We start from the raw sequence: 288,358 nt of genomic DNA on the forward strand, positions 1-288,358 counted from the left end.
CGAGTGTCCCTATTGCTACAACATCAACTTGCGCAAAAATAGCAACCACCAACAAAAGCCATTGCGGAAGGTAAGTAAACAAATGAACATATGGCAAAGATATATGTACCTCAATAATCAGACATAAAAACTACTTAGGGGTCTGAGGCAGTGCAGCTAGCTGTGAGTGATGTTGTTAGTTTAAACAAAAGCAGCTGCAAAGGAGAAGCCAAGCCCGTTTTGGAAACCAGCGGGAATGCTGCTAACAGTAGCATTACAGTAAACATGAAATACGACGCAAGGAGCAGTAACCAAACAGAAGGGAATGTGGCTATACAAGGTATTCTGCGTTTAAATAACGTTAATCAAGTGCAATTGATTGCGGTAGAAAAAAATAAGAACTTGAATGAGAAAACTGATCGGGAGAACGTTAAGAAAGCATAATGCGTTTTCCACAATTCAATGCGCACTTTCCGAAAGTCAGTGGTAATCTATGCCCCTATTACCGTTTACAACTCAACTCTGGTTGGATTGAAATTTCGCAATTTGGTATTACAGATTACAACTCAACCTATCAAAAAAAATGCCCCTATTACGTATAACAACTCAACTTAGTTGGGTTATAATTAACACAACTCAACTCCTGTTTGGTATTACGAATTACAACTTATTTCAGTTGAAGTTGAATTGAGTTGCCAACTTCAGAAAGTGATGATAAATGAACAGCTGATCAATTTGTGGCGGAAATTTAAGCATTTGCAAAAGTGATTTTGTTATTAAAAGCAAAACGGATATTATATGAAATCTATTTTATAATGGCGAAAATGTTGGTGATTGACATGTCGCGAATACGGAAAACATTCGCATGATCATTCCAATCCCTTGGAACTACCAACCAGCATGTAAGAAAATGTTTAAGTGACAAATGATAATCTTCTAATGAAGTTATTTTTGCAGATTTGAAAGGAAGCATTTTGCTCATTATTAAACAAAATTGGAGACCATTTCCGCATACGCGTTCGTATTTTAAAATTATGCGCCACACTCCGATTCCTTGCTGACGGCAGCTGTCAAATATGCTGTGGAAATGATTTTGGTGTTGGACTGGTTTTAGATATTATTGAGGAGCATATTTGTGCGAAGTGGATTAACACCCAAACAGAAAAAATTTTATTTTACATGTGGTTGTTGTATTTTTCCAGATTTTTTGTACGCACTAATGACGAAAGACGTTGGACCCACCCAGGGTTATTTTTACAAATCGCGGCCAAAGGCCGCCAACGCAGAAAGATGTTCTATGCAAAAAAACTGTGGATCGGGCCTCATATTTCGGACCCTCTCTGGGCCATTTTGTGGGTTTTTGTAAATATTTTTCGACAGAAATAAAATTTTTTATTTCCGCTTTCGAGTCCTAAAAACGGAGATCGAAACGCGTCTTTTGATACCACCTTTGATAAGAGTTAGATAGTGCATGGGCTCATAAAACGTTACAAAAAGAACAAAAAATTTAAAGCCGGTAGTTAAACCATTTTTAATCAAACAATAATCAACAATTTTGTACACATTTATAGAAAAAACTAATAAATGAATAACTTTTTTACTTTATAGAGCGACATTCCGAAGTTGGACGAGGCTGGACGCAGTTCGGATGCAGTCAAAAGAGGTGAAATTATGAGAACGTAAGTCCCATTGATACTAATCACTACTCCTGGGAATCCTGTTTTAGAGTCAAATGCAATTTTTGCTGTTTGGGTTTTAATCCAATTCGCACAAATATGCTCCTCAATAATATCTAAAACCAGTCCATGCCATCAGCAAGAAATCTGAGTGTGGCGCATAATTTTAAAATAGGGATAAAGCCTTCACTCGGACGCGTTTGCGGAAATGGTCCTTTATTGTGTTTAGTAATGAGCCAAATCTTTCCTTTCAAATCTGCAAAATAACTTCATTTGAAGCTCATCATTTGTCACTTAAACATTTTCTTACTTGGTGCTTGGTAGTTCCAATGGATAGGAATGATCACGCGAATGTTTTCCGTATTCGCGACATGTCAATCACCAACATTTTTGCCATTATAAAATAGATTTCATATCATATAATATCTTGTAATAACAAAATCACTTTTGCAAATGCTTAAATTTCCGCCACAAATTGATCAGCTGTTTATTTATCTGTCAAATCATCACTTTCCTAGGTTAGCAACACCAATTCAACTTCAACTGAAATAATTTGTAATTCGTAATACCAAACAGGAGTTCAGTTATCTTAAAGTTGAGTTGTTTTAATTACAACTCAACTAAGTTGAGTTGTATACCGTAATAGGGGCATTGAATTTATTGCCAAAGTGGCCGCTCAAAACTATTTATATGTTTGGGTGACCTTTGCCGTTATAAAGCGAGCGTGTTGCCTGTTATAAACAGCTGCAATCCAATGATTACAATAATGCAGCTAAATATTATCAGCAGGTACACACTAATACCTACCAATGGTATACCCTACAATCATTGGCAATAGTAGCTATTAATGCGGTTGGTGAAATGCTTTAACATAAAGTTAATTTAATCGAAATTTGTTTTCGTATCGCAAGAAATTTGATGCATTTTATTTTCATATGCGTAGCCTAATGTCCTCAAATGTGATATATTCAGCACGCTAGAGCCTTTTAGTAATGTTTGACGAGATTCGTAAGAAGGTAAATCTAAATTAAATATTATTCGTAAATCAAGCTATTTCGATTTATTTTAGTATGAAGAAACTGAATTAAAGACATCACCTCTACATCAACATAGTCCACGGCATAATAATTCAAGTACTTCCAAGTGGATGCGTAAAGAATTGTAGAATCTACATTGTACGACGACTACATCGTGCTTCCGAGTCTGAATACAACAGTATGTAGAAGTAAAAACATTTTAATAAAAGAGGAAACACGTTTAAATGAGCTGGAGGATGAAGGAGAACATATAAACACTGCACTTAAAATTGTTGCTTTACACTGTTTTCCTTCATTTACAATTGTCAGGTGTTTCCTTGCAATATTGCCAGCTCGTTAAAACGATGTTATTCCGAAAAAATTGCACTGCAAAGTTTTCCGAAATAACAAAAGTAATAACTGGCTATTAGAGATATACTCCGCCGCCGCTAAATGTCAAAAATATCGGCGCGACGGTGGCGGCGGCGGGGAACGGCGCGTTACATATTTTGTACTCGCTTAACACTGTTTAGGCCATTTATTGTTCATGTCGAAAATTGGTCGGATTTGGTCGAAAGTGGTATCAACGCATGCCCATCACTGCTAGTTATAAGAAACTAATTGCGAAATTTAACTCTTTTTAACTGTTCCAAAGTTATTTAAAAAAACAAGCGCTTTCGATGTCAGCTTAACACGGACTTTGCATCACCCAATTCACCAAGTTATTAAAATAAAACACTAAAAGGAAAGTTATATAATAAATTTATATGCTCACTTTGCATTTTTTTTTTTCAAAAAATTAATAATTAACAATGAATTCAAATAAAATGACCTAAGCCGAACATGTTTTCAAATTGTACTCAAGTTGTTAAAAAAAAGCAAACTACCCAAAAAAGGTGCCGATTTTTTAAAAACATTTTATATTGCGATTGATTGAACGAATTTGCAAAATCAGTGATGCAAAATCTTTTAGTAGATTCTAGAGGCATAAACACTCCTTTGAAATGATTCTTACCTTATACTTAAGTTGAAGAGATATGTACGTATGAGAAGGGTTTGAAAAATCAATTGGGCTTACAATCAAACATCTGTTGTTTATTTGCGAAACTTAAAAATAGCTTCTGGAATGTTAATTTTGATTTTCATACTTCATCCTTCAACACGCAAGTCTCCCGGTTTCACATTTCCTAAAGTTGGCGGCTCTATCTAAAACTAGTCCCTTGGAATGAATTACGTTGATTATAGCCTATCTAGCAATTTTAAATATCACCTACACGTTACGGCTCCTTTTGCATAGGCACATATATTGTCCAAGTGAGGCTCTGTCCTTCGCAAGAACACTCAAAGTGGTAAAGCAAAAGCTTTCCCAAGACAGTCGAACTAATGACCGTGTGTGCTACTACCCTAACGTAGTGGACAGTCGAACTAGCCTGAAAACTGAAGCGACGCGGTCATCCATAATGAGCTCTTATATCATACGGACGGAAAATAGCAGTTAACATCTTTCAACTTAAAATCTGTCGACTTTCATTCTAAAATATCGTTTTGATTTAACGAAGACTATTGAAATAATGTTGTGAACGCAAACGTCTGCAAACCTTGATCTACATTTTAAAAATTTTATCCAGGGTCCTTGTAAAATTTAAATTATGTGGATGCGCCGAGGATTATACGATCAGAATAGTCACTCCCTAAAGTTTCAAGGTGTTTCTCTGGTGTAGCTCGGCAGCATAGCGCGACAAAAACATCCGTTAGAAAGTCTTCGGAGCTACATCTAGATCTTCTAGGAAAGTGACGTCGACGAAGGTACATGTGAGTTCGAAGTCGCATCTGTGCTGGAATATGATGTGTGGGTCAGGAAGCGTGGTAGCGACTGGTGGCCGGGATTGCTACTGTTCGCACATCGGGAATTGTAGCTCTTAATCGTCAGGAATTCTAGCGCAAAAAACTGGACCCGCCCTGTGCCACGAGAGTAATGAGTATTAATAGACCATTAATAGCACCCGTAAGTCGCTTTTGTGCGTGATCGCCAAGGAGCCACAAATGATTTAAAGAAATTGTGTTCGCGACGATTATTAGGAGTTAACCCCAGGTGAAGCTACGCTGTGCACGAGATATATAGACAAAAGTGTGACCATTCTATTATTATCTCTATTTCTTTTCAGCAGACGCAGCAATACCAACTCCAAAGACCGGGGTTAGGTTCGAAGCCTCTCTGGAGTAAGTGAACGAGGGACAATCCCTCCGCAAGGAGTTATTACTGAACATTTTTGTTATAAAATACGAATGTGAGTGAATGCGACACAAACATTCACGGTGACATACATAATACGGTCCATAGTAGTACAAATTTTATGCGCGGCAATTTCAGAGGAGTGTTTAAAGTTTGACGCTTAGCAGTCCATATAAAGTTTAAGCCAAAACGTCTATAGATGTAAAAAAAACACAGCTATTGTTTCATATTTTAATTCAATTTGTCGATTTAAATTATCTGTTCGTTTTCCATATACCAGTTCCCTTAGGAAACCCTAGTCTACTTCGATTACCCGATTTAAATCTGCTTCGCTTTGTTGAATCGCCTTCCACGCAAGCGAATTTGATGAACGTAAAGCATTTAAACTACAACACGCAGTTTAAGGGGAATTATGAATACGAAATGGCTACTTTCAGATACACTCATTACATCGGGAAGACATTGCTTGCTCCGGAGTTTTTTGTTGACTATGTTTTTAATAAATAAAGTTAGAAAAATAAGTTAATTCAACATTGTGTGCAATTTATCATAAGCTAGGCTTTATTTTAAAAATATATTGAATAAAAAACCCATTATACACATAACATTATCTTAATTTTAAAATTGTATACTACATAATATTTGTATTTACATGTTTATTCATTATCATAATTTTTTTTTTCTGCCCACATTTTTTTTCACGCTACAGCTGTTATCAACTTTTTTATTTCCTTTTGCTATTGCGAGTAAAGTTACTAGTTTTTTATGTGAATCTCCAACAATCCATCCATGCTTTTGATATTGTTCGCCATTATCAAATTCCTGCGCACAAGACGAATTAATTTTTCCAAAATCTTCGTCACTTGATGATGACCAATAATATAATCTTTCGGAAGCTAGGCGTTTTCTGCGTGGGGATGACTGGTTAGATTGATTTTTTCTTCGATTCTTATAACTTTGATTATTAACATTATTATTGTTGTTATTTGAGTGTTTCTTATTTGAAACACTTGTGCTAGTTTTCTTATTTAATTTTCTTATACTATTTACAGTATCCTTAGATTCGCTATATTTTTTGTCTTTATTATTTCTAGTTCTAGAAGTACATTGTTTTCTATCAGATAAGTAATTATCTATGTTTTCATTTTTACTGGGCACATCCTTTACGCTGCATAGTGGGGAAGATTCAATTTTAGAAGCTTTTTTAGTATCTCTATTTAATGCCAAAACTTTATATGCAACATCAGAATTGTCCCTAGATACTTTTCTTTTCTTATTATTTATTGTACTTTTATGATTTAATTCGCTACTAATACTACTTCTATGTTTATTATCGTGATCAACTGATGTAGAACTACGAGTATATTTTCCTTTACTCTCCAAGGAATGTGTGGGTACATGATTGCTCTGTATTTTACCGGTACCATTTGTTTTACTGCAATCTTTTTTTTGGATTTCTGAAGATATTCCTAATTTGTTATCCTCTTTATCGGCAACGCATCTTACACTTTTTCGTCTATTCGTTATAAGTTTAGGGATCTCGATGTCTGTATTTTTATTACTACTCGTGCTTACTTGATTTCCTGTTTTGCGTTTTTTTCGCGTTTCCTGTTTCTCTTTCTCTTCTATTAAGGCTATTATATCTTTTGTGGATAAAAATTCTTCATATTCATCCGAACTCCACATTTCAACTAATTTTTTTGGTCTATTCGTTGCGCAGCGTCTTTTAGATTTTCGTTGACCCTCGTTAATTAGCTTAACTATCTCCTCTTGGCTCATACCCAGTTCTGATTGCAGTCTTGTGATTTCTTTTTGACTTTTTGCACAAACGTTTGACTTTTTTCGAGTTTCTTTTGGCCTTCGATTAGGTGGTGCTGGTCCCGCTTCGTTTGACGGTTGCTTTTGTTTATATTGCATATTTTCCGAAATTTCTAAGTTAGTACTCTTTTTTGGAATACTTTCTGACTGTCTGACTTTAGTACCACAATCTCCTCGTAGTTCGTCAAACAATTGATTTATGTCTGCTTTGGGAGAAAAATCTTTTTGTATTCCAATGCTTTGAACTTTAACGCTTGTTTTCGCCTTTGTACCCATATTTTTAAATATGCGATCCATTATGAGAGATTTATTTTCAAAAGTTTTCGCTGTCGCTCGACTAGAACTACTATCAGAATGATTTTTCACATTTTTTTCATTTCCAACCTTAGGATCTGGTTCTTCATCACAAATAAGTGAAGCAAAATCAAAATCATCTCGATCCGAGTAGGTAGTCGTCGAAACACTATTATCATCTGTCAGCAAATTAACAGAAGTTTTAGGTTTTTAAAAGGTTATCGATTCTTTTTCCTCGAGTCCGATATTTTTGAACGGTCTTTCTGGTATCACAATTTTTTTACAGGCCGTTTTGCTATTGTCATCAGTTGCAGGCTTAATTTTTGAAGAATGCATTATGGTTTTAGACGATGTTGAAGAATGCGGCTCCTGGATCAACGCCACGTCAAACGAACCCTCCTCAAGGGTTAGGAGTTCGCTCGACGCCACTTTACTGTGTTGGAGGCTTATCTGTAGGACTCGCAGCACCATTGGGCTGTTTGCCCCCCTCCAACACCTTCGTCGTGACGTCTTCGTCGTCCCCTTGCCCTTTTGGTTTAGAGTATTCGAGGCCCCCTTCAGCCTCTCGTAACTGTTGTGCCGGGTGTTCCTCTGTGCGAGTCACAGCACCGTTTGGCGGTTGGTCCTCTTCTAACACCTTCGTGGTGACGTCGGCTACCTCCACCTGTCTTTTTTCTCTTAGCCTTTTGAGGTCCTTTTCGACTTCGCCCACCTCTAGCGTGTTAGAATTTTTATCCTCGGGACTTCTTTTCCTGAGTCGCATGTAAATTTTGCCCGTGCCAAAGGACATTTTGCCAAGCTGCGTGTACAATATATCCTCATCCTGTTTGTTTATTTGGAAGATGTAGAACTGAACTTCCTCCGTAGGCCGAGATACAGTAAGTGCCTTCCAATCCTGTGTCGGTATGTTCGGATTCTGAATCTGCAGAAGTCGCAGTGTATCCTCAGACTTCATCACGCATGGTATCCATACCTTAACTTTTGGTACCGTGGGGATTTGAGCTTTATCCACCACCTCAAACCGCGCGTTCGTGCCCTGCCTTTGGAGGTTTGGAACCACTTCCTCCAGCCACCGCAAACTCGCGATGTTGTCGCACACTACCATCTTCACACCGTTATACCATCCCCCCGAATCAAAGTTTTCTACCGATCTCCACCTTTCAATAGTTGTCTGTCCGAAAGGACTGCTACGATCAAACAGCGCCATAGTCAGTGACTGCTTTGACACATCACTCATCATTATACCATCCCCCCGAATCAAAGGATTTTCTACAGATCTCCACCTTTCAATAGTTGTCTGTCCGAAAGGACTGCTACGATCAAACAGCGCCATAGTCAGTGACTGCTTTGCCGCATCACTCATCTTCTTGGGAAAAGCCGGAGCCTTAGTGTTATCTCCCTTTGGCACCTCCGAGAAAGTCGGAGTCTTAGCGTTAACTCCCTTTAGCACCTCCCGGAAAGCCGGAGTCTTAGCATTATCTCCCTTTGGCTTATCTCCTACTTCCGTAGTTGGAACTTCCCTCTGACTCGCAGCTTTCGAGGTAGTTGCTATGTACCTCGCTATTGGAGCCCATATGTCTTACAGCTTTGGCCCTACTTGTCTTGTCTATGCGACTGCCCTGCCTCGGGGCTCTGGGACTGGGTCCTTTCTGCCTCTTGAAAGCAGGCTTGTCGCCTTCTGCCGAACGCTGCCTCTTCATTCTGCCATTCGACGCTTCTTCCTCCTCGTACCTGTTACAGAACCGAGGGTTTATCGCAGCAAACCTTTTGAACTGCCTTCGACCTTCTACCGCCTCATAGGCCCATTCCAAGCGCTCGATCACCACTTGTTTTGGGTCGACCACTGCTCCCAAGCGTTGCACAATTCTTAGTGCTGCACGGTACTGCGAGAGAGCTCTTTTAATTCCTCTGCTCCGTAACCTTCTCCACTCTTCTACTCCGTTTTCATTTGTGTGCCTCTCCAACACGGAGCTCATTGAATCAGCACTACTCTCGCTCCCCGAGTCCGACGCATCGCGTAATGCGTATTTGTCGGCCTTGGCTTGCGACTCAGTCCTCCTCTTATCATCGTCATTATTACAATTAGGTAATGAGTCGTTCATCTTGGTCGGACGACCACCTGCCCGACAAGGCGGGCTCAGCGGTACAGTATTATATACGGGGAAAGAACCGTCCGCCACAGCAGCGCCCCTTACTGTGGTAAGGCCATCAATACTTCCCGAAGTGGCCCGGTATCGGGCAGACTCCATTCGAATACAGCCGAATTTATCCCCTGGCTGCAAATCGTCCAATAGGCACGGTCCGCATAACCCCCTGGATTAGGGGGTTGGCAGTTCTTGGTCACCGATATCCCGCCACCCTCCTATGAGACGAAACGGCGTAGATGTCAGTCCTAAACAGCTCCGCCTCATAGTCGGGCGCTATGGAGTTCGACTAAGCCCTCACACCAACGACAAGGTGCCTACCCTAGTGAGGTTCAAGAATGCGTGAACTGTGGAACCTTTTTTAGATCCATGGAAACCTTTTCTTAATCAACCCCATATATAAATCTGGTGACCGCAATGATGTTAACAACTATATACCGATAGTTAAACAGGGAACTGTAGCAAAACTATTCGATGAAATTATTTAATGGAAATTGTTCCATCACTTACGTTATGCTATTGTTGAGTGCCGACATGATTTTATTCCTGGAAGGTCAACGTCGTCTAACTTAGCTTTGGTGGCCAATAAAATTGTCCATGCCTTTGAGACACATGCGCAACTGCATCACTTTCATATTAAAATGAGAAAACTTGAAATAAGAAAACAAATTGTTCTGCCGAACGATCCTTCTCGCAATTAAAAATAATCAAAGCTGCTGAAAGAGCTACAACGCGACAAGAGCGATTCGAGATGTTAGGTATACTTTACACTGAGTCAGATTTATTGAACAAAATTGATATTGATGATATAATTGATGACTTTGCCGAAATCAAATGTAGAAAACGACATGTTTAAAATGTAGATAGTAATTTTATTGATATTATTACATTGTGACAATAAAATTTTTATGAAAGATATGTTTGTATTTTTTAATGGAGAAAAGAAGGGAACGGACGTGAAAAAAGGGCCCCCCAAATTGATGGTTGCCCAGGGCCCCGTTGAGGTTTAATCCGGCCCTGGTTAGAATATACCCGCGGTAGGTATGCCTGTCGTAAGAGGCGACTAAAATACCAAATAGATTCAAGGGGCTGTGTAGCGCAACCCTTTCAAGGGGTTGCCAACGCAATATATAGTTTCTCCAACCCAATTGTCAACCTCAACTATACGTGGCGAATCCTGTTTCATTGACAGCCGAGGCTCTGGCGACCCCAAACTCCTCATGGATCTAGGGAGTGGGAAGGCGGTATGGCCTAGAAGGTCGCATATGGTCATAACAAATCGTTCCCGACATCGATAACACTCCTCAAGACCTTCGGCGAGTGTCCTTATTGCTACAACAACAACTTGCGCAAAAATAGCAACCACCAACAAAAGCCATTGCGGAAGGTAAGTAAACAAATGAACATATGGCAAAGATATATGTACCTCAATAATCAGACATAAAAACTACTTAGGGGTCTGAGGCAGTGCAGCTAGCTGTGAGTGATGTTGTTAGTTTAAACAAAAGCAGCTGCAAAGGAGAAGCCAAGCCCGTTTTGGAAACCAGCGGGAATGCTGCTAACAGTAGCATTACAGTAAACATGAAATACGACGCAAGGAGCAGTAACCAAACAGAAGGGAATGTGGCTATACAAGGTATTCTGCGTTTAAATAACGTTAATCAAGTGCAATTGATTGCGGTAGAAAAAAATAAGAACTTGAATGAGAAAACTGATCGGGAGAACGTTAAGAAAGCATAATGCGTTTTCCACAATTCAATGCGCACTTTCCGAAAGTCAGTGGTAATCTATGCCCCTATTACCGTTTACAACTCAACTCTGGTTGGATTGAAATTTCGCAATTTGGTATTACAGATTACAACTCAACCTATCAAAAAAAATGCCCCTATTACGTATAACAACTCAACTTAGTTGGGTTATAATTAACACAACTCAACTCCTGTTTGGTATTACGAATTACAACTTATTTCAGTTGAAGTTGAATTGAGTTGCCAACTTCAGAAAGTGATGATAAATGAACAGCTGATCAATTTGTGGCGGAAATTTAAGCATTTGCAAAAGTGATTTTGTTATTAAAAGCAAAACGGATATTATATGAAATCTATTTTATAATGGCGAAAATGTTGGTGATTGACATGTCGCGAATACGGAAAACATTCGCATGATCATTCCAATCCCTTGGAACTACCAACCAGCATGTAAGAAAATGTTTAAGTGACAAATGATAATCTTCTAATGAAGTTATTTTTGCAGATTTGAAAGGAAGCATTTTGCTCATTATTAAACAAAATTGGAGACCATTTCCGCATACGCGTTCGTATTTTAAAATTATGCGCCACACTCCGATTCCTTGCTGACGGCAGCTGTCAAATATGCTGTGGAAATGATTTTGGTGTTGGACTGGTTTTAGATATTATTGAGGAGCATATTTGTGCGAAGTGGATTAACACCCAAACAGAAAAAATTTTATTTTACATGTGGTTGTTGTATTTTTCCAGATTTTTTGTACGCACTAATGACGAAAGACGTTGGACCCACCCAGGGTTATTTTTACAAATCGCGGCCAAAGGCCGCCAACGCACAAAAATGTTCTATGCAAAAAAACTGTGGATCGGGCCTCATATTTCGGACCCTCTCTGGGCCATTTTGTGGGTTTTTGTAAATATTTTTCGACAGAAATAAAATTTTTTATTTCCGCTTTCGAGTCCTAAAAACGGAGATCGAAACGCGTCTTTTGATACCACCTTTGATAAGAGTTAGATGGTGCATGGGCTCATAAAACGTTACAAAAAGAACAAAAAATTTAAAGCCGGTAGTTAAACCATTTTTAATCAAACAATAATCAACAATTTTGTACACATTTATAGAAAAAACTAATAAATGAATAACTTTTTTACTTTATAGAGCGACATTCCGAAGTTGGACGAGGCTGGACGCAGTTCGGATGCAGTCAAAAGAGGTGAAATTATGAGAACGTAAGTCCCATTGATACTAATCACTACTCCTGGGAATCCTGTTTTAGAGTCAAATGCAATTTTTGCTGTTTGGGTTTTAATCCAATTCGCACAAATATGCTCCTCAATAATATCTAAAACCAGTCCATGCCATCAGCAAGAAATCTGAGTGTGGCGCATAATTTTAAAATAGGGATAAAGCCTTCACTCGGACGCGTTTGCGGAAATGGTCCTTTATTGTGTTTAGTAATGAGCCAAATCTTTCCTTTCAAATCTGCAAAATAACTTCATTTGAAGCTCATCATTTGTCACTTAAACATTTTCTTACTTGGTGCTTGGTAGTTCCAATGGATAGGAATGATCACGCGAATGTTTTCCGTATTCGCGACATGTCAATCACCAACATTTTTGCCATTATAAAATAGATTTCATATCATATAATATCTTGTAATAACAAAATCACTTTTGCAAATGCTTAAATTTCCGCCACAAATTGATCAGCTGTTTATTTATCTGTCAAATCATCACTTTCCTAGGTTAGCAACACCAATTCAACTTCAACTGAAATAATTTGTAATTCGTAATACCAAACAGGAGTTCAGTTATCTTAAATTTGAGTTGTTTTAATTACAACTCAACTAAGTTGAGTTGTATACCGTAATAGGGGCATTGAATTTATTGCCAAAGTGGCCGCTCAAAACTATTTATATGTTTGGGTGACCTTTGCCGTTATAAAGCGAGCGTGTTGCCTGTTATAAACAGCTGCAATCCAATGATTACAATAATGCAGCTAAATATTATCAGCAGGTACACACTAATACCTACCAATGGTATACCCTACAATCATTGGCAATAGTAGCTATTAATGCGGTTGGTGAAATGCTTTAACATAAAGTTAATTTAATCGAAATTTGTTTTCGTATCGCAAGAAATTTGATGCATTTTATTTTCATATGCGTAGCCTAATGTCCTCAAATGTGATATATTCAGCACGCTAGAGCCTTTTAGTAATGTTTGACGAGATTCGTAAGAAGGTAAATCTAAATTAAATATTATTCGTAAATCAAGCTATTTCGATTTATTTTAGTATGAAGAAACTGAATTAAAGACATCACCTCTACATCAACATAGTCCACGGCATAATAATTCAAGTACTTCCAAGTGGATGCGTAAAGAATTGTAGAATCTACATTGTACGACGACTACATCGTGCTTCCGAGTCTGAATACAACAGTATGTAGAAGTAAAAACATTTTAATAAAAGAGGAAACACGTTTAAATGAGCTGGAGGATGAAGGAGAACATATAAACACTGCACTTAAAATTGTTGCTTTACACTGTTTTCCTTCATTTACAATTGTCAGGTGTTTCCTTGCAATATTGCCAGCTCGTTAAAACGATGTTATTCCGAAAAAATTGCACTGCAAAGTTTTCCGAAATAACAAAAGTAATAACTGGCTATTAGAGATATACTCCGCCGCCGCTAAATGTCAAAAATATCGGCGCGACGGCGGCGGCGGCGGGGAACGGCGCGTTACATATTTTGTACTCGCTTAACACTGTTTAGGCCATTTATTGTTCATGTCGAAAATTGGTCGGATTTGGTCGAAAGTGGTATCAACGCATGCCCATCACTGCTAGTTATAAGAAACTAATTGCGAAATTTAACTCTTTTTAACTGTTCCAAAGTTATTTAAAAAAACAAGCGCTTTCGATGTCAGCTTAACACGGACTTTGCATCACCCAATTCACCAAGTTATTAAAATAAAACACTAAAAGGAAAGTTATATAATAAATTTATATGCTCACTTTGCATTTTTTTTTTTTTCAAAAAATTAATAATTAACAATGAATTCAAATAAAATGACCTAAGCCGAACATGTTTTCAAATTGTACTCAAGTTGTTAAAAAAAAGCAAACTACCCAAAAAAGGTGCCGATTTTTTAAAAACATTTTATATTGCGATTGATTGAACGAATTTGCAAAATCAGTGATGCAAAATCTTTTAGTAGATTCTAGAGGCATAAACACTCCTTTGAAATGATTCTTACCTTATACTTAAGTTGAAGAGATATGTACGTATGAGAAGGGTTTGAAAAATCAATTGGGCTTACAATCAAACATCTGTTGTTTATTTGCGAAACTTAAAAATAGCTTCTGGAATGTTAATTTTGATTTTCATACTTCATCCTTCAACACGCAAGTCTCCCGGTTTCACATTTCCTAAATTTGGCGGCTCTATCTAAAACTAGTCCCTTGGAATGAATTACGTTGATTATAGCCTATCTAGCAATTTTAAATATCACCTACACGTTACGGCTCCTTTTGTATAGGCACATATATTGTCCAAGTGAGGCTCTGTCCTTCGCAAGAACACTCAAAGTGGTAAAGCAAAAGCTTTCCCAAGACAGTCGAACTAATGACCGTGTGTGCTACTACCCTAACGTAGTGGACAGTCGAACTAGCCTGAAAACTGAAGCGACGCGGTCATCCATAATGAGCTCTTATATCATACGGACGGAAAATAGCAGTTAACATCTTTCAACTTAAAATCTGTCGACTTTCATTCTAAAATATCGTTTTGATTTAACGAAGACTATTGAAATAATGTTGTGAACGCAAACGTCTGCAAACCTTGATCTACATTTTAAAAATTTTATCCAGGGTCCTTGTAAAATTTAAATTATGTGGATGCGCCGAGGATTATACGATCAGAATAGTCACTCCCTAAAGTTTCAAGGTGTTTCTCTGGTGTAGCTCGGCAGCATAGCGCGACAAAAACATCCGTTAGAAAGTCTTCGGAGCTACATCTAGATCTTCTAGGAAAGTGACGTCGACGAAGGTACATGTGAGTTCGAAGTCGCATCTGTGCTGGAATATGATGTGTGGGTCAGGAAGCGTGGTAGCGACTGGTGGCCGGGATTGCTACTGTTCGCACATCGGGAATTGTAGCTCTTAATCGTCAGGAATTCTAGCGCAAAAAACTGGACCCGCCCTGTGCCACGAGAGTAATGAGTATTAATAGACCATTAATAGCACCCGTAAGTCGCTTTTGTGCGTGATCGCCAAGGAGCCACAAATGATTTAAAGAAATTGTGTTCGCGACGATTATTAGGAGTTAACCCCAGGTGAAGCTACGCTGTGCACGAGATATATAGACAAAAGTGTGACCATTCTATTATTATCTCTATTTCTTTTCAGCAGACGCAGCAGTACCAACTCCAAAGACCGGGGTTAGGTTCGAAGCCTCTCTGGAGTAAGTGAACGAGGGACAATCCCTCCGCAAGGAGTTATTACTGAACATTTTTGTTATAAAATACGAATGTGAGTGAATGCGACACAAACATTCACGGTGACATACATAATACGGTCCATAGTAGTACAAATTTTATGCGCGGCAATTTCAGAGGAGTGTTTAAAGTTTGACGCTTAGCAGTCCATATAAAGTTTAAGCCAAAACGTCTATAGATGTAAAAAAAACACAGCTATTGTTTCATATTTTAATTCAATTTGTCGATTTAAATTATCTGTTCGTTTTCCATATACCAGTTCCCTTAGGAAACCCTAGTCTACTTCGATTACCCGATTTAAATCTGCTTCGCCTTGTTGAATCGCCTTCCACGCAAGCGAATTTGATGAACGTAAAGCATTTAAACTACAACACGCAGTTTAAGGGGAATTATGAATACGAAATGGCTACTTTCAGATACACTCATTACATCGGGAAGACATTGCTTGCTCCGGAGTTTTTTGTTAACTATGTTTTTAATAAATAAAGTTAGAAAAATAAGTTAATTCAACATTGTGTGCAATTTATCATAAGCTAGGCTTTATTTTAAAAATATATTGAATAAAAAACCCGTTATACACATAACATTATCTTAATTTTAAAATTGTATACTACATAATATTTGTATTTACATGTTTATTCATTAACATAATTTTTTTTTTCTGCCCACATTTTTTTTCACGCTACAGCTGTTATCAACTTTTTTATTTCCTTTTGCTATTGCGAGTAAAGTTACTAGTTTTTTATGTGAATCTCCAACAATCCATCCATGCTTTTGATATTGTTCGCCATTATCAAATTCCTGCGCACAAGACGAATTAATTTTTCCAAAATCTTCGTCACTTGATGATGACCAATAATATAATCTTTCGGAAGCTAGGCGTTTTCTGCGTGGGGATGACTGGTTAGATTGATTTTTTCTTCGATTCTTATAACTTTGATTATTAACATTATTATTGTTGTTATTTGAGTGTTTCTTATTTGAAACACTTGTGCTAGTTTTCTTATTTAATTTTCTTATACTATTTACAGTATCCTTAGATTCGCTATATTTTTTGTCTTTATTATTTCTAGTTCTAGAAGTACTTTGTTTTCTATCAGATAAGTAATTATCTATGTTTTCATTTTTACTGGGCACATCCTTTACGCTGCATAGTGGGGAAGATTCAATTTTAGAAGCTTTTTTAGTATCTCTATTTAATGCCAAAACTTGATATGCAACATCAGAATTGTCCCTAGATACTTTTCTTTTCTTATTATTTATTGTACTTTTATGATTTAATTCGCTACTAATACTACTTCTATGTTTATTATCGTGATCAACTGATGTAGAACTACGAGTATATTTTCCTTTACTCTCCAAGGAATGTGTGGGTACATGATTGCTCTGTATTTTACCGGTACCATTTGTTTTACTGCAATCTTTTTTTTGGATTTCTGAAGATATTCCTAATTTGTTATCCTCTTTATCGGCAACGCATCTTACACTTTTTCGTCTATTCGTTATAAGTTTAGGGATCTCGATGTCTGTATTTTTATTACTACTCGTGCTTACTTGATTTCCTGTTTTGCGTTTTTTTCGCGTTTCCTGTTTCTCTTTCTCTTCTATTAAGGCTATTATATCTTTTGTGGATAAAAATTCTTCATATTCATCCGAACTCCACATTTCAACTAATTTTTTTGGTCTATTCGTTGCGCAGCGTCTTTTAGATTTTCGTTGACCCTCGTTAATTAGCTTAACTATCTCCTCTTGGCTCATACCCAGTTCTGATTGCAGTCTTGTGATTTCTTTTTGACTTTTTGCACAAACGTTTGACTTTTTTCGAGTTTCTTTTGGCCTTCGATTAGGTGGTGCTGGTCCCGCTTCGTTTGACGGTTGCTTTTGTTTATATTGCATATTTTCCGAAATTTCTAAGTTAGTACTCTTTTTTGGAATACTTTCTGACTGTCTGACTTTAGTACCACAATCTCCCCGTAGTTCGTCAAACAATTGATTTATGTCTGCTTTGGGAGAAAAATCTTTTTGTATTCCAATGCTTTGAACTTTAACGCTTGTTTTCGCCTTTGTACCCATATTTTTAAATATGCGATCCATTATGAGAGATTTATTTTCAAAAGTTTTCGCTGTCGCTCGACTAGAACTACTATCAGAATGATTTTTCACATTTTTTTCATTTCCAACCTTAGGATCTGGTTCTTCATCACAACTAAGTGAAGCAAAATCAAAATCATCTCGATACGAGTAAGTAGTCGTCGAAACACTATTATCATCTGTCAGCAAATTAACAGAAGTTTTAGGTTTTTGAAAGGTTATCGATTCTTTTTCCTCGAGTCCGATATTTTTGAACGGTCTTTCTGGTATCACAATTTTTTTACAGGCCGTTTTGCTATTGTCATCAGTTGCAGGCTTAATTTTTGAAGAATGCATTATGGTTTTAGACGATGTTGAAGAATGCGGCTCATTACTTTTAATTCTGTCGACATTACCATCGCTACAAATTTTTGGATTGTCAACAGCAACCGACGATGTTAGATATTCCCGATTGGTTATTTGTTGAAATATGGAACCCTCTTGTTGATTTGATAAATTAGTGAAATCGGGCGAATTGGATTTTTCATTTCCTAAAGCGATCTCTGCTAGCTCGGTCAATTTACACACTGCCGGCGACTTTGGTTCCAATTCTTTGCATAATATTAAATCGACATTCGTATTTTCATAACCCTTCATCGCAGCCTTGGTTTTGAATCTAGATGTTGTATTAGTTACTGCAGAAAACTGTGAAACTCCAGAATAGTGGGGTGAATTCCTAAAAAAAGAAAGTTTTTCCATTATAAGAAAAATACAATAATTAAATAGTCAGAATGATTCAGCTCTACTGCATCAACCAAATAAAACAAAATAAAAATAACAAAAACAACAAACAGGGAAAAACTGAGATTAGGCCCCATAAATACAGACGCAGTGGCAGCCTGATGGTAGGTCTGCGGGATTAGAAATTTGACGACTCGAGTTCGTATTTCACTCGAGGAGAATATAATTTCTAATTTAAAAAATACAAAGATGTCTGAATAGAAATAGCTATAATATCAGCCAGTATGTTTAATTCCTTTCAGCCTTTCCATCATAAATAAAATACAATAATTTAATGAAAGAAATTATTGTGCAATACGTCTTAAAACTCAATAAAATTTACGAATTCATTATATGAATAGACGATGAAATCAAAGATCATAACTAACCCAGAGTTCAGGTGATAGTTGCTACTTTAGCAAATAAAATGAAATAAAAATAACAAAAACAACAAACGGAAAACTGAAATTAAGCCCCATACCAGAAAGGATAAATATAATAAGAGACGTCACTCGTTACTTGTAGCCATTTGCTAAATGTTTTCTTCAAGGTAGTCGCTGTTTTTTTTTTTTGGTGAGATGTGCATAAAATGTCTTCTATACATTTTCGTGGGGTATTCGTGTTTATTTTTTCGACTGTATTTAATTAATTAATTCTCTTTCCATAAATCACAGTTGCACAATGTGCCTACTCGGCATGGATAAATGCGAGACAATTAAAAATGTCCCTCTTAGAAAACATTAGGCAGCATTTTTTTTAATTTCCAACGAGCTGCTCGCCACTCTTAGCAGACTGGTGGCTCTTATTATATTTATCCTCTTTGTCCATACATACAGACGCAGTGATAGCCTAATATCGAGTAGAATATAATTTCTAATTTAAAAAAAAAAACATTAAAAAGATATTAGATTAGATATTTTCTATTCTAAATAATCAAATTGACCCTTCTGACTACGCCACTTCCTTTCCCGACCTTACTCATAAGAAAGTGCCCCTTATCCACCCTAAATACCTAATCCTCTCCCACCTGATAATAATTTTTCAAAACTCAGCCCATTTATAATCAAAAAATATATCGACACAATATCAACACATATCGAGAGATGTTTCCCTTGTTGGCTTAGCCAGAAACGAAAGTCGCCGAAAAATTATTAAAAACCAAAACCTTAACAAAACCAGGAACAGTTAAACTCCATGAGAACCTCAACACTGTTTAAAGTACTCTCTATGCACCCTGCCTAATCAACGTTAAAGAAGAAGAGATCGTACAAGAACTCAAAAGCCAAGGAGTGAACGTTTTATAGACTCGCCATCACACAAACTACACCAACAGGCAAAATGGTTCTCTCTTTAGACCTCTATTATATCCCAAAACCTCGATATCGCATGGTATAAAGTCAGATGAGGCCATATTTCCCTAACCCAACACGCTGCAGCAGCTGCCAACGCTTACGACATACAAAAACCTGTTGTTCTTTCGCCGTCACCTGCGGTGGTTGCAACCTACCTCCACACGAACCGAGGAATCGCACTCGATATCTATGCGCCAACTGCGGAGAAGCTTACCCATCTTCTGACAAAAACTGCCCGAGATCCAAGCAAATGAAAGAAGTCCTACAAATTAAAACTATCAACAAATGCTCTTTAGGAGAAGCTTTCAAAAAATAAAACCTAAACAATCCGCCCAATGACACATCCAATCGCTCATATGCCACCATGATTCAATCACAAGAGGTTTGCTCGACAGACACATTTTTTGACAATTGCAGCCATTTTGCTCCCAAATCGAATTGACATCCGTTAACTGTGTTGTTTCTTTGCGAATTTTCGAAAAATATTAGTAGTAGAAGTAGGAAGCAATCAGTTTACAAATACCCGCTAAGTACTGAACTGCATAATTCCTTAGAACATTTTTTTAAATTTTATAGTGAATTTATTAACTATGCCTCGAACTATTAGTATGGCTGAACATTGAACATAGGTAATTTTATGAAAACTGAGGACACCAAGAAATCGTTAACTTTCGTAAACCTATGAATATACGAAACCTAAACCAATTCAAAATTCATCGTTCAACGTCAAAACCTCGACTTTAATATTTCACGTAAAAATGCCATTAGTAATAAATGGAGATGCCATAACGAAATGTACTCATTGGGCATGTTAACTTATTCAGTTAAAATTCTAGAACAGGAGTCTACTGCTAATACGCGTCCAAAAATATTGATAGAGGTGACCTCGACAACAATAATCCGAGGGCGGAAAAGAAAAATTGTATCTCTGTCCGGAGATATTTGCAGTTGAAGTTGTTGTAATGTTTTTGTGCACTGAAAAAGGTTTTGTGTACAAAGGGATTTTGCACGCATTTAATTTTGATCCCTTCATTGGTGGACCGGCCAGGGTAATTTTTTACAAGCTCGCAACGCAACCCGGAGTAATTTTTCGGTTTTTCATCAATATCATTTGAACGATCTAGAATTTTTATTTCCGCCTTCGAATTATTGTTATCGAGGTCAATACGCGTTTTTTGACACTTCTCTCGGTGTTTTTGGGCTAGTAGTAAAAGTCGATCTTCTGTTCTATTAATTCCGTATGTTCGGAACATTCGTCTCCATTTAAGAATTTGGGGAATCGGTTTATATTTGGAGTATTATGTATATTTGATATATTCGGACCTCGTGAGGTAGTATCAAATGAACGTATTCCGAATATTCTAAATTAACGGTTTATCTGGAACGCTTCCATGAATACTTAACGGAAAAGAGCTTTCCGAAATTTCAGAATAAAAAAGTGAAGTCTCCCTCTGTAGCAGGACCGCACAAACTCTTCTGTCAATGTCAAGGCCGGAATATAAAGTTCTAAGACAATAAGCCATTTTCTTGTATTTTTTTGTCAGTTCATTGCGGCTGCTGAGTAGAGAATCACCCCATGTCGGTTGCCTGTTCAAAATGTTTTTAAAAAATTTCCCATTTCAAAATTTGTAACAAAACCGCCCTACATTAGAGTTAGATTGAAGAACGCTTCATCTCAGAATGCTTTCCATTAACTACCTCTTATGACAAAATGCATTGAATTTATGCTCATATAGGGAGTCTTTGAAACAAATTTTGAGATAGTGCATTAACGTACGGTGGTTAGGTTAGGTTTAACCGGCCGGTTCATGAGGACCTCACATAGACTGAGTAAGTACGTAGGGTTACCAGGAGTTAGTTTTAACGACCAAACTGAAAAACCCTATCGAAAACCAGGACCTAAGTTAAAAAATAACTCCGTCCTCTTGGCAAATACTAGACGCTTCCTAGGATTTAAGCCACTAGCTGCTTCTAGATCTGACAGCTGTATCACTCCTAATAGTTGGAGTCTTAGCCTGGCAAGCGCAGGGCAAGAGCACAGAACACCTTCGATCGTTTCCTCCTCCAGCCCGCACTTCCTACATCTGCTATCACTGACCAAGCCTAATTTAAAGGCATGTGACGACAGAAGGCAGTGTCCAGTCATAATACCCGTAGAAGCAACTTTGTTAGTCTAAGGTTGTAAGACCTGCACATAATCTTCGACACTGTACAGCCCCGCGCATGAACCCACGCCTTTCCTGCTTGGTCGATCATGTGCACCTCTCGCCTAAGCTTCATTTCGCCCAGTCTAATTGGGACGTCTACGGAGCAAGCTTCAAGGGATACCTAATTCATTCGCTTTCTGATTCCCATCTATTCCCATATGCCCTGGGACCCAATATATATGTATGCTTCTCCCTGTCCCGATTCTCTCCAGGGACTGCTTACACTCTAACACGCATTTAGATGCTGTGGTGTGCGAGATTATTGCCTTAATTGCTGCATGACTGTCAATATAAAAGTTAACACGATTGCAGCTTGGGCTATCTTCTTACAGGGTTTCTACTGCTTTGGTTACGGCTACTATTTCCGCTTGAAAAACGCTACAGTAATCCGGCAGCCTGTAGGATCTGTTTATTTCCGGATCAGCACAGTATACCGCAGACCCTACTCCTTCCACTACTTTGGAACCATCTGTGTACACATGTATCGCCTCGTCCGCCATTTGAGCACCCTTGCCCCAACCGTCCACCTCTATTGTGGCATTAAGATCGCTCTCGAAGCGCAGATAGGGAATCAGGTAGTCTGTTCGTCTTGTGATTGATGACGCTATACTACTATGGCCGTATGGTCGGCGCTCAAGCTGCCCCGAGGCACCGAGTTGTTGTTACCGCTAACGAACGGAATTCTTAAAACAATTTCTGAAAGAATGACCAAACCAACATAACTTTATCAATTCATGAAATATTTAGTAGAAAATGAATTATTTCCCTAAAAAATTTGGCATTTACAAATTTGTTATCACTACTAATATACTACCAAAGATACTTTTCTACTACAATTTTCACTGAAGGGGATTGATTTATTCCCCGTTCTCCTTGCTTCGTAAAAGCAACCCGTCCACATTTTTCAATTTGGGAGTGTCAAAGATCTGTCATCATTGGATAACAAACCTCTAGTGATTGAATCATGACATGCCACTACAACAAAATATTCTGAAAGAACATCAAACAATATCATGAAAAAAAAACCAACGTCAAACAACTCTAACAAAACACAACTACCGTCGATCATCTAAAACGCCTAGATTCATGGCGGAATCACCAGGTGAAGTAAATAAAAAAAACAGAAGATGCACGCTATCTGAAACGGTAGTGATGTATTTTCGACGGTAAGAAGAGGGTAAAATTTTTACCCGGTTTGAAAAAATAGGAATAGGAAAATAAATACCTTTTTTCAGCATATCACTGACACCTAACGACAAAGCAAAATTGTATACAAAGGACCAGTGCGACATAACATTACCTTTAGGATCGAATAAAAATAAAAAAATCAATTTGGCCACTTTAACTGACCTCAATTTCAACTGCAGTTGAAACTTTCATTGAAAAACCGGACACAAATAAACATGTGTTATTCATATAAAGTACATATGTACCTCAGTTATTTAGCCTTTGGCGGAACTTAAATGTGTTTCGGGTTCGATGAAAAGTTTTACAGTACCACTTGGAAGTGATCGTGATAGTCTTAAATGTGCTTCCGTCCCTTAATATTCATTGACATCTTCATCTGCTTTATTGATTTGTCGTTGAGAGTCGGGATTAAAACATAAGCTTTTCTAATATATAATAACAAACTTAATCAGAAGATCCCCCAAAAATTCTTGACAGTTGAATTCATGATGTATTACTAATGTTACCAAGTTATTATTTACCAAAATATATCAAATGCCCAGTGGCATTCGGCCTAGAACCAAAAGATACTGATCCGAAGTGAGCTGGATTCATATATTCTAAATTACAATCCCTAAGTGTAACATTGACATCTTCATCTGCTTTATTGATTTGTCGTTGAGAGTCGGGATTAAAACATAAGCTTTTCTAATATATAATAACAAACTTAATCAGAAGATCCCCCAAAATTCTTGACAGTTGAATTCATGATGTATTACTAATGTTACCAAGTTATTATTTACCAAAATATATCAAATGCCCAGTGGCATTCGGCCTAGAACCAAAAGATACTGATCCGAAGTGAGCTGGATTCATATATTCTAAATTACAATCCCTAAGTGTAACATTCCTCTCATCTTAGTGTTCTGATTTTTAGCGCTAAACAGCAACAGTGAGTTACAATTTTTTGTATATTTAGAATACCACAGTTTAGCCGAAGTTTTTTCAAAATAAGATATAATACGACAAATTTGGGGTTCTTGTAGGAATGGGAAAAACATTCTTCGAAAGTCTTCACTAGTACTGTACAGGGGAAAATCCTTGGTTGAACATGGCGTGAATGCAAATAGTTTGTTTTAACAAATACCTGTTCCAATTTTTTTGGGAACAAATTAAACACATGTATATAATGATAATATCAAAAATATGGAATTACTAGTTTAGCACGGCCTTACTTATGGACGAGAACACCAAAGATACCCTAGTTTATGAATTTCTGTAATTAAATCCAGTAAAGGTCCATCGATATTCACCTAATAGTTTATGTGAAAAAAGTACTAAAAGGGCATATTTTACTCCTGAAAAATGCAAGAAGCAACACTTTTTCGGGGACAACATTGGTGAAAAATTTTCAGATAGCCGAATGACAGAACAAAGAAGAATTTAGAGCGAGACAATTGACGGCTTACTTCACCTGGTTATTCCACCGAAAAAATGTCAAAAAAACAATTACGATCAGCAACCATCAATCCTTCTCCAACAACAAAACTAATTACAGCACCGAAAACCATAACGAAAACACAAATAAAACCATATCCTCATTAACTAACATCTTACAACAACTAATCTGAAATAACAGTTTCTACGTCGGATAGCAACTCAATGCACACAGATTCAGATAACTAGCTTATTTTCGTAAACCCCGAGCTATGAATAAATATGTTAATACCATAAATACATATGCTAAGTAAATTCAATATTTTGCCATGGATCATGAAGCATGATGCTACTCAGAAACGAACATTAACCAAATAATATAAATCCAGGAAACCCACTCCCGTACTGGCTTTACTCCCACGCCTCCAAAGAACTACATAGCCTACTTCACCAACCACAATACAAACACTTATGTCAAGCAAGGAGTTGGAGTGCTCATAAAAAGTAACATCCCGCACATGCCTTCTATTCCAAATATATGTATAGAAATCCAACTGAACTTAAAATTCACAATAATATCGATATACATACCGTCGGATCAACAATTCACCAACCACGACATTGATAACTTATTCCAAAATATACAAAGTCCGGTTATATTAGTTGGGGATATAAACAGTTGGAACATTTCGTGGGGATGGCGAGCAAATAACGCCAGAGGTCTCACCTTCGAATCTGGGATATCAAGACACACCTATGTATACTTAACGACATGCAACCAACACATCTCTCCACACACGAAACTCTTACCACGTCGACATTGCCAGCTGACAGCGTTCCTTCCAATAACATCAAGCTTCACTCTAGATTATCTGCACCACAGTGACCACTTTCCCATTAAAACCACATTACAGTTTTGTTTGAGCAAATACGTTTCAACGTCCCTAATAGATTACTTCGTTTTTATTACCCATTTCACGCTAGTGCTAGTGTCAGTTAACCAAAATTTTGCCCCCATTACCAGAGCTGTTAATGAGCTGAATAATATCTACATGAAGCTAGATCTTGACTTTGTCATTAATTAATTTCTTTATTAACATACTACATATTTAGTTTCTAAGATTTAAATTCTTTACCTACATACTTTTATATTTCTAGTCTGTAAGATTTTGTTATTATAGACTAAATAAAGAATAATAATAATAACACTCTGCAGCACAACACCAAGAAAATACCTTTATGACCAAATTTAAACTACAGGAAGCAAACTGGGACAATTTCGCAAAAACTACAGAAGAATAGCTTATAAAAAGGGCATTAACCACCAAACAAATGGAGACGCTGCTTCGCTAACCAAATCTATTCGTGTCGGTGCAAGCAAATACATGCGGCAAACCTACTCAAATAAAAGTAAAAGGTCCGTATTCTGCTGAAACACCCACCTCGCCGAGCTGCGTCTGGAGAAGATGACAAACTGGAAAACATACAAACGATACAAAATATCTAACGCCAAATTTCGGAGAGAAGCAAGAGTCGCCAAAGCCGAAAGCTTCGAACAATTTCCATCATGATCAATGCGGACACTCCCATCGTCAAAATATAGAGCCAACTAAAAATCATTTATAACAGACACTTCAGGTATCGAACCAAATAACATCGCAAACCACTTCACCACACATTGGACATAATTCTCCTCCAACAATTTTTTCTCAGCGATTAAAGCAGCTAAGCACCGAGCAAGTTATACACTAGCGCTCAATCCATCAAATTTCTAAGCCAAGATGCTAGAAACAGCTATCACCATATCGGAAACCCCAGCGGGTATATATAGCCAGAGCAATATATAGCTTCTCCAAACCCAATTGTCAACCTCATATATCCGTGGCGAATCCTGTTTCATTAACAGCCCAGGCTCTGACGGCCCCGAACTCCTCATAGATCTAGGGGGTGGGAGGACGGTATAGCCTAGAAGGTCGCATATGGTCATAACAAATCGTTCCTGAGATGGTCGGGCTTGGTACCGGAACATACCGGATCTGCATCCGGCAAAGGACCATCAACATCGATAACACTCCACAAAGCCTTCGGGGAGTGTCCTTATCGCTACAACAACAACCATATCGGAACTAGAATAAGCAATCAACAAAGCAGGGAGCACTCCCAGGGCGGACCGTATTTCTTACAAAATGTTAAAGTTTACTTCAGGTTCGACGCAGCACAAAATACAATATGTTTAGCACCGGATAATTCTACATCTCTACTTAAACAATCCAATGACCCAAACAAAACCTCCAGCTATCGGCCTATTTCCTTACTCCCGTGACTTGCCAAAATTTTAGAAAAATTATTGCCAATAGACTTTCATAGTTTCTAGGAAAAAAAAAACTGTCGCCTACAAATCCAGGAGTGGGTGTACCGCCACACTTCTCTACAACGTCGTTCACTCTTCCAAAGCTCTATCATCTAGGAATCAGGTATCCATTCATTTAATTGAGTTTGAAAAACCATTCGATCGAATCGGTGCACATTCTACACTCCAAAATTCTGAGGGATTGGGAATAAAATACGAGTATTAACGATCATTACATCTTGTTTAACGAACCGTCGGTTCAAAGTCAAAGTCAACAACACATTCTCTGACACCCAACTGCACAATGGCGTTCCTCAATGGAACGCAACGCATTCACACCAGCTTAACAGTCAAAACAGCGGCACCTGTCTATACTGCAGCACTCACCTCACTGTCAGTCACCTACTTCTTTAATGCGCAAATGCAAAACGACCGATCATGCAATAGAAATAAGCATAAGCCCATCAACCTAATCTCCAAAAAAAAAAATAAATAAATGTAAGACGCGATAACCTCCGCTCCTTTTTTCCTACAAATTGGCGTGAACCCAGGATCTTCGGTGTGGTAGGCGGAGCACGCTGCCATCACACCACGGCTGCCGCTCCCTGATAATTACTGTTTTAAAAATTTCAACTTTAATGCTATTAACGATAGAAACAGTGTGCATGATTGGTATACTAGATTTTCTGGGAAAAGTTTAAAGGCAAATTCAATCAAATTTGCTCCACTTTAATTCCTCGAAGAAAAAGGAAATGTTATAAAATTCCTTGGTATACAAGAAATTTGAAGAAACTTAAAAATTTAAGGAATACATTTGTTAAAAGGTATGAAGTATCGAAATTGCGTCTCCATAAAAATAAATATCTATTATATTCAAGTAAATTTAAATCTTTGAGCAAGAAACTTCATAAAGAGTATGTGGTAAAATTTGAACAGGATATTAAATTAAACCCTAAATCTTTTTGGCGTTACTTCAAGGGAACCTCTGCACATTCCCTCGGCGAAGCTGTCAACCTCTTTGCTGATTTTTTCAGTTCGAATTTTGAGACTGAGACGATTCTCACCGAAGAACCAGATACTATTAATTTTGGTCAATTGTCCCTGACTCTTGTAGATGTCATTCATGGCATTTCGCTGATGAAGTCATCGGTGCAAATGGATGTAGATGGGTTCTGTTTAAAAATATTGCAGCAGTTGCATATCCAATCATGTTAAATTTTAATAAATCTCTCAGGAACGCCTGGAGAGTCTATTACACCGATATTTAAGAGTGGTAATGAAAGAAACGTTGCTAACTACCGTCCCATTTCCTAACTTTCAACGGTCTCGAAATTGTTTGAAATTCTAGTCAAGAATAAAATATTTTTCGCAGTAAAGACCTTAATCTCACCTAATCAGCATGGTTTTATGCCTGACAGTTCAACTGTAACTAATATAGCAGTATTTTCTGAATTCTGTATTTCTTCATTTAATAGGAGAGTACAAGTAGATATTATCTAATATACCGATTTTTCGAAGGCTTTTGACAAAGTCAACCATTCATTACTAATATCCAAACTTGCTGGCTTGCGTTTCCATTCTAGTATTCTATCTTGGGTGAGGTCTTACTTGGCAGATCGAAGCTGTGTAGTTGTGGTGGATAGTACCTGTTCACGATCGTTTACTGCCACCTCTCGTGTACCCCAAGGGAGCGTGTTGGGACTCCTCTTATTTGTTATTTTTATTAATGTCATTGTTTCGGGTATGCTAATTTCTTACTGTATGCTGATGACTTGAAGATTTTCGCATCAATCACGACTCAATCTGATTCCAACTTGCTCCAAGCAGATCTTGATAACGTAATAAACTGGTGTAGAGAGAATCGTGTGTTTTTAAATATAAGTAAATGTTTTAGTATTACCTTTGCTAAAAGTCGAAATGTTCCTCCTGCTTCGTATCATATTGGGGACTCTACGCTGAGGGTTGTTGGGGAAATATCAGTTCTTGGTGTAGTCTTTGATGCTAAGTTTCTATTTCACAGTTAGGTTAATTATGTCATTGCGAAGTCCTATTCCACACTCGAGTTCATTCGCCGTTTCAGTATGGATTTTAGTGACCTTTATACTTTCAAACTTTTATTGAAAACCCTAGTGCTGTCGAAGCTCAAATATGCTGTATTCATTTGAAGACCGTAGCATGCTTGCCATATAGACCGACTTGAGCGTATTCACAAAATATTTTTGCAATTTGCTCTCCCGTCTATGCGTTTTCTCGATCCTGTACTATCGTACAGTTCTAGGTGTCTTTTAATTAACCTGAAATCATTAGTTAGTAGAAGAACAATGCTACCACTGACATTTTTATACGATATCATTGATGGGACGGTTGACTCGCCCTATCTTTTAGAACACATACGGTTCAATGTACCATCGCGAACCCTTCGATGTCACGATATTTTCTCTTTTTTAGATAGATTTAGAACGATTTATCCTTCAATTTGTCCAATTGCTAGGGCAATGGGGGAGATTAATTTGTTGTATTTCATAGATATTGATTTTTCTTGCTTGCTGTTAGAGCAGATTTATGTAGTAAACTCATTGCTATTAACTATTATAATGGTTATGTAAAACAAATTTGTGTAAGCTTAAGGTTCGCTGGTAATAAAACAATAATTTTTTCTGTAGCTATTTGTTGAGCTTTACGACCGGTTTCAAACTTAAGGAAACGCACAGATTTTTCTTATTCTCTTATGCATTTCGGTTCTATTTTGCACCTTCTTCAGGGAGTCCACAATAAAACTTCACTTATGTACATATATCACATTTAAATATTACGTGAGAAACAACATTGAAAACAATATAAATTTAATGAATGTAAACATCCAACTTTTTACGTCCGCATACATGTTTTTCGTTTGAGATCGCTGTTGAATAAGCGCAATTTATGTTATCCACGTCTTCTTTAAAGTTGACAGCATATTTTATATTTTGTTGTTTCCTCAGTCCTTACAGTGTTAGTCGGGTTTTTGTTCTTTCTATATCTAGTATTCGTACATTAATAAAGTCCGTTGTATGTTTGTTGTTGGTAAGGTGGTCTGCTAAAGCTGTATTCGTTTTTTCATTTCTCGCATCTGCTTTGTGCTCATTTACTCTAATTCCCCAATGCTCGCTTTGTTGCGCCAATGTATATTTTGTTGCAGTTTTCGAAAACTTTACCATTGCACTTTATCTCGTATTTAACATTGTGTTGTTGTTCTTTGTCTATTTTGTTTGTGTAGATGTTTTGTTCAAGGTACAGTGTGGTTTGTATGCAAAGCTTGTGTTGTTGTTGTTCATAATTTTGTTTAATGTTTTGTTGTCCGTTAAGCTGGATATATGTATATGTGACTCTTGTCTACATTTTATTTTCCCGTTCGTAGTTTTTTTCCATCTGGTTGTGTATTCTGAACTCCTGATCGCTTAGGGTAAACATTTTTCTAATAAGGTTAACCGCGGTGTTTTCCTACTGAGTCCATGGGTGGTTGGAATGGTAATTATTCTCGTTCGTTCGTTTTTATTTTTTCGTTTTCTCTTATAATTTCCTAGGAAGGCTAATTTTGGGTTCTTTTCTGTTTCTCTCGTGAACTGAATTTTTTTATGTTGAGCGTTTAATATTTTGAGAATACCTTCCACGTCCATGGGTTTTTACGATAGCTAATATATCGTCTACATATTTGTCTATGTTTTTAATATATATTTCGTTGGATTTTAATTCAGCAATGCTGTCGTCTATTATTTTGTCAAGTACGATATCTGCCACTGTGGGCGATAGGGATAGTTATTGTCGCGTACGCAGAAGTCTAAGATGTTTTGAAACTGAGGTCTGGTAAGTGTTGTGTATTTTTCTAAAGTCTCCCATTGTTGCATGATGGTGTGAATTGCTAACTATGTGGGAATGTTGGTGAATAGAGATACTACATCAAACGACACAAGCATTTCATCGTCGTTTATATCTTACTTTTTTTCTTTCACTTGGAACGAATTTTCTCTTGGAACATTGTACTTTTTGTATACGATTTCTTTTAATGTGTGGGCTATGTATGTATTTTGAAAGACAACAAGATACATTAACAGACGACGAAATAGGACGAAGAGGAGAGTTTTCTTTGTGTATCTTTGGGAGGCCATACAGTCTAGGCGCCACTGCCGCAGTGCACGCGAGTTTGTCTTCTCTTTAAAGTTTATGTTCTTTTGTTTGTACATTTCATTCACGATGTTGTTGTTTTTTATTTGCAACTGAAGAGTGGGGTCTGTGCGTAGAGTTTTGTACGTGGTCTTATCGTTCAGTTATTCACAAATTTATTGTTTGTAGTCGGTCTTATACATCATTACTGTTTTATTACCCTTATCAGCATTAGTAAACACTATGGAGTCTTTGTGTTTGAAACTTGGAATATAGTTCAGAACCCGATGGCAATGCAATAATAAGAAAAAAAAAAACTCCATGCGCTACCTGGATCGAAATATTTAAAAAAATCGTATTTGTGGTCCGATTTGGTTCATATTTGGAACACATAATACATACATGAATAGAAAACGACCTATAAAAATAAGCGCCGCTAGGAGGCGCAAGGATCGATATATTAAAAAAATCGTATTTGTAGTCCGATTTGGTCCATATTTGGAAAACATAATACATACATGAATAGAAGCGACCTATGATGTCCGATTTGGCTCATATTTGGAAAAAATATTACATATAGTCCAGTGGAAGTGACACCCAAATATTTTGGAGTTCGAGGAGGGACAAGCATACGGGGCGCAGAGTCGAGTAAAGTCTTTGGAAGAATTATGTATTTAGGACTTAGATTGTAACAAATTGTCAGGAAAGATTCCTTGCAATAATAAGTCACTAAATGAACTAATAGAAATAATAGGCAATTCAATAAAGACTAAAAACTTGAAAATAAAATAATTAAAAAAAAAATTTTAAGTTAAACGGTTTTATTGAAAACAATACTTACATGAAGTAATAATAATACTAAAAGCTAGAAAATAATTAGGTATGTCCTAGGTACTAGTCATCACATTCCTCATCAATCTAGAGCGTTGATCAGACAATTAAATAAAAGCGTGGATGAAAAGCTGCTCTCCACAACACAACATGCGTACACCAAAGGCAAGTCGGTAGACACCGCATTGCATAGGGTGGTAATAAGCATAGAGACAGCCCTGGAATATAAGAAATATGCTATAGGAGTCTTCTGCTAAATTGCAGGAAGATTACATCACAATGGGGATTGTACGAGGCCGCGAAATCAGTGGACAGGGGCACTCCGCAGGGAGGAGTGCTATCACCTCTGTGTGGACGCTGGTCATCAACCAACTGCTCAGGCGATTCGATGAGGGCCCCGTAAATCTTACAGCTTGTGCAGATGACGTTGCAATTGTCATAAGTGGAGATTGCCTTCAAACGATTAGCTCTTTGATGGATCGTGCGCTTCGGGATATTCGTACCTGGGGATCTAATGTCGGATTGAAAGTCAACGCGGAGAAGACGGTTATGATCTTGTTTACATAGAGTTACAAGGTCCCAAATCGGACCAAGCCTAAGTCAGGAGGGGTGACCCTACAAGAGAAACCTTGTACAAAGTATATAGGAACCATCCTAGACAGTAAGCTGTCATGGAAGCTCAACGTGGAGGAGAGGGTGAAGAAGGCTTCAACGGCACTTTATGCATGTAAAAGAATGCTGGCGTGACGTGGGGCTTATCGCCCTCTCTTTCTCATTGGGTTTTTACAGCGATTGTAAGCCCTATTCTATACTATGGAGTTCTTGTTTGGTGGAAAGCCACACAAAGAACAACCTAAATCAAAAAACTAGAGCGGGTATGCAGACTATCAATGCTTAGCATCACGGGAGCCCTGAAAACAACCCCGACGGCTGCACTGTATGGGATTATGCACATTCCACCTGTAGACCTGGTAGCAAAGAACATAGCGTTAACAACTTCAACCAGGCTCGGTGCCTCGGGGCAGCTTGAGCGCCGACCATACGGCCATAGTAGTATAGCGTCATTAATCACAAGACGAACAGACAACCTGATCCCATATCTGCGCTTCGAGGGCGATCTTAAGGCCACAATAGAGGTGGACGGTTGGCGCAAGGGTGCTCAAATGGCGGACGAGCCGATACGTGTGTACACAGATGGTTCCAAAGTAGTGGAAGGAGTAGGGTCTGTGGTATACTGTGCTGGTCCGGAAATAAACAGATCCTACAGGCTGCCGGATTACTGTAGCGTTTTCCCAAGCGGAAATAGTAGCCGTAACCAAAGCAGTAGAAACCCTGCAAGAAAATATCCCAAGCTGCAATCGTGTTAACTTTTATATTGACAGTCAAGCAGCAATTAAGGCAATAATGTCGCATAGCACATCATCTAAATGTGTGTTAGAGTGTAAGCAGTCACAGGGAGAAGCATACATCTATATTGGGTCCCAGGGCATATGGGAATGAAAAAGCGGATGAGCTAGTTAAAAAGGTCGCTTCCCTTAAAGCTTGCTCCGTAGACGTCCCAATTAAACTGATCGAGATTAAGCGAAGGCGAGAGGTGCACATGATCGATCAAGCTGGAAAGGCGTGGATTCAAGCGCGGGGCTGTAAATGGCGAAGATTATGTGTAGGTCTTACAACCTTAGACTAACAAAGTTGCTTCTATCATTAAAAAGAGAGGACTGTAGACTCATGACGGGTATTCTGACTGGACACTGCCTACTGGCGTCACATGCCTTTAAATTAGGCTTGGTGCTAGCAGATGTAGGAACTGCGGGTTGGAGGAGGAAACGATAGAGCACGTTCTGTGCTCTTGCCCTGCGATTGCCAGGCTAAGGTGGTAATAAGCATAGAGAAAGCCCTGGAATATAAGAAATATGCTATAGGAGTCTTCTGCTAAATTGCAGGAAGATTACATCACAATGGGGATTGTACGAGGCCGCGAAATCAGTGGACAGGGGCACTCCGCAGGGAGGAGTGCTATCACCTCTGCTGTGGACGCTGGTCATCAACCAACTGCTCAGGCGATTCGATGAGGGCCCCGGAAATCTTACAGCTTGTGCAGATGACGTTGCAATTGTCATAAGTGGAGATTGCCTTCCAACGATTAGCTCTTTGATGGATCGTGCGCTTCGGGATATTCGTACCTGGGGATCTAATGTCGGATTGAAAGTCAACGCGGAGAAGACGGATATGGTCTTGTCTACAAAGAGTTACAAGGTCCCAAATCGGACCAAGCCTAAGTCAGGAGGGGTAACCCTACAGGAGAAACCTTGCACAAAATATATAGGAATCGTCCTAGACAGGAAGCTGTCATGGAAGCTCAACGTGGAGGAGAGGGTGAAGAAGGCTTCAACTACACTTTATGCATGTAAAAGAATGCTGGCGTGATGTGAGGCTTATCGCCCTCTCTTTCTCATTGGGTTTTTACAGCGATTGTAAGCCCTATTCTATACTATGGAGTTCTTGTTTGGTGGAAAGCCACACAAAGAACAACCTAAATCAAAAAACTAGAGCGGGTATGCAGACTATCAATGCTTAGCATTACGGGAGCCCTGAAAACAACCCCGACGGCTGCACTGTATGGGATTCTGCACATTCCACCTGTAGACCTGGTAGTAAAGAACATAGCGTTAACAACTGCAACCAGGCTCGGTGCCTCGGGGCAGCTTGAGCGCCGACCATACCGCCATAGTAGTATAGCGTCATCAATCACAAGACGAACAGATTACCTGATCCCATATCTGCGCTTCGAGGGCGATCTTAAGGCCACAATAGAGGTGGACGGTTGGCGCAAGGATGCTCAAATGGCGGACGAGCCGATACGTGTGTACACAGATGGTTCCAAAGTAGTGGAAGGAGTAGGGTCTGCGGTATACTGTGCTGGTCCGGAAATAAACAGATCCTACAGGCTGCCGGATTACTGTAGCGTTTTCCCAAGCGGAAATAGTAGCCGAAACCAAAGCAGTAGAAACCCTGGAAGAAAATATCCCAAGCTGCAATCGTGTTAACTTTTATATTGACAGTCAAGCAGCAATTAAGGCAATAATGTCGCATAGCACATCATCTAAATGTGTGTTAGAGTGTAAGCAGTCCCAGGGAGAAGCATACATCTATATTGGGTCCCAGGGCATATGGGAATGAAAAAGCGGATGAGCTAGCTAAAAAGGTCGCATCCCTTAAAGCTTGCTCCGTAGACGTCCCAATTAAATTGGACGAGATTAAGCGAAGGCGAGAGGTGCACATGATCGATCAAGCTGGAAAGGCGTGGGTTCAAGCGCGGGGCTGTAAAGTGGCGAAGATTATGTGTAGGTCTTACAACCTTAGACTAACAAAGTTGCTTCTATCATTAAAAAGAGAGGACTGTAGACTCATGACGGGTATTCTGACTGGACACTGCCTACTGGCGTCACATGCCTTTAAATTAGGCTTGGTGCTAGCAGATGTAGGAAGTGCGGGTTGGAGGAGGAAACGATAGAGCACGTTCTGTGCTCGTGCCCTGCGATTGCCAGGCTAAGACTCCAGCTATTAGGAGTGATACAGCTGTCAGATCTAGAAGCAGCAAGTGGCTTAAGTCCTAGGGTTTTATATAGGTCCTGGTTTTTGATAGGTCGTTAAAACAAACTTCTGGTAACACTACGGACTCATTCAGTCTGTATGAGGTCCTCATGGACCGGCCAGTTCAACCTAACCTAACCTATATCCGAAATTATGTTATGTCTTTAATTTGAAATTGATGAGAACAATTTTCTGTTATAACCGAATACAATACGCATGTATGTAGAGTGTACCAAATATTAATAATAAGCTATAAATTTTGCAAACAATTTTCGAAGTTTGATAAATTTTTGTAAATATACCACTTTAATCTTTTTTTGTATTTTTTATTATCTATGTATATACTATATATGAATACTATTTCCAAAAATTACGTAATTGTGATCATGGAACAGATTTTTTATATTGGTGACGTCTTAACGGCCACCATTCACTGTACAAGTATAGTTTTTTTGATGTCGTCATAATTTACAACCATAATAATAAAACACTGCTTTAAAATTTTGTTTTTGCAGTTTTGCTTTAAGTACACCAATTTCGACTTTTTTCGGCCATTTTCGGTAATTTTTCTTTTTTTGGACATTTTTTAATTCGATAAAAAAGTTTAAATAGGGTTTTAACGATTCGGCCTTTTGTGTTTCGCCAATTTTTTTTTCTACATATCGTGCGGATCCCGAGTAAAAACTACAGTCGTTGTTGTTGCTTTGCTAGCTTTTTGTGGTCCTTATTGTACTGTTTTATAAAGTAGCAGGTGGCTTTGTAATATTTTTAACCGATATGTCTAAAGAAATGTTTCATTTTGTATCGCTTTATGTTGTTTTTTGTCAAATTGTTACTTTCGGTTTAGCTCTCCGATATTATAATTTTTGTTAATTTTTTGTTGTTGGGCCAATACTTTAAATTTTATTTGTAGCTATATTAGACTCCCTGAAGAAGGTGTAAAATAGCACCGAAATGCATATGAGAATAAGGAAAAATATTTGTTTTCGTTAAGTATGAAACCGGCCGTAACGCTCAACAAATACCTACAAATAAAATTTAAAGTATTGGCCCAACAACAAAAAATAAACATAATTTTTCCTGTTATCTTATATTCCGCCAAGCAGTGACATCACCATCTACCAGAAACATATGGATAACTTGTCATCGATCATTAATAATGTTAATATATCTGATGAGATAATCTACTTAGGCGATTTTGACCTAAGTAATATCTCTTGGTTAAACAATTGTAATGCTCTGCCAACGAATCTTAAAACTGATATTGATGTGGTACTTGTAAGCACCCTGTTCTCGCATGGTCTTAGGCAAAGTAACTTTAACTCAAATAGTAATGGCAAATTCCTCGACCTTGTTTTCGGATTTGCCGACCTCTGATTATCATGCTTGGAATGCATGTCTACAATTTTGGAAAATAGCTTTCATCACAATGCCTTAACTGCCAACTTTGACTATTTTAATAAAAAAAAAAAAACAGCTGAATTGTTGGTTGAATATAATCAGGGCTGTTCAAAATTTTTTATATGAAGTGCAAATCACAATATATATACAAAACTATACATATGAACACTGAAACTTTTTTAAATTGAAAAAAAAAAAAAACAAAAAACAATAATGCATTTTAAATACTTAAATAAATTTTAAGTTCAAATTTTTCTCAGTGCTGCAATACTTTCTTAAAATTTTTTGGCGCCAATTTGTTAGTGTAAATTTGAATATCATACCGAAGTGCCTTGACTTCATATGGAAGTGCTTTATCTTTGAACTTTCATATGCAATTCAGGCACATTCATATGTATCAAATTTATATGTGAGTGCTATGAATGTTTTTTTATATTCAAAGTATGAATTTGTATCTGTGCCTATTCTTCAGGACAAAACAAAAACAAAACTGCTATAAGTGTTTAGGGGTTAAGCAGCTCTGATATAATATAATTATCTAAAGGCTGACAATATAGTCATGAATGGCCTTCTTTTAGCTACCGACTAGTCATTCTCTCTACTGCTAACCCAAAAGCTTCTTAGGCAGCTTTGCGTCAGAAATTTTTAAAAGTAATCTCAAGTTTCGTACCCCTAAACAGTTTGGTTCCGACCAGTAGACCACCGTGATTTAATACGAAAATGAGTAATCTCTAGAATACAAGAAACAAAGCCTTCAAAAAATATCAAAAGAGCAAAGAGTAAGCAGATCGAATTACTTATATAAGACTTAAGGAAAAATTTGGTTTAAATAAAAAATAATTGTAAGGCGCGTAACCTCCGAAGAGATTTTAGGCCGAGCTTCTCTTCCAATTTGCGTTGTGCTCCTTTTGAATTTTTCCTACAAATTGGCGGGACGGGACCTACTTGTTTTATGCCGACTCTGAACGGCATCTGCAAGGCAGATGAGTTTTCACTGAGAGCTTTTCATGGCTGAAATATACTCGGATGGCTTGCCAAGCATTGCCGAGGGGCGACCCCGCCTAGAAAAATTTTCTTCTCATTAAAAAAACTTGTTTTCTAAAATTTTGATGTTGCACGCTACCATCACACCACGCCGGCCGAAAAATTTGATTATCTCAATAAATTTCTTCACAGGCCTTATAGGTATGCTCAAACTGGAGTCTAAATTGAAATCAAACCCATCTAGTTTCTGGTCGGTAATCAATTCCAAAAGGAACACTACTGGCTTTCCAGCGAGTATGGTATTTAATGGTGACTCCTGTAACCTGTTTGCAACTGTATTATATATATATTTTCATTATGCATTTATGTCACCAATTTCCTGCTTCGCTATTACCGGCGATGATGTCCTTCTGTCGATTTCAAAGTTGACAAAAGGTACAAAATCTGATATAGAGGGGATTTGTCTGATGTTTTTTAAAATATGCTCGCATGCTTTGTGAGAACCGCTGTCACGTCTCTTTCAAGAATGCGTAGGTTAGGTTAGGTTGAACTGTCCGAAACTGAAAAACCCTATCAAAAGCCAGGACATATGTTAAAAAAAACTCCGTCCTCTTGGCAAATACTAGAAGCTTCCTAGGACTTAAGCCACTTGCTGCTTCTAGATCTAACAGCTGTATCACTCCTAATAGCTGGAGTCTTAGCCTGGTAAGTGCAGGGCACGAGCATAGACCGTGCTCGATCGTTTCCTCCTCCAACCCGCACTTCCTACATCTGCAATCACTGACCAAGCCTAGTTTAAAGGCATGTGACGCCAGAAGGAAGTGCCCAGTCAGAATACCTGTCATGAGTCTACAGTCCTCTCTTTTTAATGACAAAAGCAACTTTGTTAGTCTAAGGTTGTAAGACCTACACATAATCTTCGACACTTTACAGCCCCGCGCTTGAACCCACGCCTTTCCTGCTTGGTCGATCATGTGCACCTCTCGCCTTCGCTTCATCTCGCCCAGTCTAATTGGGACGTCTACGGAGCAAGCTTCAAGGGATGCGTCCTTTTTAGCTAGTTCATCCGCTTTTTCATTCCCATCTATTCCCATATGCCCTGGGACCCAATATAGATGTATGCTTCTCCCTGTCCCGATTCTCTGGAGGGACTGCTTACACTCTAACACGCATTTAGATGCTGTGCTATGCGAGATTATTGCCTTAATTGCTGGTTAAGCTATAGCTTAAGCTATTCTCTTCCAGGGTTTCTACTGCTTTGGTTACGGCTAATATTTCCGCTTGGAAAACGCCACAGTAATCCGGCAGCCTGTAGGATCTGCGTATTTCCGGATCAGCACAGTATACCGCAGACCCTACTCCATCCACTACTTTGGAACCATCTGTGTACACATGTATCGCCTCGTCCGCCATTTGCGCACCCTTGCGCCAACCGTCCACCTCTATTGTGGCCTTAAGATCTCCCTCGAAGCACAGATAGGGAATCAGGTAGTCTGTTCGTCTTGTGATTGATGACGCTATACTACTATGGCCATATGGTCAGCGCTGAAGTTGCCCCGAGGCACCGAGCCTGGTTGCAGTTGTTAACGCTATGTTCTTTGCTACCAGGTCTACAGGTGGAATGTGCAGATTGGCATACAGTGCAGCCGTCGGGGTTGTTTTCAGGGCTTCCATAATTCTAATCATCGATAGTCTGCATACCCCCTCTAATTGTTTGAGGTGTGTTGTTTTTTGTGTGGCTTTCCACCAAACAAGAACTCCATAGTATAGAATATGGCTTACAATCGCTGTAAAAACCCAATGAGAAAGAGAGGGCGATAGGCCCCACGTGCACCCCAGCATTCTTTTACATGCATAAAGTGCCGTTGAGACCTTCTTCACCCTCTCCTCCACGTTGAGCTTACATGACAACTTACTGTCTAGATTAGATGCCCAGGTATGAATATCACGAAGTGCCCGATCCATCAAAGAACTAAATGTTGGAAGGCACTTTCCAGTTATGACAATTGCAACGTCATCTGCGTAAGCCATAAGTTTTACGGGTCCCTCATCGAATCGCCTGAGCAGTTGGTTAATGACCAGCGTCCACAGCAGAGGCGATAGCACCCCTCCCTGCAGCATGCCCCTGTCCACTGATTTCGTGGCCTCGTACAATCCCCATTGTGATGTAATCTTCCTGCAATTTAACATGCAGCCGATTCATCTGGTTAAGGCTGGATGTACTTTAATGTAATTAAGACCATCCATAATCGCCTATTTAGAAACATTATTGAAAACCCCGGCAATGTCCAAAAAGACTCCAAGAGCATATGCCTTATATTCCAGGGATTTCTCTATGCTTATTACCACCCTATGCTATGCGGTGTCTACCGACTTGCCTTTGGTGTACGCATGCTGTGTTGTGGAGAGCAGCTTTTCATCCACGTTGGACTTTATGTACACATCTATCTTTCTCAAATGTTTCGAGCAGAAATGATGTTAAGCTAATGGGTTTATAGTCTTTGGGAAACACGTGACCGATCTTCCCCGCCTTTGGTAGGAAAGATACACGTGCAGTTCTCCAAGAGTGCGGTACATGATTCAGCCTTATGCACCCATCGAATATTATTTTAAGCCATTCCCCGACCACCATACTTGAAACTTGTAGCATGGCCGGGAATATACCATCTGGGCCCGGCGATTTAAAGTTAGAAAACGACTCCACTGCCCATTCGATCTTGGTATCGGTCACCAAGCCCGGTACTACCCGCTCCGTGATAGAAGTGTGAGTGATGTGTGCTGGCTCTTCTAAACCGTCTCCCGATGGGAAATGTATGTCGAAAAGCATCTCAAGGGATTCCTCACTATTACGTGACCATTCCCCGTTATCTTTCTCTATTAGACCCTGCACTATGTTTCACCTTGCTAGGACTTTTTCAACCGTGCTGTTTCGCTGGAGCACTCTATCTCCGTACAGAAACTTTTCCGTGAGATTCTCTTCGCCCTGGAAATTTCACGCTTGTAGATCCTCAGTAGATCCCTGTAGTCGTCCCGACACATTTCTTTTACCTGTTTTCTTAGAAGACTCAGCTCATTGCTCCACCATGGCGGCTTTGCTTTTCCTCTGAATCTTCTTAGAGGGCAAGCTTTGTTATACACAGTAATAAGCGTCTTTGTTAGGAATTCATTCAACTCCTCCAGTTCCTCCACATGGGCAACTATAGTGTTAACTACTTTGTACTCTTTACTTTAATTTTTAAAATAATTTTAATTGAGTTTTCGTGTTAACTTAAAATTTTGAATAACTTCAAAAAAAGAAAATTCTAATTAGTTTGAAAATATCTAAACTCAAAAATACAAAAATAAATTTTATATTACAAACAAAACTAAAAGTTTTTTAAAATATCAACTTGAATGTTGATATATTGGCGATCCTACCAACGATCCTGCGCAAATATTTTATTTCATTAATGACTGTAATGATTACGAAAATTTCCATTCGCTAATTTTTAATTAAAATGCATTTATTATCTAAATCTATATCTGTCCGTGCTTGTATATATAATACCTCGTGCTTGTGATAAATGATTTTTGAACAAAAAATTTCGCAATTTTAAAGTAACTACTCCGTCATATTTACAACGATTTAAATAGTTGTGCGAAACAGACTAAACGAACAGCCATCAGTTTGTTTACTTAAAATCCAATTTGGAAATACATTCGCCATCAACTTTAAAAATATTTCGTTTTGAAAGTGCTTAAAACATTTACTATTGTGAAAATAAGTGAAAGTCCATAGACATTCGTAGATGGACTGTGTGGAAACACCCGAAAACGGAAATCAAATTTTAGCAGATTTGATGAACAAAATAGTTTAACCAATTGTTAAAACTTTTAAAGAAACAATAAAAAAATTAAAAAGTTAAATCATAGTGCCATAATTGTAAATCGCACATCGATTTAAAAAAAAATGAAACTTAAATATATATACTTCAATTAATAAACAATATTTTGTGCATATTGCATATAACAGTCGCTGTAAATTCTATATACGAAACAAAAACAAAAAATAAGTGCGGACAATCAAATAAAACATAAAGTACTTATAGCAGAAATTTACTAGTAGACATGCTATAAATTTTATGCAACATAAATAAAAATAAAATTTTTCTACGAATCGTTAATTAATAAAGAACTCTAAAAAACAATATACTACGCTTAAAACAATAGTTAAGTTTTCCACTTCACTACAACAAGAGCTATTACAACAATTTTACGCAAAATACACTCAAGAACGGATTTAAAGTATAAGACATCACGATGAAAATGATGAGATTCATAAAGAAAACAACAAAGCCATTGCATAAACAGCAACAACAATGAATTTAATTGTTATCACGCCCAAAAAACGCCATTTATTCCCTCAAAATCTCTACAATCATCAATCAAATACTTATTAATTTGAATATTTTTTTACTAATTTAATTTTATGTAAGTATAATTTTTATTTTAATATCATATTACAAATTTTCCAATTATAATTTAAATTAAAATTTTAAACCTTTTAAACTTTTAAATTTATTTTAAGATTATTTTTATATTTTAACAATTTTAATATAGTTATTTAAATTTACTTATTTTTTATATAAAATTAAATATTTTATTTAAATTGTTAACTCCCTTTCCAAAAAAAATCTTAAATATTTTCTTATTTTCTAATTTTTCATTTAAATTTCTTTTCATATGGTTCTACGTTCACCAATACGAACTCGTAAATTAACAAATTCAGAAAATCAAAATATCAACCATACAAATAACATCATGACTCACAATACAACTCAAAATTCTAACATTAATACAACACAAAACAACATCTCTAATACAACACAAAATACTTCAACACAAGATAACTTTACAAATTTTCCTTCTACTAAATCTATTAAATTACCACAATTTTGGCAAGATTGTTCTGATGCCTAGTTTTTGCTTGTTGAAGGACAATTTGAAATTAACAATATCAATGATGATAATTTAAAATTTCAAAATATTCTAATTACTCTTCAACGAGATACTATATCTAAAATTTTAGATGTTATTAACCCTCCTCCTCTTTTTAATAAATATGATACAATCAAAAAAATTCTATGTGAAAGATTTTCTCTTAGCGAAGAAAAACGATTAGAACAATTGTTTTCAAAAACTGAACTTGGTGATCGTTCACCATCTGAATTATTCAGATTTATGAAATCACTTATAGGTTCTGACTCCATAGTTAGTCAAGAATTACTCTTTAAATTGTGGATTCATAAATTACCACAAGAAATACAAATTCATTTGACTTCCAATAATAATCAAAACAGAGATGAAATTATTATTTTAGCTGACAAACTTTTTGATTTAATCAATAAACCTCATTCTTCCAAATCTCCTGTAGTCTCAAGTATAAATAATAATATTTTAGAACAATGCGTTAAAAATTTAACTGAATTAACCACGGCTATTTTTCAAAATTTAAATAAAATTTCTAATGATATTAATCAATTACAAATCCGTTCAAGATCTAAAGATAGAAATAGATCTAAATCTCGAAATTTTTCAGGATCAAGAAATTTTTCAAACAATCGTAATTTTAATTCACAAACAACTATTTGTTGGTATCACAAAAAATTTAAGAATAACGCTCTCAAATGTATACCCCCATGCAATTTTAATCAAAATCATAATTCAAATTACGAACAAAATTTAAACTGAAACGATCCATTATGACGGTGACGGATAATGGAACTATTATTAAACCTACTCGTCGCCTATTCATATTTGATAAATTCAATAAACTTAATTTTCTTATCGATACCGGCGCAGTTGTATCAGTTATTCCTTTTTCTAAATTTAAAATTTATAAAAGAAATTCGGATCTTACTTTGACTGCAGCAAACGGTTCTTCAATTGAAACTTTCGGTACAAAACTACTTAAAATTGATTTAGGTTTAAGAAGAGATTTTGAATTTCCATTCATTATTGCGAATATTGATACACCAATTTTAGGAGCAAACTTTTTAGAAAAATTCGGAATTATTGTCAATATTAAAAATAAAGAAATAATTGATTCTACTACAAAAATTAAAGTTGCTGGATCTTCTGGATTTTCTGATATTTTCTCACTCAAAATTCCTATTGTCGAAAATAAGTTTTCAAAATTACTTAATGAATTTCCGTCTATTACCTGTGAACCAGATTATACTAAAAAAGTTAAACACCATACGGTTCACAGGATAGAAACAAAAGGTATTTTACCATTTTCGAAACCCAGACGTCTTGATCCAATCAAACTTAAAATTGCTAAAGCTGAATTTGAATTTTTAGTTAAAACGGGTATATGCAGACCCTCAAATTCTCCTATTGCATCTCCACTTCATCTCGTTCCTAAAAAATAACCAAACGATTGGAGACCTTGCGGAGACTATCGAAGACTTAATTTTATTACTACACCAGATCGGTATCCTTTACCACATATTCACGATTTAACAATTGATTTAAAAAACAAACAATTTTTTTCCAAAATTGATCTTGTGCGTGCTTACCACCAAATTCCAATGGCAGAAGAAGACATTCATAAAACTGCAATAACCACCCCTTTTGGAATGTTTGAATTCGTAAGAATGCCTTTCGGTTTACGAAACAGTGCTCAAACTTTCCAACGCTTTATTAATGAAGTATTTTCTGATTTCGATTTTGTATTTACATACATTGATGACATTCTTATTGCCAGTGATAATGAAGATCAACATTTAAATCATTTAAAATCAGTTTTCAAAAGACTTGAAGAATATAATTTAAATATTAAACCTTCAAAATGTACTCTCGGTGTAAATAAATTAAATTTCTTAAGTTACGAAATTTCTGGCGAAGGTATTAAACCATCTTTAGATAGAATTGAAATCATAACAAATTTTGAAAAACCAATTTCTATAAATAAATTACAAAAATTTTTAGGTATGATAAATTACTATCACAGATATATTAAAATGTTAGCAACAGAACTTAGTCCTCTGCATGAAATGTTAACACATGCAATTAAAAACAAACTCAAACAATTAAATTGGACAAATGAAACCACAACAGCTTTCGAAAATGTTAAAAAACTTTTTGCTAAAAATACTTTACTTACACATTTCGACAAAAATGGTACTTTATCATTAGCAGTAGATGCATCAAATGTTGCTATTGGAGCAGTTCTTCAACAAACTAGCAATAATATACTAGAACCCTTAGCTTATTTTTCAAGAAAATTAACTACAACAGAAACTAAATATTCAACATTTGATCGTGAACTTTTGGCAATTTATAATTCAATTAAACATTTTAAACATTTTCTTGAAGGTAGAACTTTTACAATTTATACTGATCATAAACCTTTAATTCATGTTCTAAATTCTAAAGTAGATAGATCTCCTCGTCAACTACGTCATCTTGAATATATTGCTCAATTTACAAATGATATTCAATATATACGTGGAAAAGACAACATAGTTGCCGACACACTTTCCCGTATTCCAGAAATAAATGCAATTTCAACTCAAGATATAAATTTAGAAACTTTATATAAAGAACAACAAACTGATACATTTTTACAAAAAACCATTTCTGATCAAAATTCTAAAAATAATTTAAAGGAAATTCATATTCCAATTATTAATTTAAATATATGGTGTGATGTTTCTCTACAACCTTTTCGACCTTATGTTCCACATTCTATGAGAAGAATTATATTTGACAAAATTCACTCATTATCTCATCCAAGTATAAGAACAACTAGAAAATTTATTCAAAATAAATATTATTGGCCTAACATGCGTAAAGAGATTAACGATTGGACTTCATCTTGCATCAATTGTCAAAAATCCAAAATTTCAAGACATACTAAATCTCCTATCCAAAAAATTCAAATACCATCAGGCCGTTTTGAACATATTCATATGGATATTGTTGGACCTCTTCCAGTTTCAAATGGAAATTATTATATTTTAACAATTATTGACAGATTTTCACGTTGGCCTGAAGCTTATCCGCTTAAAGATATTTCAACAAATACTATAGTAAAAACTTTTATTCAAAATTATATACCACGATTTGGTATACCATTAAATATTACAGTAGATCAAGGTTCACAATTCACCTCAAAATTTTTTACAGAATTAACTAAACTTTTAGGTTCTCATAAAATTCATACATCTCCTTACCATCCCCAAGCAAATGGCATGATAGAGAGATTTCATCGAACTTTAAAAGCAGCAATTATAGCATCAAACGACTCGGTTCATTGGTCTGACATTTTACCATTCATTCTACTTGGTTTACGAACTTCTATTAAAGAAGATTTAAAATGTTCATCTGCTGAACTTGTTTATGGCCAAACACTTAGAATACCTGGTGAATTAATTATTTCAAATAGTAATAAAGAACATGATTTTTCTAATGACGCTCTTCATAAAATAAGAGAATATTTTTCACTTGTTCGTTCTAAAGTTTTTCATCATAACAAAGAAAATGTTTTCGTTCCTAAACAATTAGAAAATTGTGAGTATGTTTTTGTTAAAGTTCTTCGTAAATCTAATTTAGAATCACCTTATGAAGGACCTTTTAAAGTTATATCTAAGAAACATAAAACATTTACAATTCAATACAATAATACTATTAAAAATATTTCAATTGATTTACTTAAACCAGCAAACATACTTATTAACACTAATTTAAATACAAATACATTAAACAACAAAAAACGAAAAAAGGTTACATTTAATATTAATTAATAATTTGTTTGTTTCAAATTTTCTTGGAGGGGGAGTAAATATAGTGTTAACTACTTTGTACTCTTTACTTTAATTTTTAAAATAATTTTAATTGAGTTTTCGTGTTAACTTAAAATTTTGAATAACTTCAAAAAAAGAAAATTCTAATTAGTTTGAAAATATCTAAACTCAAAAATACAAAAATAAATTTTATATTACAAACAAAACTAAAAGTTTTTTAAAATATCAACTTGAATGTTGATATAGCAACCTCTTTGGGTTTTCCCAGTTTTGTTTCTACCTGTTTCTGAAATTTAGTCCAGTTCGTTGACCTAGGGTTTCGAAAAGTTCCTCCCTTCTCTACCCTCTTTAGGGGGATGCTGAAGCTGATATACGCATGGTCGGAGAAGGATGATCTATCAAGAACCATCCACTCATACCTTGATATATCACGCTCGGAGCTCAATGTAATATGCAGAACATTGTTGGATGTTGGACCAATGTATGTAGGGACATTTCCCCTGTTGGCTACCTGCAAATTGGTTTGCAGGATGTAACAAAATAGAGATTCGCCTCTCTCGTTCGTATCTGCTCCTCCCCACGCTTTGTGGTGCGCATTTGCATCCGCTCCCATGACCAACCGCCCTTCGTCCTGTACTAGCCTCTTGCACTCCATCGGTGGAACCATGTAGCAGGATGCCAGGATAAATGCCTGCTTATTCTTTTGCTCAACGGCCACCACTACGAGGTCCTCAGTAGTGTAATTAGGCAGCATATATGAATGCAGCTGTTTCCTTACCATTACTACAGCTCGCACCCGTCCTACCGTTTGCGCGTAGTAAATGCCAAACCCGCGCGCGCTAAGTCCAGAAACCTTTCCTCCCGATGAGAGCCACGGCTCCTGGATCAACGCCACGTCAAACGAACCCTCCTCAAGGGTTAGGAGGAGTTCGCTCGACGCCACTTTACTGTGTTGGAGGCTTATCAGTAGGACTCGCAGCACCATTGGGCTGTTTGTCCCCCTCCAACACCTTCGTCGTGACGTCGTCGTCCTCCCCTTGCCCTTTTGGTTTATAGTGTTCGAGGCCCCCTTCAGCCTCTCGTAACTGTTGTGCCGGGTGTTCCTCTGTGCGAGCCACAGCACCGTTTGGCGGCTGGTCCTCTTCTAACACTTCGTGGTGACGTCGGCTACCTCCACCTGTCTTTTTTCTCTTAGGCTTTTGAGGCCCTTTTCGACTTCGCCCACCTCTAGCGTGTTAGAATTTTTATCCTCGGGACTTCTTTTCCTGAGTCGCATGTAAATTTTGCCCGTGCCAAAGGACATTTTGCCAAGCTGCGTGTACAATATATCCTCCTCCTGTTTGTTTATTTGGAAGATGTAGAACTGAACTTCCTCCGTAGGCCGAGATACAGTAAGTGCCTTCCAATCCTGTGTCGGTATGTTCGGATTCTGAATCTGCAGAAGTCGCAGTGTATCCTCAGACTTCATCACGCATGGTATCCATACCTTAACTTTTGGTACCGTGGGGATTTGAGCTTTATCCACCACCTCAAACCGCGCGTTCGTGCCCTGCCTTTGGAGGTTTGGAACCACTTCCTCCAGCCATCGCAAACTCGCGATGTTGTCGCACACTATCATCTTCACACCATTATACCATCCCCCCGAATCAAAGTTTTCTACAGATCTCCACCTTTCAATAGTTGTCTGTCCGAAAGGACTGCTACGATCAAACAGCGCCATAGTCAGTGACTGCTTTGCCACATCACTCATCATTATACCATCCCCCCGAATCAAAGGATTTTCTACAGATCTCCACTTTTCAATAGTTGTCTGTCCGAAAGGACTGCTACGATCAAACAGCGCCATAGTCAGTGACTGCTTTGCCGCATCACTCATCTTCTTGGTAAAAGCTGGAGCCTTAGTGTTATCTCCCTTTGGCACCTCCGAGAAAGTCGGAGTCTTAGCGTTAACTCCCTTTAGCACCTCCCAGAAAGCCGGAGTCTTAGCATTATCTCCCTTTGGCTTATCTACTACTTCCGTATTTGGAACTTCCCTCTGACTCGCAGCTTTCGAGGTAGTTGCTACGTCGCTATTGGAGCCCATATGTCTTACAGCTTTGGGCCTACTTGTCTTGTCTATGCGACTGCCCTGCCTCGGGGCTCTGGGACTGGGTCCTTTCTGCCTCTTGAAAGCAGGCTTGTCGCCTTCCGCCGAACGTTGCCTCTTCATTCTGCCATTCGACGCTTCTTCCTCCTCGTACCTGTTACAGAACCGAGGGTTTATCGCAGCAAACCTTTTGAACTGCCTTCGACCTTCTTCTACCGCCTCATAGGCCCATTCCCAGCGCTCGATCACCACTTCTTTTGGGTCGACCACTGCTCCCAAGCGTTGCACAATTCTTAGTGCTGCACGGTACTGCGAGAGAGCTCTTTTAATTCCTCTGCTCCGTACCCTTCTCCACTCTTCTACTCCGTTTTCATTTGTGTGCCTCTCCAACACGGAGCTCATTGAATCAGCACTACTCTCGCTCCCCGAGTTCGACGCATCGCGTAATGCGTATTTGTCGGCCTTGGCTTGCGACTCAGTCCTCCTCTTATCATCGTCCTTATTACATTAGGTAATGAGTCGTTCATCTTGGTCGGACGACCACCTGCCCGACAAGGCGGGCTCAGCGGTACAGTATTATATACGGGGAAAGAACCGTCCGCCACAGCAGCGCCCCTTACTGTGGTAAGGCCATCACTACTTCCCGAAGTGGCCCGGTATCGGGCAGACTCCATTCGAATACAGCCGAATTTATCCCCTGGCTGCAAATCGTCCAATAGGCACGGTCCGCATAACACCCTGGATTAGGGGGTTGGCAGTTCTTGGTCACCGATATCCCGCCACCCTCCTATGAGACCAAACGGCGTAGATGTCAGTCCTAAACAGCTCCGCCTAATAGTCGGGCGCTATGGAGTTCGGCTAAACCCTCACACCAACGACCCTACCCTAGTGAGGGTTCAAGAATGCGTGAACTGTGGAACCTTTTTTAGATCCATGGAAACCTTTTCTTAATCAACCCCATATATAAATCTGGTGACCCCAATGATGTTAACAACTATATACCGATAGTTAAACAGGGAACTGTAGCAAAACTAATCGATGATATTACTTAATGGAAATTGTTCCATCACTTAGGTTATGCTATTGTTGAGTGCCGACATGATTTTATTCCTGGAAGGTCAACGTCGTCTAACTTAGCTTTGGTGGCCAATAAAATTGTCCATGCCTTTGAGACACATGCGCAACTGCATCACTTTCATATTAAAATGAGAAAACTTGAAATAAGAAAACATCTTTTGAAAATCAGAATAGACAAATTAAGTTCAGTTTAAAATGAGACACTTTCATTTGAAGATCAGAATATTCACTTCAAATTAAGAATGTTTGATTTCAAAATAGGAAACCTTTATTTGAAAATAAGACAAGCCACTTGGAAACGAGAATATTTCATTTAAAAATAAGAAACTATCATTTCAAAAACAGAAATTTTTATTTGAAAACGAGAATCCACAAATTGAAAATGAGAAAAAAAATATTATAACAATCTTATTATAAGTAATTGCCCACAGGCATATTTTATATGGAAAGAGTGTGACGAAACGCTCGTGCACAATCCTGCCAGTTATGGTTACTTTAGCTTCGTCCACCAAATTTTCCAAGTACTGCAACCGTTGTTCTGCTAAATTTTGCCCTTCAACAATGGGAACGGTCATGTGACTCTTAACATATGTTTTTATCTTATCCCAAATGGTTTCAATAGGAATCATGATGGGCGAATAAGGGCCAAGGCGTAACACTTTCGATCTTCCACCTGAATGGTTAGCTACAGCGTTCTCTATTGTAGAGTGACATGAAGCACTGTCGCAAATTATGACTAAGTCTGCTAAGTTGTTGTCTTGCCTTTCCCATCGTTGTAAGACATTAGCTATTCATGCGCCACAAGTCTCTTTTCTAAATGGACCCCGCTGCCTATCAATTGCAACAACACCAGATGCAGAAAGTTGCTGAACTGCACGGTGTCCTAATTCGGAGCGACCTCTGGTATGACGACAAAATAAATTAAAATTCGTTACGTCAATAAAAACTATCTGTTCCCCTGCTTGTATATGCCCGTTCAATGAAATTACGTATTCTGCACGCTTATCTTTATTAATGTTGCTGTTCATGGTTATTGGCTCTGTGTGTACAGATTTTCGTGTGTACAATTTACCATCAAGGTAATTGCTAATCGTTGAAAGAGCCAGGGACACGATGAACTCAGCGCAAACTAGCGTCTGAATTGCAGTAAGGGTAATACTGCAGTTTTGCTGTAACCACGAAACCATAACATCGACTTGTTTCCGAGAAAGTAGTTTGGCTTTGCAGCCGCCTCTTGTTTCATGTTCGGTGCCTCCAGACTTTATCCAGCCCCAAACAGTTTTGTACGAGACACCTAATTATGCTGCGAGAGATACCCAGTTTCACCACATGCAGAAGTGGTCACAACTCTGTTTCGGTCTTCCTTTGAGTTTTTCTTATAAACTTCTCTCGAACATTCTTCGGTATCTGAAAAATTATATGTATATAAATATAGGTATATAAAGATTTTAGTTTGTCTGCATTTGGCCATACGGTCTATTTCTTGGCGACAAATTGGGCACATTTTGTTATCTCTGTTCAATAGAGAACGGATGCAGTGTTCGTGAAATAGGTGCTTACATGGTAGAATACGCGAAATCGCTCTTCTATCCATTTTTTCAACGCAACTAGCACAATTGTCCTGGAACTGCATTATTACTGCTGCTCTGTTTTACTCGATTAATAATATTGTTATTTTCGTTTCCTGTCATATTTCACATAGGTAACTCTGAATTTTCGTTGCCTACTTGATGTCTTTTTCATTAAAGAGGTGCTGTTGTGCATAGTTGTTTTTATTTAAACCTTAAGCACATATGATATTGTTACGAATATTAGCAAAACTAAGGGGTGCTGCTATCTCTAAGCCGATGCTAAGCAGTGACGTGAATTCACATCAATAATTCAATCATTATGTATCTACATAAACGAATCAATAATTGCGTCTACACATGAGTACGTATACGAGCAGCGGAGAACCAATGCACAAACACATGCATATATCTTATCTGAGTTGTCAGAAGAGAGGGCAATAATTTGTGCAAGTATTACTCAAATGAGAAGTTATAAACGTAGTTGTGGCTGGCGATTTTGTAGCTGAAACAAACTAGTAAGTTCTGGAATAGAAAAGCCTGGAAGTAGGCAATGAGAAATCAAAAAGTATAAAAGGCGCGACAGTAGAGGCGAAGGGAGAGTTTCATTTGAGCTATATCAGTTTGGTTGTTAAGCAAGCTAGTTGCAAAGTATAAGTGTTATTGTGAAGTACTTTAATAAAGGCCATTTTTTTCATCATTCAATATTGGAGTTATTTATTCAACAGTTTAGTGATCGAACTTAGCAAAAGGGCAAATAAGAGGATTTGCAAGTAAATTCGTTACAATTGGTGTCAGAAGAGGAATTGTTGAATAAATTCCGAAGACTTCGAATACAACTTGGACATGGCAAAGTTAAGTGAATTGAAGATCCAGCAACTGAAAAAGGAGTTGGAGAACCGTGGATTAAATACAACCGGCAATAAGATCGAACTTCAAGCACGGCTACGAGAGGTATTGGAGTCGAAAGGAATTGATGTGGACGAGTTTGTCTTTTATCCTGATGGGGACGAAACAACAACAAAAATTGAAGGGAAAAACGAAACATCGCAGACAGTTACGAGCACAGACTTGAAAATGATATTGGCTGCAATAACTGCTCAAACATCGACAGTGGCATCTCAGCTGGAATCGCAGGAGACACGTTTAACATCCAAGATGGAAGAACAGAAAACGTATATGTCATCACAATTGGAATCCCAAGAGACACGAATAACATCGAAGATGGAAGAACAGAGGACGTATATGGTATCCCAACTGGTATCGCTGGAAACCCGTATAACATCACAATTGGAAGAACAGAAGACATATTTGGCATCTCAACTGGAAGCGCAAGAGGCACGTATATCTGAAATGTCGGCACAAATTTCGGAACAGGTATCAGCGCAGCTCTTTGTGAAACTGGAAGAGCAGGATGAAATAGAAGCGTTAAAAGGTCGTATGGAGCAGTTACAACGAAATCGGCCAGCTGTTTCTGCAAGCAATCCAAAGGTAAAAACACCATCTTTTGACGGGTCTGTTCCTTTCCAGGTCTTTAAGCTACAGTTTGAGAAGACCGCAACAGTGAACAACTGGAATGCTGAAGATATAGTTGCTGCACTCTTCGTAGCATTGAAAGGACCAGCTGCCGAAATCTTACAGACTATTCCAGAGTACGAACGGAACAGCTATGAAGCATTGATAGCCGCTGTCGAGAGACGATATGGAAGCGAGCATAGAAAACAGAACCTGAGTTCCAAAACCGTCAGCAAAGAGCGAATGAGACTTTGCAGGAGTTTGCCTGTTGATGTTGAAGGGTTGGCACATTTGGCAAATGCGGACGCACCCGTGGAGTACACCGAGAGGGTAAAAATCCAGAGTTTTGTAAATGGTATACGGGACGTAGAAAAGAAGCGAGCGACATATGCAAACCCAAAACCTACATTCGCAGAAACGGTATCCCATGCACTGACTCAAGAAACAGCGTCACTTTTGAGTAAGCCAGCGTACAAAGCTCATCGTGTGGAAGTGGAAAGGCCAGACTGGGTAGACGCAATTTTGGAAGCATTGAAGGGTACACAACAGAAGAATAATGACGCAGTCAAATTCTTTAAGTGTGGAAAGCCAGGGCATATTGCGCGTATTGCAACACCAACCCTAACAGTTCCAATAATGTGGGTGTTTGTAAACGCAGAGTAGAAGGAGATGAGCAAATCTCCAAGACCACTCAATCGTTAAACTAAATCGAGTCAGCCGCAAGGGGCGGCAGCTGGCTCCCGCAATTGAATGCCCCATAATCTCTATCTCGCAGATTGGAAGAAGATCGAGCAATCTTACTGTTGGAGGACATGTGGATGGAAAGGAACGTTTACTGACTGTAGATACCGGTGCATCCCATTCTATCATTCGATCAGATTTAGTCAACAAAAAGATAAGACCATTGCTTGGAGCAAGATTACGTACAGCCACGGGAGAGGACACCCAGGTAATTGGAGAAGTAGAATGTGAAGTAGCAATTGGGAACGTCACAGTATTACACAATTTTATAGTGGCAGGTATTGTTGATGAAATCATAATTGGAGTGGACTTCTTAATCAACCAAGGCATCAAAATCGATATGCAAAGCAAGACTATGCGATATAAGAACATGGATGTGCCACTTAATTTCGGCTACGAGAGAGGCTACAGCAGTAAACGAGTGCTGGTGGAAGAGAGTCGGCAAATACCACCAAAATCAGAAGCAGTCATATGGGCAAAGGTTGATGGAGATTGTGGGACAAACAAATTGTGGGTTGTCGAAGCAGCAAACAAATCAGCACCGAACATACTTGTAGGAAAAACCCTGGCTATGACAAAACAAGATGGACGTATTCCGGTAAGAGTACTCAATGAGTTCAAGTCACCACTCAATCTGACCAAAGGAGCTATTTTGGGAAGATGCCAAGAGGCTGAAGTAATTATTAACTGTGAACAGCTCCAGGAACACGTTTCATCTAGTAATACTGATCTTTCAAATTACATCACGGCATGGACGGAGGGGCTAGAGGAAGATTATCAGAGTAAGGCAAAGCAACTGCTCCTAAAGCACGCAAACATATTTGACCAGGATGGTTCCAAACCAGGCCGCACCAATGTTGTGAAACATCAAATTAACACTGGAGACGCGAGGCCGATACGTCAAGCTCCACGTAGTGTTCCACTGGCGAAGCGGGAAGTTGTAAGTCAAATTATACAAGAAATGAGCGACAGCGGCGTCATCGAACCATCAGCTAGTCCCTGGAGCTCACCGGTAGTACTTGTAAAGAAGAAGGATGGAAAAATGAGGTTTTGCGTGTACTACCGGAAGTTGAATGACGTTACGAAAAAGAATAGCTACCCATTGCCAAGAATTGACGACACTCTGGACTCGCTATCTGGTACGGAATGGTTTTCCACACTGGACTTGAAAGCGGCTACTGGCAAGTGGAGGTGAAGGAGGAAGACAAAGAGAAAACAGCCTTCAGCTTCGGAGATGGTCTTTGGCAATTTACAGTAATGCCCTTTGGACTATGTAGTGCACCAGCTACTTTCGAGAGACTCATGGATCAGGTTTTGAAAGGACTACATTGGAAAACATGCTTGGTGTACCTGGACGACATCATCGTATTGGGCAAGAACTTTGATGAACATCTTAAAAACTTAGATGAAGTTTTCCAGAGAATAGCTCGCGCTGGTCTGAAGTTAAGTTCCAAAAAGTGGGCGCTGTTTAAAAAGGAAGTAAATTATTTGGGTCACAAGGTAACGACAGAAGGTATCCGTACAGCGAATGAAAATATAGAGGCAGTAAAGGATTGGCCAAGACCACAGAATCTGCATGAATTGAGAAGTTTCCTTGGGCTGTGCACATATTACCGCCGATTTGTACCAAATTTTTCCAGCGTAGCTTTTGAATGGAAGAAGGAGCAAGAAGTGGCTTTCCAAACACTGAAGGAGCGTTTGTGCACTGCCCCAATGTTAGCATATCTCTAAATATCTAATAGCTCGTTCTAAATTTCACCGTCTTAATCAGCTTTGTTATAAAAATTACTTGAGTTGTTGTAAGGCCCAATTTTTTAAAAATCCAAAAAAGTTTTACAGTTTCGTAAATTCAAAGCGGAAAACTTCTGGGTATCCTTCCTCATTAACCTTTGGAGGTAAAAAAGCTTGCACTGATGACGACGTTGCTGAACTATTTTCTGAGTTCTTTAAGTCCACGTATTCATCCAGTGGTTTTCATTCTGGTCAATATCCCTATCGCTTAGATAGCTCGAATTACATTAGGAATCCTGCTATTGATGGTAATATTGTTCTTCAGAGTCTTCAATCTTTGAAGCCCACCTTTTCTCCGGGACCGGACGGTGTTCCTAGTTGCGTGCTTAGGTACTGCGCCGAAAACATGTATGAGCCTATTTTAAAATTATTTGAGCTATCTCTGGGATCTGCGTCATTCCCGGCACTTTGGAAACAGTCTTTTATTATACCCCTGCATAAAAAAGGTAGTAGGTCAAAAGTTGAAAACTACAGGGGTATTGCTAAACTTTCAGTCATTCCTAAAGTCTTTGAACAGATTGTCACCAATCAACTGCAATATCAGTGTTCTAGTCTTTTATCTCCATGTCAACACGGTTTTATTCGTCAAAGGCCTACCACTACAAATTTGCTTGTATTCACCTCTATAGTTATGGAAGGATTTTTAGCGAACAAGCAAACGGATGTCATCTACACGGACTTCAGCAAAGCATTTGATACCGTCAACCACGAGTTGCTTATTCATAAGCTTGATTTACTGGGCTTTCCGTTTCACCTATTAATGTGGCTGAAAAGCTATCTTTCTAACCGGACCCAAAAAGTCCTGTTCAAGTGCAATCTGTCGGAATCGTTCGGAGTTTCCTCCGGCGTACCCCAGGGAAGTCATCTAGGCCCTTTGCTCTTTGCCCTTTTCATTAATGACTTGCCACAGACAATATTATATTCCCATACTATAATGTATGCGGATGATGTAAAACTTTGCTACACTTACTGTCCTACCGATTTGAGTTCCTTGGATCTTCTTCAGGCCGACTTGGACTCGTTCCAATGTTGGTGCACAACAAATTTACTAGCTTTAAATTGCTCTAAATGTAAGCATATGACATTTCACCGAGTGAAGCCAGCATTGAAATCTTATGTAATAGATGGTACGCCTTTGGAGCGTATATCTATTGCAAATGATCTAGGTGTCCTTTTTGATCCGAAATTGAATTTTAACATGCATATTTCATCTATAGCCAACAAAGCGTTGCGTTTACTTGGATTTGTTAAAAGATGGGCTAAAGAGTTCGATGATCCGTACCTCACTAAGGTTCTTTACATATCGCTGGTTCGTCCAATACTCGAGTATTGCTCATGCGTTTGGTCCCCTGTTTCTCAAAAGCATATAAAGCGTCTTGAGTCAGTTCAAAAGCAATTTTTGATATTTGCATTGCGCGGCCTTAATTGGGACTCAAGTCTCCACCTTCCTCCATACAGAAGTAGACTTCTTCTTATTAACTTACCCACTCTGGAAAATCGGAGAATATTACTGGGGGTATTGTTCATCCATAAGCTCATTATTGGAGAAATTGATTCCGCGGACCTCCTCAGCCGCTTGTTTTTTGCGGTTCCCCCTAGAGTATCCAGACACTACGTTCCTTTCTATTTACCCCTTTGTCGACGAAACTTTGCTAAAAATAATCCTCTTCTTATCTGGTGCGCGCACTACAATGACTTGTCTAGCTGCATCAGTCTTGAATGTACTTTTGCCACTATACGTAATGCAATACTTGCCTATCTAATTTAAGAGATACAAGCTAATTTAATTTGCCGGCATTTTATTCCTTCGATAAAAAACAGGAACTATCTCGCTTAAGGATGGAGGAACATTTATCAACATGTATCATTAAGAAGGAACAAGACAGTACTGTGTTGATTGGAATCTGGTGCATTCCAACAACGTAAAAAACATGCTTTTTCATGAGTCACTGACCGGAATCGTATGCATTCCAACAACACAGGTCATGTTACTTTTTTATGCCTTGTGATGGCGTATCCTCATTACACTACTCTTAGCACTGCCGGATTCCCATGACATGCTGATTGGAATCTTGTTGCATTCCAACAGGGAGATTGGAATCCACTGCATTCCGAAATCATCCTGAGCGGAATCTGATGCATTCCGCCAGTATAAGATTTCGGCATAAGATCTTATTTCTGCTCATATTTCTTATTATTATTATATTCTGAAATTAAATAGTAATGTTCATTAATATTTCTTTGTTTGTAATATAACATTGTTGAAAGCTCGATATATCTTAAATTTTATCTTTTGAGTTGTATATTTACATATATATCTTTTATATTATGCAGTCGACCATAGTTTGTCGTCGACTTTAAATAATAAATAAATAAATAAATAAATATCCGATTCCAGGAGCAACATTTATTCTAGATACAGATGCGAGTGGATATGCTATAGGAGGCGTTTTATCACAACTGGTCGATGGACAGGAGAAGGTAGTTGCATATTACAGCCGTTCGATTGGAAAACCAGAGAGGAACTACTGTGTTACGCGGAGAGAGCTGTTGAAATTGGTAGAGTGCATTAAACATTTTCACAAATACCTCTACGGCCAGCGATTCCGTGTCAGGACAGATCACGCAGCGTTGAAATGGCTTCTGCAGTTCCGTAATCCGGAAGGACAATTGGCACGGTGGATCGAGCGACTACAAAGCTATGACTTTTCCATTGAGCATCGAAAAGGTAGTACCCATGGAAATGCCGATGCAATGTCACGAAGATCATGTAGTTTGGAATGCAAGCACTGTTCAAAGGCCGATGCTAAAGAAGACATTATAGATGTCCGGCTAATGACTATAAGGTGTACGGATGAATGGGACAAGGAACAACTAAGAAAGTGTCAGCTAGAAGATACAGATCTGTCACATGTTATGCAAGGGCTCGAACGAAACGAAAGACCAAGCAGAGAGGAGATGTCAGCAGAGTCCCATTGCGAAGTCATATTGGGCACAGTGGAACAGTTTAGAATTGATATCCGGTTGCTTGCATCGAGTATGGGAGAGTGAGGATGGTCAATGCAAGAAGAAACTGATAGTTGTTCCCAGAAAGAGGATTCCTGACGTGCTCAGCGAGCTGCACAATGGTCCAAGTGGAGGTCATCTTAGAATCACGAAGACACTCGAGAAAATTAAGCAGAGATTCTATTGGGTTGGTTGCCGTCAGTCGGTCACCGAGTGGATTGCCAACTGCGAGGTATGCAACAGAGCGAAAGGGCCCAAAACCCGAAGTCATGGCCAGATGAAGCAGTATATTTCAGGTGCACAAGGTCGCCATGGACGTCGCAGGTCCATTTCCTACTAGCAACAGCGGAAACAAATACGTACTGGTGGTTATGGATTATTTCAGTAAATGGCCAGAGGTATGGTGTACCAATGGAGTTACATTCTGACCAAGGCAGGAATTTTGAATCAGCTGTGTTCCAAGAAATGTGCAAGAAGTTGGGCATTCAAAAAACACGGGCAACTGCATTGCATCCTCAGTCCGATGGTATGGTGGAACGTTTCAATAGAACATTGGAGGAGCATTTAAGGAAAGTAGTAGACAAGTACCATAAGGACTGGGATACACACATATCATTATTCTTGATGGCCTACCGATCGGCAGTACATGACACAACGGGCCAAACTCCCGCAAAGGTAATTTTTGGCAATGACCTTCGACTGCCAGCTGATTTGAAGTATGGGATAGATGCCGATGCGGAGAGGAATGTCAAGAAATCCACTGGTGTCTTGGAAGAAGAGCTGAGAGATATACAAGATCTGGTAAGGCAACGAGCAAAGATTATGAGTGACAAGATGAAAGCGAGGTACGCTAAAGCAATTAATTCGGAAGGGTTTCAGGAAGGAGATTTGGTGCTGCTATACAACCCACAACGAAAAAACGAAAAACCCACGAACCAAAATGAAAGCGGTTCATTTGGAGAGGTTAGCAGCGTTTAGATCGAGAGATTTGTCTGATCGGGACGATCAGACTTAGGAGGAGGGCAGTGTTACGAATATTAGCAAAACTAAGGGGTGCTGCTATCTCTAAGCCGATGCTAAGCAGTGACGTGAATTCACATCAATAATTCAATCATTATGTATCTACATAAACGAATCAATAATTGCGTCTACACATGTGTACGTATACGAGCAGCGGAGAACCAATGCACAAACATGCATATATCTTATCTGAGTTGTCACAAGAGAGGGCAATAATTTGTGCAAGTATTACTCAAATGAGAAGTTAGAAACGTAGTTGTGGCTGGCGATTTTGTAGCTGAAACAAACTAGTAAGTTCTGGAATAGAAAAGCCAGGAAGTATGCAATGAGAAATCAAAAAGTATAAAAGGTGCGACAGTAGAGGCGAAGAGGAGTTTCATTTGAGCTATCAATCAGTTTGGTTATTAAGCAAGCTATTCGTTGCAAAGTTTGAGTGTTATTGTGAAGTATTTTAATAAAGGCCATTTTGCATTATTAAATATTGGAGTTATTTATTCAACAGTTTAGTGATACGAACTTAGCAAAAGGGCAAATAAGAGGATTTGCAAGTAAATTCGTTACAATATTATATTCTCATTTTAAAACAAAACTTTCTTATTTTTAAATTAAAGTTTCTCAACTTTAAATGTTGTTTTCTCATTTTAAAATTACTATTCCTATATTCAAATAAACATTTCCTATTTTAAAATAAATATTTCTTATTTTGAATTGCCTAATCTGATTTTTAATTGGGGTTTTCTTATTTTGTTTCGAAATTTTATCATTTTAAAATGGAGAATTCTCGTTTTTAATTGAAATTTTCCCATTTTAAACTGAACAATCAGATTTTTAATTGAAGGTTTCTCGTTTAAATCTGAAAATGTGGTAGACGTAATTTACACGGAATACGCGAAAAAGTTTGACAAAGTCGATCAATTAATTCTTCTGCGTAAGTTGGAGATGTTCGGAATCATTGGAATCCTGCTAAAATTGTTTTCTTCCTTTCCATGGAATACGAAGCTCTTTACGTCATCACTGTTTATCGATGCTTGGTCAGGAATTCCAAAAGAAACACATTGCAATAAAAATAGTTTCTACAATTTTGATGTTGCGTGAACCCAGGATCTCCGGTGTGGTAGGCGGTGCACGTTACCGTCATACCACGACGGCCGCCACCGATTTATTAAAAATAAATTAAATTCTCAAATCCCTTACCGGCAGCACTTGGGGTAAAGACAAAAAGCAGCGAGCCCCGTTCTCAAAATTAACTAACCAGAAAAGAAAGCAATCTCCTTAGGGAGACGCGCGTATTCCTAGCTCAACTTCGATCTGGATACTGTAACAGGTTTAACCTAACAGGTTTACCAAGGCGCAATCAACAACGACATACATAATATATGTCCTGCTTGCAATGTGAAACCAACGCCTGCGAGTTTCCTTGGACTCCCGTTAGAGGACATTGATGACATTTTGTCAGTGGTCGGTCATGTTGGATGGAGCAAAGCACTGCTAAAAAAACAAACAAAACACGAGAGCCATGGCTACTGGATCAGCGCCACGTCATCCTCAAGGTTTAGGAGGAATTCGCTCGATGCCACTTTTTATCTGTAACGATCGCAGCACCATTGGGCTGGTTGTCCTCCTCTAATACCTTCGTCCTGACGTCTGCGTCTTCAACTTGCCTCCTAGTTTTAAGGCCTTCTGGGTCCTTTACGACACATCCCACTACAAACGTTTGACGCAACTATAACTGTTCTCAAGGAAAATAACTTGCAATTCTTTCATCATGATATGAAACAAGATCGACCTTTCAAGGTCGTAATTCAAGGGCTAGAAGGTGTAAATGCCAACGAAGTAAAAAGTGAGCTAATAACGCGCGGTCTCAAGTGCGCTGCGCAAACTGCAATGGTGAGCATAAGTCAACTGACCCACGCTGTTCAAACCGTGAAGCTTTTTTACGTATAAGAGAATCTATCAACATGAGAAACCAGCGAAACTCTTCAAAAAAAATTAACACACAATCTAAGTCGTTTAACTACAACCCTTCTTCATTTCCTTCATTACACAATACTTCGAGAGTACTTCCACCAACTCTGCCTCCCAGCCCTGCCTGGCATCACAGCAGTTCACATAACACAAATCATCAAAATAATGAGTTATTCACAGAAAGTGAAATAACCCAGCTAACGTTAGATATTTTAATGAAATTAAAAGAATGTAAAATCAAAATAGATTAGTTCAATGTTATCACGCAACTGGCAATTAAATATTTATATCAAAATAACTCATAACGTGTGATTGTACACCAAAACAAACTATGTGGAACTCTCGTAGTATCCTAAATAAAAAAAAAATGAATTATTTCATTACCTAGAAACCAACAAAACAGATATATGCCTGCTTTCGGAAACATGGCTAAATAATAAATTAAAGTTATCTCACTCAGACTACTTTGTCATAAGAAAAGATCGCTTACATAGAAATGGTGGTGGTGTGGCTATGCTCATCCGAAAATCGATTCAATGTTATCCCAAGCATTGTAACAGAAGTAATTGAAAATATTGGTATTGAATTGTGTTCCAAAAATGGTACAAAAATAAAATTTTTTAGTATTTATTTCCCAGGTGGGTCACTGTTCTAATGGCATCCAAAGTAAGTTTAAAGCAGACTTGAGAAAACTTTTTAATCAAAACTGCAAATTCCCCTATGTGGTAATTTTAACAGCAGGCACAGGATATGGGGCTGCTTGCGAGCAAATTCGTGGGGAAATATTTTACAAGAGGTCTCTACCTTGTATCCTGTATCAATGCCACATTCCCAAACTCCTACTTACATTCCCCCTGCTGCCAGGAGTAGACCTTCTACGATTGATCTCATTTTATCAAATATACCTGAATTCATTTCTCAACCAATCGCAGTAACCGCGCTCAGCTCCGATCACCTGCCAGTCGAGTTCAAAATGAAACTCGATATTTCATTTAATCAGCCTATACGCTTTGACTACAAGCGTGCCAATTGGTACAGATACAACCAGTTTCTAAAACGGGAATTCAATAACATGTCTATGGACATAAGTGAAGCTAGTAGCAAAATTAGTGTAAAGAAATTGAGCTCTTTACAGGTAAGATTTTGGACGCTGTGAGACTCTCTGTTCCTAAAGTAGCCTATGCCAAATTACCTGCATCCGTTTTGAACATAATGCAATTAAGAAACTATATCGCAGAGAATGGGTACGATATCGACAACAAACAGACTATGAGTTGTTGAAATACTACAACGCTCTGATTAAGAATGAGATTTTTAGATATAGGAACGAAAAATGGAACAACAGACTGAGCTCCCTTGAAGAAAGGTCAAAGCCTTTCTGGAATATAACCAAAATACTGAAAAAGAAAAATTACGTTATTCCTCCCATTGTATCAAACAACATTACATTATATACAACTGAAGAAAAGGCAGAATCTTTTTCTGAGAATTTTCTGGAATATCACATGGTATCCGAAAACCTTGGTTGTCCTTCCCACACCACCAGAGTTAACACCTTTGTGGCTCAATTTGATACTCAGGTAGTTGAATCCCCTCAATCTTTCTATGTCACACAGAATAGCGTATCTACTACTATTTCTTTTCTAAATTCCGAGAAAGCTTCTGGCTTAGATGAAGTCAACAATAGTATGTTGAAATTTCTCCCTGAAAATGCCATTGCATATCTAACCTTTATCTTTAACTGTTGTCTTAAACTCCAATATTTTCCTGACACTTGGAAAGTAGCCCCCGTCATTCCAATACCTAAAAAAGGTAAGCCAAATAATCTTAAGTCGAGTTATCGCCCCATAAGTCTACTCAGCAGTCTTGGCAAAGTACTCGAGAAGATATTAAAAGAAAAAATCTGGGAGTTTTTAGAATCCACTGACATCATTCCTCATGAACAGTTGGATTTCGTAAATTTCATTCCACTGCTCATGCCATCAAACGACTCTGCAATGATGTAAAAAATGAATTTGGCAAAGGGAAGCCAACATCTCTCGTCTTACTAGATATTGAGAAAGCATTTGACTCAGTATGGCATAATGGGCTAATTTACAAACTTATACATTTTCGGCTTCCACCTCATTTAATTAAGATTATTCAGAATTATCTAACCAATCGTTATTTCTGCGTACAAATTGGAGATACCTTCTCAGATCTCGTACAACTACCAGCAGGGGTACCTCAGGGCTCAGTGCTCGGCCCCTTCTGTATATTATCTTCTGTTCTGATATAGAAAAAGTTAGCAGTTGCAAATATTCTTTTTACGCAGACGATGTTGCTGTGTGGTCTTCGCACAAATTCGGTCAGCAAACGGCGATCGAATTACAATGTGCCTTAGATATATTAGTTGATTATTTCTTCACATGGAAAATCAATATTCTTCACGAGAAGAAGAAAACCTTGTTATCTTCCACTTTCAACTCTTCCAAGTAAATAATTTTGGGTTCACCTGGTCCGACAAAGTCAAATATTTAGGCGTAACGCTTGATATTAAACTAGTTTTCAAAGATCATATTCAGTGTTTTGCAGAAAATTGATTTAGGAATTAAAATGTTATATCCTCTAATAAATAGGAAATCAAAACTTAGCAATGCCAACAAAATTATAATAGCGAAAGTAATTTTGCAATCTATGATGTTATATGGATGTCCCATTTGGGGAATCTGTGCTAAAACCCACATTATGAAATTACAAGTGTGTCAAAACAAAATTTTAAAAATGATGCTTAATTTACCATGGCACCACTCCACAAAACGCCTCCATATTGATAACAAAATTGAACTGGTTTCGGGCCAAATACTTAAGATTATTGAAAAATTCAATAGACACTGTCAATATTCAAATAATCCCCTTATAAACTCATTAGCCGATAGCTTAAATTAATAATTAATTTAGGTGATTACATACATAATAATGTAACGAATGTTAGCAGCACTAAGCGATGCTATCGTCTCTAAGCGATGATAAGCAGTGACGTGAATTCACATCAATAATTCAATCATTATGTATCTACATAAACGAATAAATAATTGCGTCTACACATATGTACGTACACGAGCATCGGAGCGGCAATGCACAAACACATGCATATATCTTATCTGAGTTGTCACAAGAGATGGCAATAATTTGTGCACGTAGTTGTGGCTGGCGATTTTGTAGCCGAAACTAACTAGTAACTTCTGGAAATAGAAGAGCCTAGATGTATGCAGCGTAAACTATAAAAGTGGCGCAAGCGAGTAAGAAGTAATTCAGTTTGAGTTGAGCTATCAATCAGTTTGAGTAAGCACGCGATCTGGCGGCCAATAGTAGAGTTTCATTTGAGTTATCAATCAGTTGGTTATTAAGCCAGCGAGTAGCAAAGTATAAGTGTTATTGTGAAGTACTTTAATAAAGGCCATTTTTCCATTGTTCAATATTGGAGTTATTTATTCAACAGTTTAGTGATTCGAACTTAGCAGAGGATTTGCAAGTAAATTCGTTACAATAATAACTATGTAAATAAGTATATAAAGGTTATTTGTAAATACTTTTCCTTTAAACATAACTTTTTATTAATTTTCAAACTTATAAATATGTAATCGCAATGTTATAGTTGTAAAGTTCATTAAAACTGTATCTCTTAAGAAAATATGTGATAACTCTGTAGTTTTAAATATCTTACTTAATAAAATAAATTGAAATTTTAATTGAAGGAATTTCACGGCAAATCTTCGCCTAGCCACGCACCAACATGGCTTCCGCTAAATGCATAGCAAAAACATTTGCCTAAATGCCATAAACATCCAGATTAATTACGGACTAAATCAGGAAAGACCCCATCATAGGGCGGTGCTCGTGGCACTTGACCTGTAAAAAGCTTTTGAAACAGTCAATCACGGCACGAAAATATCAAAACCTAGGAAAATTAAACAGGGGGTACTGTGCTATTTCCGCTTCTTTTTAATTTCTACATATAATGAAAATTCCCTCCCCACCAGAAGGAGTTACAATCATTTCTTGTGCCGACGACTGCACGATTATGGCAACAGGACCTGGCCATTCAATTGATGAATTAGTTATTCAAATAAACAGCTATCTCCCCGATCTTTCTAGTTTCTTCACCTCGCGCAACCTGGCATTGTCACCGACAAAATACACGGACACTCTGTTTACGACGTGGAAGGAACAGATGTCGCAAATATTAAACGTTCACGTCGATGGTGTCACACTACCGACTGTCAGTCACCCAAAGCTCTTAGAGGTAACGTTCGATAACACTATTACTTTCAAGGTGCATCCCACCGATATTGTATCTAAAGTTCAAAGCCGCAACAAAATCCTGAAGTCGTTTGCCGGCAGCACCTGGGAAAAAGATAAAGAAACGTTGCTAACCACGTACAAAGCAATTGCCCGGCCGCTCATGAGCTACGCGCCACAAGTTTGGCCGCCTGGTCTCAAAAATATATACTGGAAAAGGCTGCAGGATGTCTCCTTATGACCCCCGAACACCACCTACATAGTGAGGCCAAAGAGCTCAACATTAAAGAGGACAGCGAAATGCTGAACAGGTAGTTTTTGCTACAGTCATAAACCAGGACATCCTAGCAAATAACTGCTTGATCTAGCCCCGCCTCCACGGGGGTTAAGGGAACATCTCCATAAGCACTATGACGAGTTCTGGCGCCTGCCAACACAGCCGTTTAATCCAGACAAGCATAAGCAGGCCCTAAGCCAAATCGACACAGAATCGGTAACGCTTTTGCCAGGACGCGCCCAGTAAACCCTGTTATTAATATGCAATATCCTACCAAGGTAGAAGAAGAAATCACATTACCAAAGGAGACACGATGCACCCTGACCCAACTACGTTCTGGATACTGTAATAAGTTAAACTCTTACTTGTCCAGAAAGTACGTAATGTATGTACTGCATGCGACATGACACCAACCACCTTTTCAATTGTAATGTGGTCCTACGCCTCTAACACCAATCTCCCTTTGGTCCGCCCCTGTTGAAACAGCCAACTTCCTTGGACTACCGTTAGAGGACTTTGATGACAATTTGTGACTGGTCGTACCCATTGAATGGGGCGAAGCACTGTTAACACAACACCAACAGGTCCGTTTCGACTTCGCTCGGTAATGTGTGTTAGGATTGTTATCATTGGGACTGAGTCACATAAAAACTTTGCCTGCACCCCATATTTTGCCAGACTGCATGTATAATACATCCTCCGCCTGCTTGCTTATTTGGAAGATGTAGTACCGACCCTCCTCTGTAGGCCTAGATATAGTAAGAACCTTCCAATTCTATGTAAGTATACTCGGGTTCTGACTCTGCAGAAGTTGCAGCGTATCCTCCGACTTCATCACACATGGTATCCTTCCGTGAGGATCTGCGCTTTATCCACTACCTCAAACCGGGCGTCCATCACACCACACCACCACCCGAATCAAAGTTTGGAAGGAGTTTACTTGGTTATTCCAGCATCATATTGAGCATTAATCCAATAAGCTCCCTTTCTACAGATCTTCACGTTTCAGTAGTCGTGTGTCCGAAAGGACTGTTACGATCAAGCAGCGCTACAGTCAGTGACTGCTTTTCCACATCACTCATATTCTCGGGAACAGCCATAGTCTTAATGTTACATCCCTTTGGCTTATCTCCTACTTCCGTGGTTGGCACATCGCCACTTTTAACGCCTTATCTTTGACTTGCAGCTTTCGAGGTACTTTCTACATTGCTATTGGGGCCCACCTCTCCTACAGATTTACACCAACTTGTATTTTCTATGCGGCTTCCCTGCCTCGCGGCCCTGGCACTGGGTCCTATCTGCCTCTTGAAAGCAGGCTTACAGCATTTCGCTGAACGTTGCTCATTCTGCTCCTTCCTCGTCGTACCAGTTACCGTACCGATGGTTTCTCCTAGCAAACCTCTTGAACTGCCTTCGACTTTCTCCTACCAAGCGCTCGCTCTCCAGTTAAGTTGGGTCAACCATGGCTCCCAACCGTTGCACAATTCTTAGTGCTGCACGGTACTGCGAGAGCTCTCTTACTCCCTCTGCTTTGTACCCTTCTCCACTCTACTTCTTCGTTAGCATTTGTATAATTTTCCAACACGGAGCTCATTGGCTCTCTATTACTCTCTCAATACTTCCCGTGGTGGCACCGGTATCGGGAAGGCTCTTTGGGATGCATCGGAATATACGTAGATGCGGCGTAGATGCAAGTCCTAAACCGCTAAGCAACATAGTGTGGAGATCTAATAAGCCCTCACACCATCGACAAGATGCCTATCCTAGAGAGGGGCTTTACTGTGGTAAGGCCATCAATACTTCCCGAAGTGGCCCAGTATCGGGAAGGCTTCGTTGGAATACATCGGGATATATCTCCCGGCTGCAAATCATCCAATAGACACGGTCAGCATAACACGCTGGATAAGAGGGTTGGCAGGTCTTGGTCATCAACATCCCACCGCCTTCCTATGAGCGGCATAGATGCAAGCCCTAAAACCACTTAGCCCTCACACCAACAACAATAAGGTGCCTAGCTTAGTGGGGGGCATCAATCGATAACACAGAACTTAAATTTTAGAAAACAATTTGACTATTGAAACATTTGATTTTTATGCTTAAGAGCCACATACAGGTGAATAAATTTCGAATCACAAAATTGCTTCACGAGTTGCATTATGATTTCTTTAAAACTCTTCTAACGCAAAAAAACTTAACACTTTTAGCAACAACAACTATATTAAAATCAATTTTAATACAAATATTTGCGCCTCTAGGGCCCATTTGCTGAGCGGGAAGATTATTATTGAATCAGAGTTTATTTTAACACCTCAGAAGCTAACTCTTAAGTTAAAAAGATATCTTACCTTTCTGTAAAAAAAAATATATATTCCCACCCTCCATTTAAAATACCAAAAATCATAAAGGTTAAAGTTATATATCTTTGGCGAAGGAGTTTAAACTTAAAAAATGGCCGTACTAACGTGGTAGACACACCATATCACAAACAATAAGACGTATAGCTACGTCCGGTCCGAGAAGTGAGTGCCTGCTGGCTTAAGTCTCAAGCCAGCAGACACTTCGTGAAAACACGTCGTACAGCTCCTGAACGTCTAGAATAATTTATACCTCATTAATTGGCAATTTACTAACGCAAAAAAATGTAGAGCTGTCTCCAGTTCCGAGAACGTCAGTGTCTGCTGTCTTACATATGTACACGCATACTTTCTACAAGAGATTAAAGTAAAGTGTACATTTAGTTGCATCCTCGAAGGTACGTTGTGCCGAGTACTTGTTTATTCCGAAAAATAACATGGCTACTATTTAACAAAGAAGATCTAAGTTTGTAATATGGCTTATTCTTCTTGCTATTTAACGATGAATAAGTTTTTTTCTTTCAAAAATTTTAATATTTGATTTTTGTACTTGAAAAAGATTTGAAAATGTGGGTATTGAATATCAAGTACCAATAAAATGTACTTATACTATGCTTTCAATTACTGAGTATTTCCAATGGTAATGGTAATTGTACTTGATTTTATTATGTAGCTCTGATATGTATACAATCAACATATTGATGGAACTAAACTTACGCTTTACTTCAGTCATTTGTAGCTAGAGGTGGAAAAATACCGATAGTCCGGACTATCGATATACGCCAACAGTATCGAATGGCCTTATCGATATATCGATACCACGCGCTTTGGATCCAGAAACGCCAATCCGGAAACGGAAATTAACAATTTTGTGTCTATCAAAAGATATTAACGAAAAACCGAAAAATGACCCGGACCGCTCCGAAACCGAAGGAGGGATTCATAGTATTTTACGCACAATACCTTTTTACTTCGCGGTCTTCGGCCGCGCTTATATAAAATTGCACTGGCCGGTCCAACATCTCTTTGCGATTAAAATCAAATCCGTGCAAAACCTTTTTCTACACTAATTAACTTTCTGTGTACAACATTATAACAACCACATGAAAACTTTCATATTCAACTACAAACATCTCCTGACAGCTTAAATTTTTTCTCTTCCGCTTTCGCATTTTTGTTCTTGTAGTCAGAACGCGTCATTTGATACCTCTCCCGATATTTTCGGAAGATAGACAAAAACATGCCAGCATAACAAAAGTTACCAATGCGTTTTTATATTGTAACGAATATTAGCAACACTAAGGGGTACTGTCATCTCTAAGCCGATCCTAAGCAGTGACGTGTATTCACATGAATAATTCAACCATTATGTCTACACATATGCACGTACACGCAGCGGAGAAGCAACGCACAAACACATGCAGATATCTTATCTGAGATGCTCACAAAAGTATGCAATTATAATTGTGGAAATGTCGCTCACAAACACACGCGCATGAGCTGTGAGAGAAGCTATAAAAATTGTGCATCAGTAGTTATAGCTGAGAAACTTATAGCAGATAACAAACTAGTAGATTCTAGAACAGAACCGCCTAGAAATGTCAACGAGGAAACCAAACACTATAAAAGGCAGCAACAGTAGAGGTGCGACATTCAGTTGGGGTAAAGACGCTATATAGCGAGCAATAGCAGAATTATTTTGAAAATAGTTTCATTTAAGCAAGCTATTGGTTGTGAAGTATCAGTGTTATTGTGACGTACTTTAATAAAGGCCGTTTTGCATTATTAAATATTAGAGTATTATGGCGGCCACCGCGGTGTGATGGTAGCGTGCTCCGCCTACCACACCGCATGTCCTGGGTTCACACCCCGGGCAAAGCAACATCAAAATTTTAGAAATAAGGTTTTTCAATTAGAAGAAAATTTTTCTAAGCGGGGTCGCTCCTTGGCAGTGTTTGGCAAGCACACCGAGTGTATTTCTGCTATGAAAAGCTTTCAGTGAAAACTCATCTGCCTCGCAGATGCCGTTCGGAGTCTGCTTAAAACAAGTAGGTCCCGTTCCGGCAATTTGTAGGAAAAATTAAGAAGGAGCACGACGCAAATTGGAAGAGAAGCTCTGCCTAAAATCTCTTCGGAGGTTATCGCGCCTTAGATTTATTTTATTTAGTTAGTTATTTATTCAACAGTTTAGCGATACGAACGTTAGTAGAAGGTTGCGAATAAGAGGATTTGCAGTGAATTCGTTACAATATTATATTTAAACTTATAATTCTTCTATACTGCAGTACTTAATCGCTACAAACAATAGTATCGAAAGCCATAAGCATCGAAGGTTACAAACTATCGATATATCGATACTACCGTCGATAGTTTTTCACCTCTATGCGCGCTAATGTGTACAAATGTAAACCAGCATTCACTTTTTATTGGAACCGGAGACTGCAAAAAAAAATGTCTGCAGTAGCAAATTGCCAATAAATGAGGCATAAATCATTCTAGTCGTTCGGGAGCTATACGTCGTGTTTTCATGAAGTGCCTTCTGGCTTGAGACTTAAGCCAGTAGACACTCACTTCTCCGGAACCGGACACAGCTATACATTTTTTTTGCGGTAATAAAGTGCCAATCAATGAGGTATAAATTATTTAAAATATGATATTGTTGTTTGCTGTAGTGTGTTTGCCACCTTAAATGATATTCAGAATTGAAGACGGTTCATTGTGAACACTGATCAACTATACTTACTGAACTTGCGAATGAATAGGTGGTCCATTTTTGTTTGTGATAGTTGATTGAAGCGCAGGGGGACTTCTAAATTCGTGCTGAGAGTTGGCGGGCTTACCTCGATCAGTTGAAAGAAGTTTTTTTGGTGTTGCGTCTCTTAATGATTTTAAATTACTACCTTGACTTGCACACATTGAAGGCTTTTCTTTGAAGTTATACTTAAAGCTGCTACCGGCATTATTTTCATTAGAATTAATTATACAAGCTGTTTCCGCGCCTTTTAATATATTACAACATTCAAAAAACAAGCGTTCGTCGGGGTTTAGATTTAGTCGCGAAGAATTGTTAAGGGTTGTTTTATCTTTAGCAATGTGACTTTGTTCCCGTCGTGTTAGACTACTATGAATTTGTTCTTGATTACTGAAATGCGTTTGACAATGGGCAGTGTCTTTTACTTGGATAATATGTTGTATTTCATTGCCATCCGTTTGTATTTTGGTTGAGGTGCATTCAATGGGATTGTATTTTTGGATCTCTTTTACAGTGGAATCCACTGGTGTAATAGTTGATGTGCTCTCCAATCTTTTTGATAATAAGTATTCTTGTGCAGATAGTTTTGATACATGTGCTAATGTCATATTGTGTTTAGTTAATGAGTTGAGTGAATAAAAAACTTTTTTACATAAAGTGCACTCAAATTTTGTCGTTGTAGTGTCGGGATTTACATGTTTTTTTGGTCTACGCTTCAATAAAATACTTCGACGCCGACGCCTTCTTCTACCACGACCCCTGCCTACATCTTGTGAATAACTGGTGTAAACGCTTAATTCATCTTCCAAATCCATATCCATTACTTCTGTGTTTGTATTTTCATCACAAATAGATCCGAAATTCGAGCGATCATCATTAAAATTAGGAGCACTCCGAACACTCATAGAAGTCGGGGGCCGACTGTAAAATTTACTATTCGAATCGTCCTGCAAGTCGTTAGCCATTTCAAAGCCATCATTGACAAACATGAATTCTTCATTCTCTGAAGACATAATCTTTTCATTAACATTCTTAGCTATTTCTGTAAGATAGTTATCTTCTTCAACGTCTCCTATTTCATCTAAAGGCTTTTCGTTTTCACATTCTCTGGCTTCCAATGGTTTATTTTGTTCATTTTTATGTATATTTTTATTAAGCCGCGGATCTCTACTGGAAATTTTGCTTGTACTTTCAACAATTGATGCCCTTTGATCTGTTACATTTGACTCTATATTAGCAGAAAGAATGCTCGGCCTCAGTAGTGAGGGTCTCACATATACTGCTGAAGTATTTATTACTTTTGTTTCAGACAGGGTTACGACAACGGTGTTTCTTTGCTCTAATTCTGTAAGTTGCTTCTCTATTCCAATAGAAAATGACTCTAAAGATGATTTCAGTTTACTTATGTTTTCGTTGTCTAATAACGGTTTGCTTTTGCCACGATATAGCCTTTTTCTACTTCTCTTGGTAACAATTTCTTTAATTTTGGGTTTATCATTGGGTTCGTTATTTGTACTTAGAGGTTTGTTTCGGGCTTTGTTTGTTTTAGTTTTGCTTTGATCCTGCTTTTGTCGTGTTGCATCTTGTGAGTTTTTATTTAAGCTAACGTCATTATTTGATTGATCCAATTTAGATGCCACATTTCTTTTGGTACTAGACATTAATAGCATTCCTGTTACAAATAAATCTTCACTTTTCTCATAAGCTAGATTTTCTAGCTTTTTAAGATTATCACGACGTGCTTTATCAATTTTAAAGCTTTCTAAAAGTTGATCTGCTACAATCGCAGCTAACTCATTCTTACGGCGACGTCGCTGCTTCTTCTTAGCCTCTGTCGTATTGTCGACTTGACCAGAGCTATGAAAGCCTGATGAAGTATTATTTATAATACTCATATTTTCTTCAGTTATAATGCTAGGATTTATTTCATTGTAGGCCTCATCTTGAGGAGAGACACATTTATTTGCTTCATTATGGGAATTAAGCGGAAATGTCAAAGGCTCCTTCTCAGCTTTGTTGGAGACACTGAAATCATTATTCGTTTTTTGGCATAGTGTTGGTTTGCAATTTTCAATTCGATTTTCACAACTTGTAGAATTTGGTATACAGGCAGCTTGGGGGCTATCAATTAAGGCGTCTGTGAAATTTACAATTATTGCTGAACTTACAGAATTTGTATTAGTTAATGCATATTTTGTTGGTGCTCCATTTCCATTTGTAGCATTATTTAGAGGCACTGGCTCATCAGGTAAATGTTGCATACTGTCCGACACTATTTCTGGCGTTATTGCCAACATGCTCGGACGACAATCTAAAGTTTTTGATCGGACGTAGCGTTTTTGAGGAGGAAATGCCACAGGTTTTCCTGTTTTGATGTTTTCGTCATCATTTTTCGAAATTTCTTCTTTGTTCTTCTCTGAACCTAAAGGGGTCACTGCTAAGTTCGAAACATGTTGCTCTAATGACGTCGATTGTTTTTGCGTAATTTGCTCTACAGGTGCTATTATTGTTAGATTTACTGACGGAGGTATTGAATTGATTTGTGACACAATGTTACTGTTCAAGTTGAGTTTATTTTTCCCATTGTCTTCATCATCATTATAGGGCAAACTAGCTTTAACAGCGTTAACTACAGAGTTTATGGCATCGTCGATGTGATTAATAACTTCATCGTCCATTTTTTGGGACACTTTTCCCTTTACTGAATTATCTTTCTTGTTTGATGAAGATTCTTTGTTAGCACCTTTAACATTATTAGACACAATTTGTTTTGTAGTAATATCAATGTTGTTCTTGCCTCCATTCCGTTTTTTCGATGAACACTTGGGAATCGAGTTTACAAAAACAGTTTCACTGCTAGTCGTAGTAGAATTTACAGCATTTCGTATCTGTGGGATCTTCAATAATTCCAAATTAGAATACGATTGTTTATTTAAAGCAGCATCTTTATATGGGCCAACCGATAAATTGATACCTACTGGATGAACATTTTGTGGTTCAATTGGTTTTATAACAGGCATAAAGGTCACAATAGTGGGAAAATCATTTGTTTGATTGTTGTTTGATTTCTTTGAGAGGTCTAATGGTTCATCTTCAAGAATACAATTTTTTGCTTCAAACCCACAAATTGTTTGTCTTCTTGCTGGCATGCCACCTCGATATGGAGGTAAGCAAACTAATTCGTTTAGGTTGTGCTTCTTCATATTTTTCGTATTTGATAAGTTTAACGGTTCTGAATTGAATAACGGACCTACTTGAACCATAGGTGTCGTTGGAGCAACGGATACCGTAGGTGCCACAGGTGCAACAGGTACTACTGGAGGTAGAGGCACTGGCGTCGGCAAAAGTGCAGATTGTGATAATACTGATAGTGGTGGAGGCGGCGGCATCGGCGGTTGTATGGGTAGTACATTCACTTGCATGCTTTGCAGTTGAAGCGCCATTGGCAGTGTTGGAAAGGGGGAAATCAATTCCTTAATTGGATTCGGAGTTGGCAGTATTGGTGGTATTTTCTTCATTTTATCCAGTAACACGGCTGTGGGTTGTTTTGACAATAATATTGCAGTATTCGGATTGGCAGAAGCTAAAGGCATCTGAGGTAATACAGAAATAGCCGGTTCCATATTCGTTGTTAAAAATGGCGCCGTATGCTTTTTAAACTGAGGACATTTGTCATTTCCATATAATAAGTTAAAATTGACATTATTTTGAATATAATTAAAATTAACATTATTTTGCGCAGTTGTTTTTTGCGCCGATATTGTCATGGAAGTAGTTGATAGCGGTATGATTTGTGGGGCCATTGTATTCGCAATAAACGATGCACATGTTATTTTTGGCATAGTAGGTGTTACTGCCTTCAATTCTAAAACTGCTTGAGTTTCAGCTATAGGAATTTGAGGAGCTGCATTATCTATTTTAATAATTTTTCGAGAGACTGCTTTCCTTTTTGGCAACTTTGTTTCGCTATTTAATTTGTTTTTGTTTACGTCTGCTTCTAAACACGATTCATCTCTACTTTGTGAATGTTGTTCAGTCTTTAGTTTTTCTTCCAGTTTGCCGGTGAGCATAGCAATGCAATCATTAATTTTCTTGCTTCTCTTCTTATTACACGTTGTGTTATCAATACATTGTAAATTGTTTTGAGCTTCATGGTTTACTGCTACTTCCAAAACCTTATTCTTTTGTAAGTCTATTAGTTGGTCAGACTTATATGAGCGTAAGCTATCACAAACACGAGTCCCAGTTGTTAGTATTCCTTGTTCAGGTCCTATTTTTGTTGTTTTCACTTTATTCTCCGTCACAGTTTTTCCTTTTGAAGGCGTCATGGTCGATTTGCTCTTTTCTTCTAAATCCTTTCCTGCATTAACGGTTCTTCTATTATATATGGATATATTCGATGGAAACTGTATATCGGAAGTATTTTGAAAACTTTTGATGTCTCGCTTTTCTGTATCCTCTGATAAAGTATTTAAGGTGGTATTACTTTCTACCGCAAAATCTGATTTGCTTAAGACTTTTGACTTCCTTTTTAACAAAATGCTCTCCGTTTTGTGATGCAATCTTTTTTTACTCTTTGTTGTTTTGTTAACAAATTTGGTTTTTGTCTTAGACAACTGCGAGATTTGTCTGGTGCGTGTGGCTCTAATCCTGCCTTGGCTGCTAAAAATTTTATGCTTCGCTATGAATTTTGATTTTTTGGTTTTGGTAATAGTAGGAAATATTTTTTTACATATTCGTTTTGGCGGTAGGTTTTCCAGCATCTTTTTAATTGATTCAGCTGAAAGGAGAATAAGAAAAAAAGTTTGGTAATAACCCAACAGGCATTTCTGTAAATGTTTTTAAAAGTAACTTAAAGTTAACTTCCTGTGTTAAACAATATACATACATATAAGCGTTTTCAATATTAAATATATTTTAATGTTTTTCAGAAAACATTTTGTAAGCATTGAGGGTAAATGTTTATAAATATTTTAACTGTGAAAGTAAATTGTAAATGTTCACAAAAAACACAAAAATTTATTTGTCCACTTTTTTCGACTTGGACATTTTTAAATTATTTTCATAAACGTTTGTATATGAAAGAGAATGGCTGCATTTAAACCGCTTCTTGAATTCTCTAAGAATGTGTTAGAATTGCAGCTAAACTTGATTTAATGTATGTATGGAAATAGGGAATTAACTATATATGTGTGCACATGTATTATACGTGTAAATTATTGAAATGGAAACTATCGTTTAAAAAAACATTAGAAAAATTTTTATAAAAAGCTTTATTTTAGCAATTTTTATAAGCTTACATTTATAAACTTAAAAACAAGGAGCCGTTTCAATTATTTGACGCTTGTTTCTAAACGAGTTATAAACAAAAAATGAAGGTTTTTTAAGCTTATGCCTATATAACACTACTTTGTTTTCGTGAATTTTTTCTTGTATTTTTCCTCAATTTTTTGTCGCACTCCCTCCTAATACGGCTTCAGTACTGGTGTAAGTGTGTAAACTATATTCCAAAGAAATTAACGAAATAAAAGAAAAATACAACCTAGTTCATTAAAAACAAACGAGCCAGTTTGTTTTTCGATAGGTTTTTTTGGCATTCGGCCGTTTTTTCTTTATTTTTTTTTCTGACAAATTAAAATTTTATTTTTATTTTGAAAATTTTGTGTACAAATATGTAACGAAAATCGACGTTCTTGTAAAAAAAAAACCAAACGATCGTGCAATATTTTCATAGTTTTATTGTGAAAAAATTTGGTGAAAAATGAAAGGAAAAAAAGGCAGCAATAACATGTTAAACTTATTCATTTTGTAGGCAATATTGGTCTCCCTTGCTCTCGTTGGCAATTGTTTTTGTATTTTGCCTTTCCGATAAAGTTTCGTCAGTATTTTAAGCTTGGAATCCAAGCAAAAATAAAGTAGTGTCATAGGTATTAATGTTTTTTGAGAAAACTTATTAAAAACTTACATTACGTTTACTTTTTTTGTTGGGAACTGTTCACTGGAAAAATTTCGAGCTTATTTCTGAGTATTTAATCAAGCCACTCGTAAGATATTTCGAACAGCGCTTCCCACGGCAGACGGTTCTATGTGCCGGAGCGACTCGCGATTTATTTCTCGATTAAGGGCTGTTATTTCAGTGTAAAATGTAAGGCGCGATAACCTCCGAAGAGATTTTAGGCCAAGCTTCTCTTCCAATTTGCGTCGTGCTCCTTTTTAATTTTTTCCTAGCAATTCGCGGGACGGGACCTACTTGTTTTTATGCCGACTCCGAACGGCATCTGCAAGGCAGATGAGTTTTCACTGAGAGCTTTTCATGGTAGAAATATAATCAGAGTGTTTACCAAACACTGCCGAAGGGCGACAACGCTTAGAAAAATTGTCTACTTGAAAAAACTTGTTTCTAAAATTTTGATGTTGCTTTGCCTGGGACGTGAACCTAAGATCTTCGGTGTGGTAGGCGGAGCACGCTACCATCAGACCACGGCGGCCGCCATTTAATTTGTTGCATCCTTCCCACAAAACTGAACTGTTCCATACCCTCCTGCCCCGAGAACAATTTGAAATATACTCCTGTCCCAGGATGTGGTTCTACGCTTGTGTTGGGAAAGGATCTACCTCAGGACGGTCATACTCTTATCAGTGTGTCACGTGTAAAAGATGTTTGAACCGTTCGGGTTGTTTTGGGTTAGAAACCAACGTTCGTCGTCCCCGAAATGTCTACAATACTTTTTTGGCTCCCCACTGTTCGCATCCGAGGACATCCCGCGGTTCACGCTCAAGCGTACCTCCACCATCTACGCTGCCCAGCGGTCCACATCAACAGTTCGTTGCTTCTCGCGCTTAACGGCGCATCCATCTCCTAGTCCCCTACACTATGTGCTCCGTATGCCAGCTAAGAATATTTATGATTGCGACATCGGTCCAAAACGAACGGCACATTCGTTGCACCGTGATAACAAAATACTAGTACCAGCCCATCAGCACCAGATACTACAGCAGCAATTGGGTATCACACACGACAAAGCCTAAATCCTTCAAGGCGTGACGACTGTCCCACTCATCGCAGGTAATTGTCACTGCTCGCCGGACTTTCTATTAACTTAAACTGCGTCGAATGACAGCCGGTACTTACCTTAGCACCTGACCACCTGCCCATACTACTTTCAATATAGCGACCTGCTAATTTTATCACCTTTGATAAGGGGAACTTTTTTAATTTTAAAAAAAGCTAACAGAGAAAGCTATACAACCTTCACATTTCGACTGATGTCCGGCAAGGCGAGGGTGCGTTCCGCAAGGTCATCGCTTCAGCTTCGGCCCGTTTCCATCGCTTCAGCTTCGGCCGTTCCAGCGGTACAATATCTGAAATAATACCCCATTTCCCGGCTGAAGTTACATGCATCCTTCAGTAGGCAAGGTGAAACGTTGTGCACGGAAGGGCATATGAACACAAACACGACGTGTCAAACATTACCATCACTACCAAAGAGGTCGAAGACGCCATCAAAAAGACCAAGCTCTCTACATCTTTAGTCCTAGGTGGAAAAGCCAAACCAATGCTAAAAAAGCTTGGCGTTGAGGGAATAAACTACCTAACGCACATTTTCAACCTGTCGTTATAGACCTTTGTTATTCCCGAACAATGGAAAATGGCAACGATTGGAAGCCGTCCTTTTACCTCATTTCACTGCGAATCTTAGCCCAGCCGATCATCAACATTGCGTCCGCAAAATACATAGCAATAACACCGCGCTAAATGCTGTAAACACTCAGATAAATTACCGACTAAATCAGGAAAATCCCACCATAGGACGGTGCTTGTGGCACTCGAAATTTTTTGACACAGTCAGGCATGGCACACTATTCCAATACATCTTGCCTAACAAGATGGACCGCAAATTATTGCAAAGTTTCCAATAGACAAACTAAATTCTAGAACAAACAGCTTACTCTCCAGTCTTTCTAGTTTATTCACCTCACGCGACCTGGCATTATCACCGACAAAATCCACGGCCACTCTTTACGGTGTGGAAGGAACAGATGACGCAAATATTGGACGTATGCTCTTTAATGATGAAACTGGTGACTCGTAGCACATGAGCGGCCGGCCAAGAACTGCCAACAGTAAGGGGCGCTGCTGTGGCGGACGGTTTTTTCCCCGTAGTTAATACTGGACCACTGATCAAGCCTTGTCGAGCAGGTGGTCGTACGACAACGCTGAACGACTCAAGATCTAAGATAAGGACAATGATAAGGGCCTCCCCACTGAGTCGCAAACCAACAACGAGAAAAACGCATTAAGCGATCCGTCGGACTCGGGGAGCGAGAGGAGTGGTGATTCAATGAACTCCGTGTTGGAAAAGCGTTCAAATGCAAACGGAGAAGTAGAGTGGAGAAGGGTACGGAGCAGAGGCAGCTAGAGCTTTGTCGCAGTGGTCGACCCAACAGAACTGGAGATCGAGCGCTTGGAATGGGCTCCTGAGGCGGTAGAAGTAGGTCGAAGGCGGTTCAAGAGGTTTGCTGCGAGAAACACTTGTTACTGCAACCGGTACGAGGAGGAAGAAGCATCGAACGGCAGAATGAAGAGGCAACGTTCGGCGGAAGGCGACAAGCCTGCTTTCAAGAAGCAGAAAGGGCCCAGTCCCAGAGCCCCGAAGCAGGGCAGGGCAGCCGCAAAGACAGAGGTATATAATATACCACAGGATTGGAAGATACTTACTGTACCTCCCCTGCGGAGAAGGGTCAGTTCTACAACTTCCAAATAAACAAGCAGGTGGATGATATATTGTACACACAGCTTGGTAAAATATCCTGTGGGAGAGACAAAATTTACATGCGACTCAGGAAAAGAAGTCCCGAGGATAATAATGAAGACGAAAAATACCTCAAAAGCCTTGGAGCAAAGGGGCAGGTGGAGTACGCGTACGTCACCACCAAGGTGCATTTACGCCTTGGGAAAAGAAGTCCCGACGATACAATTGTAATTTGCAAGTGGGAGAGGCTGACGACGGCCTCGTAAGCCTTAAACCAAAAGTGAAAGAGGTGGATGAAGACGAAGGTGTTGGAGGGTGACAAACAACCCGATAGTGCTGCGAGTCTTAAAAATGAACCTCCAACACTGTAAAGTGGAGTCGAACGAAATCCTCCTAACCCTTTAGAAGGGTTTGTTTGATGAGCGAGGTTTCATCGGGAGGAAAGGTTTCTGGAGCTGTAGTTATGGTAAGGATACAGTTGCATTTATATACGCTGTCCAATTACAGTACTGAGTACCTCGCAGTTTTAGCCGTCGAGCAGAAGAATAAGCAGACCGTTATCCTGGCATCCTGCTACATGGTCCATACTGCGGAGGTTCCACCTGAGCAGGGACGGAAAATAATAATTTTTTTTTCGGAGTCGAAAAAGTCCTGATCAAAAAATTGTCCTAGGTGAAAATGTTTAAGTTCCCAGGTATACATATAGCAATATCATGTCGAACCATGCATCCTTTTTATTTTTCGAACTTTTTCCATAAAAGTCCACATATAAAAGTAAAATCTGTATTTTTATTTTTTTAGTCCGATAGAACTAGTTAAACTCGGACTTTTAAAAATAAAAGTACGGAAATAAAAGTTAAATCCGAACTTTTATTTGTTAAGGCCAAAATAAAAGTCCGGCTTGATAACAAAGAAACGGCTTATCCGAATTAAACAAAAAATTGTTTGACAGAACTAGTTAAACTCGGACTTTTAAAAATAAAAGTCCGGAAATAAAAGTTAAATCCGAACTTTTATTTTTTAAGGCCAAAATAAAAGTCCGGCTTGATAACAAAAATTAAAAAAAAAAAATGTTTGTTTCGGATAAGCCGTTTCTTTGTTATCAAGCGGGACTTTTATTTTGGCCTTACAAAATAAAAGTCCGGATTCAACTTTTATTTCCGGACTTTTATTTTTAAAAGTCCGAGTTTAAATAGTTCTATCGGACTCAAAAAATAAAAATGCAAAAATAATTTTTATCCTGATCCAAATATATTAAAAGTCCAAAATTAATAGTTTTGCAAGGAATTATATTATAAGAGTTTCGGCCCCTGCACCTGAGGAATGTAAGAGCATAGTACAGGACGAAGGGCTGTTGGTCATAGGCGCGGATGCAAATGGTGAACATTGCGTGGGGATGTGGAGATACGAATGAGAGAGGTGAATCTCTATTTTGTAACATCGTGCAAACCAATTTGCAGATAGCCAACAGGCAAAGTGTCCCTACATATGTTGGTCTAACAGCCAACAATGTTCTTGATATTCTGCGTGAGATGGTAGTTCAGTTCGCCGTGCTTCCGCTCATTTCATTGAGTTACGTTCCAAACTAGCGCGAAGGTCCAACGCCCTTTACTCGAGGCCTCCCACCGTTCTTGCCACTTAGCTATTGTTTGTGTCCTTGCTCTTTTCTTGGCTTCTTCAGATGGTCGCTCGATATTAGTGTTATACAGATCGACCATTTCGCTTGCCAGTAAGTCCACTGGGATTTTCCGGTTGCTATTCTTACTTGCTTTTCTTAAAGCAGCAAGTCGGTACGCTGCTAATATATATTTTTGACGGATCCGTTTAGATCCATACCACACTGGTGCTGCGTATAGTATTATTGAGCTGGTTACTGTGGACAATAGCTGACGTGTAGCTTCGCTCGGGCCACCACTGTTAGGCATTCTTCGCATAAGTGCTCCATTAACTTCGGTAGCTTTCTCTCCCACCGCTCTGAAGTGCTCTTTGAAAGTTAACTTAGAGTCAATGTGCACTCCTAAGTATTTTAGAGAATCCTTTGAAGTAATTTGATTAATAAGATTTAAGACTAATTCGTTCGCCGACCGTTTGGAGCTTACTAATACCACTCCCGTCTTTTGGCTAGCCAACTCCAGTCCCGTATTGGGCAGCCATTCCTTTATTCTTCCTAAGGGTCATTACATAATGCTTCCAGCAGGTCCAGTTTGGCCACTACTACCACTGCAATATCATCAGCATATCCCACAATTTCCGTGTTTTCTGGCAGATCAATCTTTAGCACCCCGTCATACATTACATTCCAAAGCGTTGGACCGAGAACAGATCCCTGTGGGACGCCTTCAGTGATTTTGTACTCTTTTTCTCCTTGATCCGTGTCAAAAAGAAGTAATCTGTCTTTAAGATAGCTACCTATAATTCTGCGTAAGAAAGCTGGTGTGCCGAAGCTTCGCAGCGCTGCCATTATCTGCATCCAGCTCGCAGTGTTAAAAGCATTATTGATGTCCAACGTAATTAGTGCACAGAACTTCCTTTTATTTTGGCCTCCAGAGATTGCTTCTCTAGCTATATTGACGACTGTTTGTATTGCATCTACGGTGGATCTTGATTTCCGAAATCCATATTGATTATTCGATAAACCACCTGGTCTTTCTAGAGTCAGCTGTAGGCGCTCACTAATTATACGCTCGAAAATCTTTCCTAGGGAATCCAGCATACAAAGTGGCCTATATGAGGATGGTTGCTCCGGCTGTTTACCGCGTTTCAGCAATAGGACAAGTCATTGTTGTTTCCACGGGCGAGGGAACACGCCTTCTTGTATACAGGAATTAAAAAGATTAGTAAATAATGTAGCCCTAGTTGTGATCGCGGCTTTAAGGACTATGTTTGGTACTCCATCGGGTCCTGGGGATTTGTTATCAGCAACTCTTTTTGCAGCGTCCAGCACCTATTGCTCTGTAATTTGCGGAAGTCCAGCGATTTTGCGCCGGGAAAAGTGTTGCAACAATAGTATTCATCAGTATTGGGCACGTAGGTTGCTGTGGTATCGGTCCTTTAACTTTGGCCATCACAGTTCTGTAGGCTGATCCCCAAGGATCTAGGTCGACATTATCCAGCAGTTCCCTAAAGCACAACTTCTTGCTCTTTTTTATGGCATTTTTAAGTGCCTTTCTTTGTGCGACATAGGTGCTGTGTAACTCCGCATATCGTGGTGATGAGCGTGCCCTCTGCGCTATTCTTCGTACTTTGTGACATTTTCTACGCTCTACCGCAATTTGGTCATTCCACCAATATACCGGAGTGCGCTGGGCTTTTCCGCGACTTCTGGGCATGGCAGCTTCACATGCCATACATAGCGACTTAGTGATTTGAACCGACTGGTCTTTCGCATGCGATCCTCGTACTATGGCATCCTTCCAGATAATATCAAATATTTGTGGATCGAAAAGGTGCTGTTTCCATTTCCTACTTTGTCGATGTCTTGCTGCTACCGTTCGTGGAGTTTCGAGCAGCTCTACGCTAATAGCGTTATGGTCGCTGTGTGTGTAGACATTGCTTATGGACCATTTTGCTCGTCTTGCTATTTCGCTGCTAGCGAAGGTGAGATCTATAATGGATCGTCTGGTACCTGTATCGAAGGTATATATCCCTGGTTCATTTGGGAGTTCTAGCCTCAAAGAAGTAAGGCTTTCGAGAAGAACTCTCCCTCTTTCGTTGGTTCTACCCACACAGATGACCATGCATTGAAGCCTCCACACACTAAAAGCGGGTGTTTACCTCGTGCTTCAATGGTGATCCCGTCTGTCGCATAGGCATACGCGTGTGTATATGTGAGTACTAATTCGGCTGATGGTGAGTATCTCTCTGTTGCCTTGTATATATGTGGGTAAATGATGATTAATGTGTTTATGTAGCTTGCTTTAATGTTGCTGTGCCTTTATTTAATAACCTTAGGGATGTGAGATCAATTAGTGATGCTAATATTCGTCACAATATGAACTGTATTGGACCGATGTCGCGATCATAAATATTCTTAGCTGGCATACGGAGCCCTTGGTGTGGGGGAATAGGAGTTGATGACTCCTTCTTACGCGAGTGCGTGTGCCGGCTAAGGAGGGTCGGGACGAGGGTAAAAGTTGGTTGTCATTGCTTCTGTCCATGATACGTAGAAAAAACCCGAGTCGCTCCGGTATTTAAAATCGGTTGCCGTGCGAAGCGCCCGGAGAACCCCGTTTTCAATATACAATATCCTGGTCTTGCAGAAGAGGAAAGCACTCTACCATGGGAGACGCGAGTCACCCGACCCAACATCGTGCTGGATACTGTAACAGGTTAAACTCTCACTTGTACAGAATCAACCACGAAATACGTAATGTAGATGTCCTGCATTCGATGTGTCTCCACATAACACCAACGATCGTTTTAATTGTAATGTAGAGCCAACGCCTCTAACACCAACTTTCCTATGGTCCACCCCTGTTGAAACTTCTAGTTCCTTGGACTCCCGTTAGAGGAATGGGACGAAGCACTGTTAACACAACAACAATAAAGACGGCTAAAAATTAAAATTATTAAATTTATTAAATTAAATTAAAACTAAAACGAATTAAAAAGATCAGGAGTAAAAGCAGTAAAGAAAAAGGAAAAAAGTTTCATCAATATATTTAGTTGGTGCTTAACGGCCTAAGTGATTTTGCCCGTTGCGCACCAAGTTATGGCAGCGAACCATCAGTAAATTTTTTATTCTTTCGTATAACTTGATCTAGCCAGCGAAGAAGGCAGGGACGATAAAGGGGCAATGGCAGGATGAGTCAGAGAGGAGACGAGGTAAACCAAGTATTTGGCACTCCCCACGGCAAACGGTTAGCTTTGTATAGTTGGCACACATAGTATGCGAATAATTGAAAAAAAAAAAAACATATTGTTCGTTTATCCATGTCTCCCCCGGAAAAATTTTCGTTTCTCCACTTTACGTGTATTTAAATAAACATCCTATCTGGAGCTGGCACCTACATACATATGTTTAAACAACCCAAATGTCATTGGCTAGTCCATCGTTTGCTTGTGTTTATACATGAAAAATGTTTGTTTAACCAACTTTTGTCAAAAAGTTATAAGTTTTTTTTTTCCAAAAACCCCAAACTTAGTCCTTATTCCATCGTTTGTCTATATATAATATTTTCATTGTGTACCTTTTGATTAAAAGCTATTTAAAACAAGTAAGGACGGGACTGTCTTCGGCTGTGCCGAAGACTTCATACCTTTCATGAATGGGGCTGAACAATAATCTTATCCCATTCGTAATCTCCAAATAATGCGCTGTATAAGATAAGAAATATATAGTGAACAGATGTACATACCTAAACGATTTTAAGATAAATATAAAAAAAATGGCAAAAAACCCCCTTATCTGAACGATCGGTTGTATGGGATATATATTATATATAGCTCCGATCGAAATGATTTTTACAGGAAATCTATTATTAGAATAAATATCACAAAGTTTAACGTTTTTATATTAGAAATTAAGGGAGAAATTGCCAAAAATCTTTCTATTTGAACTATCGGTTGTATGGGATAGGTATATACTAGACTGGGTCGAAAAAAAGTTGCTAATGTCCGCCCCTAAATTTGAAGATTATGTTGAGAGGGTTTCGGAAAAATTTTTTTAGATTTTTTTGATCCTTCGAAATACAGCCAAAAAGGTTTTTTCGTTGTAACTTGGTTATTTGACGTCCGATTTTTAAAATTGATATGTCATTATTTTGGCCTTGAGAAGCTTCACATTTTCGTTTAATGTCCTTTTAAGCTTTGAAGTCGTTTTCACATGATTAGGTCAGCTAACACAATTTTAAAGGGCGGAAATTCGAGATGTAGAATTTCGAACTTCATAAGCCGATATCTAATTTTTGGAGGCTAAGTTCTTTGTACTTAAGCCTTACTTTGTTTACTTAAGCCTCAATCTCTACGAAAAAGTGGGTTTGTCCAATACCCAGAAAAAAAGTTGATTTTGTCGCATATTGTTATTATTATAAATACGAAACAACAGGTTTGACTCACTTATTTACTTTGAATTCCCCTATTCATGATATTTGGCAAATTATTTGCCAAAAAAATTTGGTAAAATTTTGGTAGCTGACCTAATCATGTGAAAACAACTTCATAGCTTAAGGGGACATTAAACGGAAATGTGAAGTTTCTCAAGGCGAAAATAATGACATATCAATTTTAAAAATCGGACGTCAAATAACCAAGTTACAACGAAAAAACCTTTTTGGCTGTATTTCGAAGGATCAAAAAAAAATAAAAAAAATTGTTCCGAAACCCTCTCAACATGATCTTCAAATTTAGGGGCGGACATTAGCAACTTTTTTTTTTTGTATGGGGACCAACCCAGTCTAGTATATACTATATACATATACATAGCTCCGATCAAAGTGATTTTTTCAGGAAATCTTCTATGATATATTAGAATAAATATCACCAAGTTTAACGTTTTTATATTGGAAATTAAGGGAGAAATGGCTAAAAATCTTTCTATATGAACGATCGGTTGTATTGGATATATATTATATAGCTCCTATCGAAATGATTTTTTCATAAAATCTTCTATGATATATTATAATAAATATCACCGAGTTTAACGTTTTTATATTGGAAATTAAGGGAGAAATTGCCAAAAATCTTTCTATCTGAACGATCGGTTGTATGGGATATATACTATATATAGCTCCGATCAAAGTGAGTTTTTCAGAAAATCATCTATGATATATTAAAATATATATTACCGAGTTTCACGTTTATAATTTCTAAATTAAGGGAGAAAAGGCAAAAAATCTTTCTATTTGAACGATCGGTTGTATGGGATATAACTATATATAGCTCCGATTAAAGTGGTTTTTTCAGGATATCTTCTATGATATATTAGAATATACATATATCACCGTGTTTCACGTTTATACTTTCTAAATTGCGGCAGGAATGACCAAAATCGTCTTATCTGAAGGATCGGTTGTATGGGAGATATATGTTATAGTGGTCCGATCCTACCGGATCCGAAAAATGTCTAGTATAATACAAAAATACATCTTTGTGCCAAATTTCATTGAGATATCTCAAAATTGGAGGGACTGATTTGCGTTCAAACAGACAGACAGACGGACGGACAGACGGACATGGCTATATCAACTCAGTTCGTCGCCCTGATCAAATCGGTATACTTAATGGTGAGTCTATCTTCTATATTTCTCAACGTTACAAACATCGGACCAAAGTTAATATACCATTTCATGTTCATGAAAGGTATAAAAATGTATGTTGTGGAGTATGTGGAGTTATATGAGGTCAATACCTAACACCACCAAGAAAATATGGAATTGGGAAAAAGGGGGCGTGGCACCTCCCATACAAATGAATATATTATACTGCATATATCTGGTAAGGAGCTATGTGACGTTAAGTCCTAACACCCCCAGTAAAATGTGGAATGGGGAAAAACTATGGCTGCAGTACAAACTTAAGTTATTTTAACACCTAAAGTTTGACTGCATTGTTGAGTATACTTTTGGACGTTTAGTAATCTGCCGCTGTTAAAAAAATTGTTTAGCTTCAGTCTGTCTACATCTTCTATACAAATCAAATTCTGTGTGTTCCCTATGAAAACGTGTTTGTCATACTTCGATCATCAACAAATTTTGGCTCTAGGTTCTTTCGATTAAGACGAAAGTTTTTCATATTTCAGAATTAAGAATTTTAAATTCAAATGTTTTTGTTTTTTGGCTATGCGAACGAACTAAAATGATCATGTTAACAAAATCAATGATCGCATTCAAAACCAATTTCCTGGTGAAGTGACGAAATATAAATCAATCGACATAGTTACAGATGAAGATAAAATTGTGAATTATCCAAATGAATTTCTATACTCCTTAGAACCAAAAGGAATGCTGCGCATATATCAACTTTGAAAATTGGCTCACCAATCATGCTTCTTCGGAATGTAAACCCACCACAATTGTGCAATGGAACCAGACTTTGCGTTTAGAAATTAATGCCGAATGTAATCAAAGCGGCAATCATCAGCGGTAAAAGAAAATGTGAAGATGTGCTCATACCACGAATCCCAATGATTCCTACAGATTTGCCATTAAATTTTAAGCGCTTACAATTTCCTGTACGCCTTGCTTTTGCAATTACAATCAGCAAAGCACAAGGACAATCGCTTACTACTGCAGGCTTAAATTTAGAGAGTCCGTGCTTTTCCCATGGCCAGCTAGCTATACGTTGCTTGCTCTAGAGTTGGAATACCAAAAAATGTGTTTATCTTTGCACCGAACGAATAAACCAAAACTATTGTGTACCCACATGCATTACAATAAGATACAATAATAAAATGTTTTAAACGAAAATTTCACCAAATATGCGTACAAAATTCAATTCAATTTACAGCGCAATAAATTAAGTTATCAACAAAAAAACAAAAAAAAAAAAAATAACGCAGCATTCATTCGATCTTTGGCGTTACAACGTACGCCGGGTAAGGCTAGTATACTATATACATATAGCTCCGATCAAAGTGATTTTTTCAAGAAATCTTCTATGATATATTAGAATAAATATAACCAAGTTTAACGTGTTTATATTGGAAATTAAGGGAGAAATGGCTAAAAATCGTTCTATCTGAACGATCGGTTGTATGGGATATATATTATATATAGCTCCGGTCGAAATGATTTTTTCATGAAATCTGCTATGATATATTAGAATAAAACACCAAAAATCCAAAAAATTTGTTTATCTTTGCACCGAACGAATAAACCAAAACTATTGTGTACCCACATGCATTACAATAAGATACAATAATAAAATGTTTTAAACGAAAATCTCCCCAAATATGCGTACAAAATTCGATTGAATTTACAATAGCAATAAATTAATTATACTCAAAAAAAAACAGAAACAAGTAAGGACGGGACTGTCTTCGGCTGTAAGGTATGAACCTTTCATGAATGGGGCTGAACAATAATCTTATGCCGTTCGTAATCTCCGAAAAATCGGATGTAAAAGATAAGAAATATATAATGAACAGATCTAAACGATTTTTAAGATAAATATAAAATAAAAAATAGGTAGGTACTTTGTGTGAGGATGCAAAGTTTCAGGTTTTTTGTGGTCTGCGTGTAAAAACTATGACTACGAATCACGTATTTCAACAATATATGACCTAAACGTAACTATTTGCTGAAATTTGATGAGGTATTTTTCAGCTTCTAGCCGTAAAAAAGGGGCAAAAATGACAGTTTATATGAAGTATATAATATATATACCACCGATCTCAATGATTTTTTCAGACAACAATATATGCTACATACGTAAGCATTTAGTGAAATTTGAAGCTTCTAGCTGTTAAAATGGGGCCGAAATCGCAAAAAAAAAAATATATATACTATATATATACTATATATACCATCATATATATATTATATATATCACCGATCTCTATGATTTTTTGACACAACAATATATACTATATACGTAAGCATTCGGTGAAATTTGAAGCTTATAGCTGTTAAAATTCTCTGGCCGCTGGTCTTTTTGTGGATGACTGGAAATTGACAACGGTTTCACCTATATTTAAGAGTGGAAATAAAAACGATGTTCGCAATTATAGACCGATTTCGAAGCTATCTTCGGTGTCCAAACTTTTTGAAATTATTGTCAATGACAAATTGTATTTTGCGGTTAAAAGTTTAATCACTATCAACCAACACGGTTTCGTACCAAATCGCTCAACTGTAAGCAACCTAACAGTGTTTAGTGAATACTGCATTTCTGCTTTTCAGAATAAATTTCAAGTTGATACAATTTATACTGACTTCTCGAAGGCATTCGACAAAGTTTCTCACAGAATACTTTTATTGAAGCTGGCTGCTTTGGGTTTTCACTCTACTTTTTTGATGTGGATTAAGTCTTACTTATCTAACAGGCGCTGTGTCGTAGATGTTGATAATACCACATCCCGTCCCTTCATTGCATCCTCAGGAGTCCCACAAGGTAGCATTCTAGGACCTCTCCTGTTTATACTTTTTATAAACGACATTGGCTCATGCTTCTCGTTTGCGGAATATCTGCTGTATGCGGATGATCTAAAAGTGTTTGCTGCTATAAATAGTTCTGGCGACTCTGAACGTCTGCAATCAGACCTTAATAATGTCGAAAACTGGTGTAGTTTAAATCGTTCATCGTTAAACATTAAAAAATGCTTTCATGTGACTTTTTCAAAATCAGTTAATACCCTTCGTACTTGCTATAGTATCGCTGGCTATACATTGCAATCTGTTGAAGAAATCAAAGACCTAGGGGTGTATTTTGACACTAAATGTAATTTCTCTACGCATGTAAACTATGTCATAACTCGATCTTACGCAATGTTTGCGTTCATACGACGTAATTGTTCCGCATTCACCAGTCCCTACACTATGAAGTCACTATATTGTGCCTTTGTCAGGTCGAAGTTGGAGTATGCGGCTGTCATATGGAGACCCTACCAAATTGGCGTCTCTAATCGGCTTGGGCGTGTTCAGAAAGTTTTTTTACGATTTGCTCTTCGATCTTTAAACTTCTCTGAGCCAATGCCTTCATATGAATCTCGATGCCTTTTAATTGATCTAAACACGCTTGCAAATAGACGATCCACTCTATCTTGCTCATTTGTCATTGGCATAATTTCAGGGACTGTTGATTGTCCATCACTTCTTGATAAAATTCAGTTTAATGTACCATGCAGAAACCTCCGACAGTTGAACCCTTAAAAATTGGGTTTTCTAGAACTATTTATGGTATAAATGCTCCCATATCTAGGGCTTGTGCTGATCTGAATATGTTTTTTAACTCCTCAGGTGCTGACTATACATTTCCTTACGCTGCCTTAATTAACAATCTAAGATCTTATTTTTCTTAGGATTAAGTTAATGTAAAAATTTGCATAATATAGTCTGTAAGAATCTATAAATTCAAAGACTCAAATAAATAAATACATAAATACATAAAAATACAAAATGGGGTAGAAATTGCGAAGAGTTTCTTATCTGAACAATCGGTCGAATGAGATATATACTATGTATACAACCCATCTCTATGATTTTTTCAGACAACAGTATATGCTATATACGTAAGCATTCGGTGAAATTTGAAGCTTCTAGCTGTTAAAATGGGGCTAAAATATATATATATACTATATATACTATACTATATATACTATACTATATATACTATATATATATACTATATATATATACTATTTATACCACCATATATATATTATATATACCACCGCTCTTTATGATTTTTTCAGACAACAATATATGCTATATACGTAAGCATTCGTTGAAATTTGAAGCCTCTAGCTCTTAAAATAGGGCAGTAATTACGAAAAGTTTCTTATCTGAACAATCGGTTGTGGGGGATATATACTATATATACGACCGATCTCATCAATTTTTTCAGGCAACAATATGTCCAATATACGAAAGTATATGGTGAAGTTTGAAGCTTCAATCTGTTAAATTGAGTAAGATATTACAAAAATCCTCTTTTTCTGAAAAATTGGTTGTATGGAGGATATATGCTATAGGGGTCCGATCCGGCCGGTTCCGACAAATGTCTCATCGGACACGCAAATACACCCGCTCACCAAATTTTATCAAGATATCTCAAAAATTGAGGGACTAGTTTACATACAAACAGACAGACGGACAGACGGACAGACGGACATGGCTAAATCAACTCAGCTCTTCAAGCTGATTATTTCGGTATACTTAATGGTGGGTCTATCTATTTTCCTTTAAGGACTTACAATTTTGGGTTTCGTGACGAAATTAATATACCATTTTATTTTCATGAAAGGTATAAAAATAACGCAACATTCATTCGACCTCGGGCGTTACAACGTACGCCGGGTAAAGCTAGTATACTATATACATATAGCTCCGATCAAAGTGATTTTCTCAGGAAATCTTCTATGATATATTAGAATAAATATCACCAAGTTTAACGTTTTTATATTGGAAATTAAGGGAGAAATTGCCAAAAATCTTTCTATCTGAACGATCGGTTGTATGGGAAATATGCTATATATAGCTCCGATCAGTGATTTTTTCAGAAAATCTTCTATGATATATTAAAATATATATCACCGAGTTTCACGCTTATACTTTCTAAATTAAGGGAGAAAAGGCCAAAAATCTAAAGCGAACTGATGATGAAGGCTAAGCAACTTTCGAAAAGGTTTATCTGCGCAGCTACTGCAGGTGTCTGAAAATTTATATCTTCTATGCAATTTAACTAAGATTCTTTAAATTTTACAACAATTAGAAAACAATAATTATTATAAAAATTATTGCTATAGGCCTTGAGCTCGAATACGAACCTGTAAAAAAACACAGTTTTCAGCTAAAATAAGCATGGACATGGCATCCGCAGGAAAAAATTCGTTAATTGGTGCTACGAAGAAATTTCAGAAGTTTTAAAAGTTTACCCTGTACGATGACTTGACTCCACGTACAAAGAATGGCAATTCTTTACTTGACAAGAACTGTTAAAATACCACAAAAATTCTCAAAGTACCCGAAGACGCGTTTTGGTCCCATGAATCATAATTCGTTGGTGGATAGTTATCATTTAATAATATTCAAAAGTTATTAGCAAACGTGTTTTAAAAATTTGGTATTTTCTGTCAGCCGTCAATTTAAAATTGAGTGCTCGATCTATTATTTAATGAAATAATAGAACATATACATATATACTATCGGGACCCCGATGAACTTCACTACACCAATAAAATATTGGAAAAAGAATAAAATATCATAGAATTTGTTTAATCTTTATTTCAATTCTTAATCCAAAACATTTGGATACACTACATTTTTCGTTTTTCCATCTGGGACATGAATAAACAAAGAATTTGGAATGCCTGCTCTGGAACAGGCAACGTATAGCTGTTCGTGGGAAAAGCACGGTTCCTTCAAATTCAATACGCATACTAGAAGCGTTTGTCCTTGCGCCTTGTTGACTGACATAGCAAATGACAGGCGCACTGGAAATTTCAAATGTCTGTTGGTATCAGTGGGATTCGCGGTATAAGCATAACTTCACCTTTCGCTTTGCCGGTAGTATTGTTGCTTCAACTAAATACGTCATCAACTTTTTTACATCCAGTCTTGTTCCATTACAGAATTTTGGTGCATTTACATTCCGTAATAAAATAACTGATGAGCCGACCTTGAAATTTAAACAATGCGGTGGCATACCAGACGGCTCCAATGAATTCAAAAATTCAACTGGATAATTCACTGCGTCATCTTGATTCATTGCGCTATCCACTGACTTGTATGTTGTCACCACACCTGGCAATTTTTTCAGAATGTGATGATTGATTTCATTGACATGTACATTTTTTGGTGCCAGTATTGCGCGTTCTCTCAACCAATCGTGATTCATGTAATTTTGATCAATATTTGGAAACACGCGTTCAGTTAATTCTTCTTTTGATTGGATAATTGTACAAAAATTGTTTCGCAATGTAATCAAACCATTTGCTTTGTGGATTGGAATTTTGCCATTTCCGATCTCTAACAATTGCTTCGAGAACTGCTGTGCAGACTGATCATTGTGCAAGTGAACACGCATATTTATGTGTAATGTTAATATTTTCACGTATCGCCACAAAAGGGAAGACTTCAAACATGCACTGATCTCATCTGCCGGTGTTGATCGCGGAATAACGGGCAATGTTTGTCGAAAGTCACCTGACAATAAAATTAAAGCACCACCAAAAAGCCTTCGGTTTCCACGTAAATCTTGCATCGTTCGATTTAATGCTTCCAATGATTTTTTGTTTGCCATTGTACACTCATCCCATAGAGTGACCGCTCCTTCTTGCAAAACTTTTGCCATCGCTGAATTTTTGGATATGTTACAAGTTGGAGTTTCAACCACCTGTATATTCAATGGCAATTTTAAAGCTGAATACTGCAACTCTCGATCAAATAAATCATGCATTGGACGATTTGGTGAAATCAAAGCTAACTGCCCCAATGCTTTAGTGGCAATCGCAAGATACATATCTTCAATTATTATCAAAGCTTCATTGTACATTTCCAATGTAATCAGCAAATCAGGATCCATTGCTCTACGACGCATCCGAATTAAAATATCTCCAGTCAAGTAATCTTTATATTTATTCCACAATTCAATTGGATTCGATGGCTGGCATGTTATCAGAGTAAAAAAGTTATTAAGTGTGTAGGAACAACAATTTTCGGGACGCTAGTGAATATATTCTTTGAACTCGAGGGATCCATGAGTTAGGTTACCAAATAGTTGTAGCGATATTGATTCGAAAACAAGTGGGCGAATGTTTCTAACGTTGACTTGATCCGTATTTCGAAGAAACATTGTATATGTAAATCTTATGGCTATCAGATTTGGTAGTTATAAATTTGCAAGTTGAATGGCAACGGTCAACGATTCTGTATATTCGTTTTCCCAATAAGTGATTTCTCGTCGTGAAAGAAGATTGAACACGTTGCGCCGAACCGTTGTTTGTTGGGACAGTTATGTAATGAAGAGATATTGTAAATTTTCAGTGAGAAAGCGACCATTTAAAAAGAACCAGTTGAAATTTGCGGAATGTCGGGTTTTGATTTCGAGAAATCTAAAATATTGACCGAAATAATGCATCGGGCTTCGTCGTAAAAAATGCGATGAACTCGATACTTTTGAATTCTTGTTGCCAAAATCCCAGCCAAAAATGAATTTGCCGATGCGAAATGTATGACATCTTCATCATAATGCAGTCGGTCAGCAATTTCCAAGATTATTTCAACTGTATTCATGGTTGTTTCTGAAGAAAAGCAACGCAATTCTATTACAATGTTGTTTCTTTGACACAACAAAATCACACTTAATAAATTTAGTTGGACATTATTCACCAAATTTAAGCACAGCTTATACCGAATTTAAATCCAGTTCATTTATTTTTTTTTTTTCAGTTTCTTTGAAAAAAAAAAACAAATGACTTCTTTTTTTCGGTTGGTTTTCACTTGAGAAATGCCGAACGTCAAATTATAATTCTAGTAACGTCAATTCCATTGACTAATGCAAAATGGAAAAAAGCTCCACCTATTCCATTTTATGAAATAAGGCAAATATGCAAATAAGCACCATCTATTGGTATGAAACGTAGCCGTAGCTTGGTGTGATATATCTCATGAACCGCTCGACCAATTGCACGAACGTTCTCAGTAGTGAAATAAACTCGTTGACCATTCTCCAGATGAACTGCCAAATGGACAACAACAGGATGTCTTTCGTGCAAAGGAAACGAAAATATAAGCCAAACTGCTTCATTACTTCATTATCTCCCCATTTGATATTGAGTGATTTCATCATTTCTATTTTCACCATCTACTCTAAAAACAGCCATATCTTCCTTTATTCACATATTTACAAATGCATTTGATAGACTTTACTGAGTTACAGTACTCAACATTTATGTGAGCTAGAAAAACTTTTGACAGTATCGGTGAATATGGCACGACCCAACGATTGTCAACTTCGATGTCTTGAATGCGCACTCTTATTATCGCCGTTTTACCATTATTTTCAAATGATCGACGTCGATACAATGGATATCCGTCATTCCCTGTTATGGTATCGGAAATTAATGCTCTAGGATACCGCTTTGAATATTTCCCATCGATCATACATGGTGAATTCATGTTTATTTCACCGCATGGACCGTGAATCATGTTGTTTGTTACCACTGCAAATAATTCTGGATCGATGGTTTGATCTGGTATTTGGCTGATATGACGCTATCAATCTCGTCCGGTGTTATTTTACGTACCAGCCATATCAATATGTGTGCGGGTGGCAAACCTCTTTTTTGCCATTTAATCGAGTACATCCAACATTGTACCTTTCCAAAAACACTTAATTTCACAATTAAATCCATCAGTGCCTTCAATTTTTGCCGGAATACACGTGCTGTAACATCGTGTCGATCTGTTGGTGACTGACCGTCGAACAAATTATTTTTTATATCGTTCCACATCGGATTACACGTAAAAGTGATGAAAAGATCTGGTCGGCCGTATTTTCGAACGTATGACATAGCATATTCGTGCATGTGGCGTGGACTACCAATATAAAAAGCTGGTAATATCGTCAGACGTCCAATATCATTCACATTTGCATCATTCCCTATTGCATCTTGCAAATGTATGTACTCTTCAAATCGCTATTTGGCTTGATTGAATCGGATGAAATTGAGACGTTCAGTTTCAATTTTTGCATACATGTCTACAATGTATTGGTAAAAAGTTTACCACATCTCAGAATGTAATTTTGTTCTTGTACACGAATCATCAATCGATAAGAATAATAATTCATCACACTAACTTTCTTTTGAACATCTCGACCTGTAAAAAATATGTTCATTCGATTTTAAATTTTAGTTTTTATTTAATATCTGATTAATATAGTTAGTATATTATTTACCGGTTCTTGGATCTATCATTAATGTGATAACCATCATCACCTTTCCAATGTGGAATTGGATACTGTAATGCGTCGTAACTGCGATGAAACTCCGAAACACGCTGTTACACCGAAAGTACGATGTGACAGATATGTTGTGTTGTGGTTTACCTCTTTCCATTGTATCTGAAAAATCCCTATTGCCAAAATGGCAGCCATGTTCATTGTTCATACTCTTGTTTAAGAAAACTCGATCAGATGCAGATGAATCAGTACAACACATCATAAATACATTTCTTCATTACTTTTTTTAAAATTTTTTTATTCTTAAGGCATCAGAGTAAAAAAGTTAGTAAGTGTGTAGGAACAACAATTTTCGGGACGCTAGTGAATATATTCCTTGAACTCGAGAGATCCATGAGTTAGGTTACCAAATAGTTGTAGCGATATTGATTCGAAAACAGGTGGGCGAATGTTTCTAACGTTGACTTCATCCGTATTTCGAAGAAACATTGTATATGTAAATCTTATGGCTATCAGATTTGGTAGTCGTAAATTTGCAAGTTGAATGGCAACAGTCAACGATTCTGTATATTCGTTTTCCCAATAAGTGATTTCTCTTCGTGAAAGAAGATTGAACACGTTGCGCCGAACCGTTGTTTGTTGGGATAGTTATGTAATGAAGAGATATTGTAAATTTTCAGTAAGGAAACCCATTTGAAAAGAACCAGTTGAAATTTGCGGAATGTCGGGTTTTGATTTCGAGAAATCTAAAATATTGACCGAAATAATGCATCAGTGCTTCGTCGTAAAAAACGCGATGAACTCGATACTTTTGAATTCCTGTTGCCAAAATCCCAGCCAAAAATGAATTTGCCGATGCGAAATGTATGACATCTTCATCATAATGCAGTCGGTCAGCAATTTCCAAGATTATTTCAACTGTATTCATGGTTGTTTCTGAAGAAAAGCAACGCAATTCTATTACAATGTTGTTTCTTTGACACAACAAAATCACACTTAATAAATTTAGTTGTACATTATTCACCAAATTGGGGCACAGCATATACCGAATTTAAATCCAGCTCATTTATTTATTTTTTTTCAATTTCTTTGAAAAAAAAAAAAAACAAATGACTTCTTTTTTTTCGTTTGGTTTTCACTTGAGAAATGCCGAACGTCAAATTATAATTCTAGTAACGTCAATTCCATTGACTAATGCAAAATGGAAAAAAGCACCACCTATTCCATTTTATGAAATAAGGCAAATATGCAAATAAGCACCATCTATTGGTATGAAACGTAGCCGTAGCTTGGTGTGATATATCTCATGAACCGCTCGACCAAATGCAATCAAACTTTACAGAAACCATCTATATGATAGCCCAAATGTACAGTGGAAATTTGGTTGAATTTGGTGGAGCCGGTCTCAAGTTATAAATAACACCAAAAATGTGCACTTATTTTTATATTGTAACGAATTTACTGCAATTCCCCTTATTTGCAATCTTCTGCTAACGTTGGAATCACTGAACTGTTGAATAAATAACTCTACTATTCAATAATGCAAAATGGCCTTTATTAAAGTTCTTCACAATAACACTACTATTGCTCGCCAGATAGCGTCTTAAATCAAACTGATTGATGTGCCTCTACTGTTGCGGCCTGTAATACTCTGTGATTTCTCGTTTGCATACTTCTAGGCTCTTCCATTATTTACTTAGTTACTGCTATATAATTATAACTACAGATGCATGTGTATAGCTTCTTATATTTGCGTGTATTTGTGAGCAATTATAATTGTATACTTTTGGGAGCATCTCAGATAAGATATCTGCATGTGTTTGTGCGTCTCTTCTCAGCTGCGTGTACGTACATATGTGTAGACATAATAACTGATCTATTGATGTGCATACAAGTCACTGCTTAGCATCGGCTTAGAGATGATAGTATCCCTTAGCGTTGCTAATATTCGTCACACTGCCCTCCACCTAAGTCTGATCGTACCGATCAGACAAATCTCCGGATCTAAACGCAGCTAGCCTCTCCAAATAAACCACTTTCATTTTGGTTCGTGGTTTGCCAATGGTTTGTATGCGGTACACTACATCGTTGATCCCTTTTACAACTTTGTATGGGCCTTCCCAATTACACTGCAATTTCGTGGACAAACCTTTTTTTCGTTGTGGGTTGTATAACAGCACCAAATCTCCTTCCTGAAACCCTTCAGAATTAATTGCTTTATAGTACCTCGCTTTCATCTTGTCACTCAAAATCTTTGCTCGTTGCCTTACCAGATCGTGTATATCTCTCAGCTCTTCTTCCAAGACACCAGTGGATTTCTTGACATTTCTCTCCGCATCGGCATCTATCCCATACTTCAAATCAGCTGCCAGTCGAAGGTCATTACCAAAAATTACCTTTGCGGGAGTTTGGCCCGTTGTCTCATGTACTGCCGAACGGTAGGCCATCAAGAATAATGATATGTGTGTATCCCAGTCCTTATGGTATTTGTATACTACTTTCCTTAAATGTTCTTCCAATGTTATATTGAAACGTTCCACCATACCATCCGACTGAGGATGCAATGCAGTTGTCCGTGTTTTTCGAATGCCCAACTTCTTGCACATCTCTTGGAACACAGCTGATTCAAAATTCCTGCCTTGGTCAGAATGTAACTCCATTGGTACACCATACCTTGCAACCCAATCGTTTGTAACCACTTCTGCTACTGTTTCTGCTTCTTGGTTTGGGTTTGGGTATACCTCTGGCCATTTACTGAAATAATCCATAAGTATCCATAAGTATAATCCAGTACGTATTTGTTTCCGCGGTTGCTAGTAGGAAATGGACCTGCGACATCCATGGCGATCCTTTCAAATGGTGCACCTGAAATATACTGCTTCATCTGGCCATGACGTGGCTCTTTCTCTCTGTTGCAAACCTCGCAGTTGGCAATCCACTCGGTGACAGACTGACAGCAACCAACCCAATAGAATCTCTGCTTAATTTTATCGAGCGTCTTCGTGATTCCAAGATGACCTCCACTTGGACCATTATGCAGCTCGCTGAGCACGGCAGGAATCCTCTTTCTGGGAACAACTATCAGTTTCTTCCTGCATTGCCCATCCTCACTCTCCCATACTCGATGCAAGCAACCGGATATCAATTCGAAACTGTCCCACTGTGCCCAATATGACTTTGCAATGGGACTCACTGCTGACATCCCTCTATTTGGTTTTTCGTTTCTTTCGAGCCATCGCATAACATGTGACAGATCTGTATCTTCTAGCTGACACTTCCTTAGTTGTTCCCTGTCCCATTCACCCGCACACGTTATAGTCATTAGCCGGACATCTATAATGTCTTATTTAGCCCCGGCCTTTGAGCAGTGCTTGCATTCGATGAAGGCAACCGGATATCTATATATATATATATATATTACGGCGGGTCGATTTAAAAATCGCTCATTGCTCTGTGAAAATCGTATTCTAGAGATCAAAATAAGAAACTTGCCGAAGGAACCATACCTCTAAAACGAATTCTGATGTCCCCCCTTTGGGTCGAACTTTTGGGTAGGGACAATTTCAATTCTACCTGCTGTGTCTTGTGGTGGCTTAAAAAAAACAACACAAGCAATTTTACGATCTACAATTGTGTCACAGTGATACCTTCATTTTTTAAAACGGTTGAATAAAAAACCCACACAACTATGTTTACGACATGCAAATGCATCACAGTGATGCCTTGGTTTTAAAAGGGGATTGTAAAAACGCTAATTTCTAATAATTTTTTTAAATTTCTTTTCTATTACTAAGTTAAATTCATTGTTTCATTTACATATGTTCTGACTAAATAAATTTCTAAAGAGAAAAATAAACGATTCAAGGTTCGATAGAGAAAAATAAACTCCAAAAAGAAAAAACATAGGCATTTCAAAGTGGGATTTTTCAAAATTTGCCCCTACAACCCAAAGGGGGGGGGGACATCAGAATTCGTTTTAGAGGTATGGTTCCTTCGGCAAAGTTTCTTATTTTGATCCCTAGAATATGATTTTCATAGAGCAATGGGAGATTTTTTTGCCTCCCCACAAATCGATCCGGCCTAATATATATATATTGTAAACTGTTCCACTGTGCCCAATATGACTTCGCAATGGGACTCTCTGCTGACATCTCTTCTCTGTTTGGTCTTTCGTTACGTTCGAGTCCTTGCATAAATGTGACAGATCTTTATCTTCTAGCTGACACTTTCTTAGTTTTTTCTTGTCCCATTCATCCGTACACGTTATAGTCATTAGCAGGACATCTATAATGTCTTCTTTAGCCTCGGCCTTTGAACAGTGCTTGCATTCCAAACTACATGGTCTTCATGACATTGCATCAGCATTTCCATGGGTACTACCTTTTCGATGCTCAATGGAAAAGTCATAGCTTTGTAGTCGCTCGATCTCTTTCCGGATTACGGAACTGCAGAAGCCATTTCAACGCTGCGTGATTTGCCCTGACACGGAATCGCGGGCCGTAGAGGTATTTGTGAAAATGTTTAATGCACTCTACCAATTCCAAAAGCTCTCTCCGCGTAACGCAGTAGTTCCTCTCGAACGTTTGTAATATGGAACTACCTTCTCCTGTCCATCGACCAGTTGTGATAAAACGCCTCCTACAGCATATACACTCGCATCTGTATCTAGAATAAATGTTGCTCCTGGAATCGGATATGCTAACATTGGGGCAGTGCACAAGCGCTCCTTCAATGTTTGGAAAGCCACTTCTTGCTCCTTCAAAAGCTATATTTTTTCTTGTAAGCTCATGGAGGCTATGGGCTACGCTGGAAAAATTTGGTACAAATCGGCGGTAATATGTGCACAGCCCAAGGAAACTTCTCAATTCATGTAGGTTCTGTGGTTTTGGCCAATCCTTTACAGCCCCTATTTTTTCGTTTCGCTACCTTGTGTCCCAAATAATTTACTTCCTTGTTAAACAGCGCGCACTTTTTGGGACTTAACTTCAGACCAGCGCCAGCTATTCTCTGGAAACTTCCTCCAAGCTCGTAAGATGTTCATCAAAGTTCTTGCCCAATACGATGATGTCGTCCAGGTACACCAAGCATGTTTTCCAATGTAGTCCTTTCAGTACCTGGTCCATGAGTCTCTCAAAAGTAGCTGGTGCATTACAAAGTCCAAAAGGCATCACTGTAAATTGCCAAAGACCATCACCGACACTGAAGGCTGTTTTCTCTTTATCCTCCTCCTTCACCTTAACTTGCCAGTAGCCGCTTTTCAAGTCCAGTGTGGAAAACCATTTCGTACCAGATAGCGAGTCCAGAGTGTCGTCAATTATTGGCAATGGGTAGCTATCCTTTTTCGTAACGTCATTCAACTTCCGGTAGTCCACGCAAAACCTCATTTTTCCATCCTTCTTCTTTACAAGTACTACCGGTGAGCTCCATGAACTAGCTGATGGTTCGATGGCGCCGCTTTCGCTCATTTCTTGTATGATTTGACTCACAACTCCCGCTTCGCCAGTGGAACACTACGTGGAGCTTGACGGATCGGCCTCGCATCTCCAGGGTCAATTTGATGTTGGTGCGGCCTGGTTTGGAACCATCCTGGTCAAATATGTTCGCGTACTTTAGGAGCAGTTGTTTTGCCTTACTCTGATAGGCTTCCTCTAGCCCCTGCGTCCATGCCGTGATGTAATTTGAAAGATCAGTATTACTAGATGAAACGTGTTCCTGGAGCTGTTCACAGTTAATAACTACTTCAGCCTCTTGGCATCTTCCCAAAATAGCTCCTTTGGTCAGTTTGAGTGGTGACTTAAACTCATTGAGTACTCTTACCGGAATACGTCCATCTTGTTTTGTCATAGCCAGGGTTTTTCCTACAAGTATGTTCAGTGCTGATTTGTTTGCTGCTTCGACAACCCACAATTTGTTTGTCCCACAATCTCCATCAACCTTTTCCCAGATGACTGCTTCGGATTTTGGTGGTATTTGCTGACTCTCTTCCACCAGCACTCGTTTACTGCTGTAGCCTCTCTCGTAGCCGAAATTAAGTGGCACATCCATGTTCTTATATCGCATCGTCTTGCTTTGCATATCGATCTTGATGCCTTGGTCGATTAAGAAGTCCACTCCAATTATGATTTCATCAACAATCTCTGCCAATATAAAATTGAGTAATACCGTGACGTTCCCAATTGCTACTTCACATGTTACTTCTCCAATTACCTGGGTGTCCTCTCCCGTGGCTGTACGTAATTTTGCTCCATGCAATGGTCTTATCTTCTTGTTGACTAAATCCGATCGAATGATGGAATGAGATGCACCCGTATCTATCGTCACTAAACGTTCCTTTCCATCCACATGTCCTCCCACAGTAAGATTGCTTGACCTTCTTCCAATTTGCGAGAAAGAGATTATGGAGCTTTCAATTGCGGGAGCCAGCTGTCGCGGCTGACTCCCTTTAGATTAACGATTCAGTGGACTTGGAGATTGGCTCATCTCTTTCAGCTCTGCGTTTACAGCCACCCACATTGTTGGAAATATTAGGGTTGGAACTGCAATAACGTGCAATGAGCCCTGACTTACCACACTTGAAGCGTTTGACGGCACCATCGTTTCTCTGCTGCGTTCCTTTTAATGCTTCCAAAATTGTGTCTACCCATGCCTTTCCACATCCACGCGAAGCTTTGTTTACGGGCTTACTCAAAAGCGACCTGTTTCCTGAGTCAGTATGGGATACCGTTTCAGTAAATGTTGGCTTTGGGCTTGCGTATGTGGCTGGCTTCTTTTCCACATCCCATTTATAAAGCTCTGGATTTGTACCCTCTCGGTGTATTCCACGGGTGCGTCCGCATTTGCTAAATGGGCCAGCCTTTCGACATCCGACGCAAACTCCTGCAAAGTCTTATTCGCCACACCGTAAATCACACGGTGAAACCTCAGTTGCCTTAACTACTAGGCTATCCTGCTGGTATTTGTTTTCAATTTAGAGATAAAATGTCTCAATTGTGTTGTTAGTGTAGAAATGAGAAAAACTGAAATAAGCATGAAAACAAATACCAGCAGGATAGCCTAGTAGTTATGGCAACTGCAGTTTCACCGTGTGATTCACGGTTCGAATCTCGGTGAAACCTTTGATAACATTACAAAATTACCTTATGATGATTACGTTGGCCGTTTTCGAAATGGTTCCATCGTAATATGTCAGTAAATATATCTTTCTTTTCAGTTTCTCTTAGAAAAACATAATAATTGAAATTCAATTATTATAAGCCGGTGTCAAGCTCATGAATTCTTACATGTAAGTATAAACTGAACGCACCATAAAACAAACAAACATAAATATGTAAAACTGAGCCCGAGTTTACAAAGCTTCTCATTCGCAACGAAGAAGAACTTTACAAAAACAAATCTACATGGCACACAAATTAATATAGAGACAAAATGTCTCAATTGTGTTGTTAGTGTAGAAATGAGAAAAACTGAAATAAGCATGAAAACAAGTACCAGCAGGGTAGCCAAGTAGTTAAGGCAACTGCAGTTTCACCGTGTGATTCACGGTTCGAATCTCGATGAAATCTTTGATAACATTACCAATTTGCCTGATGATGATTACGTTGGCGGTTTTCGAAATGGTTCCATCGCAATATGCCAGTAAATGTTTCTTCCTTTTCTGTTTCTCTTACAAAAACATAATAATTGAAATTCAATTATTATAAGCCGGTGTTAAACTCATGAATTCTTAAATCTTAATATATAAAAAACACGTGTCACAACATTTTTGGGCGCGATGGACTCCTAAACTACTGAACCGATTTTGAATTTGTTTTGCACCCCGTGTGTAGTTTGATCTAACTTGAGAGATAGGATAGGTTATATCTCAGTTTATAGTCGCAATATTATTTTATTTCAAATTTTTTTATTTGTCTAAGAGGGGTACGCAGATCACAAGAAAGTAAAAATTCCATATAAAAAACGCTTAAGAAATGCTCAAGAAAATTCCTCGTGGTAAATTTTTTTGAGGTAGTACGCAATTTACCAGAAATTTAGTACGCTACTTTACTACTATTTTTCCATCAAATTTGCATACGGCAACACCGGTTTCTGCAAGAAATATGTCAAGTGCCATATATTTCTTGAAGAAAAAGGTAAACAAACTGGAAAAATAAGCTAAGCACATGGTTTTTGATTTTTCTGCAATAAATAATTATTATTTTATTTCAGAAATGGAAATAACGATAGCCGCAGCACCAAAACGCAAAAAGCGCATAGCGAATTTCACGGCGGCGGAGAAACGGGCACTTATAAGGGAAGTGACATTCTTTACATTTCTTTTGTTTATATGCTCTTCTTCTTGCTTGTTTCACTATTCAGCGTGGATATTTAAACGTCAAAATTACTTCCATACTACCATTTTTCACGCAAGAAAAAAGGCAAAATTTTCCATGAGCAATTACTTGTGATCTGCGTCCCGCTCTTTATACGTAATAATAAAATGTTACGTATACGCAGTGGCACTCATATTTTAAGGTGGTTAAACAACGTGCTTATCAATAAAAAACATTATAGCGAATGATATCAAGTATAGCACATCAACAAACCCGCCGAGAGGGTGGGGGGTTTCTGAGGGGGACCGCGATTTAGAGGTACTATGAAATTTTTTTTAATTCAGGAGAGTCTTTAGTTGTGTAGAGGGTAATTTTCATACCCCTGGGTGACTAGGGTCTCGAGATATAGGCCAAAACGTGATCCAGTGAATGGCTAGACAGTGTTTATACAATATGGATATCAAATGAAAGCTGTTGATGAGTGCTTTAGTACAGAGTAATATATTATCCAGAGACGGACTGGGACTGGGATTAGGACTAGGACTGGGACTGAGACTCGGAGTGGGACTGGGACTGGAATAAAATACATACCACCCTCTGGGACAGGCAATAAGGGATGCAGAAGAATGAGAAGAAATTGAGAGAAGAGAAAAGAGAGGAGATTGAGAAAGAGATAGAATGAGACGAAGATGGAGATAGATGAAGCGAAAAAGACGGAGGGAGGAGTGAATAAAAGGATTAGGTAAAAGTGAAGAGGGGGGGAGGGCAGAGTCAGACGGAAAAAGCTTATTAAAATGTATGCAGATAGGCCAAATTTAGGGCAGGACAACGTCTGCCGGGTATTCTAGTATAAGTATAAACTGAACACACCATTAAACAAACAAACATAAATGTGTAAAACTGAACCCGAGTTTACAAAGCTTCTCATTCGCAACGAAGAAGAACTTCACAAAAACAAATCTACATGGCACACAAACTAATATAGAGACAAAATGTCTCAATTGTGTTGTTAGTGTAGAAATGAGAAAAACTAAAATAAGCATGAAAACAAATACCAGCAGGATAGCCTAGTAGTTAAGGCAACTGAAGTTTCATCGTGTGATTCACGGTTCGAATCTCGGTGAAACTTTTGATGACATTACAAAATTGCCTGATGATGATTACGTTGGCGGTTTTCGACATGGTTCCATCGCAATATGTCAGTAAATGTTTCTTTCTTTTCAGTTTCTCTTAAAAAAACATAATAATTGAAATTCAATTATTATAAGCCGGTGTTAAGCTCATGAAGTCTTAAATATAAGTATAAACTGAACACACCATTAAACAACCAAACACGAATTGTATTTGTTGTTTTTTTTTTATTAATTTCTCGGATATGGAGGTGCCAATTTCACATAGGATTTTTTTGTTGTTGAAATAACTTTTTGACAAAAGGTGGACAAACAAAATTTTTTTCTGAACAGACTGGACATACGATGGGCAAACGACGGACATATGATTTGGCACGGTAAAATAAATATTTTTGTTTTTTTACGAAAAAAATTATTTTTCATATAACTTTTTAATAAAAAGTGGACAAACTAAAATTTTTCCTAGACAAACATGGACAAACGAATAATTTGTATAATTTAATAAGAGAAATTATTGTGAATACGTCTCACAACTCATTAAAAATTTACGAATGTAATAAATGAATAACGATTAAATCGAAGATTATTAATTAATTTTAATATATTTAGCCGGAATAGACAAAAAAAAAAAATTTTGTTGTAACTTTTAGTGGGACGAGGTGTGCAGTGTACTCACGAAAAACGCGAAATTTTTAAAGTCCTTATATCTGCTAGATCTTCTGCATCATCTCCCGATGGGAAATGTGCGTCGGGAAACTCTTCAAGAGACTCTTCGCAACTACGTGACCACTCCCCGGTCTCTTTCTTTGTTAGCCCCTGGAATATATTTACCCTAGTCAGGACCTTCCTTAACCGCGCTGTTTCGCTGCAGCACTCGATCTCCACACAAAAATTTTTCCTCCTCATCCTGTGGATTTCGCGCTTGAAGATCCCCAACAGATCGCTATACTCGTCCCTGCAGGCTTCACTTTCAGCAAACAGCTTGAACATTTCTTTTACCTGTCGTCTAATAAGACTAAGCTCCTAGCCCCACAATGGCTTTACTCTGGTATTCGCAGTTATAGGCGTCTTTGATAGGAAGTTATTAGAGTACTACAGTTCTTCTATAGTGGTAACATCATTGGGTTGTCCCAGTTTTGTTTCTAAATGTTCCTGGAATTTGCTCCAGTCTGCTGACCAGTGTTTCCGAAGGTTCCTCCCTTCTCTTTAAGCGGACTCTAAAGCTGATATACGTATGGTCTGAGGATGGCCTAGCAAGGACTCTCTAATCAAACCTTGATATATCACGTTCAGAGCTCAATGTAATATCTAGGACACTGTTGGATGTTGGACCACCTAAACCTGTTGGCTATCTCTAAATCATTTTGCAAGATGTAACAAAAATGACACTTGCCTCTATGATTTGTATCGCCTCCTCCCCACGCGCACGTCCTTTTCCACTAGCTTCTTGCACTCTCCGGTGGCGTCCCGGCAGTTTGGGCCATAAAGCACGATGCCAAGATAAAACGGTCACCACTGCGAGATCCTCGGTAGTGTAATTAGGCAGCATAAGTCAGTGTAGCTGTTTCTTTACCATGATTGCAGCTCGCATCCTTTCCTTTCGATTGCGCGTAGTAAACGCCAAATCCACGCGCGCTGAGCCCAAAAACCTTTCCTCCCTATGAGAGCATTGGCTCCTGGATCAGTCCCACGTCAAACGGATCCTACTCAAAGGTTGGGTTGGTGTCTAGTGTAATTTTTCACTGGATAAGACGCTTACCTCACGTGGAGTTGGCGTACCTCTCGATATTTTCTAAATAAGTATGTATCGCGGCAATTTTTTTTTGTTTCACTGATAAACTGTGGCAAATTACTCAATAGCTAAATTTTTTCACATAAAAGTTCTCCTGCCAATTGGAATCGGTTCAAAAACAGTTTTTGCTTTTCGCGTTGAGATACTTACCATGAGATCCGCTAAGCTGTCTTCCGCCCTACTACAGCCGATTAAGGCTTTCACAGTTGCCCATGCTACAGAGCCGCAGAGAGGTAAATAGCCTGTTTTTGCATGAGGGGGTTATGTTCTTCGACCCCTTCAGGTCATCGAGACATTTATAGTCAATTTCCTTAAGGGCATGCGGATCAAATTTTTAAATGTATAAACCTTTCCGTAGTTTGTGCCAGGATTTCAATATTTCGAATCATTTTGACACCTCTGACTCGCTTTTCGTAATTAAAAAGAATATATTTATTGCCTTGAATAATTAAATCAATATTTAAGATAGGGTGATTATGCGTCCCGGAAACCCGGGACATGCCCCGCCATCCCGGATATTTCCGAAAAAACCTGCGAATCCGAATGTGGCTTGTTTTTCTGAGATTTTGAAAATCGTTCAGTTCCTTCTTTCCATTCCAGTTCATTACGCTAACTATGAGCGAGTGTTTTGATTACTAAATTCGGGACGGACGAATGAAAGGAATCGTTTCGATGTGGGAAACATGACACACAGTATAATAGTGCAATTTAATTTTGCAAACTTGACGTTCTATGATTGTTTTCGACATTTGTCAGACCCTATGAATGTTAAACTTCTAAAACAAATTGCCAGTTCACAGAAGTATGGACTGAGACAGAAAACAGTGGACAAAGATTCAACTGAAATTTCAATTTGATTTGTACTGTGAAGTTGTGGATTCTGCTGCGTCTACTGATGCAACTAAGAGTACGACTGTTAGTGCGTCTGTTAATGGGACTGCGTGTTAGATTTCTATCGAACCCAGGCGGAAAATTGGTTCTAAAAACATACGAGTTCTCAAACCACCCTTTGTTATTGGATCAAATAACAACAATGAGCTTAGTGTGGTTGCAACACTTAAAGTCAAATGGTTACTTATATCATCTTTCTCATCGAGTGTGACATACACTGATATTATATCATATGTTACAAACATGCTAAAATTTACTCAAAGAATTTTAGGTCTTTTTCTTTAATTAAGCAAGGTGCCAAACCGGAACATCTATCGAAAATTAGTTTGGAGCTTGGAGAAGCTGATGAATGCTATTAAAAGGTTTTAAATGCCAACATCTGGCCCACAAATGTTAAAGTACGTCCTTTTAATTTTTTTCAAAAGGTAGTAACGGTAATAGTAACAAGTTTGTGGTAATTATGGCAGTCACCTTAATATATACTTTCAAAATGTATCTGGGCTAACAACTAAATATAAATCTATATTTATTTCGAGTACAAATTCTGATTATGACATTTTTGTCTTTGTTGAGACTTGGCTTAATGTAGATTTCAACGATAATGAATTTTTTGACGCAAATTTTTATAATGTGTACTGTAAAGACAGGGATGTTATCAATACTGGACTATCCAGAAGTGGAGGATTACTAGTAACGGTTAAAAAATGCTATTAGTTGTCCCTGGTTTCTCTGGATAATGAAGACTCCTTGCTGGATAAAATATGCGTTTTTGTGCAAGGCTCATCTAAACTTTTTATTTCCGATTTTTATATACCCCCTGCTAGTTGTGACATACTTTATAAAGCTCATGTTGATAATGTAATAGCTCTAGTTTCTAAGAATAATGGGTCTTGAAAAGTTAAAATTAATAAGACGAAAGGTTTCAGCTTCAATGTCTGACAATAATTTATTAAAGAAATTCTTTTCTCGCGCACGTTTCCAGGCGCACGTTGTAACGCCCCAGATCGAATGGATGTTGCGATATTTTTTCTGTTTTGTTTGTTGATAATTTAATTTATTGCTCTGTAAATTGAATTGAATTTTGTACGCATATTTGGTGAAATTTTCTATTAAAACATTTTATTCTTGTATCTTATTTTATATTATTGTATTGCTTTTACCGCTGATGATTGTTGCTTTGATTACATTCCGAAGAAGCATGACTGGTGAGCCAATTTTGAAAGTTGATATATGCGCAGGCATTCCTTTTGGTTCTAAGGAGTATAGAAATTCGTTTGGATAATTCATAATTTTATCTTCATCTGTAACTGTGTCGATCGATTTATATTTCGTCACTTCACCAGGAAATTGATTTTGAAAGCGATCATTGATTTTGTTAACATGATCATTTTTGGGAGCTAAGATAGTTCTTTCGCATAGCCAAAAAACAAAAACATTTAAATTTAAAATTCTTAATTCTGAAATATGAAAAACCTTCGTCTTGATCGAAGGAACCTCGAGCCAAAATTTGGTGATGATCGAAGTATAGCAAACACGTTTTCATAGGGAACATACACACAGAATTTGATTTTTATAGAAGATGTAGATAGACTGAAGCTAAAAAATTTTTTTAACAGCGGCAGATTACTAAACGTCCAAAAGGCATAATAGCTAAACTCAAAAATGCAGTTAAACTTTAGGTGTTAAAATAACTTAAGTTTGTACGGCAGCCATAGTTTTTCCCCATTCCACATTTTACTGGAGGTTTTAACACTTAACGTCACATAGCTCCTCACCAATTTTAATTATCCTACCATTACGACATCCAGATATATGCAGTATAATATATTCCATTTGTATGGGAGGTGCCACGCCCCCTTTTTACCAATTCCGCATTTTCTTCGTGGTGTTAGGGATTGACCTCATATAACTCCTTACTGAATTTCAATGTTCTGGCATGTATACCTTCAAAGTTATACATTACTAAATATTCCATTTGTATGGGAGGTGCCACGCCCCCTTTCTCCAAATTCCGCATTTTCTTTGTGGTGTTAGGGATTGACCTCATATAACTCCTCATTGAATTTCAATGTTCTGGCATGTATACCGCCAAAGGTATGCAGTACCAAAGATTCTATTTGTATGGGAGCTGCCCCGCCCCTTTTATATATCGATATTATTTTTAGCCTAAAACCTTCCCGTTGATCGAAGGAACCCATAACCAAAATTTGGTGATGATTGATGTGTGGGAAATACGTTTCCATAGCGAACAGAATTTTTTTTTATATATATATGGCTAAACCGATTTGGGATTTCAAAATCAACTAACCATCATCTCTCCTTCCTGTATCTTTCCTAAAAATTTCATGGCAATCTGTGGAGCCGTTCTCGAGTTATGGAGTGACAATCAAAATGTACACTTCTTTTTATATATATAGATTTCTTAACCTACACATTCATAATTATTCTAATACTAACAAACTAAAAATATGTACATTTGTAATAATAGTATGCAAAGTCAGCAGATTGCTATTTATGTAAACCATGTAAAATGTTTGTGTATGAATATTTCGGTGATTCACATTAACAAAGTAAACAATGTAAATTAGTTGTGTGTGAATATTTTGGTGACGAACTAACATTGACGATCGGCAAGTATATTGACCGGGGTGAGTGACTGAGCAAAAATGTTAAGTTGTGAACTGACAAGGGTTTCGTATTCGGCATTCAATTGATGTTGGCTTACCGCTGTGTTGGGTCAATGTAATTTATGTCGCATAATATTGTAATATGATTATGCTATGACTGCGTGTGGTCGGTTCATAAAAATGCATTGGCATAGAAGTTCATGATGCATAATGCCGCAAATGTATTGCATAGGTGGGCATGACGCATAATGCTACAGTCTGATGACAATTTTTGTGTACTGGGTGATTTAACCTCCCTTACGTAACATGGTCGTTATTAGATGATAGCCGATCTTTAATTCCCGGTAATACTTCCAGCTTTTGCGAAACTTATCTGGTAGATAAATTTTTAAGCATACATCTAATTCAAATAAATAATTTTTGTAATAAATTAATGAGATTTTTGCATCTTATTTTTATAACTGGGGCCCTATTCAGTAACTGTGAGTTTTAAAATGTACACTTTTTCTTCATATAATTTGTATGAAAGAAAAATGTACATTTCAAAACTCATAGTTACTGAATAGGGCCTCTGGTAACATGAATTTTTCATTGGAGCTTTGTCTTATGCCAGTCAACATCATTTTCCTCTTATTTTGAAACTTGATTTTTATCCTTTCCATCACTCCAGCTAACAAACAAGTTTAATAAAACTCTATATAGGAATTATGTGCGCAAGTTTGAGCGCGAAATCAAGAGTAACCCTAAGTCTTTTCGGCGATACGTTAATGCGAAGAAGGCTCGCTCAAATATTCAATCGGGCGTGTTCTACAATGAGACTAGGGCAGGTTCGACTTACGTAGCCGCTAATCTCTTTGAGGAATTCTTCCAACCAAACTTTGATAATGATTCTCAATCATAACCTAATGTAGTCACTAATTTAAATAGCCCAATAATTTTGGCTCACTTTAGACCATTATGAAAGGAGTCAATAACATTCCATATCAGATTTCATTGAGGGTTTATCTGATATGGACGGTTTTTCGTCGTATCTCTTTAAGAACTGTAGAACTTTGGCTCTTCCTCTTCTTCTTATTTTTAACAAATCCCTAGGAAGTGGAGTATTTATTGATGGGTGGAAGTTTGCCTCAATTACCCCTATTCATAAAAGCGATAATATAGCAAATGTAGCTAACTACCGCCCTATTGCAAAATTATCAACAACGTCGAAGCTGTTTGAATACATCGTTAAACATAAGATGTTTTTCTCTCTAAGGTACTTAATTTCCTGCAATCAACATGGCTTCGGGTCTGGCAGATCCACAGTTTCGATCCTGCGGGTTTCTCTGATTACTGTGTATCAGCTTTCAATGATCGGCTGGAAGTGGACATTGTTTATACAGACTTCTTAACAGTCTTCGAAAAGGTCAGTCATTCAATTTTAATAGATAAGTTAGCCAATGTTGGTTTTCATTCAACCTTCCTATCATGGATTAAATCTTATCTTTCTTTTCGCAAGTGTGTAGTCGTGGTTGATGATTGTTCGTCCGATCCCTTCATTGCCTCCTCGGGCGTTCCTCAGGGCAGTATCCTAGGTCCCCTTCTTTTCGTTATTTTTATTAATGATATATCTTCTTGTTTTGTATCCTCTGAGTTCCTTTTGAATGCGGTTGATCTGAAAATCTTTTCAAAAATTTCTTGTGTTTCTGATGCCCATAGTCTTCAAAATTAGCTAGAAAATGTAGCCAGTTGGTGCAACTCAATATTAGTAAATGTTTTCACATAACTTTTCCTAAAATTCCGTTCCCTAATATCTACATCATATGATATTAATGGATCTAAATTAACTACACAATCTATAATACGAGATTTAGGACTTATTTTTGACTCAAAGTCTATGTTTCGTGATCATATAAATCATGCAATTACTAAATCATACGCAATGCTTGCTTTTATACGCCGTTGCATTTTACTGACCCATACACTCTAAAACTTCTTTACACCTCGATGGTTCGTGCCACGTTAGAATACGCTGTGTTTATATGGAGACCATTTTACGATTGCCATATAAAGACGCTAAAACGGGTGCAAAAGACCTTCATAAAATTTGCTCTGCGCAGATTAAACTTTGAAGAGCCTATTCCGGCATATAATGCTGGATGTCTCCTTATTATCCTGACGACATTGCATATTATGCTCCTCTCATCAGAGCCTTACGAGAATTTAATTTGTTCTCGAATTCTTTGAATATAGATTTCTCAGTTGAAAAATCTAAATTTAAATTACAATTAAGTGAATATTTAACTTAAACAATTGTTTGTAAATATATTGGACATGGCGTCCCGGATTGGCGTCCGAACGATGCGGTGACTACATTTAAGGTGGGTGGCTTGAAGGACGCGTTTTCGACCTCCCAAGAAGCGCAACTATAATTGCTGTTTGAAAGTTGTTACTGCTGTTCGAAATCACGTCCATTCCGACAGCACCATATATGTATAATTGTTCTCCACTATAAAATAATGTTGTAAATAATAAAAGCGGAATGGAGAAAGTGCTTTCCAAACTACAATAAACTTCGTACGTCACTCGATTACGACCCTGTGTTGCTCGAATTCCCGTCCTTTCCAACAACATACTTAACATTCATTTATATACATAATTATGTTTGCAAAAATATTTTTTAAAATATCAACGAAAATCATATAATAGTTTCAATTAAATGCTCTCTAATCTAATTGTAATTTGGGTTTCTAACACAACGACCAACCCTATTAGAAACACTTGATTCTGAAACGGGCTGTACTACACGTACAGAATGTAATACATAGGATAGTTTTATTCGACTTGATTTTATTTTTTCCTTTTTACATTTTGTTTTGCACTAGAAGTTGCGGATTAACTATCCAGGGCTGAAAAAATATACTATACATTTTAATGTAGCGTATTTCCAAATTACTATAAGGGAGTTTAGGACTTTGTGCAAATGGTCTAGCATTATTGCATTGGAAACTTGTGTAGCATATTTTTACAATACATTAACAAAATACACGGTCATGCATTTGTTACGTCATAGCAAATACGCAATATCAAAACCAGTAGTTTTTTTTTCAATATTGAATAGCAAATCGACAACTGTCAAAACAAAACAAAGTATGCAAAGAAAAAATTGCGAATAAAAAAAGTTGTTCACGATCCGTAGCTTTCATTTGCTATAGCAACGTTTCCAACATCAAATACAATATATTCTGAACTCCCTTTATATATTTTGCTAGAGATTGTAAAAGATCTTGGAAAATCGGGTCTAGTAAGTATATAATAAAGCAAAAACTAATACATACCATGATGGATGTTGGAACGATTTTTCGTCATCCCTTTTCAAATTTGATATGGACACAGATGATGGCGCAACGCCGAAATCTTTTTGTCTCCAAATCAAATTCGATAGGGGATGACGGAAATTCGTTCCAATATACATCAATTATCCGCTCTGTAGGTAAATCAACAAAACAAAATAAATAATACATACCATCACTGGGTCGTTGTCTTGATGGAATCTTGACCTTTGAAGAAGACGCACTTTCTTCTGTGTCGTTTGGAGGCGGTAAAGCTTTATGAGTTTTCGGCTGCTTCTTACGCAACTCTGTAAAGTTATGTCTATTCCATGATCGACGCTTTTTAGAGCCGCAATAATAACGGTATTTTCTTTTCTTGGCTAGTGACCAAATATAATCGCCAGAACAATCCAACATGTGCCGATACAAATCTAAAGTACCACTACATTTCCGAGTACACTTTGAACACTTAATTGAACTTGATCTTGTCTCTGTACATTTGCCCTGCAATTGTGCTGCAAGTAATGAGTTTGAAGATTGCATACTATTCGATGGAGATCCGGTATTAATGTCTAATGTAGTTTTTGTATCAGTATCGCACTCATCTGTTGTACTATGTTTTACACTGCACGTATTTAAGGTGCAGCTGTTAAAAGTTGACGGAATACTATCTGAGGAATCATCATCTCCCATTGATCCAACTATCATTCTTCGACTCGTGTCTTGCATATCAGCTTTTCTCCACCCAAACTTTCGTAATACATTGGAGGTACTATAATTTTCATTACCATAAAAACTTAACGCACGATTGGGTATAAACAAATGACGTAACGAGTTGCCCGCCAAGAGTTCACGGCCGACAACTTCGTAATGAGTTGATAGAATATGGGAGTGACGGAACATTTTGTGCTCTTCCAACGACTTTAATTTTTCGAATTTAGATCCACAACACATGCAGAGATAACATCTGGGTCTCGCCCATTCTCCACTTAATACCAGTTGCTTCCGATGATATTGCAGTTCTTGATTGGGCAACAGTTGTAATACGGAGAAAAAAGTATTATCAATAAATGATTGATTAAGTATGTTTTCAGCTCCATTTTCTTCCCTGCTATGTATATAAAATAGTCCAACTTCATCGTTTTCAATTTTTATTATAGCTTGTTCGTTTTGTTCCAAAATGATATGAGGCAATAAACGCATATCAAGAATGTAATTTAATTGTTCATTAATACGTTGTCTCTCCTCGCGAATACTTTCATTGCCATGGGATGGGGCATTTAAATTTTGTATATATTGTTGCATTTCGTGTTTTTGACGCATCGACAATTGAGTCCACATATCAAGCTTTGATAAATCACGCAATCCCAACATTGGTTGCTTCATCTTTTTAACTATTTTACCACCTTCATTTATTAATTTATACTTTTTAACGCTATCCCATTTCCATTTCCAAGAGTTTTTGGTATGAGGCCGTCGAATTTTCGACATAACTGCATCGCCACCATATTGCTCTGCTGTTAAAAGAGTTGGGAATGCTGTTGTTGTTGCTAAACTTGTTGCAGCATGAATTTCAGTTTCCATGGAGTTACTTTCATGAAAAACAATATGACTTTGAGCCAAATTACTGCGAATCGTTGGTACTTGTTGCTTTACGACGGTAACTGTCGCACTTGAACTGATGGTGGTGCTAACATTATTAAAAAGTTTGCCATCTAAAAAATATAAAAGATTATTTCTTACATTTGAAATGACATCCCTATAAAAGTTTTCGTCATATGAACTGGACAGCATTTCAGTCCTTGTAGGCATACGAAAAATTATTTCGGCATCTCCACTTTCTCTAATTGCATTCTTTCCAGATTTATTACGTGCCTTAACAGCGGAAGTATAAACTGACGGTTGATCCGGCTTTAGAATTGATTCTGATAAAAGGCTATCTTTACGTGAACGGACACCTTTTCTACTACTTGGAAGTCTGTTTTGAGCAAGACCTAGTCTAGATAGAATAGGTTCTTCTGCTCCCATAATTGTATTCGATTTGGTGGTACTAAGATCCTCAGGAGATGTGGATGACATATGTAAGACATTAACATTTCTTTGTGGTTTAGAACAACGAGTCTTCGTAGATTTGATTTTCTCTCTGGTAATCTTTTCATCACCTATTTCTGATAAACACGAATCGAAATTTTTATTTTTCGAATTATCGTCTGACAAAAGGCTTAGGCCCTTGTGAATTGCTTGGTTGTGTTGGGTTAGTTTAGCCATATTTTGAAATCTTTGCATGCATGGCTTGCACCCAAAATACTTATCTGAATGGCAATCAATAAAGTGAAGAAATAAAACATTCAGATCTTTTGCAGACGCTTCAACTTGATGAGTTTTGGATCGTTTACAGTACGTACATCCAGGATATTTTTCTAATATGACACTACACGATTCTGCCCTCTGTTTATTTCCATCAATTATTGTTGACATTTGAGAATTTCGCCCACTACATCTACGATTCTTTTGATGAATGTGAATCTTTTCTACATGTTTCAGTTGCATTTTATAGGACGTGAACTTCTTATCACAATACAAGCACAAGTTTCTAACACATTCATCGAGAATTGAATTACTTTCGTCGAAGTCCTGATGATTCGAAGGAATGGAGTCAGATGCATCTCGTGTCAAGTGCTTCTGGTCCAAATGGTTTCTTTCAACATTTTTTTCTTCCTTACCGCAAGTTATTTTATTGCATTGATTTTTTATTCCAGAACTCAAACTATTTGTGTTAAGTTTTTCAATGAATCCTCTTAAGCGATTAAGTGGCAAGCTACATACAATAGACACCGATGACCGATTATCTTCCTTTTGACAGCACAGTTCGTTTAACTTTACTTCCTTCTTCAATCCGACAAGTTTCGTTTTATTTTGACAATTTCTCTTTAGCGACATTTTGCTGTCTTTATCCAATTTTTTCCGATTTGTACGCTCCTCAGATACTTTGAATATATCGGAATTACTCCGCAATCCAACACGGGACATCCTTGATCATTAACGACACAGCCATCTAGCTGCAAAAATACGAAAAAAATAAGAATTTTAGAATAAACTAAAATTATAAATTGTATGAATCCACTTAAATTTACACATGTAAAAATCTAAAATAAATTCGTTTAAAGTAAATCAATATGTACTCATATGTCCGATCTCTGTAAATTAGACGATTATCTGTCAAAGCTGCCCGGAAAGCTGTTAGAAAAAAGTTTTTTTCAATTAGAAGAAAATTTTTCGCCCTTCGGCAGTGTTTGGCAAGCACTCCGAGTATATTTCTGCCATGAAAAGCTCTCAGTAAAAACTCATCTGCCTTGCACATGCCGTTCGGAGTTGGCATAAAACAAGTAGGTCCCGTCCCGCCAATTTGTAGGAAAAATTAAAAGGAGCACGACGCAAATCGGAAGAGAAGCTCGGCCTTAAATCTCTTCGGAGGTTATCGCGCCTTTCATTTATTTTTATTTTTATATCATCCTACGTGTTTCAGTATTTGAGTTTTACTAAGCGTAAGAGCTTGAAGCGAACAAGTTTCTCAGGTGTCAGCGGAAAACAGTGTTGTCCACGGAATGACGTGGAAACAAAAGGATTTTGATAGTTAGAAGGAAAATGGTATTTCTAAATAAAAGGCACACAAAAAAACAAACATATCTGTGGCCTCATGCAATAACCGCTTAATCGACTTAAGAAGAACTTGAGTTATTAGTGGTATGGTGTTCGCGAATTAAAGCTACATATTTGTGTCCAACCAGTATCCTTCTAGGTAAACTAATAGAGAAGTTATTGGCAAGTGCATAATCGCCGAACTCGAAACTGTACTAATTTACATTTGCATAAGTAGCTTATCGTGTTCTTAAGAAGAAATGTAAACATTTATTTGTGTTGCATAATACGTCTATCTCGAGATAAGCGGTTATTGAAAACATGTTTTCTTAACAAAGCGGCACATTTTAGTATAAAGTAGAAAGAGCTTAAGTCGTAGTAAGCGATTATTGCAAAATGGAAAACTTACAAAGTGGAGTGATAACTAGAATTAGGTTTTTATTGTAAATTTGTTATGCTGCGAACGGACCTCTATCGAGATAAGCGATTATTGCACCTATTGTATAACACGTTTGAGTTCATAAGTCTACTTAAGTTTTTGTAGTACAAACAAATAGCACACATCCCGTGTACTTATCACAAACTTTCATAGCAGATGTTTCGTTAAAGTAAATTAATTAAAGCATTAGTAAATTACATTTAAGTGTTCCATTTGAGTGAAAAGTGCAGTGTTAACTGTTTTTAATTTGGCGAGATCCTTAAATTTCCGAAGTGATCTAAACAATTATGTATTTTCCAATACGAAAGTCAAAAACAAATTGGATTCGCCGAATTCGAACTGTTTGCGTTTGATAATGAGGATCGCGAATCCATCCTGATTATCAAGTTACTGACTTTGAATCTGAAATTGATAACCATGAAAATAATAAAATTAGTATCCTAGTCAGAAGTGGATCACCAAGAAATCGACGAAACTATCTGAAGCACTGAAAAAGGTTCCTTCTCGCGCCAAAAATCCAAATTAAACGGAATAGTAGTCAAACTTACGTAAACTCCAAAGGAGTAGTAGCAGAAAGAGTTTTCCACCTTATAAATTACGAATGCCGCAGAAAATGAAGTACTAAAATATTACCTTCTCTCAATAATAAAGTATGTGCTTTTGCGCACTTGGTTCTCACAATGAACGAGTTTTATTTATTGGAACCCTTATAAATATTGATGGCAAGAAACTGGATAAATTATATTACCATGCTAAAAAGCCCCGCCAACGTGACCATACCATTGTGTATAATGTGAATGAAGAACAAATATTCATGTATGTCAAAAAGTTTTTTAAAAGCGATATGAAAACAAAATCTGTAGTCCAAACTGAAGTTTTCTTGTCCCCAGCTGGATGAAACATGCTCTCTAAAGATAGAATAAGCAAAATTAAAGAACACATTAACAGTTTTCCAAATTCTTTCACGCCGAGTTATCGCTTTGGAGAATGCATGCACTATTTTGTGGCAAATATCCATCCCAAGCCACTGCTTGTTTTTCATATTGGAAGGTTTTTAAATGTACAGAATTTATTATATATATTTTTAACTCGGTAAGTTCATTTTTAGCAAAGAAAATTAAACTAGATACTTGTCAAACATTTGATAAATTGGAGATAAATTGGAAGCAAAAATAGTTGTTCCTAATCAAGGCAACAATCAAGATCTAGTTCAATAATTGCAGAATGAGCGGTCAGTGCACCAAGAAACAGCGGAGTTGGTTTGTACCTCCAAATTGGTAGATAAAGGAACTACTGGCATAAGAAGTTTTACCTTCGACCTACAAAAATATTTGCTCCTTTCTTGCGCATCTCCTTAAGCTTTTATAAAAGGCAATTGTGGACTTTTAATTTAACGATTGCACAAAAATATCTCCGTATTGCTACATGTGGCACGAAGGAATACCAAGGCGCGTTGAAAATCAGATCGCTTTTTGTTCATTCGAACATCTTAAGAACCTTCAGGGAGTGAGCCATGTTGTGTTCCACAGTGATAATTGCGCTCATTTGTGTTCGCAATGTTTACATCAGCAAATTACATTCCCAATCCTATATAATATCGACCACAAGTTTATGGAACCTTATTGAAAGAAAGAAGAAAATCACAAATGCTACAATACACCATCCCCGTGATTGGTATTATTTTGTTGGGTGTGGAGGTACAAGAAACGTTTTTAGTGTTATAGAAATGGATACAGTTAATTTCTATACATTTTCCAATATACTAAAATCAAAGTTTAATTGGAGACTTAGGAATGAAGATAGCGAAAGATTTCTTTCGAAAAATGTTAAATGGTTACGATATAAAAAAAAAAATTTCACCAAAATGAAATTGAGCCTTTCAAAGTTTTACATATCCTAAATAGAGGTTCAAATACAATTTATTTAAAAACAATCCATTTCTTTATGAAAGGGTTATAATGAAACTTAGCTCACTATATTAAATATAAACATAGTGTGAGTGCAATGACCCCGAATTTCTCCTTTTACTTTTTCTAAAAAACTCACTTTTTGTTAAAAATTGTATTTATTTTTAAATAAAATTAACAAATGAAAAATTTATCTCGAGACTATATATATCCGTTTTGAGTTAAGTCGTAAGGTTTCTTTGGTTTACTGTTTGCAATAAAAACCTGTGTCGATATAAGTTAGGCTGATATTTAAATCAAAATCTGCAATAAAGGCTTAAGTCGATGTAATATGTAAGTGTACATATTTTAAAATTTGCAACAACGTACTAAGTTATTTAAGTGCAAAAATTTCTTGTAATACACATACGTTTTAAAAAAAGGCTTGGTATCCCTTATTAACCTTACTTTAAACCATCTGATTCACGTACTTTTGATTGAGTACCTGTTTTAAATTTTTTCAAATATGCATTTAAACCTTAAATATCAATTTGCGGCAAACTAAAATATAAGACTTAAGCGGTTATTGCAAAAAAGCACAGATATTATAGTTTGCTTTGCCGGGTAAAATATGATGCATTTTGGTCTAAAAATACTTAATTGGCGCTTGACCGTTTAAATGGTTATGGCCGTCCATCAAAGCGGACCAGTCGCCTCTTCGATCTGCCAACTGGCGTCAATTTGTCACACCAAGGGAGTTTAAATCATTTTCCACCTAGTTCTTCCAGCGGAGTGAGGGCCGCCCTCTTCCCCTGCTCCCATAGGCGGGTTCCAATAAAAATACTTTCTTAGCCGGAGCGTCATCTTTCATTCGCATAACATGGCCTAGCCAGCCAGCGTAGCCGCTGCGTTTTAATTCGCTATTCTACGTTGATGTCTACTCTAAAAATAAGTCGTACAAAATTTCACTCGAATTTTTTCAGGTAGGTAGGTTGAACCTCGCCGGTCCATGAGGACCTCACATACACTGATTGAGTCCGTAGTGTTACCAGAAGTTTGTTTTAACGACCAAACTGAAAAACCCTATCAAAAACCAGGACCTATATTATAAAATAACTCCGTCCTCTTGGCAAATACCAGAAGCTTCCTAGGACTTAAGCCACTTGCTGCTTCTAGATCTGACAGCTGTATCACTCCTAATAGCTGGAGTCTTGGCCTGGCAAGTGCAGGGCACGAGCACAGAACGTGCTCGATCGTTTCCTCCTCCAACCCGCACTTCCTACATCTGCTATCACTGACCAAGCCTAATTTAAAGGCATGTGACGCCAGAAGGCAGTGTCCAGTCAGAATACCCGTCATGAGTCTACGGTCCTCTCTTTTTAATGATAGAAGCAACTGTGTTAGTCTAAGGTTGTAAGACCTTCACATAATCTTCGACACTTTACAGCCCCGAGCTTGAACCCACGCCTTTCCCGCTTGGTCGATCATGTGCACCTCTCGCATTCGCTTAATCTCGCCCAATCTAATTGGGACATCTACGGAGCAAGCTTCAAGCGATGCGTCCTTTTTAGCTAGTATGTCCGCTTTTTCATTCCCATCTATTCCCATATGCCCTGGGACCCAATATAGATGTATGCTTCTCCCTGTCCCGATTCTCTCCAGAGACTGCTTACACTCTAACACGCATTTAGATGCTGTGCTATGCGAGATTATTGCCTTAATTGCTGCTTGACTGCCAATATAAAAGTTAACACGGTTGCAGCTTAAGCTATTCTCTTCCAGGGTTTCTACTACTTTGGTTACGGCTAATATTTCCACTTGGACACCGCTACAGTAATCCGGCAGCCTGTAGGATCTGCTTATTTCCGGATCAGCGCAGTATACCGCAGACCCTACTCCTTCCACTACTTTGGAACCATCGGTGTACACATGTATCGCCTCGTCCGCCATTTGCGCAGCCTTGCGCCAACCGTCCACCTCTATAGTGGCCTTAAGATCTCCCTCGAAGCGCAGAGAGGGAATCATGTAGTCTGTTCGTCTTGTGATTGATGACGCTATACTACTATGGCCATATGGTCGGCGCTCAAGCTGCCCCGAAGCGAATTTTGTCAGGTTGCACTTGAAAGTCCAGCCGTTAATTTGATTCTTATTTAATAAAATATATAAAAGGCGCGATACACCTCCGAGGAGATTAAGGCTTCTCTTCGAATTTGCGCGGTGGTACTTTTAAAATGTTTTATGCCGACTCCGAACAGCATCTGCAACGATGAATTTTCGCTCAGATGCTTTTCAAGGTAAAAGAATACTAGAAACGTTTGCCAAACAACTGCTGAGGCGGCGACCTAACTTAGAGTTATTTTTACTTGAAACATTTTTTTTTTTTCTAAAGTTTTTAATATTGCTTTTCACGGTCTTTGTACTTAGGATCTTTAGTGGCGTAGCAGGCTACCAACACACCACGGCGGTCCCGTATTTATTACGTAAAAAGATGACTGAATTAGATTATGATGGCATAAACAAATGTTATAGGGTCTGGGATTTAGCGCGATCGTCTTCCACAAGAAAACGTAATTTTCGTGTTATTCAAAGAAACTCCAGTGTGTAGAACTCGACCTATTTTAATAAAAAGGTAGTAATTTAAGAGTTTTGCTAGCAAGAACGGGTCTCATACCCTCTGTTAAAAGGCCGTTTCTCAGAGACATCATGAATACAGTCATATCTCACAGAGTCCCATTGAAGGGGTTGTAACTGAAAAAATACGTTTTTTGACAGAAAATATGAGAGTATCTACAGTTTCGCACAAAAGGAATCCAATTAAAAATAACTATTTTATGCCAATTTGTTTTTGTTGTTCTTGTAGCAGTGCTTCGCCACATCTAATAGATGCGACCGATCACACATTTTCATCAATGTCCTTTAACGGGAGTCCAAGGAAACTTGCTGCTTCAACAGGGGTGGACCATAATCAGAGGGCTGTTAGAGGCGTTGGTTCCACAATACGGTTGGGGACATCATTGGTGTCATGTGGGGAGACATTACAAGCAGGGCATATGTTTTGTATGTCGGGTTGATTCTGGATAGATAAGAGTTTAACCTGTTACAGTATCCAGATCGAAGTTGAGCTAGAGTGACACGCGTTTCCCTAGGGAGAGTGCGTTCCTCCTCTACTAGTTTTGGGTATTGTTTTTTAAGTACTGAATTCCCCGGGGAATTTCTGGTATGTGAATTTCACCGAGGACCTGCTAGTGCTTTTCAGCTTCATACGGCTGTGTTTTCAGGTGCCGTATTTCCTTATAATGCTTACAGAGATGACCCCTTCAGCCCCTTGGCGGTGTAGGCCCCTCAATCATATGTCTGTTGGGATGCTCAGGTTTCTGGGTATTCAACAGAAACTGTTTGGTTAGCATTTCATTTCTCTCCCTAATACTCACCATTTCTCGACTCATTATGTAGATGGTGTTCTGGGGATATAAGAAGACAAGCCGTGGTTCTGAGGGCGGTGTTTTGGCAGGCCTGTAGCTTCTTCCAGTGAGTAGTGCCAGCAAGAGATTTGAGGATTTATTGCGGCTCTGGATTTTCAGTACAAGTGCGGCCGCATGCTCAGCAAAATGCAGATCCTGATCGAACCGCACACCCAAGATTTTGGGGTGTAAGACAGTCGGTAGCATAGTGTCATTGACATGGAGGTTCAAAATGGTCGACATTTAGGACGCGCATATTGTAAATAAGGTCGCCGATGATTTAGTCGGTAATAATGTCAGGTCTCGCGAGGCGAAAAAACTGGAGAGATCGGGGAGGTGGGCGTTTATTTTGTTGCAAATTGTGCAGTCATCGGCGTAGGAAACGATAGTGACTCCTTCTGGTGGTGAAGGTAGCTTTGATATGTAGAAGTTAAACAAAAGTGGGTGTTCGCGACTGATATTCCCTTAGTATTATTCATTCAATTTATATCGTAAGCTTCGATATGTAATAATCGATAATTGTTATCGCTGGTCAATACTATTTGTAATAACTAAACTTCTATTCTTTATGTCTTGATTTTACCTACATACAGTAATTCATATACGATATGTACATACATATTTGTGTACGTATATACATACATATGTGCATATCTTACTTATTTCTTCTTGTACTCATTTGTGATTATGAATTCTGTTAATAAATCAGTCAAGGTTAAACTCTAAACGGCTTCGGTCATTTCGTTAATTGACATACATTTTTTGGTCCTTCGAGCCGGATAAATTTTTAATTGTTCGTAAAACACCGCGCATCACGTGTTTTCTCCGTTAATTTAATAACTATAATATCACAAATATCGATCGATTGAATTGAAAAAATAATACCGCGTACCAAGTGTTATAACTTAATTCAATTTAAAATGGATAAATTACTAAAACAACGTGGGTGGGTTAAAGGCACTATTACACGTGCCTGTGCAAACGCTAGGGGCTTTGATAAGTCCACGACGATGGAGCACTTAAAAAATAGACTGCATAAGTTGGAGGAGTCCTACAATGAACTTGTAGACATCAGCAAGGCGTTGTATGATTATGCAGGGAGAGACAACTTCATTGACCCAGCAGAAGATGTGGAGGAATACGAAGAAAAATATTTCGTCGCTCATGCCGCTATATCCCGTTTGATCAATGATCAACTGAGTTCCCAACCCGTGAAGGAAACTGAATCCGACCATTCTATTGATAAGTTACTGACACAACAAGCCAAGTTCCTGGATAACTTCAGTGCAGCAGTAACTCATTCAAATGTGCATCTCCCTAAAATTTCTCTGCCCAATTTTTCTGGAAACTATTCAGATTGGCCGTCATTTCGCGACCTTTTTCGAAGCGCAATTGACGAAAAGTCAAATTTGAGCAACATCCAAAAGGCCTATTACCTAAAGTCATACTTACAAGATGAAGCATTAAGTCTTGTTAAGCATATACCATTGACTGACAATAATTATAAAGACGCATGGGACAGGCTAGTAGAGCGATATGACAAAAAGCCGCTAATTGTTCATTCCCTTGTGCAACAGCAGCTCTTCGTAACTTAACTGATAAAGCTGACGAAACTGTACGCGGTTTGGATGCCCTCAATTGCAATAGTCTGGACCCTTGGTTGGTCGCCATTTTGTTGGGCAAAGTTGATGAAGAAACAAAAAGTGAATGGGCAAAGAAGGGTGATTATCATGTAGTTCGGTCATTTGATGAGTTTGTTAAATTTCTATCACATCGGGGTGATGCGTTAGAATCGTGTAGCCCATCTCGCTCTAGTTAACAAAAAGCGCACAGCATTGGCACATTATGCTCAATCAGGAGAGTCAACAGCAAGAACAAATTATTGTGTTGTATGTGCAGAGTAGCATACAGTTTCTTAATGTCAAAAGTTTAAGCAAATGGATAGCGGAACAAGGAGGGCATTTGTAAAAGATAAGCATTTGTTTCAATTGCTTGCGCTCATCTCATAATGTAAATCAATGTCCATCCAATTTCCGGTGCAAACTTTGTCGCTCAAAGCACCACACGTTAGTGCATATGAATAAAGAGCCCGTGAAGAATACACAGCAGTTGCAACAACAATTAAGCACGGAAGCAAAAGAAAGTATTGCGATCACAGCTGCAGTATCAACCGACCTTGCTCCTCGTACTTCGGTTGTCTCGGCATATGCTAACAACAAAAATGCCTCACTGTCGTTCATCCCTACCACTCTCTTACCAACTATCCTGGCGAACGTGGTTGACCGTTGGGGGAATGTGGTGAATTGTCGCGTTTTACTTGACACAGAGTCTCCAGTATCATTCATTGCTGACAACTTCGCGCAACGTATCGGAATTCCGCGTACAAATGCACGTATTTCAGTGCTTGGTTTGTCTGCCTGTACTGCAGGAACTACATGAGGCTGTGTTCAACTTAAATTACTCTCGCGCTTGTCTGACTATTTTCTTGAAATAAGCGCATATGTTTTACCTAAATTGACAACCGATATACCTACACACCGCATTGACTGCTCAACCTCAAGTGGGAACGAATTCTTAATTTGCAGTTAGCTGACCCAACATTTTTCGACAAGGGATCTGTAGATGTCATAACTGGTGCTGATCAGTTATGGACCATCTTTACAGGAGAACGCCAGCATTTTGATAGATCAATGCCTATTGCATTAAATAGTAATTTCGGTTGGGTAATTGCCGGTACATGTAATGCAACTCAACTCGGCTCACCACCAGCAATAATCAATCATGCTCTCGTTGATTTGGATTCGCTTGTTCGTTCCTTCATGGAAATGGACAGTTTACCCACCACAACAACTGTAATTCTAGTGGACGCAGCAGAGGCACATTTCTTCGCAACGCATACTCGTAGACAAGATGGTACGTATATAGTGGAATACCCGTTCAAAGAAGACGCACCACCAATTCATCATGCGTTACAACAAGCACGAATGCGTTTATTTGCCATGGAGAAAAGGTTTCGTACTATACCCGAACTAAAACAACAATAGGCGGAATTTATGAGAGAGTATTTCACATTAGGACATATGGAAAAGCTGTCGACAGGAGAAGGGGAGCAAGACCATGAAAACATTTTTTATTTACCGCGCCATGCTGTCTTGAAACCGGAAAGTACGACAACACAATGTAGGGTTGTCTTTGATGGTTCGAGTAACGATTCGTCCGGTGTCTCACTTAACCAGCGCTTACATGTCGGCCCACCTATACAAAGAGATCTTTTCATAGTTTCCCTGCGTTTTCGACAGCATCGATTTGTGTTTTGTGCACATATACAAAAAATGTTTCGCGGCATTCGAGTTTCAAAAAAGCATACTGATTTTCAAAGGATTGTGTGGCGAACAGACGAAAACATGCCTGTTTGAGCATTACCGGCTTTTGACGGTAACATACGAGCTCACGTCATCACCTTTTATAGCAGTTCGTGTTTTAAAACAACTAGCTGATGACCATAAATTAGAATTTCCTGTTGCATCGCTTGTGCTTCAAAACGATGCTTATGTAGACGACATTTTAACCGGCTGCAGCTCAGCTCACGATTTAATTCGACTTAAAGACGAACTTATTCCTTTACTATCTAAAGCCAATTTTTCATTGCAAAAATGGAGCTCGAACTGTTGGCCGCTGCTAAATACTCTTCCTAAAGAAATATGCGAATATAACCCCGTTGATTTGACATCACAATTAGTTTATGCATTCGTTAAAATACTAGGAGTACAGTGAAATCCATGCAGCGATGAATTATTTTTAAAAACTAAACCAGTGATGCTTGTGGAACACCCCAAAAAGCGATTAGTGTTATCGGAAATGTCGAAAATATACGACCCATTGGGCATAGTGTCGCCATCTGTGGTTTTGTTCAAGGTATTGTTTCAAGAGCTGTGGTTACTAGGGCTACATTGGGACGATAAACTCCCTCTTGAGGTGTGCGCTCGCTGGCAGCAATACGTACAATAGCTAGAGTTGTTAAAACAAATATCAATTCCGCGCCTCATTGCATCTTGCGAAGGCTCAATCGAAATACATGGTTTTGCGCACGCATCGTCGGTTGCATATGCTGCAGTGGTTTACAGTCGAATAAAGATAAATAATGAATATCGCACAAACATTATAGCATCGAAGACGCGTGTGGCACCCTTAAAACACATATCAATACCTAGGTTTGAACTTAACGCGGCATTATTGCTTACGAAATTAATCAAGCTAATTCAAAACTCATTGACAGTAACCAACGGTATGTTCGCGACTTATATTCCCTCAGTATTATTCATTAAATTTATATCCTAAGCTTCGATATGTAGTAATCGATAATTGTTATCGCTGGTCAATACTATTTGTAATAACTAAAATTCTATTCTTTATGTCTTGATTTTACCTACTTACACTAATTCATATACGATATGTACATACATATTTGTGTACGTATATACATACATATGTGCATTAGGGTGGTCCTTATTATTTATTTATTATTTAAAGTTGACGACAAACTATGGTCGACTGCATAAGAGTGAAAATCTCTGAAGTGTACACACCATTTTTCCCGAAGTCATGAAAAATAAAAATCTTTGCTTATTTGTTAAGTATTTACCAATACAACAATATCCCAGCCAACATTTTTTTAAAAATTAAATTGTTTATTACTTATTTTTGCAGATAAATATTTTATTAACCCTTTCTTGAAAAATTCATTACTCACATACTTTGAATTGAAAAAATATGAAAATTTACAGACATAATTTACGATAAAGGAGCTTTATGAAAAAATAAAAAAATTTAAAAAAAAAATATTTTTGACCTTTTTTTAATAAATTTTTTATAAACAAATAGGGGTTTGACTCACTGCCCCGCCTTGAATTTTAAAATTTTTTAATGGGTTATGTTGGAAATATGATGAGTAACATCATATCACAAATTGGTTTTGTGCTCTCAACGGGAAGTATTAAAAAATAACTGTTTCTCTTACGCGTCGCACTGCTGCGAACATGCGGGCGGCCGATATGCTCTCATTTCTCCATTCGCGCTAAGCAAGTTATAGTAATGTACAAACATAGGCTCATACAAACATACATAACAATAAAATGCTTATTTGCCTATTGCGTACTCTATTTTCAAACATTTCTTATTTTGTTCTTACATATTTATGTACTTATTAATTGGCATAACTAAAACATATTCTTACAGATAATCATACATACATATGAACTTACAAACGCAACTAAATATAGATGCAATTCACAAAAATTAACGGTAAAGAACGCATATAAAATAAGTGTTATACATTCTCATTTACAATGATGGGTAAAATTAGTTTAGAGTAATGCGGCAGTTACCCACCGACGTGTGCCGTACGTAAGGTCGTTTGTCGCACGAAGCACGTTTGACCGAACTCTCAAGCCCGTAGGAATCAATGTGTGCGTCCGTGTACATGTACATAACATATTTGTGTGTGTATTGTTTACAGATAAGCACTGTTGCCACTGACCATTTTGCATGTATGCTTATGGAAACATCAACTTTTTCCAATTTAATTTTTGATATTGTAAAAGGCCGGAATACATATTAAATAAGTATAAATAGATTAAATATTTATAATCAGCAATTTTACATAATTATTTCGAATTATTTCCACAATTTTTCAAACTTTAATTAGGCGTTTTTGCATAAAATTGCAAACGGTCAAAAATTAGCGCACAAAAGTTTACTAGGCAACTCTGTCTAGTGAGAGAGCGATCAGCTAACACGTTCTTACGGAAAAAATCAAAATTGTTTTGATTTCTACGTTCCGGGCTACGTACGTACGGGCGTTGCACGTCGGTGAGTTTTCGTTTACATTGCACACTCATAAGATAGGTCGTGTCAGCTGACACGTTTTTTCTACGTACGTTCGTGGGTAACTGCCGCATAAGCCTTTGATTGAATAAAGACGTTGCTCATTTAAACTCCGCGATTATTTCACCTTGATTTTGGGGTTGAATTGAATATTCTATGTAGTATAAACAGTACGGTGTAAATTCGAGTGATGGGTCGATCGAAGTATAAGTGCTGTAACCCATTGCTAAAAAGAAAGCATAATAGCGTTTATAATAATTTATACAGATTCACCGATGACTGGGGCATACAATTTAAGCCCTTTGTTGATTCGCACGTGTAATGCTTGTCGACGAGGTGTTTATAAAAAAACACATGAACTTGTTTTTGACACCCCTGAAAGTGATAAATGTAACAATGATATCGTGACTGAGAGTGACGTTGACGATGAAAAGTCTGATCCTACTTTTGAATGCAGTGAAGTCGAAAATGTTTCAAAACCAAAATATTAATAATGTGTTGCGCGATTTCGGCGAAACTGTGATTAAAAAAAAGATTTTCTCAGGTAATAAAGAAAGGTAATAAAAATATTTCTAGCCTACTAAACAAAAAAGGATATGTTGAGAGTGCAAATAATTCTGAGAAGCAGTATATAGCTAACATTAAAAGTGCTTTATCTGAAAATCATACTAAATGTGAGAAAATTAAAGTATTAACTACTCTCCCAGAGAATTGGTCCATTAATAGAATACGTACAGTATTTCAGGTACAGATGTTTTAATAAAAATTTTTTTACGAATTAAAAAAATGTTTGTCTCTATTTGAATATAGGTACCTAGAAGAATGGCTCTTCGTGCTAAGAAACTAAAAAAAAATGTTGGGTATGGTTCTTTACCGTCACGTAAAGTTGGTAAAAAAATTCCTGATGAGACCGTGAAAAAGGTACGACAATTTTATTTTATGGACGACGTGAGTAGAGTTCAACCATGTTTGAATGATTATAAATCAGTTTCTCAAAATGGCTTCCGTACTCAGGAGCAACGAAGATTATTATTATTTAATATCGGAGAGCTTCATGTGAAATTTCAAGAACAATTTCCTGAAATACGAGTCTCTCTGTCGACATTCCGCAGATTGAGGCCTCGAGAATGTGTCCTAGCGGGTAAAAATAGCACGCATAATGTATGCGTGTGTAAAATGCATCAGAATATGAAATTTAAAATTTATGGCGTCAAACAGGGATTGAGAAAAGAAGGATAGATTTCATTGAGACGCTCGTCCACAGTCGTGAACGCCAGCACTTGGCGGCAAAGTCTCTCTCCCACCACGAACCCGCCGCCGAAACTGCGCTTATTCGTATGGCCACTCAAATTGTCACAATTTTTGATCTTCTTTCTTCCTTGCTTCGTCCAACCTATTTCTTGGATGGCGGTGATGTCAGATTTTGCTTTGATGAGGACATCAACCAGACGGGCATCTGCACCTATCCCATTCAGAGAGCGGACGTTCCAGGTGCATGCCCTCAATTCATTGTCCTTCAAACGTTTGCCATGGTCGTCATCAATAGAGAGTGTATTTATCCGAGGCTTGTTGTTATATTTCATTGGAGTATGGTTTTACGTGGCGGGCCCCAAGCCCAGCGCACAACCCGCTCAGCGGGGGTGAAAATATTACTTGTGCGTTTATATAGCGAGTCGCTTGCTCCAAGACAGACGCCCGCTTGCAGCCGCACCTAGAAGTGTACAGACGCTGCCGATGAGATCTCCCCAAGCAAGTTCCAGAGCTAATTCTGTTGGTTCATTTACATAAGAAATAAATCCATGACTTGCCATAAGGGTTAAATAATTTTCAGATAAAGTATTCGATTGGAGTATATCTAGATTCAGGTCACCTACTATAATAACGTTCCTCGATCTCTCAACATTCAGAAAGTTTGTAAATTCTTCCAGAAAGCATAGACCAGATTCAGCATGACGCCTGTATACACAGACTAGAGTTAAAAACTTATTATTATTTTTTAATACAACTTTCAATATGACTGCGCTCGACAGATTATAGCGCGATATATCGCATTCAATTGTATTACGCACAAAAACTCCTACACCACCTGCAGAATATTCATCATTGGTATTAGCAAAGAAATTGTAGTCCGGTATACTATAAAACTCAGTTTCATGGGAGTAAATCCATATTTTTGACACGAATATTAAATCAGGAAGAGCGGGAAGTGCTTCCAAGTTACACAACAAGGAATCAAAGTTTTGCCGTAGACTACGAATGTTTTGGTGGACTATATAAAGACAATATTTATCTGAAACAATCAGATTTGCACTGCGTATAGGGCTGTCATTAAGTATGTTGTCGCTGTTGAGATCATTCGATATAAATGTGATCATATATAAGGTTTTTTGAAAAGTTGGTAAACGAACTAGTCTGGTAACCCAGACAAATCATCAAACGATCTCACAACCACAACAACGCCTTTTTCAGCTTTTCTTAACATTATTTTAGAATTCGTAACGCATATATACTTATAGTGTTTCTCTTTTTTTATTTTATTTGCTTCTGCATACAAAACTCTGTTATAGGGCGTAAGACTGTCGTTAATAAAAATTTTTTGCTTTATGTTAGCACTAGGGAAAATATCAGAGGTTAACTTATTTTTTGCTTTTGATTTCGCACGCATTACTTTATTCTTCATCTCACGCGAAGAGAAATGCACACATATACTGGTTAGCGGGGCCGCGGAGGGGCTGCTACGTTTTGTTGTCTATATGTAGCTCCTTTCAATTTGATCAGCTGGTACAACAACTCCCAATGCATCAGCAAACAATTTGACAACACAAGAGTTAATGTTTTCGGGCTTCATGTTAGGTATACCAAAATGTCAATATCGTTCTCCAGCTGGTTTTGCGTAATAGAATTCACCTGTCATTCAAGCCTAACGACTTTCTCTTTTAGAACTTTGTTCTCTTCTCTTAAACAGTCAATCGTTTTAAGAATATCAATGTTGAGTGTCTTAAGGAATAAGATCTCTTTGTACAAGAACTGTAACGTAATATTATCATCTTCGCATCATGTTTGCGACGTCTGCCAAATCGGCTCCTGCCTTGGACGGTGCCACTTTCCTAGATGTTCTGGTCTAAGCGGCGGCAACCTCATGACAGTTTTCATCGCGGAAAGCTGCCAGGCAGCAAGCCCAACTACACCGGGTACCCCAATGATTACCCAGGAACGTCCAGTCCCAGGGCCACAAAAAGACGCTGCCTACAGGGCTACGTTAAAAGCGAGCGCAACAAGAGGAGTGTGGGAACGCTATAGCGAGTTAAAAAGGGAAGCGAGACGCTTTTTCAGGAAGAAAAAAGCAGAGGCAGAAAGGCGTGAGTGCGAGGAGCTTGTGCTGCTAGCCACCAGGAATAACGGCGAAAATTTTACCAAAAAATTCGGCAACAGACGGAAGGATTTAAGACCGGGCAAACTCCTGTAAGAACGAAAACGGCGACCATGTAATTGATGTCCAGAAAGTAATTAGATTATAGAGGGAACACTTCTCTGCTCTCGTACAGCGATTTACCGCACAGGGATGACGAACCCGACCCCGCAATCGATGATGATGGAATAAATGTGCCCCACCCGATTATGACGAAGACAGAATACCAATAACCAGATTGAAAAACAGGGAGGCCGCGGGCGCTGATGGATGGCCTGTGGAGCTATTCAAATACGGCGGCGAGGAGTTGGTAAGGCGCATGCATCAGCTTCTTTGCAAAATAGGGGCGTACGACCGCATGCCCGACGATTGGAATCTAAGTGTTCTTTGCCCAGTCCACAAGAAGGGGAATACTGCAAACTGCACCAACTATAGCGGAATCAGCCTTCTTAATACAGCATATAAAGTCCTATCCAGTGTATTGTGCGAAAGATTGAAGCCCACCGTGAATCGGCTGATTGGACCTTATCAGTGCGGCTACCATCGACCAGATTTTCACAATGCTCCAAATCTTGGAAAAAACCCGAGAAAAAAAAATCGACACATATCACCTCTTCGTCGATTTTAAAGCCGCCTTCGACAGCAAGAAAAGGAGCTGCCTATATGCCGCTATGACTATATTTGGTTTCCCAGCAAAACTTATACGGCTGTGCAAAATGACGCCGAGCAACACCATCAGCTCAGTCAGAATTGGGAAGGACCTCTCCGAGCCGTTCGAAACTAAACGAGGTTTCAGACAAGGTGACCCCCTATCGTGCGATTTCTTTAATTTGATGCTGGCGAAAATTATACTAGCTGCCGAACTTAACCGCTCTGGAGCAATGTTCTATAAAAGCGTGGAATTACTGGCATATGCTGATGATATCATTGATATCATCGGCCTAAACACCCGCGCCGTTAGTTCTGCTTACTCCAAACTGGAAAAAGAAGCGGTAAAAATGGGTTTGATGGTGAATGAGGACAAAACGAAGTACCTGCTGTCATCGAGCAAAGAGTCAGCGCATATGCGCATATGCGCCTTGGCAACCACGCTACTGTTGGCAGCCATAATTTCGAAATAGTAAAAGACTTCGTTTATTTGGGAACCATCATCAACACTAGCAACAATGTCAGCTCTGAAATCCAACGAAGAATCACTCTTGCCAATAAATGCTGCTTTGGACTAGGTAGGCAATTGGAAAGTAAAGTCCTCTCCCGGCAAACGAAAATCATACTCTACAAGTCACTTATCGTTTCCGTCCTGCTATATGGTGCAGAAGCATGGACCATGACAACATCAGATGAAGCAGTTCTGGGAGTGTTCGAGAAAAAAGTTCCTCGAACGATTTATGGACCTCTACACGTTGGCGATGGCGAGTACCGATGAGCAGGGCGGCCCCCACTCCGTTGGAAGGACCAGGTGGAAAACGATTTAAACTCCCTTGGTGTGACCAATTGGCGCCGGTTGGCAGAGAGAAGGAGCGACGGGCGCGCCTTGTTGGACGGCCATAACCATTTAAACGGTTAAGCGCCAATTAAGTAAGTAAGTAATCAGCTGTGCAAGCAATGTGCGACACCTCCACCTCATGATACTCGTTCGAGAATCTTCTGTGTAAATTGCAATATTGATACACATACCTCTGAAGACCCCTCCTGTCCTAGCTTCCACAAACATAAATCCATCAACAAAATTAAAATTTAACGTCGATGTACTGTAAGAGAAGCTTGGAAATTGTACAACAGTAACCCCACTGCTTTCCAAATAGAACCAAGAAGCAAGCATATAAATAAGGCTTCGTATGCAAAAATTACAAAAAATAATAACATCAAACTCCAATATTGATACATTGTTCACAAAGATAACAGAACCCAGCGGGTTTGGGGATCAGAATATACCCGCGGTAGGTATGCCTGTCGTAAGAGGCGACTAAAATACCAGATTAAAGGGGCTGTGTAGCGCAACCTTTCAGGTTGCCAGCGCAATATATAGCTTCTCCAAACCCAATTGCCAACCTCACCTATCCGCGGCGAATCCTGTTTCACTAACAGACGAGGCTCTGGCGACCCCAAACTCCTCATGGAACTTGGGGGTAGGGAGGGAGGGAATGGCCTGAAGGTTTAACGTGGCCACATAAATCGTTCCCGAGATGGTCGGGCTAGTACCTTAATGGTGCTATGGTACCGGAGCGTACCGGAATTGTATCCGGCAAAGGACCATCACATCGATAACACTCCTCAAAGCCTTCGGGGAGCAACCTTATCGCAACAACAACAACAACATAACAGAACAAGCTAAACAAAATACAACAACAAGCACACTAGCTAATAATACAAACGCAGAAAGTGGGGACATAGAAATGTCACCTTGCACAACAACAAACAATAATAACTACCACTCAACTCCAATACACTCAATTAATAACAAAACTCACAACAACTCTAGCGACTACACCCAACCGCAAATATACCAATCACCTATAACTAATTTAACACAAAACCTAAAGCAACAAATACTTCATCCAAACAAAACAATTTGACAGCGACATCTCTGACTTTGAATAAATAAAACAATTTAAACGTTTGAAAATATGGATATCGGACTTAATTATTCAATCCTCCAATGGACATTCAAGAACATTCAAAGATACATCAACAATAAATATGCCCTTGAATTACTAGTTAAAAACATAATCCCGATATCATTATATTACAAGAAATACACATAGTGCAAAAGAATCTGCATCTACTACATTTACCTAATTATAGAACTTTTCATCATAATAAAGATTTCCAATACGCCAGATCTGGCATTACCTTCTGAATAAAAAATACTTTAAACGTATCGAATCATGTAGTATCTAGGAATAACCTCCTTCATCAATCACTTACCGTACATGGATTGAGCTCTGTGAAGTTGGCACCTACTTGGGCGAGTAATTAAAAAATCATATCTCATTCCATTATCCACCGTTTGTCCAGGAAAATTTTTCGTTTGTCCACCTTTTGTTAAAAAGTTATTTCAAAAAAACAAAAATCGTGTGTGAAGTTGTTACCTCCATTTGCGAGTATTTAAAAAAACAAATGGCATTCGTTTGTCCATGTTTGTCCAAGAAAAATTTTCGTTTGCCACCTTTTGTTAAAAAGTTATTTCAAAAAACAAAAATTGTGCGTGAAGTTGGCACCTCCATTTGCGAGTAATTAAAAAAACCAAATGCAATTCGTCTGTCCATCGTTTGTCCTCGTTTGTCCAGGAAAAATTTTCGTTTGCCCACCTTTTGTTAAAAAGTTGTAATAAAAATATTTTTTTTCGAAAAACTACAAAATTTTTTTTTTCGCTTTATTGTGCTAAATCGTATGTGCGACGTTGGCCCATCGTTTGTCCATGTTCGTCCAAGAAAAATTTTCGTTTGTCCACCTTTTTTTAAAAAGTTATTTCAAAAAACAAAAATTGTGCGTGAAGTTGGCACCTCCATTTTCGAGTCATTAAAAAAACCAAATGTCATTCGTTTGTCCAGGAAAATGTTTCGTTTGTCCACATTTTGTTAAAAAGTTATAACAAAAATTTTTTTTTTTTCAAAAAGTCCAAAAAATATATTTTTTTTTTTCAGTTTATTGCGCTAAATCGTGTGTCCGTCGTTTGCCCATCATTTGTCCATGTTTGTCCAGGAAAAATTTTCGTTTGTCCAGATTGTTAAAAAGTTATTTAAAAAAAAAAAATCGTGTGTGAAGTTGGCACCTCCATTTGCGAGTAATTAAAAAAACCAAATGCCATTCGTTTGTCCACGTTTGTCCAGAAAAAATTTTCGTTTGTCCACCTTTTATTAAAAAGTTATAACAAAAAAAATTTTTTTTTTTTTTTTATCGAAAAACTCCACAATTTTTTTTTTTCGCTTTATTGTGCTAAATCGTATGTCCATCGTTTGCCCATCATTTGTCTAGGAAAAATGAACTCTCTCCCCAACAAAACTTTAGGCAGTGAGCCAGAGCAAAGGAGTGTTCTCCGGGATACTCCTGGCACTAGCAGAGACGCAGCAGGTATGCAGAATGCAGCCTCGGTTGAAGCTGGTGCGCAGGACCCGCGTGGCCCACCCCCGACACCCACGGCCTTCAGGAAGCCTAGTGAGGGGCCAAATCCCAGTGAAGTTGGATACAAGCACAGGAGAGCGGCTGCAAGGATCCTAACCAGATCCGCACGTATGCCAGACCTCGAGAGTAGAGCGGAAAGCGACAGCGTAGGAGAAATACTGGCAGAGATTCATTGGGCGAAAGAGGTGATACCCGATTTTCGTCTGGCAGAAGAAAGGGGGCCACAAGTGGCAACCAAAAGGGCAAGGTCGGCGGAAGTAGTGCCTACCAAACCAAAGAGGCTGAAGGTGCATGGGCGCTCTTTTGCAGAACTGGTTAAGGACAAAATCCTGCTAGGGGTCCTTGACGACAATCAGGAAGACGGCGCAATAAAAAAGACAAATGGAAATGGGTGAAAAGCGAGCTGTCGAATATCACCCTGGACGTTCTTATGCGCAATCCTGGACCGCCACCGGTATGCAAGGATGCGGGGTGGTTCCAGGGTATTATCAAAGTCGAGGCATGCGGAGACGAGAGGTCCGCAGCCATATACAAAAAGGCGGTAGAGTCTGTAGGTGAAGTCTACCCTGGAGCGAAGCTCAGGGCGGTCAATTTCAAAGACATACCGTCACGGCCACGAGCAAGGGTGTGGCTACCGGCAAAACCAGCTGAACCAGAGAGGATACTCAGTATGATAGGGATCCTCAACCCGACGCTGCCAGCCGCCAACTGGAGAGTTGTCAGCGTGGAAAAGGGGGACAGAGCCACACGTCAGGCTGTCCTCCTACTGAATGAAGAATCGCTGACAGTATTGAGGAAAACTGGAGGCGAGATAAATTATGGTTTAGACACCGTGACTGTAAGGTTCTACAGTAACGACGTCAACGCCGCTAGGAACATGGCAGCCGAGTTGGAGCCAGAAGAAGAATGTAGCGACGAGGACGTGGTTACGAAGGCTGATGGGGGAGAGCCGGATACGCGGGACGGCTACGCCTCGTCTACCTCATCCATGGGGATAGGCGGGTTACACCTGCATTATACGGAGGAGGAGCTGATGATGGAGGATGCGGCTAACTCTACGCTCAAGGAGGGAGAGAAAGTGTGCGATGTTGGTGCGGGTTCTCCAGATAAACCTGCACCATAGTAAAGCAGCTTCCGCTGCACTGCTGCTCCGACTGACATCTAAAGGAGCAGCTGATATTGTCCTCATCCAGGAGCCGTGGGTGGTAGGACAAAAAAAAATTTGCGGACTCAAGTCCATCGGCTACACACTGGTAAGTTGAGGCACCTCGGGAAAGCCAAGATCGTGTATACTTGTTAGTACCAAGCTTAATGTTTTGTTTCTTCCACAATTTAGTGATGAAGACACAACACCGATCAGCCTGAGCCTGAGTATGGGTCAAATCAGGCTATCATCAATTTATCTAGCCCATGAGAAGACCGTGCCGACATCGACCGTCAGGAAGCTGGTGGAAGCTACATCAGGTGCTCTAATACTTGGAGGAGATATAAACGCGCACCACTCCACCCGGGGGAGTAATGACGAAAACGAAAGGGGTGACTTACTTTTTGATTTCATCCTAAACTCTAGACTAACCATAAGCAATAGGGGAACTAAACCAACCTTTATTACAAAAACAAGAAGGGAAGTTCTCGATGTCACCTTAGTCTCAGAAGATGCGGAAGAGTTGGTCAGAGACTGGAGGGTCCTTAAGGACCACTCATTCTCTGACCATCGTTTCTTCCAATTCGACTTAGGCTTGGTGAAAAAGCAGAGCGCTGCCATCAGAAATATTAAAAATACAAATTGGCAAGAATACAATAGGGAACTAGTAAAGATATTGCCACTTGAGAGCGTACCCGAAACACCAGGTAGCATACCAGAACTGGAAAGACTGGTAAATTACTTCACGGGGCATGCCGCAAGGCACTAGATAAAGTCTGTCCCAAGAGAATTCAAAGGGGTAAAAAGAAGCCACCATGGTGGAATTCACAAATAGAAAACCTTCGCAGGTTAAGTAGGACCACTTTCAATGCAGCTAAAGCCTCTGGCGATGAGCAGCATTGGGAAGTATATAAAGAACATCTTAGAAACTATAAGTTTGACCTAAGGAAAGCCAAAAGATCCTCCTGGCGAGATTTCTGTAGCAACATGGAAATAGAGTCTGAAGGGAATAGACTCAGGAAAGTACTTTCCAGATCGGCTAATACGGCCCCAGGATGCTTGCAAAGGCCTGATAGTTCGTGGACCGAAACTGGGGAGGAAACGCTGGATCTACTGCTGGATACACACTTTCCAGGTGCAGCTAGGAACGAACCACGGGATACACAAAGCTTGACACAAGCGACAGTGCAACCTATACTGCACAACCTAATTACCAGAGATAAGATATCTTGGGCCATCCAATCTTTTGAACCATTCAAAACTCCAGGGCCGGACGGAGTTACACCTATACAACTGCAACATTCACTGGAATGCAGCACTAGCTGGCTATATGCTATAATAGGAGGTGTCGTGGCACTAAACCACACCCCATGTATATGGAAAATATCTAAAGTGGTATTTATTCCCAAGGCAGGCAAGGCATGCCACGCGAAGCCTAAGGACGTCAGACCCATCAGCCTATCTTCGTTTCAACGAAAGGTGATGGAGAGGCTGATGAAAACACATATCAGGGAGGCAGTGAATGACCAACTCTCTGAAGCACAACACGCCTATATGAAGGGTAAATCAACCGAAACGGCATTGCACGAAATTACATCGTGCATAGAGAGATCGTTCTCCTTCAAGGAATACTGCCTGGCAGCCTTCCTAGACATAGAAGGAGCGTTCAATAACATTAAACCTGACTCAATCATTAAGGTACTGACTGATCTGGACATCGATTCTCAGCTGGTGGGTCTTGTGCACCAATTGCTGCTATGCAGGGTAGTACAGGCAGAACTTGCAGGGGTATCGGTGAGCAGGTTCGTCAGTAGGGGAACTCCCCAAGGTGGGGTCCTACCCCCTCTGCTGTGGGTTGTTGTTGTTGTTGTTGGTCTTGGCGGTGAATCAGCTGCTAAGGGACATGGAGGAGGGGAAGGGCTGTAAAGCTATAGCATATGCTGACGACCTTGCTTTGGTGATAAGTGGGAAGTTTCCACAAACGCTCTGCGATATGATGCAGGTGGAATTAAGAAGGGTCGAAGCATGGGCCGTTGATAATGGTCTGGGTGTGAACCCAAATAAAACGGAGCTGGTGCTCTTTACGAGGAGGTATGAGATACCACGTCTTTCAACTCCAGGCGCTTCCCAAGGCAGTCGGTTCTATGTACCGGAGCGACTCGGGATTTTTCCCGACCAAGGACTGTCATTTCAGTGTGACCCCATTTAATTTGTTTCGTCCCTCCCACAAATTGTCATCCTCCCAGCAGCTCCTTGCAGCAGGACTGCTCCATATTCTCTTACTCCGGGAAGGCATCGAATCCAATCCGGGTCCGTCTCCTGACCCCGGTCCTGAGAAATGGTTTTGCTGCATCTGCCGGAAAAGAATCTTTTTAGGACGGTCACACTCTGTTCAGTGTGTCTCGTGCAAGGGATGGTTGCATGGGACAGGTTGTTCTGGGCTTGATCCCAAAACCCGACGTCCACGTAACTTTTATAAATCTTTTGTGGCTCCTTGCTGTTCACGCCCAAGGGCGTCCCGTAGTCTACGCCTAAGCGCCCCCCACACTACCTTCCAGCAGCCCCACTGCTCAGCAAGCCAAAACAAGTACCCCCTGCTGCTCGCGCCCTACGGCCCCAACAACTCAAACAGCTGATACCACTCATAACTACTAACTTCGTAGTAGAGTTGGTAGCAATGCTGAGCATCAGCCCCTGCCCCGTCTTCTCCCCCCCTCTTTTCCGCCAGCAATCGTGCAGGTCAGGGAAACAGACTCTTAGTCCCTACCTCCGTTTGCACCGTCTGCCAGCACAGAATATATAGGTTTGCGACATCCACCCAATGCAGCTCCTGCCTTGGGTGGTGCCACTTTCCTAGATGTTCTCTAGATGCTTGCCCAAGGACGCCCAGTCCCAGGGCCACAACAGCAATTGCGTCCTGGCCTTCCACAGCCCAGGCGTAGTCACCCGTCACTTACCCCCAGAGTGGCGGCGTCTCCCCTTATGCACTTCAGAATTCTGCAGTTAAACTGTAATGGACTAACTGGGAAGATTACGGAGATAGTCGATTTCATGAAGCGGCACAACATCCGCATTGCTGTGATTCAAGAGACTAAACTCACAGCAAGATCTGCATTGCAGACCTGCTCTGGGTATAATGTCCACAGGAAAGACCGCGAGAGCAGAAATGGAGGCTGTCTCGCGTTTATCATACACCACTCTGTGCAATATTATATATTTGATCCTGGCATCGACCGCAGGGACAATGTCTTAGAACGTCAATGCCTATCTGTCCGGTCAGGCGATGCAAGCCTATAAATCATCAACATCTACATCCCTCCTGCCACCTGTTGCCCCAGTGGATACCGCCCCAATATCAGGGCCTTACTCACTGGCAACAATCGCATTATCTTAGGCGATTTCAATGCCCATCATGATTTATGGCATTCAAACTTGCGGGCGGACAGTAGGGGTGAGATGTTGGCGGATCAAATAGAAGAAACGACGTTCTGCACAATAAACGGAGACGCCCCCACACGTATTGTAGGAAGCTGTCACAGCTCGCCAGATATCTCAATCGTGAGCGCAGAACTCGTAAACTGCGTCAACCGGCAGCCGATGGTAACATTGGCATCCGACCACCTGCCCATACTTATTTCGCTCGAGCATACCGCCGACTTCATCGTCACTGAAAAACGCACTTTCATAAACTTCAAAAAAGGAAAGTGGGAAGAATATAAATCCTTTACAGACAACCGCTTTGCTGCCCTCCCTATCCCGACTGATGCCCGCCAAGGGGAGCGTGCCTTCCGTAAGGTCATTGAATCCGCCTCGGCACATTTCATTCCCGCCGGGAGAATTCCCGAAATCCGGCCCCATTTCCCGGCGGAGGCCGCAAACTTAGCGAGAGAACGTGACCTTATAAGACAGCTTGATCCAGGCGACCTCCAAATAACGGATATAAACCAACGCATCAGATTGCTTGTGGATGAACACAAGCGGGCGAAATGGGAGGAGCACCTAAGAGGTTGTAACCTCTCTACCGGTGCGGGTAAACTTTGGTCCACCGTAAAGTCCCTATCGAATCCGACTAAGCACAAAGACAAAGTTTCCATCGCCTTTGGCGACAAAGTGCTGTCGGACGCGAAAAAATGCGCGAGCGCTTTCTGCCGACAATATATAATGCATCCTACGGTCGACAAAGATAGACGGAGAGCCAATAGACACGCACATAAACACAAATTCAGCGCGTCACCAATCACCATCACCGCTAAAGAGGTTGAGGACGCCATTGGTCGTGCTAAACCATCCATAGCAGTGGGCCCAGACGGCAGAGCCATGCCGATGCTTAAAAGCCTAGGGAAAGAGGGTTTCAAATATTTAGCGCATGTCTTCAACCTGTCTCTTTCCACCTTTGTCATACCCGAGAAATGGAAAATGGCCAAGGTGGTCCCGCTACCATAGGTGAGTCGTATCGTCCGATATCTCTCCTATCGCCAGTGGTAAAGACGCTTGAAGCCATTTTGCTCCCTTATTTCCAAGCAAATTTGCAGCTAGCCCCTCATCAGCATGGCTTCAGAAAACTCCATAGCACTACCAACGCGCTAAATGCCATTAGCACCCAGATAAATTGCGGTTTAAATCAATACCCCCACCATAGAACAGTACTCGTAGTGCTAGACCTTTGATACGGTCAACGATGACTCGTTACTGCAAGACCTGGAAGGGTCTACCCTTCCCCCATGTCTCAAAAGGTGGACCGCAAATTATCTGGGTGGTCGGCAGGCATCGGTGCAATTTAGAAACGAAACATCAAAACCAAGGAGAATTAAACAAGGGGTGCCACAGGGTGGTGTCCTATCCCCACTTTTGTTTAATTTCTACATATCTAAGCTACCTTCACCACCGGAAGGAGTCACAATCGTTTCCTACGCCGATGACTGCACAATAATGGCCACAGGCCCAGGCCCAAAGATCGATGAGCTATGCAATAAAATAAACGGCTACCTCCCTGATCTCTCCAGTTTTTTCGCCTCGCGAAACCTGGCATTATCACCGACTAAATCTTCCGCGACAACATGGACGTCCCAAATGTCGACCATTTTGAACATCCATGTCGATGGCACTACGCTACCGACTGTCCTACACCCCAAAATCTTGGGTGTGACGTTTGATCAGGATCTACATTTTGGTGAGCACGCAGCCGCAATTGTTCCGAGAATTCAGAGCCGTATTAAAATCCTCAAATCCCTCGCTGGCAGTACCTGGGGAAAAGATAAAGAAACGCCCATGACTACATACAAAGCAATTAGCCAGCCGATTACGTACTACGCGTCACCCATATGGTCGCCAAGCCTAAAAATCACCCACTGGAAGAAACTACAGGCCTGCCAAAATACTGCTCTCAGAATCTCCACGGGCTGTCTTCTTATGTCCCCAGAACACCATCTGCATAATGAGGCGAGAATACTCCCCATCAGGGAGAGAAATGAGATGCTGACCAAACAGTTCCTGTTGAATACCCAGAAACCTGGGCATCCCAACAGACATCTGATTGATGAACCAGCACTGCCTAGGGGCTTAAGGAGTAATCTCCGTAAGCATTTTGAGGAAATACGGCACCTGAGAACCCAGCCGTATGAGGTGAAAAAACATAAGCAGGTCCTTAGTGAACTCCATAAACAGGCGTCGGACTTTTATGCCGGGAATTGCCCGGTGAATCCAGTACTTAAAGAAAATTATCCAAAACTCGTGGAAGAGGAACGCATACTCCCCAGGGACGAGCATTGCTACAACAACAACAACAACTCCAGTGCTGGCAAACACAGTGCTAAAGTTATGGCTCACACTTGATAAGAGATTGAACTGGACACAAAACACCAAGAAACGTGTCCGTAAGGCCACGGTTGCCCTCTACACATGTAAAGGGGCAATTGGAAGGAAATGGGGTATGTCCCCCATGATAGTACATTGGATATACACGGCCATAGTTAGGCCAATATTGCTATACGGGGTGGCGGTATGGTGGCCCGCCCTGAATAAATCCTCGACGGTTCTTGATCTTCAAAAGGTGCAAAGATCTGCACTACTATGCATAAGCGGAGCCATCCGCACAACGAGGCTATGAATGTAATACTGAACCTACTACCCATAGATATAGTAGGCGTTAAATATGCAGCATGTGCAGCTATCAGGCTGAGGAAACTGGCCACATGGTCGCACTGCAAACATACTGAAATTCTCGACAGATTCTGCATACCAGAATGGACAGATTTCTGCAAAACACATACCAACTTTAACAAGGGATACGAGAAATTAACCCCTGAGAGGGAACAGTGGGCGAATGACTCTGATTGGCCCACCAACAGCATTCAGATCTACACAGATGGATCTAAGCTGGATAACAGGGTCGGAGGGGGTGTCTATTCGGAACGATTGGGGATGCAAAGATCGGTTCGCTTTCCGGATCACTGTAGCGTATTTCAGGCCGAGCTTGCGGCCATACAAGACGCTGTGGACTGCCTTAGGGAGAGGGCAGTCTCTCAGAAACACATTTATATTTTCTCAGACAGTAAGGCAGCACTGAAAGCCCTTGACTCTGTCACAGCTAATTCTGAAACTGTAGTAGGCTGTCGCAGATCACTTAACGTGATGGCTGAACAGTTTACTCTGCATCTGGTCTGCGTTCCGGGACATAAGGGCATACCAGGTAATGAGATGGCGGATGAGCTTGCAAGAAAGGGTACATCCTTTCCACTTTCGCCATCCTGGAAGAGGTTGGGCATGCCGCTCTCCACCTGCAAGCTCAAGATAAAGGAAGCTCTAGCTGAGGTCAATACACGACGCTTAGTTAGCTTCATAAACTCAACGGAGTGGTTTGATTAGGAGAGTAGGAACAAATCCGTGTGGTTTCACAATGGGCCTATAAAGGCCTAAGTGTGCAGCCACTTGAACCTAACCTAACCTAACCTAATTACTCGCAAATGGAGGTGCCAACTTCACACACGATTATTTTTTATTTGTTTGAAATAACTTTTTAACAAAAGGTGGACAAACGAAAATTTTTCCTGGACAAACATGGACAAACGATGGGCAAACGACGGGCATACCTATTTAGCGGAATAAAGCGAAAAAAAACTTTTGGAGTTTTTCGAAAAAAAAATTTGTTGTTTTATGTTTTTAACATAAGGTGGACAAACGAAACATTTTCCTGAACAAACGTGGACAAACAATGAACAAACGAATGGCATTTGGTTTTTTTAATTACTCGCAAATGGAGGTGCCAACTTCACACACGATTTTTTTTTTTTAAATAACTTTTTAACAAAAGGTGGACAAACGAAAATTTTCCTGGACAAACGTGGACAAACGAATGAGATATGTTTTTTTAATTACTCGCCCAAGTAGGTGCCAACTTCACAGAGCTCATGGATTGACGGATCTCTACATGACTAATATGTATAAAGAAGTAGACATATGTATATCTCACTACACAACTACTTGACAGCATACCACTATACAGCAGTGGGCATCATTTATTGCTCGGTGATTTGAACTCACATAACACACTATGGGGATCACAAACCATGAACCGTACCGGGAAAATATGGGAAGAATTCGCAAACTGTAGAAACTTAGTTTTCTTAAATGATGGTTCGCCAACGCTGCTCAATACAAAAAACACTCTGACGGCTGTAGATGTAAGCCCCCGTGAAGATAGCACCCCAAAGTGCAGCAGAGTTCTGGGTTTATTTTGAAGAGTTCTAGAGTTCCCTAGCGGGTGCGAAAATAGTTCTGCAACCCTAATAGGTTGTTCTTTTTTTTTAATTTTTGGGGTCCAGCACCCTTCTTACGCAGAAAAACATTTCTGAGCCGATTTTCTAGTAGCAAAATAAGTGCTCTAGAGTTCCCTAGGGGGTGCTCTAGAGTTCTGCAACCCTAATAGGTTTAAAAAAAAAAAAATGTTGGGGTTCAGCACCCTTCTTACGCAGAAAAAAGTTCTGAACCAATTTTCTAGTAAAAAAAAGAAGTGCTATAGACTTCCCTAGGGGGTGCGAAAAGAGTTCTGCAACCCAAATAGGTTTAAAAAAATGTTTGGGTTCCAGCACCCTTTTTACGCAGAAAAAAAGTTCTGAACCGATTTTCATGTAGAAAAAGAAGTGCTCTAGAGCTCCCTAGGGATTTTTCAGGAGTGGGAAATAATTCCACCATTTTTGAAGACAAGCCGGATGTTTCTGTGACTGGAATTGATCGAAATCTTGTTGTAATTGACAGCCCTGATCGTGACATTGTACAACATAAACACAACGTGCCTTTAAAAGATGTCAGTAACGTCTCGAGATCATGTAAACGAAAGCAAAAGCCTTCGAATTTTGAACCAACGAAAGTATCCAAGACGTATTTAAGTGATTTCCCTGAATGGAACTGCATCAGTGGAACACATTCCATTAGTATCCCAATCATGCGTAATGGATGGTCCACAGGTTCTTTGAAAGTTGGGACAGCTCGTATTCAAATATCAAACACGTGTCCTTTTGATTCGCTTTTAATTATTTTTATGCAAGCGATGCATATAAATACTGAACTCAACAACCTCGTTCAAGAATCGAAAACTCCACTGACTGTGCTTGCTCGTGAAATTATGAAAGATGGGAAGCTTATAAATAAACATTACATCCAAAGATACCATCTGCTTTTTGGACTATGGTTTTACCAGAAGCGAAAACTGAACTCCCGCTACCTCAAAATTTACGATTGCGCTGTCAATATTGGCTCTTTAACCGAGCCATTACTCCGCGATCTTACATTCTCATATTCTATGACAAAAATGTGTCAATGTGGATATGAGGTTCAAAAATGTTATATTAATGTTCCTATCGATGTTGGTGAAGCAATCGGAAATGAAGAAAATCGCATCCAAATGGCCTTGACGGTCGCCTCAAGTCACATTTCTTTGCCTAACATCTAGAGAGACTTTTCACGAAACCAGAAAGTTTGGGCCCACTCTTTTGTTCGATTTGTCACAAGTGAGCATGAAAGAAGCCATCTTCGAGCAACGTGTCCCATTTTATTTAAAGTCATTAGACAAAGAACTTGTTGTTCAGAACAAAAAGTACGGGCTCGTTGGAGCAGCCAATTTTATTGATGCCGGCAGCGTTTATCTACTATTGCGAATTGGTACGAATATGATGATATGAAACAAAAACGATCATTCGCTGACGAAAGACAAATAATTTTCCTCACCTTTTATAGTATGTTGAGATGTAATTAAAGTGCAAGACTTGTCGCAAATTAAATTAAATAAAATAAGTAAACAGTTTACATGTCATAAATTTTATATATCATTATTTGTTTGTTACTATCAAGGAAATTAAATCTGGTTCTAGTATCTGAATTCTAATATATGATGTGTTTTGAAACGTCTGCGGTTGCAACATTAGGGTTGCAGCAGTCTTTTCGCATCGCTAGGGAACTCCTTTTTCTACTAGAAAATCGGTTCAGACCTTTTTTTCTGCGTAAAAGGGGTGCTGGACCCTAAAAATATATATTTTTTTTAAACCCATTATGGTTGCAGAACTCTTTTCGCACCCTCTAGGGAACTCTAGAGCACTTCTTTTTCTACTAGAAACTCTGTTCAGAACTTTTTTCTGTGTAAAAAGGGTGCTGAACCCCAAACAATTTTTTTTAAAGCTTTTAGTGTTGCAGAACTCTTTTCGCACCGCGTAGGGAACTCTTCAAAATAAACCCAGAACTCCGAAAAAAAAATTGGTGCTAACTTCACGGGGGCTAGATATAACTATGGCTGGTACAGAACTGGCAGGTATCCTAACCTGGAACTGCTATCCAGAAGGAAATGGCCACTTCCCAATGGTTTTCACTGTGAGTTAAATGCGTTACATTATTTGACTAATTCATTTAATCAAAATGTAAATTTTACTAAGATTTGTTTATATTTGACACTAGCTAGTCGTATTATTGTAAAATAAGTTTAAAGAAATAAATATTTTACGACTATCATTTCATTAAATGATTGAAACTATAATCGCCGAAATGTATGTCAAAAATCCCCATATTCAGATCTATTCATTTTTGTTTGGAGTAGCATCATTGATAAATGTTATAAAAAATGTGCATTTTGACAGCGTTCTCTCGAAACAAAGAGTTGCAAATCCATTCATCTATGCTCCTATTTCTTTTTTCCTCCAAATTGGCGGGATTTGTTTTATGCCGACTCAGAACGGCATCTGCCGAGGGCGACCCCGCTTAGAAGAATTTTTTTCTAATTGAAAAAACTTGTTTCTAAATTTTTGAAGTTGCTTTTCCCGGGGCGTGAACTCAGGATCTTCGGTGCGGTAGGCGGAGCATGCTACCATCACACCACGGCGACCGACGGACATTTTTTCCAATTTTTCTATTTTTAAGTCCTTGCTTGTTTAAAGTTTTTTTTATAATTGTAAGTCAAAATTTATTGTACTGTATAAGATATTGTTATCTAGTCTGTAAGGTTTTGTAATACCATAGACTAAATATATATAAATAAATAATAGTATTGTTACGAATATTAGCAAAACTAAGGAGTGATGCCATCTCTAAGCCGATGCTAAGCAGTGACGTGAATTCACATCAATAGTTCAATCATTATGGACCTACATAAACGAAACAATAATTGCGTCTACACATATGTACCATGTAAGTATACGAGCAGCGGAGAGTCAATGCACAACCACATGCATATATCTGAGATAATCCTATAAGTTGCAATGAGAAAAACTATAAAATTGTGCAATTGTAGTTACAGCTGAGAAGTTTGAGAGCTGCTGGACTAGTAGATTCTGGAAGCGCCTAGAAGATGCGAAGGTTGAAAACAAAGAGTATAAAGGCGGAAATTGTAGAGGCGCTGGAATTCAGTTTGATTTGAGCTATCAATCAGTTTGGTTATTAAGCAAGCTATTCGTTGCACAGTTTGAGTGTTATTGTAAAGTACTTTAATAAAGGCAATTTTGCATTATTACATATTGGAGTTATTTATTCAACAGTTTAGTGATTCGAACTTAGCAGAGGGTTGCAAATAAGAGGATTTGCAAGTAAAATCGTTACAATTGGTGTCAGAAGAGGAATTGTTGAATAAATTCCGAAGACTTCGAATAAACTTGGACATGCCAAAGTTGAGTGAATTGACGATCCAGCAACTGAAGAAGGAGTTGGAAGTCCGTGGATTGGCTACTTTTGGCGATAAATCCCAGCTACAAAAACGACTAAGTGTAGCTATGGTATTTGAAGGAATCTACAATGCTGAGGAGTATGTCTTTCATTATGATAGCGACAAAACAACAACAAAAATGGAAGAAAAAAACGAAACACCGCAGACAGTGACGAACACAGTATCTGTACAAACATCGACAATGGCATCTCAGCTGGAGTCACAGGAGGCACGCACTTCAGAAATGGCGTCGCAAATGTTATCTCAATTGGAAGAATAGAAGACATATATGTCATCTCAATTGGAACGCAAGAGGCACGTATATCTGGAATGTCGACAAACATTTCGGAACAGGTATCATCGCAGCTCTTTGCGAAACTGGACGAGCAGGATGCAAAAATTTTACAACTCGAGGACAAAATTGATGCCGAGATAGAAGCGTTGAAAGGTCTTATGCAACAGTTACAACTAAATCTCCCAGCTGTTCCAGAGAGCAATCCGAAGGTAAAAACTCCATCTTTTGACGGCTCTCTTCCTTTCGAGGTATTCAAGCTTCAATTTGAGAAGATGTCAGCAGTGAACAACTGGAATGCTGAAGATAAAGTGGCTGCTCTATTCGTAGCATTGAAGGGGCCAGCAGCCGAAATCCTACAGACGATTCCCGAAGGAGAGCGGAACAACTATGAAGCATTGATGACCGCTGTCGAGAGACGTTATGGAAGCGAGCATAGAAAACAGATATACCAAATTGAGTTGCAAAACCGTTACCAAAAAGCAAATGAGACATTACAGGAGTTTGCTTCGGATGTTGAAAGATTGGCTCATCTTGCAAATGAGGACGCACCCGTGGAATACACAGAAAGGGTAAAGACTCAGAGCTTTATTAACGGCATACGGGACGTCGAAACGAAGCGAGCCACATACGCCAACCCCAAGTCAACATTTGCTGAAACGGTATCCCATGCACTGACTCAGGAAACAGCGTCACTTTTGAGTAAGCCCGCATACAAAGCTCATCGCGTGGAAGTGGAAAGGCCCGATTGGGTAGACACAATTTTGGAAGCACTGAAGGGATTACAACAAAATAATGCCGGAGTTATGAAGTGTTTCAAGTGAGGTAACCCAAGTCACATTGCACGTCATTGCAGAACCGGTCATGGTAGTTCCAACTGGCTGGTCGTAAACGCAAAGCTGGAGGAGATAAACAAGAGCAAGTCAAATGTAAAAATCGAGGACTTGCCCCAGCTATGGAATGTCGTGTGATACCTATCTCGCAAACTGGAAGGAAATCGAGCAGTCTTACCGTCAAAGGAAATGTGAATGGCAAGGAGCGTGTACTGACTGTAGATCCTTGATCCGATCTGATTTGGTCAACAGGAAAGTAAAGCCATTACCTGGAGCAAGATTGCGTACGATTACTGGCGAGTATAACCAAGTTCAGGGAGAAGTTGTATGCGAAGTCTTAATTGGGGAGGTCATGGTTCTACACAAATTCGTTGTGGCAGAGATCGTTGATGAAGTCATACTGGGAGTGGATTTCTTAGTAGACTATGACATCAGGATCGACATGCAGAAAAGGATTATGCATTATAAGAACCAGGATGTGCCAATTAACTTCAGTTTGGAAAAAGGTTTCAGCAGTAATCGAGTACTGGTGGAGAAAAGTCGACAAAGGCCACGAAAGTCAAAGGTAAAGTTTGATGAAACAAATGGACCAAACAAAGCGAAATCAAAAGTACCTGCGAGAAAAACACCGGCATTGACAAACCCTAATGGACGCACTAAAACGACTGCAAGAATTTTGCAGGAAGAATGCAAGGGTGGTTTCAAGCCAGCGCGCACTTCTGTTGGGAAACGGCGGAACGATACTGTGAAGCCAATCCGTCAAGGGCAAGCTCTGCGAAGTAGTTCATTGGCCAAACAACAGAGTGCGAGGGAACGATCAAGGATAATGAGTAGTAAGATGAAACGCAGGTACAATGAGAACAATAATTCGGAAGGATTCTTGGAGGGAGATTTGGTGTATTTGGGAAGGCCCGTACAAGGTTGTGAAGAAGATCAGTGATACCATCTATCGCATACAAACCACTGGGAAACTACGGATTAGAAGAGTGGTTCATGTGGAAAGGCTGGCAACGTTTAGATCGGGAGATTTGTCTAATCGGGACGATCAGACTTAGGTGGAGGGCAGTGTTACGAATATTAGCAAAACTAAGGAGTGCTGCCATCTCTAAGCCGATGCTAAGCAGTGACGTGAATTCACATCCATAGATCAATCATTATGTATCTACATAAACGAAACAATAATTGCGTCTACACATATGTACCATGTAAGTATACGAGCAGCGGAGAGTCAATGCACAAACACATGCATATATCTGAGATACTCCTATAAGTATGCAATGAGAAAAACTATAAAATTGTGCAATTATAGTTACAGCTGAGAAGTTTGAGAGCTGCTGGACTAGTAGATTCTGGAAGCGCCTAGAAGATGCGAAGGTTGAAAACAAAGAGTATAAAAGGCGGTAATTATAGAGGCGCTGGAATTCAGTTTGATTTGAGCTATCAATCAGTTTGGTTATTAAGCAAGCTATTCGTTGCACAGTTTGAGTGTTATTGTAAAGTACTTTAATAAAGGCAATTTTGCATTATTACATAGTGGAGTTATTTATTCAACAGTTTAGTGATTCGAACTTAGCAGAGGGTTGCAAATAAGAGGATTTGGAAGTAAAATCGTTACAATTGGTGTCAGAAGAGGAATTGTTGAATAAATTCCGAAGACTTCGAATAAACTTGGACATGCCAAAGTTGAGTGAATTGACGATCCAGCAACTGAAGAAGGAGTTGGAAGTCCGTGGATTGGCTACTTTTGGCGATAAATCCCAGCTACAAAAACGACTAAGTGTAGCTATGGTATTTGAAGGAATCTACAATGCTGAGGAGTATGTCTTTCATTATGATAGCGACAAAACAACAAAAATGGAAGAAAAAAACGAAACACCGCAGACAGTGACGAACACAGTATCTGTACAAACATCGACAATGGCATCTCAGCTGGAGTCACAGGAGACACGCACTTCAGAAATGACGTCGCAAACGTCATCTCAATTGGAAGAACAGAAGACATATATGTCATCTCAATTGGAAGCGCAAGAGGCACGTATATCTGGAATGTCGACAAACATTTCGGAACAGTTATCATCGCAGCTCTTTGCGAAACTGGACGAGCAGGATGCAAAAATTTTACAACTCGAGGACAAAATTGATGCCGAGATAGAAGCGTTGAAAGGTCTTATGCAACAGTTACAACTAAATCTCCCAGCTGTTCCAGAGAGCAATCCGAAGGTAAAAACTCCATCTTTTGACGGCTCTGTTCCTTTCGAGTGCTCTATTCGTAGATTTGAAGGGGCCAGCAGCCAAAATCCTACAGACGATTCCCGAAGGAGAGCGGAACAACTATGAAGCATTGATGGCCGCTGTCGAGAGACGTTATGGAAGCGAGCATAGAAAACAGATATACCAAATTGAGTTGCAAAACCGTTACCAAAAAGCAAATGAGACATTACAGGAGTTTGTTTCGGATGTTGAAAGATTGGCTCATCTTGCAAATGCGGACGCACCCGTGGAATACACAGAAAGGGTAAAGACTCAGAACTTTATTAACGGCATACGGGACGTCGAAACGAAGCGAGCCACATACGCCAACCCAAAGTCAACATTTACTGAAACGGTATCCCATGCACTGACTCAGGAAACAGCGTCACTTTTGAGTAAGCCCGCATACAAAGCTCATCGCTTGGAAGTGGAAAGGCCCGATTGGGTAGACACAATTTTGGAAGCACTGAAGGGATTACAACAAAATAATGCCGGAGTTATGAAGTGTTTCAAGTGCGGTAACCCAAGTCACATTGCACGTCATTGCAGAACCGGTCATGGTAGTTCCAACTGGCTGGTCGTAAACGCAAAGCTGGAGGAGATAAACAAGAGCAAGTCAAATGTAAAAATCGAGGACTTGCCCCAGCTATGGAATGTCGTGTGATACCTATCTCGCAAACTGGAAGGAAATCGAGCAGTCTTACCGTCAAAGGAAATGTGAATGGCAAGGAGTGTGTACTGACTGTAGATCCTTGATCCGATCTGATTTGGTCAACAGGAAAGTAAAGCCATTACCTGGAGCAAGATTGCGTACGATTACTGGCGAGTATAACCAAGTTCAGGGAGAAGTGGTATGCGAAGTCTTAATTGGGGAGGTCATGGTTCTACACAAATTCGTTGTGGCAGAGATCGTTGATGAAGTCATATTGGGAGTGGATTTCTTAGTAGACTATGACATCAGGATCGACATGCAGAAAAGGATTATGCATTATAAGAACCAGGGTGTGCCAATTAACTTCAGTTTGGAAAAAGGTTTCAGCAGTAATCGAGTACTGGTGGAGAAAAGTCGACAAAGGCCACGAAAGTCAAAGGTAAAGTTTGATGAAACGAATGGACCAAACAAAGCGAAATCAAAAGTACCTGCGAGAAAAACACCGGCGTTGACAAACCCTAATGGACGCAATAAAACGACTGCAAGAATTTTGCAGGAAGAATGCAAGGGTGGTTTCAAGCCAGCGCGCACTTCTGTTGGGAAACGGCGGAACGATACTGTGAAGCCAATCCGTCAAGGGCAAGCTCTGCGAAGTAGTTCATTGGCCAAACAACAGAGTGCGAGGGAACGATCAAGGATAATGAGTAGTAAGATGAAACGCAGGTACAATGAGAATAATAATTCGGAAGGGTTCTTGGAGGGAGATTTGGTGTATTTGGGAAGGCCCGTACAAGAGTGTGAAGATCAGTGATACCATCTATCGCATACAAACCACTGGGAAACCACGGATTAGAAGAGTGGTTCATGTGGAAAGGCTGGCAACGTTTAGATCGGGAGATTTGTCTAATCGGGACGATCAGAATTAGGTGGAGGGCAGTGTTACGAATATTAGCAAAACTAAGGAGTGCTGCCATCTCTAAGCCGATGCTAAGCAGTGACGTGAATTCACATCCATAGATCAATCATTATGTATCTACATAAACGAAACAATAATTGCGTCTACACATATGTACCATGTAAGTATACGAGCAGCGGAGAGTCAATGCACAAACACATGCATATATCTGAGATACTCCTATAAGTATGCAATGAGAAAAACTATAAAATTGTGCCATTGTAGTTACAGCTGAGAAGTTTGAGAGCTGCTGGACTAGTAGATTCTGGAAGCGCCTAGAAGATGCGAAGGTTGAAAACAAAGAGTATAAAAGGCGGCAATTTTAGAGGCGCTGGAATTCAGTTTGATTTGAGCTATCAATCAGTTTGGTTATTAAGCAAGCTATTCGTTGCACAGTTTGAGTGTTATTGTGAAGTACTTTAATAAAGGCCATTTTGCATTATTACATATTGGAGTTATTTATTCAACAGTTTAGTGATTAGCAGAGGGTTGCAAATAAGAGGATTTGCAAGTAAAATCGTTACAGTATAAAAAACTAAAAAAACACGCTTTTATAGCTCACCGAACTAAAAAATAGAAAATAATTATCAATTAAAAAGAGTTTATATAACAGTAGTAGAAGGTCAAACAATCATTTATAGTTAGTCACCTCAAATTAAAATTCTAATACAATTTAAGTTATTAACAGAATAATTTTATTCACAGTAAAAAGCGTGGGGTGCTTGATATTGAATGTTACAATCATTCTATTGGCAACTATCTGAGAGGAAAGATATGAAATGTAGTCAAATGCACCCCACGCTTTTTAATCTGAATTAAATTATTCTGTTAATAACTTAAATTTTATTAGAATTTTATTTTGAGGTGATTAACTATAAATGATTGTTTGACCTTCTACTACTGTTATATAAACTCTTTTTAATTGATAATTATTTTCGATTTTTTAGTTCGGTGAACTATAAAATCGTGTTTTTTTAGTTTTTTTAAACTATTATGTTATATAACTGACTGTTGAGGTAAGGCGGTGGCATTTGGCATGCTGGCAAGTCCCTGCTAGCTCGTCGGGAGGGGTGAGTTTTTGCTCACTCGCCTTACCTACAGTTATGCAAACAAAAAGAGGGGTTCATGCCTGAAATCTACGAAAGGAAAGCTGCAAGAAAAGGTCTGTCCGTGTCAGGTGGAGTCATCCCTCCCACTCTGCGTAAAACCTTGACGCAGCCTTGGACGTCGCTGTGACTCCTAAATTTAGCAACGTCCCCTTAGCCTGACATTTGTCTGTACGTTACTGTCCCATGTCCCTATCCAGTCTAGTCAGTCATAGTCGCCTCACATTCACGTCCCTTTTATTGCACTCGTGCAACACCCACACCAACTGAGTGTCTTAGCCTATCATTTTTGAATGGAATCAACCCATGAACCTGCTAAATATAAAAGTATGAATTTTGGCGTAAACGTTATAAAAGCTCTTTATTCAATAGTTACCCTAACCAGAAAAATAATATTAATAAAATTCACAATTCAACAATATCACCTATCTTACGGCTAGTTATGGAAACTGCTTATATCTATTGTATATATATATGGGTTGCAGAAGGCTAATAATAAGGAATGCGTTTTTGAAACATAGGTAGTAAGGAAAAAGAAGCTAAGCTGGACAATTAGGAACTCAAAGAAAGATCAAGATACCGGAAGTCAACCGGAACTGTTTATTTAATAGAAAGGTTATGGATGCAAAAAACAAAAGGAAACTCTATAATGAAACTTGAAATTAAAAATTACTGAATAGAAAATATGAAAAGAGCTTTAACGTAAAAGGAAAACTAATAATGCCAAAATTGATTAAATTGAAAATTATTAATTAACGAAAAACAAAAAATTAAAAAAACTTTAACAGTAAACAGAAACTCAAAAATGAAAAAAAAATTCTTATTTGCAACTCGTTAATTGTACTTAGCGAGCCGCCACTGTATGCCAATTGATCATCACCCTCTTGGCTACCAATAGGGTTTCTTTGTTAAAAGGAAAGATATGTGTACGTTTGTATATATATGTGTTTGATTACAATGAATAGCTTAACCTTAGAACCGTGACATGGCCATACAACCTAATTTCGTGACCTGGGCACTCAGTGCCCAGTAATGTATTTTGTATGAAAATTTAAGCTTTTTAAGAGGTGTTTTTTATGAAAAAGCCAATATTTCGCTTATTTATTTATATAATTCAATGAAACATATTTATTTTGTTATAAACAAATATTTTTTAATATATAAAAGTAAAAGTCCTATAAAGTTTAAGTTTTGGATCTCTCAAATGGGTGAAGTTCTCTGCTGTCTTTTTGATGCGTTTTGATTTGCTGTTGAAGTTGTTAGAATATTGTCCTCGTCTTCACCAATATCTGAGTCCGTATCAGCATCGGCATTGTATTTTTCGAAGTAGCACTTTTCGCAAGTCCTTAAATAGTGTTTGGTGCAGGTCGGAGTGAGACAATGGTCGCAAACTGCCGTTGTTTTGTTGTCGACTTTAGCAGTTCTGCAGGTTTCACACCGTCGTTTCAAAGTGTTTACCTGGGAAAGGAAAATAATGAAATTGTTTTGAAATTATATAAGTTAGGAAAACTTACCTGTACTGTTGACCGATACCTCGATACTGAAGGAACTATTTTAAAATATATCAAGCCCATCGCAATTTTAGTTATAGAATCAATTTTTGTTTTGCATCGATTGTGCAATTGTTTCTGTGCTAGCTCCATTGCCAAGTCTTTCAAAAATATTTTGCGCTTTTCAGACTTACGGATGTAAAAAGCTTTGGCAATTGGGGCTTATTTCCTCTTATTGTGCCCCAAGGTCGTTGTTGTTGTTGTTGTTGTAGCAATGCTCGCCCCACCTAATAGCCGCGACCGATCACAAATTGTCATCAATATCCTCTAACGGGAGTCCAAGGAAACTTGCCGTTTCAACAGGGGTGGACCATAAGGAAAGGGGTGTTAGAGGCGTTGGTTCCACATTACAATTAAAGAGATGGTTGGTGTCATGTGGGGACACATTGCAAGCAGGGCATACATTTTGTATGTCGGGGTTGATTCTGGATAGGTAAGAGTTTAACCTGTTACAGTATCCAGAACGAAGTTGAGCAAGAGTGACACGCGTTTCCCTGGGGAGTATGCGTTCCTCTTCTGCGAGTTCTGGATATTTTTCTTCAAGTACTGGATTCACCGGGCAATTCCCGACATAAAGGTACGACGCCCTGTCTATGGAGTTCACCAAGGACCTACTTGTGTTTTTCCGCTTCATACGGCTGGGTTCTCAGGTGCCGTATTTCCTAAAAATGCTTACGGAGATGACTCCTTAGGCCCCTAGGCGGTGCTGGTTCGTCAATCAGATGTCTGTTGGGATGCCCAGGTTTCTGGATATTCAACAGAAACTGTTTGGTCAGCATCTCATTTCTCTCCCTGATGGGGAGTATTCTCGCCTCATTATGCAGATGGTGTTCTGGGGACATAAGAAGACAGCCCGTGGCGATTCTGAGAGCAGTATTTTGGCAGGCCTGTAGTTTCTTCCAGTGGGTGGTTTTTAGGTTTGGCGACCATATGGGTGACGCGTAGCACGTAATCGGCTGGCTAATTGCTTTGTATGTGGTCAAGAGCGTTTCTTTATCTTTTCCCCAGGTACTGCCAGCAAGGGATTTGAGGATTTTATTACGGCTCTGAATTCTTGGAACAAGTGCGGTTGCGTGCGCACCAAAATGTAGATCCTGATCAAACGTCACACCCAAGATTTTGGGGTGTAGGACAGTCGGTAGCGTAGTGCCATCGACGTGGATGTTCAATATGGTCGACATTTGGGGCGTCCATGTTGTAAATAAGGTCGCGGAAGATTTAGTCGGTGACAATGCCAGGTTTCGCGAGGCGAAAAAACTGGAGAGATCAGGGAGATAGCCGTTTATTTTATTGCATAGCTCATCGATCTTTGGGCCTGGGCCTGTGGCCATTATTGTGCAGTCATCGGCGTAGGAAACGATTGTGACTCCTTCCGGTGGTGAAGGTAGCTTAGATATGTAGAAATTAAACAAAAGCGGGGATATGACACCACCCTGTGGCACCCCTTGTTTAATTCTCCTTTGTTTTGATGTTTCGTTTCTGAATTGCACCGATGCCTGCCGACCACCCAGATAATTTGCGGTCCACCTTTTAAGACATGGGGGAAGGGTAGACCCTTCCAGGTCTTGCAGTAACGAGCCATGGTTGACCGTATCAAAAGCTTTTGATAGGTCTAACGCTACGAGTACTGTTCTATGGTGGGGATATTGATTCAAACCGCAATTTATCTGGGTGCTAATGACATTTAGCGCGGAGGTAGTGCTATGGAGTTTTCTGAAGCCATGCTGATGAGGGGCTAGCTGCAAATGTGCTTGGAAATAAGGGAGCAAAATGGCTTCAAGCGTCTTTGCCACTGGCGATAGGAGAGATATCGGACGATATGACTCACCTACGTTAGCTGGTTTCCCAGGCTTTAGTAGCGGGACCACCTTGGCCATTTTCCATTTCTCGGGTATGACAAAGGTGGAAAGAGACAGGTTGAAGACATGCGCTAAATATTTGAAACCCTCTTTCCCTAGGTTTTTAAGCATCGGCATGGCTATGCCGTCTGGGCCCACTGCTTTGGATGGTTTAGCGCGACCGATGGCGTCCTCAACCTCTCTAGCGGTGATGGTAATTGGTGACGAGCTGAGTTTGTGTTTATGTGCGTGTCTATTGGCTCTCCGTCTATCTTTGTCGACCGTAGGATGCATTATATATTGTCGGCAGAAAGCGCTCGCGCATTTTTTCGCATCCGACAGCACCTTATCGCCAAACGCGATGGAAACTTTGTCTTTGTGCTTAGTCGGATTCGATAGGGGACTTTACGGTGGACCAAAGTTTACCTACACCGGTAGAGAGGTTACAACCTCTTAGGTGCTCTTCCCATTTCGCCCGCTTGTGTTCGTCCACAAGCAATCTGATGCGTTGGGTTTATATCCCTTATTTGGGGGTCGCCTGGATCAAGCTGTCTTATAAGGTCGCGTTCCCTCGCTAAGCTCGCGGCCTCCGCCGGGAAGTGGGGCCGGATTTCGGGAATTCTCCCGGCGGGAATGAAATGTGCCGAGGCGGATTCAATGACCTGACGGAAGGCACGCTCCCCTTGGCGGGCGTCAGTCGGGATAGGGAGGGCAGCAAAGCTGCTGTCTGTTGCAGATTTATATTCTTCCCACTTTCCTTTTTTGAAGTTTATGAAAGTGCGTTTTTCGGTGACGATGAAGTCGGCGGTACGCTCGAACGAAATAAGTATGGGCAGGTGGTCGGATGCCAATGTTACCATCGGCTGCCAGTTGACGCAGTTTACGAGTTCTGCGCTCACGATTGAGATATCTGGCGAGCTATGACAGCTTCCTACTATACGTGTGGGGGCGTCTCCGTTTATTGTGCAGAACGTCGTTTCGTCTATTTGATCCGCCAACATCTCACCCCTACTGTCCGCCCGCAAGTTTGAATGCCATAGGTCGTGATGGGCATTGAAATCGCCTAAGATAATGCGATTGTTGCCAGTGAGTAAGGCCTCGATATTAGGGCGGTATCCACTGGGGCAACAGGTGACAGGAGGGATGTAGATGTTGATGATTTCTAGATTTGCATCGCCTGACCGGACAGATAGGCCTTGACGTTCTAAGACATTGTCACTGCGGTCGATGCCAGGATCAAATATATGATATTGCACAGAGTGCTGTATAACCCGTAAACCCGTCGAGGGGTTGCCGTCGCGGAGACCAGAACATCTAGGAAAGTGGCACCACCCAAGGCAGGAGCTGCATTGAGCGGATGTCGCAAACCTATATATTCTGTGCTGGCAGACGGTGCAAACGGAGGCAGGGACTAAGAGTCTGTTTCCCTGACCTGCACGATTGCTGCCAGAAAAGAGGGGGGAGAAGAAGACGGAGGCAGGGGCTGATGCTCAGCATTGATACCAGCTCTACTACGAAGGTAGTAGTTATGAGTGGTATCAGCTGTTTGAGTTGTTGGCGCCGTGGGGCGCGAGCAGCAGCGGGTACTTGTTGTGGCTTGCTGAGCAGCGAAGCTGCTGGAAGGTAGTGGGGATACGCTTAGGCGTAGACTACGGGACGCCCTTGGGCGTGAGCAGCAAGGAGCCACAAAAGATTTATAAAAGTTACGTGGACGTCGGGTTTTGGGATCAAGCCCAGAACAACCTGTCCGATGCAACCATCCCTTGCACGAGACACACGGAACAGAGTATGACCGTTCTAAAAAGATTCTTTTCTGGCAAATGCAGCAAAACCATTTTTCAGGACCGGGGTCAGGAGACGGACCCGGATTGGGTTCGATACCTTCCCGGAGTAAGAGAATATGTAGCAGTCCTGCTGCAAGGAGCTGCTGGGAGGATGACAATTTGTGGGAGGGACGAAACAAATTAAATGGGGTCACACTGAAATGACAGTCCTTGGTCGGGAAAAATCCCGAGTCGCTCCGGTACATAGAACCGACTGCCTTGGGAAGCGTCGTATTCCGTGCAAGCAATTCCTCTGCCAAGTCGTAGCTTGTGAAAAAGGTGTCCATCGTTATATTCACACCCTTATCCAAATAGCGATTACTGAGTTGCATTATGAGACTGCGCGCGATGCCAGTAGACCTCTGTTCATTAGGCTGTGAACCAAAATATACCTCACCTGAAACGGGATAATTGGTTTTTGTGTCAACAAGCCCAAATATTTTTATGCCATATTTTCCAGGCTTAGATGGAATATATTGGCGGAAACTGCATCGGTTTCTTGTTGAAAGTAACTGCTCATCAATTGTCAATTCTTTACATGGAATGTAGGGCGTCGTCAAATTCTCCAAGAATAATGTCCATACATGACGAATACGCGCCAACTTATCGTGCCGTATTCTCTCATCGCGAGTCCAGGAATCGTCAAAGCATAAAAGGCGGCACAATTGCTCAAACCGATACAATGGCATCACTGCTCTATAAAAGGGCATGCTCATTTTGTGAAAAGGATCCTTAGATTGAACTAAGTTTGCTTTTTCAGCAACGGTGTATAAAATTATTGCAATAAAAGCATATATTTCATCAATATTCGTGTCCTGCCAATATCTTAATTTTTTTTGGAACTGCTTGACGCATATTGGCTTCAATTACTCTTTTAGCTTTCCCATTCGTATCAAGAGCAATACCTTCAACAAGAGACACTGGGAAAACGCGTATGAATGCGTCTCTTTTTGGCACAAATCTTTCCGTGCATATGGATGTTGATTGCGCATTTCCAATGCCAGTTCTGTTCGCCGTTCTTCAGTTTGACTTGGCATTGACCACCATACAGTTCGGTTCTTCCTTCCTTGGCCAAAATATTTTTCTCCAAGGTTTCTCCCAACAGCTGAACTTGAAAAAGATACGTTTTCAGCGGGATCCATATCTAGTGGTGCTTCCTCGTGGTCATATTCTTCAAAACGTCGGTCTGGAAATGGCGGTGCATTTTCGTCTCCAAAGTCAGACTGGTCGCTGGGTATTGGTTCATCATCGCCTTCAAATGTAGGGTCGTTTCCACCATCATCATCATCATTTTCGTGAGCACTGAAATAATTTGAAAGATTTTCCTCTTCTTCTTCAGTCAATTCACGGCGTAGGTTGGCCAAATAAACTGCTAATTACTCACTCATTTCAAACAAAATTTTTATAAAATATGAGATAAACTGTTCACTTGAAACTTTTAGGCGGAACTGATAAAAATGCAGAATATTCTCCAAAATCCGTTAGAAATTTATATGTTTCCAAACAAAATATATGAAGAAATATTATGGGCACTGAGTGCCCCGATTCACGTACAGAGAACCAACCATATGAAATGCCGTTACTTTTTTATTTTGACAGTTATACACCTGACATTTTAAAACCTTATAAACAAATCTACAATTTATCAGTCTGCCAAAAAAAAATTTTTTTTGGACTTCCCGGTCCCCAGTAATTCAACATCAAAACCTAATATGGGCACTGAGTGCCCAACTCACGGTTCTAAGGTTAAAGAGATATCACTTACCGAGCATATTCCGCGACGGAGGCGCCTGCGTCGAAGAGAGAGAGCGTGGCTGGGAGATCACCATATACATACATACATGAGCATATACCTACAAACAAATCCTATGTTGGAACGACTACTCAGTAATAGGTGGAAGAGGGGATAATGAGAAATTGCAAAGTTATTCGGGCATGCGGTTGCGGCCCGGATCAAAGGCTTTACGCGCGGTCAAACAAATTGAATTATAAAAAAAATATATATATATAAATGAATATGAAATGTGGCAATAACAAAAGATTTAAACTTTACTCGGGAGTTTACTAAGTTTAATATTATCCGGGGTATTGGAAAAACTCAAAAAATTTAATACTTCGGGCCACAAAAATGGAATCGCAAATAAATCTAAATTAATAAAAGTATTGAAAAATAATAACAAAAATGGGCTAAGTGAAAAAAAGAAAGAAACCCAAAGCGTGCAAGAAAAGCACAAGTCGAAAAGAAGAAGAGTTAGGTGAAAAAAATTTAGCAAACTTTGAATGCAAAAAAAAAAACGAAATAGAAGGAGAAAAAAATAAGTGAAAGGTATAAAAACCGAACTCGAAAGAAAACTGAAAATTAACCAAGAACTGAAGCAAAATATGGAAACCCGAAAAATTTAGATATGCAAAAGAGGGTAATAAGAGGTAAAAAAGTAAGAAATAAACTGTGAGGCAAATAGAAAAAAAAAGGTGTGAAGAGGTAAGAAGAAATGCACAAGTGGAAATGTTAATAATTATAAAAAAAATTCTTAATATTAGAGTGCTATAGTGACAATAAATTCATACAAAAATCTAAACAAAATTCATCCAGGTTTTCAATTATTAACTTAAATTTAACGAAATAGAAAAAAACTATAAACTAGATCTAAAATTTAACTGCCAAACTCCGTTGAAAAGATGATTGCAAATTCAGAAAAATCCAAAAAAAATTAAATTGCGCACGTTGGTAACTTTAACCTAAACTAGCTTAAAAAATTCAAGCAAATGGATTGCAAAAAAAACTGCAAGAAAACAAATGCGGCGTTGGTTCCTCTCTCCTCTATTGTGGTTTTCTCTGCAGGCGAAGCTTCAAAAAATGCTGCGGTGCCGGGACAGGAGCGCCAAAATACCCCTCTTTTATACCCTTCGGCGTGGAGTCCGGCACCTGCTCTATGTTTCCCCTCCTGCTGGACTTCAGATACTACCCCGCTTATTTGCTTATCTTTGGTGTATGTGTGTGTGCGTGCGTGCCGTGGCACTAATGATGGTGGCTGGTGTGGCAAGTTTAAACCTTTGTGCCGCAATCTGAATAGGCAAGGGAAAAGAATTTTAGGGACTAGGGTCATGCTGACAACGAAACCAGACATTAGGGTGCATGTAGACTTATTATATTTATTGACGTTCATCGAGTTATGTTATTTTATTTATTTATTTGCTTTTATTTAATTATTCCATTATACCTATTTATGTCATTTTATTTATTTATTTGATTTTATTTATTTTACTTAATTTTATCTGTATACTAGAAGACCCGGCAGACGTTTTCCTGCCATAAATTTGGCCAATCTGCATACATTTTAATAAGCTTTTTCCGTCTGACCACATTTTGGCCTATATCCCGAGACCATAGTCACCCAGGGGTATGAAAATTACCCTCTAATAAAGCACTCATCAACAGCTTACATTTGATATCCACATTTTATAAACACATTTTAGGGGTACCCGGGTCCTCGTTTTCGCCTATATCTCGAGACCCTAGTCACCCAGGGGTATGAAAATTACCCTCTACTAAAGCTCTCATCAACAGCTTTCATTCGATATCAATATTCTATAAACACATTCTAGGTGTACCCGGGTCCACTTTTTGGCATATAGCTCGAGACCCTAATCACCCAAGGGTATGAAAATTACCCTCTACTAAAGCACTCATCAACAGCTTTAATCTGATATCAATATTCTATAAACAGATTCTAGGGGTACCCGTGTCCACTTTTTGGCCTATATCTCGAGACCCTAGTCACCCAGGGATATGAAAATTACCCTCTAATAAAGCACTCATCAACAGCTTTCATTTGATATCCACATTCTATAAACACATTCTAGGGGTACCGGGGTCCACGTTTTGGCCTATATCTCGAGACCCTAGTTACCCAGGGGTATGAGAATTACCCTCTACTAAAGCACTCATCAACAGCTTTAATCTGATATCAATATTCTATAAACAGATTCTAGGGGTACCCGGGTCCACTTTTTGGCCTATAGCTCGAGACCCTAGTCACCCAGGGGTATGAAAATTACCTCCTACTAAAGCACTCGTCAACAGCTTTCATCTGATAGCCATATTCTATACACACATTCTAGGGGTACCCAGGTCCACGTTTTGGCCTATATCTCGAGACCCGAGTCACCCAGGGGTATGAAAATTACCCTCTACTAAAGCACTCATCAAGAGCTTTCATTTGATATGCATATTCTAGGGGTACCCGGGTCCACGTTTTGGCCTATATCTCGGCACCCTAGTCACCCAGGGGTATGAAAATTACCCTCTACTAAAGCACTCACCAACAGCTTTTATTTGATATCCATATTCTATAAACACACCCTATTGGTACCCGGGTCCACGTTTTGGCCTATATCTCGAGACCCTAGTCACCAAGGGGTATGAAAATTACCCTCTACTAAAGCACTCATCAACAGCTTTTATTTGATATCCATATTCTATAAACACACCCTAGGGGTACCCGGGTCCACGTTTTGGCCTATATCTCGAGACCCTAGTCACCCAGGGGTATGAAAATTACCCTCTACTAAAGCACTCATCAACAGCTTTCATATGATATCCATATTCTATAAACACACTCTAGGGGTACCCGGGTCCACGTTTTGGCCTATATCTCGAGGAAATATGCTGTTTTGAGTATTTTCCCGGCAAGTATTCGAATTTTTCTCACCTTTTTAACCTTCCCTAGACCTCCACGAATAATTCAAGACCAAGATAAGATAAATCCGTTCAGCCGTTCTCGAGTTTTAGCGAGACTAACGAACAGCAATTCATTTTTATATATATAGATTTAATGTTATCTAGGTATTAGATTTTACTCAAATGTCTGACTTTATGCATTTATGTATGTTATTTTATTTTAATTAGTTTTATGTTTTATTTTATAATTTTAGTTAATTTATTTTAATTTAATTTTACTTTTAACTTTCATTATTTAATTTAATTTTATTACTTCATATTATCTTTGTATTTAATTTATTTATTTATTCAATTTTATGAATTTTAGGTGTTTACTTTAATTTAATTTACATTTTTAACAATTTTATTTATGTTCAGGAATAGTCCACACGCACCAGGGATTGGGGTTGGGGATTTCGCTGACTCACCTGAATAGGATCCAGGACACCGAGTTTTTTTTCTATGTGCCGGTGCTTAACGGACCAATAACGCGGTTAGCAACAACAGTAAACCGAAACTTATTATTATTTTTTTCACAAAAGACTAACTTTGCATTTACCACGACTTTAGTAGCTTCCGCACTCACTTGAATGTACTTTACATTTGAGACATGCCCTGTCATCGTTTGGCGATCGTACCCCATAGATCGAATGCATTTCTTTCTCACCACTTTCACTCAAGAACGAAAGACACCAATACATACAATCCTATTTTGACGGGAAACGACAGGCATAAACTTTCACGATATTAATTTCACCCACACTAACAGATACATCTTCATACATTCAAATCACGTTACTAATACACATAAGGGTAACTCCGTTGCTGTTAACGCACAGATACAGCGGTGTTCGGACTTTTGAAATGTTGCATTGACCCACAGGCTGCTGCTACAATTATTTATTTTTAATTTTTTAGTTCAAGTAATTTTAAAAGTTTTAGTCGAGAGTGATGAAACCTCGAAACGCCAGCGACCATGGATGAATCCAACCAAACGGCACCGAAAAGAGGCAGTACGCCGGTAGGCTGGACGCGGTCTTTCGCCGAAATTGCCAAGGGTCGGCAAATCATTGGCATTATAGACGAGAGCAGCGAAGATTGCAGGATCCCGAAACAACAGTGTAAGTGGATCGAGGCCGCGCTCGCTACGGTGGCCGTTAAGGTTAAAAAGACAACTCTGGTCCACCGCCATCTTACACCGATGCAGGGTGGTTCCAGGGCAATGTCAAGCTAATTGCCTGTGACGACGCCAGGTTAGTCAACCTCTATAGGGCCGCCGCCACGCTTATAGGGGTGGTATATCCGGGCGCGCGCCTCAAGGTAGTGGAGCTTCTCTTCACGAGGAGGTACAAAGTACCAAATCTTACACCGCCAAGAATTGGGGGTACGTTATTAGCGTATAGCGATCAAGTCAAGTATTTGGGAGTCATTCTGGATAGGAAGCTATTATGGAGTGACCATATAGTGGAGCGATCCAAGAAGGCAGCAGCAGAGCTGTTCACCTGCAAGAGGGCAATTGGCACCTCCTGATGATTCTCCCCTAAGTGACCTACTGTATTTACACAGCCATTGTGCGCCCGATTCTTCTTTATGGTGCCTTGGTCTGGTGGCCTGCACTAGCTAAAAGTACCTATCTTAAAATGCTTCAAAAGGTGCAACGAAGTTCGGAGCTCTGCATTACCGGGGCTCTCCGCTCCACTCCAGATTCCGTTACATACATACATGGATACATAGATAGATACAGGCCAAGCTAATAAAAGCGTGTTACAAAGGGCTCCAGTATGCTCTTTCGTAGATGTGCCATGCATTCTATCATTAATAAGGGAATGCGTTTATCGCATTATGTGCAAGGTTTCAAATCTATGGCCATTTGGGGTGGTCACAAGTTCAATTGACCTTATGTCCGTTAACCTTATGTGACCCCACCATCACATTTATTTCATTGTCATCGAGCCTTCATACATGTGCAAAGTTTCAATCAAACTTATGGCCATTCAAAGTGTTTGTATGGTGAACCCCCAGGGGGATTCCAGCGGGTGTGCCACTGGCATCAGTGGGTCGGTCATACATTTGGACTCGATTGGAGCACTCTAAATGGGTCAAAGTGGGATTTTTAAAAATTTGTCCCTACCCAAAAGTTCAACCCAAATTGGGGGACACCAGAATTCGTTTTAGAGATATGGTTCCTTCGGCAAAGTTTCTTATTTTGATCCCTAGATTACGATTTTCGCAGAGCAATGAGCGATTTTTAAATCGACCCGCCCTAGTGTGCAAAGTTTCAATCAAACTTATGGCCATTCAAAGTGGTAATAAGGCCAATTGACCTTATGGCCATTGACCTTATGTCACCACACCATCACATTAATGCATTGTACCCCCAGCGGGTAAGGGGGTAAGAATATACCCGCGGTAGGTATGCCTGTCGTAAGAGGCGACTAAAATACCAGATTCAAGGGGTATGTAGCGCAACCATTCAGGTTGCCAGCGCAATATATAGCTTCTCCAAACCCAATTGTCAACCTCACCTATCCGCGGCGAATCCTGTTTCACTAACAGACGAGGCTCTGGCGACCCCAAGCTCCTCATGGAACTTGGGGGTGGGGAGGGAGGGGATGGCCTGAAGGTTTAATGTGGCCACATAAATCGTTCCCGAGATGGTCGGGCTAGCACCTTAATGGTGCTGTGGTACCGGAGCGTACCGGATCTGTATCCGGCAAAGGACCATCACATCGATAACACTCCCCAAAGCCTTCGGGGAGCAACCTTATCCCTACAACAACAACAACATTAATGCATTGTCATCGGTCCTTGATAGGTATGCAAAGTTTCAATCAAACTTATAGCCATTGAAAGTGGTAATAAGGCCAATTGACCTTATATCACCACACCATCACATTAATGCATTGTCATCAACCCTTGATACGTGTGCAAAGTTTCAATCAAACTTATGGCCATTCAAAGTGGTAATAAGGCCAATTGACCTTATGGCCGTTGACCTTATGTCACCACACCTTCACATTAATGCATTGCCATCGAGTCTTGATACGTGTGCAAAGTTTCAACCAAACTTATGGCCATTCAAAGTGGTAATAAGGCCAATAGACCTTATGGCCGTTGACCTTATGTCACCACACTATCACATTAATGCATTGTCATCGAGCCTTGATACGTGTGCAAATTTTCAACCAAACTTATGGCCATTCAAAGTGGCAATAAGGCCAATTGACCTTATGGCCGTTGACCTTATGTCACCACACCATCACATTAATGCATTGCCATCGAGCCGTGATACGTGTGCAAAGTTTCAATCAAACTCATGGCCATTCAAAGTGGTAATAAGGCCAATTGACCTTATGGCCGTTGAACTTATGTCACCACACCATCACAATAATGCATTGTCATCGAGCCGTGATACGTGTGCAATAGGCCGGGTCGATTTGTGGGGAGGCAAAAAAATCGCCCATTGCTCTGTGGAAATCATATTCTAGGGATCAAAATAAGAAACTTTGCCGAAGGAACCATACCTCTAAAACGAATTCTGATGCCCCCCAATTTGGGTCGAACTTTTGGGTAGGGGCAAATTTTGAAAAATCCCACTTTGACCCATTTAGAGTGCTCCAATCGAGTCCAAATGTATGACCGACCCCCACTAGCTTTGGACGTCCGACCCACCGATGCCAGTGGCACACCCCCTGGAACCCCCCTGGGGGTTCACCATACAAACGTTTCAAAAAATCGCCGGTTTTGCACTTTACATGAAAAAATCAGCACAAACATATCCATACCAACTGAAAACAGGTGCACCACTGCGTATACGTTGTGGAGATTAAAACCACGTTTTAAACTTTATATTATATTTTATTAATTCGCCTAAAAGTATGCGTCTATTTTACTTTTTTATTTTTCACAATAATGAAAATTTTTGAAAATTGAAAATCAATTTTGAAACTTAAAATATTGATAATACATTTAAAAATTAAAAAGTTCAAAGTAACTAAAATACAAAGTAAAATAAAAATAATAAGAACCCTACATTACTCCCCCTTCAAGAAAATTTATCATTAAACAAATTGAATGTAACTCTCTTTTTATGTAAATTCTTGGTGTTGTTTGTGTCTGTTGTCTCAATTATTGCAGGCTTTAATCTATCAATAGGAATAGTTTTAATATTATTCTTTGTTTGAGAGATTCTTCTCATTTTGCACAATTTACTTTTTTTGTTCGTTATCTGTTATGATTTTATTACAATTCGCACATATTTGTCTTTTTTTTTTTAAATTTTCACAAAAGTTCACTTTATCACTAAAGCAAGATCGCCAGTGTGGAGATTGAAACCACGTTTTAAACTTTATATTATATTTTATTAATTCGCCTAAAAGTATGCGTCTATTTTACTTTTTTATTTTTCACAATAATGAAAATTTTTGAAAATTGAAAATCAATTTTGAAACTTAAAATATTGATAATACATTTAAAAATTAAAAAGTTCAAAGTAACTAAAATACAAAGTAAAATAAAAATAATAAGAACCCTACATACGTAACATTTTATTATTACGTATACACAAATAAAAAAATTTGCAATAAAATAATTTGAAATGTTTGTATGGTGAACCCCCAGGGGGGTTCCAGGGGGTGTGCCACTGGCATCGGTGGGTCGGGCCTCCAAAGTTAGTGGGGGTCGGTCACACATTTGGACTCGATTGGAGCACTCTAAATGGGTCAAAGTGGGATTTTTAAAAATTTGCCCCTACCCAAAAGTTCGACCCAAATTGGGGGACACCAGAATTCGTTTTAGAGATATGGTTCCTTCGGCAAAGTTTCTTATTTTGATCCCTAGAATACGATTTTCGCAGAGCAATGAGCGATTTTTAAATTGACCCGCCCTAGTGTGCAAAGTTTCAATCGAACTTATGGCCATTCAAAGTGGTAATAAGGCCAATTGACCTTATGTCACCACACCATGACGTCAATGCATTGTCATCAACCCTTGATACGTGTGCAAAGTTTCAATCAAACTTATGGCCATTCAAAGTGGTAATAAGGCCAATTGACCTTACGGCCGTTGACCTTATGTCACCAAATCATCACATTAAGGCATTGTCATCGAGCCTTGATATGTGTGCAAAGTTTCAATCAAACTTATGGATATTCAAAGTGGTAATAAGGCCAATTGACCTTATGGCCGTTGACCTTATGTCACCACACCATCACATTAATGCATTGTCATCGGCCCTTGATACGTATGCAAAGTTTCAAATTAATCAGCCTTCTAGAAACCGGTGAAAATTAAGATCAAAGATTCCGTTACATAAAGGCCAAGCTAATAAAAGCGTGTTAAAAAGGGCTCCAGTATGCTCTTTAGAAGATGTGCCATGCATCCACTTCTATCATTAATAAAGGAATGCGTTTTTCGCATTATGTGCAAGGTTTCAAATCTATGGCCATTTGGGGTGATCATAAGTTCAACTGACCTTATATCCGTTGACCTTATGTCACCCCACCATCACATTATTGCATTGTCATCGAGCCTTGATACGTGTGCAAAGTTTCAATCAAGCTTATGGCCATTCAAAGTGGTAATAAGGCCAATTGACCTTATGGCCGTTGACCTTATGTCACCACACCATCACATTAATGCATTGTCATCGGTCCTTGATACGTATGCAACGTTTCAAATTAATCAGACTTCTAGAAACCGGTGAAAATTAAGCTCAAAGATTCCGTTACATATAGGCCAAGCTATTAAAACCGTGTTAATAAATAAACATTAACCAAAGCTCTGTGAAGTTGGCACCTACATGTGCAAGTAATTAAAAAACCATATCTCATTCGTTTGCCCATGTTTGTCCAGGAAAAATTTTCGTTTGTCCACCTTTTCTTAAAAAGTTATTTAAAAAAAAGTCGTGTGTGAAGTTGGCACCTCCATTTGCGAGTAATTAAAAGAACCAAATTCCATTCGTTTGTCCATGTTTGTCCAGAAAAAATTTTCGTTTGTCCACCTTTTCTTAAAAAGTTATTAAAAAAAAAAAGTCGTGTGTGAAGTTGGCACCTCCATTTGCGAATAATTAAAAAAACCAAATTCCATTCGTTTGTCCATGTTTGTCCAGAAAAAATTTTCGTTTGTCTAACTTTTGTTAAAAAGTTATTTCAAAAAAAAATAAAAAATATTGACACCTCCATTTGCGAGTAATTAAAAAAAACCAAATCCCATTCGTTTGTCCATAGTTTGCCCACGTTTGTCCAGGAACAATTTTCGTTTGTCCACATTTTCTTAAAAAGTTATTTAAAAAAAAGTCGTGTGTGAAAAAAATTTCGTTTGTCTACCTTTTGTTAAAAAGTTATTTCAAAAAAAAAAAAAATATTGTGTGTGAAGTTGACACCTCCATTTGCGAGTAATTAAAAAAAACCAAATCCCATTCGTTTGTCCATAGTTTTCCCACGCTTGTCCAGGAACAATTTTCGTTTGTCCACCTTTTGTTAAAAAGTTATTTAAAAAATAAACTGTGTGTGAAGTTGGCACCTCCATTTGCGAGTAATTAAAAAAACCAAATCCCATTCGTTTGTCCATAGTTTGCCCACGTTTCCACGTTTGTCCAGGAACAATTTTCGTTTGTCCACCTTTTGTTAAAAAGTCAACAAAATTTGTTTTTTTTTTTTTCGAAAAACCCCAAAAAAATTTTTTTTCGCTTTATTGTGCTAAATCGTATGTCTGTTGTTTGCCCATCGTTTGTCCATGTTTGTCAGGGAAAAATTTTCGTTTGTCCACCTTTTGTTAAAAAGTTATAACAAAAATATAAATAAAAAAAAATATAAATAAATAAATAGCATGCCCGTCATTTGCCCATCCTTTGTCCATGTTTGTCCAGGAACAATTTTCGTTTGTCCACCTCTTGGTAAAAAGTTATAAACAAAAATATATTTTCCGAACATTTTTTTAAGCTTTATTGTGCTAAATAGTATGTCTGTCGTCTGCCCATCATTTGTCCATGTTTGTCCAGGAAAAATTTTCGTTTGTCCACCTTTTGTTAAAAAGTTATTTCAAAACAAAAAAAACATCGTGTGTGAAGTTGGCACCTCCATTTGCGAGTAATTAAAAAAACCAAATGCCATTCGTTTGTCCAGGAAAAATTTTCGTTTGTCCACCTTTTGTTAAAAAGTTATAACAAAAATATTTTTTTTTTCGAAAAACGCCAAACATTTTTTTTTCGCTTTATTGTGCTAAATCGTATGTCCGTCGTTTGTCCAACGTTTGTCCATGTTTGTCCAGGAAAAATTTTCGTTTGTCCACCTTTTGTTAAAAACTTATATGTAACAAAAATATTTTTTTTTCGAAAAACCCCCAAGCTTTGTTTGCAACGTGTGCCCATCGTTTGTCCATGTTTGTCCAGTAAAAATTCTCGTTTGTCCACCTCTTGTTAAAAAGTTATATCAAAAAAAAAAAATCGTGTGTGAAGTTGGCACCTCCATTTGCGAGTAATTAAAAAAACCAAATGCCATTCGTTTGTCCACGTTTGTCCGGGAAAAAAATCAAAAAATGGCTGATGTGGGGCTTATGGAAGTGTTCATGCAAAATCTGGAAGAAAAGTACATACAGGAGCTGAAGTCCAAATTAGGCGTATCATTTTATGCTAGATACGTGGAAGACATAATATGCGTTTTAACTACTAATAACGAAGAGCTTGTACTGGAGTACCTCAACAAGCAGCACGGAAATATAAAATTTACAATGGAAACCGAAAAAGACGGAGGAATCAACTATCTAGATCTTACGATTCCCCCGGGCCCGGGGTTTCTCAGGGGGCCCGCGATTTAGAGGCACTAAGGCATTTTTTTTTAATTCAGGAGAGTCTTTAGTTGTTCCATGTGCAAATTTTAAGGCGAATTTCAAAAGCAACGATATTGATAATGATTTTTTTCCTGGGCCTGGGGAGACAAGGAAAACATCAAACAAAAATGTGTTTCTCAGGGGGCCCGCGATTTAGAGGTGCTAAGGCATTTTTTTTAATTCAGGAGAGTCTTTAGTTTTTCCATGTGGAGACAATAAAAACATCAAACAAAAATGTGTTTCTCAGAGGGGCCGCGATTTAGAGGTATTGAGGCATTTTTTCTTATTCAGGAGTCTTTAGTTGTTCTATGTGCAAATTTTAAGCTGAATTTCTAAAGCAACGAATATTGATAATGATTTTTTGCCTGGGCCTGGGGAAACAATAAAAACATCAAACAAAAATGTGTTTCTCAGGGGGCCCGCGATTTAGAGGTGCTAAGGCATTTTTTTTTTTTTTTGTAATTCAGGAGAGTCTTTGTTGTTGTTGTTGTAGCGATACGGTTGCTCCCCGAAGGTTTAGGGAGTGATCGATGTGATGGTCCTTTGCCGTTTACAGATCCGGTACGCTCCGGTAACACAGCATCATTAAGGTGCTGGCCCGACCATCTCGGGAACGATTTATATGGCCACATTAAACCTTCAGGCCAATCCGGTATTTTAGTCGCCTCTTACGACAGGCATACCTACCGCGGGTATATTCTAACCCCCTGACCCGCTGTTGTTCCATGTGGAGTCAATAAAAACACAAACAAAAATGCATGTTTACATGAATCCGAAATCGTTAAATTTTCGTGGCGACACTGATGAAGGTTCATCTTCAAAAAGTCTTCCAACAATACCACAAACTCTGTATCAAAGTTCAGATTATTGAAACACCTTCGATATCGGTACCGTGAATAATGAGTTTTTGCAATCTGAAGAAGTCAGCGAAATAATTTGTCGAGGTCATCAAAAGTGTCCTGTTATTTTTCCACGTGATTTTCATGACGAGGCATTTCCTACCTCGTTTTTAAACAGAATCTTGCCAAATGGAGAGAAAGTGGAGCGTGACTGGTTAGTGTGGAGTGCCAGTAGGAATGCTTTTTATTGCCTACCATGTCGTCTGTTAAGCACCAATACTTTAAATACACCTAAAATTTGTTGTGCGGATATTCGAAATTCCAGGTATGGAAGAAGCTATACGATAAACTGCCATCACACGAAAATACTCAAGATCACATTAAATGTTATATTCAACGGCGACCTTTACAAAATCTAATTCAAAAGGAGGCTACAATTGATGCACTTATCAATGAACAGCTAATCACTGAAACTCAAAAGTGGAAAGAAATTTTATATAGAATTTTGGACACTATTTTATTTTTGGGTGAAAGAGGCCTAGCTTTCAGAGGCGAAACTATATATCTTTGTGAACGAAACAATTGGCATTTTTGGGCATCTAAGATCTCATAAGCCATTATGATCCGATATTTAGAGATCATTTGGAGAAAGTTAGGATTTCACAATAGCAGCACAAACGTTTACAAGTTCACTATCTTTCCCCAGACATTCAGAACGAGTTTATAGAAATTTGTGCAATGCACGTGAGGAAAACTATATTAGATCAAGGCAAGAAAGCCAAGTATTTTGCTATTATCGTTGATGCTATGCCTAATGCTAGTCACGTTGACTACGTTCATTTTGCACTAACTCCATTTCAATTCGAAGGCAACAAATTTTACAATTCAAGAACGGTTTTTGGCTTTCGTGAATTGTAACCAAAAAACTGGTCAGAAAATCGCTGATCTAAATTGCCATACTCTAGGTAAACATGAAATCCCATTAAAAGATTTTTGTGCACTAGGGTACGAAAACGGCGCCAATATGAAAGGAGCTTACAATGGAGCACTATGTCACATTCTCGACAAAAACTCGAATGCTGATTACTCGCCTTGTGCAACCCACAGTCTCAATTTATGTGGTGTTGATGCTGCAGAATGTTGTACGGTTGCAATTACTTTCTTCGGAGTTGTACAAAAATGTTTTACTATTTTCAGCAGCACTCCACAACGATGGGACATTCTCAAAAAAAATGTACCGAACTCTCTTCATAGTCTTTCAGCCAAAAGCCAAATTTGACTGCGCAAGCATACGGCAATGTTACCAGCATTCTCAAGTACATCAACAAGTGCGAATGTATCTTGCTGTCCTCAATTTGGTTCAAAATACTGACTACCATTAATGAAAGAAACGTGGTCCCCCCGGCGGATTAGGGGATCAGAATATACCCGCGGTAGGTATGCCTGTCGTAAGAGGCGACTAAAATACCAGATTGAAGGGGCTGTGTAGCGCAACCCTTCAGGTTGCCAGCGCAATATATAGCTTCTCCAAACCCAATTGTCAAGCTCCTCATGGGACTTGGGGGTGGGGAGGGAGGGAATGGCATGAAGGTTTAATGTGGCCACATAAATCGTTCCCGAGATGGTCGGGCTAGCACCTTAATGGTGCTATGGTACCGGAGCGTACCGGATCTGTATCCGGCAAAGGACCATCCTTATCGCTACAACAACAACAACAACAAAGAAACGTGGTCCTCCAAGCTAGAGACGCTACCATATATGTTGAGGTCCGACAGCTATATGCCTTTTTAGCTAATTTGAAGTTGATCAGGAACCAATGGGAAACAATTTTAAATGAATGCAGAACAGTTGCTATTCAATTCAACATCTCGCCAAAGTTTCCGGACATTCGAAAGAGAAAACCCAAAAGACGTTCTGAAGATAATTTAAATGAGATTATTATGGATGATTCAGAGTCTGATTTTAAAAACAATACATTCCTGTGATCGTTCATTCGGTAATCACTGGCATTACTGAACGATTTGCAGCTATGAGAAATTTGAGCGAGACGTTTTCCTTTTTGTGGCAATTTGAAGACATGGATGAGACTACGGTTCGTGCGAGCGCAGCAAAATTTGTCGAAAAATAAAAGGCGGACATTTCTCAAAGCTTAGAATGCGAAATAATTCACTTGAAACACATTTACGAAGCAAATTTTTTATAAAGGTCTGTCACCATTGAAGTTGCTAAATGCCATCTACATAAGTTCAAGATCTGTATACAATTTTCCCCACATTTGTGTTGCTTTACGTATCTTTTGCACTATACCTGTCACTGTAGCTAGTGCAGAACGTTCCTTCAGCGTCCTTTCAAGAATTAAAAACTTCCATAGATCGTGTTCATCTCAAGAGCGAGGTTCAGGACTTGCCACGCTTTGTGTTGATTCCGTTTTAGCAAGACAGTTAAATTTTGATATTATTATAAAAATGTTGCAGCGGAAAAAGCAAGTAAAGCCACTCTTTGATATCCGAACTTTCTATATTGAATAATTAAAATTTATAATCATCATTAAATTTATCAGAAATGTATTAAAATGTTACCAAATAACTAGAAAAGGTTATTTGAAACCATATGTGGCTGTTAAAAGAAAATTTTATTTCTACGTTACAATAAAAAAATACAAATAGTAAATATTCTGTGTTAATTTTATTGTCAGCTCTTAGTCCAAAAATCATTTAGTTGATGTGGCAAACATTTTTTTGATGTAATCCATCAATGATGATTCCTGAATGAGACGTCATTAATTCAAGTTAATCAAATGTATTAGTGGATTTTTTATAGGGGGCCCGTAAATTGTTTAGTCCCGGGCCCGGATTTTCTCTCTACGGCCCTGTTTCGCATACAAGCAAAAGGCCGACGTCTCAACGTACTCGAAAACATGGAAATCTACAAACAGAAAACATTCGACGGTAGAATAATAAACGAACAGATAAACGCAATTTCTGACACAATATTCGAGCCTTTAAAAATTGTTTACAAGAAACAAAGTAATCAAACAGGTGCAACAGACAAACACACAACAACAAATAAACACAAAACAATAAATGCGGGTTAGGGGGTCAGAATATACCCACGGTAGGTATGCCTGTCGTAAGAGGCGACTAAAATACCAGATTCAAGGGGCTGTGTAGCGCAACCCTTCAGGTTGCCAGCGCAATATACAGCTTCTCCAAACCCAATTGTCAACCTCACCTATCCGCGGCGAATCCTGTTTCACTAACAGACGAGGCTCTGGCGATCCCAAGCTCCTCATGGAACTTGGGGGTGGGGAGGGAGGGGATGGCCTGGAGGTTTAATGTGGCCACATAAATCGTTCCCGAGATTTTCGGGCTAGCACCTTAATGGTGCTGTGGTACCGGAGCGTACCGCATCTGTATCCGGCAAAGGACCATCACATCGATAACACTCCCCAAAGCCTTCGGGGAGCAAACTTATCGCTACAACAACAACAACAATAATAGTCAAACGACTAGAATTACAGTCTTTTACCTGCCTCAGATAGCCACACAAACCGATCAGTAAAAACCATCCTAGGTTCTGAATGAACACACAGAACATACACATAAATATACACAAGCGTAAATTTTGACAATACCGGCTCATGTACCTACGAACTATAAATACAGGACAAACGACAACAACAGATCAGAACGAATATCGATACTGATGATGGCACAATGCCGAAACCGGTTTGTCTCAAAACCCAATTTTACAAGGGATGGCGGGAAATCTTTCCAATATACATCAGGCTGCAGGGTTGCTCATGTCTACCCCAATAGCCTCCCTCAGACTAGAAGCGCGGTACCACGATATCGATTGGCAACTACAAAGGAGGTCAGCTGGTCTCGCAGCGAAAGCCTTTACACTACGAGATCACCCTTTACACGAGCATATGTGGGAGCTACAATCAGCGAATAGAAGAAAAGTAGGCGGCAGAAACGCTAGCGCTCTGGAAAACATTAAACGCTACCTCAACAATAATAAAACACCGGTATGGAAACCACTAAGGAAACCACCTAAAGTAAAATTCCATACGTCACCCTGCGAGTTCAAAAAGGAAAACACAAATGCTAGCATCCTTAAAACCTTCTACGCAAAAATAAAAAATGAATTCAAACCAGAACTTATCTTGTTTACTTCCGGCTCTAGGCAGTGCGATACCTCAACTAATGCTTTAGTAGAACAAACTTCAGTTGACTCCTTTAAAACTCTGAAGCAAATTCTATTACCGCTATATGCAGGAATTTTCGATACCTCTCTGAAGTTGGCAAGACAACTTTTACGTGGAAAAAAATTACTTATTGGGAAAATTGCCGTAATTTATCCGTGAAACAAAGAACTTTGCAGCGGCCATATTTTAGAAAATATAGGGTGGCACGCTAACTTCGAAAACCACCTTAGAGACCAGTTAGGAAAATAATTCTTGCACGTGAATTTGCCGTAAATTTACCTTAGATATGTGGCATATTTTATAAATTCGAAAAAAAAAATTCATATTTTTTTTTGTGGTGCATCGCTCACTTCACGTGCCATTTTTCGAAACCCACCTTAGAGACCAGTTAGGAAAATAATTCTTGCACGTGAATTTGCCGTAGACAAGTGGCATATTTAATAAATTCGAAAACAAAATTCATATTTTTTTATGGTGCACCGCCAACTACATGTGAGTTAGGAAAATAATTCTTGCACGTGAATATGCGGTAGATAAATGGCATATTTTATAAATTCCAAAACAAATTCATTTTTTTTTTATGGTGCACCGCCAACTTCACGTGAAGTTAGCGTGCCACTTTTCGAAAACCACCTTAGAGACCAGTCGGCAAAATAATTCTTACACTTGAATTTGCCGTAGATAAGTGGCATATTTTATAAATTCAAAAAAAAAAAAAAATTCAAAATTGTTTTATGGTGCACCGTACACTTCATGTAAAGTTAGCATGCCACCTTTCGAAAACCACCTTAGAGACCAGTTAGGAAAATAATTCTTGTACGTGAATTTGTCGTAGATAAGTGGAATATTTTATAAATTGGAAAAAAAAAATTCATTTTTATTTTATGGTGCACCGCCAACTTCACGTGAAGTTAGCGTGCCACTTTTCGAAAACCACCTTAGAGACCAGTTAGGGAAATAATTCTTGCACGTTATATATTGTCGGCAGAAAACCCTCGCACATTTTTTCGCATCCGACAGCACTTCATCGCCAAAGGTGATGATAATTTTGTCATTGTGCTTAGTCGGGTTCGATAGGGACTTTACAGTCGACCATATCTTACCTACACTGGCAGAGAGGTTACAATTATTTAACTGCTCCCCCATATCGCCCTGTTGTTTTCATTCACTAGCAATCTGATGCGTTGGTTTATGTCCCTGTTTGGAGGTCGCCGAGGTCGAGCTGTCACGTTCTCTCGCTAGAGTTGCGGCCTCCGGCCGGATTTGCGGGATTTTTCTGGCGGATTAAGAGGAGCCGAAGCGGATTCAGTGACTTTGCGGAATGCACGCTCCCCTTGACGGGCATCGGTCGCGCTAGGGAGTGCAGAAAAACGATTGTCAGTATAAGTTTTGTAATCTTCCCACTTTCCTTTTTTAAAATTGATGAAAGTGCGCTTTTCAGTAATGATGAATTCGGCAGATCGCTGGAGCAAAAGTAGTATGGGTTGATGGTAGTGTTACCATCGGCTGCCAGTTGACGCTTTTTACGAGTCCTGTGCTCACGATTGATATAGCCGGTGAACTGTGACAGCTTCCTACCATACGAGTGGGGGCGTTTTCGTTTATCGTGTCGTTTCTTCTATTTGGTCCATAACATCTCGACCCTGCTATCCGCGTGTAGGTTAGAATGCCACATATCGAAGCGGGCATTGAAATCGCCTAAGATACCGACTGAATGTGCAAGATGGCTTCTTTTTAGCTTCTTTTGAACATTTTGACAGGATGTTCAACATGACGACGCACACGGTCGGCTATCTTCAGTTGGTGATAGAAAGAGATACAGATATCACGATAGTCAATTTAAAATTCAGGTGATCCATTCTATTTGAATTTTGACTTCTATGCAGAAGATATCACAATTGTCTTATGCACAATGATATTTTTATTATTGTTATTATTATTAGCATCATAGTTTACAAATAAATTTATTAACTATTTTTGGTTAGGGTACCTGGTTACTGAGACCATATGGTTCCCTACAATTAAACATATTGGTATGTTGGCTAAATGTATATTGTCTTAACTTAAAGGGTAGTTATTTTGGCAGCGATTTAGTTTAGCACCCCCCCCCCCCCCCCCCCCCCATAGTTCGGGGTTAAACTTGGTATCAAATGAAAGAGGGAGTTCTCCCGATCACAAATATATATATTTTAAAGGGCGCAAACTTATAATTTTAGTTATTTGTTGTTAAAGTTTACAAATTTTATATGTGTATACGTATATAAATTTTATGACATTACAAATCTGTGCTGCCACATCTAAAAAACGGAACAAGAGTAGAATCGAAAAATAACATATAAAAATACATTTCATCTGATGTATATATATCTTTAACTTTTCTAGTCTTTATTTACCAAAAATTTGAAAAAGCTCTTTTTTTGCATTCGTGAACGAGCTGATATTACCTTATAACTATTATGTTTATTGTTATGTTAGCCGATCCAACACCGGCTGCGCCATGCACAGTAATTCTGCGTAGAACACCTTTCTGCATATGCGGCCTTCGTCATAGGCGGCCTTCTGCGCAGAAGGGTGTACTACGCGGAAGGACATCACCGTGGCGGTAGCCACAGTTATACCACACACCCGGATTTGGCATGACGTAGCCCAGGGTTATTTTTTATAAGCGCGGCCGAAGGCCGCCTACGCGCAAAGGCGTTTCAACTTTTCAAAATGAGTAATAAAAATATAATTTTCCTTTTTCTTTATTAACTGAAAGGTGGTAAGGTAATATTTATATTTGTTTTTTTTTGTTTATGTGGCAGCACAGCTTTGTAATGTCATCAATAATATATATATATAGATATATATATATATATATATATATATTGTAACGAATTTACTTGCAATTTCCCTTATTTGCAATCTTCTGCTAACGTTCGAATCACTAAACTGTTGAATAAATAACTCCAATATTGAATAATGGAAAAATGGCCTTTATTAAAGTACTTCACAATAACACTTATACTTTGCAACGAATAGCTTGCTTAATTAAACCAAACTGATTGATAGCTCAAATGAAACTGATTACCCGCCTCCACTGTTGTCGCCCTTTTATACTGCCCGACCTCCTCGTTGCATATTTCTAGGCTTTTCTAATTCGAGAACTTACTAGTTATAAATTTCTCAGCTACAACTAGAGATGTATAAATTTTATAGCTTCTCTCATACCCCATGCGCTTGTATGTGTGAGCGACACTTCCACAATCACAATTGCATACCTTTAGGAGCATTTCAGATAAGATATATGCATGTGCTTGTGCGTTGCTTCTCCGCCGCGTGCACGCGTATGTGTAGACATAATGATTGAATTATGCGGCAGTTATGAACGTACGTACCAAAAACGTGTCAGCTGACACGACCTATCTTATGAGTGTGCAATGTAAACGAAAAATCACCGACGTGCAACGCCCGTACGTACGTAGCCCCGAACGTAGAAATCAAAACAATTTTGATTTTTTCCATAAGAACGTGTCAGCTTATCGCTCTCTCACTAGACAGGGTTGCCTAGTAAACTTTTGTGCGCTAATTTTTGACCGTTTGCAGCTTCATGCAAAAACACCTAATTAAAGTTTGAAAAATTGTGAAAATAATTCGAAATAATTATGTAAAAGTGCAGATTATAAATATGTAATCTATTTATATTTATTTAATATTAATTCCAGCCTTTTACAACATCAAAAATTTAATTGGAAAAAGTTGATGTTTCCATAAGCATGCACGTAAAATGGTCAATGGCAACAGTGCTTATCTGTAAACAATACACACACAAATATGTTATGTACATGTACACAGACGCACACATTGAGCTCTGTGAAGTTGGCACCTACTTGGTCGAATAATTAAAAAAACCATATCTCATTCGTTTGTCCACCGTTTGTCCATGTTTGTCCAGGAAAAATTTTCGTTTGTCCACCTTTTGTTAAAAAGTTATTTCAAAAAAAAAAATCGTGTGTGAAGTTGGCACCTCCATTTGCGAGTATTTAAAAAAACTAAATGCCATTCGTTTGTCCATCGTTTGTGCACGTTTGTCCGGGAAAATTTTTCGTTTGTCCACCTTTTGTTAAAAAGTTATAACAAAAACATTTTTTTTCGAAAAAACCCAAAAAAAATTTTGTTTCGCTTTATTGTGCTATATCGTTTGTCCGTCGTTTGCCCATCGTTTGTCCATGTTTGTCCAGGAAACATTTTCGTTTGTCCACCTTTTGTTAAAAAGTTATTTCAAAAAAACAAAAATCGTGTGTGAAGTTGGCACCTCCATTTACAAGTAATTAAAAAAACCAAATGCCATTCGTTTGTCCACCGTTTGTCCACGATTGTCCAGGAAAAATTTTCGTTTGTCCACCTTTTGTTAAAAAGTTATTTCAAAAAAACAAAAATCGTGTGTGAAGTTGGCACCTCCATTTACGAGTAATTAAAAAAACCAAATGCCATTCGTTTGTCCATCGTTTGTCCAGGAAAAATTTTCGTTTGTCCACCTTTTGTTAAAAAGTTAGAACAAAAACATTTTTTTTCGAAAAAACCCAAAAAAATTTTTGTTTCGCTTTATTGTGCTAAATCGTATGCCCGTCGTTTGCCAATCGTTTGTCCATGTTTGTCCAGGCGAAATTTTCGTTTGTCCACCTTTTGTTAAAAAGTTATTTCAAAAAAACAAAAATCATGTGTGAAGTTGGCACCTACATTTACGAGAAATTAAAAAAAAACCAAATGCCATTCGTTTGTCCATCGTTTGTCCACGTTTGTCCAGGAAAAATTTTCGTTTGTCCACCTTTTGTTAAAAAGTTATAACAAAAACATTTTTTTTCGAAAAAACCCAAAAAAATTTTTGTTTCGCTTTATTGTGCTAAATCGTATGTCCGTCGTTTGCCCATCGTTTGTCCATGTTTGTCCAGGAGAAATTTTCGTTTGTCCACCTTTTGTTAAAAAGTTATTTCAAAAAAAAACAAAACTCGTGTGTGAAGTTGGCACCTCCATTTACGAGAAATTAAAAAAACCAAATTTTTCCTGGACATACGTGGACAAACGATGGACAAACGAATGGCATTTGGTTTTTTCAATTCCTCGTAAATGGAGGTGCCAACTTCACACACGATTTTTGTTTTTTTGAAATAACTTTTTAACAAAAGGTGGACAAACGAAAATTTCGCCTGGACAAACATGGACAAACGATTGGCAAACGATGGGCAAACGACGGGCAAACGATTTAGCACAATAAAGCGAAACAAAAATTTTTTTGGGTTTTTTCGAAAAAAAAATGTTTTTGTTATAACTTTTTAACAAAAGGTGGACAAACGAAAATTTTTCCTGGACAATCGTGGACAAACGATGGACAAACGAATGGCATTTGGTTTTTTTAATTACTTGTAAATGGAGGTGCCAACTTCACACACGATTTTTGTTTTTTTGAAATAACTTTTTAACAAAAGGTGGACAAACGAAAATTTTTCCTGGACAATCGTGGACAAACGATGGACAAACGAATGGCATTTGGTGTTTTTAATTACTTGTTAATGGAGGTGCCAACTTCACACACGATTTTTGTTTTTTTGAAATAACTTTTTAACAAAAGGTGGACAAACGAAAATGTTTCCTGGACAAACATGGACAAACGATTTAGCACAATAAAGCGAAACAAAAATTTTTTTGGGTTTTTTCGAAAAAAAATGTTTTTGTTATAACTTTTAAACAAAAGGTGGACAAACGAAAATTTTTCCTGGACAAACGTGGACAAACGATGGACAAACGAATGGCATTTGGTTTTTTTAATTACTCGTAAATGGAGGTGCCAACTTCACACGGGATTTTTTTTTTTTGAAATAACTTTTTAACAAAAGGTGGACAAACGAAAATTTTTCCTGGACAAACGTGGACAAACGATGGACAAACGAATGGCATTTGGTTTTTTTAATTACTCGTAAATGGAGGTGCCAACTTCACACGGGATTTTTTTTTTTTTAAATAACTTTTTAACAAAATGTGGACAAACGAAAATTTTTCCTGGACAAACGTGGACAAACGATGGACAAACGAATGGCATTTAGTTTTTTTAAATACTCGCAAATGGAGGTGCCAACTTCACACACGATTTTTTTTTTTTAAATAACTTTTTAACAAAAGGTGGACAAACGAAAATTTTTCCTGGACAAACATGGACAAACGAATGAGATATGGTTTTTTTAATTATTCGACCAAGTAGGTGTCAACTTCACAGAGCTCACACATTGATTCCTACGGGCTTGAGGGTTCGGTCAAACGTGTTTCGTACGACAAATGAGGAGATTAATTTGCGTCCAGCTGAATTCGTAGCACGTGATAGTACCATGGAGCTCACAGCCACGACTTCCACGCCAAACTAGACAACAAAATATTTTGCGACAGCGAAGTGGGCCCGCAAGATCAACTACTATGATGTCAATACATATAAATGTTTTATGACTCCGGAAATGGTGGATATTATAGTACGCTACACCAACAAAAAAGCAGAAGCTACATATGCGGAATTCAACGCAAAACATCCAGAGGCGGAACCAAAAACATGGAAGAAGGTCACTTTGAGCGAAATGTATGCGTTCATTGGAGTGCTAATTATGACTGGCGCTAACCGCAGCAATGCCGAATGTGCGCCGGACTTGTGCTCGGTGGAAAATTGTCCATTATATCGTGCGTCAATGGGCATTAACCGCTTTCAGGCCATACTGCGGTTTATAAGGTTTGACGATGGCAACACACGGGCACAACGTTTGGTAACTGACAAAGCTGCACCAATATCCGAGCTGTGGACCATGATGAACTAGAACTTTGAGCAGTCATATAAGCCAAGTGAATATCTAACGGTAGACGAGGAGCTCTTTCCATATCGTGGCCGCACCCGTTTCACGCAATACATCCCATCGAAACCGGCAAAATATGGCATCAAAGTGTGGTGGGTATGTGATGCTAAAAACGCATATCTACTGCATGGACAAATATATACTGGCCAAGCACCTACGGGATGGGAAACTAACGAGGGTGAACGCGTGGTCAAGGATTTAGTAAGCCGCTTTCATGGAACCGCCCGAAATATAACGATGGACAATTTTTTTACATCCCTAAATCTACTGGAAAGCTTGTCATCCATGAATTTGACGGCAGTTGGAACTCTGCGGAAAAATAAGCCCTACATACCAAAGGAGATGTTGACACACAAAGATCGTGCAGAGAGGTCAAGTACATTCGGTTTTAGGCCCAACATATCCATTTGCTCCTATGTGCCGAAAAAAACAAGGCAGTTATATTACTATCATCAATACATGACGATGATCACATTGGCGAAAGCGGCAAACCAGAAATGATCGAGTTTTATAACAAGACAAAAGGAGGAGTGGACGTGATGGACCAATTGCTTGGAGAATATACTTGCCAAAGGATGACAAAGCGTTGGCCGTTGTCCCAATTCTTCAATATGATTGATTTGACGGCATTGGCAGCGTACATCATATATTATGAGAATAATCCCAACATCAGATGCACCAATGCGAAGCGTAAGAGATTTCTTCGCCAGCTCGCCAAGGAACTATCTATGCCCATAATTGAAGAGCGGTCGGTGAATCAGCAAGTGATGCGGAACTTCAACACAAAAATTGCAGTCGCGAGTTTCATAAGTACGGCCTTGCAAGGAAGTGCTGACAATAGGCCATCAACGTCTGCAGCTGCTGGTGCAAAACCAAAGAAACAGCAGGTTGGAAGCTGTTTTCTCTGCTACATCCATGACCAACACAGAAGACGAACACGTAATCGCTTCCCAAGGCAGTCGGTTCTATGTACCGGAGCGACTCGGGATTTTTCCCGACCAAGGACTGTCATTTCAGTGTGACCCCATTTAATTTGTTTCGTCCCTCCCACAAATTGTCATCCTCCCAGCAGCTCCTTGCAGCAGGACAGCTACATATTCTCTTACTCCGGGAAGGTATCGAACCCAATCCGGGTCCGTCTCCTGACCCCGGTCCTGCGAAATGGTTTTGCTGCATTTGCCAGAAAAGAATCTTTTTAGGACGGTCATACTCTGTTGAGTGTGTCTCGTGCAAGGGATGGTTGCATCGGACAGGTTGTTCTGGGCTTGATCCCAAAACCCGACGTCCACGTAACTTTTATAAATCTTTTGTGGCTCCTTGCTGCTCACGCCCAAGGGCGTCCCGTAGTCTACGCCTAAGCGCCCCTCCACTACCTTCCAGCAGCCTCGCTGCTCAGCAAGCCACAACAAGTACCCGCTGCTGCTCGCGCCCCACGGCGCCAACAACTCAAACAGCTGATACCACTCATAACTACTACCTTCGTAGTAGAGCTGGTAGCAATGCTGAGCATCAGCCCCTGCCCCCGTCTTCTTCTCCCCCCTCTTTTCTGGCAGCAATCGTGCAGGTGAGGGAAACAGACTCTTAGTCCCTACCTCCGTTTGCACCGTCTGCCAGCACAGAATATATAGGTTTGCGACATCCGCTCAATGCAGCTCCTGCCTTGGGTGGTGCCACTTTCCTAGATGTTCTGGTCTCCGCGACGGCAACCCCTCGACGGGTTTCATCGCGCCATGTTGCCAGGTCGCAAACCCAAATCATCCGGGTACCCCAATGCTTGCCCAAGGGCGCCCAGTCCCAAGGCCACAACAGCAATTGCGTCCTGGCCTTCCACAACCTAGGCGTAGTCACCCGTCACTTACCCCTAGAGTGGCGGCGTCACCCCTCATGCACTTCAGAATTCTGCAGTTAAACTGTAATGGACTAACTGGGAAGATTACGGAGATAGTCGATTTCATGAAGCGACACAACATCCGCATTGCTGCGATTCAAGAGACTAAACTCACAGCAAGATCTGCATTGCAGACCTGCTCTGGGTATAATGTCCACAGGAAGGACCGCGAGAGCGGAAATGGAGGCGGCCTCGCGATTATTATACACCACTCTGTGCAATATCATATATTTGATCCTGGCATCGACCGCAGGGACAATGTCTTAGAACATCAAGGCCTATCTGTCCGGTCAGGCGATGCAAATCTAGAAATCATCAACATCTACATCCCTCCTGTCACCTGTTGCCCCAGTGGATACCGCCCTAAAATCGAGGCCTTACTCACTGGCAACAATCGCATTATCTTAGGCGATTTCAATGCCCATCACGACCTATGGCATTCAAACTTGCGGGCGGACAGTAGGGGTGAGATGTTGGCGGATCAAATAGAAGAAACGACTGTCACTCTTAAATAAATCATATACTTACTTTTCTTATTCTTACTCTATTTAGTTTCTCTCATTTCTCATTTATATAAATATACACACACATACTCTCTCATATTGTATTACACACCAGAATTGTACTCTTTTGTAGTTGAAGTTAGTTCTTGTTCGATATTCAATAAAATCAGTCATCGTGACAGAATCAGAAGTGAGCTGAACCGTACACAGAAAAATATAATAAGAAAGTTAAATAATTAAATATGGACTTTTCAAAACTAAGCGTGCTACAACTACGGGAAACACTGCGCCGTCTAGACCTAAAATTGGCCGGGAACAAGACTGAATTAATACGGCGATTGCAGGAGGCCAACGAGGATACGGTGCGACCAGTGGTGGAGAAAATTCTAGAAGAAGCGGAAAATGTGGATGCAGGGGAGGCATCGAACGATGCTGGGAGTGAAGGACAGCTGGAAGTGCAGGTAAGGGAGCTACAGGGGGTAGTGGAGGCCCTTACAGCGCAGCTGAAAGCTCTAAGTAATCCACGTGCATCAACTAATCCGCAAAACGATATGTTTGTGCATGCTCCATATGCGCACAGCAACGCAAATTTGAATAGCAACTTTCATCTGTATAGCAACGCACAATCGTATTCCGCTACATCGCAAGCAGCGCCTCCAGCAGTCCACGTAGCAGCAACGTCAACATCACAAAGTATGCAGCGCAACACATCAGTCGCAGTCGAGGTAATGTCACCGGCGCAAGCAATTTATATGCCGGCGGAATCAATGTATATGCCGTCGCACTATGCCAGCTTACCAACATTCATGTCAACAGCGGAGCAAAGGGCACATACACATTCAAGTATTTATATACCGAATCAGTTTTCGACACCACAGCTAAGAGAGGTGAAGCCACATACACTACAAGAAATCGCATCAATTCTACCCATGTTTGACCCGTGTGATGATGAATACACATCAATACAATTTGTACAACGAATCGAGCAGTTGAGAGAAGTATATAATTGGGACGACGGGCTGCTTATCTTTGCCGTTTTGGGCAAGCTTAAAGGTGTTGCCAAGCGTTGGGCAGATGCGCAGCCAGTTTTTAGGAAATGGGGTGAGTTTTCGAGAATGTTCTTAAGTGATTTTCCATGTGTGGCAAATGCCGCTGATGCACACATTCGTATGATGAATTCAAGAATTGGTAAGAGCGAATCAATGGTAGAATTCTATTATAGAATGCTTGCAATAGGTCGTCGTGAACAAATCGACGACGCGTCAATTAATAAATACATAGTTAATGGTCTCTTTGATGAGAATTTGAAACGAACGTTAAGCGCAATGAATTTTACACGATGCGCAGACCTATTGCAATCATTAAAGAGCGTGATGGAAAATCAAATGTATAATAAAAAGAGAACAAGTGGTGTAGAACAAAGAGTTGTGCCACAGCGCTTCACACGAACAAACGAATCGTCAGCTGCTAGTAGAAATGGTGAGGTAGGCGTCACTTGCTTTAAGTGTAGATCAAAGGGACACATAGCAAAGAATTGTGTAAAAAAGCAGAAAAGTGGTGAAAAAGCAGAAACTAAGCGTGTGAACAATCTAGAAGTTGAAGAGAGCGAAGATAGTGATGCAAGTGTAGAAGAAGAAGCGACAGTAAATAAAATCCAAATTGCAGAGCCGATAAAAGAGTTGCGAAAGAGAGTTAATATTTTGGGTAAAGAAGAAGTCTGTTGCAATGTGTTAATCGACTCAGGGAGTGCAAAATCACTTGTTAAGAGATCGATTGCAATGAAGTGCAGCGAGTGCTTTATACCGTGCGAAGAAAAATTAATCGGTTTCGCCGGAGGTGTATTAATCTGCAAAGAGAAGATGTTTACGAAAATTAAATTCGATGAAGTGGTTTATGAAGTCGAATTGCTGATAATCGATGACACAAGTATGAAGTACGATGCACTCATAGGAATCGATGTTTTATCAAAAGGGAAAGTTATTATAGAGGATGGAATGTGCAGCATAATGGCGATTGATAGGAGTGCAGTCGATGTAGGTAATGGGTTGAAAGCTGGAATTGAGCAGCAATTAATGGAGTTACTTAATAATTTTGGTTATTGTTTTGGCGAAAGATTGTGTGAGTTAGGGAGGTCCCGAAGTTTTAAGATGGGCATTAGGCTAACAACTCCTAAGCCAATTTCAAAGAAGCCATATAGTATTCCCATTCCCAAACAGAAGGTGGTAGAAAAGATAGTGCAGGAGTTATTAAGTCTAGGGATAATTCGTGAGTCGAAATCGTTGTATGCATCCCCGATTGTCTTGGTGCGAAAGTCAAACGGTGAAGATAGGCTGTGCGTCGATTTCCGCGAATTGAACGCCGTTACAGAAAAACAGCCGTGGTTGATGTTAACTATAGATGGGGTACTGGCGACACTAGCTGATAAAAAGTTTTTCACCACGCTTGACCTAATGTCGGGTTATTACCAGATAGAGCTGGAAGAAACGTCAAGACACTATACAGCATTCGTAACTCACAACGGTCACTATGAGTTTACACGGATGCCATTTGGGTTGCGCAACGCACCCTGTTCATTCCAACGTATGATGTCGAATTTAGTAGCCCCTCTTGGCGAAAAGGTTATCAGCTACGTCGACGAAGTGATTATCGCCAGTCGAACCGAAGAAGAGAATTTGTTATATTTAAAAGAATTTCTAGAGATTGTCGAACGAGAAGGGTTGACCCTTCGATTATCAAAGTGCTCATTCATGAGAAGTGCTGTGTCGTTTCTGGGCCATGAAATAGATGAAAACGGCGTTAAACCAGGTGCAAAGAAAACAGAGGCCATCATGAATTTTCCCATACCTCGCAACCAATTGGAAGTCCGAAGATTCCTGGGACTAACAGGTTTCTTCCGCAAGTTTGTCAGCGGGTATGCAATCATTGCGAAGCCGCTTACGGAATTAACAAAGAAAAATATCGATTTTAAATGGACTCCCCTATGCGATGATGCATTTCGAAAATTGAATAGACTTATTGCTAGTTCGCCGATACTTACTATTTATGATGTTGGCAAAGAGCATGAATTGCATACAGATGCTTCAAGTGTAGGACTGGCTGCGATTCTAATGCAGCGTGATGATAATGGAAGCATGACACCAGTAGCTTATTATAGCAGGGCCTGCGTAGGGGCTGAACGAAATTATCAGGCATACGAGCTGGAAGTCTTGGCAGTTGTTGAGGCCTGCCAACGATTTCGAATGTTTTTGTTAGGTAAGCATTTTACCATCGTAACCGACTGTCAGGTGATATCGAGCGCTAAATCAACAAAACCTATGTTACCGCGAGTTGCGCGCTGGTTAATCAAGCTCCTCGAATACGATTGTGACATTGTGCATCGTGCTGGGACATCAATGGCGCATGTCGACGCTATGAGTCGTGCCCCACCAGAGGCAGCACGAGAAGCCGGGGGTGATATACAAACGTTGTCAGTTGAGGATTGGGTGTCAGTCATGCAGCAACAAGATGAAAAGCTTAAAACGATTATAGACATTTTGAGGGGAGCAGAGCAATCCGAACATAAGGTTAAAATGAAATCGGAGTATAAGTTAACAAATCATCGGCTGTACAAGTTAAATGGCACTAATGAAACTCAACTGGTAGTGCCAAAGGGTATGAGGTGGCGCATGGTGAAACTATGCCACGACGATTGTGGTCATCCAGGGGTAGATGGAACAATAAATAAGTTGTTAAAAAACTTCTGGTTTCCCCGTTTGCGAAATTTTGTGAAAGGATACATTAAATCGTGCATCGAGTGTTGCTACCACCGTCACCCGACTCGAAAACAATGCGAGCTGTATGGAATGGATATTCCGAAATTACCGTTCCAAGTCCTGCACTTGGATCACCTGGGACCATTTGTGAAGAGCAAGCACGGATACGAATACGTGTTGGTCATCGTCGATGCTCTCACCAGGTATGTGGTTGTTGTCCCAACGAGATCGACGAAAACAAAGCCGGTGGTTGACGCTCTGAATCAACTCACGTTATTTTTCGGCTTACCTCAGAAAATGGTAACAGATCGTGGTACAGCCTTTACGTCGACAGCTTTTACTACGTTCTGTGAAACAAACACTATCCAACACATCAAGGTAGCAGTGCGTACACCGCGATCAAATGGGTTGGCCGAGCGAGTTAACCAGGCGATCTTGGCATATTTGAAGCCATCAACTAATAATCCGAAAGATTGGGACGTCCACTTACGCTCATTGCAGTGGACACTTAACACAAAGAAGAATGCCACCACAAAGTTCGCTGCTTTAGATCTTGTGTACGACTTTCCTCTTCGTGACATAAGCGCAAATAAAGTATTGGCAGCGGTTCATGATGACGAGGTTCAATTTGTGATGAATGGTAGGCGCAATGATGCAATCCGTAACATCGAAGCCGCTCGAGTTAAATGGAAAGCTAAATTCGATGCTAAGCATATTAAACCCGAACAGTACGAGGTGGGCGACTTGGTTCTGCTGACTGCTCCCACGCCTGCCACTGGCGAGTCTCGAAAGCTCCAACCACCGTATAAAGGACCATACGTCATCACTAAGGTCCTGCGATTTGATCGATACGTCGTCGAGGACATCGAAGGTCACCAGTGTTCGCAGCGTAAATATTCAACAATTGCCACAACTGATAACATGAAGCCATGGTGTGCCTTATTCCCAGAAATTGACGATGATTTGGATGGCATGGAAGATGATACGAAACCAATTCAAAACTCGGGACGAGTTAAGCAGCAGGAGAGGCCGAGCTGTCACTCTTAAATAAATCATATACTTACTTTTCTTATTCTTACTCTATTTAGTTTCTCTCATTTCTCATTTATATACATATACACACACATACTCTCTCATATTGTATTACACACCAGAATTGTACTCTTTTGTAGTTGAAGTTAGTTCTTGTTCGATATTCAATAAAATCAGTCATCGTGACACGACGTTCTGCACAATAAACGGAGACGCCCCCACACGTATGGTAGGAAGCTGTCATAGCTCGCCAGATATCTCAATCGTGAGCGCAGAACTCGTAAACTGCGTCAACTGGCAGCCGATGGTAACATTGGCATCCGACCACCTGCCCATACTTATTTCGTTCGAGCGTACCGCCGACTTCATCGTCACCGAAAAACGCACTTTCATAAACTTCAAAAAAGGAAAGTGGGAAGAATATAAATCTGCAACAGACAGCAGCTTTGCTGCCCTCCCTATCCAGACTGATGCCCGCCAAGGGGAGCGTGCCTTCCGTCAGGTCATTGAATCCGCCTCGGCACATTTCATTCCCGCCGGGAGAATTCCCGAAATCCGGCCCCACTTCCCGGCGGAGGCCGCGAGCTTAGCGAGGGAACGCGACCTTATAAGACAGCTTGATCCAGGCGACCCCCAAATAAGGGATATAAACCAACGCATCAGATTGCTTGTGGACGAACACAAGCGGGCGAAATGGGAAGAGCACCTAAGAGGTTGTAACCTCTCTACCGGTGTAGGCAAACTTTGGTCCACCGTAAAGTCCCTATCGAATCCGACTAAGCACAAAGACAAAGTTTCCATCGCCTTTGGCGATAAGGTGCTGTCGGATGCGGAAAAATGCGCGAGCGCTTTCTGCCGACAATATATAATGCATCCTACGGTCGACAAAGATAGACGGAGAGCCAATAGACACGCACATAAACACAAATTCAGCGCGTCACCAATCACCATCACCGCTAGAGAGGTTGAGGACGCCATTGGTCGCGCTAAACCATCCAAAGCAGTGGGCCCAGACGGCATAGCCATGCCGATGCTTAAAAACCTAGGGAAAGAGGGTTTCAAATATTTAGCGCATGTCTTCAACCTGTCTCTCTCCACCTTTGCCATACCCGAGAAATGGAAAATGGCCAAGGTGGTCCCGCTACTAAAGCCTGGGAAACCAGCTAACGTAGGTGAGTCATATCGTCCGATATCTCTCCTATCGCCAGTGGCAAAGACGCTTGAAGCCATTTTGCTCCCTTATTTCCAAGCACATTTGCAGCTAGCCCCTCATCAGCATGGCTTCAGAAAACTCTATAGCACTACCTCCGCGCTAAATGTCATTAGCACCCAGATAAATTGCGGTTTGAATCAATACCCCCACCATAGAACAGTACTCGTAGCGCTAGACCTATCAAAAGCCTTTGATACGGTCAACCATGGCTCATTACTGCAAGACCTGGAAGGGTCTACCCTTCCCCCATGTGTTAAAAGGTGGACCGCAAATTATCTGGGTGGTCGGCAGGCATCGGTGCAATTCAGAAACGAAACATCAAAACCAAGGAGAATTAAACAAGGGGTGCCACAGGGTGGTGTCCTATCCCCACTTTTATTTAATTTCTACATATCTAAGCTACCTTCACCACCGGAAGGTGTCACAATCGTTTCCTACGCCGATGACTGCACAATAATGGCCACAGGCCCAGGCCCAGAGATCGATGAGCTATGCAATAAAATAAACGGCTATCTCCCTGATCTCTCCAGTTTTTTCGCCTCGCGAAACCTGGCATTGTCACCGACTAAATCTTCCGCGACCTTATTTACAACATGGACGCCCCAAATGTCGACCATATTGAACATCCACGTCGATGGCACTACGCTACCGACTGTCCTACACCCCAAGATCTTGGGTGTGACGTTTGATCAGGATCTACATTTTGGTGCGCACGCAACCGCAATTGTTCCGATTATGAGTCTATAAATAATTTTTTGCACTCTTCTGAAAAATTCCGGCTGTCCCAATACTTCTTACGAGATATTGTGTTCCATTTTTTCTGAAGCCATCTCTAATTTTGTTCCCCTAAAAAGATGCGCAGCTAAAAACAAGCCACCTTGGTTCAATCTAAGACTCTCTAACTTGAGAAATAAAAAGAATAAGGCTTTTAAGAAGTTCAAGAATAATAGTTCTGAAATCAATCGTCTTAACTTCATTCATTTAAGAAAGGAGTATGATCATCTTCATAACTTCTTATTTAGGCACTATATGTATACCGTTGAAACGAATTTAAAGTCCAATCCGAGAGGATTTTGGAAATTCATAGATTCCAGGAGGAAAACAAATGGATTCCCAACGAACTTGGAATATGATGGCGCTATCTCTGATAATACTGTCGAGTCCTGCGACTTGTTTGCAAAGTTTTTTCAGAAAGTTTATGAGAATCATAGCATTCCTATATCGCCTACATTTCATTCCATACCTTTACCTTTTATAACCTCCTTTTCAATCGCCGAAGAGGATGTACTATCCGCTATTTCATCGCTAAAGTCCAGCTCCAAACATGACTCCGAGGGATTTGCGCCTGTATTTTTCAAGCGTTGCTGCTATACTTTAGCTAATCCCATATCCCAGCTTTTCCAGCATTGTATCAATAAGGGTACTTTCCTCGACCAGTGGAAGTTATGTCACATTGTTCCGGTCTTTAAGTCTGGTGATCGTAATGATGTTTGTAATTATAGGCCTATCGTTATACAGGGGACACTGGCCAAATTGTTCGACTACATAATCCAATCAAAGTTATTTTACCATGTTCGGGATTTTATCTCTAAAGATCAACACGGCTTCTTTCCTGGAAGATCAACCTGTTCGAACTTGACCCTATTATCGAATAGTATAGTGGGTGCGTTCGGAAAGCAGGCACAACTTGATGTGATTTACCATACCATACTTTTGCAGAAGTTACGAAGTTACGGAGTTAGTGGCATTCTCATTAATTTCTTCGCTAGTTTTCTGTCAAACAGGAAACTATTTATTAAGTTAGGGAATACAACCTCAAGACTATTTATCGACGCGTGGTCAGGTATACCTCAGGGTACTCACTGTGGACCACTGCTATTTCTTTTATTTATTAACGACCTACCGAATTGCTTTAAATTCGCTAAGTGCCTAATGTTCGCGGATGACGTCAAACTTTTTTGTACCGTTCGGGATGCAAGTGATAGCCATAAGTTACAAGTCGATCTCAATTCACTGAATCAGTGGTGCACTTTGAATTGTCTCAAACTGAACATCAATAGATGCTGTGTTGTCACCTTCTCTAGGAAGTCTAACAACATAATATTTAGTTACAATATAGACAATTGTGCTCTAGCTAGAAGTACCAAAATGAAAGATTTGGGTGTTATTTTCGACTCAAAGCTAACATTTTCTCAACACATTGACTTAATAGTATCAAAAGCTTTTTCTATGATAGGGTTCATAAGAAGAAATTCAATGGATTTCAGAGATCCTTGCACTTTAAAAGCTCTTTACATATCTCTTGTTCGAAGCAGACTAGAGTATTGTTCTCTAATATGGTGCCCATACTATGAAACCCACTCAAACAAAATCGAAAGAGTTCAAAAAGTTTTCACGAAATTTGCTCTAAGAAAGTTACCGTGGCAAGGTAATCTTCCTTCTTATATTGGTAGACGGAAACTAATGGGCTTGCAGTCCCTATATGAAAGGAGAATATACTTCTCAATACTTTTTATTTATAATGTCATTAATAATAACATACACTGTGACGACTTATCTAATTTGGTCAATTTATATGACCCGCCTCGTAACTTAAGAAATAATCGCTTATTGGTAGACACATTCCACTCTACTAATTACGCCATGAACGAGCCGATTGCTAGGAGCGTTAGATTATGCAATACCTATGCAAGCGTTATTGAGTTTAATGATAGTATAAGTATATTTAAATTAAAATTATACACTATTTTTAATTGATTAACTGCGTATTATATCTAGTCTGTAAGAATTAAATTCTGTAGACTGAACTTAAATAAATAAATAAATAAATAAATAAATAAATAAATTCAGAGCCGTAATAAAATCCTCAAATCCCTTGCTGGCAGTACCTGGGGAAAAGATAAAGAAACGCTCATGACCACATACAAAGCAATTAGCCAGCCGATTACGTGCTACGCGTCACCAAGCCTAAAAACTACCCACTGGAAGAAACTACAGGCCTGCCAAAATACTGCTCTCAGAATCGCCACGGGCTGTCTTCTTATGTCCCCAGAACACCATCTGCATAATGAGGCGAGAACACTCCCCATCAGGGAGAGAAATGAGATGCTGACCAAACAGTTTCTGTTGAATACCCAGAAACCTGGGCATCCCAACAGACATCTTATTGACGAACCAGCACCGCCTAGGGGCCTAAGGAGTCATCTCCGTAAGCATTATGAGGAAATACGGCACCTGAGAACCCAGCCGTATGAAGCGAAAAAACACAAGCAGGTCCTTGGTGAACTCCATAGACAGGCGTCGGACCTTTATGTCGGGAATTGCCCGGTGAATCCAGTACTTGAAGAAAAATATCCAGAACTCGCGGCAGAGGAACGCATACTCCCCAGGGAAACGCGTGTCACTCTTGCTCAACTTCGTTCTGGATACTGTAACAGGTTAAACTCTTACCTATCCAGAATCAACCCCGACATACAAAATGTATGCCCCGCTTGCAATGTGTCCCCACATGACACCAACCATCTCTTTAATTGTAATGTGGAACCAACGCCTCTAACACCCCTTTCCTTATGGTCCACCCCTGTTGAAACGGCAAGTTTCCTTGGACTCCCGTTAGAGGATATTGATGACAATTTGTGATCGGTCGCGGCTATTAGGTGGGGCGAACATTGCTACAACAACAACAACAACGAACGCGTAATATGTGCAGAATATGTCAGCGCCCAATATGCATACAACATTCTTCAAATACATTTACATGTAATATTTGTGAAAATAATGAAGACAATTGAATAATTGCATATTTAGTTATAAGAAATAATCAATAAAATAATATTTTATAAAGAAAATAATAAATAAAAATTTTTTTCCTTCAAAAAATGAGAAAAAACGAGAAAAAAAGCTACCGGCCACACCTGTACCCGGGTATAAGTCGTAGGTGTCAACTTTGAAAGCTTATATATCATCAATGCATGAACCTAGCATGACAAATAAGACACCAATCGACGTAGATTTACTTCGTATTCCTAGATCAAAATTTTCAAGTCAAATCTTTAGCGATTTAGGAGCTGCATGACTCCAAAGTAGCTACTGGCCACACCTGTACTTGGGTATAAGTCCTTTTATACTGTCCGACCTCCTCGTTGCATATTTCTAGGCTTTTCTAATTCCAGAACTTACTAGTTAGTTATAAATTTGGCTTAAGTGCAGTATACGGACAATTCTAAAATCCAAAAACAGAAGTATGAGGATTGATAGACATGGTCAAGGTGAGTATAACTACACAATTTTTTTTGTGGGCAAATGACAATAACAGGAGTTATTAAGGGTCAAAGTTCATATGAAGCATTTTTTTAAATCTAAATTTCTCTTTAAGTATCGAACCGATTTTCAGAATTTTTTCATTGTATAGGTAGTAAAATTACCTTTCATTTGAAATGCTGTTTGTATTCCTATCCCGTAAAATACTTAAAAAATTCGATGTTTAAAAGTGCTATCGTTGATTTGATAATTATATATTTCATTCATTTATAAATATACATTTATGTATATCGTTTATAGGCATATGATTGCTTACAGGATGAGGGTTATGTACATTTTAAAGTGAACCACTCGCTCAACTTTAAAGACCCCGAAACTGGCCAGCATACAAATACGATCAAAGGGTTATGGAGGCATGCCAAGGTCTTTATGCCCCAATTCCACCGCAAAAAGCAATTCTTTTGCGGCTATTTGGCAAAATTTATTTTTTTGCGGCATTGCAAGGCTACTAATATTGACCCTTTAACAACATTTCTAAAATGTCTGGGAACCTTTACAACCAATGCAACCCACGACTTGTAGAGGAGGAAGATGAAGATTATTATGAGGTCGATATGTCGGCGTGAGTTAAACGTAAGTTACAAAATAAATACTTATTTTTTAAGGGGCTATGTATGTATGAAAGTATTCTGCGCAGAAATACTGTGGATGACGGTGGGGTGCAATAAAGCCATACGCAATAACGCCATATCGCTTTATTTCCAATCAGTTTGAGAAATAAAGCCATATGGCCTTATTTCCAATTGCTAATGCAAATAAAGCCAGTATGGCCTTATTGCCATTTTCAAAACATGGTTGTGGCAATTTTATTAGGCTGTACCTAAAAACGCGCAAAAGAGTGCGTACCGTGGCATGTTGCCACGGTTCAGGCAACCACCCGGACTTGGCATGGCGTAGCCCAGGGTTATTTAAATAAGGGCGGCCAACAGCCGCCAACTCGGAAAGGTGTTCTGCACATAAAGGAAACAAATACCAGGTGTTCTGCGCAGAATTACTGTTAATTTGCCCAAAATTAAGTTTTGGTATACCAGGAACAGGACAGTTGGTATTGCATTGATGGGACTAAGGATATTATATATAATTTTAAATGAAAGCTTATATTATTTCCCATCTACCAAACTATATTTTCATATATTTAATACAGCAATTAAATTAAAAAAAATTCAGTTTTTAAAAATTTTGATATATCCTTTAAAAAATTATATTATTTCAGGAAATTCTTTGCAGTTATATACTTAAGATATACATCAAATGAAAGGTATTGGAAATACCTATCCAACGACGTTGATAATCGGTTCAATACTTTAGAAGTAATTTAGATTTAAAAAAAAAGCTTATTATGAACTTTGACCTTTAATAACTTTTGTTGTTGTTTGCCCGACAAAAAATATATCGTTATGTTTCTTTTATTCATACCTATCGATCTCAATTTTTCGTTTTTTTATATCAGCATTGTCCGTATACTGCACTTGTTCCATAAATTTCTCAGCTACAACTACAGATGTATACATTTTATAGCTTCTCTCATACCCCATGCGCTTGTATGTGTGAGCGACACTTCCTCAATCACAATAGCATACCGTTAGGAGCATTTCAGATAACATCACAGATGACATGATATGAAACTTCTCGCTGAGAGCACGTGAAAATGTGCATTTTTTATAATATTGGCCATAGATACCATCATACTCAAAATCAAATTTGGGCATTTCAGAATAACTTTGGGGTATTTTACATGGTAAAGGTTTAATTTATAATTTTCACTGAAAACTTACTTAAGATTGTCAAATTGGATATCAAAAAACTCGAATTTTTGTCAGGATTACAAATCCGAAGAAAAAATAACTATTTTTCACCCGTGGAAAATTTATCAGTGACAACACCTTTCATCGAAGGGCTGCACACGAAACGGGTTTTGATAGCAGCTTTCGATTGGAGAAAAAGTCAGCTTCTTAGTCTTCGCATTGATGTAAATGGATGCATAAAGGCCAGGTTTTTGTGGAGCGTTGCAACATTCCACTTTTGACAGCTGAGATAAATTGTAGGTATACGTATAGGTTAACGCAACATGTATAATTAACAGCCTTTTGCGGACGACAACGCAGATACTTCACCAAGTGATCTAATTTCGTAATTTCTTATACATTTTTTGCGTTTTTTATTGTATGTGGATATACATATGTATGTAAATAAACATTTTGGTCCCATCAAAGTGAAAAAGGGGCTAGCCGTTCATTGTTTTCTTATGGCGGTGCCAGCGCAACAAAGCAAAGCAACGCAATCGAAATATATTATTTCATATTTTTTCACTTATCTACCACAAAATATTTCTACAAAACTTTGCCTTTTTTATAAATTTTTATAAGTTTTTATCACCTTACTTGCTGATTTTTTGAAAATAATGAAACCGAACGGATTTCCTGGAGTTTTTTTTTTTTGGTAGTTTAGGCAACTCTATAGCCATCTGAAGTTCAAGACCCATTCTTGGAAACGAACGAACTTTTGTTTACAATCGAATGAACTTCAAGACCCATTCCTGGAAATGAATTGAGAGAGAATAAAAGTTTCGTATCATGTTATCAGTGGATAAGATATCTGCATGTGCTTGTGCGTTGCTTCTCCGCCGCGTGCACGCGTATGTGTAGAAATAATGATTGAATTATGTGGCACTTATGCGGCAGTTACCCACGAACGTACGTAGAAAAAACGTGTCAGCTGACACGACCTATCTTATGAGTGTGCAATGTAAACGAAAACTCACCGACGTGCAACGCCCGTACGTACGTAGCCCGGAACGTAGAAATCAAAACAATTTTGATTTTTTCCGTAAGAACGTGTCAGCTGATCGCTCTCTCACTAGACAGAGTTGCCTAGTAAACTTTTGTGCGCTAATTTTTGACCGTTTGCAAAAACGCCTAATTAAAGTTTGAAAAATTGTGGAAATAATTCGAAATAATTATGTAAAAGTGCTGATTATAAATATTTAATCTATTTATACTTATTTAATATTAATTCCAGCCTTTTACAGCATCAAAAATTAAATTGGAAAAGTTGATGTTCAAAACAAGAAAAATCCATTTTATTAAATCCATATTATGAAAATAAAACACACTTTTATCCCTGTCCTATTTATTAATGAAAATAAGCAAACTTCACATTAGAGTAACGAAAAACATATTAGTTATTATTAAAAACATTATTTGGTCGAAACGAACCTGGTCATAAAAATAGGTACAATTTTGATGAGATAGTAAGTATGAAAAAAATATATGAAACAAAGCTTTTCTTTTACACATTTAACATTGCTTAGTTAATAACCAGTATACACACCTCCATTCTGAACTTCTTTACCCATTCTTATGAGCATATTATTGATTAAAGTCAAGCAGGTGTCTACGGGTATCTCAAACCAAGTTTTTTGAACACATTCCTATAATTGGTCTTTGTTGAAGAAAGTTTAACCTGCCAATTTCTTTCTTAAATCTCCCCACAGGTTTTCAATCGGATTTAAGTACAGGGATTGACTAGGCCACTTCAAAACACTAACATCATGGTCCTCAAAGGATTTCTTTTAAGACATCAAAGGTGATAGCAGCAGAAATAGCCAACGTAGTTAGTATACAAACGGTTAGCAGCCGTTTACACAAGGCTAATCTACCCGGAAGAATAGCCAGAAAAGTTCCACTAATGCGAGGGAAAAATTTAAAAACAAGGTTAACGTTTTCAAACGAGCATTTGGATTGGTCAGAACCTGAAGGATCGAAAAAGTGGAAAAATATACTCTGGAACGACCAAACAAAAATAAAATTGTTTGGAAATGATGCGGAAAGAAATGTACGTTGCCCAAAGAAAACGAGTTCCACTTCCGCTTCACAAAAAAAATTGTGAGGTGGAAATGCTATGATATGGGGATGATTATCTTGGTATGGGGTAGGTCCTATATGCAGAACAACCAATAAAACGACAGCTGTGGATTACAGGGACATACCAGAGAATGTCATGCTACCTTATGCTGAGGAAAATGTGCCATTACGTTGGGTTTATGAGGAAGACAAAGACCCAAAACATACATCTAAGCTGGTCAATAAATCCTTTGAGGACCATGATGTTAATGTTTTGAAGTTTCCTGGTCAATCCCCGGACTTAAAACCAATTGAAAACCTGTGGGGAGATTTAAGAAAGAATTTGGCAGGTTAAACTTTCTCCAACAAAGACCAATTATGTGAATGTGTTCAAAAAACTTGGTTTGAGATACCCATAGACACCTGCCAGACATTAATCAATAATATGCTAATAAGAATGAGTAAAGTAGTTCAGAATGGAGGTGGATATACTGGTTATTAACTAAGCAATGTTAAATGTGTAAAAGAAAAGCTTTGTTTCATATATTTTTTCATACTTACTATCTCATCAAAATTGTACCTATTTTTATGAGCAGGTTAGTTTCGGCCAAATAATGTTTTTAAAAAATAACTAATATGTTTTTCGTTACTCTAAATGTAAGTTTGCTTATTTTCATTAATAAATAGGACAAGGATAAAAGTATGTTTTATTTTCATAATATTGAATAAAATGAATTTTTCTTGTTTTGAAATTGAAGGACTGCTGTGTACCTATTATTTTGAGCAGGTGTGTAAATGTGCATGTTGCTACAAAAGCGCGATTGATTTAATAAAAACATTTATAAGTAAAAACAATGCAAAAATGAAAAGTGAAATATACAAAAATGCAATTTAAGTTTATCGTTGCCAATTTATATAGATATAAAAACGAATTTGAAGAAGCTTTAAAAACCAACCAAAAAGAGATGCGGGCGTTAATGAAAACAATGGAGGAAAAATACAATGAACGTTTGGCGACCTTAAAAATGCATCAAGAAATGTATATTAAAAATGCAGCTGAAATTAAGAAAGTGCGGGAGATAGCAGAGAAAATAAAAAATCAAGCTGAAGTAGTGGGGAGGGAGAATGAGAAATTTTGTAGTGAAATAAAAACAATAGTAAAGGAGAAAAACGATGGGGTACCACAACAAACATATGCAAATATTCTAAGAACGGGTGAAAATAAAAACACAGCTAGGGCCGTTCCAGAGCTTAAGAAACGGGCTCCTATTATTGTTAAACCGAAGGCAAAACAAACTAGTGAAAGAACAAGGCAAGATCTAAATAATAAAATTAACCCTAACGAGCTAAAGATTACAGACATTAAAGCGGGCCATAATGGTATTATGGTGATCGATAGTATTAATGAAGATGAAAGAAATAAGATTAAACAAATTATGGATAAAAAAATAAGTGATGAATATGAAATAAAGATACCACGTGACTATAAACCAAAATTATTTATAACAGGCATGCAGTTTGAAAAGAATAGAGATGACCTGATCGAGTGTCTAAGAAAGCAAAACAAATGCCTAGAACAGGGTGAAATAAAAATTATTAAGCAATATAATGTTAAAACTAGCAACAAAAACTATTACAACGCAATATTGGAGGTGGACGAGGAAATGTTTACTAATGCTTTAAAATTGGATAAGCTCAACGTAGGATGGGAAAGGTGCAAAGTTTACGATGGCGTTGATGTGACAACGTGTTTCAAATGCAGAGGATACAATCACAAGGCGACTGAATGCAAAAACGAGGAAGTTTGTACCAAATGCTTGGGTAAGCATAAGACCATTGAATGTAATGAACAACCAGCAAACAAGTGTATAAACTGCATAAAGGCAAATGAGAAGTTAAATCTAGGACTAGATGTCAATCACTCGTGCAATAGCAGACAGTGCCCAGTCTACCTAAAGCACTTGAATGCAAAAAAACAAAGGCTAGGATACTAGCAGCGAACACCCGACGCACTGGTAAGCCCGCCACAATTCAATGAGATACCGCTGAAGAAAATTCGATACAAAGAAAGACTGCAGACTAGACACAATGAACTTAAGTGCATATACTTGAATATTAACAGCATAGTATCAAACAAATGTGAACTGGAAGTGTTGGCTGAAGTACATACACCAAGTATCATATTATGTTCGGAAACGTGTACAACGAAAGATGTTGAAGACAGCGAATTAGAAATAGCATCGTATAATATGGTTAGATGCGACTCGCACAGCAGGCATACAGGAGGAGTACTAGTGTATGTTCATAGGACAGTGGAGATAAATGTAATTTATAATGCTAGTGTCAATATGAACTTATGGTGCATTATAATAAAATTGAAAAAGGTCGATAAAAAGTGGCAAATAGGGGTTCTGTATCATTCACCAAGCACAAGTGATGCAGCGTTTATCGAGTACCTAAATGAAATTTTAATCGATAGATTTGAAAGAAGTAAATGTAATATACTAATCGGGGATTTTAATATAAACATGAACTACATATCAACATATAGTACAAAATTGAATGAGATATTTTCTGTGATGGGTATGACCCAAAAAGTAGAATTTAATACTCGAATTACAGATGCAAGTGCATCTAAAATTGATTTATTATATTCAAATTCAGATGAAATACAGTGCAATAATTTGCCTGCATACAAAATTTCAGATCACGAAACAATAATGTTCAATATTAAAACGTCTAAATCATACCAGATGAGAATGACCAAGAAAATCACAGCTTGGGATAAATATAATAGTGAAATCTTAATAAGCATCCTGAGATCATGTAACTTCAACATAAATGAAAACCTACTAATTGATGAGAAAGTCGAATTAGTGAACAACATAATAATGCAAGCTATGGAAAGTTTAACGTATGAAAAAGAAGTTCATATCAAGCTTATGAATAAATGGTACGACAGAGAACTGGCGCAAATCAATAAATGCAAATATAATAATTATAAGCTTGCGATACAAACAGGTGATTGGAACGAATATAAAAATATAAATCGTATCTACAAAAAGCTAGTAAAAATAAAGAAAGTTAAATATATGGAAAATAAAGTCGAAATGAATGAAAATAACGCCAGAGAAATGTGGAAACATCTTAAGCAAGCGGTTTGCTTAACGAGAGATAACGAAGGGATTAAAAAGGCGATAATAGATGGTATGATGGTAGAAAATGAAACTGAGCTGGCAAATGGTCTAAATAGGTTCTTTATAAATAGCGTAATAGAAATTAATAACTCATTCAAGGTTCGAATCGAGCTCAAGGCCAGAACAATAATTTTTTTCAAATGATAATTATTGTTATTTTTTTTTAATTTTTCTAAATTTGAAAAATTGAATTTTGTTTTTGGAATAGTAAGTAGAAAATTTTTCAGACAACCTGCCATAGCTGCGCAGATAGATCCATTTCGAAGGGTGCTAAGCCTTCATCATCAGTACGCTTTAGGCATGCTGCGCTAACCATTTAGCTATCCAGCGGTGGTTTGTTTGACTGGCAAATTTGCTACTTCTATTCCTTTTTACCAACTATATTTATTCAGTGTTGCGCCATCTGGTGCAAAGCACTGATAATGCTGGATTTTTGTTTATTGTCAATTACTTTGTTTGACATTCCCAAGTGCTCATGGTTTATTAACAATTGTTTTTGTTTTTATCGGCCTATTGATAAATCATTCAAGGTTCGAATCGAGCTCAAGGCCAGAACAATAATTTTTTTCAAATGATAATTATTGTTATTTTTTTTTAATTTTTCTAAATTTGAAAAATTGAATTTTGTTTTTGGAATAGTAAGTAGAAAATTTTTCAGACAACCTGCCATAGCTGCGCAGATAGATCCATTTCGAAGGGTGCTAAGCCTTCATCATCAGTACGCTTTAGGCATGCTGCGCTAACCATTTAGCTATCCAGCGGTGGTTTGTTTGACTGGCAAATTTGCTACTTCTATTCCTTTTTACCAACTATATTTATTCAGTGTTGCGCCATCTGGTGCAAAGCACTGATAATGCTGGATTTTTGTTTATTGTCAATTACTTTGTTTGACATTCCCAAGTGCTCATGGTTTATTAACAATTGTTTTTGTTTTTATCGGCCTATTGATAAATCATTCAAGGTTCGAATCGAGCTCAAGGCCAGAACAATAATTTTTTTCAAATGATAATTATTGTTATTTTTTTTTAATTTTTCTAAATTTGAAAAATTGAATTTTGTTTTTGGAATAGTAAGTAGAAAATTTTTCAGACAACCTGCCATAGCTGCGCAGATAGATCCATTTCGAAGGGTGCTAAGCCTTCATCATCAGTACGCTTTAGGCATGCTGCGCTAACCATTTAGCTATCCAGCGGTGGTTTGTTTGACTGGCAAATTTGCTACTTCTATTCCTTTTTACCAACTATATTTATTCAGTGTTGCGCCATCTGGTGCAAAGCACTGATAATGCTGGATTTTTGTTTATTGTCAATTACTTTGTTTGACATTCCCAAGTGCTCATGGTTTATTAACAATTGTTTTTGTTTTTATCGGCCTATTGATAAATCATTCAAGGTTCGAATCGAGCTCAAGGCCAGAACAATAATTTTTTTCAAATGATAATTATTGTTATTTTTTTTTAATTTTTCTAAATTTGAAAAATTGAATTTTGTTTTTGGAATAGTAAGTAGAAAATTTTTCAGACAACCTGCCATAGCTGCGCAGATAGATCCATTTCGAAGGGTGCTAAGCCTTCATCATCAGTACGCTTTAGGCATGCTGCGCTAACCATTTAGCTATCCAGCGGTGGTTTGTTTGACTGGCAAATTTGCTACTTCTATTCCTTTTTACCAACTATATTTATTCAGTGTTGCGCCATCTGGTGCAAAGCACTGATAATGCTGGATTTTTGTTTATTGTCAATTACTTTGTTTGACATTCCCAAGTGCTCATGGTTTATTAACAATTGTTTTTGTTTTTATCGGCCTATTGATAAATCATTCAAGGTTCGAATCGAGCTCAAGGCCAGAACAATAATTTTTTTCAAATGATAATTATTGTTATTTTTTTTAATTTTTCTAAATTTGAAAAATTGAATTTTGTTTTTGGAATAGTAAGTAGAAAATTTTTCAGACAACCTGCCATAGCTGCGCAGATAGATCCATTTCGAAGGGTGCTAAGCCTTCATCATCAGTACGCTTTAGGCATGCTGCGCTAACCATTTAGCTATCCAGCGGTGGTTTGTTTGACTGGCAAATTTGCTACTTCTATTCCTTTTTACCAACTATATTTATTCAGTGTTGCGCCATCTGGTGCAAAGCACTGATAATGCTGGATTTTTGTTTATTGTCAATTACTTTGTTTGACATTCCCAAGTGCTCATGGTTTATTAACAATTGTTTTTGTTTTTATCGGCCTATTGATAAATCATTCAAGGTTCGAATCGAGCTCAAGGCCAGAACAATAATTTTTTTCAAATGATAATTATTGTTATTTTTTTTTAATTTTTCTAAATTTGAAAAATTGAATTTTGTTTTTGGAATAGTAAGTAGAAAATTTTTCAGACAACCTGCCATAGCTGCGCAGATAGATCCATTTCGAAGGGTGCTAAGCCTTCATCATCAGTACGCTTTAGGCATGCTGCGCTAACCATTTAGCTATCCAGCGGTGGTTTGTTTGACTGGCAAATTTGCTACTTCTATTCCTTTTTACCAACTATATTTATTCAGTGTTGCGCCATCTGGTGCAAAGCACTGATAATGCTGGATTTTTGTTTATTGTCAATTACTTTGTTTGACATTCCCAAGTGCTCATGGTTTATTAACAATTGTTTTTGTTTTTATCGGCCTATTGATAAATCATTCAAGGTTCGAATCGAGCTCAAGGCCAGAACAATAATTTTTTTCAAATGATAATTATTGTTATTTTTTTTTAATTTTTCTAAATTTGAAAAATTGAATTTTGTTTTTGGAATAGTAAGTAGAAAATTTTTCAGACAACCTGCCATAGCTGCGCAGATAGATCCATTTCGAAGGGTGCTAAGCCTTCATCATCAGTACGCTTTAGGCATGCTGCGCTAACCATTTAGCTATCCAGCGGTGGTTTGTTTGACTGGCAAATTTGCTACTTCTATTCCTTTTTACCAACTATATTTATTCAGTGTTGCGCCATCTGGTGCAAAGCACTGATAATGCTGGATTTTTGTTTATTGTCAATTACTTTGTTTGACATTCCCAAGTGCTCATGGTTTATTAACAATTGTTTTTGTTTTTATCGGCCTATTGATAAATCATTCAAGGTTCGAATCGAGCTCAAGGCCAGAACAATAATTTTTTTCAAATGATAATTATTGTTATTTTTTTTTAATTTTTCTAAATTTGAAAAATTGAATTTTGTTTTTGGAATAGTAAGTAGAAAATTTTTCAGACAACCTGCCATAGCTGCGCAGATAGATCCATTTCGAAGGGTGCTAAGCCTTCATCATCAGTACGCTTTAGGCATGCTGCGCTAACCATTTAGCTATCCAGCGGTGGTTTGTTTGACTGGCAAATTTGCTACTTCTATTCCTTTTTACCAACTATATTTATTCAGTGTTGCGCCATCTGGTGCAAAGCACTGATAATGCTGGATTTTTGTTTATTGTCAATTACTTTGTTTGACATTCCCAAGTGCTCATGGTTTATTAACAATTGTTTTTGTTTTTATCGGCCTATTGATAAATCATTCAAGGTTCGAATCGAGCTCAAGGCCAGAACAATAATTTTTTTCAAATGATAATTATTGTTATTTTTTTTTAATTTTTCTAAATTTGAAAAATTGAATTTTGTTTTTGGAATAGTAAGTAGAAAATTTTTCAGACAACCTGCCATAGCTGCGCAGATAGATCCATTTCGAAGGGTGCTAAGCCTTCATCATCAGTACGCTTTAGGCATGCTGCGCTAACCATTTAGCTATCCAGCGGTGGTTTGTTTGACTGGCAAATTTGCTACTTCTATTCCTTTTTACCAACTATATTTATTCAGTGTTGCGCCATCTGGTGCAAAGCACTGATAATGCTGGATTTTTGTTTATTGTCAATTACTTTGTTTGACATTCCCAAGTGCTCATGGTTTATTAACAATTGTTTTTGTTTTTATCGGCCTATTGATAAATCATTCAAGGTTCGAATCGAGCTCAAGGCCAGAACAATAATTTTTTTTCAAATGATAATTATTGTTATTTTTTTTTAATTTTTCTAAATTTGAAAAATTGAATTTTGTTCTGGCCTTGAGCTCGATTCGAACCTTGAATGATTTATCAATAGGCCGATAAAAACAAAAACAATTGAGAAATTAATAACATCATAGAACCTTGCCGTATAGCACTAAGTGATGTACAAGTCAATTCTAGATTAAAGTTTGCCAAAATAACAACAGATGAAGTTATTAATATTCTGAAAGAGTTCAAATATAAAATAGGCGGTAGAAAACTTATATCTGATGGAGTACTTAAAGACTGTATATCGTATACAGGATATTTCTACGCACAAATAATCAATAACAGCCTAGAAGAGGGTCTTGTACCAGAAAAGTGGAAAACGTCAACGGTGATACCAGTGGAAAAAGTTAAAAAGACAGTAAAACCTGAAGAACTTAGACCCATAAACACGCTGCCTAGTGATTGTAAAATACTTGAAGCTTATGTTAAGAACCAGTTAACGAAATACCTTGAAGATAATAATATACTAGCCCACCAGCAGTCAGGCTTTAGAAAGAAACATTCATGTGAGACAGCTCTTAATTTGGTGATACATGACTGGAAAGAAGAGTTAAATAAAAAAAAAGTGGTTGTTTCAGTCTTCCTAGACCTCAAACGAGCTTTTGAAACAGTGGATAGGGAGATCTTAATCAAAAAAATGGAACGTATTGGTATAACTGGTATAGAACTTGACTGGTTTCGCAGCTATTTGAAGCAGAGGAGACAGAAAACGGTTATAAATACCGTGATGTCTGATGAATTAGAAGTACCCATAGGGTTACCACAAGGCTCAGTTTTGGCACCGATACTGTTCCTAATTTATATTAATGATATAGTTAACGCTATTGAAGGTTGTGAAATTAAACTATTCGCTGATGATGCATTAATAATGATTAGTGAGAATAATATTAATTCTGCACTTTCTAAAATACAACATGAACTGAATAACCTGTATAAATGGTTGTGCGGAAATAGACTGAAACTTAATATAAATAAAACGAAATTTATGATAATAACAAGGAGGAACGTTAATGAGGATATAATTGGTTTAAAAATAAATGATGAAAGCATACAAAAAGTTGACAGTATAAAATATTTGGGAATTATAATTGATAACAAACTCAAGTTTGAAGAACATATAAACTACACAGTCCAGAAAATTGCGAAAAAAATTGGGGTTATGCAGAGAACATCCAAATATATTCAAAAAAAGTACAAAATAATTATATATAAGTCCATTATAGAACCGCACTTTGTAAACTGCCCATCTATTCTATTCATTGTGTCAGACAAAGAAATAGATAAACTTCAAAAGATGCAAAACAGATGTATGAGATTTATTCTTAAAAAACCTAGAGATACTCGTACGGCTGATATGCTGAGAAGTTTGAACTGGTTAAGTGTAAAGCAAAAGATTTTTTTTCACGCTATGAAGTTTATATTTAATATTAAAAGTGAAAATGTACCTGAATATCTAAGTAAAAACGTAGTATTAGTTAAGCAAACACATAACATTAATACAAGGAATAAACACAATTTCAAACTGCCTTTATTCAGAACTGAAATAGATCAGCAAAATATTTTTTATAAAGGTCTAAAAAGTTTCAATGAACTGCCTATAGATATAAAAAGTTGTAATGAAATCGGGGCTTTTAAAGCAAAACTTTATGAATATTGTAAAACCTTAGCAATAAGATAGTAAATTGTAATATAATTTAATTTATGAATTAGGCTTTTTTGCCGTAATAAATAAATGAAATGAAATGAAATGATTAAGGTTTTGAAAGATGTGTAAATTGTAATTTAAAGTGCTTTAGAAATTTGCTAAATTTGCAAACTTTAACAACAAATAACTTTTAAATTATAAGTTTGCGCACTTTAAAATATATATATTTGTTATCGGGACAACTCCCCCTTTCATTTACCTCGAACTGTTGTTGTTGTTGTTGTTGTAGCAATGCTCGCCCCACCTAATAGCCGCGACCGATCACAAATTGTCATCAATATCCTCTAACGGGAGTCCAAGGAAACTTGCCGTTTCAACACGGGTGGACCATAAGGAAAGGGGTGTTAGAGGCATTGGTTCCACATTACAATTGAAGAGATGGTTGGTGTCATGTGGGGACACATTGCAAGCGGGGCATACATTTTGTATGTCGGGTTTGTTTCTGGATAGGTAAGAGTTTAACCTGTTACAGTATCCAGAACGAAGTTGAGCAAGAGTGACACGCGTTTCCCTGGGGAGTATGCGTTCCTCTTCCGCAAGTTTTGGATAATTTTTTAAGTACTGGATTCACCGGGCAATTCCCGGCATAAAGGTCCGACGCCTGTTTATGGAGTTCACCAAGGACCTGCTTGTGTTTTTTCACTTCATACGGCCGGGTTCTCAGGTGCCGTATTTCCTCAAAATGCTTACGGAGATGACTCCTTAAGCCCCTAGGCGGTGCTGGTTCATCAATCAGATGTCTGTTGGGATGCCCAGGTTTCTGGGTATTCAACAGGAGCTGTTTGGTCAGCATCTCATTTCTCTCCCTGATGGGGAGTATTCTCGCCTCATTATGCAGATGGGGGACATAAGAAGACAGCCCGTGGCGATTCTGAGAGCAGTATTTTGGCAGGCCTGTAGTTTCTTCCAGTGGGTGATTTTTAGGCTTGGCGACCATATGGGTGACGCGTAGCACGTAATCGGCCGGCTAATTGCTTTGTATGTAGTCATGAGCGTTTCTTTATCTTTTCCCCAAGTACTGCCAGCGAGGGATTTGAGGATTTTGTTACGGCTCTGAATTCTCGGAACAATTGCGGCTGCGTGCTCACCAAAATGTAGATCCTGATCAAGCGTCACACCCAAGATTATGGGGTGTCGGACAGTCGGTAGCGTAGTGCCATCGACGTGGATGTTCAAAATGGCCGACATTTGGGGCGTCCATGTTGTAAATAAGGTCGCGGAAGATTTAGTCGGTGATAATGCCAGGTTGTCGGGGGGTGATATTCAAAAATGTTTCCGTTATTTTTCGCTGCTGTGTTAAGTAGTGTGGTCGACGTTATGGGGTTTCAAGGCGTTATTGACAGTGCCTTTCCGTTTTACTGCAGTCTAGGGCAACATCCATGGGGGTTGATACTTTCGTCAACGGACAAATTTGCATCATGTGTTCGGAAGTCAATGCAGTAGAGCATGTCGAACATTGAATCGGATCATTATCATTGTAATGATGAGATATGCTGAACAGCGTGGCTCCAACTCACATTATTGCATTCTTTATACATTCATCCCTGGTAATGTTTATATTGCAGTGGTCCCAACTGGGTTGCTTAGGCATATTTTCGGAATTCGTTTACATTGTGGCCTGTCTTAGCAAACACTTTATCGACCCCAACTTGAGTAATGTTTTACAAGACGATACCCACGTAATTTTTATCAATAAGGTGTTTTGTGCAAAAAGGCTATATATCGGGACCCGGTTTCGCACCATCTCGGGGTAGTTTTCCGGTTTTAGCAAACATCTCAAGACGCCGCTCTTGGTACCTCTATTTGGTAACGTTTTACAAGACGGTGTACCATCTAATTTTTATCAAACTCGTTTCGACTTCCGTGTTCAGAACCAAGAGCAGAAATTAAAACTTTTTTTCTGTCGAACGATATTTACAAAAAACAATAAAACGACCCCGCGGGTTTCCGAAATATGGGGTCCGATCCATAGTTTTTTTTTTGGCACAGAATACCTTTCTACGTTGGCGACCTTCGGCCGCGATTTTGAAAAAAATAGCCCTGGATGGGTCCAACACCGGTTTGGGGATCAAAATTAAATCCGCGCAGAGCACATTTCTGCATTAATGGGAGTGTGTACAACAAATTTGCCGAAAATACAACAAGCACATGAAAATTTGAACAGATTTTTTACTTAAATATATCTTTTGACAATTGTTTTTGACAGAAAAAAAACTATAATTTCTGCTTTCATATTCTAAAAACGGAATTCGAAACGCGTATTATGACACCACCTTTGATCATTTTGGGTAAAAGTTAGGTGGTATAACATTACCATTCAGGTTCCTTTTTAAAGAATATTATCATGTCATTTCATTCAAAACTTATGCAGAGCAGTGATGCTTTATGAAATGTTATTTGGAAAACTCCGAATATATGTATAGACAGAAATAGGTAAATACATGTATATATAAATGTATATTAATAAATGTACATTTACATATTACATGTACATACATATGAACCAATATACCCATAGATATGTGTACAATATAATGTACCTTTTAATGGCTACCACTGTGTATTATACAACGGATATGAATCCAAATCAAGAACTCGAACTCACCAGTAAACAAACGCAGAGAATAGTTTAATTTGATTTTTATTAATAAATCAATGCTTTGTTATTTGTAAAACAGCACAACTTTAAAATTTCTTTTGCACATTCTCCACCACAAATATATTACATTTAATAGCAAAAACACTACACCCAAACGAATGCTAGGTTGTATCTAACGTTTAGGCCAAATCGATTAACAAGCACGCAAAGCACAAAGGATATGTTAAATTTGGTATGCAGTGGGAGCGAGAACAGCGGCGACCGAGTAACCGCGAAGCCTAAGAGGGCACACAGATGTAATATAGTTTCAGCCGTCAATATACGGACCTGCTACTAAAAACAATACAACCAAAACGGATTACTATTATTTATTATCTCATTATACTTTTCAAAACTCACTTAAGTCCATTATTTTATCACAAAATAATTAGTGATTTACATAGAAAACATTTTTGGACTCATCTCAGGGTGTAAAAATCGAACGAGTTAAACTTCGTCAAAATGTCGACTTGGTGTAGTGTTACCATCACCTTCATAACTCTAATGCACTGCGAAAAATATACTCTAAAATCAAATATAATAAAAACAATAAGAGCCGTCACTCGTAATTTTTTAGGCATTTACTCGATGTAAACTATGAGGTAGTCGCTACTTTTTTTTGGGCGGAATGTTTATAAATGTCTTCTATACATTTTCATGTGGTATTTGTGTTTATTTTTCTGACTGTATTTAATTAATTATTTAATTGTCTTTCCAAAAAACACGTTTGCATAAAGTGACAACACTACATGGATAAATGGGAGCTAATTCAAAAATGTCCCTCATAAAACAAAAGTAGCGACCACCTCACAGTTTACATCGAGTAAATGCCTAAAAAATAACGAGTGACGCCTCTTATTGTATTTATCCTCTTTGCTAAAATTAGTTGAAATTATATATTTTAAAATTTTTGAGCTGAAGGCCAATTTAAATAAAAACACAACTTTTTGTATTATAGTTGTATAATTTATTCTTGTCGATATTTCGGCTTTATTCTAAAGTTGTGTTTTTATTTAAATTGGCCTTCAGCTCAAAAATTTTAAAATATATTATTTAATATAAAGGCTATTAATTCTTATCAAAATATTAGTTGAAATTTTTAAGAGGCCATTCTTTGAAGAGTAGTGATGGAACGATATTTCCCTATTGGTGATTGCATCGCCGATGAAAAATCGCTAATAGCGATAGCCGTGGTACAATAACAAGGTAAAAGCATCAGAGTTGCATTTTACATGTTTTTTCATTCGAAGCTGGTTATAAAATGTCAAACTTTGTTTATGTTTACATTTTTTGTTTTTTTTTACTTTTGATGTGAAAATTTATTAGGTAATTCTTTACTTTAGCTCACGACTACTAAAACTCGTCCAAATATATCGGGAGAGATGGCAAAAGACGCGCTTTGGAACCAGGACCATGATCCATGATTCCGAAAACGGAAATTGAAAATTTTATTTCTTTCCAGATATATTTACAAACAAAGTTGAAAATTTTCATGTGGCTGTCTTTTGCGCGGATATCGATTTGGTCTCTAATGGTAATTTTTTATAAGCCCGGCCGAAGACCGCCAATACAGAAAGGTGATCTGCGCAAAAATACTATGGATTCCACCCCCGGTTTCGGAGCACTCCGATGCCATTTTTCAGTTTTTTGTGAATATTTTTTGACAGAAATAAAATTTTTAATTTTCACTTTCGGATTCGTCGTCCTGAGTCCAAAACGCATTTTTGGACACCTCTCCTGATATTCTTGCACGAGTTTTTAAAGTTGTGAGCTAAAGTAAAGAATTACCCCGCAAGACCAAGGAAGAGGAAATATTGGGAAAAAGTTTGCGGCGTTAGCTTCCCTAAAATGGCTTAATTTTTTCGCTCCATTTTCAGGCCTGTGACCTTATTGTGGGAGCTCAGAGAGTAGATATTATGCGCAACTCCACTCCATCGCTATATTTACCATCTTTGATGTAAATATTCAGTTTCCCGAATGTTGTAAGATAAAAAATGTAATATAATTTTATGTATGACTTAGCAGTGCTAATCAATAGTTTGTAAAAAGCGAAAGTTGTCTCATCGTCCCAAACGGCCATCCCACAGTTATCTACCAAAATATCGGACAATAGTTTCGCCGCTACAACATGAAGGAAGGACGAAGGATAAATAATAAAGTCCCTTCTACATGTTCGCTTTTTTTAAATGACACCGTTGCAGTGAAAGGCCAATACTTGGCATGGAACAGCTGCAGCACACAAACGGATATGCATGATGTACCAACAATAAGCTGTGAAACCCAGACGCAGTAAGCTCCCCTAGTTTCAGCGCCACCGTTAGTTTACAAAGAGCGAAAATATGCTATACAAGTATACGCAAAACGGCCCTTATCAGGGCCACCACTAGTCAACAAAGAGAACAAAATTGCTAAACAATTATACCTACGAAAAGCGGCCCATATCAGGGCCACAAACAGTTTACGAAGAGAAAATATTGCTAGACAATTATGTTTTATATGCTATAGATTTACTTTTGGATTATTTATATCATCCGCATGATGACAAGAAAAAAACTGGAGCATAACCGATACTGGAGTTGAAAACGGAAATATTCCAAGCCGAACTTTTGCCATAGCAGGTACCGATACCACATCCAGCCTAAAGCCGAAATAGCTACAATAGCCTCCTCGCTAGAGCCAGAAGGAAAACCCGGAACCATAATTAAAGTCAGTACTAAAACCGAACTAGCTATCCATAAATTAAACCGAAAGCAAAATCGGTTCCGAACAGAGGAGCCAAAAGAAAAATTGGATCAAAACAACTATGCTGTGGCGCTGAGCCCGATAGTTCTGTGGCATAGCGAATCAATTTTCAACACACCCGTGCTTTTTTTAATTAAAAAAGATTACATCTCAAGACATTAAGTACATATCCTTAAACGAAATCCGCACCTCAAATACCGACACGACGAGTTTCCAACGTTAAATGTTATTATGTATATATGTATCTTCGATATTTATTAGGTTACTAAATTACTTAATTTTTACTTTACAAAATACATGAAATTTTAAAATAAATCAGTACTTATTCATGAACATACTATTAACTAGGCATTTTATATGCAATCTCATCCTAAATTTTCAACATCTCTTGAAGACAGCAACGTTAGCACTCATACATACATGTATTGAAAATAAGGTCCACTACAAAAAAACATTTAGCAATAGCAATAGCATTTCCCAATATAATTTTTTAATACTACAAAATAACGACCTTAGGCAGATAAAGTAGGAACTATATACTTCCTAAAAATTTCTATCTCACTTTACATTAAACTGCTATGGAATATAAATACATACATTAAAAGATGCATACAATACAAAACGCTTCCTTATTTATATATTATAAACAAAATTAATGTTGCGACCATTGGATATTTTTCAAATCAATTGGTTCTAGCACCATCTCCTATAATGGAGATATTTCACGTAAACGTTCGACATGTTTGATGCATGTATCTGTAATATAATCAACCTCTTCAATGGTGGTAAAACGACCAATACCAAACCTATAAAAATTTAACAATAAATTACTTTCAAATTAACTACACAATTCAGTACGGTAAACTCGTATACCTTATTGAACAATGTGCCAAATCCTCATCAGTTCCAATCGCACGTAGTACGTACAAAGGTTCCAGTGATGCAGAAGTACATGCTGAGGCACTAGACAACGCCAAATCTTTTAAGGCCATCAGTAATGATAAATTTAATTAACCACTATAGCTTTGCTCTGGATCGCCATTACATATACCATGTGATAATCTTGAAGTGATGCGATCATATAAACGTTTGGAAAGAAAATCTATAATTTCTTATCATATTCCATTTCTTTCAGTGCAAGATCACATGCAGCACTAAATCCAATAACAATAATCCGAAGGCGGAACAGAAAAATTTTAGCTCGTTCCAAAAGATATTCGTAAAACACCGAAAAATGACCCCGGCGTGCTTCGGAACCGGGGTAGGATCCATAGTATTTTTGCGCTGGCGGCCTTTGGCCGCGCTTATAAAAAATTTATCTGAGTGGGTCCAACACCGGTTTGGAGACCAAAACTATATCTGCGCAAAACACTTATGTCCACAATTTTTTTTTTTGTGGGTACAAATTATCATCAACATTACAACGCCCACATGAAAATTTTAGATTGAAAATTTTCAACTTCTTTTGCAAATATCTCTTGACCAACACAAAATATTTTGCCTCCGCCTTCTGATTATTGTTTTCGAGGTTAATGCGCGTCTTTTAACACCTCTCTCGATATTGGTGGACGCGTACTATCAGTGTCATGCTATCGTATAGAATTACCAAGAGTTGATGCGCTGGAAACGTTGAAGAAATGATTCAGCTGCTATATGTAAATAAATAATAACAATAAATTAAATATATATCATTTAAAAATCAGCTAATTACCTTTATTTTCCGTTAAAAATGCCTTTTTCCTCCAGCTTCATCAGCAAACCAGCTTGTTTCCTTTTTTTGTTTTGGCTTTGTTGACGAAAATTACATGTGACATTTTTCTTCTTCCATCACTTTTGACAAAAGAAATTGAAAGAACGACTGACACTTTATGTACGCGCGGCAACAACAAAATACACAGGAGGGTTGCATTTTCACTAATGCTTCTACCTGGTAATTGTACCATGGCGATAGCTATTACTATCCAAATATATGAGTGATTGGCGATTTTCCTTCGGCATGAAATTCTAATTGCATCGGCGTGAATGAAAAATCGCTAATAGCGACAGCTATTGCTATCCAAATATATCAGTGATTGGCGATTTACCTTCGGTATGAAATTCTTATATTAAAAGTGATAGCGGCGATGCAATCACCGATAGTGAAATATCGTTAATCGCTACTAGCTATCCAAATATATCAGTAATTGGCATTTTGGCAGCATTTCGCCAATAGCGATATTTCTTCATGAAGCCACATTTCTTCACTCGTTGTGTTTACTTTTAGCTAGTTTGCTCTTTCAGGCGACGTGATTTTGAATTGATATTTTTATAAACGAGGTTTTGATCCGGTTGGCTACGAAATTTTGGTTGTATTAATTTATTAAAAATCCATTTTAATACCGAGTGAAATGTGAGAGCAAATTATAGTAAAAAAAGAAGTGAAATGTGGCAATTTTATGAGCCCATAAATGAAACGCATGCAAAGCATGGTGATAATTGAAAAAGTCCCCGTTCATATAAATATTTCGTGAAGTGTATAAAAGAGATTAAATGACTGAATTTTTTTGTTTTTAATTAAAAATGACGCCAAATAGACCTGGGCCTTTAGACTTGGTCTAAGATTGGGGAAAATTTTAGAATAGCACCCCCGAGTTCGGGGTTAAACTTGGTATCAAATGAAAGAGGGAGTTCTCCCGATCACAAATATATATATTTTAAAGCGCGCAAACTTATAATTTAAAAGTTATTTCTTGTTAAAATTTGCAAATTTAGCAAATCTCTATAACTTACAATTTACACATCTTTCAAAACCTTAATCCACATACAGATCTATATAAATTGGCAACGATAGACTTAAATTGCTTTTTTGTATATTTCACATTTCATTTTTGCATTGTTTTTACTTATTATAAATATTTTTATTAAAACAATCGCGCTTTTATAGCAACATGCACATTTATATATATATTTTATTGATGACATTACAAAGCCGTGTTGCCACATCATCAAAAAAACTATATATATAAATATTACCTTACCACCTTTCAGTTAATAAAGAAAAGGAAAATATATATTTTTACTACTCATTGAAAAGAAATTATAAAATAACAAATTAGAAATATGTCTCACAAAAAGCACAAAACGTATGAATCACAAAAGCGCAAGAAACAAACTAAATGGAAGAAAATGACGCTACTATGCAAAAGCAATCAGTGGAGCCGACAAAAAAAGTTCTAAGTAGGACACCTTTCCGCGTAGGCGGCCTTCGGCCGCGCTTATAACAAATAACCCTTAACCCGTCCGACACCGGCTTCCTGAACCACAGTATTTCTGAGTAGAACACCTTTCCGCGTAGGCGGCTTCGGCCGCGCTTATAAAAAATAACCCTTAGCCGTTCCAACACCGGTTTCGCAAACCACAGTATTTCTGAGTAGAGCACCTTTCCGCGCAGGCGGTCTCCGGCCGCGCTTATAAAAAATAACCCTTAGCCGGTCCAACACCCGCTTCGCGAACCACAGTATTTCTGAGTAGAACACCTTTCCGCGTAGGCTGCCTTCGGCCGCGCTTATAAAAAATAACCCTTAGCCGTTCCAACACCGGTTTCGCAAACCACAGTATTTCTGAGTAGAGCACCTTTCCGCGCAGGCGGTCTCCGGCCGCGCTTATAAAAAATAACCCTTAGCCGGTCCAACACCGGCTTCGCGAACCACAGTATTTCTGAGTATAACACTTTTCCTCTAAAGCGTGTAAAATCAGACGATTTTTGCAATGATGACGAACCAACTGCACCATAAAATAATAATAGGGCGCAGGGCCCCAGAATCCTATTACTACTACTACTGTTAATTTGTGGAAATGGTGGATTGGTGCTAAACTAAATCGCTGCCTAAGATTGTTTGCCTATGTAATTCCTAAGTTAATATCAGTTTTATAAAATTTGTGGTTTTGATGAAAATATAAAAGATTTATAGAAATATATATCACTCGTCTTATTGTAAACAGATGTAACTCAAAATTTTAGTTTTTGGGAGAATGCAATTCAAGTTTTGTCATATTATATGATTGAATTCTCCGGCTAATTTCTAGGGCACTGAATTGGGTGGCTAATTTTTTTTCAAAGAATATTTTTTATAATAGTTTGAAGAATTTGTTATATTTTTCCTCTGCGTTTTTCGTTAAAAATTAATTCATTTTACTATAAAAACATTATGCAGCCAAATACAAATTTCAGAATAAATTCATACGGAGTATTTCTGAATACATCGGTGTAGTATAAAAATAATAGTAATAAATCATGTTTATATGGTGTTACATATACAGATTTATTTCAGGTTGATACATCTTACATTTAAAAATAAAAGCATAGACACCTATTTTCGCTAGTTTCCTCTCATTGAGTGTAATACGAGACTGAACATAATGTCGTCAGCCAGTTAATAATATGGTATCATAATAGCCGTGTTCCTTTTTTACACGCGTATACGCCTATCCGCGCTTAGATAATGCTTAGGAGACCCATCTAGCGGCTGTGGTTAAACAACTAGCTACAGCAACAGGGTGTACCGAAAAGCGGAGACACAACCCTCTGTTGTATTTCTGTTTATAACATATAGCTGAATCAGTTGTGATAAATAGTGAACGCTCATAGAATACATAGAATTAGTGCAGAGGGTAAAACATAGACACATATTTCAGTTACATCTGAGTATAATGCGTATTGAAATTTAGTAGTACTAATTTCATACGTAGCAATTTCAGAGGTGTATTTAAAGTTTGTCGCTTAGCAGTCCATATAAAGTTTAAGCGTAAACGTATATAGATGAGAAAAAAACACAGCTATTATCTCAGAAAATTTTAATTTCACATTATATCAGTTGACAATAAAAGGTGCACATTTTTTTCTTTATATATATATATTCTGTATACTAAACTAAATTAATGTATAACATTCAATCTACTCCGGTAAACAAACTTAAACATTCCATTTTGTATATCCGAGTATACAAATTGCAGATTCGCTTATTAAAATTAAATTAAAGCGATCGCTATAGCTGTAAAAAATAGCCCCGATTCAAAAATCACCATATCTATTTTCACTGATAGTCAAAATCGCTGTATTATCCATCATATCTTCTGTATAGATTCGCTTGTTAAAAATAAATTAAAGCGATCGCTATAGCTATAAAAAATAGCCTCGTTCAAAAATCGCCATATCTCTTTTCACCGATAGCTCAAAATAGCCATATCGTTCATCACTATTGACAAGTAGCACCAGCTGTGACGTTCCAATGAAGCGTGTACTATATACGGATAGAAAGTTAACATGCAAATGCAACAATGTGAACCATACCATGCAAAAACGCTCCACGTCATTTTACTAGCCATTTTACGGTCATTGTGACTTTCAGCAGCGGTTATATTCATAGTCATTTTTGCATGGGCGGATTAGGTTTTGTGACCAAATTTTCCGTTTCGTTCCCATTAATGTGATCGTGCATTCCGCTCCCACCTATAGGATGTGAGCATAGTACTGTGCTGCTCACACACGTCACAATGCTCGTCAAATGGCGGTCATTTTTCCGTCATTTCACTCTACATTTTCGAGTCATTTGACAATCAATTTTACTGCGGTTTTACCATTTATATAACCGCCATATAACGTGAATTTTACCTGCAGATTTACTTTACCTGGAGCAGCCATATGAATAAAATATGAACCAAAAACATTTAATTTTCAATATTTATTATTTTCAATATTATTATATATGTACATGAAATTGGAACTTATATTAATCCAGTTCATATAAAACAGAAGAACTTTAATAATAAGTAAACTCGCTTAATTGGTTTTTGTTTTCCAATTGAAATCTCTTCTAAGCGAGCAAAAAAATAATATTAAGTTTTAGAAAAAACTCCAATTATTTGAATAATCTACAACTTAAAGCTTTATAGAAATTCAGATCAAGAATATTCAAAGGTGTCGTGGATCCGATTGCTGTCGTAATTGAAGAACTTAAAAATGTACGACTATTAATTGAGTCAGACTTATTATTGTTCTAAATCTAATCATTCAGCAATAATTCTGCAACCCTTAGCAGGAGTATTGATTGGTTTCAAATCTAATTCCAACAGCAATCGTATCACGACATACCTTATTATATATGCACATGAAATTGTAACTTAAATTAATACAGTTCATATAAAGAAAAGTAAGTATTTTAATAATAAACAAACTCGCTTAATTGGTTTTCGTTTTCCAATTGAAATCTTTTCCAAGCGAACAGAAAATAATTTTAAGCTTTAGAAAAAACTCCAATTATTTGAATCAATTTAAATCTACAACTTAAAGCTAATTAGAAATTCAGATTAGATTTACTCTTTTTTTTTTCAGATCAAGAATATTCAAAGGTGTCGTGGAATCCCATTGCTGTCGTAATTGATGAACTTAAAAATGTACGACTAGTAATTGAGTCAGACTTATTATTGTTCTAAATCTAATCATTCAAGCAATAATTCTGCAACCCATAGCAGGAGTATTGATTGGTTTCAAATCTAATTCCAACAACAATCGTATCACGACATCCCTTATTATATATGCACATGAAATTGTAACTTAAATTAATACAGTTCATATAAAGAAAAGTAAGTATTTTAATAATAAATAAACTCGCTTAATTGGTTTTCGTTTTCCAATTGAAATCTTTTCTAAGCGAGCAAAAAATAATTTCAAGCTTTAGAAAAAACTCCAATTATTTGAATAATCTACAACTTAAAGCTTAGTAGAAATTCAGATTAGGTTTACTCTTTTTTCAGATCAAGAATATTCAAAGGTGTCGTGGAATCCGATTGCTGTCGTAATTAATGAACTTAAAAATGTACGACTTGTAATTAAGTCAGACTTATTATTGTTCTAAATCTAATTATTCAAGCAATAATTCTACAACCCTTAGCAGGAGTATTGATTGGTTTCAAATCTAATTCCGACAGCAATCGTATCACATCCCTTATTATATATGTACGTGATATTGCAACTTAAATTAATACTGTCGATATAAAGAAAAGTAAATACTTTAATAATAAATAAACACTCTTAATTGGTTTTTGTTTTCCAATTGAAATCTTTTCCTGTGCAAGCACATCGCTAACCTGTGTTGGCAAAAGATATGATTATACTGTGTTCGATAGATAGTCGGACGAGCCGCTACTCGGCGAAGTAGAGATGACCGTTGTGTCGGTGGCAGCTGTTACAACAGCAGTTTCTAACTTTACACCACCCGTACATTGTGATGAATACTTCACTGCCTTTTCCAATTGCTTGGCGCCAGCAATTTTTGCTGTTTGTAAAGCTTTAACTGTAATGCAAATATATAGATGGGTTAAAGTGGTTTTCGTATGTTATTCAACAACTCACCCTATACCATCATCACAGCCTCCTCATCGATTTTTAATATGTGTACTATTTCAGTATTCAGACCCAGTTCGTTTGGTGCAATATTTTCGATTTGAAGAATATGTATACTATCCGTTAGGCAGACAATTAGGTTCAATCGATTCATTCATATACTGTGGGTATTTGAGCCGTAGACGCAATGGCAAATATTTTGATTCTTTTTGAAGTGTAACATTTGTAAACAGTTGGGTTTCTCTGCTGTCACCATCACCACTAGAGAGCTATTGAAGAAACGCTCGACCAAGATAATATGTGAGATTTACACGCATAGATTTCTTCCACCTTTTCACAGTTATGGATGGAGAAAATGCGAAAGCCATATTTACCATCCAATACCGAAATAGAACTGTAGAGGAAGAAACATTTTATAAAATTTAATAAACTCAAAAAATGATAGTTGTGCTAAAATGGGGTAACGTATTGTATGTTAAAGTATAGCGAAGTCTCAGCGGCTTTGTCCTGGTGAAAATTGAGTTTGAATAGGTTTTATTCTTCATTCTTAGAAACATGTACGAAGGTACCTGGTAAGATATTAAAAATCCTCAACGCTTTTTTGCTATAACTTAAAAAAACTCATATTCAAACTTCTGCTTAACTTCTACATATCAATAGCTACCTTTACCACCAGGAGTCACTATTGCTTCTACGCCTATGCTATTGTTTCCTGCATCGATGAGCTTTGTAATAAAATAAACAGCTATCTCCCCAATCTCTCCAGTTTTGTCGCCTCGCGAAACCTGATATTTTCACCAACCAAATCATCGGTGACCTTATTTAAAACATGACCGCGCCAAATGTCGACCATATGGCATTACCCTACCGACTGTCTTACACCCTAAAATTTTGGGTGTGACTTTCGATCAGGATCTGCATCTTGGAGAGCATGCACTAGCAATTGTAACGAAAATCGTCGTTGGTGTGAGGGCTTAGCCGATCTCCATAGCGCCCAACTATGAGGAGGAGCTGTTTAGGACTGGCATCTACGCCGTTTCGCCTCATAGGAGGGCGGCGGGATGTCGGTGACCAAGAACTGCCAACCCCCTAATCCAGGGTGTTATGCGGACCCTGCCTGTTGGGCGATTTGTAGCCAGGGGATAATTCGGCTGCATTCGAACGGAGCCTTCCCGATACCGGACCACCTCGGGAAGTATTGATGGCCTTACCACAGTAAGGGGCGCTGCTGTGGCTGACGGTTCTTTCCCCGTATATAATACTGGACCGCTGAGCCCGCCTTGTCGGGCCGGTGGTCGTACGACCAAGGTGAATGACTCATTACCTAATTTTCATAAGGACGATGATAAGAAGAGGACTGAGCCGCAAGCCAAGGACGACAAATACGCATTAAGCGATGCGTCGGACTCGGGGAGCGAGAGTAGTGCTAATTCAATGAACTCCGTGTTGGAGAAGCACACAAATGAAAAAGGAGTAGAAGAGTGGGGAAGGGTACGGAGCAAAGAGCTCTCTCGAAGTACCGTTCAGTACTAAGAATTGTACAACGCTTGGGAGCAGTGGTGGACCCAACAGAAGAGGAGATCGAGCGCTTGGCATGGGCTCATGAGGCGGTAGAAGTAGGTCGAAGGCAGTTCAAAAGGTTTTCTGCGAGAAACCCTCGGTTCTGCAATCGGTATGAGGAGGAAGAAGCGTCGAATGGCAGAATGAAAAGGCAACGTTCGGCGGAAGGTGACAAGCCTGCTTTCAAGAGGCAGAAAGGGCCCAGTCCCAGAGCCGCGACGCAGGGCAGTCCCATAGACAAGACAAGTAGGCCCAAAGCTGTAAGACAGATGGGCCCCAATAGCGAGGTAGCAACTACCTCGAAGCTGCGAGTCAGAGGGACGTTCCAACTATGGAAGTAGGAGATAAGCCAAAGGGAGATAACGCTAAGAATCCGACTTTCTCGGAGGTGCTAGAGGGAGCTAAGACTCTGGCTTTCTTGGAGGTGCCAAAGGGAAATAACACTAAGACGCCGGCTTTTCCCGAGAAGATGAGTGATGTGGCAAAGCAGTCACTGACTGTGGCGCTGGTTGATCGTAGCAGTCCTTTCGAACAGATGACTAGTGAAAGGTGGAGATCTGTAGAAAAGGAGCTTATTAGCTTAATGCTTAAGATGATGCGGGAATAACCAAGTAAGCTCCTTCCAACCTTTGATTCGGGAGATGGTATAATGGTATGAAGATGATAGCGTGCGACAACATCGCGAGCTTGCGGTGGCTGGAGGAAGTGGTTCCAAACCTCTAAAGGCAGGGCACGAACGCGCGTTTTGAGATGGTGGATAAAGCGCAAATCCCCAAGGTACCAAAAGTTAAGTTATGGATACCATGCGTGATGAAGTCGGAGGATACACTGCAAATTTTGCAGAATCAGAATCCGAACATAGCGACACAGGATTGGAAGGTACTTACTGTATCTCGGCCTACGGAGGAAGGTCAGTTATACATCTTCCAAATAAACAAGCAGGCGGAGGATATATTGTACGCGCAGCTTGGAAAAATGTCCTTAGGTACAGGCAAAATTTATATGCGACTCAGGAAAAGAAGTCGCGGGTATTAAAGTCCTAACACGCTGGACGTGGGCGAAGTCGAAAAGGACCTCATAAGCCAAAGGGAAAAAATACAGGTGGAGGTAGCCCACGTCACCCCGAATGTGTTAGAAGGGGACCAACAGCCAGATGGTGCTGTGAGTCGCACAGAGGAACACCCGGCACAACAGGTACAAGAGGCTGAAGGGGGCTTCGAACACTCTAAACCAAAAGGGCTAGGGGAGGACGACGACGTCACGATGAAGATGCTGGAGGGGGACAAGCAGCCCATTGGTGCTGCAAGTCCTACAGATAAACCTCCAACACAGTAAAGTGGCGTCGAGCGAACTCCTCCTCCAAACGCGCTGATCCAGGAGCCGTGGCTTCCATCGGGAGGAAAGGTTTCTGGACTTAGCGCGCGCGGATTTGGCGTTTACTATGCGCAAACGGAAGGACGGGTGCGAGCTGTAGTAATGGTAAGGAAACCGCTGCATTCATATATGCTGCCTAATTACACTACTGAGGATCTCGTAGTGGTGGTGAAATCGCCGGGCTCAGATGGTACATGTCCGGCCATGCTACAAGTTCCAAGTAGGGCGGTCGTGGGATGGCTTAAAATAATATTCGATGGGTGCATAAACTGAATCATGTACCGCACTCTTGGAGAACTGCTCGTGTAGCTTTCCTACCAAAGGCGGGGAAGATCGGTCACGTGTATCCCAAAGATTATAGACCCAATAGCTTAACATCATTTCTGCTCAAAACCTTTGAGAGGCTGATAGATGTGTACATAAAGTCCAACGTGGATGAAAAGCTGCTCTCCACAACACAACAGGCGTACACCAAAGGCAAGTCAGTAGACACCGCATTGCATAGGGTGGTAATAAGCATAGAAAAAGCCCTGGAATATAAGGAATATGCTCTAGAAGTCTTCTTAAGCATTGCCGGGGCTTTCTAAATGGGCGATTATTGATGGTCTTAATTACGTTAAAGTACATCCAGCCTTACCCAGATGGATCGACTGCATGTTAAACTGCAGTAAGATTACATCGCAATGGGGATTGTACGCGGCCACGAAATTAGTGGACAGGGGCACTCCGCAGGGAGGGGTGCTATCACCTCTGCTGTGGACGCTGGTCATTATCCAACTGCTTAGGGGATTCTACGAGGGACCAGAAAAACTTACGGTTTAGGCAGATGACGTTGCATATGGTCTTGTTTACAAAGAGGTACAAGGTCCCTAATTGGACCAGGCCTAAGTTAGGAGGGGCGACTCTACGGGAGAAACCTTGCACAAAATATCTAGGAATGATCCTAGACAGTAAGCTGTCATGGCAGCTCAACGTGGAGGATAGGGTGAGGAAGGCTTCAACGGCACTTTATGCATGTAAAAGAATGCAAAAGAACCGGCATATACGATCACAAGGAACTCGATGACGATGCCTCAAAACTAACAACCAAAAGCAATAATTATCATTTCACTGACACAAATTTTATAGTTTTTTTTCGGGATTTGGACACAATGTTGTTGTTGTTTTTGTAGCGATAAGATTGCTCCCCGAAGGCTTTGGGGAGTGTTATCGATGTGATGGTCCTTTAGCCGGATACAGATCCAGTACGCTCCGGTAACACAGCACCATTAAAGTGCCAGCCCGACCATCTCGGGAACGATTTATGTGGCCACATTAAACCTTCAGGCCATCCCTCCCTATAGCATCATGTAACGAAGCTCAGTTTCTTCCAAAAATTGTTCAACACTGCCACGTAAAATCAATGTACTTGTTCTAATGCAACCTTTAAATAATTATAAACTATAAAAATGAAATTAATGCCAAACCTTGGAAAATGTTGAAACATTCACCACCAACAAAATGCAAAAACTTTTCATCCTCCTCCCGTGACCATTCTGTCTTCTTTATGCTAGGATCAAGCCATTCGTACCAGCGTGCCTTACATTGCTTGGCAGATTTGCGGTGCAGCAGTGATGCAATACGTGACCACTGGTTTTTGCCATATTTCATTACAGCTGCTTTGAGGATTTCATCCTGAAAGTTATCAATTTAGTTAATAAACAGCCAAGAGTAACCAGTCGCGTCAAATGCTTACCTCAGTGTTTCTCCACACACCACCTTTTATCATAATTCGCGGCATGGTGCTATATAATTGTGAATTCGGGAAAATTTTAGAATAGCACCCACGAATTCGGGGTAAAACTTGGTATCAAATGAAAGAGGGAGTTCTCCCGATGACAAATATATATATTTTAAAGTGCGCAAACTTATAATTTAAAAGTTATTTGTTGTTAAAGTTTGCAAATTTAGCAAATTTCTATAGCACTTTAAATTACAATTTACACATCTTTCAAAACCTTAATCCACATACATTTCTATATAAATTGGCAACGATAAACTTAAATTGCATTTTTGTATATTTCACATTTCATTTTTGCATTGTTTTCACTTATTATAAATGTTTTTATTAAATCAATCGCGCTTTTGTAGCAACATGCACATATATATATATATATACATATATTTTATTGATGACATTACAAAGCTGTGCTGCCACATATATATACGTATACACATATAAAATTTGTATAGATTTGCAAACTTTTAACTAATATAACAATAACTTTTAAATTATAAGTTTGCGCACTTTAAAGTATATATATATATGTGATCTGGAGAACTCCCTCTTAATTTTAAATCTTTCCGGAGATATTCCATTTAAAACTCTCAAAATTGCAAAAATTTTTCGACCACCAAATGTTTTGTTGTCTCTGCTGAATTAGAAATGGCGGATTTTTTTGCACGCAAAAATGACGTATTTTGTTATCCCTATAAAAATAATAGGTGCGAGAGAGCACGATACATTGTGTGAAAGCTAAATTTATCAACATGCTATTTCATTTGGAGAATTTTTCATTCCAAATCGTCACCCCTGTCAAAAATTCGTGTGTCTGTGTGCGTTTTTGGTCACACGATTTTTGCAGGGTATGGATGAATTTGTTATTGCATTTGCATGTTAAATTTTTATCGGTATCTGGTTCACTGTCATTGGAACGTAAGGAGTGATAGCGTCGTTTTTCGGGTCTCGTGGAAAGTTAAGCAAGATGCACATAAGGCGTAGCTTCATACATAGTACAGGTTTACAAGTATGATATGTATGAGAAGGTACCTATTCATTTCTCTTTCTAACACACTGCCGTTTGACCCTTCGGTCAGTGTCAAACTATTGTGTAACTCAGTGGAACCTGCGTGGAACATACGTTTGACACTGAACGAAGTGTCAAAATTACCGGGGTTAATGTAGTGGAAAGAGACGCAGGGAAACAAAGAAAGGAAGGGAATATCAAATAGGGGTTGCTGTGATGGTAAATTTTTTTGAAGGAATTTAGTATTATTTTTGTTTAGTATTATGTTTGTTGTTTTGTTAATAAAACACAATACGTGAATTTTTCGACTTCAGTCTGAAGTCATCATCAGGACTACGTACGAAAAGAACAAAGATACATATTAGAATCATAAAAATACACATTTGCACAAGTACAGAACTTACATTGTTGAATGCAATATGTCGACTAGTGTAACAAAAATATAAGTTTACGAACAGTGCAAAGCAAATAACAATAAAATGTAAATAACACAAAGCCGTCATCATAAACAAAAAATGAACATAAGCAGAAAGTTATCTAATGAGTAGTGAGCGCCGCTCAAGTGATATCAGCTGCAGCCTGGAGGTGAACTCTTTGGTAAACAGTGGGAGATGCTCTTATCTATTATTGTTGTTGTTGTTGATCAGCTGCCTAAAGGCAGAGGCACTACCAATTGTATCAGATTTGAAGTTCATGCGTTTGTCGCTGGGTGCATTTATGATGTGAAGCATCTCTAATATGTAGCGTTTGTTGTAATTTCTCTCTTGCTGTAGAATTTCTACATTTTCTAAATTGGGAGAATGTCCAGTTTCTCTGCAATGCTGCCTTAGCGCCGTTTTGTCATCATTAGGGTTGTTGCGATTTTTAATATTCGTTTTATGCCCGGAAATCCTCGTTTTTCGTTTCGATTTAGTAGTCCCCACATATACTTTGTCGCATACGTGGGACCCGTCACTTTTACATAGAATTTTATATATCAAGTCCGATTTCTCATATTTATCTATTCTACTTTTGGTATTACTGAAAATTTTTGCAACGTATTATTGTAGGTAAAGGCTAAATTACATTTCTCTTTGCCGTAAATATTTGAATATTTTATTCTGTTAGACAGGCCTGACACATATGTAGTCGATTTATATATTTTATTATTTTCGGCATTTTTCCTCGCAGTGGGTTTCTTATAATAATCTCTTATAAAGTTTTTTTATTTTGCGTGTGGGAAATTCATTATTTTCTAGAACATTTATTATTATTTTAATGTTTTCTTTATGATAAACTTCATCGCTGATCGAGGGAACTCTGTTGATAAAATTTCTGGCCTTATTGACTATTGTAGATTTGTCATGTTTAGAATTAAAGTTAATTAATCTACCTGACGCGGCAGGTTTTTTATACCAATCAAAACATACTTGGTTATTTTTTTATAACAAGGGTACCGAGATACGGTAGTTTTCCATCCTTCTCCACCTCAATTGTAAATTTAATACTCCTGTTTAATCCATTTAGAATATTTAGCAATTCTTCCACCGTATCAGTTTTCACAATTGCGAAAGGGTCGTCGACGTATTTGGTAAGCAAACGTGCCTTATAAGGGGAGTCATCTTCAAATTTCTCCAGTAATTCTTCCATTACAATGTCTGCTATGACGGGGGATGCTGGGGAACCCATGGGCATACCGCAACGTTGCACATAAATTTTATTGTTTAATTTAAAATATCTATTATCTCTAATGCAGAAACGAACTACTTCTAGAAAAAGTTCTTTTGTGAGTGTGGTGTGGTTGTTTATCTGGTTCCACTTGAATGCTATAATTTCTAAGGCATGATCTACGGGAATGCTGGGAAAAGTGAGATGATATCAAATGACACGAGACTCATACATGTATGTATCTTTTATTTTGTTTTTAAATTCAATTGCGTCTTTTACGTTATATTTGGACGATTTGGTTATGTTTGTGAGAATAATAACCACATACCTGCATAAATTGTACGAAGGGGAGTAGACAGACGAACAAATAGGTCTCAATGGGATATCTGCTTTATGAATTTTGGGCAGGCCATATAATCTAGGCGCATCGGACGTTTTGCTTATTAGTTTGTATTTCTCTTTTAAATCTATAACTTTGTTTTTAAACAATTTTTCTACAATCTCGTTATTTTTGTCTTGTAATTTATTAGTGGGATCTCGTTTCAATACCAGGTATGCCGAAATGTCATTTACCAAAAGTTGTAACTTCTTTTCATAGTCCGACTTATCCATTGGGATGGTAACATTACCCTTATCTGCATTCAGAACCAATAAGTCTTTGTTGTTATTAGAAAAGTTTTGGCAGAGTGTAGGGTATCTAATAGAAATTTGTCGCGCGCGCTATTTTTGGTTTTCTTAAGATGATCCCGTATTGGTGTTGTTAAATTATTCCTCCCGATCTCTTGCTGCTCTTTATCTTTGATAGTTTGAATGCAGTCTTCTCCGTCTGCTATCACCTTGAATAAAGGGAACCCACTATTTGTTATTGGCAAAGAGTATTTTGGACCTAAAGAGAGGAGCCACTGAATATCTGTAGGGATCTCGGGTTTCGTAGTATTATGAAACCAATGGGGTATATTTTTAATGTTAAGAGATTGCCTATGTATGTGTTTGAGTTTCTCGCATTTTTGTGTGTGTGTTTTCCTAATTGTTGTTGTAAGGTTGTTAATTAGGAGTTTCTCGCTTTCAAAAAACGCGGTAGAATCTTCTGCATCAAGAGTTTGGTTTATTTTGTTGGTTAATGTGCTTATCTCTCTTTCATTTTGTTTCTTATGTTCATATTTAATTTTTATGATGAGATTCAAGAGTTTACATTCCACCGTTTCTATAAATTTTGTGAGAGCCTTATTGATGTTGTTGGGCAAATGCTTGTTGTTGGTGTTGCATTTTAGTACGTACAAAATATTTTTGGTGGCGCTGTTTATGAATTTGGGTGTTATGCTACTATGCATGAACTTAAAATCTGATATAATTGGTATTGCCTCTGCCTTTAGGCAGCTGATCAACAACAACAACAATAATAGATAAGAGCATCTCCCACTGTTTACCAAAGAGTTCACCTGCAGGCTGCAGCTGATATCACTTGAGCGGCGCTCACTACTCATTAGATAACTTTCTGCTTATGTTCATTTTTTGTTTATGATAACGGCTTTGTGTTATTTACATTTTATTGTTATTTGCTTGTCACTGTTCGTAAACTTATATTTTTGTTACACTAGTCGACATATTGCATTCAACAATGTAAGTTATGTACTTGTGCAAATGTGTATTTTTATGATTTTAATATGTATGTTTGTTCTTTTCGTACCTAGTCCTGATGACGTTTGATGATGATTCACGTATTGTGTTTTATTAAGAATATACAAATATTTAGCCTAGAGTTCGTTTATATTTAAAAAGTTATAATTCAAAGACCGTAAACAACAAAAATAATTATGGAACGGGGAGCACACCGCACCAACAAAAACACCTACAGACATATGAAAAGCAGGTATGGTATAGAGATCAAGAAGTATACAAATCGATACCAACAAAGCACAAAACAGCTGGCTAAGTTGACACAGTCGACTAAGTTTCTGGTAAGTTGCAGAAAAAGTGACATAACACCCAAATTCATAAACAACGTCACCAAAAATATTTTGTACGTACTAAACTGCAACACCAACAACAAGCATTTGCCCAACAACATCAATAAGGCTCTCACAAAATTTATAGAAACGGTGGAATGTAACTCTTGAACCCCATCATAAAAATTAAATATGAACATAATAAACAAAATGAAAGAGAGGTAAGCACATTAACCAACAAAATAAACCAAACTCTTGATGCAGAAGTTTCTACCGCGTTTTTTGAAAGCGAGAAACTCCTAATTAACAACCTCACAACAACAATTAGGAAAACACACACACGAAAATTCGAGACACTCAAATACCCAATTGGTTTCATAATACTACGAAAACCGGGATCCCTACAGATATTCAGTGGCTCCTCTCTTTAGGTCCAAAATACTCTTTGGCAATAACAAATAGTGGGTTCCCTTTATTCAAGGTGATAGCAGTCGGAGAAGACTGCATTCAAACTATCAAAGATAAAGAGCAGCAAGAGATTGAGAGGAATAATTTAACAACACTAATACGGGATCATCTTAAGAAAACCAAAAAGAGCGCGCGCGACAAATTTCTATTAGATACCCTACACTCGGCCAAAACTTTTCTAAAAAACAACAAAGACTTATTGGTTCTGAATGCAGATAAGGGTAATGTTACCGTCTTAATGGATAAGTCGGACTATGAAAAGAAGTTACAACTTTTGGTAAATGACATTTCGGCATACCTGGTATTGAAACGAGATCCCACTAATAAATTACAAGACAAAAATAACGAGATTGTAGAAAAATTGTTTAAAAACAAAGTTATAGATTTAAAAGAGAAATACAAACTAATAAGCAAAACGTCCAATGCGCCTAGATTATATGGCCTGCCCAAAATTCATAAAGCAGATATCCCATTGAGACCTATTTGTTCGTCTGTCAACTCCCCTTCGTACAATTTATGCAGGTATGTGGTTATTATTCTCACAAACATAACCAAATCGTCCAAATATAACGTAAAAGACTCAATTGAATTTACAAACAAAATAAAAGATACATAAATATATGATGATGAGAGTCTCGTGTCATTTGATGTCATCTCACTTTTTCCCAGCATTCCCGTAGATCATGCCTTAGAAATTATAGCATCCAAGTGGAACCAGATAAAGAACCACACCACACTCACAAAAGAACTTTTTCTAGTAGTTCGTTTCTGCATTAGAGATAATAGATATTTTAAATTAAACAATAAAATTTATGAGCAACGTTGCGGTATGCTCATGGGTTCCCCAGCATCCACCGTCATAGCAGACATTGTAACCAAAGAATTACTGGAGAAATTTGAAGATGACTCCCCTTATAAGCCACGTTTGCTTACCAAATACGTCGATGACCTTTTCGCAATTGTGAAAACTAATACGGTGGAAGAATTGCTAAATATTCTAAATGGATACAACAGGAGTATTAAATTTACAATTGAGGTGGAGAAGGATGGAAAACTACCGTTTCTCGATACTCTTGTTATAAAAAAGAATAACCAATTATGTTTTGATTGGTATAAAAAACCTACCGCGTCAGGTAGATTAATTAACTTTAATTCTAAACATGACAAATCTACAATAGTCAATACGGCCAGAAATTTTATCAACAGAGTTCTCTCGATCAGCGATGAAGTTTATCATAAAGAAAACATTAAAATAATAATAAATGTTCTAGAAAATAATGAATTTCCCACACGCAAATTAAAAAACTTTATAAGAGATTATTATAAGAAACCCACTGCGAGGAAAAATGCCGAAAATAATAAAATATATAAATCGACTTCATATGTGTCAGGCTTGTCTAACATAATAAAATATTCAAATATTTCTGACAAAGAGAAATGTAATTTAGCTACCTACAATAATACGTTGCGACAAATTTTCAGTAATACCAAAAGTAGAATAGATCAATATGAGAAATCGGACTTGGTATATAAAATTCCATGTAATGGTGACGGGTCCCACGTATGCGACAAAGTATTTGTGGGGACTACTAAATCGAAACTAAAAACGAGGATTTCCGGGCATAAAACGAATATTAAAAATCGCGACAACCCTAATGATGGCAAAACGGCGCTAACACAGCATTGCAGAGAAACTGGACACTCTCCCAATTTAGAAAATGTAGAAATTCTACAGCAAGAGAGGAATTACCACAAACGCTACATATTAGAGATGTTGCACATCATAAATACACACAGCGACAAACGCATGAACTTCAAATCTGATAAAATTGGCATTGCCTCTGCCTTTAGGCAGCTGATCAACAACAACAACAATAATAGATAAGAGTATCTCCCACTGTTTACCAAAGAGTTCACCTGCAGGCTGCAGCTGATATCACTTGAGCGGCGCTCACTACTCATTAGATAACTTTCTGCTTATGTTCATTTTTTTTTTATGATAACGGCTTTGTGTTATTTACATTTTATTGTTATTTGCTTTGCAGTGTTCGTAAACTTATATTTTTGTTACACTAGTCGACATATTGCATTCAACAATGTAAGTTCTGTACTTGTGCAAATGTGTATTTTTATGATTTAAATATGTATGTTTGTTCTTTTCGCCTTGATGATGACTTCAGACTGAATTCGAAATATCGACAAATTAAATAATATAATTGTATATCAAAAATTCACGTATTGTGTTTTATTAAGAATATACAAATATTTGGCCTAGAGCTCGTTTATATTTAAAAACGAATTTAGTATGAAAATATAGTGCACCTATATGGGTCCTACAGAAAATTATACAAAAGTCTTGAATTGGGGTATCTGAAATCGCACAGTTATTCCAGTATTAAGAATACAAACACGGGTGCTAAGCTTTTCTTCCCGTTCTAAAGTTCTCCGCGAAAAGCAGTTTGTAACCGAGGTCGACTAAAATAACCCGTCCAAAAATGTGGAAAGGGAAATGAAAAACGCGTTTTTCCTGTTATCAATAATCCAAAAGCGAAAAAGTATTCGAATTATTAGAAGCGAGGTAAAAACTCGTCTATTAATACCTCCCCAGACGGTTTTGGTCGTGTTTTAGCAATCGTCCCCGGTAATAAAGTATCACAATTTGCTAATTAAAATTGTCCAAAACATATGGATTTCAAAGAGAGATGTAATAAGTGCTCGTTTGAAAGTAAATAAGGATATTTCTTTGTAATTTTACGAAAAAAATTTTACACAGTTTTCGTTAGCAGCTGCTACACTTATCTTGGACCTAAGAAGTACAACAGTGCCAAATAGCATCCACAAAAAAAAAAACGAACAAGAACAAGCATTTTATCAGGTGAGCGTGGCTGTGTATATGCGTGCTGCTACATTTCCTACTTGTAGACCTGTACTATGGCTTCATAAAAGCGGCATGTCGCTACGATTTCTCTACGTCTCAAGATATGCACACGAAGCTACTTTCGAGCTTCGCTACAAAAAGCAAAAAATTATTGAAAAATATAAGAAATTAAATTTCTTCAGGTATATCCGTCCCCGAAACCAAACGAAAATAGAAATTAAAAGTTGTTTACCTCCCCATGCCTTTGTAAATTATGAAAGGCAACTTTACATCACCGCGGACAACGGAAAAAAGTGATTTCTAGTTTCCAACACTTTATAGCCTTTTAATCACTCCAACAATGTCTAACCAAAGAGGATAAATAAATAAGAGCCACCTGTCTGCTACGATTGGCGAGTAACTCGCTGAAAATCAAAAAAAATTGATGTTTAATGTTTTCTTTGAGGGATATTTTTAATTGTCTCGCATTTATCCATGCCGTGTAGGCATCTTATGCAAATGTTATTTTTGGAAAGAGAATTAATTAATTAATTAAATAAAGTTGCAAAAATAAACACAAATACCCCACGGAATGTATAGAAGACATTTATGCACATCCACCCAAAAAAAAAAAACTGGGAGTACCCTAACGAATAACATTACCTAAAGTAACGAGTGACGCCTCTTATTATATTTATCCTCTTTGATCTAACCAAGCTTTTGTGGTGTTGAATACTCTTTTTCGCTTTGGTAATTTACCTTTCACGCACTTTTATTAACTAAAATAGCATTTTCTTACCAATTACACAAATTTGCATACAAAAAAATGGAAACAAACATCTTGTTCTTCCTGTTTTTCAAGCGTACGTACGGTCAGCGACCAACATTGCTCTACGCTTGTTTTGTCGCTTTCATGGAGCTTACGCGTCGTGTGCAGGGGCCCTATTCGCTAACTGTGAGTTTTAAAGTGTTCACAAGAAATTGTGTAAACTTTGAAATTCTGATTCTGTAAAGCAAAACTGTGAACAAAAAAACTCACTGATAAAAACTTCGTGAGTTTTCTTGGCAGCCAGTGTACACTATTCTGACATTCAAAACTCATACGCACTGTTGCAGAATGACTTTTTGTTTTCATGGCGTTTGATGAATATTTTCTCACTGACATAAGACTTTTACATTCAGCGCTCATTCAGCAAAACAATGTACACAATAATTTACAGAATCGGATGAAAACTTAAAGTGTAAATTTTGTGTGCAAATGAGTTTTCAATGAGTGTACATTTTTCAGGGACTTGACTCCCAGCTCTCCATTCAAGCCCTCGTGGGCACCTTGCCCAACTATGATTACAATCAGTGTTGCTCCTTGGATAAAATTTTATCAATTTGAAATGGATACAAAAAATATCAAATGGATACATTTTTAATAGGTTCATCAATTGATAAAACGAAGTAGAGATATATTTTTGTAAGTAGCTGTGATTGTGTTCATAGCGTTAGAGAATTGTGTTACTACTGTATTAAATACATATTAGTACTCCCTGGTCCTGGGAGTCAATTCCCTAGCTGTGAAAAACTGAAAAATGTACACTCATTGAAAACTCATTTGCACACACAATTTACACTTTACATTTTCATGCGATTCTGTAAATTATTGTGTACATTGTTTTGCTGAATGAGCGCTGAATGTAAAAGTCTTATGTCAGTGAGAAAATATTCATCAAACACCATGAAAACAAAAAAGTCATTCTGCAACAGTGCGTATGAGTTTTGAATGTCAGAATAGTGTACACTTGCTGCCAAGAAAACTTACGAAGTTTTTATCAGTGAGTTTTTTTGTTCACAGTTTTGCTTTACAGAATCAGAATTTCAAAGTTTACACAATTTCTTGTGTACACTTTAAAACTCACAGTTAGCGAATAGGGCCCCTGGACAGTTTTTTAATGTTTCTTGGAGTATGAGAATCGACTGAGCATATCACATGCATTCTTATTAATTTGTTTTGTTCTATTGTCAGATCAAAAAAGTATTGTGTCACAGCTGACTGCCGGCATTGCCATGTTCGCTTTACATAGTACTATAAAGTAACCGGTTATCACAAAAACCGTATAAAAGTAATACATACTTTACTTTACAGTCGTAGATTCGTCTCGTAAAATTGAAGCTGTAACCTACACGTTGGAAACTTCCCCCGATTCCAAATTTGAATCAATTTGGCTAAAATGCATAGAGTTATCAAAGAAATTTGGAATCTTACTTACTTACTTACTTAATTGGCGCTTAACCGTCTAAACGGTTATGGCCGTCCAACAAGGCGCGCCAGTCGATCCTTCGCTTCGCCAACCGGCGCCAATTGGTCACACCAAGGGAGTTTAAATCGTTTTCCACCTGGTCCTTCCAACGGAGTGGGGGCCGCCCTCTACCTCTGATTCCATAGGCGGGTTCCGATAGAAACACTTTCTTGGCCGGAGCATCATCTTTCATTCGCATAACATGGCCTAGCCAGCGCAGCCGCTGCGTTTTAATTCTCTGGAATATGTTGATGTCTGCGTATAGCTCGTACAGCTCATCATTAAATCTTCTTCGGTACTCGCCATCGCCAGCGCGTAGAGGTCCATACATCTTTCGAAGAACTTTCCTCTCGAACACTCCCAAAGCCGCTTCATCTGCTGTTGTCATGGTCCATGCTTCTGCCCCATATAGCAGGACGGGTACGATAAGTGACTTGTAGAGTATGATTTTCATTCACCGAGAGAGGACTTTACTTTTCAGTTGCCTACCTATTCCAAAGTAGCATTTATTGGCAAGATTGATTCTTCACTGGATTTCAGTGCTGATGTTGTTGCTAGTGTTGTTGCTGGTTCCCAAATAAATGAAGTAGCTTACTATTTCAAAATTATGGCTGCCAACAGTAGCGAGGTTGCCAAGGCGCATATGCGCTGACTCTTTGCTCGATGACAGCAGGTACTTCGTTTTGTCTTCATTCACCATCAAACCCATCTTTACCGCTTCTTTTTCCAGTTTGGAGTAAGCAGAACTAACAGCGCGGGTGTTTAGGCCGATGATATCAATGTCATCAGCATATGCCAGTAATTGCAAGCTTTTATAGTATATTGTTCCAGTGCGGTTAAGTTCTGCAGCTAGTATAATTTTCTCCAGCATCAAATTAAAGAAATCGCACGATAGGGGGTCACCCTGTCTGAAACCTCGTTTAGTTTCGAACGGCTCGGAGAGGTCCTTCCCAATTCTGACTGAGCTGATGGTGTTGATCAACGTCATTTTGCACAGCTGTATCAGGCATAGCGGCATATAGGCAGCTCCTTTTCGAGCTGTCGAAGGCGGCTTTAAAGTCGACGAAGAGGTGATGTGTGTCGATTCTCTTTTCGCGGGTTTTTTCCAAGATTTGGCGCATTAAGAAAAACTGGTAGATGGTAGATTTACCAGGTCTGAAGCCGCACTGATAAGGTCCAATAAGTCGGTTTACGGTGGGCTTCAATCTTTCGCACAATATACTTGAAAGGACCTTATATGCGATATTAAGAAGGCAAAGAACACTTAGATTCCAACCGTCGGGCATGCTTTCGTCCGCCCATATTTTGCTAAGAAGCTGCTGCATGCGCCTTACTCCTCGCCTCCGAACTTGAATAGCTCCACAGGCAATCCATCACCGCCCACGGCCTTGTTGTTTTTCAATCTGGTTATTGCTATTCTAACTTCGACATAATCGGGCGGGGGGACATATATTCTATCATCATCGAATGCGGGATCGGGTTCTTCATCTCTGCGCGGTGAATTGCTGCCTCCATTTAGGAGAGCAGAGAAGTATTCCCTCCATAATCTAAGCACTATCTGGACATCAGTTACAAGGTCGCCGTTTTCATTCCTACAGGAGTTTGCCCCGGTCTTAAAACCTTCCGTCTGTCGCCGTATTTTTTGGTAGAATTTTCGGGCGTTATTCCTGGTGGCTATCAGCTCAAGCTGCTTGCACTCCCGCCTTTCTGCTTCTACTTTTTCTTCCTGAAAAGGCGTCTCGCTTCCCTTTTCAACTCACGATAGCGTTCACACACTCCTCTTGTCGCGCTCGCTTTTAACGTAGCCCTGTAGGCAGCTCTTTTCTTTCGGTTGCAACGCGGCATTCTTCATCGTACCAGTTGTTTTTTCGAGACCGGCGGTAACCAATTTTTTCCTCGGCGGCAGTACGAAGTGCTTTGTAGATATGCTCCCACTGCTCCTGTATTCCTTCAGGATGAGTTGTGCTTTCAGAGAGCAGGTGTGAGAGTCGAGTTGCGAAATTATTGGCAGTCTGTTGTGACTGAAGCTTTTCGACGTCTATCTTTCCTTGTGTTTTTTGTTCCTTGGTTTTAGCCGCGTTGAGGCGGTGCGTATTTTGGCTGCAACAAGATAATGGTCCGAGTCGTTGTTAGGTCCTCGGATCGTGCGCACATCTAAAACACTGGAGGCATGCCGTCCGGCTATCACAACGTGATCGATCTAATTGCGAGTATTTCGATCAGGAGACAGCCATGTAGCTTGATGTATCTTTTTATGCATGAACCTCGTGCTGCATATGACCATGTTTCGAGCACCGGCAAAGTCAATCAGCCTCAGTCCGTTAGGAGAAGTTTCATTGTGTAGGCTGAACTTTCCGACTGTAAGGCCAAAAACACCTTTTTGCCCACCCTGACGTTAAAGTCGCCAAGCACGACTTTTATATCATGACGGGGGCAGCGCTCGTATGTGCGTTCTAATTGTTCATAAAAAGTGTCTTTCACGTCATCGTCTTTCTCCTCTGTCGGCGCATGGGCGCAGATGAATGATATATTAAAAAATTTTGCTTTTATTCGGATAGCGGCGAGTCGCTCGTCCACAGGCGTGAACGCCAGCACTTGGTGCATGCCCTCAATTCATTGTCCTTCAAACGTTTGCCATGGTCGTCATCAATAGAGAGCGTATTTATCCGAGGCATGTTGTTATATTTCATTGGAGTATGGTTTTACGTGGCGGGTCCCAAGCCCAGCGCACAACCCGCTCAGCGGGGGTGAAAATATTACTTGGCACGTTTATATAGCGAGCCGCTTGCTCCAAGACAGACGCCCGCTTGCAGCCGCACCTAGAGGTGTACAGACCCTGCCGATGAGATCTCCCCCGGCTAGCCCTTAAACCGATTATGTCAGAGTGGCCTAGCCAGGTTGTCGCCTTCTCACATTAGCTCATTAGCTTAGCGGCTACCCAGAGGATACTTGGCCGCAAGCGACCGGCAGTAGTGAGCTGCTTGAACCGCATGCAAAAGAATCGCTCTGGCTATTCCCAGGTGAATGGCGGTCAGAAGCTTTCCCACTTTCGTGGACTTCTACACACGGCCCACCCTCCAATCAGGGAACCGAATTTGCCACGTCGACGGAAAATTTCAAAGCGAATTGACAGTAAAAATGATAATGACCATGTTTTAAACACTCCAAAAGAATATTATCGTAAAATTTACTGTGAAATTTATGACCAAGTACTTTGTAGATTCGACACAGATTCAGTCAAATTTTTTCGAACATTGGAAAAATTTGCAGTCGGTGACACAGTTGACGTGAAAAAATTCATCCTGTTTTATAAAGGTGATATTGACGACTTCAGCCCTACAAGACGGAGTGACATAACTACAAACATAAATAAAAATGCAATGTCAATTGCCCTACAAGAAACGCTGATAGTTTTACTAATACACTCACACTTGTAATTGACAATGCTGATCCTGCGATGACGTAAACATTGACACTCAAATTTATGTGTGTTCCTTTGTTCGCTCATACATGTCCGCTTAAGCCGGAGTCATTGGTGCCGTATGTCGTATCGCTGTATCCGTATCCCTAACGTAATCAGCTGTTTATCGTTACGACGGTAAACCAAAACCCAATTGGTTGGCTACGATACGGTTACGACCTTAGCGGCACCAATAATCGATTGCATTGATTCTCCTAAGGTTGGTAGAATCAGCTGTTAAAAGGTTACCGATACGGTTACCGATAAAGCATCAATATCTCCAGCTTATCAGTTCAATAATTGTTCCGGAAAACATTGAAACGCAGAAAAAATATAATTGTTGAGATGTTAATAAAACCATGATGGAATTATTATTATTATTATTACATTATGAATAAAACTCTTACAAGCTCTCGCTGAACCTGGTGTGTAAAAAGTAAAAATTCTTGTCCTTGTAGTTGTGACATGTGGCGGAAATTAAGAATTTTGTTGCAGAGAACACCTTTTTGTAATAGTCTAGTTGAGGGGTCGACTGCTAATACGCTACCAAAAATATCGAGTGAGGTGTCAAAAGACGCGTATTAATCTCGAGAACAACAATCCTAAGGCGGAAAAGAAAAATTTTGGTAATAGTCTAGTTGAGGGGTCGACTGCTAATACGCTACCAAAAATGTCGAGAGAGGTGTCAAACGACGAGTCATGACATCAGTATTAATAATCCGAAGGCGGAAAATAAAAATTTTAACGCGTTCAAAAGATATTAAACTCCGAAAGGTGTTCTGCGCAAAAATACTATGGATCTCACCTCCGGTTTCGGAGGTACCCGCGGGTCTTTTTTCGGCTTTTCGTTAATATCTTTTAAGACGCGTCGTTTGACACCTCTCTCGATATTTTTGGTAGCGTATTAGCAGTCGACCCCTCAACTAGACTATTACCACGGTGATGCACAATTTTTTTGTGGGTACAAACACAACAACAACCACATGGAAATCGCCAACTTCAACTGCAAATATCTCCGAACAGAGATAAAATTTTGGTAATAGTCTAGTTGAGGGGTCGACTGCTAATACGTTACCAAAAATATCGAGTGAGGTGTCAAAAGACGCGTATTAATCTCGAGAACAATAATCCGAAGGAAATGAAAAATTGTATCTCTGTCCGGAGATATTTGCAGTTGAAGTTGGCGATTTCCATGTGGTTGTTGTTGTGTTGTACCCACAAAAAAAATTGTGCATCACCGTGGCGGTAGCCACGGTTATACCACACACCCGGACTTGGCATGGCGTAGCCCAGAGTTATTTTTTAGAATCGCGGCCGAAGGCCGCCAACGCAGAAAGGTGTTCTGCGCAAAAATACTATACACCCGACCCCCGGTTTCGGAGGTACCCGCGGGTCTTTTTTCGGTTTTTCGTTAATATCTTTTGAACGCGTTAAAATTTTTATTTTCCGCCTTCGGATTATTAATACTGATGTCAAGACGCGTCGTTTGACACCTCTCTCGATATTTTTGGTAGCGTATTAGCAGTCGACCCCTCAACTAGACTATTACCCAAAATAATATTAATGGTAACGTTTTGCAAGACGGTGCACCACCTAATGTAAAAATTATCAAAATTATGTTTTGACAGAAATAAAAATTTATATTTTCGGACATTTCGGATTCTAAAAACGGAGCTCGAGGCGCGTCTTTTGATTCCACGTTTGATAATTTTTGATAATAATTAGGTGGTGCACCGTCTTTTAAATCGTTACCATTTAATGCGGCAGTTACTCACGAACGTACGTACCAAAAACGTGTCAGCTGACACGAGCTATCTTATGAGTGTGCAATGTAAACGAAAACTCACCGACGTGCAACGCCCGTACGTACGTAGCCCGGAACGTAGAAATCAAAACAATTTTGATTTTTTCCGTAAGAACGTGTCAGCTGATCGCTCTCTCACTAGACAGAGTTGCCTAGTAAATTTTTGTGCGCTAATTTTTGACCGTTTGCAATTTTATGCAAAAACACCTAATTAAAGTTTGAAAAATTGTGAAAATAATTCGAAATAATTATGTAAAAGTGCTGATTATAAATATGTAATCTATTTATACTTATTTAATATGTATTCCGGCCTTTTACAATATCAAAAATTAAATTGGAAAAAGTTGATGTTTCCATAAGCATACATGCAAAATGGTCAATGGCAACAGTGCTTATCTGTAAAAAATACACACACAAATATGTTATGTACATGTACACAGACGCACACATTGATTCCTACGGGCTTGAGAGTTCGGTCAAACGTGCTTCGTACGACAAACGTCCTTACGTACGGCACACGTCGGTGGGTAACTGCCGCATAAGTTGTATCGAATAGACGGGATGGCCTAGAAGGTTTCTTGTCATACCAAATCGCTCCCGAGATGGTTCCCGGAACGTACCCGAGGCAGCGATTTAGTTTCATTCTGTATCTCTTTCTATCACCCGCTGAAGATAGGCGCTGCCATATTGAACAGCCTGTCAAAACGCTGAAAAGTAGCCATATTGAACAGCCGGTCAGGCAGTTGACAGATAAGAGATCACACCCTGCAAAAATCGTGTGACCAAAAACGCACACATTCACTTGATTTTTTTGACAGCCACAAACACACCCAGTGTACGTGTGAGAATTCGGAACATAGAATTTTTTGAGAAATAAAATGTATACTTGAAAATATGGAGGCTGTGCCGTTCACTCCACGAGCGGCAACATCCACTCCTCGAGCGGAAAACAGAAAACAAGGTAGTTAAGTGTCAAAATGTTCTTATTTTTATACAATTGGTCACACATTCTCATTATTTCAGTTTCACAACCTCAGCACAGCGAGGTTTTCAAATGCAAAATTTTAAAAGCAACCCAGGTTCTAAATTTACCAACCATACCAGCCTTTCCTTCAAATAAAGGTAGCTATGTCAATTAAAGATAATTGTAAACACGCAATCTCTTACCCAATATCTTTCCTTTAGTTAAACCAATGCATCACAGTCAGTTTTCGTACTTTTGTGACGAAACGGCATCCACTAATTCTCAGGCTGTGAAGAGACGAAAATTGGAGCTCTCAACTAATTTTAATGGCAGTGAAAATCAAGGTAAGCAAATCAATTTATATATATTTATAAATTTAAAGTAATCCCCTGTTTCTATCATTTTAAAATTTTTAAAAACTCTTTATAACAGTTACACCACCGCATAATGCTATTGATATAGCGCCGTTGCAGGATGCGATGCATTGCAGCCAGGATTTATTGTTTAGTGGCTGTACAGAAATCTCCTCTGTGCAGGCTGCAGAAAACCTGAGGAAGTCCTCACCTGATCCCCCAGTGCCAATTCGCAACCAAATCGAACTTTTTTCAAATGAAACTCCAACAACATCTGTAATGTCGGAGCCAGACAAAGGTAATCTTAGGAAAAAAAGACTTTATTAATAATAAATCCAATGACAAAATAATTTGTTTATTTTAACAGATATTATGGGTATGCTTCGTTTAATACTTGAGAAGCAAACAATCATTGAAAGGCGACTGGAGAGCTTGGAAGAAAATGTAAGGATTTACTAATTATAAAGCAAGCGTTTATATTTATATACATATATTTAAACTTTAGGCAATTCCCAAAACTGATGTGATGGCGCATCAGAAAGTAGTACGGGAGTCCAAGGTTCTAGTCAAGCGAGTACACAAAATGGTCTGCAGAATTACTGGTGAAAGTGGGGAGGATATCCACGCTGATCTAGCTGTGATGCTGCCAATGAAGTCCTCGATCGATGCTCTCTTTGACTTCGAAGAGAAGATATTGGAGAAAAATTTCGAAGACGCGGTAGTACGTTTTTCCACTATTTATATTTGGTTAAATATTTATAATAAGTTGCAACGCTCTTTGCAGATTACATATTTTTTTTCTCTCAAGGGCTCGTCCGGCGAACTTGGCAGTGTGATGAAGCACATTTTCACTGACGAGTTGCTTGACCTTTTTAACTGGGCTGGCGGAGGCGGAAAAAAGCACTGACAGCACTAAAAGTTGTGAACGTTGCTTTATTCGGTAATGCATATACATATCTTTGGCAAGGAGATATTTATTTTAAATCGTGTTTTGCAGAAATTTTTAAGTTACAGGGCCGGATAAAGTTTGAGTACGACCTCCGAAAATACGTAATCCAAAGTCACAACAGATGTAAACAGAGGCGTTACCTACAAAAAAAAAATAGTAAAACGTAAAACACACAGAACTGCGAAAACCGCACCAGCCATCACAAAACCTAAGAGGTGTCTATCGCTAATCCAAATTTAAAGTTATCTGCTGCAACAATCTATGGTATTTATCATTCACTCACCAGGACAAAGCCGCTGAGACTTTGCCATACTTTAACATACAATACTTTACCCCTTTTTAGCACAACTATTATTTTTGATTTTATTAAATTTTATAAATTGTTTCTTCCTCTACAGTTCAATTTCCGTATTGGATGGTAAAGATGACTTTCGCATTTTGTCCTTAAATAACTGTGAAAAGGTGGAAGATATCTATGCGCGTAAATCGCAACATATTATCTTGGTCGAGCGTTTCTTCAATAGCTCCCTAGTGGTTATGGTGACAGCAGAGAAACCCAACTGTTTACAAATGTTACACTTCAAAAAGAATCAAAATATCTGCCATTGCGTCTATGGCTCAAATATACACAGTATACGAATGAATCGAACGAGCCTAATGGATAGTTTACATATTCATGATATACGAGACTTGAAAATGTTACATCAAATCGAAAATATTGCACCAAACGAACTGGGTCTGAATACTGAAACAGTACACATATTCAAAATCGATGAGAAGGCTGTGATGATAGCATTAGACGGTGAGTTATTGAATAACATACGAAATCATTTTAACCCATCTATTTATTTTCATTACAGCTTTAGCTTTACAAGTAGCAAAAATTGCTTCCGCCAGGCAATTGGAAAAGGCAGAGAAGCATTCATCACACTTTACGGATGATGCAAAGTCAGAAACTGCTGTTGTAACTGCTGCCACCGACACAAAGGTCATCTCTACTTCGCCGAGTAGCGGCTGTTCCGACTAACTATCGAAGACAGTATCATCATATCTTTTGCCAACACAGGTCAGCGATGTGCTTACGCAGGACCGTGCCTTCGCTACTTTATGATGAATGTCAATTCCCACCAATGGCTATTGCGGCGCGCGATTGACCAACAAGACGACGGCGCAGTATAGATAAAGAACGTTTGACTGCCGCAGCGAGAGCTTAAACAATTTTTGTTTGAACATGAAAAAGGATTATGCATTTTTTTACTGGTTTAGTGTAGGCTGTTGCGGCGGCGTTTGGAGTGTGAAATTTATTAAAATTTTAATTTGACAGTAAATTTAAAACAAAAAACGCTTAAGCTTTATGAGCATTGAATTATTATGAATATAATATAATGTAGTATAACAATATTTTGCTACAGTGCTGGCCACTTAGACGACGCTGCAGCAATATAGCTCAAAGCAATTAATATATTTTTTATGTTATTATTAAAGTACATACTTACTTCGTTTTTATATGAACTGTATTAATTTAAGTTACAATTTCATGTAAATATATAATAAGGTATGTCGTGATCCGATTGCTGTTGGAATTGAATGATAAGATTTAGAACAATAATAAGACTCAATCACTAGTCCTACATTTTTAAGTTCATACTTTACTTTATTACTTTCAAATTCAATTACGACAGCAATCGGATTCCACGACACCTTTGAATATTCTCGATCTGAAAAAAAGAGTAAATCTAATCTGAATTTCTACTTAGCTTTAAGTTTTAAATTGATTCAAATAATTGGATTTTTTTCTAAAGCTTAAAATTATTTTCTGTTCGCTTGGAAAAGATTTCAATTGGAAAACAAAAACCAATAATGCGAGTTTATTTGTTATTAAAATAATTACTTTTCTTTATATCAACTTATTAATTTAAGTTACAATTTCATGTAAATATATAATAAGGTATGTCGTGATCCGATTGCTGTTGGAGTTAGACTTGAAACCAATCAATACTCCTGCTAAGGGTTGCAGAATTATTGCTTGAATGATTAGATTTAGAACAATAATATGTCTGACTCAATCACTAGTCCTACATTTTTAGGTTCATACTTTACTTTATTACTTTCAAATTCAATTACGACAGCAATCGGATTCCACGACACCTTTGAATATTCTTGATCTGAAAAAAGAGTAAACCTAATCTGAATTTCTACTGAGCTTTAAGTTGTAGATTATTGAAATTATTGGACTTTTTTTCTAAAGCTTAAAATTATTTTCTGCTCGCTTAGAAAAGATTTCTATTGGAAAACAAAAACCAATTAAGCGAGTTTATTTATTATTAAAATACTTCTTTTTTGTATGAACTGTATTAATATAAGTTCCAATTTCATGTAAATATAATAAAAATAATAAATATTGAAAATTCAATTTTTTTGGTTCATGTTTTATTCATATGGCTGCTCCAGGTAAAGTAAATCTGCAGGTAAAATTCACGTTATATGGCGGTTATATAAATGGTAAAACCGCAGTGAAATTGATTGTCAAATGGCTCGAAAACGTAGAGTGAAATGACGGAAAAATGACCGCCATTTGACGAGCATTGTGACGTGTGTGAGCAGCACAGTGCTATGCTCACATCTTATAAGTGGGAGCGGAATGCACGATCACATTAATAGGAACGAAACGGAAAATTTGGTCACAAAAGTTCATCACGCCCATGCAAACGTGACTATGAATATAACCGCTGCAGAAAGTCACAATGACCGTAAAATGACTATTAAATGACGTGGAGCGTTTTTGCAGGGCACTTTGTCATCATTCACACCCTGCAAAAACGCTCCACGTCATTTTACTAGCCATTTTACGGTCATTGTGACTTTCTGCAGCGGTTATATTCATAGTCATTTTTGCATGGCGTGAATAGGTTTTGTGACCAAATTTTCCATTTCGTTCCTATTAATGTGATCGTGCATTCCGCTCCCACTTATAGGATATGAGCATAGCACTGTTCTGCTCACACACGTCACAATGCTCGTCAAATGGCGGTCATTTCACTGTACATTTGCCAGTCTTTCGACAATCAATTTTACTGCGGTTTTACCATTTATATAACCGCCATATAACTTGAATTTTACCTGCCGATTTACTTTACCTGGAGCAGCCATATGAATAAAATATGAACCAAAAAAATTGAATTTTCAATATTTATTATTTCCAATATTATTATATATGTACATGAAATTCGAACTTATATTAATACAGTTCATATAAAAAAGAAGTAAGTACTATAATAATAAATAAAGTCGCTTAATTGGTTTTTGTTTTCCAATTGAAATCTTTTCTAAGCGAGCAGAAAATAATTTTAAGCTTTAGAAAAAACTCCAATTATTTGAATCAATTTAAATCTACAACTTAAAGCTAATTAGAAATTCAGATTAGGTTTACTCCTTTTTTTCAGATCAAGACTATTCAAAGGTGTCGTGGAATCCGATTGCTGTCGTAATTGAATTTGAAAGTAATAAAGTAAAGTAAAATATGAATTTAAAAATGAAGGACTAGTAATTGAGTCAGACTTATTATTGTTCTAAATCTAATCATTCCAGCAATAATTCTGCAACCCTTAGCAGAAGTATTGATTGGTTTCAAATCTAATTCCAACAGCAATCGTACCACGACATACGTTATTATATATGTACATGAAATTATAACTTAAAGTAATACCATTCATATAAAAAAGAAGTAAGTACTTTAATAATAACATAAAAAAAAATTAAAGAAAAAACTTTTTTAAAAATAAGCTTTTATTATTGGTTAATAAAATTAACTAAAAAGTAAACAATAAATTGACTCTAAAGAAATATAACACTTTATAAGTTCATTGTAAGCTTTAACGATAATTAGGCTTTTTCGTCTGCGACAAAAGAGTTCTATATTGTACATAATTATATATTTTTAACATTAAAACTTTACACCTAAATTATTAAACCTTACAGTTTATATCACAGTTCTAATTGTTCTAATAAATTTGAATTTTGATGGTATAATTAAGAACATTTAGGATCTCCTTTTCTTGCTATCGCAATGTAACACGCTTTTATTAGAACAATTAGGACTGTGATATAAACTGTAAGGTTTAATAATTTAGGTGTAAAGTTTTAATGTTAAAAATATATAATTATGTACAATATAGAATTCTTTTGTCGCAGACGAAAAAGCCTAATTATCGTTAAAGCTTACAATGAACTTATAAAGTGTTATATTTCTTTAGAGTCAATTTATTGTTTACTTTTTAGTTAGTTTTATTAACCAATAATAAAAGCTTATTTTTAAAAAAGTTTTTTTCTTTAATTTTATTTTTTACTTTTTAGTTCGTTTTATTAACAAGTAATAGAAGCTTATTCTTAGAAAAGCGTTTTTCTTAAATTTAATTTAAATAGGAATTTTTTTAAATTTTTAGTAGGGTAAAATATTGTTTAAATTAGTTACGTAATCTTTACTTAGTTATTTGTAACGTTTCTTATTCTATCCATTTCTTTCAATGCATCAACTTACTTTTTAGTTAATTTTATTAACCAATAATAAAAGCTTATTTTTAAAAAAGTTTTTTTTTCTTTAATTTTATTTTTTTCTTTAATTTTATTATATCATAATCCGAATATATTGGGGCATATTCATAATCGAAATAAAATGTGACTAAATTAGTTGGAGCATTTTTGACAGAGAGCGCATATAAAATTGTGTCAAACAGTGTTAAATAACTTAACTTTGCCTATGCCGCGTTCAGTTTACAACTACTTATTGCAGATCTCTCATCTGTGGGTTAAATCTGTTTTAAAATAAAATTCCTACTTTCGCTTAGCTAAAATTCCATCGCCAAAAATCTGTAAAACAAAATCAAGTGCGCAGAAAAGTATGCAACACTTACCGATAACAGCCTAACGGCGATATACTATTTTCACACAGACGGCTTATTGAATAATAAAGGCAGTTTTCTACATTAAGACGCTTATTGAGCTCAATCTTTCCTACAAAATTCAAATCTATAATTATTTCATTAGTAGCTAATCGAATGCCTAATGAAGTCAAAAGCACAATGCAACTCTGTTGGCCGCGTTCCGCTTCTAAGTTTTTGGTGTGTTCAGTGCTTAAAAATGCCATTTGTCAAAGCAAATGTCATTGTCTGCATGGCGGAACGATACAAGGTGGCCGCATCGAACAGCTGATTATAACCTTTTTTATTTGATTTGATACATCAACTACCGGCGCAGTACGATTTTGACATTTGTCCATCGAATTTACAAGTACATGGAATTTTTTTTGATGTAGGTATGTTACCATGCTCCCACCTTGTATCGTTCCGCCATGATTGTCTGTCTCATCCTTCATACTAATCGAGCAGTTACTTCTGTGTGAAAGCAAAAAATTTACGATTTCATTAGCAGGTGAAATGAGATCATTAAGTTTCTGTGTGAAAACAGTATTAGCGTTCGTTGTATCACAGAATTTTTACACTTTGAAAATGACGGCTGTTGTTTGCAAGGTTGCATTCCTTTGAGTCTTCGTTTTCACCATCTGGATTAACAAAGTCATGAGCCTGGACATTCGTGCAATTTTAGTGATGAAAATTGCATGGCGCCAGCTCAATGGTAGCTCATTGACGAAATGACTCCAATCGAATTTTTGACGCTACTTAGTAGTGAGTGCGTAGTACATTTCACTTGCGCTATTGAGTGAAACGACTTTTGTGTGTCAGGCACGAGTTTGGTGTTGGCGCTACTGGCAATGATGACACTAAGCTGATGGCGGTAGCGCTGGTAGTTCAGCTTTTGAATCAGAGAAAGAATTGATGACCCGTGCATATTATTATGGCTTTGGCCGTGTAAATTATATTGTTGTATTTGCACCAAATAAATGCTGCGGACATAACAACCGGAGTCATTTTTGAGTTGTATATTTTAAATTTAATGCACAATTAATATGGGTGTGTTTGAGCGGCCAAAAAATAACAGTAGTATTGCTAAAGTGCTGCTAAGTTGGTGGAATGTCGCTAATTTCCTAGCGATGATCAATAGATTGTCAATATTTCGTTCAACGGACACGCGAAATTGCCACATCTGCTCAAATTTTCAAAGTTTTTCCATTCTTGATTTAACTTAAGCTGTTATGCCAATATTTTTCAGCCAGCTTTTTTCAAATAGGTAATTTTTCCAAAAGCAAACTAAATTACAGAAAAGATTACAGAGTTAAACAGCCTTAAAACTATGTTGGTTATACACAGAAATACAACAGAGGGTTGTGTCTCCGCTTTTCGCAAGCGTTGAGATTCACCACGAGTGACACGCGTGATTCACCACGTCCAAATATCACAATCCACGGATAGGTACCGCCGGGTTTGTATGGGACTTAGGCTGTTATGCCAAAGAAAATACAAATCTTTACCGATAACTGTGTTATCGATTAATTTATCGAATTCTAACAAAGTAATATTGCATTGTCATCGGAGTTATACATGTGTGCAAAATTTCAGCTCAATCGGACACCGGGAAGTGTATCAAATTTAACTTGCAAGATTCCATTACAGACAACAAAAGTGAAACTAAATAAAAGCTTATAAATATATTAATTGCTTTGAGCTATATTACTGCAGCGTCATCTAAGTGGCCAGCACTGTACATAGCAAAATATTGTTATATTACAATATATTATATTGATAATAATTAAATGCTTACAAAGCTTACGCGTTTTAAATTTACTGTCAAAATAAAATTTTAATAAATTTCAAACATCCAACGCCGCCACAAGAGCCTACACTAAACCAGTAAAAAAATGCGTAATAATTTTTCATGCTCAAACAAAAATTGTTTAAGCTTTCGCTGCGGCAGTCAAACGTGTCGTGTCATTAAATAGCCATTGATTGTTGATGTTCATGCAATAGCCATTGGTGGGAAATGAATTTCGTCATAAAGTAGCGAAGGCACGGTCCTGCGCAAGCACATCGCTAATCTGTGAAGATATGATGATACTGTCTTCGATAGATAGCCGGACCAGCCGCTACTCGGCGAAGTAGAGATGATCGTTGTATCGGTGGCAGCAGTTACCGTACAGTGTGATGAATGCTTCTGTCTTTTCCAATTTCTTGGCGGCAGCAATTTTTGCTGCTTGTAAAGCTTCATCTGTAATGCAAATAAATAGATGGGTTAAAGTGGTTTTCGTATGTTATTCAATAACTCACCGTTTAATGCAATCATCACAGACTTCTCATCGATTTTAAATACGTGTACTGTTTCCGTATTTGAAGTGGCTCATAAGAAATATCCATGTATCGAAAATACCAATGATGCTATACGCACACAACGCATTGTACCACGTTGAAACTCTTGCACACGCTGTCCGTTCTTTACACAGAATACTTGGTGAGAAATTTCTTGTTGATAAGCGACTTTCATGAGCTTTTGTTGTAATGTTTGGCTTCAGTTTGGTTGTATTTAATATGCGTTGCTCACATCTTGTGCTACTAATGGGATAAGCTAAATGTGAGTTCAACGATAGCGAACACAGACCCAGTTCGTTTGGTGCAATATTTTGGATTTGATGTAACACTTTCATGTCTCGTATATCATGAATATGTATACTATCCGTGTAGTGAGTACAGCGTCCACTATTGATTGAGAGGCATTGATGTTGGATATGAGTTGAGGTTTACCTTGAGAGTTATCGGTACCCAAACATTTTTAACACAAAAAATTATCCATATGTTGGAAATGTTCAGTTGGCACTGTTGAGATAAAATATGGATCAACGAACACGAGTAAAAGTGAAAGATTTCTTTTACCTTTTGTTGTTACTTTACACATAAGATATTGGAAACAACGAACAGCATCTACAAATTACATATTTGATGACTTATAAGGCTTGCTACGATTACATCTAATTGGATCCAATTCACCAAACTTTACAATGGGTGAGATGGTAAGTGCAAAGGGCAAAGCAGTTGTTTATAATAAATCAGCTGTTGCAGGTATGCAATACAAAGACGGCCTGCAAACGAGAAAGATCAATATAATTGCCAAACAAAACATTAATTTCGAATATCAATACCTAAAATAACGTAGCGAGGAGTTACCCTGATCTTGTACCACATATTTTGTGCATACATGGAAGTTGGCGCATTGGCTTGAGGCGGCGGCTTAGCTGTTGGACCATTGGCATATTGACCAGCTATAAAGTTATTGTTATTATTCGGTTATTGTAATTGTTGGTGCCGTTGTTGCGCTTGCATGTAAGTTGGTGGTCTATTGGATATTGGTTGAGCATCTTGCTGAGTAGCATTATTTGGAGGAGCACCTGGTAGGTTAGCATTTATAAATGGTGTATTGGATTGCGGAGCAGTCGGAGACGGTTGCTTCAATGGATAGGCCGCTCATGGAATTTGTTAACTGTTGGATCAACAAAAGAAGAAAAATAATTATATATAATTTTCATCGTTTCATTTATTGGGCAAGCTTAAGTACATTATTGAAGTTTAATGAGGAAACAATTGTTACTTCTAAATAGATTTGCGAAAAATATGTTCAATTATCACACCTATTCAGATTTGCATGAACGTTTAATATTTACCTGCAAAAATTATATATATTCGACATTATTTCATGCTACAAAATAACCGCACGTCTGTAGCTAATAATTATTTCTTATTTTTTAAATACCGCCTCTGTTTGCATCTGTTGTGGCTTAGGGTTATGTATTCGCTGAGGTCGTTCTTAAACGTTAATCGACCTAGCAGTTTGAAAATTTCTAGAAAATATTTAAAAAAAATCAGAATGGTCAAGTCATGTTATAAGTATGTTTTAAGACAAAGAATTACCAAATAAAGCAATGTGCACTATTTTTAGCTTTGAGAGTGCTGTTTTATTATTTCCACCACTCCAGTTAAACAGAGCGAGCACATCATCGCTGAATATCTGTTTTACCACACCACAAAGATCGCCGGACGCGCCCTTGACAGCGAAAAAATATGTAATCTGCAAATAATGTTGCTATGAAGTAATATATAAAACTAAGCACGAGTATAAACATTATACAAAACACTAACAGAGGAAAATCACTTACAACTACATCCTCGAAATTTTTGTCTTCCATCTTTTCCTCGAAGTCAAAGACTGCATCGAGGGTCTTCATTGGAAGCATCTCTGCGATGTCGGTGTGGAGATTGTCTCCACTTTCGCCGGTGATCCGAGCGACCATTTTATGTACTCTCTTTATAAGTACCTTGGTTTCCCGTACCACTTTTTGGTGCGCCATTATATCTGTTTTAGAGATTATCTACAGGTTATGTATAAAAGTAGTTATTTAAAACTATATTATAAATTTACTCACTATTATAAAAAATATATAAACATGTGTTTATATCCCTGGGCACAGGGATATTGAAGGCAATTGCAGAGCAGACGAGCTGGCCAGAACAGGCACCACCGACCATATCCTTCCGGGAAATGATTCGGTAGGTATACCCATGACCACTTTCAGGCTTCGTGTGAACACAAGCACTATAAGAATTGCAAATGGACTATGGTCAGCCATATCATCGTCTGAGATATCCAGGCAAACCTGGCTCTCATAAGACAAGGGGCGCACAGAAGCGCTTCTGATTTTAAACAAATCAGTTCTATCGTCCCTGATAAGGGTTCAAACAGGGCATTGCTTAATAGGCACGCATGGTGCTAGAATGGGGGTAACGACCTTCGACTATTGTCGCAGCTGCAGATGTACAGAAGAGGAAGAGAGTGTCCAGCACCTTCTCTGTCATTGTCCATCGCTTAGTAGGCGTAGGTTGGCCATCCTTGGTAAACCTTTTCTACATGACCTCGCCGAGGTCTCTAGCTATGAAGTAAAGGCTCTAGCAGAGTAGGGATCCTCTTTGATACTGTATAAATAAAATAAATGTAAGGCGCGGTAACCTCCGAAGAGATCTAAGGCCGAGCTTCTCTTCCAATTTGCGTCGTGCTCCTCTTGATTTTCCCTACAAATTGGCAGGACGGGACCTACATGTTTTATGCCGACTCCGAACGGCATCTGCAAGGCAGATGAGTTTTCACTGAGAGCTTTTCATGGCAGAAATACACCCGGAGCGCTTGCCAAACACTGCCGAGGGCGACCCCAGCGGGTAAGGGGGTAAGAATATACCCGCGGTAGGTATGCCTGTCGTAAGAGGCGACTAAAATACCAGATTCAAGGGGTGTGTAGCGCAACCCTTCAGGTTGCCAGCGCAATATATAGCTTCTCCAAACCTAATTGTCAACCTCACCTATCTGCGGCGAATCCTGTTTCACTAACAGACGAGGCTCTGGCGACCTCAAGCTCTTCATGGAACTTGGGGGTGGGGAGGGAGGGGATGACCTGAAGGTTTAATGTGGCTACATAAATCGTTCCCGAGATGGTCGGGCTAGCACCTTAATGGTGCTGTGGTACCGGAGCGTACCGGATCTGTATCCGGCAAAGGACCATCACATCGATAACACTCCCCAAAGCCTTCGGGGAGCAACCTTAGCGCTACAACAACAACAACAACAACCCCGCTTAGAAAAATTGTCTTCTAATTGAAAAATCTTATTTCTAAAATTTTGATGTTGCTTATTGGGGTGTGAACCCAGGGTATTCGGTGTGGTAGGCGGAGCACGCTACCATCACACCATGGTGGCTGCCAATACCAATTTGATACTGTATAGGGTATTACAATGGGCCCATTGGTGGCCTAAGTAGTGAGCTGTTACCATAGTGTCCAGCTCAGCCCTTGCAACCTAACCTAACCTAAACAGAAACAGAAGAAACGCGAATTAATCTGTACACATCGGTGAATAGATCGGCCATCAAAAGCCAAAAGATAAAAACACATAATCAATGAAACATGTCTACACAAGAGAAGCGCAACGAAATCATACGCGAAAATATACCATTACTAATCAAAGAGTTCACCGGACTTTCAGATGACGATGAAAATCTACGCAGCTATGAACAACTATGAGAAACCATCGGAATTTGAGTACGAACAGCCATGAAGTACGGCGAAAAATATAAGGCATTCAAGAGAAATTCGAAGTTGATAACCAAACCGAATATGCGGAGCAATTGGGCAAATTATGTGAAGAAATCATATAACATCCACTCTGTGTGGAACATTATGAAGTGGATGTGCATTGGTCATTACTTGATTTTCTATTAATACTATGTTCAAACAGAAAAAATAAATTGAGGAAATTTCGATTTGAATTGAGTGCTGTTCATACAACTCGATTTAGCTTACACAATAGTAATTTGATAGCTGGTTGGCTTATCTCTACAGCAAGAGCATACCTTTGTTCAGACTGTCAAAATGTGCGTTTTGGTATTAGGCGAATGAAATGGAATGAAAACATAAAACTTTGAAATTTTTGTGTCTTGTAAGAAAATGTGTTCAATGTTTTGGTTTCATTTTGAGTTTGCCATCTTCTTTTGACAATCCCTACTCCAGTGAAATGAAAGACATAAAATCAGCTGATGAGATGAGCCAACCATATAGTTCAGCCATGCGTAAGTGACGTTTAAATATACTCAATAAACACACTTTACAATGTTGCATTTGTTGTTTGAAACAATTTATTACGCAATTTTTTTTAAATTGGCAATTTGTTATTACAATTTATTATATGACAAATTGCGTAATAAATTGCCCAAATAGTATAAATTGCCAATTTGGTGTGTGTTTGAACCTAGTATAACACTGACATACAATCCGAATGGAGCATTGCGCCGTAATAAAGAAAAAATTGAAAGACTGCTCGAAGAGCATGAAGAGATTAAGCAGGGTGAATGCGTAGAAAGCGAGACAGATTATTGGCATAAAATGTTACAAGAAGATTTTATACCAATAGAACGTTTTAGTAATAGCTCTTCAGAATTGAGTGTAAGTATTGTGTATACTTATTTTATTGTAAATGTATGAGCTGTTAAATATGTTTAATTATTAGGTAATAGTCTAGTTGAGGGGTCGACTGCTAATACGCGACGTAAAAATTCGAGAGTGGTACCCAGAGACGCGTTTCGGCCCCAGGATCTCGAATCCGGTGGCGGAAAACCTCTATCTCTGATACTTCTCGAGATATTTGCGAAACCCCCCCCCCCCCCCCCCCCCCCCAAAATGCCCTATCTTTAAACCCCACTTAAACACTCACTGCGCACTGATCACTCACTTCACCACTTTTAATCATTTTATTAACATGTTTTCTCTTTTTTTTTATCAAAAAATTCAACCAAAATAGTTTTATTTTTATTATTTTCTTTGTTTTATAGCACAATAAACTTATGTCCCACCAAAATATTTGCGATGAAAAACTGCCAATTTTGCCACTGCATTCTACTTTTAGTTCCATTTATTACACCCCGCTTACACTATGCGCTTTAAAAACAAGTTCCACAAATATACCACGGAATTTTACCTCATGTCTACACTCGCCATCGTCATTCCGGTTTTTGTTATTTTACGTAAAACTACTAAAGGATCACGAAAAATATTGAAAAGGCAACGCAAGATCGAAAAGTAATGCTGAAAACATCTATTTTTAACATTCTCAAGAAAAAAATTCAATTTCAATAAATTATTGTCAACCACTATAAAACCACGTTAAATTATATAAGTTACATAAATTACACGTTTGTTTTATTTATTCTGAAAAATGGGTTTTATACCTATGATGGTATTTCATCATTACCTAGAGCTCAGCGCCTCTTACTCAACTGTCACATAAGGATAGAAATACTTCACTTGGTATTTTATTACCAAATATATATGGGTACTCGTAGCATACTTGGCAGGCTTAGTTGATTTGAGAACTGTCATGCTTGGCATTGTGGATAAAACAAGTATGATATCCTATCCGTAAACTCCCTGACAGGGTGATCAAGATGGCTACCTTTTAGTGATTTTAACAGCAAGTTCAATATGGCGGCGCATATCTTCAGCGGGTGATAGAAAGAGATGCAGAATGAGACCATGATAGTAAATTAAAAATCAGTTGATCGGTTCTATTTGTAATTTTGACGTCTATGCAGAAGTTATCACAATTGTCTAATCTACAATGATGCTTGGCAGGCTTAAGTTGATTTGACAACTGTCAGATAAGTTCCGTTTAATGATTTTTGAATGTGATTGATAACTCAAGTCATTTTGCTTTTCAAAAATAAAAATTTCTTTTGGAAAAATAAACATTAATTTTTTTTTTATTTACTGGACTTTGGAACTATTGCCATAAAAGGTAAGGCTTCCTAAAGTAATCCTCGCGTTCTAATGAACAGTGATACAGATCCCGATAGAAATTTAACATACAAATGCAACAACAATGTGATTATTATTGCATTTGCATATTAAATTTTTATCGAGATACTTTTCATTGGAGTGCAGGGAATATATTTAAGTACGTGAATACTTATTAATCTTTAATTAACAGATTAGAAAATGGAAACGGAAACAAGGAGAAACGAAGAGGACGAGGCACTTATTGATTTTGTGCGAAAGCATGAGTGGCTCTACAATGTCAAATCAGCTATGTATAGGAATACCCAATCCAAGAATAGACTGTGCAAATAAATTGATTATTTCGTATAGGTCGGCCTCTAGTTGATTCTGGGATTGAGATACAAATTATAGAGTAGCCTATTTTGGACCAAGTAAAACGGACTTGACCAGATTTCATAAAAATTCTTGAAGTGGTTTCCGCGATCACCGGCGCGAGTTTTCCATAAATATAACACGGTGAAGTGCATTAAGATATGTTGAATTTTATAAACATAAACAATATTGGACAGTCAAAAATAATGACGGATATAATTTGACAAAGAATAATTACGTTAACCTGACTTTACAAGAAAGCGGTACCGCTTTCCTAGGAAATCAAGCCTTTAATGTGAATTACCAAAATATGTCGTACCGTAAAGCGCCGCTACTGCTACATGTCGTGCAGCGTAATGGGCTTACCTTAAAGCCGGAGTCATTGGTGCCGTATGTCGTATCGCTCTATCCGTATCCCTAACGTAATCAGCTGTTTATCGTTACGACGGTAAACCAAAACCCAATTGGATGGCTACGATACAGTTACGACTTTAGCGGCACCAATGATCGATTGCATTGATTCTCATAAGGTTGGTCGAATCAGCTGTTAAAAGGTTACCGATACGGTTACCGATAAAGCACCAATGTCTCCCTGGGCTACGCCATACCAAGTCCGGGTGTGTGGTATAACCGTGGCTACCGCCACGGTGATGCACAATTTTTTTTGTGGGTACAAACACAACAACAACCACATGGAAATCGCCAACTTCAACTGCAAATATCTCCGGACAGAGATCAAATTTTTCTTTTCCGCCTTCGGGATATTGTTCTTGAGATTAATACGCGTCTTTTGACCCCTCACTCGAAATTTTTGGTAGCGTATTAGCAGTCGACCCCTCCACTAGACTATTACCCGGAGGTACCCGCGGGTCTTTTTTCGGTTTTTCGTTAATATCTTTTGAACGAGTTAAAATTTTTATTTTCCGCCTTCGGGTTATTAATACTGATGTCAAGACGCGTCGTTTGACACCTCCCTCGATATTTTTGGACGCGTATTAGCAGTCGACCCCTCAACTAGACTATTACCCGGAGGTACCCGCGGGTCTTTTTTCGGTTTTTCGTTAATATCTTTTGAACGAGTTAAAATTTTTATTTTCCTCCTTCGGATTATTAATACTAATGTCAAGACGCGTCGTTTGACACCTCTCTCGATGTTTTTGGTAGCGTATTAGCTGTCGACCCCTCAACTAGACTTTTACCACATTTTTATAAATATAAAACTAATTTCTGTTTTTTTTCCAGCTCGATACATCGTTCATTAAAGCGTCGTAAATCATTGTTCATTTCGTTACCAATTTACAGGGATTTTATACCATTTTTGTGAAGTTTTCGTAAGTTTGAAACTTCATTTTCTACTTTTATAAATATAAAACTAATTTCTGTTTTTTCCAGCTCGATACTTCGTTCATTAGAGCGTCGTAAAACCGTTTTTGATTTTTTTTTGCCAATTTACTGCATTTTATACCATTTTTGTGAAGTTTTGGTAAGTTTGAAATTTCATTTTCTACTTTTATTATTATACAATAGTTAAGTTGAAAATTTTCATGTGGCCGCCAAAACAGAAAAGTTTCTGTGTAAATACTGTAGATACCGACGAGATCGCGACGGGGTCATTTCGGGATCATTTGTGGTAGCTAGCGGCATCATTTCTGGATGGTTTTCGGTATCCGTCCGGTATCCCGTCGGGGTCATTTCGGGGCTAATACGGGATCATTTGGGGACCCTTCCGGCATCACTTCTGCATGGATTTTGGGATCTGTACGGGGACCCATCAGGGTAATTTCGGGACTTTTTCTGAACTATTTCGGGATCATTTGGGGACCCCTTAGGGGTCATTCCATGACTTTCTGTATTATTTCGGGATCATTTGGGGACCCTTCCGGCATCAATTATTGATCGTTTGCCGGATCCATCAGGGTCATTTCGGGACCATGTTGGGATCATTTGGGAACCCTTCCGAGGTCATTTCTGGATCCGTACAGGATGCCGGAGGAGTAATTTTGAGATTTTTTTTGTTACTTTTTCGGGATAGTTTTGGAACCCTTCCGGGATCACATCTGGATCCGTGCGGGATCCCATCGGAGCCATTTTCGGACTATTTCGGGACCATTTTATGACCCTTCCGGAATCATTTCTCTATGGTTGTCGCGATCTTGATAATTTAGGAGCCCTTCCTGGATGGTTTTTGAGATTCGTCCGGGAGCCCGTCAGGGTAATTTCGGAACTTTTTCGGGATCACTTTGGTACCCTTCAGGAAACATTTCTGTGTGGTTCTCTGGATAAGTCTAGAATCGTGTCGTTGTCATTTCGGGTTTTTTTGGGACTATTACGGGAACTTTTGGAGACCCTTCCGGGGCGTTTCTGGATGGCTTTCGGTATCCGTCCGCGATAGCGTCGGGATCATTTCGTGGCTTTTTCTGGATAATTTCGGGATCATTTGGGGAACATATCAGGTTATCAGCTCATTTAGTTCTCTTTTTTACTCAATTACAAAAATAAAATGCATTAGATAGAAAAAAATTTTTAAGTAGATAACTTGATAAGCAGGCTAACGTGAATAGCCCATATATCTCATTTTCTCCTTGCGGACGGGGCCGCGGGTAAAGGCTAGTCTAATCTAATATATATTATAAATGGGAAAGTCTGAATGTGAAGATGTTTGGATGTTTGGATGTTTGTCCAGATGTTTGTCTTTGTGACTCAATAACGCAAGAACCGCTGGACCGATTTGGATGAAATTTTGAACACATATAGCCAATAGTCTAGAAGGATCTACTAGCTATATATTTTTCAAAAGGGGCGTAGTCCCCGCCCCCTAGGAACAGTTATAATTTAATTATTATATTTTTTCGTCTTTTCGAGTGAATCACGCCAGAATGGCTACACGGATTTTGATGAAATTTGGGACACAGACAGTAGTCTACTAGCGAAATTTTTTTCGAACATGGAAAGAGGGGTGGGGGTCCCACGACCCTTTCGAGCAATTACTTTTTAATAATTTTTACACATTATAACTTTACGTATACTGGCCTTCACCAATATCACAGACTCAAGGGGTCAAATAAGTCGAGGGCTTACAAAGTAAGCAGTGAAACACTCCGCCGCCCCCTCACCGCTTTATCACCCCTCTGGTGTAAAATCTATAAATTGTTATAACTCAATATAAATTTTCTCCTAATTCAATAATTTTTGGTATCTGGCACATACAGATCGAGATCTAGACAATTTTGGAAAAAAGAGCAGCGGTCCTTCTCCTCCCGCCATCCGCCCTCCTTCAATTGTTTTTATTAGCACGCTTTTATTAGCTTTACCTGTATGTTTCTTTGTAACTCTTCATTCACTCCAACGCGCCTGCTGCCTTATTAAAATATTTCTACAATTAGCTTCGCTTTATTTGTAATCCCGTTGGGATCATATCGAGGCCCTCCCGGGATCATTTTTGGATGGTTTTCGGGATCCGTCCGGGATCCCGTCGGGGTTATTTTTGGATATTTTCGGGACTATTCCGGGATCATTTCGGTACTATTTCGCGATCATTTAGGGACCTTTCCGGCATCATTTCTGTATGGGTTTCGGGATCCGTTCGGGATCCCGTCGGGGTATTTTCGGGATCATTTGCGTACCTTTGAGAGATAAATTCTTGATGGTTTCCGGGATCATTACGGGACTTTTTCGGGGTCATTTTGGGTCCCTTCCGCCATCATTTCTGGATGGTTTTCGGGATCCGTCCGGGATCCCGTCGGGGTCATTTCGCGACTTTATCGGGATCATTTGGGGTTCCTTCCGCCATCATTTCTGGATGGTTTTCGAGATCCGTCCGGGATGCCGTCGGAGTCATTTTGGGAATTTTTTTCGACTAATACCGGATCATTTGGGGACCCTTTCGGCATTATTTCTGGATGGTTTGCGGGATCCGTCCGCGATCCCGTCAGGGTCATTTCGGGACTTTTTCGGGACCATTTGGGGTCCCTTCCCGCATCATTTCTGGATGGTTTTCGGGATCCGTCCGGGATCCTGTCGGGGTTATTTCGGGACTTTTTCGGGATCATTTGGGGTCTCTTTCGGCATCAATTCTAGATGGTTTTCGGAATCAATTCGGGATCCCGTCGTTGTCATTTCGGGACTTTTTCGTGATTTTTTGGGGTTCCTTCCGGCATCATTTATGGATAATTTTCGGATCCGTCCGGGATCCCGTCGGTGCCATTTCGGGGCTATTTGGGGATCGTTTGGAGTATCTTCCGGCACCATTTCTGGATTAAGGACCTTTCGAAACCGGTAGTTCAGCACATATACCTTTTTAAATTATGAGCTTTTATGGCCATGGATTTGCTGCAAATTATTCGTAATTAAAATTCGATATATTTTATTTTTAATATCTAACCCAGCTTTTTCGTTCTCTTTTTGAGTTTTTTTAAATGAATCCTGTAACGAACTGTTATAACTATAATTACTCTTTTTGTAATATTATAACCAACTAAATTCTCGAAAAAGCAACGCTATTTTCATCTAAAAAAATATCTTTGTTTTTAGCTAATTGTTATTTCACTTCTTTGTTCTATGAATAGTAATTCCTTCACCCCTGTCATATCAATTAATTCAACTTAAAACATGTGCCTTACAAGTTATCAGCTCATTTAGTACTTTTTTTTTACTATATTACAAAAATAAAATATATTAGACAAAACAAATTGCTTGATAAGCAGGCTAACGTGCATAGCCCATATATTTTTTCAAAATTTTCTAATTAAAAAACTTGGAAATTTTACTTTCTAGATTTAAGGATCCTCCCCACAAATGTATTAAGTTGTTCTATTTAATAAACAAAATGTTTGTTTGTTTTTGATAAACTGTTTACAAAAAATTTCAAAATCAAAGTTCATGAACATTATGTAACATACACATACAAGGACATATAAATAAAATATTGAAAACAATAATTGATGTTTTTGCTTATTTTTTAAATTTAATTTTTCATCGAAATGTTGTCTAATGATATTTATTAGAAATTTTATTTCTTTATTCGAATAATATAATTCTCTTAATAAATAAAATGAAATTAAAATACCTTACATTACTATTCGAACACGTTATTCGAAAATAAAGATTTTTGGTAAATTTACTTTTTTTTTTAGAAAAATGGACTGCCAATTGTGCCAATTTACGCGGTCATCGTTTATGGAATTAAATGACGAGGACTTGGACGATTTTTTGGTGGCGCATGGCGTATTGGCTGGGGCCATGGCATGCGGCCAGTGCTCCAACCCATGTAGACTGGTAGACGGCATGTGGGTATGCACTCGGTAGAGGACCATGACCACAACCACCAATAAAAAACGTAAGGTCGTATGCTCTTTTAAACAGAGCCGAAAAACCAACACCTTCTTTTCGGGAGCCAGGCTCAGCACAAGAACCATTTGCAAGCTTGTGGTGCTTTTTATAACGTCGCCCTACCCGAAGGTAAACGCAATAATGGAAGAGCTTAGTATATCAAAGCAAAGCTGCAGTGACTGGGTAAGCTTCATTAGAGAGGTGTTGGTAGACTGGAGCATACACAACGGGGATAGTACGATAGGCGGTCCCGGAAAAACCGTGGAAATAGACGAGGCCAAAATGGGCCGCAGAAAGTACAATCGCGGCCGAATGATAGAGGGCCAATGGGTGTTTGGTGGCATAGAGAGAGGGTCTCGCAAAATGTTTGTCTCGGCTGTCGCAGACAGGACCAGGGAAACACTTTTCCAGGTTATTAAGGAAAAAATAGCGCCTGGAACTACTATAATAAGCGATTGCTGGAAAGCATATGATAGCCTGGAGGAGCATGGGTACACCCATTTTTCGGTGAATCACTCCCAAAATTTTGTTGACCCGGTGACTGGTGCCCACACCCAAAACATCGAACGGAACTGGCGGGAATTCCGGTCCTCTATTCCCGATTATGGCCGAACAGATACAAATTTCGACGGTTACATAGCGGAATTTCTATTCAATAGAAAGAATACCAATATGGGGGACCGCATTCATTATTTATTCAAACACATCGAGGTTGTGTATGCTCCAAGTGGCTCTTAAGGCGCTAGGAATTCCCGCCGCGGTCATGGTCCCTAAGCTGAGCAACGCAACCTTAGCATGGTGAGTAAAAAGTATATATGTAAAAAAAGATGTCAAATTTATTATTCTTTCAGATAAATGCAGACATTTATTGGTCCTTTCGAGAGGTCGCAAAAGGCCCTTATCAGGGCCACCAAAAAATTAACAAAGAGATTAAATTTAACTAATTGATATTACTTTCGTCCTTTCGGGACGTCATAAGAGGCCCTTATCAGGGCCACCAAAAAATAAAAAAAAGAGCAAAAATTTATTTTTAATAACTGATCTAAAATTTTATTTTTTCTTGAGCGAACACGGTCACGAGGACGTCCACTGAAATGTGAATTGTTCGAATAATGCGATTCACCAAAATGTGATTCGTTGTTGGCGTTACGATAAAGTGGAGAGCGGCCCTCTATCCATGTTGAAGAAGTACGTAAAATTTTGGATATGCTATCTAACGAAAGACAATACATTAATTTATAATGTAAGATAAATTGGTATTTCTGAATGCATACTACCGAAATCCTGAACTTTCTCCATTATGTGGAGTACTCTCAGCTCACTGTGTAAATGGTGTTCTGTGGACATAAGAAGACAGCCCCTGCATAAGATTTGTTTATGATAATGAAAATAGTTATATTAATAAATAATAAAAGCACCACCAGCGCTACTTTGATTTCCAATGATAACGCTTATAGGATTTGGCATCTGATCGGGATCTAAACGGCGTTGGGCTTGAGCATACTGTTGCGGCTGTTGATACATACCAGTACCAGGTGCAGGTGGTTGCTAAAGAAAATAATATAAAAAAAATCATCAGCAATATTTGAAATATATTAGTTATATTAGCATACATTATAACCAGGACGTCCGGGTATTGGAGGTTGACCCGGCATGGGTGGCCGACTGGGCATTGGCGCCTGTCGAGGTTGTGTTGGTGGCATAATTTGACCCATGTAACCGCGCTGCCCAAGGCAGTCGGTTCTATGTACTTCCTAGAGTTCCTAGCAGGAATGTAATATATTTGTAACTTTTCCATACTCAAACGTTTCTCGTTTTCTAGATTTTTTACAATTTTCTAGTTTTCCTAAAAAAGAGATGGAACAAATTCATTCTTCAGAACTCATATCTGATTTTCGACTTTTACGTCGTCGGCAATCGTCCTCATCATTAGCTGCTCCATGTGTTGTATTATGTTTGTTTGTGTTACTGCTATGAGCACCACCGCTACCTTCCCTTTTGCCTTTACTAACGCTATCTTTTTGACAGTAGGAACGCAATTTAACACTAATTATTTGCACGCATCTCAAGACCATGTTGAAATGCGCTAACCACATGATAGGCGGTTTTACATGTATTCACGGAACATTGTATACAAGCACCGACTCGTGCTCGACACAAAATACAAACGAGTGCCCAACGACTCGATGGGGTGCTCGATATTTTTGTTATTGGTTCCATGCGATCAACACAACCGATGCTTACTTCAAGTATCCATAGGGCGCAGGAAACATGTGCCCAATGTTTGCCTGATTTGGTTGATTTCATGGCGCCAGCCTTATTTGGGCAGAGCAAACAGTCTGGATTAATACCCACTCAACATGTTCGACAGAGCCATTGTCCTGGTATAAAAGAAAACAATATTTTGTTTAAATTTAGTGATTGTTCAATTAATATAAAATACTTTTGATAATTAGATTTTTTTTAAGTGAACATTCGTAAGAGGCGAAAATCATTTATAGGTGGGATATGAAGTTAATTTACACATTTAACAACTATTACTAAACGCTTTCATATCTTTGTTATTTTGATTAGGTTCAAATATGTATTTTTTATTTAAAAGTAAAAGAAAAACAAACCTGATGTAATCGCTGTCATGCCCTAACATGCCTGATTTACACAAATATTGCAATTATCACAGAAAACCATTTCATTTGCTTCCTCTGAGTCTGGTGATCGACACACATCGCATATAACATTTTCATCATAATCAATGCCAAGGCTTTCCTCATTCTTCAGGATCACCTGTATTTGTTTCCAACATCGTATCTGTACATATATAAAAATATATTTCTTTCAGTACTATGTTATGTATAGATTTGTATATACACAAATTAAACAGAAAAGTAACAGCGTACCTCCAGTTCTTCGATGACGCGCTCAAATTGCGTTTCCGTTATGGAATAAGAACCATATTGCTTACGATCGGAATTGAGTAATTGCAGCGATGATTTATCGACCGGGTCATTGTCGTAGGCACATGTATTTTCCGCTTGCGTAACCACATTTGTTAGACAATGCAAATCGCTCGAGTAGGTATCGTCTTTGCTTATACGCAGGAAGCGATTTTTGGAGCTAATATTACAAAAAAGTATTAAGCATATTAAACTTGAGTGAATAACATGTAGAACTTACAGTTTAAAGTCATGCGAAGGCGGCATAATTGGTTCTGATAGCACATAAACGGTTGGCTCTGGCAAAGAGTCAGGATTGACAGGCACCTGCACGCCCTTCTCCCACTCTTGCTTCCATTGATCATTTACAATGAGATACTCGTAATTAGCCAAAGGCTCTGAATCCGGCACTTTCATTGCACTTATGACATCCTTTCTGTAAGTGAAAGAGAAAACAAATTCAAATTTTAAACTTATATGTATCGCTAAACCATATTAAACTTAATTAAATTAAACAACTTTGTAAAAGAATAACATTTATTCAGTTATAACCTTCCTTGTTAACAAGGCATCTTAGTTACGATATTTCTATTAGGATATCGCACCCCCGCTTCAGAAGTGACACAACTCAAAAAAATCAATTTCTGGTATTAAGGCATTTTTGAATGGTATAAGTTTAGTCCCATACGCTAGAAAACCGACACAACCTAAATGTTCAAAGCTTTCCGGCCCCAAGTGACAGTTTTGAACTTTGGTATTTAGCTCTAGCAAAACGTCCTGAAACGACACATTTATTGTTGTGTCATTTTTAAAATTTTTTTAAGCCAATTAATTCGAGTTGAGTCATTTCTGATAAAATTATTTAGTGGAATAATTTTGGATCACTTTCGAAAAATCCTTAAACCACAGCCAAAGGTAAGTTTCTTTTTCTGTTTCCCCTATTGATTAAAATATATATGATAATAGTTTACAATTTAACTTCGTGCTAATAACTGGCAAACATTTATATCGTTTAATCAATTGAGAAAAATACTATACTATTATTATACTTAATTTGTTTACTTTGTAGCAATGTCTGAAAGTCGCGCAAAAAAGGTGCTGGATATTTTGCCCAAGCAATGTCAGGAGATTGAGCACAACAATAAACAAATTGTGAATGTTCTTTTAGCGGAGAAAATTACTAATGATGTAGATGTATCCCCTTTACTAGATTTTCCGGAAATAAGTAAGTAAAGTTAATTATTTATTTTTTTATAGCTCAACCTAATTCAGTAAGTTTTGTAGATGCAGTGTCTTCATCCGAAGCAAGTACTATGCCTAGTTTTGCTGCACCTCTAAGTCTTCATCTTAAAAATAGCAAAAAAGAAGATATTCTATCACTCCTACATGCTAATCGCATTAACAAGTTTTATGCTGACTTTTATGAATATCTATAGTGGCTCTAATATATAAAATACTATTTATTAAATATCACAGCTAATAATCTAAAATAAGATACCAGTTTGTTCTTAGTATTATACATGTTTAAAACCTATGTATTTATTCAATGTACATATATTCAATGCATTCAAATGTATACCATACACTATGAGTTATGTACTTCTAGAACAATGGTCACCATTTAGTTGAATAATTATTGGCGCCACTTCACACGTTTTATTATTCTCTTTCATCTTTAGTTGTCGCAAAAAGATACTTCGCAAACAAACGCTCATGCGCAGAATGTTTTCATGTTTTAATATTAACAATTTATTTTGTTTAAATATTTCCTTAGACTCAAGCAATAAAGTAATATTTATATGACACATTTACGAATTACTTTTTGTGTGTTAACAGACATGCGTGCATACGTCCTACCTCATTGATTTTTCATCACCAACTAAACCACCAACAATAAGATGATTTTAGTTCTACTCATACAGCCACAGTTTGAAATTTGGTTATCCCTGTTCTAGAAGTTACTTCAAATATAAATATGTTTCAAAAAATATTATATTGTTTTCATTTTACGGTGCGTTACAATATTTTTTGTGAATATAAAAAATAAAGTTAGTGACATAACTAAAAATAATGTAAATTTTATAACCAAATCATAAACGACACAACTCATCAAAAAATAGTTAAAAAACATTTTCTGGAAAAATTATTTCTAAAATTATGCTAAATATTCTACTAAAGGTAACGATAAAGGCAAAGCAACTTGAATTTAAAAAGTGTGGTAACTTTGGAAACAAAACAAATTATGTACCAAATTTAACAGTCTCTAAATCAATGTTGTTGTTGTTGTTGTTGTAGCGATAAGGTTGCTCCCCGAAGGCTTTGGGGAGTGTTATCATGTAATGGTCCTTTGCCGGATACAGATCCGGTACGCTCCGGTACCACAGCACCATTAAGGTGCTAGCCCGACCATCTCTGGAACGATTTATGTGGCCATATTAAACCTTCAGGTCATCCCCTCCCTCCCCACCCCCAAGTTCCCTGAGGAGTTTGGGGTCGCCAGAGCCTCGTCTGTTAGTTAAACAGGATTCGCCGCGGATAGGTGATGTTGACAATTGGGTTTGGAGAAGCTATATATTGCGCTACACAGCCCCTTGAATCTGGTATTTTAGTCGCCTCTTACGACAGGCATACCTACCGCGGGAATATTCTGACCCCCTACCCCGCTGGGGTTCTCTAAATCAATATTGTTGTTTTTCTACTTATGTCACTTCTGAAGCGGGGGTGCAATATGTTGATATGTAATTTTTTGTGCAAAGCATCGGATCTACTCGGCCGAATGTCAAAGATATGTCGTTTGCTTATATCAATACGTTCTATTAGCAAAAACCCAGTTTTTTTAAGCCTAATTTCAAAAGCAACGAATATTGATAATGATTTTTTGCATGGGCCTGAGGAGACAATAAAAACATCAAACAAAAATGTATGTTTACATGAATCCGAAATCGTAAAGTTTTCGTGGTGACACTGATAAAGTTTCATCTTCAAAAAGTCTTCCAACAATACCACCAACTCTGTATCAAAGTCAAGATTATTTAAACGACTTCGTTATTGTCATGACGAGCCATTTCCTGACTGGTTAGTGTGGAGTGCCAGTAGCAATGCTTTTTATTGCCTACCATGTCGTCTGTTAAGCACCAATACTTTAAGTCGACCTAAAATTTGTTGCCCTGGCGGATATTCGAAATTCCAGGTATGGAAGAAGCTATACGATAAATTGCCATCACACGAAAATACTCAACATCACATTAAATTAGATTAGATTGATATTTACTATTATGTTTACATATTTTTTGATTTCACGATAAATTTTAAATATCACAAATTCATTTTCATTTCACAGACGTGTATGATATATATATATATTAAGTAATAAAAAGTATACATATTATGTAATGAAATGTAATAAAAAAGTATTTTAGCCTCAAATAACATCTATGCATAGCATAAATGTTAAATTCAATGATGATCTTTACAAAATCTTATTCAAAAAAGAAGGCTACAATTGATACACTTATCAACAATGACCACCTAATAACTGAAACTCCAAAGCGGAAAGAAATTGTATATAGAATTTTGGACACTATTTTATTTTTGGGTGAAAAATGTCTAATTTTCAAGGCGAAGGTGAACGAAACGATGGACATTTTTTGGGCATCTAATGTCTCAAAGCCATTATGATCCAATACTTAGACATCATTTGGAGAAAGTTAGGATTTCACAACAGCAGCACAAACGTTTACAAGTTCACTATCTTTCCCCAGACATTCAGAACGAGTTTACAGAAATTTGTGCAAAACACGTAAGGGAAACTATATTAGATCAACGCAAGATAGGCAAGTAACAAATTTTTCAATTCAAGAACGGTTTTTGACTTTCGTGAATTGTAACCAAAAAACTGGTCAGAAACTGATCTAATTTTCCATACTTGATTGAAGATTGTCGATAACGGCGCCAATATGAAAGGAGCTTACAACGGAGAACTACGTCACATTCTCGACAAATCCGAAAATCCAGAGCCGTAATAAAATCGTCAAATCCCTTACTGGCAGTAGCTGGGGAAAAGATAAAGAAACGCTCGTTACTACATACAAGCAATTGGCCAGCCGTTTACGTGCTACGCGTAACCCATATGGTCACCAAGCCTAAAAACTATCCACTGGAAGAAGCTACAGGCCTGCCAAAATACTGCTCAAAGAATCGCCACGGGCTGCCTTCTTATGTCCCCAGAACACCATCTACATAATGAGGCGAGAATACTCCCCATCAGGGAGAGAAATGAGATGCTAACCAAACAGTTCCTGTTGAATACCCAGAAACCTGGGCATCCAAACAGACATCTGATTGATGAGCCAACACCGCCTAGGGGCTTAAGGAGTCATCTCCGTAAGCATTTTGAGGAAATACGGCACCTGAGAACCCAGCCGTATGAAGCAAAAAAACACAAGCAGGTCCTTGGCGAACTCCACAAACAGGTGTCGGCCCTTTATGTCAGGAATTGCCCGGTGAATCCAGTACTCAAATAAAAGTACCCAAAACTTGTGGAGGAGGAACACATACTCCACAGGGAAACGCGTGTCACTCTTGCTCAACTTCGTTCTGGATACTGTAACATGTTAAACTCTTACCTACCCAGAATCAACCCTGACATACAAAATGTATGCCCCGCTTGCAATGTGTCCCCACATGACACCAACCATCTCTTTAATTGTAATGTGGAACCAACGCCTCTAACACCCCTTTCATTATGGTCCACCCCTGTTGAAACAGTAAGTTTCCTTGGACCCCCGTTAGAGGATATTGATGACAATTTGTGATAGGGCGAAACACTGCTACAACAACAACAAAAGTTGTTTGAAATTAACATTAGCACATTTCACACCGATTATAAAACAGTTACCTTTTATTTATTTTGAATCATTGTAACTATAAGTAATTCTATTAATTTTTCTGTACACGACCACTCAAGAACTGTCCTCGAAACACTCTAAAGGAAGTCTAAGGAAAGTAGTAGTATGACCAAGATTGACAAAAAAAGTTGCTGTTTGAGGCGTCGATTGCACATCGCATACAGGATTTACATCACGTTATTTAGACATTAACCTAAGTGCAGATCGAAGGTGAACAGGGTGATGCAAATCTGGGTTTAATAACATAGCGGACGTGCCTTAACCGTCTTGGAGACGTAGCCGCATCAAGCAGTTGTCTGCGGTTCAAAATATTGAGCATTTCCAGAGACAACCGTGGCATTTCTGAGTACCAAGTTTGAGTTTGTAAATCAGAAACTCATTCGACGGGGTCGAACGAACATTTGCGGCGGTATGCTCCTGCACAGCTACAACAACAACGGTATGCTCCTAAGAATGATTTTATGTGTAGTGTTGTGGAATAATTAAACGATTTTTTTATCCTTGCAAATACAGGCGTAATAGTTCTTGATTGCATGATGTTTGATTTTTAAATTGATGTCATTACTCTATTGCTTTTAGAAGCTCTTTAATGTCTTCTAATGTCCTTTTAGAGTCTGAAGTGCGTTTTTATAATTTTGCCTGCTATGAAACTTCTGCCGTTGTTGTTGTATTAACGATAAAGGCGCTCCCTGAAGGTTTTGGGTCCTTTGTCGGATGTAGATCCCGTACGTTCCAGTAACAAAAACCATTAAGGTACTAGCCCGACCATCTCAGGATTGGAAATTACGAGGCGCATCGTATGCGTAACTATATTGACTCCTTCTGATGGAGAGAATCAACGAAAGTGGAAGTAGGGCACCATCCGTTGCCTCCCCCGTTTAGTCCTGCTTGATTTGTATAATTTATTTGCAATCATCAGCCATATAGTCACTAGCGCTTGCTTGATACACATTTTAACTCATAGGTATGTACTTACTGGAACACTAAAAACAATACCAAACAACAAAGAAATATTACCTGTTCGACATATCATTGTATTCCCCACCCAACCGAAGTATGAATTTGAGAAGCCATTCACCAGCTGAAACTGTTTACGTGTCATAGCAGATACTCCCCCAAAATTTATCGATAAGCCAACCTGAAAACGTATTTGCAAGTTTTAGACCAAAAAATGCAAGTTTTAAAATGTGAATTATGAATTACTTGAAGTTTAATGTGTCTACATGTGCCGCGGTTGCCGCGGGCATGTGTATAAATTTCGATTATCTAAAGGTAACAAGTCAACGTCATGGAAGATAAAGCAGTCCCATGGAAATATTTTTAATGCTTCTAGGTAGCCAATATTCATCAGTTAAGCTCGATTGAAAGCTTTTCCATTTGTTTGCTCGATAAGAAATTTCTATAAGCGATATGCTGTTTCCTTAGGAATGGATGAATGTTTCGCAGGAAAACTGCCAAATGAGCGTAACTATCCCTAAACGGAACCACTATTGCAACGTGATGCTTCGGAACACAATCATTTGGCTCAAATGATCGTCCTGTCTTTAAAAACGGAGCCAATTCAGCTTCTACAATATCCAAGGACTCTAAAGTTCTATTTGGAGTTATGAGACCTTCATCTAAAGAAATGAAAGTAGAATATCAGGAATAATACGTTAAAGTTAATGTTGTTGTTATAACATCGGTGTGACAATCCTTGGTCGGAAATATCAGACCGATCCACTGTGATACTTAGACCTGACTGCCATGTGTACTACATATATAACGTTTGCTCCTGAATAAAATAGTTAGCTTACTCTCATCGATCTTCGGTGCTTTACACGTCCTATTTATAGAAGCAGCATAATGTGTATTGTGTCTTTATAGGCCGCCAAGTATTAGGCATTGAATCCATATTTGATTTTCCATTGTCATAGCCAGTACTATTATTATCGCCAATTGATAAACTAGACAATTGGGCCTCGACATCTTGCGAAAATATTGTGTGATTAACAGACAACGATTCGTTTTGTTAATTAACATATCACTGCAAATGTTATCCAATTTAGAAAACCTATGCATATGACGAATGCTATAAGAATAAAGCATATACTAAATTAGGGGGCACATACGATAAAGCACACTCACCAAAATTGGTGGCGATTGATGTTGCATTGGCAGTGGTAGCCTCTGTGCCTGCCGGACCATTTGTTGGCGTTTTTTCTACATTGCTCTCAGATTTTGTATTATTCTCCCTCTCAATGGTTGCGCTGTTGTTGTTATTGGGTTTGTTTGCACTCGAAAGGTATAATCCTCTTCTGGTTCATCGGTCTCCATATTTATTGTATTCCCGTTGTTTGATTAAAATCGATTTGTGAGCGTCCTACAAGTAATAAGTTGTTTGTTTTTTTCTTTTTGTTTTTATTCTGACATTCCGAGCAAAATAAAGGAATGGGTTCCACTTTCATTCCCTTTTATTAAGACATTTACTCTTATTCCCGTACTTACTCCCGTATGCACATGCAAATAATGATGTTCGTTAATGGTACGATAGATATGCTTATATTCTACACAATACCTGCCATGTACGTTTACAGATGAAGATGATATTTTTCCAGCTTTAGGTATGTATGTACACTTTTAATTTTGCAGCATATTTGGTAATAAAATACCATGTAAAGTAATTCCATGTATTGAGTAAACAATTACATGCAAAAGTCATTAAACGGAACAGTAATTCTAACGACAGCATGGCACTATTAATACATGTCCAAAAACATCAAGAGGGGTATCAAAAGAGGTGTTTTGGATCTAGGATCGCATAGGTGTTTTTCTCGGGTATAGTTTTGGTTTCCAAACCGTTGTTGGACCCAACCAAGTTAGTTTTTTATAAGCGCGGCCGAAAGCCACCAATGTAGAAAGGTGTTCTGCGCAAAAATACTTTGAATACCACCCCTGCTTTACGGTTTTTCGTTAATATTTTTTGAACGAGCTACATTTTTTTTCCGCCCTCAGATTATTGTTGTCGATGTCAATACGCGTCATTGGACACCTCTCTCGATATTTTTGGACGCGTATTAGCGGTGTCATGCTGTCGTATAAAATTACCAACAGAACTTATGTGAAAGTTCGCAAATCAACTTCAGTCTGCTACGAGTATCCATATATATTTGGTAATGGAATACCAAGTAAATTATTCTTTGTGTTGAGTAGCCATGTAGAATTCACTAAAAAAGAACTTATGAGACAACTAACGTTAGGTTGAACTGAGCGGTCCGTGAATACCTCACATAGACTGAATGGGTTCGTAGTGTTACTAGAAGTTTATTTAATGACCAAACTGAATAGCCTTATAAAACCCAGAACCTATGTATCACTCCTAATAGCTGAATCCTGATAAGCGCAGGGCAGGAGCACGATCGTTTCCTCCTCCAACTCGTACTTCCTACATCTGCTATCACTGACCAAGCCTAAGTTAAAGGAATGTGATGTCAGACGGCAGTGTCCAGTCAAAATCCCCTAATGAGTCTACAGCCCTCTCTTTTTAATGATAGAAGCAACTTTGTTAGCCTAAGGTTGTAAGACCTACACATTATCTTCGACCTTTAGAGCCCGCAACTAATGTGAAAGTTCTCAAATCAACTTAAGTTTGTCAAGTATTCTACGAGTTAAGTGTGACTACGTGGCTCTGAGCCCTGAGGCGCAACCCAGGTAAAATATCGAGAGAGGTGACAAAAGACGCGTATTTACCTCGACAATAATAATCCGAAGTTGGAAAGAAAATTCTTAACTCGTTCAAAAGATTTTAACGAAAACTTGAAAAATGACCGCGGTTCCTTCCGAAACCGTGGTGGGATCCACAGTATTTTTGCGCAGAACACCTTTCTGGGTTGGCAGCCGCGATTATAAAACATTACGGTGGGCGGTCCACCAATGGGGTGGGATCAAAATTAAATGCGTGCAAAATCCCTCAAATAGAGATTTACCGTTTGATATTTCATCATTCCCCGTAGTCATACTCAACTCGTAGCATTTAAATGCGTATAGAATATTTATGATGATATTATTAGAATTTATAAAGTGTTTTCTTTAATTGCATAATTAGATTTTAAGACCAAGATACAAACAAGTTTTAAGTGTAGACTCTATGTAAGGAAAACCAAGGTCCTAAAAAACGCCGATCCGGTGGCAACGCTGGCAATTTCAGGTAAAAATTTTTTCGGGCATAAGAAAAGTGGTGTGTTATAAAACAAAGAAAATAATAAAAATAAAACCATTTTGGTTGAATGTTTTGATAAAAAAAAAAGAGAAAACATGTTAATAAAATGATTAAAAGTGGTGAAGTGAGTGATCATTGCGCAGTAAGTGTTTAAGTGGGGTTTAAAGATAGGGAATTTTTTGGGGGGGGGGGGGGGGTTTTCGCAAATATCTCGAGAAGTATCAGAGATAGAGGTTTTCCGCCACCGGATTCGAGATCCTGGGGCCGAAACGCGTCTCTGGGTACCATTCTCGAATTTTTACGTCGCGTATTAGCAGTCGACCCCTCAACTAGACTATTACCAATTATTATTCAAGTCGTGGTCTAATGATTCTCAAGAAGATGTAAGTTCCTGTACAGATGAAGCATTGGAAACGCGCCATCCTCAACCAATAGATATCACCCCATTCCCACCACGTGGCATGGAAAACATTAAGCCACCTATGAAATCGGTTACGTTTAAAAAATATGATAGCTCTAAAGCAGAAGAGCGTTTGCTGAACACTCTTGGTGGGCGAAGGGCATTAAAAAAATACAACCTCATATCGAAAGTACAAATAAGGAAGCGAATTTCGCTTTAGAATATTATCATCATAATAACTCAACAAAACTTTATCGACTGCGTGAGGAACCCGAAACAGCTACAGAGTATTGTTTGCTACGTGAAATTTTTTGGATATTCCAGGTGCCTCAAACTTGCAAATTTTTCCACGTAAAAAACGAAAATATTGCTGTCAGAAAAAATGTCACACTCACCAGCATACGAACGGTAAGTCCTATTACATTTCGTTGTTGTAGCAGGGTTTGGATCTGCTCAACCCACGTATAAATTTATCAGTACACTTTTGTAGTATTTCTAAAAATTAGGTCAAGCGGTTTAATTAACCCAGAGCCTATCGCACTGTAGCACGCCAATACCATGACCTTTGAACAATGTTGTTCTTGGTATAGTAGCGATAAGGGCACTCCCCGAAGGGCATGGGGAGTGTTATCGATGTTGATGGCCCTTTGCCGGATGCAGATCTGGTACGTTCCGGTACCAAGCCCGACCATCTCGATAACGATTTGTTATGACCACATGCGACCTTCTTCGCCATACCGTCCTCCTACCCCCTAGATCCATGAGGAGTTAGGGGTTGCCAGAGCCTCGGCTGTTAATGAGACAGGATTCGCCGCTGATAGGTGAGGTTGACAATTGGGTTTGGAGAAGCTATATATTGCGCGGGAACCTGAAAGGGTTGCGCTACACAACCCCTTGAATCTGGTATTTTAGTCGCCTCTTACGACAGGCATACCTACCGCGGGTATATTCTAACCCCCTAACCCGCTGGGGAACCCTTGAGCAATCGGTTGTTGATGTTATGACTTTATAATCTCGAGCTCGAATGCATATCGATCAGATAGGTATGCCTATTCTATGATGCTATATGAGCTGTGGCTTTCGAAGTTGAATGAACAATCCTGCGCTGTGCTTTCGGTGGTGAACCTAAGGCTGACTCCGTTGCCTCATCCGCGACCTTTTCGCATTCGCTGGATATCCCTGCAGCGGAAGTACATATTATATTATGCTTAATGTGCTTAAGTGCTTTTCCAGCTACAAAAACGGATTTTAAAATTGTATGTCCATGATAATATATTTAATATAATCCATTCTTTTCTAGATCACCATTGTATCAATGCTTGATGAGCACTTTCTGCCATATATACGAATGGTGCAAGATTTACGCAATTTCGGTAAACTCATTTATGCTGCCGACGATTATACGCCACCAAATACGCTGAGTTGCTTGCTTGCGAGAGAGAATTGCTTCTACAAGCCGATTGCGAAGTTAATACTGTTATAAGTTTACATCATAAGCTGCAACCGACATTCGTAAAACTTGCACATTTACACAATATCCATCAGCAGGCAATTGTAAGTACACGGCAATTGCCTGTACATATCGCAAGTGTTCATTTGCTAGCCGCTTTAGTACATTGCAATAGAGTTGCAATTACATCGACTGAAGCTAATTTGGCAATGTCATTATTTTTTGCAACAGTGAAAGTATTTTTAATGATTGCCGATACTTGGTGGACAGAGGGGCGTTTAGATGATTGGCATAATGAATTTATTATTGAACGAATCGACGAACAACCGGGGCAAAGTATACGAGTGCGTGAATACAGCAAGAATAAGGAGAAAGCATTTTTTGTACCAACGCAAATTTCTAAAATGATAATAGAAAATAGCTTTTTCAATTGCTATTGGAACATTCACTCGAAGCCGGTTGCACACAAAATCTGTTGTATGAAATTAATCGCATCGGTGAGTTACGCACTGCATGCGGTGCAATTGAGGATAAATTGTATGATGTTTTCATCGAAATATGTGCGCATTTTACAAAAACAAATTGTGCAAGCGAAATGGTGAAGAATCAAAAAATGATAATAAGACAATTGAAACGAATGGTGGTGGAGAAAATGTGGATGTTGTGGATACCGCTGTGGAGTCAGCTGGATTCGATAATTGCTATGCAGATGATAAAATACTCAAAAAACTCACAACAAATGATGATTTTCTACTACTCGCTTTTACAATGAATATGAATTTATCAGACACTGAAAAAGGCGCTGGTGGAGATCAATACGATGCAAGCGAAGCAAATACTATGAAAAATGCAGAACCAACCGCTTTAGCGATATTCGAGCAATTTGAGCAATCTAAACATATTTTACCTTTGGAAGAAGTAGTTTTAAATGTGTTAAGTCGTATACTCAAAACACGCATTGCATTTCCAAACACGTTCGTAATGCGTTTGTATCGTGAAGAGTTCGATATTTTAAAACATTTGCGTAATATACGTAAAATATATTTGTTGGAGGCGAGTGATATAATGCATCAGTTTTATAGCAAACTATTTAAGCAGGTATGTAATACAAGATATCACATGCCATTAGGCATTTTAAAGCAAACTCATATTGATGATTTACAAACAAATTGCTCTAGTACATGCATTTAAATATTTCTTTTATTAAAAGATTGAATTTGGTGACGAATGGGCTAATGATTTCTTACTAAGCACACAATTAGATGACATAATCTGTGCTAAGGGATTAAGTGCAGTGCTTGTTCGTATTAAGTACCGCTTTCAACACCAGTTTGTCATATTAATCATTATAGTATATACCTATGTTTTGTTTAATATAAATTGTTATTTTTAATATACTTAATACTTATATCTATATATATGTACATTTCAGTATGCTTAAAATGCTTACGAAAACATTTAGTAATGAAGTATTAAAAGAATAATTCCAATTTGATCGGCGGTCACCGTGGTGTGATGGTAGCGTGCTCCGCCTACCACACCGTATGCCCTGGGTTCACACCCCGGGCAAAGCAACATCAAAATTTTAGAAATAAGGTTTTTCAATTAGAAGAAACGGATGCACGGGTGTATTTCTGCCATGAAAAGCTCTCAGTGAAAATTCATCTGCCTTGCAGATGCCGTTCGGAGTCGGCATAAAACATGTAGGTCCCGTCCGGCCAATTTGTAGGGCAAATCAAGAGGAGCACGACGCAAATTGGAAGAGATGATCGGCCTTAGATCTCTTCGGAGGTTATCGCGCCTTACATTTATTTTTATTTTAATTCCAATTTGAAATAAATGATATTGATCCATATATAAGAAAAAACAATTTGCTTAAAAGTTTATGAGCACATTCGATTTTTTTTCGAAATCAAATGGCTTAAATGCAGAAAAAATCGAAATAATTTTAAAATGACACACGATCTAGAAGTTTTAAAATGGCTATCAAATCGTTCCCGAGATGCGAGCAGCTGTTGTTGTTGTTGTTGAAGCGATAAGGTTGTTCCCCGAAGGCTTTGGGGAGTGTTATCGATGTGATGGTCCTTTTCCGGATACAGATCCGGTACGCTCCGGTAACACAGCACCATTAAGGTACTAGCCCAACCATCTCGGGAACGGTTTGTATGGCCACATTAAATCTTCAGACCATCCCTCCCTCCCCACCCCAAGTTCCATGGCTGCAAATCATTCAATAGGCACGGTTCGCTTAGCAGCCTGGCAGTTCTGGGTAACCGCCATCACACCGCCCGGCCTAAACCTCGACGCCATAGTTGAGCGCTATGGAGTTCGGCTGAGCCCTAACACCAACAACAAGGTGCCTGCCATTATCATCGACAATTCTCCCCAAAACCTTCGGGGAGTGTCTTTAAAGCCATCAGAAGTTCAATAAGCATGAAAGAAGAATTTGTGAAGTGTAGGAGCATTCCGAAGACAGCGGCATAATTTAGCGAATGACGGAAAATACTTCTGCCGCGAATGTGTTTTTATCGAAACCAACCATCCACTGCATTTAAAATATCAACAGAACAAAGACTGCGCTTTCCGTTGTTGCTGTGGTAAAGTCCTTGACTGAAACTATGTCGGGCTTTTAGGCTTCCCCGAAGGTTGTAGGGCAGTTCTTTGCGGGTTAATGGTACGCCATATTTCAGTTCCGGTACCAGCACCTTTTATTACCAGCCCGCCTGAATCAGGAATGATACTTTAGAACAGGAACGCCTACCCAGGGATATTCTAAAACCCTTAACCCGATCGGGTTGAGATTCGGATTTTTCAATGCGTTCAGGTATTGTCTAGCATTTCTAACTGATGCGACTTGTTAATCTGCTAGATCAGTACGATGACCGTTTTGAAGGTGTTACAGATACCTGCCGCATTTCAGTTAGCGTCTAAATCACTTTTCCACCTTGCGCTGAATGCCGCGTTTCACTCTCAACCTAGCACAAAGAAGGTACGGATCCTGCTTATAGAAATCCGAACAACTGTAGCAGAACTTCGAACTGTATCCTTCTGATTTGCTTGCTTGACTATACGCTTACACATTATCATTTATATTAAACTTTTTTCACATCTCCAGGACAACTGAGGGTTTAAGCAACTTGAAGTACTACAGCAACAACAACAAATAAAATTGTTGGGAGCGTTGACAGCCTACGACTTCCTGTTGTAGCTATAAAGACATTCTCCAAAGGTTGTGGGCGCGGTTGACAATTGGGTACGGGGATTGTGAAGCTATAAAGCTTTGTATTGGGCTTATAAACCCCTTGATTCCGGGCGTTCTACCCTTTGCTGTATAAACCCATAATGTTCAGGTACTGGCATCCTCAGCTAAGACATTTCACGTTAGTTTGAGTGTTATCTGTATATATAGCTGTTTAATGTTAATAGGGGCAAATCGCGATATGAGTATGTCGAAAGTCCCCCCTTTCTTACATTTTTTTTGTCCAGCTATTATTGTTCTCTATAACAACACTTAAACCTACTCGATTTAATATGAATTTAGTGTCAAAGTGCTCATTTGCTCATCTCTTACCACAGCAACTCCAAAAGCCTTCTATATGATCTAGGCGTGGCGGGTATTCACAGCATGATCAGTTATCTCGTTCAGTACTGCCCCGTATCCCAATAACATAAGCAATAACGCAATGTAATAAATAGAAAACTTGTCAATTTGTTTCTTTTTTACTAATCTTACCTGGACAGTGTGCGGTTGGGGTTAGCGCAAAGCATCGCTTAAATGCGTAAGCAAAGTGTTTCCACAAACAAAAGTGCATCTTCTTTGGCCGATAAACGTGGGTGTACTTGCTCCAGCACCTTTGCAACATTAAACAAATATAGTTTAATTGTATTATTTCTAACATACATATGTATGAAAGTTTTTGCATTAAATAAGTATAAATAGACATACCTTTTTCAAGGACGGTATAAATAATCCTTTCCAGCGCCCTGCGTTATTGCTTTTTGTAAAAGCATAGCCATCATCATCGCAGCTGCTTATACAGGAGGTATGATTCTGCGATGAGAACATTTCGCCGTTCTAATCATACAGCGCTAATGTCAGTCGCCAATAAAAACACCACGAACAACAACCACCACGACCTACACTGTTTGGGTTCACTTTGCTGCTGCAAACACACCTCCGTCACAATAATTAATGGAGACCATGGATGGGTATCTCAACAAGAGAGGCTATTTTATTGCACACATAGCCGTTGTTTTACACCGAATTTTCTATCATTTTTTTAAATTTGGATAATAAATCTTAATGGTATGTATTTTGTAAGTAAATCCATATAAGCACTGTAACAAGAATTTTTTTCTTGTATGTATGTGGAAATCAAAATTTACTATTCTGCATTAGAATTGCTCACGATTATTTATACTATGCAATTACATATTTCACTTTCTTTCTTCTGCATGTTTATGCACACATTGATATGAGTTTTTTTGCTAAAACACACTTTAGTAGACCAAAAAATATTAAAGAATGCGTATATTAATTTCTGCAAAATGTAAATACAGGTTGAAAAAATTAACCAAAAAATCGATTTGATTTTCACACAAATTGAAAAAATTTTTACTTTTCTGCTGAATTAGAAATGGCGGATTTTTTTGCACGCAAAAATGACGTATTTTGCTATCCCTATGAAAATAATAGGTGCGGGAGAGCACGATACATTGTGGGAAAGCAAAATTTGTCAGCATGCTATTTCATTTGCACAATTTTTCATTCCAAATCGTCACCCCTGTCAAAAATTCGTGTGGCTGTGTGCGTTTTTGGTCACACGATTTTTGCAAGGCAATGATATATTTGTTTTTTTTTTTTTGTTTATATGGCAGCACAGCTTTGTAATGTCGTCAATAAAACATAAATATATAAATGTGCACGTTGCTACAAAAGCGCGATTGATTTAATAAAAACATTTATAATAAGTAACAGCAATGCAAAAAGGAAATGTGAAATATACAAAAATGCAATTTAAGTTTATCGTTGCCAATTTATATAGATATGTATGTGGATTAAGGTTTTGAAAGATGTGTAAATTGTAATTTAAAGTGCTATAGAAATTTGCTAAATTTGCAAACTTTAACAACAAATAAATTTTAAATTATAAGTTTACGAACTTTAAAATATACATATTTGTGGTCGGGACAACTCCCTCTTTCATTTGATACCAAGTTTTACCCCGAACTCGGGGTGTGCTATTCTAAAATTTTCCCCGTACCCGATCTGCATCCGGCAAAGGACCAACAAAGTCGATAACGGGGAGTGTCCTTATCGCTACAACAACAACAACATTGTTTACTTTCGGCTTTTCATTCATACGTATGTGGATTTTAAATAATAAAAAAAAAATGTTATATTATTCTAATAGATAGCATCTCCGCCGGGGTGCGATTCAGCTAAGAATATGCCAAAACAAGAGCACACCTACAATTAAATGCAGATTCACGTGTCATTTGTCAAGGATTTACCGCTAAACAAGGTACTTTACACAACCAACATGTTTTGGAATACGGTACCAAACTTGTTGGATGTATTTCCCTAAAAAAGGGTGGAACTACGCATCTTGGTTTGCCAGTATTTGCTTCGGTAATTTATATTGATTTGTATTGATTAAAAATTGCAATAGTAGATGGTTAGGTTAGGTTGGGGTGGCTGCCCGAGGGCACACTTAGGCCAGTAGTACTAGGCCCGTTGTGATACCACGAAAAACACAGTTACCTCTCCTCTTCGAACCATTTTGAGGACCTGATGAAAGCTACCAGGTCCTTGACGTCATGCTCCACGACCTGACTCATAGTATCAAGAAATGGAGCTCCCAAAAAGCGCTGCCGTGCTCCGCTTAGCGCTTGGCAGTTGCAAATGAGGTGAATCACCGTTTCCTCCTCCTCATCTTCTTTACAACCCCTACAGCAACGACGATAAGGCGCTCCTAGCCTTTCTGCATGCCTACCTATGAGGCAATGACCCGTTAGTGCCTCCACAAGTGTGGAAATTGTATCCCTTCTTAGGCTGTACACGTGACGGGACCTTTTAGGATCCCATTTAGGCCAGGTTTCTTTCGACGTTCAACATCCCGGTGTTTGTAGCCATCTTTCGTCGGCTTGACGGCAGATGTGCTCTTTTAGCATTAGCTTGCATGTGGACAGGGGCATACCTTAGCGTTATTGTCCAGGAAGAAACTGCTTGGTTGTACCCTGCCTAGCGAGTTCATCTGCAATGCAGTTTCCCTCGATATCCCTATGTCCAGGGACCCATGTAGGGTGTACACGGTTCTGTTGTGCCATCTCTTGAAGAGATCGGCGACAGTTTAGTGCTAGTTCAGAATTGAACGAGTGGGAGCCCAGAGATTTTATGGCAGCTTGGCTGTCGCTGAAGATAAACATTTCTTTGCCGACAATGTATGTCCCTATCCTAGCTGTGGCTTCCATTATGGCTGCAACTTCTGCCTGGAATACACTGCAGTGGTCGGGTAGTCTGAATGAGAGCTGGAGGTCAAGGTCCCTTGAGTATACTCCACCCCCAACTCTCCCGTTTAGCTTGGAGCCGTCCGTGTATATGGAAATGCTGTTGCCCATAGCAAGGCCCTTATCCGACTCCGTCCAGTCATCCCTGCTGGGTATGTTTATCTTAAAGTTGGTTTCTGCAACTGTTGTGGTCGCACAGCGATCCGTGCTAGGAGGGAGAAAACTGTATTTGTTTAGTATACTTGAGTGTCCTGTGGTCCTGTTGTTCCAGCACGACAACTCCCTTAGACGCAGGGCTGACGTTGCCGCTGCTCGATGACCAGCCAGATCCAGTGGAAAGATGTCAAGAATGACCTGAAGAGCTTCGCTAGGCGTTGTTCTTAGAGCCCTGCTTATGCTTATCATGCTGGATCTATGGACTTTACCCAACAAGTTTAGGTTTGACGCCTTGCTCAAGGCTTAGGCGCACCCCATTTAGTTCTGGTAGGTTCAACGATGGTATTTTGTATCGTTTGGTATATAAGACAAGCTCTACTTTATCGGAGTTGACGCTGAGTCCACATCGGGAAGCCCACAAGGAAACCTCTCGCAATGCTACCTGCATCAAGTCGCACAAAGTTTGAGGGAACTTGCCTCTGTAGATAATCGCTAGGTCATCAGCATATGCCACGACCTTCCCGCTCCCCCAACTAGTATCTCTTAATAGCGAGTTTACCGTTAGGTTCCATAGTAAGGGGGAAAGAACACCACCCTGGGGCGTGCCCCTTGCGACAAATTGTGTTATCTCAACCTTCCCCAGTGCGGAAAGCACTTTCCTTCCCCTGATCAGTTGATCAATTAGTCCCACTAGGGGTCTATTTACGTCCAGATCAGTTAAAGCAATGTTAACGGCGTCTGGACTTATGTTGTTGAATGCTCCTTCAATGCCTAGGAAGGCCACAAGACAATAATCCTTTTCGAACAAAGATGTTTGTATAGTAGAGACTAGGCTGTGTAGCGCAGTCTCCGTAGATTTACCTTTGGTGTACGCGTGTTGATAGTCCGAAATGAGATTCCTATCAATGCTTGTAGTGAGAAAATCGCTAACTATTCTCTCTAGGGTCTTGAGTACGAAGGATGAAAGACTGATAGGTCTATAGTCCTTCGGCTCGTAATGAGAGGCTTTGCCTGCCTTAGGAATGAATATGACCGTGGCGCTCCTCCATGCACACGGAATATAGTTCATAGCCAAACAAGCGGTATATATGTGCCGCAGCCAGTTGGCTGATACCTCCAAAGAGTAGATAAGTTGAGCGGGTACTATCCCGCCTGGTCCAGCAGCCTTAAAAGGTTTAAAACTTTTGACTGCCCACCTCGAGTGATGGGTATATTCACAGCTTGATTTGCTGCAGGTACTTCCGGTGCGTTGGTCATATTTCCCGGGAAATGTGTGTCCAGGAGCAGCTCTAGAGTTTCGCCTTCAGTGCTGGTCCAGGTACCATTCGGTCTCCGCAGAAAGCTAATAGCTGTTTGCGTCTTAGAAAGCACGCACCGTAGCCTGTATGTGTCCACGACACTTTCGACTCCAGTGCAGAAGTTTCTCCATGAAGTTCACTTCGCTTGTCTCAGGACTTTTTTGTAGGTTCTTATTTTGTCCTTGTATTCTAGCCATTGTGACCCGTTATCAAAGAATTTGGCTTTGTTAAACTGTTCTCTACACGGTTTACGAAGTAGGTCCAGACCATGGGACCACCAGTGAGGTTTACGCTTACCGCGCGGTTTTGGCAATGGACAGGCCTGTTCTAAGGCTTTTGAGAAAGCCGATGTGAAGGTTTCTACCAGACCCTCTAGCTCCATCGTTGATGAGGGGCCCCAGCGGGTTAGGGGATCAGAATATACCCGCGGTAGGTATGCCTGTCGTAAGAGGCGACTAAAATACCAGATTCAAGGGGTTGTGTAACGCAACCCTTCAGGTTGCCAGCGCAATATATAGCTTCTCCGAACCCAATTGTCAACCTCACCTATCCGCGGCGAATTTTGTTTCACTAACAGACGAGGCTTTGGCGACCACAAGCTCCTCATGGAACTTGGGGGTGGTGAGGGGGGAATGGCGTGAAGGTTTAATGTGGCCACATAAATCGTTCCCGGATGGTCGGGCTAGCACCTTAATGGTGCTGTGGTACCGGAGCGTACCGGATCTTTATCCGGCAAAGGACCATCACATCGATAACACTCCCCAAAGCCTTCGGGGAGCAACCTTATCGCTACAACAACAACAACAACAACATGAGGGGCTTTGTGAGGGCAGTTCTGGTAGTTCCCTTGCTAACAGCTCATTATGTAGTTCCCAGTTTGTATTACGTGGGTTACGTCTCGCAATGGGCTGATCGACGAAGAACTCTAACATTACTTCAATATAACGATGGTCTGAAAAGGAATGTTCCTCAAGAACACGCCATTTTTTAACCCACCCATAAACGCTTTCGCTACAAATAGTGAGGTCAGTAACCTCTCTACGGTTTTTAGTAATAAAAGTTGGTTCATTACCTACATTGCAAACTACAAGGTTAGTTGTTAAAAGGTACTCAAAAAGTGACTCACCCCGAGTGTTTATGTCAGAACTACCCCCCTGCACGTGGTGGGCGTTTGCGTCTGTCCCAATTAGCAGATGGCCTTTGCTTGAGTCGGCCACCAGATCCTTTACCGTCTTTTGCAGAGGAGGTTCCTCTGCGTCGTACGGCATATAAACGGAGGCTAGCGTTAATTGGGTGCCTCCGCTTGCCAAGCTGGCCGCTGTGACGTCACCTTTGCTATAATTAGGCAAGAGAAAGATATTTAGCTCAGACTTTACTAAAATGCATGTTCTCACTTTACCTTCATCTGCAGCTCGGATGAGCTTAAACCCAGTGGCCCCCAATCCGCAAATCCTTGAGTTGTTCACCCAGGGTTCTTGGATAAGGACCACTTCGACGTCGCCTTTAGAAATGCGACTGATGAGAGCAGCCGAGGCTGCCTTACTTTTGTGCAGGTTTATCTGGAGCAAC

The 288,358-nt window shown here is 38.6% G+C and overlaps 4 protein-coding genes, 4 long non-coding RNA genes and 1 pseudogene across 26 annotated transcripts; 5 read left to right on the top strand and 4 right to left on the bottom strand.

Annotated features, from left to right (window-relative positions):
- The first annotated feature begins 2,179 nt into the window (after positions 1-2,179).
- LOC137248109 (uncharacterized) lies at positions 2,180-5,486 on the top strand. The gene is made up of 3 exons (XR_010952068.1): positions 2,180-2,671; positions 2,725-2,870; positions 5,185-5,486. It is a non-coding gene; the product is annotated as an uncharacterized lncRNA (long non-coding RNA).
- Positions 5,487-12,788: 7,302 nt separating this feature from the next.
- LOC137250111 (uncharacterized) lies at positions 12,789-16,079 on the top strand. Its single transcript, XR_010952727.1, has 3 exons — positions 12,789-13,148; positions 13,202-13,347; positions 15,664-16,079. It is a non-coding gene; the product is annotated as an uncharacterized lncRNA (long non-coding RNA).
- LOC137250110 (uncharacterized) lies at positions 15,916-213,885 on the bottom strand. Of its 3 annotated transcripts, none has more exons than XM_067782408.1 (4): positions 213,766-213,885; positions 114,507-117,371; positions 70,931-75,719; positions 15,916-18,210 (listed from the first exon to the last, which is right to left on the bottom strand). In XM_067782408.1, exons 2-4 carry the CDS (start codon positions 117,340-117,342, stop codon positions 16,047-16,049), a joined length of 9,789 nt encoding a protein of 3,262 aa, XP_067638509.1. In that variant the 5' UTR covers positions 117,343-117,371; positions 213,766-213,885; the 3' UTR covers positions 15,916-16,046. The 3 variants fall into 3 exon arrangements, with proteins under 3 accessions (XP_067638509.1, XP_067638507.1, XP_067638508.1); XM_067782406.1 differs by lacking the exon at positions 213,766-213,885 and adding an exon at positions 213,373-213,758; XM_067782407.1 differs by lacking the exon at positions 213,766-213,885 and adding an exon at positions 213,308-213,758.
- Positions 213,886-222,116: 8,231 nt separating this feature from the next.
- LOC137248110 (uncharacterized) lies at positions 222,117-228,304 on the bottom strand. The gene is made up of 4 exons (XR_010952069.1): positions 228,198-228,304; positions 227,929-228,136; positions 223,538-223,922; positions 222,117-223,478 (listed from the first exon to the last, which is right to left on the bottom strand). It is a non-coding gene; the product is annotated as an uncharacterized lncRNA (long non-coding RNA).
- Positions 228,305-244,612: 16,308 nt separating this feature from the next.
- On the top strand, positions 244,613-246,625 carry LOC137248640 (uncharacterized). Its single transcript, XM_067779551.1, has 9 exons — positions 244,613-244,679; positions 244,742-244,840; positions 244,904-245,026; positions 245,115-245,333; positions 245,403-245,479; positions 245,541-245,756; positions 245,820-245,975; positions 246,033-246,248; positions 246,383-246,625. Exons 1-7 carry the CDS (start codon positions 244,613-244,615, stop codon positions 245,940-245,942), a joined length of 924 nt encoding a protein of 307 aa, XP_067635652.1. The 3' UTR covers positions 245,943-245,975; positions 246,033-246,248; positions 246,383-246,625.
- Positions 245,283-258,499, bottom strand: LOC137250115 (uncharacterized). Of its 6 annotated transcripts, none has more exons than XM_067782412.1 (8): positions 258,177-258,487; positions 255,079-255,291; positions 254,834-254,990; positions 254,587-254,763; positions 254,068-254,405; positions 253,802-254,007; positions 253,673-253,744; positions 245,283-246,124 (listed from the first exon to the last, which is right to left on the bottom strand). In XM_067782412.1, the coding sequence occupies exons 1-4, from the start codon at positions 258,372-258,374 to the stop codon at positions 254,654-254,656; spliced, it is 678 nt and encodes a 225-aa protein (XP_067638513.1). In that variant the 5' UTR covers positions 258,375-258,487; the 3' UTR covers positions 245,283-246,124; positions 253,673-253,744; positions 253,802-254,007; positions 254,068-254,405; positions 254,587-254,653. The 6 variants fall into 6 exon arrangements, 4 of the variants coding, with proteins under 4 accessions (XP_067638513.1, XP_067638515.1, XP_067638514.1 ...); XR_010952728.1 differs by lacking the exon at positions 245,283-246,124 and adding an exon at positions 250,437-253,142 and having other exon boundaries at positions 253,202-253,744; positions 255,079-255,275; positions 258,195-258,483; XM_067782414.1 differs by lacking the exon at positions 245,283-246,124 and adding an exon at positions 250,437-253,142 and having other exon boundaries at positions 253,202-253,744; positions 254,940-254,990; positions 258,177-258,499.
- LOC137250119 (uncharacterized) lies at positions 257,548-258,651 on the top strand. Its single transcript, XR_010952730.1, has 2 exons — positions 257,548-257,908; positions 258,295-258,651. It is a non-coding gene; the product is annotated as an uncharacterized lncRNA (long non-coding RNA).
- A 7,309-nt stretch (positions 258,652-265,960) lies between these two features.
- Positions 265,961-276,873, bottom strand: LOC137250116 (PHD finger protein rhinoceros-like). Of its 12 annotated transcripts, none has more exons than XM_067782419.1 (11): positions 275,335-276,868; positions 274,905-275,259; positions 274,574-274,848; positions 273,981-274,396; positions 273,795-273,915; positions 268,112-268,306; positions 267,835-268,051; positions 267,556-267,745; positions 266,551-267,318; positions 266,212-266,485; positions 265,961-266,150 (listed from the first exon to the last, which is right to left on the bottom strand). In XM_067782419.1, exons 5-8 carry the CDS (start codon positions 273,803-273,805, stop codon positions 267,578-267,580), a joined length of 591 nt encoding a protein of 196 aa, XP_067638520.1. In that variant the 5' UTR covers positions 273,806-273,915; positions 273,981-274,396; positions 274,574-274,848; positions 274,905-275,259; positions 275,335-276,868; the 3' UTR covers positions 265,961-266,150; positions 266,212-266,485; positions 266,551-267,318; positions 267,556-267,577. The 12 variants fall into 12 exon arrangements, with proteins under 12 accessions (XP_067638520.1, XP_067638523.1, XP_067638518.1 ...); XM_067782422.1 differs by having other exon boundaries at positions 274,905-275,139; positions 275,265-276,868; XM_067782417.1 differs by having other exon boundaries at positions 266,551-266,783; positions 266,844-267,318; positions 274,905-276,868.
- A 109-nt stretch (positions 276,874-276,982) lies between these two features.
- Positions 276,983-280,218, top strand: LOC137250112 (gamma-tubulin complex component 5-like; annotated as a pseudogene).
- The last annotated feature ends 8,140 nt before the right edge of the window (positions 280,219-288,358 follow it).

The sequence above is a fragment of the Eurosta solidaginis genome, chromosome 4 (genome assembly GCF_040869045.1).
Source record: "Eurosta solidaginis isolate ZX-2024a chromosome 4, ASM4086904v1, whole genome shotgun sequence".
NCBI lineage: Eukaryota > Metazoa > Arthropoda > Insecta > Diptera > Tephritidae > Eurosta > Eurosta solidaginis.

Coding starts and splice junctions, on each gene's coding strand:
- LOC137250116 (XM_067782419.1), bottom strand. Junction 268,052..268,111: donor CCTTCGCATGACTTTAAACT/GTAAGTTCTACA, acceptor TTGTAATATTAG/CTCCAAAAATCGCTTCCTGC. Junction 267,746..267,834: donor GCGTCATCGAAGAACTGGAG/GTACGCTGTTAC, acceptor ATATATGTACAG/ATACGATGTTGGAAACAAAT.
- LOC137250110 (XM_067782408.1), bottom strand. CDS start 117,342: ATGTCCCGTGTTGGATTGCGGAGTAATTCCGATATATTCAAAGTATCT. Junction 75,720..114,506: donor AAGACAACGACCCAGTGATG/GTATGTATTATT, acceptor TTCTCCTTTCAG/CTGAATCAATTAAAAAGATG. Junction 18,211..70,930: donor CCTATTCATTCGCAAGTTCA/GTAAGTATAGTT, acceptor TTCTTTTTTTAG/GAATTCACCCCACTATTCTG.
- LOC137250115 (XM_067782412.1), bottom strand. CDS start 258,374: ATGGAACTAAAAGTAGAATGCAGTGGCAAAATTGGCAGTTTTTCATCG. Junction 255,292..258,176: donor AAGTGAGTGATCAGTGCGCA/GTGAGTGTTTAA, acceptor CATAACCTGTAG/ATAATCTCTAAAACAGATAT. Junction 254,764..254,833: donor AGTGCACATTGCTTTATTTG/GTAATTCTTTGT, acceptor AATATTTTCTAG/AAATTTTCAAACTGCTAGGT.
- LOC137248640 (XM_067779551.1), top strand. CDS start 244,613: ATGGAGGCTGTGCCGTTCACTCCACGAGCGGCAACATCCACTCCTCGA. Junction 245,334..245,402: donor AATGTCGGAGCCAGACAAAG/GTAATCTTAGGA, acceptor TTATTTTAACAG/ATATTATGGGTATGCTTCGT. Junction 245,480..245,540: donor TGGAGAGCTTGGAAGAAAAT/GTAAGGATTTAC, acceptor TTTAAACTTTAG/GCAATTCCCAAAACTGATGT.